This window comes from Pleurodeles waltl, chromosome 1_2 (assembly GCF_031143425.1).
Source record: "Pleurodeles waltl isolate 20211129_DDA chromosome 1_2, aPleWal1.hap1.20221129, whole genome shotgun sequence".
Classification (NCBI taxonomy): Eukaryota; Metazoa; Chordata; class Amphibia; order Caudata; family Salamandridae; genus Pleurodeles; species Pleurodeles waltl.
The window spans coordinates 1341104234-1341392591 of record NC_090437.1 but is presented as its reverse complement, the minus strand read 5'-3'; the positions used below and the strand labels follow the sequence as shown (position 1 = coordinate 1341392591).

At 51.0% G+C, this 288358-nt stretch overlaps 1 protein-coding gene across 3 annotated transcripts; it reads left to right on the top strand.

Moving 5' to 3' along the window:
* Positions 1-124081: 124081 nt before the first annotated feature.
* CREB3 (cAMP responsive element binding protein 3) lies at positions 124082-264578 on the top strand. Of its 3 annotated transcripts, XM_069205709.1 has the most exons (10): positions 124082-124210; positions 219972-220109; positions 225424-225751; positions 233795-233886; positions 238914-239006; positions 239376-239482; positions 246550-246618; positions 253740-253824; positions 253926-254010; positions 255143-264578. In XM_069205709.1, the coding sequence occupies exons 2-10, from the start codon at positions 219972-219974 to the stop codon at positions 255535-255537; spliced, it is 1392 nt and encodes a 463-aa protein (XP_069061810.1). In that variant the 5' UTR covers positions 124082-124210; the 3' UTR covers positions 255538-264578. The 3 variants fall into 3 exon arrangements, with proteins under 3 accessions (XP_069061810.1, XP_069061811.1, XP_069061812.1); XM_069205710.1 differs by lacking the exon at positions 124082-124210 and having other exon boundaries at positions 220001-220132; XM_069205711.1 differs by lacking the exon at positions 124082-124210 and having other exon boundaries at positions 220073-220173.
* The last annotated feature ends 23780 nt before the right edge of the window (positions 264579-288358 follow it).

Here is a 288358-nt window from a genome sequence, read left to right as displayed (position 1 = left end):
CTTGCATTCGTTATCTAAAGTTTCCCCAGAGATAGAGACCCTAAATAGCCAGAAAAGAGGGTTTGGCTACCTAGGAGAGAGGATAGGCTAGCAACACCTGAAGGAGCCTATCACAAGGAGTCTCTGACGTCACCTGGTGGCACTGGCCACTCAGAGCAGCCCAGTGTGCCAGCAGCACCTCTGTTTCCAAGATGGCAGAGGTCTGGAGCACACTGGAGGAGCTCTGGACACCTCCCAGGGGAGGTGCAGGTCAGGGGAGTGGTCACTCCCCTTTCCTTTGTCCAGTTTCGCGCCAGAGCAGGGCTAAGGGGTCCCCTGAACCGGTGTAGACTGGCTTATGCAGAATTGGGCACATCTGTGCCCAAGAAAGCATTTCCAGAGGCTGGGGGAGGCTACTCCTCCCCTGCCTTCACACCATTTTCCAAAGGGAGAGGGTGTCACACCCTCTCTCAGAGGAAGTTCTTTGTTCTGCCATCCTGGGCCAGGCCTGGCTGGACCCCAGGAGGGCAGATGCCTGTCTGAGGGGTTGGCAGCAGCAGCAGCTGCAGTGAAACCCCAGGAAGGGCAGTTTGGCAGTACCAGGGTCTGTGCTACAGACCACTGGGATCATGGGATTGTGCCAACTATGCCAGGATGGCATAGAGGGGGCAATTCCATGATCATAGACATGTTACATGGCCATATTCGGAGTTACCATTGTGAAGCTACATATAGGTAGTGACCTATATGTAGTGCACGCGTGTAATGGTGTCCCCGCACTCACAAAGTCAGGGAAATTGGCCCTGAACAATGTGGGGGCACCTTGGCTAGTGCCAGGGTGCCCTCACACTAAGTAACTTTGCACCTAACCTTTACCAGGTAAAGGTTAGACATATAGGTGACTTATAAGTTACTTAAGTGCAGTGTAAAATGGCTGTGAAATAACGTGGACGTTATTTCACTCAGGCTGCAGTGGCAGGCCTGTGTAAGAATTGTCAGAGCTCCCTATGGGTGGCAAAAGAAATGCTGCAGCCCATAGGGATCTCCTGGAACCCCAATACCCTGGGTACCTCAGTACCATATACTAGGGAATTATAAGGGTGTTCCAGTAAGCCAATGTAAATTGGTAAAAATGGTCACTAGCCTGTTAGTGACTATTTGGAAAGAAATGAGAGAGCATAACCACTGAGGTTCTGATTAGCAGAGCCTCAGTGAGACAGTTAGGCACCACACAGGGAACACATACATGTAGGCCACAAACGTATGAGCACTGGGGTCCTGACTAGCAGGGTCCCAGTGACACATAACAAACATACTGAAAACATAGGGTTTTCACTATGAGCACTGGGCCCTGGCTGGCAGGATCCCAGTGAGACAGTGAAAACACCCTGACATACACTCACAAACAGGCCCAAAGTGGGGGTAACAAGGCTAGAAAGATGCTACTTTCTCACCCCCCCCTCCAACTTCCTCCACCCAGGCCCAATCCCCAGTACCTCAGCCTATCCCAAGCACACCTTCAGACCAGCATTCACCAAAATCACCACACAAAAGTGGCTCAGGGAAACAGAAGCACCACACTTCATCTCATAGGAACTCACACAAGCACCATACCCATGCAGACACACCAACATCCACTGCCTCCACTGTGTCCCCCTCCTCCTCTTCGTCCACCTCCCTCCCAGTAGCGTCTCCACTCACACCTGCATGCACTACATCCTCATCCACTACCTCCATCACCAGCACGCCCATCACAACACACCCCTCACGAGCAGTCACAACCCCCACAACCATGCACACGTCCCCTCTGTCCTCTGTGTCTGTGTCTGTGACCCCTCCTCCCACAGTAAACAAACGCAAGCACCCACCCACCCAACAGCCATCCATCTCCCAACAGCATCCAGCCCATGCACCTGCACCCAAACTCAGCAGACACCTCCTACAACCACTCCCTCTTCCTCCACTCCCAAACCCTCTCCCTAGTCCCGCCCCAGTGTGTCTAAGAAGCTTTTCCTGGCAAACAATGACCTCTTCCCTACCCCCCGTCCTTCCTCTAGGACCAGGGTGTCCAGAACCCAGGCCAGCACCTCAGCCACCAAGTTGGCGTCCGCTGTGGTACCTGCAACTCACAGAGGCTCACAGGGGGCACCTGTCAGCCCAGCCAGTGTGCCACTAACCCCTGCAAAAGACAAAAGCATTCCACCACCTGCCAAGGTGAAGAAGGGGCCACCATGTAGAAAGGGCAAGGAGCGCGAACCACCCAGCAAGGTCTCCTCAAAAACACCAGCTGCCAGAGCCAAAGTCACACCACCATTTCCCAAGGTGAGGAAGGGGCAGAAAACACCAGGCAAGGCACTTCAGCCGTCGGAGGCAGCTGTGAAGGCCTGGTGGCTACTAGCACAACTGCCAGCCCTGCCACCTGCACCGCGACCAGCACCGCCAGCAGTCCCGCCGCAAGCACCACCACAAGCACCGCCACCTGCACCACCACCTGCCCCACCACTAGCACCACGACTGTAAGCAGCAGCAGCCCCAGTGGGCAGCCGTCCGAGGGTGCGCTGCAGGAGAAGGGCTGGAAGCTCCCTCCACCACTGGCAGCACCAGCACCTGTACCACGGCCAGCACCGCCATATGCACCGCCGAAGGCCCCTCCGCAAGCACCACCACCTGCCCCGCTGACAGTAGGGCCACTACCAGCACCAGCAGCCCCAGTGGGCAGCCATCCGAGGCTGCAGGAGATGAGCTGGAGCCTACCACCACCACGGGCAGCACCCCCACCAGCACCGGCACTACCACCAGTTTGCAGCCTTAGCCGCCACAGGATGGAGTCTAACCCTGCCTCCAAGGACTCTCATGCAAATCTCGTGCCTCAGACACCCAGGTGAGGGAATGTAAACAGCCACACCCCAAGTGTTTCTTCACTGGGCACAAAGCCCCCTCCAGAACCAGTGGAGAAAGGCATCCACTCACCCCCTCCTTGGCAGGATGTGGCACACTGGGCACACAGCCCCCTCCAGAACCAGTAGAGAAAGGCATCCACTCACCCCCTCCTTGGCAGGATGTGGCAGACTGGGCACACAGCCCCCTCCAGAACCAGTGGAGAAAGGCATCCCCTCACCCCCTCCTTGGCAGGATGAAGCAGACTGGGCACAAAGCCCCCTCCAGAACCAGTGGAGAAAGGCATCCACTCACACAATCCTTGGCAGGACCAAGCAGTGGGCAAACCACCCACTTGAGAGACTGTGGCTTTGCACTCCCCAGGATATCGCTGTGGGCATGGAGCCCCCTTGAGGAGCAGTGGCATTATTCCAACATCCGGCTGAGGTGCCCCCCTTCCTAGTCCCCCTGAGGTGCCTGTGTGTTTACGACCTGGTGCCCCTGCAGTGTTCTCTCTGTATTGAGGCAGGAGTCAAGTTTGGGCTTGGCCAATGATTTTTGGCCCTGTGGCCCACGGACATTTTGCATGGACAATGTACGGCCTTATGCACATATTGTATATTTTTGTAAATACTGTTTCTCAAATTGTAACGTATATCTGCCTATTTCTAATATATCAATGATTTAACTCAATTCCTTTTGTCCTTGCGTACTGCCAGGGGTTACGGGGTGTAAGTGTAATGTTGCTGCATTTGTTTGTGTGTGTGGTGTTGGGGGTATGGGTGGGGGTGTTGGATGTTGCGTGTGTGTGTCACTCTCTTTTACCTCCCCCCCTCCCCTGTTTGATAGTTGCAGTACTCACCGTGGTTGAAGCCGCCGCCTTTTGTATTCCTGGTAGATGAGGTAGACCAGCATGGGCAGGACCTGTAGCTCGGGCTCCATGGCATCCTGGTTCTTCGTTGAGTGTCGAGAGGTGAGTGGTTTCCCTTCCAATTCCTGGCAGTGCTTTTGATGGCGTTGGTACCGCCCCCGAAAAACTGGCGGCTAGGCGGGTTGTGATGTGGTGAGCGGTACATTGTCTTCCGCCTGACTGTTGGCGGTGACCGCCACAGTGTTTGTTGCTACCGCCATGGCGGTCAGTGTGTTAAAGTGACTGGCTGTGTTGGCGGTTTCCGCCGTGGTCCTGATCCCATTTTTTTTACCGCCGGCCTGTTGGCGGTATTACCGCCGCTTTAACACCGACAGCCAGGGTTGTAATGAGGGCCAAAGTATTAGGGATCTGTGGCCAGATGTACAAAGCATTTTTCTAGTCGCAAAGGGACTGATTCGCAGAATCGGCCCGTTTGCGACTAGAAAAATGCTTTTTGGGATGTACAAAGGCCAAACTGCAATTCGTTAACTTGTTACCGAATCGCAGTTTGGGTTTTGCGATTTAGTATTAGGAAGGGGCATCCCTTCCTAATACCGAATCTAAATGGTATGTATGATTGTTTTGTGACCGCGAATGCGGTCGCAAAACAATTGCAGTTAGCACCAATTTCAAATTGGTGGTAACCCATTTGCAAAAGGGAAGGGGTTCCCATAGGACCCCTTCCCCTTTGTGAATGCATGCGAAAACATTTTTTCAGAGCAGGCAGAGGTCCCACGGACCACTGCCTGCATTGAAAAAATAAAAAGAAACCTTTTAATTTTGTTTTCGAAAAGCACTCCGTTTTCCTTTAAGGAAAACGGGCTGCATTAAAAAGAAATACTGCTTTATATAAAAGCAGTCACAGACATGGTGGTCTGCTGACACCAGCAGGCCTCCATCCCTGTGAGTGCCGCCATTCCCACTGGGTTCGCAAATTGCGACCTACCTCGTGAATATTCATGAGGTAGGTCATTTGCGACCCCGTTGCAAATCGTAGACAGTGTCATTGACACTGATGTCCATCCGGTTTTGCGACTCGTGTGTCGCAAAACCAGATCTTCACACATGTGGCCCCTAGTCTCCTAAGTTTGGGTAAGCGAGGGTCTGGCACAGCCTTGCTCCAAACTTTGCTGGGAGCCTAGTGGTTAGATTAGTTAGGGTCACTTACACCACTCTAGCTAGACATGACGTATTCAGTAGAGCTCACCTCTCAGGCCCTGGACTCTCAGCATGGGGGTCTAACTTTCCAAGAGTTGAGAGATGTGTGCTGAGAGGAAACTAAAGACTGGGAGGAATCCCAACAAGAGTCTGTTTCTGGGCTTTCTCAACCAGCTGCTCATGGTACTGCCGATAGCCAGGAGGAGGGAGAGGGAGCAGAGTCCGATCCACCAGTCCTAGATGGGATAGATCAGGCACACACTGGGGATCCCCGAGCCCGGGCAGGAGGCTGGTAGGGAGTGAGAAGGGGTCACACTAGTAGGACCACCTTTACTCCTAGAGGCCTGGTTCAGAGGGTCGCCACTAGCAGGAATAGATCCTCCTCTGCTAACTCTCACCTAACCTCAGCATCTGAGGGGACCCACTCATCCGGTTCAGGAGAGGATTCCCTAGATAGGGAATTGAGGCAACTGAGATTGGAGGAGGCTAAGTTGAGGCTGCAGCAGCAACAGCTTGCCCTGGATAGGGAAGCTCTGGCAGTGGAGAGAGAGAGGCAGGGTTGGGGGTTAGTACCCCATGGTGGCAGCAGTTTCAGGTTCGGGGACACCAGGCTCAGGGAGGGCTCTTTTGACTCTAGGAACCTGAACAAGATAGTCCCATCTTACAAGGTGGGTGATGACATCTATAAGTGGTTCACTGCTTTGGAGAGGGCCTGTAAGGTACAGAGGGTCCCTCAGAAGCAGTAGGCAGCTATATTGTGGCTCTCCTTCTATGACAAATGTAGAGACAGGCTCCTCACTGTCAGAGACAAGGATGCAGACAATTATACAGTTTTCAAATCAGCAGTTAGATGGGTTTGGTCTGCCTACTGAGCAGTATAGGATCAAGTTTAGAGAGACCAGGAAAGAGTCCTCCCAAGATTGGGTAGATTTTGTGGATTGCTCTGTTAAAGCTTTGGAAGGCTGGTTACATGGGATCAAAGTTGGTGACTACCAGGGCTTGTATAACCTAATTCTAAGAGAGTACATTTTCAATAATTGTGTATCTGATCAGCTGCATCAGTACCTGGTGGACTTTGATCTGACCTCTCCCGAACAATTTAGAAAGAAGGCAGACAAATGGGTCTGCACCAGGGTGAGAAGGAAGACTCACACAGAGGGTGACCACAAAAAGAAGGAACTAGGTAAGTTTCAAGATAAGAGTGGGGACAAAGATAAACACAAAGAGTCTTCATCAGGCACACAAAACTCCACTGGGGGTGGGAAAAATTCCTCTTCCTCTTACAACAAGTTACCTTGGTGCTACATAGGTAGGCAACCAGGCCACAGGGCACATGAGAGCTCTGGCCCTAAAAATAGCACCAAGCCTGCTACCACCACCACTACCACTAGTACCCTAGCAGTAGTAACAACAGTGGTAGCAGTAGTCATTCCAAAAGTGTAGCTGGGTTCACCTTTGGGACTGTAGTGGGCCCTGGGGTAGACATAGAAACCCCTGAGACAACTTTTGTCTCTAACGGTAGCACGGGCCTGCTGGTCCCCTTAATATGGATAAATACAAGCAGCACATCCTGGTAAATGGTGTTGAGGCTGAGGCCAACAGGGTCACAGGTGCCAGTGTCACCACAGACACTGAACAACTAGTGTCACCTGAACAACACCTACTTGATGACAAGTACCAAGTCACTGATGTGAATAACTCCACTCAGTCCCTCCCCACAGCTAAGGTAGTGTTGTAGTCTCTTCTACCTACCTGTAGAGCACCTCCTGGGTAATGGCCCGGAGACCTCAGCTTGGGCTGAAGTAGAGTTCCTAGCCTATGCAGCCATGCTGGGTATCCCTAGACACCTCCTTGACTTAACCTCAAAACAGGCTAAAGGACAAAGAGGGCAAGGAACCCTGGAGCCTGCAATAGTGGCCCAGGACACTCCTAAAATCACAGACAGGCAGGATAGAGTTAGCTCCTGTCCACACTCCCGCTGAGGATCCCACTCCTCTGAGGGAGGAAACCACCTCCAGGGTGGAACCTGTACCACAGGAACCAAAAGCTACAACAGCCGAACTCCTAGGGGTACAAGAATCGCTCTGCGAGGAATCTAAGATAGAACAGCAACCCTGCCCTATCTTAGAAAACGTGAAACAGCCCTCCTGTCCTTCCATGGGCACTTTGGGGCAGCAACTCTGCCCCACCCCTGACAACTTAGGACAGCAATGCTGTCCTTTAGAACCTTTAGGACAGCCATCCTGTCCTGATCTACCCCATTTAGGACAGCAATCCTGTCCACCTCTAGAGCCTTTAGGACAGCGTCCCTGCCCTGCTCTACACCTCTTAGGACAGCAACCCTGCCCTACTATGGAGCCCCAGGGACAGCCATCCTGCCCTGCTCTATCAGCTTTAAGTCCACAACCTTCAACTAGGGAAATAGAAGGCCCAGTGGAAAGGCAGGTCACAGGTCAGAAACCCAGACTGATAGGGTGGCCACTTCCCCCAGAGGGAAGGGGCCATATATTGGAAAATAATACTGGGAGTAACCACTCCAATGTAGAGGTACTCTCCAGGTATTTCAACTTAGACAATAAAGACTCATCTGGCCAAGGTTAGTCTTATTGTCCTTTGTTTGGGGGGGAGTTATGTAGGAAAGTACTCTCATTTTGGCATGGTTACCCCCACTTTTTGCCTGCTGTCAGTGTGTTTTGACTGTGTTCACTGGGATCCTGCTAACCAGGACCTCAGTGACTGTGATATCTCCCTCTAAATTTGGTTGCTTGGGACTTCACACACCCCACATTTGGCATACTGGTGCCCCCGTAAGTCCCTAGTATATGGTACCTAAGTACCCAGGGCATTGGGGCACCAGGGGTACCCCATGGGCTGCAGTATGTATTATGCCACCCATGAGAGCCCATCTGAAATGTGTCTGCAGGCCTGCCATTGCAGCCTGCGTGAAAAGGTGCATTCACCCTTTCACTTCAGGGCACTACACCAGGTCACTGTAAGTCACCCCTATAGCAGACCCTCCTAGCCCAGAGGGCAGGGTGCAGGTACCTGTGTGGAGGGCACCCCTGCATGAGCAGAGGTGTCCCTACAAACTCCACCTCCATTTTCCTGGACTTCGTCAATGCGGGGGTGCCATTTTAAGTGTGTACTGGACACAGGTCACTACTTGTGTCCAGCTACATAATGGTAACTCCGAACCTGGGCATGTTTGGTATCAAACATGTTGGAATCATACCCCAATACTGTTGCCCCTATTGGTTGTATGATTCCATGCACTCTGAGGGCTCCTTAGAGGACCCCTAGCATTGCTCCTACCAGTTTGCAGGGTTTTCCAGGCAGCCCGCACTGCTGCCATCCTACAGACGGGTTTCTGCCCTCCTGCTGCTTGAGCAGCTCAAACCCAGGAAGGCAGAACAAAGGATTTCCTTTGGGAGAGGGAGGCAACACTTTGGAAATAGGTGTTACAAGGCTTGGGAGGGGTAGCCTCCTCAAGCCACCGGTATGCTTTGAAGGACACATTTGGTGCACTCCTTGCATCAACCAGTTTGCACCAGTCCAGGGACTAGTGAAAAACTGTACAATGGAAAGGAGAGTGACCACTCCCCTGTCCATCACAACCCCAGGGTGGTGCCCAGAGCTCCTCCAGGTGGCCACTTCATTCTGCCATCTTGAATCCAAGGTTGGCAGAGGCCTCTGGGAGCATCTGAGTGGCCAGGTCAGGCAGGTGACGTCACAGCCCTTGCTAGGTTACCAATCCCCCTTTTAGGGCTATTTAGGGTCTCCCCCTTGGGTGGGTCCTTGGATTAAACATGCAAGATTCCAGCAGGAATCCTCTGCAACATTTACTTTGACTACTGGCCACTGAAACCGCAACTGGACTTCACAGGAGCCTACAATCTGCAGCTCTTGCGATGACTTAGCTCTGCAACTTTGTTTTTCCGGCTCCTTACAGCAACTGCAACATTTCCCTAGCTGTGCATCCTCTGAGGGAAGCAAGTCTTCAGTCTGCACCAAGAAGCAAGAAGGAATCTCCCTTGGAGTGAAGGAGTCACTCCCTTGCATCGGCAGGCACCAACTGCATCACCGACCAGCTGCGTGGATCCTCTCTCCTGCAACTCTGCGTGGATCCTGCAACAGAGGTGGTGGTCTTGAGTGGTCCCCTCTACCACTTTTCCAACTTGGGAGGTGGTGAGTCTTTGCTTCTCCTTGCAGGACAGTATCCCTGTACACCGCGACTCTTGCAGCTACCAAGGCTTATTGGCTCTTCTTCTAAGAGATCTTCAGGCTCCGTGTAGCGTGAGCCTTCAGCACTCTCCTCTGCAATGCTTAGTCTCCTGCCTGCTGCTCCAGCGACGAGGGACTCCTCTCCAGGTGTGCTGAGTGGGCCTCACTGCGACTCCTGTGCCTGCTGCCTGTGAGTTGCCTGTGGGGGCTGCATCCTCGACTTTTGGCTCTCTTCACTGTTGAGGGTTGCCTGGGACTCCCCTCCTTGGGTTCCTGGTCCCCAGCAGCTCTACAACTCTTGTCTTTGCCAAGGCTTGTTGGTGGTTTTTCCACACCACTGATGGACTGCAATTCTTCCTCCAGTGTGGGACATCAACTGCATCACTTTTGAAACTCCTCTTCTTCTCCTGTGCTGCACAGCCCACTCCTGCTCTCCACCGTCAACCTGGTCCTGCATCTCCAGAAGGGTGGGTAGTGGTTCCTGCCCCAACCGGGTACTCCAACTGGAAATGGTCTTGGTCCCCTTCATTTACAGGTCCTCCTCTGTCAGAATCCATCTTCTGTTTCTTTCAGTCTTGCTTGGGTCTTGCACATTCCTTTTAGAAAGTTTACCTGTGGGTTAGGGAAAAACCAGGAATTTACATTTCCTCTTCTGGTCACTGGGGGGCACTCTGGTACTTACCTTTCAGGGTTCCTAGTTCCTCCAGCTCCGCTCTACAGATTCCACTTACCTGGGTGGGGTCTGCCCTTTGCATTCCATTTGTTTAGTATATGGTTTGGTCTCCCCCTATGGTCACTATTGTCTATTGTTATTGCTTTCTATTGCTTTCTATGCCCATCCCGAGTACTAATGTGTATATAATAGTGTGTTTACTCACTTTCTAGTTGGGGTATTGCCTATACAATATTTTAGTATTGGTGTCACTAAAATAAAGTACCTTTATTTTTGTAACACTGTGTTCTTTCATGTGTGTCAGTGCTGTGTGACTACAGTGGTATTGCATAAGCGTTGCATGTCTCCTAGATAGGCCTTGGCTGCTCATCCACAGCTACCTCTAGAGGGCCCTGGCTTCCTAGAAACTAACTACACCTCACTAATAGGGGATACCTGGACCTGGTATAAGGTGATAGCACCATAGGTGCTCACCACACACCAGGCCAGCTTCCTACAGTTCCAATACCAGGAATTACGCGAAGCTCCGTTTCTCATTCCTCACCCGCTGCCTTTCTGTTATTCCAGCACTGTGCCGGGACACAGCTCTGTCTATACCCCAATCCTGATTTGAAGCGCCCCAATATTGCTATATTGGGGATTCACATACAATTCTGCTAATGCACTTCATGCTGTTCTTCAGTGCCCCCCATTGTTCCACACTCTGACTTCTGTTTGAGGATATGTGGGAGCCAATTAAATCTATTCTTATTTGCCATCTTTATTTGGGAGGGTCTATTTCACCTATTTCACTCCGTTCTTTTTTTTACTCTCAATGTTTCCTTTCTCTCTCACTTTTCTCTTTCCAGCCTCTTAAAATCCACATGTTAACAGTTTTGCTCTTTCTTTCAACTGTTTATTTCTGCTCCTCTCCCTTTTTTATTTCCCTCTTCCTCTTGCTACCTCCTCATTCAAACTTGCAAAAACATGGTTATTTTTTCTTTCCTTGTTTCGTTCCTCTCTTTTTCCTTCATCAGGCGTTCATTCTTTCACAATTTTTTTCTCTTCCCTTCATTCTTTCTTTGTCTTTTCTATTTGCTCTTTCCTTTGACTTGGTATGCATCCTTTCACTTTTTTTAGATCTTTCTTCTCTCTTTTCTCTGGTGTTTTTCTTATCTTTATCTGTCAATTCCGGTAACCACAAGTTCATTGTTGGGACCCAAAGTTTCAAAGTGGTTTTCCATTCTGTGTCTGTGGGAAATGTGTCAGTACATACATGCCCTGGTTCTTTTGCTGCTTGTTTCTCTCACCATCGCTCTTTTTTTTCTCTAATGTTCATTTTTCTTGGTTTTCATAATTCTTTCATTATTTTTTCCTTATTATCTTTCACTTGCTAGCTTTCTTCCCTTTTTTCTTTTGTCTCACATGTTCGCTCTATTGCTTCTCTTAGTTGTGTTTTTATTTTCTCGTTCTTTCTTTCCCTTTTGTCTTTTATTTCTTTGTGACCCCTTCTCTTTCTTCCTTTTGTCTGTTGTATTCCTTTTGCTTCTTTTTTTCTGCCCTGTTCGCTTTCTCTCCTAAGGCCTTGTTGTCAATAGAGCAACAGGTGCAGTGGCACCGGGGCCCAGAGACCTATAGACCTCAATCAACTCTAATTACTGCTGTATTTTCCTGCTAAAATTGCACTCAACCATTTACCTTTCTTAATCCTGGGCCCTTGACACCGATACTACGCCACTTGTCCTCTACATCTTTACTCCTGACTCTCTCTTTTCTTTCACCCTCCAATCCGTCCCTAATGGTATTTTTGTTATGGTGTTTTGAACATGACGCTCTAATGCCAAAAGTTTATTTCTGATAAAGGTTTATAAGATGATTGTAAGGAAATGCCACCTTGGCATGGTTGCTGTAGGATGCTGGACTGGCTTGTAGTGAGTACCAAGGGGTACTTACACCTTGCACCAGGCCCAGGTATCCCTTATTAGTGTATAGGGTGTCTAGCAGCTTAGGCTGATAGAAAAGGTAGCTTAGCAGAGCAGCTTAGGCTGAACTAGGAGACGTGTGAAGCTCCTACAGTACCACTAGTGTCATATGCACAATATCATAAGAAAACACAATACACAGATATACTAAAAATAAAGGTACTTTATTTTTATGACAATATGCCAAAAGTATCTCAGTGAGTACCCTCAGTATGAGGATAGCAAATATACACAAGATATATGTACACAATACCAAAAATATGCAGTATAGTATTAGAAAACAGTGCAAACAATGTATAGTTACAATAGGATGCAATGGGGACACATAGGGATAGGGGCAACACAAACCATATACTCCAAAAGTGGAATGCGAACCACAAATGGACGCCAAACCTATGTGACCTTGTAGAGGGTCGCTGGGACTGTAAGAAAACAGTTAGGGTTATAAAAATAGCCCACCCCAAGACCCTGAAAAGTGAGTGCAAAGTGCACTAAAGTTCTCCAAAGGACATAGAAGTCGTGATAGGGGAATTCTGCAGGAAAGACACAAACCAGCAATGCAACAATGATGGATTTCCAGTCGAGGGTACCTGTGGAACAAGGGGACCAAGTCCAAAAGTCACAAGCAAGTCGGAGATGGGCAGATGCCCAGGAAATGCCAGCTGTGGGTGCAAAGAAGCTGCTACTGGACAGTAGAAGCTGAGGATTCTGCAGGAACAACAAGGCCTAGAGACTTCCCCTTTGGAGGATGGATCCCCCACGCCGTGGAGAGTCGTGCAGAAGTGTTTTCCTGAAGAAAGACCGCCAACAAGCCTTGCTAGCTGTAAGTCGTGCGGTTAGCATTTTTGGATGCTGCTGTGGGCCAGGAGGGACCAGGATGTGGCCAATTGTGTTAGGGGACAGAGGGGGCGCCCAGCAAGACAAGAAGCCCTCTCAGAAGCAGGCAGCACCCGCAGAAGTACCGGAACAGGCACTACAAAGAGGAGTGAAACGGTGCTCACCCGAAGTCGCACAAAGGAGTCCCACGTCGCCGGAGGACAACTTAGAAAGTCGTGCAATACAGGTTAGAGTGCCGTGGACCCAGGCTTGGATGTGCACAAAGGATTTCCGCCGGAAGTGCACAGAGGCTGGAGTAGCTGCAAAAGTCGCGGTTCCCAGCAATGCAGTCTGGCGTGGGGAGACAAGGACTTACCTCCACCAAACTTGGACTGAAGAGTCACTGGACTGTGGGAGTCACTTGGACAGAGTTGCTGGATTCAAGGGACCTCGCTCGTTGTGCTGAGAGGAGACCCAGGGTACCGGTGATGCAGTTCTTTGGTGCCTGCGGTTGCAGGGGGAAGATTCCGTCAACCCACTGGAGATTTCTTCGGAGCTTCTAGTGCAGAGAGGAGGCAGACTACCCCCACAGCATGCACCACCAGGAAAGCAGTCGAGAAGGCGACAGGATCAGTGTTACAGAGTTGCAGTAGTCGTCTTCGCTACTTTGTTGCAGTTTTGCAGGCTTCCAGCGCGGTCAGCAGTCGATTCCTTGGCAGAAGGTGAAGAGAGAGATGCAGAGGAACTCTGATGAGCTCTTGCATTCGTTATCTAAGGAATTCCCCAAAGCAGAGACCCTAAATAGCCAGAAAAGAGGGTTTGGCTACTTAGGAGAGAAGATAGGCTAGCAACACCTGAAGGAGCCTATCAGAAGGAGTCTCTGACGTCACCTGCTGGCCCTGGCCACTCAGAGCAGTCCAGTGTGCCAGCAGCACCTCTGTTTCCAAGATGGCAGAGGTCTGGAGCACACTGGAGGAGCTCTGGGCACCTCCCAGGGGAGGTGCAGGTCAGGGGAGTGGTCACTCCCCTTTCCTTTGTCCAGTTTCGCGCCAGAGCAGGGCTGAGGGGTCCCTGAACCGGTGTGGACTGGCTTATGCAGAAATGGGCACCATCTGTGCCCATGAAAGCATTTCCAGAGGCTGGGGGAGGCTACTCCTCCCCTGCCTTAACACCTTTTTCCAAAGGGAGAGGGTGTAACACCCTCTCTCTGAGGAAGTCCTTTGTTCTGCCATCCTGGGCCAAGCCTGGCTGGACCCCAGGAGGGCAGAAACCTGTCTGAAGGGTTGGCAGCAGCAGCAGCTGCAGTGAAACCCCTGAAAAGGCAGTTTGGCAGTACCAGGGTTTGTGCTACAGACCACTGGGATCATGGGATTGTGCCAACTATGCCAGGATGGCATAGAGGGGGCAATTCCATGATCATAGACATATTACATGGCCATATTCGGAGTTACCATTGTGAAGCTACATATAGGTAGTGACCTATATGTAGTGCACGCGTGTAATGGTGTCCCCGCACTCACAAAGTCCGGGGAATTTGCCCTGAACAATGTGGGGGCACCTTGGCTAGTGCCAGGGTGCCCACACACTAAGTAACTTAGCACCCAACCTTTACCAGGTAAAGGTTAGACATATAGGTGACTTATAAGTTACTTAAGTGCAGTGTAAAATGGCTGTGAAATAACGTGGACGTTATTTCACTCAGGCTGCAGTGGCAGGCCTGTGTAAGAATTGTCAGAGCTCCCTATGGGTGGCAAAAGAAATGCTGCAGCCCATAGGGATCTCCTGGAACCCCAATACCCTGGGTACCTCAGTACCATATACTAGGGAATTATAAGGGTGTTCCAGTATGCCAATGTAAATTGGTAAAATTGGTCACTAGCCTGTTAGTGACAATTTGTAAAGATAGAGCATAACCACTGAGGTTCTGGTTAGCAGAGCCTCAGTGAGACAGTTAGGCATCACACAGGGAACACATACCTATAGGTCACAAACTTATGAGCATTGGGGTCCTGACTAGCAGGGTCCCAGTGACACATAACAAACATACTGAAAACATAGGGTTTTCACTATGAGCACCGGGCCCTGGCTAGCAGGATCCCACTGAGACAGTGAAAACACCCTGACATACACTCACAAACAGGCCAAAAGTGGGGGTAACAAGGCTAGAAAGAGGCTACTTTCTCACAGTTGCCCCCTGACTTTTTGCCTTTGCTGATGCTAAGTTTTGATTTGAAAGTGTGCTGAGGCCTGCTAACCAGGCCCCAGCACTAGTGTTCTTTCCCTAACCTGTACTTTTGTTTCCACAATTGGCACACCCTGGCATCCAGGTAAGTCTCTTGTAACTGGTACCCCTGGTACCAAGGGCCCTGATGCCAGGAAAGGTCTCTAAGGTCTGCAGCATGTCTTATGCCACCCTGGGGACCCCTCACTCAGCACAGACACACTGCTTGCCAGCTTGTGTGTGCTAGTGGGTATAAAAAGACGAAGTCGACATGGCACTCCCCTCAGGGTGCCATGCCAACCTCACACTGCCTATAGGTATAGGTAAGTCACCCCTCTAGCAGGTCTTACAGCCCTAAGGCAGGGTGCACTATACCATAGGTGAGGGCATAAGTGCATGAACACTATGCCCCTACAGTGTCTAAGCAAAACCTTAGACATTGTAAGTGCAGGGTAGCCATAAGAATATATGGTCTGGGAGTCTGTCATGCACGAACTCCACAGCACCATAATGGCTACACTGAAAACTGTGAAGTTTGGTATCAAACTTCTCAGCACAATAAATGCACACTGATGCCAGTGTACATTTTATTGTAACATACACCCCAGAGGGCACCTTAGAGGTGCCCCTGAAACCTTAACCAACTACCCGTGTAGGCTGACTGGTTTTAGCAGCCTGCCACACACCAGACATGTCGCTGGCCACATGGGGAGAGTGCCTTTGTCACTCTGTGGCTAGTAACAAAGCCTGTACTGGGTGGAGGTGCTTCACACCTCCCCCTGCAGGAACTGTAACACCTGGCGGTGAGCCTCAAAGGCTCACCCCCTTTGTTACAGCACCCCAGGGCACTCCAGCTAGTGGAGTTGCCCGTCCCCTCCGGCCACGGCCCCACTTTTGGCGGCAAGGCCGGAGGAGATAATGAGAACAACAAGGAGGAGTCACTGGCCAGTCAGGACAGCCCCTAAGGTGTCCTGAGCTGAGTTGACTCTGACTTTTAGAAATCCTCCATCTTGCAGATGGAGGATTCCCCCAATAGGGATAGGAATGTGCCCCCCTCCCCTCAGGGAGGAGGCACAAAGAGGGTGTAGCCACCCTCAGGACTAGTAGCCATTGGCTACTAATCCCCCAGACCTAAACACACCCCTAAATTCAGTATTTAGGGGCTCCCCAGAACCTAGGAACTCGGATTCCTGCAACCTAAGAAGAAGAGGACTGCTGAACAGAAAAACCTGCAGAGAAGACGGAGACACCAACTGCTTTGGCCCCAGCTCTACCGGCCTGTCTCCCCCCTTCTAAAGACACTGCTCCAGTGACGCGTTCCCAGGGTCCAGCAACCTCTGAAACCTCAGAGGACTACCCTGCATCTAGAAGGACCAAGAACTCCCGAGGACAGCGGCTCTGTTCACCAAAGACTGCAACTTTGCAACAAAGAAGCAACTTTGAAACAACACACGTTTCCCGCCGGATCGTGAGACTTTGCACTCTGCACCCAACGCCCCCGGCTCGACTTGTGGAGAACAAACACCACAGGGAGGACTCCCCGGCGACTACGAGACCGTGAGTAGCCAGAGTTGACCCCCCCTGAGCCCACACAGCGACGCCTGCAGAGGGAATCCCGAGGCTCCCCCCTGACCGCGACTGCCTGCTTCAAAGACCCGACGCCTGGTAAAGACTCTTCACCCGCAGCCCCCAGGACCTGAAGGATCCGACCTCCAGTGCAGGAGCGACCCCCAGGTGGCCCTCTCCCTTGCCCAGGTGGTGGCTACCCCGGGGAGCCCCCCCCTTGCCTGCCTGCATCGCTGAAGAGACCCCTTGGTCTCCCATTGATTCCTATTGCGAACCCAATGCTTGTTTGCACACTGCACCCGGCCGCCCCTATGCCGCTGAGGGTGTACTTTCTGTGCTGACTTGTGTCCCCCCCGGTGCCCTACAAAACCCCCCTGGTCTGCCCTCCAAAGACGCGGGTACTTACCTGCTGGCAGACTGGAACCGGGGCACCCCCTTCTCCATTGAAGCCTATGTGTTTTGGGCACCACTTTGACCTCTGCACCTGACCGGCCCTGAGCTGCTGGTGTGGTAACTTTGGGGTTGCTCTGAACCACCAACGGTGGGCTACCTTGGACCCAAACTTGAACCCCGTAGGTGGTTTACTTACCTGCAAAAACTAACAAACACTTACCTCCCCCAGGAACTGTTGAAAATTGCACTGTCTAGTTTTAAAATAGCTATATGTCATTTATGTGAAAACTGTATATGCTATTTTGCTAATTCAAAGTTCCTAAAGTACCTACCTGAAATACCTTTCATTTGAAGTATTACTTGTAAATCTTGAACCTGTGGTTCTTAAAATAAACCAAGAAAATATATTTTCCTATACAAAAACCTATTGGCCTGGAATTGTCTCTGAGTGTGTGTTCCTCATTTATTGCCTGTGTGTGTACAACAAATGCTTAACACTACCCTCTGATAAGCCTACTGCTCGACCACACTACCACAAAATAGAGCATTAGAATTATCTCTTTTTGCCACTATCTTACCTCTAAGGGGAACCCTTGGACTCTGTGCATACTATTCCTTACTTTGAAATAGTGCATAAAGAGCCAACTTCCTACAATGATTGTATATGTTTTAAGATAGAGGAAGAAGGAAAATGGAAGTGCTTTAGTTAGATGCTAGGCCACTTGAATTATATGGCAGGAAAAGATGAAATTATGAGGTAGGGTTGACCAATTTATGTGGCAAGAAAAGCCCAGTTATGAATTTACAGTGCCAATAGGTCTAACTCAAGCAAATGCTAGACTTATTGCATTGCAAATGCTTGTTTCTTTTATTTATGTTTTGTAGGTGTCAGGCTTTGTGCTGCCAGGGCTGTTCTCTGCCTCAATCATGGCAGTAGCAGGTAGTGGCAAGGCTGGGGTGTGTGACTTACTCCAGTGGTTGGTTACAGTACATTTGAGCCTGTTTTTGACCATGGTATTACTAAAATGAAATGAAGAAGTCCTATAAGGAAGGAAACTAAATCTGGCCTTTTGTGACTTAGGCCCAAGATACAGGACAGAGAGGAAGAAAATGCTGGTTGCAGCTTGGATAATTTAATTTTGTCGTGCTAGACACTCTCTTAAATAAGTTTGTGAACTATTCCAATAGGTACTACAAAGAAGTGACTTTATGGTTCGGATTCAATCAATCAATCGTAATACTTGTAAAGCGCGACTAGTCACCCACTAGGGTCTCAAGGCGCTGGGGGGCAGTAAGTGAGAGGTTGTCGATGAACGGAGGGGATCAGGTGAAGAGCCAAGTTTTGAGGTCCTTTCAGGATTGTGATAGAGTGGGGGACCTTCTGAGGTGGATAGGAAGGGAGTTCCAGGTCTTGGCGGCGTGGTGGGAGAAGGATCTTCTTCCAGCTGTGGCCTTGCAGACGCATGGGACGGCAGCAAGTGCGAGGTCGGCGGAGCGGAGCTGTCTAGTGGGCGTGTAGAAGTGGAGTCTTTGGTTGAGGTATTCTGGTCCGGCATTGTGAAGGGCTTTGTAGGCGTGCATTAGAAGCTTGAATGTGATTCTCTTGTCTATTGGGAGCCAGTGCGGGTCTCTCAGTAGAGCGAGGGTGGGGCTGTGTTTGGGGATGTTCATGATGAGACGGGTGGAGGCGTTCTGGATGCGTTGCAGTCTTTTCTGTACCTTGGTGGTGGTTCCGGCATAGAGTGCATTGCCATAGTCTAGGCGGCTGCTGATGAGGCCTGGGTGACTGTTCTTTTGGATTCGGTTGGGATCCATTTGAAGATCTTCCGGAGCATGCCCATGGTGTTGAAGCAGGCGGTTGAGCCTGTGCTGACTTGACGGTTCATCGAGAGTGCTGAGTCCAGGATGAAGCTGAGGTTGCGGGCGTGGTCGATGGGGGACGGAGTGCTTCTGAGGGCAGTGGGCCACCAGGAGATGTCCCAGGCTGAGGGATTGTTGCCGATGACGAGGACTTCTGTTTTTTCGATATAAAGCTTGAGGCAGCTCTCCTTCATCCAGGACTGTCCTCATTCCGTTGTGGAAGTGGGTTTTGGCTGTGTGCACGTCATTGGTGAGGGAGATGATTAGCTGAGTGTCATCGGCGTATGAGACGATGTTGAGTGCATGGTGTCTGGCGATGGTGGCTAGGGGGGCCATGTAGAGGATGAAGAGAGTGGGGCTCAGAGAGGAGCCTTGCAGGTGGCCTCTGAGTAGAAGGGGGGAGTCAGACTCTTTTGGTCCTGTCAGAGAGGAAGGAGGTGATCTATTCTGGTGCTTTGTCTCAGATGCTGGCATCGTGGAGATAAGTCTGTAGCGTGTGGTGGGAGATAGTATTGATGGTGGCGGACAGGTTGAGGAGGATGAGAGATGCGGTCTCACCCCTGTCTAAGAGGATGCGGATGTCGTCTGTGGCAGCAAGGAGGGCGGTCTCGGTGCTGTGGTTGCTCCAGAAGCCTGACTGTGAGGGGTGCAGGATGTTGTTGAGTTCGATGTGTCTGGTGAGTTGTCTGCTGACAGCCTTTTCAATGACCTTAGCTGGGAAGGGGAGCAGAGAGATGGGCTGGAAGTTCTTGAGGTCACCAGTGTCTGCAGTGGGTTTCTTCAGTACGGGCTTGATTTTGGTGTGTTTCCAGATTTCTGGGATGGTGGCGGTTTCGAAGGAGTGGTTGATGATGTGCCGGAGTTTGGATGCAATGGTGCTGCTTGCTTTGTTGAAGATGTGGTGGGGGTAGGGATCGGAGGGAGAGCTGGAGTGGATGGAGTTCATGATGTTGAGGGTTTCTTCGTCAGAGATGTTGGCCCAGCAGAGTAGGTGGTGGGAGTTTGGAGGAGCTTCGGTGGTGGGCTCAAATGGACAACGGTGAAACCTCGGCCCTCATCCTCCTCGACCTATCAGCCGCTTTTGACACAGTCTGCCACCGCACCCTACTGACCCGCCTCCATGAAGCCGGCATCCAAGATAAAGCCCTCAACTGGATCTCATCCTTCCTCTCCGACAGAACCCAGAGAGTCCGACTCTCCCCTTTCCGCTCCAAAGCCACCAACCTCATCTGCGGCGTCCCCCAAGGCTCCTCCCTCAGCCCTACGTTGTTCAACGTCTACATGGCCCCCCTCGCTAAACTGGCCCGCCAACATCACCTCAGCATCATCTCCTACGCCGACGACACCCAGCTCGTCCTCTCCCTGACCAAAGACCCACTCACCGCCAAAACCAACCTCCACGAGGGACTAAAAGCCATCGCCGAGTGGATGAACGACAGCCGCCTGAAGCTCAACTCCGACAAAACGGAAGTCCTCATCCTCGGGCGCACCCCTTCGGCCTGGAACGACTCCTGGTGGCCCACCGACTTCGGACCCCCACCCACCCCAGCCAGCCATGCAAGAAACCTCGGCTTCATCCTGGACTCCGCCCTCACCATGTCCAAACAGGTCAGCGCCGTCTCCTCTTCCTGCTTCAACACCCTTCGAATGCTACGCAGAATTTTCAAGTGGATCCCAACAGGAACCAGAAAGACGGTGACCCAAGCCCTCGTCAGTAGCAGACTTGACTACGGCAACGCACTCTACACAGGCATCCCAACAAAAGACATCAAACGACTCCAGCGTATCCAAAATGCATCCGCCCGCCAGATCCTCGACATACCCCGCCGATGTCACATCTCCCCTCACCTGAAGGACCTCCACTGGCTCCCCGTGGACAAGAGGATCACCTTTAAACTCCTCACCCACGCTCACAAGGCTCTACACAACACCGGACCTACCTACCTCAACTCCAGACTCAACTTTTACACCCCCACTCGTCAACTCCGCTCTGCCAATCTTGCCCTCGCCATCGTCCCCAGGATCCAGCGCAAGACCTCCGGCGGCAGATCCTTCTCCTTCCTCGCCGCCAAGACCTGGAACTCTCTCCCCACCTCACTACGCCAGACCCAGGACCTCCTCACCTTCAGGAGACTCCTCAAGACCTGGCTCTTCGACCGCTAACAGCTCACCCCCCCCTCCCCCCCAGCGCCTCGAAACCCTGACGGGTACATAGTGCGCTTTACAAATGAAATGATTGATTGATTGATTGGGCGTGAGATGGTCCTGAGTTGGGAAGCTGGCCTGGATGTCTGCTATCTTGTGGTGGAAGTAGGTGGAGAGGTTATTGCAGAGTTCTTGTGAGGTGATGATATTCGTGGAGTTCGCTCTGGGGTTGGTCAGTTCATTGATGATAGCGAAGAGTTCCTTGCTGTTGTGTGCGTTGTTATTGATGTGTTCCTGGAAGGCGGTTCTCTTGGTGGTCCTGATGAGTTGGTGGTGTGTGTTTATGGCTTTTTTGAAGGCTCTGTGGTTGGTGGAGGTCTTGTTGGTGTGCCATTTTCTTTTGAGACATCTGCAGTTTTGTTTGGACTCCTTGAGGGTGGGGGTAAACCAATTGGCTTTCATTGATGTGTGTCTGTTGGAGGGTTTGTTGATGGGGCTAAGGTGTTGGTGCAGTCTCAGATCCAGTTGATGAGGTCTCGGGCAGCTGTGTTAGTGTTGAGGACGTCTGGTGGGAGTGAGATATTGATGCCGGTGAGTAGCTGGTCCTTGGTGATCTTGTTCCATCTCCTGCGGTGGTAGGTGAGTGAGGTGTCGGTTGGAGGTTTTGCTGAAGGTAAAGTGGATACAGTGGTGTTCGGTCCATTGGAGTTCGGTGATGTGGCTAATGGAGATGTAGTTGCTGGTGGTGAAGATGGGGTCGAGTGTGTGTCCGGCGGAGTGGGTGGGCGAGGTGATGAGTTGCTTGAGTCCAAGGTTGGCGAGGTTTTCGAGCAGCGTTGTGGAGTTGGGGCTCTCCAGGTGGAAGCTGAGGTGGATGTAGTCCTTGGAAGCAAGTGCGTGGGTGGTGGCGAGGTCAGTGATGGTGTCGCAGGATGGGGGCAGGGGCCTGGTGGCCTGTAGATGAGGGGCCCGCAGAGTGGTGTTAGGGTTGGTTCCAATCTGGAAGAGGAGGAGTTCCATGTTGGTTGTGGAGTCTCCGGTGCTCGTAGAGAGCTGTAGGGAATCTTTGTGGACAATGGCAATATTTTCCCCATGGTGGTTTGTGTGGTCTTTGCGGATGATCTTGTAGCCATCTGGGATGGCGATGTCTGGAGCTGAGGAGGGGTTAAGCCAGGTTTCTGTGAGGAAGGCGGCGTCCGGAGATGCGGTGTCGATGAGGTTCTAGAGTTCGATGGCGTGCCTGTGGATTGAGCAAGTGTTGATCAGGATACATCTGAGGTTGTGTTCTGCTTTGTGGGTCCTCAGAGTGGGCTTGAGTGACGGAGGCTGGTGAATTTGCAGTGGTGACAGGTGAAGGTTCCCTTGGTGTTGCTTAGTGATGGAGATGCCTGCTTACAGTTGTTGTCATGTCCTGGGTTGAGAGGGATGAGTGCTGCTGGCGTGTAGCGGTGGTGGGCGAGAGGTCCAGGGGTCCTGGCGCTGGTCGCGGTCGAGTCGCAGACGGGCTTGCCTTAGGTGCGCCCGCTGCGCATGGCCGCACAGTGGCTGCACAGTGGCCGCCATTAAGTAGGGAGGAGGGAGGAGAGGAGAGCTGGGAGGTGGGAGTGACGCGAGAAAGAAGGGCAGGGCTGTGGGGGCAGCAGCAGCGGGGAGAATGAGAGAGAGGTGGGGGCGGGGTCGCAGGGGCCGCAGTGGTGTGGAGAGTAAGAGAGAGGAGAGAGAGATGCGAGAATGAAAAGAAAAAAACGCAGCGCGATCGCACAATGTAAACAGCAGTGCGATTGCGCTGCGTGGAAAATAAACAGATAAAGTAGTGCAGAGCCCAGGCTGAAAACATCGAGCCTCGCATGTTTTTAGTAGTTTAGCGGTGCTGTGTAGGTGGGCTAAACACCGGAAAAGGCATGACGTATGCTTGAGTTTCACAAATGAAAGCAAGCGGATTTTAAAAGGCAAGACCACAAACCAACGTTAGTGACTGACGTGACATGGGTGTGGGTAGAAGCCCAAAGAGAGATTACAGAATGGGACAGAGCGCTTTGCGGTCGCCCATAAAAACGAGGAGAAAAGAGAAAAGAGGCAGAAGGCAGCCCAACAGAGGAGCAGAGCTCTCCCACTAGGCACCAGGGATGAGGCGCAGGAACAAGCCTGCGGTGGAGGGGGGCCTCAAACTCCCGACAGAGGTCAGGTTTAAAGGGACGAAGGGCTCTACTTGCTGGGGGAGCTACGCAGTGGCAGAACAGTTCACTGACTAGGCCATTTGATGTGTGCCTCACATCCCAGGTACTTACAGGGTGTAAGTACCTGGGATGTGAGGCACACATCAAATGTCTCTGTTAGACTTCATCAGTGGCCACTGATCATCATCATTACTGCCTTTTATTCCCCCACCCCTTTTAAAAGAACAGTGCCCCACCTGCCCCAGCACAAAGGATGCCTCCGCCGCTGTGACGTGACAACAACAACCGACCAATCATGTCCTCCGAGAGAAAGCAAGTGCCACCTTCCTATAGAAAGCGACAACTGGGCCCAGCTGGCTGCATAAAGTTTTCATCCGAGCAGCCGCCGCCCAGCTGGCTTCGTCGGGTCTTGTTTGTGGTCCCTGAAGACGGGTTTGATGCTTGCATTACCTGCAGTGTTCTCTCCATGAAACTGCGCCAGATCACCGGCGGCCGCGCAGGGCTCCGCGAGCGTGACTCACTCTTAGCGCAGGCCGGCGCTTCCAAGTGTAGGTGCGCAGCGCCATCTGCTGCACAGACTCGAGAATGCACCTGGGTGAGAGTCCAGGCCCTGATTTACACGTCGGCGGACGGTGGGGACCCCATCCGTCAGGGTGGCGGAGGACCTCTACCATCTCCCCACATTTAGAGATGACCACTCATGAACCGGCCTTCTTTATACCTTGAAAGGATCTGCAGTTTGGTGGACAGCAGTAGTCGGTTTTCTCGGCTGCCCACCAAACTTTCAACAGTTTTGTTTTTTTAAGAAATAAACTTCCAGCACTAATGACACACACACCATGGGAGTATTCTCCTAGGGTCGGCGGGTCAGTATGTTTTTTTTCTGTTTCAAGGCGGGCTTTTTCCTGGTGTTGACGGACACTCCATCAACTCTAAACAGGGCGGGTGGTGTCCTTCCTCTAACGGGGGACCACTTCGGTGAGCTTTGCCAATGGGGGCTCCCTCTATGGAAAGTTTAAAGCCCCATCCCTCCATGAGACGAGCAGACCAAGGCTCTGGCATGCTTGCGATCGTGTACCCTGTCTGCCAAACTTTAAATCAGGCCTATGGTTCCAAAAGCCTTTCAAAACAAACATTGACAATGCCACTAGGTCTAGCTTGTCATTTGTGTTCTATGTAGTAATTTTAAGTTTTGTTGAAAACATTGTTGAAAGAAAAGCCTCTGGTTAGATATTTAATTTAGTTCTACATTATCTTTAAATTGTAAAAGAAAAACAATAAAATCATTGCAAGATTTTTTAAAGGAAATTGAATATAAGATAAATTGCATTTTAGAATTTAAGTATTCGTTAAGTATGTATTTAATAAAGCATTACTTGTAATTGTACAATGTAGGAAGCTGGCCTGGTGTTCAGTGGACACCTATGGTGTTCATTCCTTATACCAGCTCCACTCGACCCCTCTTAGTGAAGTGTAGGCAGTGTCTAGAAGCCAGGCTCTCTAGAGGTAGTTGTGGATGAGCAGCCAAGGCTTATCTAGGAGACATGCAAAGATCATGCAAGACCACTGTAGTCACACAGTACTTACATACATGAGAAAAAACACTCAGGTGGTCATTATGACATTAGCGGTGACTGTTAAAGTGGCGGTAATACCACCAACAGGCTGGTGGTAATTACCACCAAATTATGACCATGGCGGTGATAACTCCCATAGACAGCCAATGTACCCCACCAACCGCCAGGATGTTAACACCACTGACCACGGCGGTACCTATCAACAGCCAGGCAGAAGACAAAATACCGCCCACCATATTAAGACCTTGCAAACCAACGCGATTTACGGGCCGGTACCAACGCCATCAAAAGCCTGGCGGAAACAGAACACAAGATGAAAGATCAACCATCAGAGACACAGAGAAGATCAACGCCGCCACAGAACTTCAAGTCATCCCAATGCTCTTCTCCGCCATAGCTCCATCTTCCTGGCAATGGATATTTGCTGTACCTGTGCTCCTGTGCTCCAAACGGCTGTGGCTCTACCCTATTTCCTCGACCATGACCTGCAACTCCTCATCAGTGAAACTGGGGTGCCTTACTGGGGACATTGGTGTTGTGTGGTGTCTGTTGTGCAGAGGATGTGAAGTGATGTGGTGGGGTGCATGAAGGATGGATGGGTGTTTGTGGTGTGTAGTTGTCTTAGTGGTCTTCGTGTTAGTCTTGTGGCACTTTTAGGTATTCGTAAAGGGTTGTGTGTAATGTGGGTGTGTGGTTTATAGTTCTGTTGGTGTGTGGGTGTGGTGTGAGTATGAGTGTCAGGCGTGTGTTTCTGGTATTGACCAATGTTGTGTTGTTTTGTATTTGGGTGGCCATTCAGACCGCGCCGGTGTGTACCGCCAATGGTTTACCGCCTTTTGATGTCTGCCGTGGTGATTCGTGGGTCATAATGTGGTGGGTGTTGTTTTGTTGGCGTAACTGTATGGGTGTTCGTACTGCCACTTTAGCACTGACCTTTGGGCTGGCAGATTTGTGTATGTGGCAGTGTTCTGTCGGTTTGGTGTGTGTGTGTGTGTGTGTGTGATAATATGGCCAATGGATATTCGCCACCGCGGCGGTATAACGAGGGCCTCAGTGTTACAAAAATAAAGATACTTTATTATACAGTAGTAACACAACACTTGAGGGCCACACCATGTACTAAAATAGTGGGATGCGAAGTGAAGTCTCCCATTGAAGGATATGGAGTCATTAGCGGGAGGTTGGAAGAACTAAGGACCCCAAGAGGTGAGTACCTGAGTAACCTCGAGCGACCAGGAGAGCAGAGGTAAGTACCTGGACTTTCCAAGGACTAACAAAAGGACTTAGAAAATGGATTGTGCAGGAACAGGACGAGAACAGTGGAAACCAAAGGTGGATTCTGGAAGAAGAGAACCTGCAAAAGAAGGGGACAGAGTCCAGTCCATGATGGAGTGTCCAGACGGGCAGAAGCCCCTGCCCACCCTTCTGTAGATGAAGATCTGGGTTGACGGGAGAAGGAGTAGACCACCTCTGAAGCCCAGGAGCTGAAGAGGAGTACTTTAAGCAGTGCAGATGCTGTCCCACGTCGGTCATTGGGTTACAGATGCTCAGAGGTTTAGGAGAACCATCAACAAGCCTTGGCAAATGCAAGAAAAATCAAAAGAAGAGTTGCAAGCCTGATGAGGACCAGCAAGGTACAGGGGACTCAAACCTCGGAAGGAAGTCCAGGATGACTCTCAGCAGCTGAGAGAGCCAGTAGAAGCAGTAACAGCCCCCACAGGCAACCCACTGGCACCAGGCACAGTAAGTTGCACTAAGGCCCAATCAGCACACCTGGAGAGGAGCCCCCCGTCGCTAGAGCAGCATAGAGGAAACTGTGCTTGGTAGGATGGTGCTGGGGGCCGGGGCTACTTGAAGCCTGAAGATGTATTGGAGCAGGAGACAACAAGCCTTGTAGCTGCAACATTCGCAGTGCACAGGGGTACTGTCCTGCAAGGAGAGGCAAGGGGTCACCGTCTCCCAAGTTGGACAGCGGGCAGAGAGGACCAAGGGAACCATTCCAGACCACCCCCTGTGATGCAGGATCCATGTAGTTCCAGAGGAGAGCAGATCCATGCAGTTGGACATCATTACAGTAGGTGTCTGCAGATGCAGGGGAGTAACTCCTTCACTCCAAGGGAGATTCCTTCTTGCTTCTTGGTGCAGACCCCAGAGGATGCACAGCCGGGGAAATGTTGCAGTTACTGGAAGGAGCCAGAGAAACATTATTGCAAGACGAGGTCATCTCGGGAGGTGCAGTCTTGTCAGTTCCTGAAGAGTCCAATTCTAGTTCCAGTGGCCAGAAGTAGAAGTAAATGATGCAGAGGAGTCCTGGTGGAGTCTTGCATGTCAAATCCAGGGACCCACCCACAAGGGAGTCCCTAAATAGCCCTGGAAGGGGGATTAGTCACCTAGCAGGAGGGGGCTGTGACATCACCTGCTTGATCTGGCCACTCAGATGCTCCCAGGGGCCTCTGCCCACCTTGGGTTCAAGATGGCAGAATTGAGTGGCCACCTACGGGAGTTCTGGGCACCACCCCTGGGGTGGTGATGGACAGGGGAGTGGTCACTCCCCTTTCCTTTGTCCAGTTTCGTGCCAGAGCAGGGACCAGGGGTCCCTGCACTGGCGCAAACCAGTTTATGCAAGGAGGACACCAAATGTACCCTTCAAAGCAAACAGGTGACTTGGGGTGGCTACCCCTCCCAAGCCGTGTAACACCTATTTCCAAGGGAAAGGGTGTTGCCTCCCTCTCCCACAGGAAATCCTTTGTTTTTCCTTCCTCTGCCTGAGCCGGTCAAGCAGCAGGAGGGCAGAAACCCGTATGAGTGGTGGACTAGTAGGTGCAATGCTGGGGGTCCTCTAAGGAGCCCCAGAGTTCATGGAATCATACAACCAATACTGGCAACAGTATTGTAGTATGATTCCAACATTTTTGATACCAAACATGCCCAGGTTTGGAGTTGCCATTATGTAGTGGGACGTAGGTAGTATCCTGTGTCCAATACACGGGTACAAATGGCACTTACAAAACCCATGAAAATGGGACTGGAGTTCATAGGGCCACCTCTGCTCATTCAGGGGTTCCCTCAAACACAGGTACTTGCACCCTGCCATCTGGGCTAGCAGGGCCTACCATAGGGGTAATGGCAGGCCTGCAGACACATTTAGCATGGACTCCCATAGGTGGCATAATACATGCTGCAGCCCATGGGGAACCCTTGGTGCCCCAGTGCCCTGGGTACCCAAGCACCATATACTAGGGACAAATAAGGGGACACCAGAATGCCAATTGTGGAGTGCACAAAGGTCCTAGGCAACCAAATCTGGAGAGAGAGAGCACAATCACTGGGGCCTGGTTAGTAGGATCCCAGTGAAAACAGTCAGAGCACAATGACAACAGGCAAAAAGTGGGGGTAACCACACCAAAAAGAGTGGCGTGGTTACCCCCACTCTAACATGGGGCGATGTGTGTGTTACCGCAGTGTTGGACTGGTTTTTTGGGCAGTCTGGCCTGCCAAATGAACCAGCTTGAAATGGCTACCGTGTGGGCCTTGTTTTGTGGTCCCATCACAGCCACATCAGCAAAACAAAACTATACACTGGCCCTTTCAAGCTGACCCATCTGGCAGTGTGAGACTGGTGTGTGGTCTGCTATTCTGATGTTCTTTATTTCTGCATCAGCTGTTACACCATTTATTTAGAATTAGAATGTCTTCTAGGATTAGACTGCATAGAATGTTACTTATGTCAGTTGACATTGCACAGCCTTGGCTCCAGAGCAATGCATGTATGGTACAATAAACCTTGGAAGCTCACCTATGTGTGTGCAGTACCCTCACCAGTTTGATAACAAGATGTTTGGACCCATGCCAGGTTGGTAAAGCAGGCCAGAGCTGAGAAGTTTGAATGGGAGTCAAAAGACTCATTCTCTGCATACAGAGGAGTTCATATGCATACCGAGGGCGTCAGTTAGAACTCAGTGGAATGGTTACTCCATTACAATGGAGACAAATATCTCATCCACCAAAATATAAAATTATATCCAATGGGATTTAGATTTCGGTGGACGGGATATCGTTCACCGTTGTGATGGAGTAACCTTTCAGCGAGCTCTAAATCAGGACATTTATCAGCTCTTTGAATCAGAGGCTGCTGTCGTGATCCCTGGTTCTGCACAAAATGTAGGCTCTCATTACAACCCTGGCGGTCTAAGACCGCCAGGGCTGTTTCGTCGGATTGACCGCCAACAGGCTGGCGGTGCAATCCTGTGTATTACGACCGCAACAGAAGTGCTGCGGTCGCACTGCCTGGACTGGCAGTTTACCGCCACGTTGGTCCCGGCGGTTGTAATCCCCCAGGGCAGCGCTGCTTGCAGCGCTGCCCAGGGGATTACGAGTCCCCCTCCCACCAGCCTTTTCATGGCGGTAGGAACCGCCATGAAAAGGCTGGCGGAAAGGGGAGTCGCGAGGCCCCCTACCACGGCCCCAGAGTTTTTCACTGTGACTGTCTGAAGACTCGGTTTCCGCCCGCCGGCCCAACGGGGATGTTGTGATGGGCACCGCGGAAGAGCAGCTGCATTGGCGGCCGCGCAGCAGTTCAAGTGCCACCCGCCAAAGTTGGAATGAGGGCCGTAAACTTTACCCTTGGTTGCAGCAGGAGGTCATGGCACGTAGGGCACTCACACTCACAGCGAAGCAGTAATGTACCAGTTATTAGCCATGTCACTCTACAAGATCCGAGGTTGATGTTGGATTCTTGAAGGTGCCCTTTGACTGCTAATGCTGTGAGGAAGTGTTGGAGATATGGCAAAAGAAACCAAAATGACAATTTAATAAAATGTAGTAAAAGTCAGCATAAGCCTAAGTGTACATACCTCAGCACTCCAAGAAAAAGAAAGTATAGAAATCAATAATGGTGAATAACTGAGCACAGAGAAACCTACAGAATAAGACGGTCCTTGGGATTGTCCTGAAGAGGCCTGATAAGCATCACAAGCCCGAAACGCATCAACACTTTTAGGAGGCCAACTCACCTTGAGCAAGCATCGGCAAACCTAATAGGTTGCCCCTTTGAGAGCTATTAGCAATACTTTGTAGCCATTCTGTACAGCAGCGGGAATGCTGTGCACTGTGGCTAAACTTAATTTTAAAAAAGTGCTATTATACAGCCAGGGCTAATGTTGTTTTTTTAAAGTGCATTAGCAGATGATGCATCACAGCCATTTTTTATTAATATTTTTAGCTAGGTGCACAGCAGCCAGGCTACTACACAGCATGGCTACAAATCACTGCCAAAGGCAGCAATACCCATGCTGTACAGCATGAATAAAATCAATGGCAGAGCCAATAGTCTCAAAGCTGAGAACTGTTGGCTTTGCCAATGACTATGACATTTGCCACAAAATACTATCACATAAAGAAAGCTATTGCACCCATGTGCATGTCTTAGTGGAAATACATTTGGAAGCAGATAACATCTGTTGTCACAATAAACACCAATTTCAAATGAGAAAAGGGCTTCTTTGAAGTGCGTGGGGCATAGTAAAACAAAGCTACTAATGGCAAGAAGATCAAAAGAGACGATGACAGGAAAGAAGAAAAATAAAAGTACCTCAGTCACAGCACAATCAGCGGAAGGACAGCAATCAAGCTGAAGCAATCAGTATAAGGTCCATGCTCCAGCAGAAAGTAGAGGAAGTGAAGACAGCACATGCTGGCCAATTAGAAGGCAACAATAAAAGTGACAATGAAGCTAAGGAATGTTAAGCAATGGGCGGGCTGTAAGTCCTTTGTTGTATAAAATATCTCTCACAAGCAATAGTACGTGCAGCACATGCGCTATCACAGGAAAGACCTAAAACAATTAGGAAACCATTTATGCTGTTTCTATGTATTTGGACAAACAAGCCTCTTTCCCTTGTTGAAAAGAATATCGGCCTCAACTTTAGAATAAGCTCCAATTCTGAGCTGGATATAAGGCACTAGGCCTACTTGTGTGGGTAGGCCTAGTGCCCGCGACAGGAAACAGCCCAAAACGCAATATGGACGCAGCACATTTTTCCACCAAAAACTGACCCTCTTTTTCCGATGTGGGTAGCTCTAGATCTTGGGCCCTAGCTCAGCTGGCACCAAGGGAAACCTTGCCAACCTCTACATGTTTGAAAACCAGACACCTAGGGGAATCCAGGATGTTGTGACTTGCATGGATCCCATTAGGGTTTTTTGCCCACAATGCCCTGCAGACCTCACACTTTGCTTGAAATCACACATTTTCCTTACATTTCTGGGATGGAAACTTCTAGAATCCACAGAAATGCAAACAATTCCTACCATTCAGCATTGCCTCACCTGTGCCAATCAAAATGCTGCCCCACTTTTGTATCTGGGCCTTGTTCCGTTACAGGAAGGGATCAAACAAAGGGCAATGGGAGCCCTTGCGTGGAGACTCTTATTGACCTCAGTTGGATCCGTTTCCGTCACTGGCGCTAGGCCCAGCCTCAGCAGTGGGGAAAAGTTTCTATTAGCACAGGTGGGGCAATGCCTTGGCCTCAACTTCTGGACCCTCCCACATCACCAGCTTCCATGGTTAAGAATTTAGGTATTCTATTCAACACCAGCTTGTCATTCAATGCGCAGACAAATAGGTTAACTTCTTCATGTTTTTATCTGCTGTGCAAAATCAGGAAAGTTTTGGCATACATTCTGTTTGAGATGCATAAAACTGTGGTTGCTGCACTGGTTTTATCCAGATTGGATTATTGTAATGCCCTTCATTTGGGCATTCACCAGCATTCCTTAAACAAATTGCAATGCATCCAGAATGCAGCAGCGAGAACCTTGAAAAAAATCCCTAAATTCCATTCACTTTCAGAAACCCTAAAATAACTAAACTGGTTGCCCGTGAGGAACAGAGTTACATTTAGAGCACTGTGTCTTGTTCATAAGTCATTGTATGAGGATGCTCCCACTTATTTTAAGCAAAATATGCTCATATGTAAAACCAATCAATCATTCGAATTTGTAGAATGCGACTGCATCACCAGTGAGAGTCTTAAGATGTTGGGGGACAAACTGCCAGTTCTTCTATTGGTTAAACATCCAAGTCCTGAGGTCCTTCCTGAACTGCTGGAGTGATGGTGAGGCTCTGAGGTGTAGGGGGAGGTCATTCCAGGTCTTAGTCGCCAGGTGGGAGAAGGATCAGCCTCTGCTGTTCGTCGGGTGAATGAGACGCCCAGCTCAGGTGGCCACCATTCGTTGTTCCAGAGGGTGTCTTTGCCTTTCCCGAAGATGAGTACTTCTGTCTTATCAGTGCCGAGTTTGAGACAGTTGTTGTTCATCCAGACGGCCACGTCTTTCATGCACAATTAGAACTGTTCTTGGTGGTCTTGGGGTCATAAGCCAGGGAGAGGATGAGTTAGGTGTCTGTTTAGGAGATGATGTTAAGTCGTGGCCCTTGATGATGTTTGCCAGGGGTATCATGTATACGTTGAAGAGGGTTGGACTGAGGGATGAGCATTGGGGTACACCACAGGTGATGTTCTTGGGGAGCGAGGAGTAGGGCGGGAGGATGACCTTCTATGTTCTACCTGTGAGGTAGGATGCGATCCACTTGAGGGCTGCTCCTTGGATGCAGATCTGGCAGAGTCTGTTTAGCAGTGTATGGTGGGATACGGTATTGAAGGCTGCTGAGAGGTCGAGGAGGATGAGAGCTGCCATTTCTCTGTGGTCCAATAGCATTCTGATGTTGCCTGTGACTGCTATTAGGGCTGTCTCTGTGCTGTGGATACCTCTGAAGTCTGATTGTGAGGGATCCAGAAGGTTATGGTTCTCCAAGTGTCTGGTGAGCTGGATGTTGATGGCTTTCTCAATGGCCTTGGCTGGGAAAGGGAGGAGGGAGATGGGTTGGTGGTTCTTAGGTTCCTCTGGGTCTGTGGAAGGTTTCTTTAGCAGTGGCTTCACATTGGTGTGCTTCCATTTCTGGGGAAGTGGACGGTGGTGATTGAGGAGTTGAGGACCTTGGTGAGTTCTTTGCTGATGGGTTAATTGCTGATGTTGAAGATATGGTGTAGGCAGGGGTCTGCTGGGGCTCCGGAGTGGATGGATCTCATGATGGGTGCTCTTTCATTCTCATAGACGATGTTCCATGAGTTTAGCTGGTGTGGGTGTGCGTTGGTCAGGGTGATGCTGTTGATGGTGTCCTCGGCAGGAGGTTGGGGTTCAAAGTCTTGGTAGATGGTATTGATTTTGTTGTGAAAAGAGTTTGCAAGGGTGTCGCAGAGAGCTTGCGAGGAAGTGATTTTGTTTCCTGTTGCAGAGGGGTTGATGAATTCTTTGACCATGTTGAAGAGTTCCATACTGTTGTTGGCGCTGTCCATGATGTGGGTGGCTAAGATGGCTTTCTTTGTGTTCTTCAGGAGGTGTTGGTATCTGTTGAGGGCATCTTTGAAGAGTTTACGGTCCTCTGGGGTCTTATTGGTGTGCCATCTTCTTTCCTTCTGTCTGCACTCCAGTTTCTGGGTTTTGAGTTCCTCCGTGAACCAGTTGGGGTGTCATGTTTGTTTCTTGGGGTTGGTGTGTTTCTGCGGTGCGACTTTGTCCGTGCTTGCAGTGAGCCAGTTCTCAAGGTTGTCCGCTGCTTATTCTGTGTCTCCTGTGGTGGTGGGTAGTCGGGAGTTGAGCGCGTTGGTCCAGTGTTGCCCAGCTGTGCTATATCTGGCTGGTGGCAGAGGTGGGGGTGCTCGGCAGTTCAGAGATGACAAAGTGGGCGCTGTGGTGGTCGGTCCAGGTGAGCTCTTCGGCGTTGGTGTATTTCACTCTGTTGCTGGCGGAGAAGATAAGGTTGAATTTGTGTCCTGCAGAGTGGGAGGGGTTAGTGACCAGCTGTTTGCACCAGAGGTTGGCCATACTTTCTAGGAGGTCGGTCGTGTTGGTGTCTTCTGTGTTCTCCAGGTGGAAGTTTAGGTCTCCTAGGAAGATGTAAAGATTCGAGTCAATGTCAAGGGGGACAATGAAGTCTGGGTTGTAGTTGCAGAAGGCATGGCAGGGTCCTGGAGGTCTGTAGGTAAGGGAGCCTCCGATGGTGGTTTTGCTGTTGAGTTGGATGTTGAGGTCTTCCGTGAAGGGGCTGTGTGGCTGTGGTGATGTCTGGAGCAGATGAGGGGTTTAGCCAGGTCTCAGTGAAGAAGATGGTGTCCGGGGCATGGGTAGTGATGGTGTCCCAGATTTCTGCTGTATGTTTTCTGAGTAAGCATGCGTTGATCAGCAGGCAGTCGATCTTTCTGGAGATGTTGGGACAGCCTAGATGGTGGTTGTGTGCGATGTGGTGTAGCCGGTGGGCATGGTGTGGGTGGTTTCCTCAGTGATGCAGCATTTTTCGCAGGAAAAAGGGCCCTTGGTGGTCCTGTGTAAGACATGGGTGCAGTTGTTGTTGTCCTGGTGCCTGGGTTGAGTGCTTGAAGTTTATCCAAGGTGGAGTGGTGGCGTGCCGTGGGAGTAGGGGCTCTGGCACTGGGCATGGTTCCAGTGCGCGTGCGACGTGCCCTCTGTGTGCATCCAGCACATGGTCGGGCTGTGCTCCTCATGGTGGAGGGGGGTGCGGGTGTGGGAGGAGAGGCAGGTGGGAGAGGCGGTGGACCACTGTGGAGGGAGGGACATGGTATGCCGGAGAGGAGCAGGAGGAGGGAGAGCAGTGACTAGTGACTGAGCAGGGACATGGCTGGCCTGGAAAGAGGGCAGATGAACCGAGGGGCAGCGGTGCAGGTCTGGAAAGGCTAGGTGAGCACTGATGTGTGGCAGGCTGCTGGGGGAAAGTGGAACCGGACAGGCGGAGGGGAAAAAAACTGAGCGCGGGCACAAGCAAGGTTTATAACTTGAAGGCTGAGAAAGAGGGGTGGTCCAGCCCAGCCTCTTTCAGGCTCCGACAGGTGTGGACCAGGCATGGCTCACACGTGTCCTGCAATGCGGGAGTGGACGAGTGTTGATGAGGCTGGAAAAACCAGCAGGAACCAGTAACAGCACACCTCTCAGTGGCAGTGGCTGCTGGTAGTTGTGGTGCAGAGGAGGGTCCCAAGGAAGTCCCATGATGTAGGAGTGTGCAAGCGTTAATGAGACCGGGGGAGGTGGGAAAAACTAGCAGGAGCCAGTAACAGCACACCTCTCAGTGGCAGATGCTGCTGGGAGCTGTGGTGCAGAGGAGGTGCAGAGAAGGGTCTTAAGGGCATCCCAAAAGAGTCAACACCCAAAAGTGTCAAATGTCCTCTTGCTTGCCATTTGGATGAGATGCTTCACTGCGCAGGGGCAGCAGAAAGAATGTTGACCCCTTCAGTTGGGGTGGGGGCATAATCATACCTATTTTTTAAACTCACTGACATTTAGTGGGCTGTCTGGTCCTCGGGGGCAGATTTTACACAATATGCCCCCCAGGGGGGCAGAAAGATTTTGTCTCCATTTATTTGGGGTGAGGGCATGGCTATGACCCCACCCCTCTATCTTTAAAAAAAAATCTTCCCTGGTGTCTAATGGCAGATTGGGGGCACAATGACTGTACCCATTTTTTGGGAGGGGTCGGGGGCATTGCCTTGCCCATTCTGGCAGCCCTCACCTCCACACTAACAAAAAAATAGTCCTTGGTGTCTAGTGAGCTTTCTGCCCCCAGGGAGGGCAGATGGCAGATCAAGGGTAATAACCCCATCTGCCCCCCAGGGGGCTGAAAGGCTGTGCCCATTTCTGTTTGGGAGGGTTGGGGGCATTTGGGCATTCCCCACCCCTATGTATTAAAAAAAAAACTGGTGCCTAGTGGGTTCTGCCCCCGGGCGGGGGTAGAAATGGGGCCAGACTTTAGTCTCAATTTAATTTTGGTTGAGAGCTTGTCCTTGCCCATTGTGGGCAACCTCCCCAGCTCTTTTATTCAACCAATATATATCACTGGTGTCTAGTTGGATTTCTGCCACCACTGGGGGGCAGATCGGTGGTAATAACCCCTATCTGCCACTCAGGGGTTTGGAAAGACTGTTTCCATTTCTTTTTGGGGTGAGTGGGGGCATAGGCATGCCCATTTTGAGCAGCCCCACACCCCTGTATATGAAAAAAATACCCTGGTGCCTAGTGGGCTTTCTGCCCCCGAGGGGTGGGGAGCCGAAATATTGAATATGGCCCAAAAAAATTAAGAGGGGAGCAAAAGCCCTTGCCCAAGGGGCCACTCCCTCTTCCTGGTGCCTAATGGTGGATCCCTGCTTGGGGATCGCCCTCATGCAGTGATCCCCTAGCAGGGATCCACTGGGGAGGGGTACCATTAGAAAGGGGAGATTCTTGGGCTGCCCGGAAAACCCCAGAAGGCTGGTAGGAGTAATGCTAGGGGTCCTCTAAGGAGCCCCCAGAGTGCATGGAATCATACTTCCAATACTGGCAACAGTATTGGGGTATGATTCCGACATGTTTGATACCAAAGACGCCTAGGTTCAGAGTTATCATTATGTAGCTGGACATAGGTAGTGACCTTTCACGGAGGCTGCAATGGCACGCCTGCAGATTCACTTTGCATGGGCTCCCCATGGGTGGCATAATACATGCTGCAGCCCATGGGGATCCCCTGGTACCCCAGTGTCCTGGGTACCTGGGTACAATATACTAGGGACTTACATGGGGGCACCAGTAGGCCAAATGTGGGGTGTAAGTAACCAAGTTACCAAGTGAGAAGGGAGAAAGCATAATCACTGGGGTCCTGGTTAGCATGATCCCAGTGAACACAGTCAAACACACTGACAACAGGCAGAAAATGGAGGTAACCATGCGAAGAGAGAGGGTACTTTCCTATATATATATATATATATATATAAATATATTGTACCTACTTGTGGCCACCAGTAGGTATAGTTAGGATGTTGTTTCTATAGGAAAAGCATTTTTTTTGCCAATAAGTTTAGCCCCATTTGATGAATCTTCATGAAGTTTTAAAAACTACTACACTACTCCCTTCAGCTGATGTCTTGAAAGTTTTGGGGTGATTCATCAAGCGAGGGCCGAGGAAAAGTGCTCAAAATGCTTTTTCCCCATGCAAGGATTTTAGACATGACTACAGCCTGAACCGGGTGACGGAATTACACCAAATTTGGCAGAAAGCTAGAGCTTGGTCCAGAAAGAGTGCTTTCTGTATTTTGGTGCAAATGTCCTCAGGAGTTATTAAAGGAAAAAGAAATATAGATATCTAGGGTCTGCGGATCCTCCCCACATCTGGGTGAATTTGTGGATCCACGTGCCAACAGCAATGCTGTGATTGGATGGTCGAAACCTGAGAGGAAAGTTATGGCCGCCATTATGTTTATTGAGACTTGGTTCCCAGCAGGGAAAATAAAGGTAAAAAGTGATGGAAGGGGACTAATGGAGGGGTCTGTAAGGGACCCCTCATGGGCAAGAAATTGTCCCAAAATTTTTTTTTAGAACACACAAGAATCCACCTGGATCCTCCTGGATCCTCACAGATTCGGGTGGATTTGCGTCTCCAGATCCTAATTAAAAAACACATACACCCACACACCTACTCTCACACACACTACACACTCACAGCTACTTACACACCCACACAACCACTCACACACCCACTCACAGACCCTCAAAACCTTTTACACTCCCTCACAGACCCACACAGCACTCACACATCCACTTACAGACTCACACAACCACTTACACACCCACACAGCCACTCACACACCCACTCACAAAGCGGCTCACACACTCGCACATCCACTTACACACCCACACAACCACCCACACACCTATTCACACAACCACACAGCAATTACCACACCCACTCACAGACCCACACAGTGAGTCACAAATGCACTCATACGCCCACTGCACACTCACACACCCACTCACACATCCACACAACCACTCACATACCCACTCATACACCCATATGGCCATTCACATACCCACTCACAGACCCTCAAAACCACTCACACGCCCTCAGAGACTGACACAGCACTCACACATCCACTCATAGACCCACATAGCCAGTCACAAATGCACCCACACCCACTCACATACCCACTCACACACACCCTCACGCAACCAGGTCACATGGACATTAAAGTTAGGAAATAGCTTTAAAAACAGAACTTTACAGAAAAAAATAAAGGTTACAGGGACATTATAGTTAGGAAATAAAATGTCATAAACCCTATGAAATTCACTGAAAAAAACAAAGGTTACAAGGACGTTTTAGTTGGATTAAGATTTCACACACAAAACCATAGAAATTCAGCAGTTATAGTTATAATGATCTCACATAACTATAACTGATGCCCTAAGGTAACTATAACTCGCGTCCTCGTCGTGCACTACTAATTACACCACATATAACCTCACTCATGGCTTCTTCTATAACATATTTGATGATATCACTACATCATTTACAGTGAAAGTATTTATGAGAAAACTGTGCATGGCAGGGGTGCAAGTCATAATTACCTTAGGGCACGAGTTATAATTACTTGAGACAACTATATTGTCTCACACAGAGGATACCACACCCCCTTCTCACAACAACAAAGACAAGTGAACATTGAACGTGGCATAATGAAGAATGAATGGCAAGCGATCAGGACTAAGACAATGGTGCAACCATCTCCCAAATACCCACATGTCTCTGTCAGACTATTATTCAGCTAACAACCTGTTGGGTTGAGGAAGGGCTTGCTACCCTTCAGGGCATGAGGGAGGCTCCCAAACCTCATGCTGCACAGAAATTGTGATACAACATTCAGTTGAAGATCAAACACTTCGCCTCAGAGAAGAAGCCAGTCCCCGTCATGTGAAGCATGCTCACAGACTCCCAGTCTTATGAGGGCCAGAGCGTGGAATCCTCACCACCCCCAAGGCTAAACATTCAGGGCACAGAACATCACAATAACAAACTTCAGCTCAAACTCAACATTTTAATGACCAGACTACAACACAAAATCTGTCGACACTACAATACTCACATACTAGTGATATTCAGAGTATGAACACACAGGCCCCCTTAAATTACACAGGAAACACACACATAATCAAAGGCAGTCTCCATAGGTACAAAGCAAATCTGGACCAACACCCAAACTCCTTACATAAGCAAACTAATCTAAACCCATATATTTTGTCCACAGGACAATACCTGAAATGGAATGAGGATTTATATAGCGCGCAGGGGAGAGCAAGTGTTTTGCCGAGAAGCTCAGGATGTTGTGCCCATGCCGAGGCTGAAACCCAGACTTCCAGATCCCGAGGCTGTCGCTCTGACCACTGCACTACATCCTCTCCCTGAAGCACCACAACCATGCACACAAAAAAATCCAGACAAACACTACAACTCACAGCAGTGGACTGTCAGACTTCAGTGGCACTTCACACACAAGTTCTCTCCTGCAAGGGTCTCAGTATACAATATAATAGAAAACCATTTATAGAGGGCGCAGCTGCCTCTGAAGAGGCATCCGGTGCTAGGGGTAATGGTTCGAGACCAATGCTGCATATCACCAACCAGACTAAAGCCCTTATTATTACATTGGTGGTAAATACTGAATACCGCCGTGCTGATTGCCGCTAACATACCGCCGCGGAGGTGAACTTCCTTTTGCCATGTTATGACACACACACAAAACCGATAGAAAACAGGCACAAACACAAATCTGCCAGACCCACTGAATGTGATAAAGTGTTGGTACTACCACCCATACCATTATGCCACCAGAACAACGCCCACCAAATAATCACCCATCAACCACCACAGCGGACATTCAATGGCGGTAAACCATTGGCGATGCACACTGCCAAGGCGGATATGGCCACTCAAAAACAAAACAAGACAACATTGGCCAGACCAAAAAACTCACACCTCACACAAATATACACACCCCACACACCCAGCAACAGCACTATAAAACACCCCCCACATCACCCACAATCCTTTGCAAACACGAGAAGACCGCTACATTTTGCCACGCCAATCCCAGAGAGAACTGCGCACACATATTACAACTACACAATCATCCATCACACACTGCACACCACACAACCCACCACTTCACACATCACCTTCTGCACAACACACTCCACACAATACCCATGTTCCCACAAAGGCACCCTTGTTTCACCGATGAGGAGTTGCGGGACATGGTGGAGGAAATAGTCAGGGTAGAGCCACAGCTGTTTGGAGCGCAGGTACAGCAGATCTCCATTGCCAGGATGATGGAGCTATGGCAGAGAATTGTGGACAGGGTGAACGCCGTGGCACAACATCCATGCACAAGGGACAACATAAGGAAGAAGTGGAACGACCTACGGGGGAAAGGTGAGTTCCATTGCAGCAAGGCACCAGCTCACCATCAGGAGGACTGGTGGTGGACCTCCACCTCCACCCCCACAGCTGACACCATGGGAGGAGTAAGACGTGGCAGTACTGCATCCTGAGGGACTCAGAGGAGTAGCTGGAGGACTGGACACTGGTGAGTCAACATTCACTACCTATCAACCCCCCATACCTGCATGCCACCATGACCCCTCACCCTGACTCCCATCATCCCACTCCAGCCCATACAGTGCACCACCCCAATTACCAAACCCAAATGCCAAGCCCTGCATGCCATACCCACTGCATGTACATCCCTTCCAGCTCTGCATGCACACCCACCAACAATGCATGCGCAGCATAGAGAACTAACAATCCCACAATCCATCACCATACACTACCAAAGGTAGAAGGACAACAGCAATAACATTAAGAAAGCTAGAAATGTGGAACATGTCACAGACATGTAGGATAACACATCACTTCCATCCCCATAGGTGCCCGAGCTAATGTCAGTGGCGAGGAGGTGCCACGGCTACCCAGCCCCCCACCAAAAGATGCCCCTAATGATGACAGCAACTCTGGATCTGGATGAACTCCATGGCCCATCTGGGACCACTGGTCGGTTGGCTACCCCATCCTGCAGCCAGTCCACCACAGAGCAACCCCCTCAGAATCTAACACCACAGCAGCCAGCCAACACCCCCACACCTCTGTCCCCAGGACACGTCAATCAGTAGTGTGCCCACCGGTACAGGGACCCGAGTACATACCACACAGACAATGAGGGTCCTGGTGTCAGTGGGAGTGGGCACACCATTCAGGGGACACAGGCACAGGGGGCCAGGGACACCCGGAGGACAGCTGCGCACCAGGAGGAGGACAGGCCCAGGGAGCCGACTGCCCAGGAGGCACTCACAAATGTCCTGGGGGCATACCAACAATCCCAGGATAGGATGGGTCAGGTGCTCAACATCATGCAGGCGAACCAGCGGCTGCAGGAGGTACACCACCAGGAGGTCATGCAGCAGTTGCAGGGCCTAAATGCCAACATGGCCTCCATGGTAGGGGTCCTGGGTGACATGGCCAACAACATGTGGGAGAACAGCACACCAGCGGGCCACTTCCACTAGCCACTCCACCCGGCAGCCATCAACATCTGCTGCAGCTAGTGGATAGGAGGCCCTGCCACAGGACCCACAGGCCAGCAGCACCCCTCCCCCTGCAGAAGGTGAACCACCCCGCAAACGTTCCCTGCGACCCAGACAGACACCAGAGATAATTGCCAAGACCACAGCCAGGAAATGAGCCCCTCTTGAATGTCCCCCTTGTGTGCCACTGTGTCACCTTGTCCACTTTGAACTGCCATTGCTTCCCTTCCTATGGCCCCTTGGACATTGGACCTGGGCTACAAACAGACTGGCATACTACACTGGACTTTTCCCAACCATCACCTCACTCTATTGGACTTTGCATTGTATACCTGAATCATTAATAAACACCCTTGGACAGAACTTGAGTAATAGTGCTTTATCTGAAGTAAATGTACAATGTATTGAACTGTATTGAACTGCATGATCCGGTGTAAATGTCCAGTTATACGTTGATCCATCCTACATATGTGTCTCAGCAGTCTGTACACATCACAGCATTACACTGTTGAAAACTGCACTAACATCTGCAATAAGGGAAGGCATAGGTGACAGTCAGGTGGGATGCAGAGGTAGTGACTGGCATTATGCTACAGCCACACAGCACAACACGTAAATGGAGAAATGTTTAGTACAACAGTCTTACCTGAGTGTCATTGGAAATACTGCAGTATCATATCTGTCCTGTTGTCCACATCCTCCTCCTCTTCCTCCTCCTCTTCCTCCTCCTCACAGTCCATTGCTGCCACAGGTGCATTGTCACCCCCCTCCTCCTGCAGATAGGGCACATGGCGTCTGAGGGCCAAATTGTGCAATATGCAGCACAAACAGCAATCCTGCAGACCTTCTCAGGGGAGTTGCATAGGGATCCACCTGTCAGATGGAGGCACCTGAACCTGGCCTTCAGGAGATTGAAGGTCCTTTCAACAATTCTCGTGGTACCCCCATGAGCATTACTGTACCTATTCTCAGCCACTGTTCCCAGGTTCCTAACAGGGGTCAAGAGCCAGGACAGGTTTGGGTAGCCGGATTCACCTGGAAGAAGTGAGGGACACACATTAGCCTTGCACAATGGCATGGGGTATGACTCCTCAAGGCATACACAGACAAACCTTTGGGTGGGGACTCAGGCTCACCTATAAGCCACACTGTGTGCCTCTGTAGTTGTGCCATCAGCTGTGGGACACTGCTATTCCTCAGGACAAAGGCATCATGCACTGACCCAGGATACTTGGCAGTGATGTGGGAGATGTACTGGCAAGCAAGGCACAACATCTGGACATTGAGAGAGTGGAAACTCTTCCTATTCCTGTACATCTGTGCATTGGCCCTGGGGGGGACTAAGGTAATGTGGGTGCTGTCAATGGCCCCAATAACATGTGGTATATGTCCCATTGCATAGAATCCAGCCTTCACAGTGGGCAATTCTTCTATCTGGGGGAATGTGATGTAGCTGCACATGTGTTTGAGCGAGGCAGCCAAAACCCTTGCAAGCACAATAGAGAACATTGGCTGTGACATTCCTGCAGCCAAGCCCACAGTCACCTAGAAAGACCCAGTTGCCAGGAATGGAGCACTGATAGTACCTGCACAAGAGGGGGAATCACTGTGGTGCAATGCATAGCAGATCAGGCTCCAATTGTGCACACAGCTCTGTGATTGTGCTCCTGTGCAGACGATAGGTGAGTATGATGTGCCTGTCCTTCAGTGTAGCTAAGTCCACAAGGGGTCTGTACACGGGTGCTTACCTCCTCCTCCTACTTCTCCATAGTGGTTGGTACCTAAGCGACCCAAAAGTAAGAAGGGAATGACAACAGGAACTATGGACACACAACATCAGTGTACACAGAGCATGTTTGTATGTTGGACACTGGAATTGCCTAGGTGTGTACATTCAACACCATTGGCGCACTTTAATATCAATACATGTGTACTAGCAGTAGAAAATGGCAACCGCCTGTCCTGTATGCAGGGACAGGTGGAAGTGACCTCACTCCACCGGCGTTAGGCATCATGGGGGGAGGCGGTCTGAACCGCCGTACAATTCCTCATTGGCTAACATGGGCCTCTGTGGAGTACAGGAACCAATGATGATCAACGCCGGTGGTGACGATGTTCACTGCCGCCTACGTGACCGCCATTTTCTGTCTATCATTTCACTTGATTCCTGACTTTCCACAGGACTACCTCTCCACTGCGTGTGCTGCTGTGACCTGTGTCTAGAACCTGCCATGGCCCGTGCTATAGTGGAAAGGGCCCCAGCTTTCACGTTGGAGGAGTTTGAGAGGCTCGTGGATGGGGTCCTACCCCTGTATGGACAGTTGTATGGGCCTCCAGACCAACAGGTGAGTACATCATGGCTACGTTGCGTGTGACATGGCTGCATGTAGATGTGTGTGTGTGCTGGCAGTGTGTCATTCAGGGGGTATGGCTTGTGGCAGTGTTAATGCAGAGGTACGGGTCATGTGTGCGCCTGCTGAGGGGCAAATGCAGTGTTAGGCCATATGTGTGACAGGCTGGAATGTGTGGTTCATGGTGTCCCTCTGTCTGTGTTTCCTCTGCAGGTCAGCGCCCATCAGAAGAAAGGGTTGTGGTGTGCCATTACCAAGGACGTGCGGACCCTTGGGGTCCAAAGCCGGCGGAGCACCCACTGCAGGAAATGGTGAGAGGGCCTGAGACGCTGGGCCCGGAAGACTGCGAAGGTCCACCTGGGGATGGCCTCCCAACGAGGGAGGGGAGCCCATCGGAACCTGACCCCCCTGATGGCCCGCACACTGACCTACTCAGAGCTCTGATGGGCGCTTAAGGGCACCACAGCAGCCACAAGGGGGTGAATACAGTGTTTGTGACAACCATATTTGTTGCCTGCCATGGGTATTGGGTGCAGGGTTCTAGTCAGTGGACACCCCAATATGCCAGCCTAGACATTGCAGAGTGATCCAGTGTAGCTTTTTTGGGTGTAATGCATGCGTTTGATAGCTAGGTAGCTGGCTTTTCATGTCAGGCAGGGCTTAGTTGGTCCCAGTTGGTCCCAGTTGGTGTGTGGCAGTGGTTGGCTACTACCTGCTGTGGTACCTAGCCAATGGTATGCCAGTGTGGTCCGTACTGCCCATTCTTGGTCTCAGTGTGTAATAGTGATGTGAATGTCATCTGTGCTGTTGGTGCTGTGTAGGAAAGTACCATCTTGCCTGGCATGTTACCCCCATTTTTTACATGTGTGTCAGTTTGTTTTTCCCTGTCTCACTGGGACCCTGCTAGCCGGGACCCCAGTGCTCATAGGTGTGGCCTGAATGTGTTCCCTGTGTGGTGCCTAACTGTGTCACTGAGGCTCTGCTAACCAGAACCTCAGTGCTTATGCTCTCTCTGCCTTTAAAACTGTCACTGCAGGCTAGTGACCATTTTTACCAATTCTAATTGGCACACCGGAACATCCTTATAATTCCCTAGTATATGGTACCTAGATACCCAGGGTATTGGGGTTCCAGGAGATCCCCATGGGCTGCAGCATTTCTTTTGCCACCCATAGGGAGCTCAGACACTTCTTACACAGGACTGCCACTGCAGCCCGAGTGAAATAACGTCCACGTTATTTCACAGTCATTTTACACTGCACTTAAGTAACTTATAAGTCACCTATATGTCTAACCTTCACTTGATGAAGGTTAGGTGCAAAGTTACTAAGAGTGAGGGCACCCTGGCACTAGCCAAGGTGCCCCCACATAGTTCAGGGCAATTTCCCTGGACTTTGTGAGTGCGGGGACACCATTACACGTGTGCACTACATATAGGTCAATACTGTAGGAAAGTACCATCTTGCCTGGCATGTTACCCCCATATTTCACTGTATATATGTTGTTTTAGTTGTATGTGTCACTGGGACCCTGCCAGCCAGGGCCCCAGTGCTCATAAGTGTGCCCTATATGTGTTCCATGTGTGATGACTAACGGTCTCACTGAGGCTCTGCTAACCAGAACCTCAGTGGTTATGCTCTCTCATTTCTTTCCAAATTGTCACTAACAGGCTAGTGACCAATTTCACCAATTTACATTGGCATACTGGAACACCCTTATAATTCCCTAGTATATGGTACTAAGGTACCCAGGGTATTGGGGTTCCAGGAGATCCCTATGGGCTGCAGCATTTCTTTTGCCACCCATAGGGAGCTCTGACAATTCTTACACAGCCCTGCCATTGCAGCCTGAGTGAAATAACGTCCACGTTATTTCACAGCCATTTACCACTGCACTTAAGTAACTTATAAGTCACCTATATGTCTAACCTTTACCTGGTAAAGGTTGGGTGCTAAGTTACTTAGTGTGTGGGCACCCTGGCACTAGCCAAGGTGCCCCCACATTGTTGAGGGCAAATTCCCCGGACATTGTGAGTGCGGGGACACCATTACACGTGTGCACTATACATATGTCACTACATATGTATAGCGTCACAATGGTAACTCCGAACATGGCCATGTAACATGTCTAAGATCATGGAATTCCATGATCCCCCGAGTCTCTAGCACAGACCCTGGTACTGCCAAACTACCTTTCCCGGGGTTTCACTGCAGCTGCTGCTGCTGCCAACCCCTCAGACAGGTTTCTGCCTTCCTGGGGGTTCCAGCTAGGCTTGGCCCAGGAAGGCAGAACAAAGGACTTCCTCAGAGAGAGGGTGTTACACCCTCTCCCTTTGGAAAAAGGTGTCAGGGCTGGGGAGGAGTAGCCTCCCCTAGCCTCTGGAAATGCTTTGATGGGCACAGATGGTGCCCATCTCTGCATAAGCCAGTCTACACCGGTTCAGGGATCCCCCAGCCCTGCTCTGGCGTGAAACTGGACAAAGGAAAGGGGAGTGACCACTCCCCTGACCTGCACTTCCCCTGGGAGGTGCCCAGAGCTCCTCCAGTGTGCTCCAGACCACTGCCATCTTGGAAACAGAGGTGCTGCTGGCACACTGGACTGCTCTGAGTGGCCAGTGCCAGCAGGTGATGTGAGAGACTCTTTCTGATAGGCTCTTACCTGTGTTGCTAGCCTATCCTCCTTCCTAAGTAGCCAAACCTCCTTTTCTGGCTATTTAGGGTCTCTGCTTTGGGGAATTCTTTAGATAACGAATGCAAGAGCACATCAGAGTTCCTCTGCATCTCTCTCTTCACCTTCTGCCAAGGAATCGACCGCTGACTGCTCTGGACACCTTCAAAACTGCAACGAAGTAGCAAAGACGACTACTGCAACCTTGTATCGCTGATCCAGCCTTCTTCTCGACTGCTTTCCTGGTGGTGCATGCTGTGGGGGTAGTCTGCCTCCTCTCTGCACTAGAAGCTCCGAAGAAATCTCCCGTGGGTCGACGGAATCTTCCCCCTGCAACCGCAGGCACCAAAAGACTGCATCACCGGTCCTCTGGGTCCCCTCTCAGCATGACGAGTGTGGTCCCTGGAACTCAGCAACTCTGTCCAAGTGACTCCCACAGTCCAGTGACTCTTCAGTCCAAGTTTGGTGGAGATAAGTCCTTGCCTCCCCACGCTAGACTGCATTACTGGGTACCGCGTGATTTGCAGCTGCTCCGGCTCCTGTGCACTCTTCCAGGATTTCCTTTATGCACAGCCAAGCCTGGGTCCCGACACTCTAACCTGCAGTGCACGACCTTCTGAGTTGTCCTCCGGCGTCGTGGGACCTTCCTTTGTGACTTCGGGTGAGCTCCGGTTCACTCTTCTTCGTAGTGCCTGTTCCGGCCCTTCTGTGGGTGCTGCCTGCTTCTGAGTGGGCTCCTTGTCTTGCTGGGCGCCCCCTCTGTCTCCTCATGCAATTGGCGACATCCTGGTCCCTCCTGGGCCACAGCAGCATCCAAAAACCCTAACTGCAACCCTTGCAGCTAGCAAGGCTTGTTTGCGGTCTTTCTGCATGGAAACACCTCTGCAATCTTCTTCATGACGTGGGACATCCACCCTCCAAAGGGGAAGTTCCTAGACCTCTTCGTTCTTGCAGAATCCACAGCTTCTACTATCCGGTGGCAGCTTCTTTGCACCCTCAGCTGGCATTTCTTGGGCATCTGCCCACTCACGACTTGAGTGTGACTCTTGGACTTGGTCCCCTTGTTCCACAGGTACTCTCGTCTGGAATTCCATTGTTGTTGCATTGCTGGTGTTGGTCTTCCTTGCAGAATTCCCCTATCACGACTTCTGTGCTCTCTGGGGAACTAAGGTGCACTTTGCACCCACTTTTCAGGGGCTTGGGGTGGGCTATTTTTCTAACCCTCACTGTTTTCTTACAGTCCCAGCGACCCTCTACAAGGTCACATAGGTTTGAGGTCCATTCGTGATTCGCATTCCACTTTTGGAGTATATGGTTTGTGTTGCCCCTATACCTATGTGCTCTCACTGCAATCTATTGTGACTGTACATTGCTTGCATTGCTTTCTATTGCTATTACTGCATATTTTTGGTATTGTGTACATATATCTTGTGTATATTTGCTATCCTCATACTGAGGGTACTCACTAAGATACTTTTGGCATATTGTCATAAAAATAAAGTACCTTTATTTTTAGTATATCTGTGTATTGTGTTTTCTTATGATATTGTGCATATGACACCAGTGGTATAGTAGGAGCTTTACACGTCTCCTAGTTCAGCCGAAGCTGCTCTGCTAAGCTACCCTTTTCTATCAGCCTAAGCTGCTAGACACCTCTTCTACACTAATAAGGGATAAATGGACCTGGTGCAGAGTGTAAGTACCCCTTGGTACCACTACAAACCAGGCCAGCCTCCTACAAATACCTATATGTAGCTTTGCAGTGGTAACTCCGAATATGGCCATGTAACATGTCTAAGATCATGGAATTGTCCCCTCATGACAAATCTGGTATCCAATCCCATTCACCCCCAGGGCTCCAGCATGGACCCCCGGTACTGCCAAACCAGCTCTCTGGGGTTTTCACTGCAGATACCACTGCTGCCAACCCACAGACAGGCTTCTGCCCTCCTGGGGTCTGGCAGCCCACTCCCAGGAAGGTAGAACAAAGAATTTCCTCTGAGAGAGGGTGTTACACCCTCTTCCTTTGGAAATAGGTGTTAAGGGCTGGGGAGGAGTAGCCCTCCCCAGCCTCTGGAAATGCTTTGAAGGGCACAGATGGTGCCCTTCATGCATAAGCCAGTCTACACCAGTTCAGGGATCCCCCAGCCCCTGCTCTGGCGCGAAACTAGACAAAGGAAAGAGGAGTGACCACTCCCTTGTCCATCACCACCTCAGGGGTGGTGTCCAGAGCTCCTTCAGTGTGTCCCAGACCTCTGCCATCTTGAATGCAGAGGTGTGAGGGCACAATGGAGGCCGCTGGGTGGCCAGTGCCAGCAGGTGACGTCAGAGACCCTTCCTGATAGGTGCTTACCTGACTAGGTGGCCAATCCTCCTCTGAGGTCTATTTAGGGTCTCTCCTGTGGGCTTCTCTTCAGATAACGAATGCAAGAGCTCACCAGAGTTCCTCTGCATCTCCCTCTTCGACTTCTGCCAAGGATCGACCGCTGACTGCTCCAGGACGACTGCAAAACTGCAACAAAGTAGCAGGAAGACTACCAGTGACATTGTAGTGCCTAATCCTGCCGGCTTTCTCGACTGTTTCCTGGTGGTGCATGCTCTGGGGGCTGTCTGCCTTCACCCTGCACTGGAAGCTAAGAAGAAATCTCCAGTGGGTCGACAGAATCTTCCCCTTCCTAACGCAGGCACCAAACTTCTGCTTCACTGGTCCTCTGGGTCCCCTCTCATCATCACGAGCTTGGTCCCTGGATCACAGGAGCTAGATCCAAGTGACCCCGACAGTCCAGTGATCAATCTGTCCAAATTTGGTGGAGGTAAGTCCTTGCCTACCCACGCCAGACAGTAATCTTGTGTACTACATGAACTGCAGCTGCTAGGGCTTCTGTGCAATTTTGCAAGCAATCCTTTGTGGACAGCACAGCCCATATCCCCAGCACTCTGTCCTGCATTTCTCAACTTGCTGAGTTGACCACCAGCTTCGTGGGACCCTCTTTTGTAGTGTTGAGACGGCCGCCTTGCTCAGTTTTCTTGAACCCGTGTTCAAGTACTTCTGTGGATGCTGCCTGCATCTGCATGGGCTCTCTGTGTTCAAAGCGCCCCCTCTGTCTTCTCCTCCAAGGGGCGACCTCCTGGTCCTTCCTGGGCCCGGACAGCACCCATTTTCTTCAACTGCGACCTTTGCAGCTAGCAAGGCTTGTTTGCGGTCTTTCTGCGTGGAAACAACTCTGCATCCTCCAGCATGCCGTGGGACATCTTCTGTGCCAAGGAGAATTTCTGGCATCTTCTGTTGTTGCAGAATCTTCAGCTTCTTCCACCCGGAGGCAGCCATTTTGCACCTTCATCTGGGTTTTAGTGGGCTCCTGCCACCCCTGGACACTTTCACTACTCTTGGACTTGGTCCCCTTCCTTTGCAGGTCCTCAGGGCCTGGATTCCATCTTCAGTGCTTTGCAGTCAGTTGTGGTCTTTGAAGAATCTCCTATCACGACTTTAGTGTGTTTCTGGGGAAGTAGGGTAACTTTACTCCTACTATTCAGAGTCTTGGGGTGGGGTATCTTGGACACCCTTAGTGTTTCCTTACACTCCCAGTGACCCCCTACACACTACACTAGGCCTGGGGTCCCTAAGTGGTTTGCATTCCACTTTCTTAGTATATGGTTTGTGTTGCCCCAGGCCTATTGCATCCTATTGTGTTCTACGGTGTTTGTACTACTTTTCTAACTGTTTACTTACCTGATTTTGGTTGTGTGTATATTTTGTGTATTTTACTTACCTCCTAAGGGAGTATATCCTCTGAGATATTTTTGGCACATTGTCACTAAAATAAAGTACCTTTATTTTTAGTAACTCTGAGTATTGTAATTATTATGATATAGTGCTATATGATATAAGTGGTATAGTAGGAGCTTTGCATGCTCTGCTATAGGTACCTCTATCAGCCTAAGCTGCTAGAACACTACTAATCTACTAATAAGGGATAACTGGACCTGGCACAAGGTGTAAGTACTATCAGGTACCCACTATAAGCCAGGCCAGCCTCCTACATGCTGGGATTGACCCTGTGCTCCTGTTCTTTCTCCCCCCTCAATCAATCAATCATTAAATTTATAAAGCGCGCTATGTACCCGTTAGGGTTTCAAGGCGCTGAGGGGGGGTGGGGGGCAGCTGCTATTGGTCGAAGAGCCAGGTCTTGAGGAGTCTCCTGAAGGTGAGGAGGTCCTGGGTCTGGCGCAGGGGGGGTCGGGAGGGAGTTCCAGGTCTTGGCGGCGAGGTAGGAGAAGGATCTGCCATCGGAGGTCTTGCGTTGGAATCGGGGAACGATGGCAAGGGAGAGGTTGGCAGAGCGGAGTTGGCGGGACGGGACGTAGAAGTTGAGTTTGTTGTTCAGGTAGGCGGGTCCGGCGTTGTGTAGTGCTTTGTGCGCGTGGGTGAGGAGTTTAAAGGTGATCCTCTTGTCCACGGGGAGCCAGTGGAGGTCCATCAGGTGGTGGGAGATGTGGCATCGGCGGGGTATGTCGAGGATCAGGCGGGCGGATGTGTTCTGGATGCGTTGGAGTCGTTGGATGGCTTTTGCTGGGATGCCTGTGTAGAGTGCATTGCCGTAGTCAAGTCTGCTACTGACGAGGGCCTGGGTCACTGTTTTTCTGGTTTCCGTCGGGATCCACTTGTAGATTCTACGGAGCATGCGAAGGGTGTTGAAGCAGGAGGAGGAGACTGCGTTGACCTGTTTGGACATGGTGAGGGCGGAGTTGAGGATGAAGCCGAGGTTGCGTGCGTGGTTGGCTGGTGTGGGGGGGGTCCTAGCGCGGTGGGCCACCAGGAGTCGTCCCAGGCCGAGGGGGTACGTCTGAAGATGAGGACTTCCGTATTGTCGGAGTTTAATTTCAGGTGGCTGTTTCTCATCCATTCGGCGATGGGTTTCAATCCCTCGTGGAGGTTGGCTTTGGCGGTGTGTGGGTCATTGGTGAGGGAGATGGTGAGCTGGGTGTCGTCGGCGTAGGAGAGGATGCTGAGGTTGTGTTGACGGGCAAGTTGTGCTAGGGGTGTCATGTAGACGTTGAACAGTGTTGAGCTTAGCGAGGAGCCTTGGGGGACGCCACAGATGAGGTTGGTGGCTTCGGAGCGGAAGGGTGATAGTTGGACTCTCTGGGTTCTGCCGGATAGGAATGAGGAGATCCAGTTGAGGGCTTTGTCTTGAATCCCGGCTTTGTGGAGACGAGTTAGTAGGGTGCGGTGGCAGACCGTATCGAAGGCAGCGGATAGGTCTAGGAGGATGAGGGCTGAAGTTTCGCCGTTGTCCATTTGCTGTCTGATGTCATCTGTGGCGGCGAGGAGCACAGTCTCGGTGCTGTGATTGCGTCTGAATCCGGATTGGGAGGGGTCTAGGAGGGAGTTGTCTTCGAGGTAGTGGGTGAGCTGGGCGTCGACGATTTTCTCGATGACCTTCGCTGGGAAGGGGAGGAGGGAGATCGGGTGGAAGTTTTTGAGGTCGTTGAGGTCAGCCTTGGGTTTCTTGAGGAGGGCTTGGATGTCGGCATGCTTCCAGCTGTCTGGGAAGGTCGCAGTATCGAAGGATAGGTTGATGATCTTACGAAGTTGGGGGGCGATGGTGGAGTCGGCTTTGTTGTAGACGTGGTGTGGGCAGGGGTCTGAGGGGGATCCTGAGTGGATGGAGTTCATGGTCTTTCGGGTTTCGGTGTCATCTACGTGGGTCCAGGTGGTGAGGCGGTCGGCGTGGGAGGAGTTGTCGGGGGTGGGGTCTGGCGGAGGTGTGGTGTTGAGGCTGTCGTGGATGGCGGCGATTTTCTGGTAAAAGAAGGTGGAGAGTGCGTCGCAGAGTTTCTGGGATGGTGGGACGTCGTTGACGTTGGTGCTGGGGTTGGAGAGCTCCTTCACGATGCAGAAGAGTTCCTTGCTGTCATGTGCGTTGTTGTTTAGGCGTTCTGTGAAGTGGGAGCGCTTGGCGAGTCGGATAAGTTGGTGGTGCTTGCGGGTGGCTTCCTTGTGGGTTGCTAGGCTGTCGGGTGTGCGTTTGAGAAGCCATTTTTTCTTAAGTTTCTGTCAGGTGCGTTTGGAGGTGATCAGTTCGTCTGTGAACCAGGCTGCTTTTTTCTTTTCTTGGTTGACGGTGGGCCTCTTGAGTGGTGCGAGGGTGTTGGCGCAGTTGAGGATCCACTGTTGGAGGTTGATGGCGGCGGAGTCCGGGTCGGTAGGGTCGGTCGGCGGGTTCTTGGCGAGGGTGCTGGTTAGTTGGTCCTCAGTGACTTTGCCCCAGCGGCGGTGCGGCGGTAGTGGGGTGCGGTGGTGTTCGGTGTTTTTCTTGAATGTGAATCTCTCTCCTTTTGTCATCCTGTCCATGTGTGCATTAGCATCATCTGGTGAAGGAGCAGGGGCACCGGCGAGTGAGGAAGCTGCAGCCCACGGGACTCAGGAGGCAGAGTCAACCGACACCGAAGGTACCAGTGGGACGGAGGGCGAGGGGACCACCACAGGGGGGGGACAGGAGCTGATACAACTGACTCTGATTCCTCCTCCGATGGAGCTCCCTGGTGGTGGCGGACCCCTCCTGGATCATCCCAGCTACAGGTTCTACTGCCACCCCCCATACCAGCACTGCCCTCCCAGTAGCCCCCCACCGAGTTGCCCGTGCCCGCTCACCCAGGAGGGTGGGCGTTTCCTTTGCCCCAGGCACCTCAGGCCCTGCCCCAGTCAGCCCTGCTGTCCTCAGTGAGGAGGCTATTGACCTCCTGAGATCCATCTCTGTAGGGCAGTCAACCATAGTGAATGCCATCCAGGGGCTGGCTGTCAGGTGTTATCCGCGGCGCCTACATTGCCGATCGGGATAATGTAGTCCTTTTGGATTACATATCCCATGACGCCTAGAGGGGAAGAGGTCGCTTAAAATCACGCACATACAGGAAGTATTGTGCGTTATTCGTTTCCTAGAACCCAGTCGGATGGACAACGAGGGCTCTTGTTGACGGCGTCCGAGGTTGAGTTGTTTGCTTATGAGGTATAATTCCTCATCCGGTTTTCCTCGGAGCCTGGGACCTTCCCGATATCAGCGGGAGTCTCGAGTTATTTCCCTGGGGAACCTGACACACGAAGGAGAGGTGGTAAGCGGTGAGACGATTTGGTGCCGGAATCCCTCGCCTTTTTTTTTCCCATTATTACAGTTCGACCAGGACACTGGTAATTTCTGAAGCACGGCGGTCCTTTATTTGAGTTACCAATAAAGCACGAACGATTATCTTTAGAGCCAGAGAACATTATATATATGGCTACGACACAAGGTTAATGTTTACTTTGCGGGAATTGAACTGCCGGGACGATTTTTTCTTTTCAATACGTAATGAAGTAACACAGGGTTATTCCTACAAATTGCGTGACTATGACATGAGGCTCAGGGTATTAACTGAGTCATAGAAAGGACTACGAGATAGGTTCTTACCGTCATTAATTTTATTCCCTTTCTCTTCGTTTTTTTTCCTCATTATTTCGTGACTATCTTGTATAAGAGTGGGTGTTGAGCAACCCATAAGAGATCATCGGTGTTAGTTGTTGGCTTGTGGCGTCCATCTATGATTCAGATGGAGCACAGACAGGCGTTGGACTAGTTCTGCCCTCATGAGTTATGGGCAGGTACGGTCGTTGGTACTTTAGCGAGACATTGCGAGAGTAGACAGGCAATGTGATATTAACACTGTGTATTCCTCTCTTTACAGATATCCCGTCCCTGCTGTTCCTTCCCCTTCCTTCCCTCACCTGATTACTCCAATGCACCGTGGTTTATATAGGTGACTTGGTGGTGTCAGGAGGAGGACCTTTATTTGCATCGCACCGAGTCTGAGGAGCATCTACAGCGTGACAGAATAACGCACCCACGAATAACGCTCATCCCGCTCGGTGTGATGCAAAGATGGCATCTATGGATGATGTATTACAGGCGTTAGTAGTAGTGCAACAAGAGTTGGCTAATTCTAGGGTGGAGGCAGCGGCGTTAAAGGAAAGGGTAGAAAGGCTTACTAGGAATCCCTTCGATGCCTCAGCATCCACACCACAGGTAACCGTGAATGTCTCCCCTCCTATCCCTTTGGCCAGCCCGGAACGGTATTCAGGGGACCCCAGGAAAGTTCAGGCCTTTCTAACTCAGTTGTCTCTACAATTCTCTTGTAGACCCGCGTCTTTTCCCTCTAACCTTTCCAGGGTAATGTTCGCTATTTCTTATCTCTCGGGAGACGCAGCCAATTGGGCCGTACCATTAGTCAGGAACTATGACCCCTTGTTATCGGATTGGAATGCCTTTCGGACGGCCTTTGAGAGGGTGTTTGATCATAGAACAACCACTTTTAGTGCTGATAGGGAATTACTGGAGTTGAGACAGGGGAGGTCTGATCTGGTCTCTTATCTCACGACCTTCAATAGATTGGTGGCGGAATCAGGGTGGCCAGAGGAGAAGAGAATGTCTCTCTATTATCAAGGCTTACGAGACGACATGAAGGATATACTCGCTCAAATAGATCCGCAGCCTTCCACTTGTACAGATCTTGTGAATCTTACCCTGAGACTGAACCACAGATTAGCAGAAAGAAGGGTAGAGCGTAGAGCGGGGGATAGGCGACCAGGCATTCCAGAAAGGGAGGTGCGATCTGTTTCTACTCCCAATGATATAGGTGGGGAGCCTATGGACGTGGGAGCCGTTAGGGCACCCTTGTCGAAGTCCGAGAAGGAGAGTAGGAGGGTACAGGGGTTGTGCATGTATTGCGGCAGGAAGGGTCATTATGTAAGATAGTGTCCCCAAAAACCACGAAAGAGATTCTCCTACTCCCCCACTCAAAAGGCAGCGGTTACGGCAGGAAAAACATCGGAGAAAGAGGATTTGCCCTTTATAGAACCCCAACCGGTGTTACGGTTAACTTCCTTAGCCCTTTTTCCACAGGAGGAAAAGGCGTCCCACCTTTTGTTAGCAGTGGAGCTGGTGTCCAAAGAACAAAAGTTTCCAGTATGGGCGATGATAGACTCCGGAGCCACGGGAAATTTCATAGATGCAGGGGTGGTTAGGAGATTGGGACTTCCTAGCATTCCGAGAAAGGACCCCGAAATAGTGTTGGCGGTTGATTGTACACCGCTGAAATCTGGGCCCCTTACAGAACATACTGAGGACGTTGGGTTGATCTTCAATGGGGTATCTCCGGAACATAAAGAAAGAATCAGACTGGATATAATAGAGGCTCCTCAGTATGAAATTATTTTAGGAATGCCCTGGTTAAGAAAACACAATCCTGTTATCGATTGGCAAACCAAGACGGTTAGTTTTCAGTCCTCGAGGTGTGAGAATATCTGCTTCTTGTATGACGATTCCCCCATGTTAGCATTGGCTCAAGGGTTACAGTTGGCCACAGTGATGGAGAAAACAGTGATATTGCCCTCTGTTTATGCCGAGTTCAAGGATGTGTTCGACGAAGGTCAGGCTGAGACATTGCCACCCCATCGTGTATATGATTGCAAGATAGATCTGATTCCTGGAGCTCTCCTTCCTTCCTGTAGGGTATATGCTCTATCAGACCCAGAAACCAAGCATTTGAGAAAATACTTGGATCACTTCCTGGAGATCGGGTTCATTAGACCATCTTGTTCTCCGGCAGCCTCTCCACTCTTTTTCATAGCTAAAGCTAATAAAGAGTTGAGAACCTGCATCGATTATCGAATGCTGAACAAGAATACAGTGAGGAATAGATACCCTCTTCCTCTCATTCCAGTGTTATTGGAACAGGTGAAAGAGGCGGTAATCTATACAAGGTTGGACCTGAAGGGAGCTTACCAACTGGTCAGAATCCACGAAGGGGACGAATGGAAAACGGCGTTCAAAACCCGTTATGGTCTGTTTGAGTACTTGGTAATGCCGTTCGGGTTGTGTAACGCCCCGGCGGCATTCCAGTATTTTCTGAACGATGTTCTCAAGGAATACATAGACCGTTTCGTGATCGTTTATATAGATGACATTCTGGTGTATTCCACATCCCTGGAGCGCCACTTTGACCATGTTTCCTTAGTACTCCAAGCATTGCGACAGCATAGTCTTTTTTGCAAACTGAGCAAATGCGAGTTCCATGTCCGGAAGGTTGAGTTCTTGGGTGTGGATTTAAGCCCTGAAGGGTTTTGCATGTCGACAAGAAAAATACAGGCTGTTCAGGAGTGGCCAGTACCCACTAGTGTGAGAGACGTGCAATGCTTCCTTGGGTTTTCCAATTACTATAGAAGATTCATCTTTCATTTTTCTCACATTGTGTCACCTATAACAAGGTTACTAAGAAAGGGGGTGTCTTTTGTTTGGTCAGAGGAAGCAGAGGAGGCCTTTTGCTTTTTAAAACAGGCCTTCTGCTCCGCACCTATACTCCAACATCCACAGCCGGATGCCCCTTTTATCGTCGAAGCGGATGCCTCTGATATAGCGATTGGGGCCGTGTTATCCCAAAGAAACAAAACCACCGGACAGCTTCATCCTGTTGCGTTTTTATCTAGGAAACTATCTGCTGCGGAACTTAACTATACGGTGGCAGAAAAGGAACTGCTAGCCATCAAAAAGGCATTCCAGGAATGGCGACACTACCTATGGGGAGCTCAACACCCGGTCACGGTATATACTGATCACCGAAATCTGCAGTATATGAAGGAGGCAAGACAACTTACCCAGCGGCAAATGAGGTGGATGCTGTTTTTTTCAGAATACGAGTTTGTGGTGACCTTCCGTCCTGGGGTTGACAATCGCAAGGCAGATTCACTGTCTCGACAAGAGGACGTGAGAACCATCGCTTCAAGACCTGAGGAAGCAATCATCAAACCTGAAAGAGTGCTTTGTGCCCTTCATATCTCCCATTTCCTAGAAAAGGTTTCTAAGCATAAGTCTGCTGCTCAGTGGAAGAAATGGGCAGAGTTAAGTCAGGACCGTACCCTTAAGCATGGAATACCGTTGCAATGTAATCGTTTGTATTTACCAACACGTGAACTCCGAGTGCAAGCCTTTAATTGGTGTCATGATGCGGTAACGGCTGGTCATCCTGGTTACACCAAAACGGCGCAAATAGTTCAACGACATTTCAGGTGGGAAGGTTGGGCTAAAGACGTTGCGGCCTGGGTGGCTCGGTGTGAGATATGTGCACGGGCCAAGGGAGAAAACGCGAAGAGCCAGGGCAGACTGATACCTTTGCCCACTCCGGATAAACCATGGCAAACCATTAGCGTGGATTTTGTGGTAGGATTACCAATGGATCAGGGGTACAACGCTATCATGGTGGTAATCGACAGCCTTACCAAGATGGGTCATTTTCTCCCTTGTAGAAATCTGCCTACAGCCAGTCAAACCGCCCATCTAATTTTGTCTCAAGTGGTGCGGTTACATGGTCTACCGAGAACCATTATTTCGGACAGAGGCCCCCAGTTTGTTGCTAGGTTTTGGCGCATGTGGTGCAAGGTCCTGCGCATTGAATCCGCACTGTCCACCAGTTTCCACCCACAAACCGATGGCCAGACGGAGCGCCTCAATCAAACCCTGAAAAAATATCTGAGGTGCTATGCAAAGGACGCTCAAGAATCCTGGGTTTCGTTGCTATGGCTGGCAGAACTATCATACAACAATGCTTGGCATAGCTCGATACGGGAATCTCCTTTTCGTGCTAACACGGGGTTCCACGCGGAAATGTTGCCCATAATCATACCTAGGGAAGTCACGGATCAACCTACTGTTCATGCCATGATTAAGAATCTTCAATCCGTGCAAAAGAAGATACGACTCAATCTGGAGAAGGCCAAAGAACAGTATAAAAAATGGGGTGATGAACATCGGCGTGAGGGGCCGGCATATCAGCCAGGCGATAGAGTGTGGCTTTCCACCAAGTATATACGCTTCAAGATGCGTAGCGTCTTTCATCCTCGTTACATTGCTCCCTATGAGGTGTTACGCAAGATAAACCCTGTGGCTTATCGTCTCAACTTACCTGCTTCCTTAAGGATCCATCCGGTGTTTCATTGCAGCCTTTTGAAACCGGCTCTTTCAGCGACCCGGCAGGCGGTGCCTCCGGTGGTCAGAGATGGGCAGCTGGAGTACGAGGTGCGCAGAGTGTTGGATTCCAAACGACGGGGGGGTAAGCTGTGGTACTTGGTTTCATGGAAGGGGTACAATGCCGAGGATGATTCATGGGAGCCGGAAAGCAATGTCCATGCCCCTAGGGCTGTGCGGCTGTTTCATGCCCGTCATCCCTCTAAACCTGGTCCTAGGAGGCGCTTTGGAGGCGGGCGTACTGTCAGGTGTTAGCCGCGGCGCCTACATTGCCGATCGGGATAATGTAGTCCTTTTGGACTACATATCCCATGACGCCTAGAGGGGAAGAGGTCGCTTAAAATCACGCACATACAGGAAGTATTGTGCGTTATTCGTTTCCTAGAACCCAGTCGGATGGACAACGAGGGCTCTTGTTGACGGCGTCCGAGGTTGAGTTGTTTGCTTATGAGGTATAATTCCTCATCCGGTTTTCCTCGGAGCCTGGGACCTTCCCAATATCAGCGGGAGTCTCGAGTTATTTCCCTGGGGAACCTGACACACGAAGGAGAGGTGGTAAGCGGTGAGACGATTTGGTGCCGGAATCCCTCGCCTTTCTTTTTCCCATTATTACAGTTCGACCAGGACACTGGTAATTTCTGAAGCACGGCGGTCCTTTATTTGAGTTACCAATAAAGCACGAACGATTATCTTTAGAGCCAGAGAACATTATATATATGGCTACGACACAAGGTTAATGTTTACTTTGCGGGAATTGAACTGCCGGGACGATTTTTTCTTTTCAATACGTAATGAAGTAACACAGGGTTATTCCTACAAATTGCGTGACTATGAAATGAGGCTCAGGGTATTAACTGAGTAATAGAAAGGACTACGAGATAGGTTCTTACCGTCATTAATTTTATTCCCTTTCTCTTCGTTTTTTTCCCTCATTATTTCGTGACTATCTTGTATAAGAGTGGGTGTTGAGCAACCCATAAGAGATCGTCGCTGTTAGTTGTTGGCTTGTGGCGTCCATCTATGATTCAGATGGAGCACAGACAGGCGTTGGACTAGTTCTGCCCTCATGAGTTATGGGCAGGTACGGTCGTTGGTACTTTAGCGAGACATTGCGAGAGTAGACAGGCAATGTGATATTAACACTGTGTATTCCTCTCTTTACAGATATCCCGTCCCTGCTGTTCCTTCCCTCACCTGATTACTCCAATGCACCGTGGTTTATATAGGTGACTTGGTGGTGTCAGGAGGTGGACCTTTATTTGCATTGCACCGAGTCTGAGGAGCATCTACAGCGTGACACTGGCATCCCAGATGCAGCAATGCAATGCAATGCCTTCCTGGAGGGCATTCACAGTGGCTTGGAGGCCCTACAGAGATCTTTTCAGGCTCTGGCCTCCTCTCTGATCGTAGCCAGTGTCCCTATTTCTTCCGTCCCCCCTCCAACTATCACTTCCCTGTCCCAGTCTCCTCTCCCCAAACCCATCCCACACACACATTCTGACAAGCATGCACCCAAAACAAAATATAAGACTTGCACAGACAAACACAGGCAGCACACTTCAGTCCACAAGCACTCACACTGCCAACACACAGATGCACACACAACATGTATCCAATGTCTCCACTGTCTCCCACTCCCCTCCCCCCTCATAGTCACATCAGCAATCACACCTGCATGCACTTCATCAATAGCCCCAGAAACTGCCACCTGCACAGCCTTGCCCACAGTCACCACAACAGCAGACCCGCAGACATGCACCCCACACACCACATGCGCAGTCACCAGCACTACCATCACCACCTCATGCAGCACACCCACCTCACTTGCAGACACCACCACAACATCCATCCAATGTCCTGTTTGACCTCCCCCACCCTGTCTGTCCCCCTCCAAAGAAACAAATGCTCACACTCAGACCCCCAACAGCCATCCACCTCACACATTATCCATGCACCTGCACCCAAGTCCAGCATACCTCCTCCTCCTACAACCACTCCCTCTACCTCCACTCCCACACCTCCTCCCACAGCCCATCCCACTGGTCCTAAAAATCTTTTCCTTTCCCGCCTTGACCTCTTCCCTCCCCCCCATCCTGCCCGTGAGAGAAAGGTCCCACCCCGCCCAGTACCTCCAGCACCAAATCTAGCCCTGTTCCACCCCCTAAGACTTCAGCTGCCACTAAGGGGCACATGAGTGGAACTCCGGCCCCCCGCCCCAAGCCCACTCCTCTGCCCCCAAAACGAAAGGGTAAACACCTGCCCTCTCCCAAACCCAAGGATCCCCCTCCCCAAAAGATGCACCCCCAACCCCCTAAGGTGCCTGCCTATTTCCAACATGATGCCCCTGCACAGTGGAGTCCCGATGTCAAGTTGGGGCTTGGACTTTGCCCTGTGGGCATTTTCAGACTTTGGACTGGCCAATGGCCCTGCATGTATGTGTACAATTCTGTATTTGTTTGGATTTTGACTCTTCATCCAGCTGGATTACAGTGGTTGGAACAGAGGTATGTGTGCTGGCTTTCTTTGCTCGCGGGTCTTCTTGTTACTGTTGATTTACTCTGCAGATGGTTCTGGGTGTGTGGTGTGTGTGTATGGTATGTATTGTGCGTGTGTGTGCCACTCTCCCCTCCATCCCTCCTTTGTGTATTAGGCGGCTGTACTAACCGTGTTCATCTTCGTCGGCGTTGGTGCTTCAGGGTGGCCATGGCGTGGTACAGCATCGGGAAGACTTCCAGTTCTGGTTCCATGGCGGCTACGGATTCCTCTGTGTCCCTGGAGGTTAGCGTCTCCTTTTATATGATGTGTTTCCGCCAGGCTTTTGGTGGCGTTGCTAATGCCCCGGAAATCCTGGCGGTGTGCTATGTCATAACATGGTGGGCTGATCCTTGTCTTCTGTCTGCCTGTGAGTGGCTACTGCCGTGTTCAGTGGTCGTACCACACTGGCGGATGGGGTGGTGCATTGGCTGTCTGTGGGAGGGATCACTGCAATGGTCATTATTTGGCGGTCATTACCACCGGCCTGGCGGCGGTACTACCGCCATCGCCGGCATGGCGTCACCTGACCGCCAATGTCATAATGACCACTTAAATGATCACAGCCAAGAGTTAAACAGGAAGTCTTTCTGAAAGTATTTTCTGAGGAACTACTTCAAAAGCTGAGAGGGAAAGCATTCCATACCTTAGATGCAAGGAACTTATGCCCTGCACACTAGACTGGATAGGTTTCTGTGCTCCAAGAAACTTTGTCGATACATTATCACTATGGAATATCTGGGCCAATCTTTCTCGGACCACAGCCTATTGCTGATGGGATTGTGGCTGGTGGAGTGCAGGCCGGCAATCCCAATGTGGCGCCTCCACCTGGTTATAGGGATACTCTGCGGACCGCTATTGTATAATTTTTTATAAAAATCAGGACACTGCGTTATCCACCCTCCTGGAGTGGGAGGCCTTTAAAGTCATCACGAGAGGCTTTTGCATGTGGCAGTCCACAGGAGTTTGTAGAGCCCTTAACATGGAACTGGGAAAATAGAGGCCACATTACATACACTAGATAATGCTCAGGGAATAGATTTTACTACTCACCAGCTCCTGGTGGATACCAAAGAGCAGTACTATGCTGTGCTGGAGAAATTGTGTTGTCACAACTATAAAACATACATACCCACCACGAGGAAGGCAAATCAGGAAGGCTGCTGGCATGGTTGATCTGCCCTGAGGCAAGGGGGCCACCCATAATGCATTTGACATCAGATATGGGAGCACACCTCTATTCCCCTGGGGACATAATTTTGGCAGTACTATGGGCCAGATGTACGAAAGGATTTTACCCATTCTGTGTCTATGGGAAAAAGCTTTCGTACATGTGGCCCTATGGCCCTCATCACAACTTTGGCGGTAACTGCTGCCTACCACCATGGTGACTGCTGCCAACATACCGTCGCTGTGGCTACCAGTCGCCAACCTGCATCATGACCGTAGACGGAATTCCGCCAGAAGGCTGGCGGAATACCGTCGACAATCATGGTGGTGGATGGCGGTAAGGTGGCGCTGCTGCCAGCAGCAGCGCCACTCTAGCAAAACACCACCGACCGTATCATGAGCCATGATACGGCCTGGCGGTGTTTTGCTGGTGGATGCTGCTGCTGGCACCAGCGCCACGTCCCGTCTCCTGCCGGAGGACCCCCTGCAAGCAGGTAAGCCGGGTTCTCCGACAGGAGAGGGGGGTGGGGGTGCGTGTGTGGGGTGTTGTGTGTGTGGGTGTGTGTGCGTTATTGAATGTGTGCATGCAGGTGTGAGTCACGTTGAATGCATGTGTGAACGACTGAATGTGAGTGTACGTGTATGTTGTGTGTTGTGAATGAGTGTGTGCGACAATGTCTGTTGGTGTGTGTTGCGGTGTGTGGGTATGTATGTGTGCCTGCGTTGGTGGATGTGGGTATGCGTGTGTGTATGATTGTGTATGGGGGCGAGTGTGGGTGTGTAAATGTGGGAGGAGCAGGAGAGGGAGAACTCTGGGGAGGTGGAGGGGGGCGGGGGAGACCCCTATTAGTATCAGGGAACGGAAGTCCCTAGCACTGGTAGTGCCTACCGCCATGGTTTTTGTGGCGGTACTCTTGCCACGAAAACCCGAGTGTGCTGTTACAGACAACTTTGCGTTGTTGGACCCGAAGTTTAATGAAGACAGGAAGGGCCCCACTGTATGGGCCGGCCATACTGCTGGTCGGTTCACCTCATGGGACACCGATTGGATAACGTCAGCCCGGCTCCGAGCCTGGACCTCGGCTGGTGCGACCACAGTTGGGGACTGTTATTAAGGGAATACCCTTCTGTCAAGGGAAAAGATGCAGGAGCGACTTGATTTGCCCAGTGGTCCATTTCTCAGTTATGTGCACATACATGGAGCTCTGGGGGAGGGGAAGAGCTGTCTCACAATGCGGTTCTGTAGTTGATGCTCTCTCTTGGCTCGGCAGGGCGGCAAGTGACATGGCTATACAAGGCTCTACACGGTCAATTGGGAACCCTCAGAGACAGATGGTCGGCTTTCTTAGACTGTGAAATAACAAACAAGGAATGGGACAGGATGTTGGCCTACCCCCAAAACAATTTCACGCAGCTCCTGGTTAAAATATATACAGTTCAATCTCCTACACATGACGTATCTCACTCTGCAGAGATTGTGACTTATGTACTGAAGGGAGGACTTAAGGTGTCCGAGGTGCCCATTCCTGGACGTGGATTTTTGCCACATGCTTTGGGGCTGCCCAGTGTTGCAGACCTTGCAGACTGCAGTCCTGATGAGGCTCGGCGTAACCAGATTTTTAGATTTGGCCCTGGCATTGGCCCGGCGCAGAATCGCACTGAGGGGGAAATCTCAGACAGGCCCAATTATTGAGACATGGGAACGGGATATTACTACCTGGGCTAGAGCAGAAGAAAGCGTACTTCATGAGAAAGATGCCAGGGGCATCCGGAGGTGCCCAGTGGCTCAACTATGGATGGGGGTGCTGGAGCGCTTGGAATACCCGGACCTAGACTCGGGCCCTGATCTAATGGAAGTCGACAAGAGGGATGGAGATATGGATGGAATGATTTGAGAACCGCAGAAGTGGTAGAAAGGTCCCCTGTGAACTGATGAGTACCTACGGTTACAGGTCGCTCACACATGTACACTGAGCACAGCACGTTGGCCTCAGCTGATGGGTGCCCTGACACTGTGGTTTGAACCCACCCTCCACCATAAAGACCCATTATGTACAGAAGTGTGCTGACACTGAAGTTGCTAGACTGTCCCCTCGGGAGATGAGCCGGAATGTATGGACAAAGACCTTACCTCGGAGACCCTTGAGTTATTTGTTTGATTTTCTTTTGTTTCCTATTCATATCTTATGGTACCCTTTTTGGGGATGGACTCAATGCTTTATACACAGCTTGTATACTCTGCGTATGCAATAGATGCTAACTCAGCCACGATTGATTTGGTATCCTGTGAGAGATTCTTGAGACTCGTATTTAGTCACATACATAAATGCCCGCTCATTCTATAGGCCTCTCCCACCTTAGACCACGCAACTTAGGTAACTGCATTTGTAGTAATGGAGAACCTTGTGATTAGGGTATTATGTATAACTGGGCACATTATACAGAGAATTGGCATAGAACTGTAAGAGTCATGTGTACAATATGTAAATGAGGCGTGATCCTTCAAAAATGTCTATGACCTCTTACGAGAAAAAACAATAAGGATATGTTTTAAAAAAAATCTTAGAAGCAAGGAACCTCTCCTAGCCTTTCAAATCCAAGGCAATGGGAGACGTTTAAAGTTGTTGGATCTCAGTGATCTGACTTTAGTGATCTGCGGTCAGTTAGACCGTTCTAGCTTATTGTCTTCCTAATTCCAAGGCGACCACAGATAGATTAAATGTAATTCCATAAAATGCATCTCAGGGACTACAGATGATTGGGTTGGGACTACTGCTTCCCTCTTAGACCAGTGTCTAAGTGTCTGAAGAAATAAGGGGGGGGTGTCAGATACTACGAGGTTAAAGGACATCTCACCTACCTAGCAATAGAGACAAAAACAAATCCAGAAATCACTGAGCCAATCAAAGGTTGGGTGATACCTTCAGTTGTTCCTATTGCGTTATCTGCGGCTAAGAGAGACTAAGAACCACAACTTCCGCTGTGGTTTATCTGAGGTCTTTGTGCCCTTTAGAAACTTGATAGAGGATCAATCCTGGGAAGTTCCGGGAGAATAAAGTCCACACCATGGGTATAGAACAGGTATCCGTACCCTGTACAGTCCAGGTCGGTGATGTCAGCCAGTACATTATAACTTCTACACAGCTCAATGATCTTGGAAGAAACCATTAGTGATTGGATTAAAATGTTCTAATTGGAAGGCAACCCAGATATTGGACCTTGTGTAAGATCTCCGAAGGTGTAAGGCTCCTCCCACACCTTGCCAATATCAAATAAGAATGACATGTTCAGAAGAATACAATTGTTACATATTTAGAGTAAAGTAGATTCGTATGCCACACACACACAACTGAACATAGATGTTATTATATAACTGAAAAAGTGGCCCATAAGAAAAGAACTTAAGGGAGTAATTCTAAGTATAGTTATTTCAGCAGTAGACCGGTTTTAGTGTTAAGGGTAAAATGAAATGCAATGAGAGCGAGCCGACTCAGAAATGATTTAAGAAAGAGACAATAGAAGTGAATATTGGGGGCATTGAATCAATGATGCACATTACTGTAATAAATAGAAAACATGCAATTTCTTCAAAGACAAATGTCATGCACCAATTAGTTCACAGCTTGTTGTCATAAAGGGAGAAGTCAGAATTAGCGTTAGATCAAATCACCAGTCAACAAGTTTGTGAACTGCTTGCAACTAATACGATAGATGTCCGTTAGAGCAAATGCAAAGAGAATGGAGGATGTCCCAATGAAAACAACAATCTTGATGAAATTGATATCCAGTAGGAGATCACTCGTCCATTATTGTGCTATACTAGAAGATGAAAGAATGTAGAACATGCTTAATGTTTGATTCAGTGTGGCTGGAATAAAGTTATTCTAGGTCAAGAGCTTCACTGTTTGCCAAAAGGGGTAGGTTGAGCAAAGGGCAAGTAATAAAACAACTGCTTTCCTGAGACGTCAAAGCAAACAGAGGTTGTCTAGTTGTAGGTATGACTGACTGATTGGAATGCAATTGCTGATACCTGCAGGATAAGGTGAGAGAGTTTCTGAATTCATTTATAGCTGTTAGCAAACATTTGTTACCTGCTTTCCCTTCTAAGTAAGGCAATGTCAGACTTATTTTTTATGACAAATTTGATTGAGTTTCATGGTAATAAATAGGCCAAGCAGGCCAACAAGTACGCAGGAGGAATAAATGCTCTCAGTTGTAAACATAAAAGCATAAAGATTGCACAGAAGAACTACCCCGCCCCACCCCACCGCCTGACCATGTGCATCAAGATATTTATCAAATGTCATTATGCAACCAAACATCCTGCCTGCTATCCACCCGCCCATACACTCTAATCTCATCATATAATAGTGAATGCTCTGTGGAGGTATATTGCAGAGTAATCCCTGGGTAACTTACATCAGACGTAAAAAAACATTTCTGATTCACAGTGAAAACCATATATGTTGTTGGTCACAATGGAAGTGAAATCCCTTCACACTAGTATTGGATGATAAGTTGGCATTCAGTGCTTGCACTATTACCTGCCCACAATTACTGCTAACCGTTTAATGCATAGTGATATGCTCTTGGATCTAACAAAATTTGTTGTGACATATAACAATTTTTCTATGCTCCATCGTATGCCTCCCTCTTCAAGGGTCACTTTGAGACTAACTGCCTGACAAGAAATTACCTACTAGATTTGAGAGTCAGCTTTCACTTTAACTGAGGTATATTGATGACATGTGTGTCATATGGAAAGGCAAAAGCGGAAAATGATTAGAGGTCCACTAAAAACTCAGTCTTAATGACTATAATATAGAGCTTTCATTGATGCACAGTGCTTCCAACATTACATTCCTGACACAAAAACATAAATAGCTCAGAATAAAATTCAAAGTAGATCACTCAGAAAGTCCACTTCAGTGAACAGTACATTGAATGCACCTCAGCTCATCCTAAACACCAAAAGAAAAACATCACATTTGGGGAATATCTTTGAGCTTGTAGGCTGTGTAGCATGGATTGGAATTTCACCAAGGAAACACAGATCACTGAAGGCAACTTTCTACAAAGAGGCTATACAAAAAAATATAAATTATTAATTTTGCCAAAAAACATGTGTAGGAAGCTGGCCTTGTGTATGGTTGGTACCTACGGTACTTACACCTTTTACACAAGTACTTACACCTTATACCAGGTCCCCTATTAGTGTAGGTAGTGTCTAGAAGACAGGCTCTCGAGAGGTAGCTGTGGGTGAGCAGCCAAGGCTTATCTAGGAGACATGCAAAGCTCATGCAAAACCACTGTAGTCACACAGCACTGATACACATGAAAGAAAACACTCAGTTGTACAAAAATAAAGGTACTTTCTTTTTGGAACACAATACCACAAAATACTAGAAGGGCAATCCTCCAATAGGAGGTAAGTAATGCACGAATTATATACACTAGTAATCAGAAACAGGCACAGAAATGGTTAGAAAACAGTGCAAATAGCAATCACCAATATTGACCCTAGGGGGAGCCCAAACCATATACTAAAAAAATGGAATGCAAACACAGGGCCCCCACCTAGGTAAGTGGAATGTGTAGAGGGGAGCTGGGGGTACTAGGAAACCCCAAAGGTAAGTACTACAGTGCCACCTAGCGACCAGGAAGAAAGGAGTAAGTTACTGGATTTTCCCCAAACCACCCAAGAGGAAGGAAAAGAAGAAAATGCAACACCCAGACAAGACTGCAAGAAACCAGTGGTGGATTCCTGAAGGGGAAGACCTGTGGAAGAAGGGGACCAAGTCCAGAAGTAACAGAAGAGTCCCGGAGGAGCAGGAGCTACTACCCACCCAGCTGTGGTTGCAGGAGTTGATGGACAGTAGGACGAAGACGGTCAGGAATGCAGCCCTGGAGCAGTTGAGGAGTTCCTGAAGGATGCAGTCAATGTCCCGTCCCATGCTGGATGGATGGTTGCAGTCGGTCAGTGGAGTGGAAAAGCCACCAACAATCCTTGGCAAAGGTAGAAGTCGCAGTGAAGCACAAAGTGGAGCTGCCGGGGACCAGCAAGGTCCAGTGGGACTCAACCCACCTGGGGAGTCCTATGGGGACCCTCAGCAAGGCCGACAGTCCACAGAAGAAGAGGCAGCCCCCACAGGAGACCCACTGGCCGAGGAACCAGGAGTCCCAGAAGAGCCCACGCATCACTACTGGAGAAGGGTCCCACACCGCAGGAGAAGCACGCAGAGGGCTGTGCGTTGCAGGAAGAAGTTCTGGGGCTACAGAGAGCCTGAATATCCCTTGGAGGAGATGCAATCAAGCCTTGGTAGATGCAAGAGACACAGTGCATGGGGGTACTGTTCTGCGTGGGAAATACTAAGGCTTACCTCCACCAAAGTTGGACAGCTGGCAAAGAAGACCAAGAGGACCACTCCGGACCACCACCCGTGATGCAGGATCCACACAGCTCAGAATGAGAGGAGATCCACGCATTCGGTCATCGTTGCAGTTGGTACCTGCCGGGGAGTGACCCCTTCACTATCAAGGGAGATTCCTTCTTCCTTCTCAAGCAGACTGAAGACTTGCCGCCCTCAGAGGATGCACAGCTGAGCAAATGTTGCAGAAGTTGGAAGGAGCCGTGGAAACAATGGTGCAAGCAGAGTCTTTATCGTGGATGCAGATTGTCGGTTCCTGTAGGGTCCAGTCGCGGTTCCAGTGGCTAGAAGTCAAAGTAGAGGTTGTAGAGGAGTTGTGATAAGGCAACAGCTTTCCCAAGTAGGACATCAGCATGGGAAAGCTGATGCCTTATGCCGTTTAGGTCATGATCCAGGATTACAAGACTCTGAAAGTCCTCTCATAAAACCACCAGAATGTATTTTAGGGGCTGTGATTTCAGAGAAAACTTTTTAAACTGAAGTTGAGATGGCACAACACAGTGATACAGCTCAGGAAGTACTATGCAAACATGAAAGTAAGACCATTAATAACCTACAATATATATAAGGCAGATTGTTCATTCCTAGTCCAGAGTTACATCAACAGGCACTACAATGGTGTCATTCTTCTATCTTGGGTGGGCACCCAAGAGAAAAGAAGACTATAGAGTTGGTTAGACATCATTTTTGGTGGCCTACATTAGTTGAAGACACTAAAACATTCGTACAAAGATGTGCCATATGTGCTCGAAACAAGACTTCTCATCAGGCATCTGCAAGGTTGTTTCACCCTTTACTAACTCCTCCGCATCACTGGCATCCTGTGTGTAGGAAGTTGGCTCTGTATGTACTATTTCAAAGTAAGAAATAGTGTGCACAGAGTCCAAGGGTTCCACTTAGCGGTAAGATAGTGGAAAAAGCAGATAATTCCAATGCTCTATTTTGTGGTAGTGTGGTCGAGTAGTAGGCTTATCAGAGGGTAGTGTTAAGCATTTGTTGTACACACAGAGGCAATACATGAGGAAAACACACTCAAAGACTTACTCCAGGCCAATAGGTTTTTATATTGAAAAATATATTTTCTTAGTTTATTTTAAGAACCACAGGTTCAAGATTTACAGTAAACACGTTAAATGTAAGGTACTTCACTCAGATACTTTAGGAACTTTGAATGAAAACAATATAATGTACAGTCTTTGTAAAAATGGCAATAAGCTATTTTCAAAGTGGACACTGCAAAAATCAACAGTTCCTGGGGGAGGTAAGTAAAGGTTAGATTAGGAGGTAAGCAAAACACTTACAAGTCTCAGTCTTGGGGCAAAGGCAGCCCACCATTGGGGGTTCAAGGCAACCCCAAAGTTACCACAGCAGCAGCTCAGGGCCGGTCAGGTGCAGAGGTCAAAGAGGTGTCCAAAACACATAGGCACTGTAGGAGGCTGGCCTGGCTTGCAGTGGGTACCAAAGGGTACTTACACTTTGTGCCAGGTCCAGTTATCCCTTATTAGTGTAGAAGAGGTGTTTCTAGCAGCTTAGACTGATAGAAGGTAGCTATGGAAGAGCAGCTTAGGCTGAACTAGGAGACATGTAAAGCTCCTACTATACCACTGGTGTCATATACACAATATCATAAGGAAACACAATACACAGATATACTAAAAATAAAGGTACTTTATTTTTATGACAATATGCCAAAAGTATCTCAGTGAGTACCCTCAGTATGAGGATAAGTTATATACACAAGATATATGTACACAAACCAAAATTATGTAGTAAATAGCAAAAGGAAGTAATGCAATCAATGTAAAGTTACAGTAGATTGCAATAGGAGCACATAGGTATAGGGGCAACACAAACAATATACTCCAAAAGTGGAATGCGAACCACGAATGGACCCCAAACCTATATGAGCTTGTAGAGGGTCGCTGGGACTGTAAGAAAACAGTGAGGGTTAGAAAAATAGCCCACCCCAAGACCCTGTAAGGTAGGTGTAAAATGCACCTACAACCCCCAGAGAGCACAGAAGTCGTGATAGGGGGATTCTGCAAGGAAAACGAACACCAGCAATGCAACAACAGTGGATTTCCAGACCTGGGTACCTGCAAGAGAAGGGGACCAAGTCCAAGAGTCGCGACAATGTCGAGAGTGGGCAGGAGCCCAAGAAATGCCAGCTGAGGGTGCAAGGAGGCTGCCACCTGTTGGAAGAAGGTTGCTGTTCTGCAAGAACGAAGAGGACTAGGAACTTCCCCTTTGGAGGATGGATGTCCCACGTCGTGAAGAAGCTTGCAGAGGTGTTTCCATGCAGAAAGACCGCAAACAAGCCTTGCTAGCTGCAAGGGTCGGCGTTTAGGGTTTGTGGATGCTGCTGTGGCCCAGGAGGGACCAGGATGTCGCCACTTGGATGAGGAGACAGAGGGGGCGCCCAGCAAGTCAGGGAGCTCTCAAACAAGCAGGCAGCACCCGCAGAAGTACCTGGTCAGGCACTTAGAAGGGGAGTGAACCGGAGTCCACCCGAAGTCACAAAAGGGAGTCCCACGACGCCGGAGGACAACTCAGAAGGTTGTGCACTGCAGGTTAGAGTGTCAGGGACCCAGGCTTGGCTGTGCACGAAGGAAATCCTGGAAGAGTGCACAGGAGCTGGAGCAGCTGCAAATAACGCGGTACCCAGCAATGCAGACTAGCATGGGGAGGCAAGGACTTACCTCCACCAAACTTGGACTGAAGAGTCACTGGACTGTGGGAGCCACTTGGACAGGGTTGCTGAGTTCCAGGGACCATGCTCGTCGTGCTGAGAGGGGACCCAGAGGACCGGTGATGCAGTCTTTTGTTACCTGCGGTTGCAGGGGGAAGATTCCGTCGACCCACAGGAGATTTCTTCAGAGCTCCTGGTGCAAGAAGGAGGCAGGCTACCCCCAGAGCATGCACCACCAGGAAACAGTCGAGAAAGCCGGCAGGATGAAGCGATACAAGGTTGCAGTAGTCGTCTTTGCTACTTTGTTGCGGTTTTGCAGGCGTCTTGAGCAGTCAGCGGTCGATCCTTTGGCAGAAGGTGAAGAGGGAAATGCAGAGGAACTCTGGTGAGCTCTTGCATACGGTATCTGAAGAATTCCCCAAAGCAGAGACCCTAAATAGCCAGAAAAGGAGGTTTGGCTACCTAGGAAGGAGGATAGACTAGTAAGAAAGGTAAGAGCCTATCAGAAGGAGTCTCTGACGTCACCTGCTGGCCCTGGCCACTCAGAGCAGTCCAGTGTGCCAGCACACCTCTGAATCCAAGCTGGCAGAGGTCTGGGGCACGCTGGAGGAGCTCTGGGCACCTCCCCTGGGAGGTGCAAGTCAGGCGAGTGGTCACTTCCCTTTCCTTTGTCCAGTTTCGCGCCAGAGCAGGGCTGGGGGATCCCTGAACCGGTGTAGACTGGCTTATGCAGAGATGGGCACCATCTGTGCCCATCAAAGCATTTCCAGAGGCTGGGGGAGGCTACTCATCCCCGCCCTGACACCTTTTTCCAAAGGGAGAGGGTGTAACACCCTCTCTCTGAGGAAGTCCTTTGTTCTGCCTTCATGGGCCAGGCCTGGCTGGACCCCAGGAGGGCAGAAACCTGTCTGAGGGGTTGGCAGCAGCAGCAGCTGCAGTGAAACCCCGGGAAAGGCAGTTTGGCAGTACCCGGGTCTGTGCTAGAGACATGTTACATGGCTATGTTCGGAGTTACCATTGTGACGCTATATGTAGGTATTGACCTATGTATGGTGCACGCGTGAAATGGTGTCCCCGCACTCACAAAGTCTGGAGAATTTGCCCTGAACGATGTGGGGGCACCTTGGCTAGTGCCAGGGTGCCCACACCCTAAGTAATTTTGCACCCCACCTTCACCAGGTGAAGGTTAGACATATAGGTGACTTATAAATTACTTAAGTGAAGTGGTAAATGGCTGTGAAATAACGTGGATGTTATTTTACTCAGGCTGCAGTGGCAGGCCTGTGTAAGAATTGTCAGAGCTCCCTATGGGTGGCAAAAGAAATGCTGCAGCCCATAGGGATCTCCTGGAACCCCAATACCCTGGGTACCTCAGTACCATATACTAGGGAATTATAAGGGTGTTCCAGTATGCCAATGTAAATTGGTGAAATTGGTCACTAGCCTGTTAGTGACAAGTTGGAAAGCAGAGAGAGCATAACCACTGAGGTTCTGGTTAGCAGAGCCTCAGTGAGACAGTTAGTTATCACACAGGGAACACATACAGGGCACACTTATGAGCACTGGGGCCCTGGCTGGCAGGGTCCCAGTGACACATACAGTAAAACAACATATATACAGTGAAATATGAGGGTAACATGCCAGGCAAGATGGTACTTTCCTACAGGCGCCTACGGAGAACAGGGGTGCTCCGGTTCCAGTCTGCCAGCAGGTAAGTACGTGCGTCCTCGGGGAGCAGACCAGGGGGGTTTTGTAGAGCACTGGGTGGGACACAAGTAGGCACACAAAACACACCCTCAGCGGTACAGGGGCGGCCGGGTGCAGTGTGCAAAGCAGGCATCGGGTTTCAGGTAGGAAACACTAGAGGGACCCGGGGGTCACTCTAGCGGTGCAGGAAGGCACAGGGGGGGCTTCCCGGGACAGCCACCACCTGAGCAAGGCAGAGGGTCGCCTGGGGGTCACTCCTGCATCGAAGTTCAGTTCCTTCAGGTCCTGGGTGCTGCGGGTGCAGTGTTGGTTCCAGGCGTCGGGTCCCTTGTTACAGGTCAGGGTGAGCCTCTGGATTCTCTCTGCTGTGGGGGTTCAGGGGGGTCGTCTCTGGTTACTCACGGGCTCGCAGTAGCCGGGGAGTCCTCCCTGAGGTGTTGGTTTTCTGCAGGTCAAGCCGGGAGCGTCGGGTGCAGAGTGTAGAGTCTCACGCTTCCGGCGGGAAACGTAAAGTCCTTAAAAAGTTGCTTCTTTGTTGCAAAGAAGTAGCTGGTTTTGAACAGGGCCGCTGTTCACAGGAGTTTCTTGGTCCTTTAGTCCAGAGCAGTCCTCTAAGGCTTCAGAGGTCGCTGGTCCCTGTCGGATGCGTCGCTGGAGCAGGTTTTTGAAGTTGGAGACAGGCCGGTAGGGCTGGGGCCAAGTCAGTTGTCGTCTTCCTCCTCTGCAGGCTTGTAGGTCAGCAGTCCTTCTTCTTTCTTCAGGTTGCAGGGATCTGATTTCCTGGGATCTGGGGTGCCCCTAAATACTGAATTTAGGGGTGTGTTTAGGACTGGGAGGGCAGAAGCCAATGGCTACTGTCCTTGAAGGTGGCTACACCCTCTTTGTGCCTCCTCCTTGTGGGGAGGGGGGCACATCCCTAATCCTATTGGGGGAATCCTCCAAACTCAAGATGGAGGATTTCACAAGGTAGGGGTCACCTCAGCTCAGGACACCTTAGGGCTGTCCTGACTGATGGGTGACTCCTCCTTGTTTATCTCATTATCTCCTCCAGCCTTGCCACCAAAAGTGGGGGCAGTGGCCAGAGGGGCGGGCATCTCCACTAGCTGGGATGCCCCGGGGAGCTGTAACAAAAGGGGTGAGCCTTTGAGGCTCACCACCAGGTGTTACAGTTCCTGCAGGGGGAGGTGAGAAGCACCTCAACCCAGTACAGGCTTTGTTCCTGGCCACAGAGTGACAAAGGCACTCTCCCCATATGGCCAGCAACATGTCTGGTGTGTGGCAGGCTGGCAGAAACTGGTCAGCCTACACTAGAAGTCGGGTAGGTATTCAGGGGTCATCTCTAAGATGCCCTCTGGGTGTATGTTACAATAAATTGCACACTGGCATCAGTGTGCATTTATTGTGCTGAGAAGTTTGATACCAAACTTCCCAGTTTTCAGTGTAGCCATTATGGAACTGTGGAGTTCGAGTTTGACAAACTATATACTCTTATGGCTACCCTGGACTTACAATGTCTAAGGTTTTGCTTAGACACTGTAGGGGCATAGTGCTCATGCACATATGCAATCACCTGTAGTATAGTGCACCCTGCCTTAGGGCTGTAAGGCCTGCTAGAGGGGTGACTTACCTATGCCACAGGCAGTGTGAGGTTGGCATGGCACTCTGAGGGGAGTGCCATGTCGACTTAGTCATTTTCTTCCCACCAGCACATGCAAGCTGTGAGGCAGTGTGCATGTGCTGAGTGAGGGGTCCCCAGGGTGGCATAAGACATGCTGCAGCCTTAGAGACCTTCCTTGGCATCAGGGCCCTTGGTACCAGGGGTACCAATTACAAGGGACTTACCTGAGTGCCAGGGTTGTGCCAATTGTGGAGACAAAGGTACAGTTTAGGGAAAGAACACTGGTGCTGGGGCCTGGTTAGCAGACCTCAACACACTTTCAAATCATAACTTAGCATCAGCAAAGGCAAACAGTTAGGGGGTAACCATGCCAAGGAGGCATTTCCTTACACTGTGTCCTTAGATTTCATTGTGGAGTTCCCAAAGAACATACAAGGGTATACTACTATAATGGTGATCATAGATATGTTTTCCAAAATGGCCCATTTTACACCATTAACTGGTCTACCTACATCTAAAGAGTTGGCAGGCAACATCTGGTATGACTATATGGTTTGCCTTCAGTAATTGTGTCTGATAGAGCGCCTCAATTTGTTTTCAATTTCTGGAGGGCTCTATGTGCTATGTTACAAATTGATGTGCATTTGTCAACAGGTTATCACACACCATTAGATGGTCAGACAGAGAGGGTGAATCAATGTCTGGAAAAGTTTATCAGATGTCAGACATTCGTGGGCGGTAGAGTTTGCATATAATAATGCCCAGCACAGCTCTATCAAATTGTCTGCCTTCTTTTGCAATTATGGTTTTCAACCTCATTTCCTGGTGTACCCTCTGCATCTACCTCTAGTGTCCCTGTAGTACGGGACTATATGGAACATAAAAAAACTTGACAATGTCCTGCTAAGGACAACTTGAATCAAGCTTAATTGGCCTATAAACAGAACACAGATGAACATTGCAGAAATAGTCCTGATTATCAGGTGGGAGATCAAGTATGGTTATCAACGATACATCTACAATTGATAGGCCCTCGGAAATTTCAACCCCGATTTATTGGCCCGCTTTTTTTAATCCTTAAACATGTAAATGAGGTAGACATGAAATCGGATTTCTCATCTCATCTTCTCATCCACTTTCATGTACCTTTGCTAATAAAATTGAAAGAAGAGGATAATTAAGTTGAGCCACGCCGATTTAGCGAATTAAGGCTAGAATCGGATGGACAATAAGTAGTCCTGGTTCACTATATTATAAGATATGTGGATTCCATGAAATATATTTCCAAAAGACTGCGGAAATCAAGGAAAGTATTTATGCTAATATTTGGATTGGTTTGGATGATTTGATTTGGCATTAATGGAGGCTTGGTTTAATAAGTTTTGGGAGCATATTTTCTAGTTCTGAAGAAGGTGGTGAACAGGTCTGGAAGTCCACTGAAATGCGTCAACGCTATATTTTATTACTGGACCCACAGGAGGAGGCCATTATCGAATACGGATTGATGACAACAATCGATTGGCCTATGCCTACCAGAATTGGGACTGTTTAATTTTAATAGACTATTGTATATGTTTTTTATTGTCTCCCTTTTATTGAATTTATTTGGTTTTATTGATGGTTTTGATTGATGGTTTAGCTTTGTGATTATGATGATATTGGGTTTTGATTTGGGACTATATTAAATATATACCTTAGATTCCTTTGTTTTAAGATTGATCATTAGAGAGATTCATTGATTGTGAGTGTGTGGGGGGATTGTATTGCTTTTCCTTGGGGGAATTTGTTTACTTCACCTTTGCTAAAACCTATGACTCCAGGAACCGTTTTTCTGGATAAGCCCCCTGTACTGATCATGGTTGTTGTTCTTAAATAAAAGGTGGCAGCAATTTTGGACTCAAAACGTGTACGTCATAGACTTCATTTTTTGATTCATTGGAAAGGCCACAGACAGGTGGATCGCACCTGGGAACCTTCTTGCAATATGCATGCCCCCGTCTTGTGTGCCTTTTTCATCTTCGGCACCCTGACAAGCCAAAGCCTGTTGGGGGGGGTGTACTCTTAGACCGCCGCAGATCGCAGCTCCTTTAAGGGCAAGTGCGTAGCCTTAAAAACTGCGCGCTGCCCTTGATGATTGCTTATCGTCAGTTCCTGTTTCCTTTCTTCGAGCCTGATGCTCTCAGCGTCCTCGCGCCCGCCTACGGGATTCCTCTCCAATCCATAGCCGGCCATGAATTCTCTTCCCTAGTAGACCACATTTTGTGCATTCAAGTAAGAAGCAGCGTGTCTTCTGTGTCTTTTTATGAGCGCTCGGCTTTTCCAGGGCAGGTTTGTCTTTCAGCACGTTCTGACCCTGTTTTTTGGCTCGCTGCTTCCCACGTCCTCGGTTTTCTGTGATTCTGTCCTCATCCTAAATAATGGAACTTGTTTGTAAAGTCATGAATGAAGTGCAGCAAGATGTTAATTTCCATGAGCTCCTGAACTTGTTCTTAAATCTAGTCGATTTATTCTTGGACTATTGTTTTCAGTCTCCAAGGAGTTATTAGTGACTTAGCAATTGTGGACTAAAGTATTAGAGACTAATGTCTGTTACTTGAAAACTGTCAAGGTATTCTTAATTCATACATACGCTTACTGTTATTCAAGAGATATTTATATGCCAAATGACTTACCTTATATACTACTATTGCAGGAAATGAGAAAGATTGCTATCACTAAATTGTGACCATAGTTAGCATTGAGGTGACCAATACTAGATTAAATGTGTGTATAAAAATTCTCTAGACTTGCATAATATTTGTAGGGACTGGCCCTTGTTGCAGTTATCCCCTCCCCCCGACAGAAACAAAAGCTTGCTCTGGGTGGAGGTGCTTTACACCTCCCCCCTGCAGGAAATGTAACACTTGGCGTTGAGCCTCAAAGGCTCAGGCCTCCTGTTACAGTGCCCCAGTGCACTCTAGCTAGTGGAGGTGCTGCCCCCCAGACCAAGCCCCACTTTTGGCGGCAGGTACAGTGGGAGAATTAGGTAAAACAGGGTGGAGTGACCACTCCAACTTGGACCACCCCTAAGGTGTCTAGAGCTGAGGTGACCCCTCCCTGCAGAATCCTCCATCTTGGTTTGGAGGACAGGGACCAATAGGGTTAGGAGTCTGCCCTCAGGGACAGTGGCCATTGGCTACTGCCTTCTAACCCCGTAACGCCCCTAAATCTAGGATTTAATGGCTCCCCTGAACCTAGCTCACCAGATTCCTGGCGACCTCAAGACAAGAAGAAAGAAGAAGGACTGCTAAGCCAACCCCCCAGCAGTGAAGATTCCAGACGACAACTGACTTGGCCCCAGCCCTGCGGCCTGTCTGCAGCTTCAAGGACTCTGCTACCAAAAGGCGATGCATCCAGCAGGACCAGCGACCTCTCCAAACCCCAGAGGACCAAGGACTCCTGAGGACAGTGTCCCGTCAAGAAGAAACTCTCTAGGTGATTCAGATTTTGTGCTCACCCTCTGTTGACCCCTCCTGGCCAGCACGATATCGCCTGCAGCTAAAATCCAGAAGACCCCCGGACCGCGAGAGAACCAGATGAAGATTCCCAATGCCTAAAGGTACCCCTGCCCCCGCAACCCCCTGGTCTTGGAGAATCCAACCACCAGTCCAGCAACGTTCAGCAGGCAGCCCTGTGGTTTCCCAGAACCAACCCCTGGCCTCAGCCTGCAGCATCTTTGTGACCTCCACGGTCCCCATATTGAAAAGCATTGGGAGCCCGACGCTGTGTTTGCACCCTGCACCCGGCCGCCTCCGTGCCACTGAGAGTGTGAGTTTGATCCAAACCTGTGCCCCCCGGTGCTCACCTAAACGCCCAAAATCCAACACCAACTTTGACCTCTGCACCCGGCTGGCCCTGTATTGCTGGTTGTGAATGTTTTTGGGTCAATCTGAGCCTTGACCTGAGGACATTTGAACCCCCAGAGACTGGAGTACTTACCGCAAAACTGCACGAACACTTCCCCCCCACAGGACTGTGTTGAAAATTGCAGTGTGTCCACTTTTTAAAGTGAAAAGTGTTACTTACCTCTAAACCGTTTTCTTTGCCAGATCTAAACAAAGATACATATGCTTGATGCTTACTTGCCAATGCACTTATTGTTCTTAACTGCAACAAGATCCTTTTGGTTCTAGAAATACAGTAACAAAATATATTTTTGCTATATAAAAACAATTGGTCTGGAGTTAATCATTGAGCGTCTGCCTCATTTGTTGACTGTGTGTGTACAACAAATGCTTTGCACTACCCTCTGATAAGCCTAATGCCCGACCACTCCACCACAAATAGAGCATTGGTATTATCTATCATTGCCTCTGTTAGGCCTCTGGGGAACCCCTGGACTCTGTGCACACTATCTCTCACTTTGATAAAGTATATTCAGAGCCAGCTTCCTACAATATTGTTCTTGTCTATAGATGTTTATAATACCATAGTCTTTTTCTAGTTCCAGTGCTTATCAATCCAAATCCTGGACTCAGCTCCTTAAAAGAAAGGGGGAAGGGACATGAGGGCGAGATTACAATGACAACAGTAATATACAGAAGGTTTTTTACTGCAACTCTGATTTTAAAGATACTTATCCTTTGCTTTGCTGTAAAAACCATAGGTTGCACCTGTCTACCTGGTACGTCTGTCTCAGCCCTTCTGCCTAACGTCCCTTCATCCATTTGGGCCAGACTTGGCTTATCTAGACTGTGGCGGTCATTCTGACTTTGGCGGGCGGCGGAGGCCGCCCGCCAAAGTCCTGCCGTCAGAATACTGCTGCGCGGTCAGAAGACCGCCGCGGTTATTCTGAGGTTCCCGCTGGGCTGGGCGACCGCCAGAAGGACGCCCGCCAGCCCAGCGGGAAACCCCCTTCCATGAGGATGCCGGCTCCGAATGGAGCCGGCGGAGTGGAAGGGGTGCGACGGGTGCAGTTGCACCCGTCGCGATTTTCAGTGTCTGCTTGGCAGACACTGAAAATCTTGGTGGGGCCCTGTTAGGGGGCCCCTGCAGTGCCCATGCCATTGGCATGGGCACTGCAGGGGCCCCCAGGGGCCCCTCGACACCCGTTACCGCCAGCCAGGTTCTGGCGTTCAAAACCGCCAGAACCAGGCTGGCGGTAAGGGGGTCGGAATCCCCATGGCGGCGCTGCCTGCAGCGCCGCCATGGAGGATTCCCATGGGCAGCGGGACACCGGCGGGACACCGCCGGTTTCCCGTTTCTGACCGCGGCTGTACCGCCGCGGTCAGAATGCCCATGGGAGCACCGCCAGCCTGTTGGCGGTGCTCCCGTGGTCGTTGGCCCTGGCGGTCCATGACCGCCAGGGTCAGAATGACCCCCTGTATGTCTCATAGGGAGGCTGGGAACTAGGCTCACTTCCATTTAATCCCTGCAGAAAGGTACAAGTCTGACAGTGTAGGAAGCTGGCCTGGGGTGTGGTGGACACCTGTGGTGTTGGCACTTTATACCAGGTCCAGACCATCCATATTAGTGAATGTAGGCGGTGTCTAGGAAGCCCGGAATCTCTAGAGGTAGCTGTGGATAAGCAGCCAAGACATGGACTAGGAGACATGCAAAGCTTAAGCAATACCACAATAGTCACACAGCAACTTATCACACATGAAAGGAACCACACAGTGTTACAAAATGAAGGCACTTTTATACAGTAACACTACACTAGATTACTTGTAGGCAGTCCCCCAACTGTAGGTAAGTAAACACTATCTATATATATATATATACAATAGTAATCAGAGATTAGCATAGAAAACAACAAGCACTGGCAAAACTGTAGAAAAAAGTTAGGGCCCTAGAGGAAGACCAAACCATATACTAAAATTGTGGAATGCGAAGTGAAGTCCCTCACCCAAGGATATGGAGGAGCTAGAAGGGAGCTGAGAGAACTCGGGACCCCAAGAGGTGAGTACCTAACTGACCCCCAGCGACCAGGAGACCAGAGGTAAGTACCTGTTCTTCCCAAGGACTAAGAAGAGGACTTAGAAATTGAATTGTGCAAGAATAGGACCAGACTAGAAGAAACCAAACGTGGATTCTGGAAGAAGAAGTCCTGCAAACAAGAGGACAGAGTCCAGTCCACGATGGAGGGTCCAGTCAGGGCAGGAGCCACTACCCACCCTTTTGTGGATGAAGATCTGGGTCGACAGGAGAAGGAGTAGACCAGCTATGGAGCCCAGGAGCTGAAGAGAAGTCCTTGGACCAGTGCAAATGGTGTCCCACATCAGTCGATGGGTCACAGATCATCAGTGGTTTAAGAGAACCTCCACCAAGCCTTGGCAAATGCAAGAAGAAGCAAAAGAAGAGTTGCAAGTCTGAAGAGGACCAGCAAGGTCCAGGGGACTCGGCCTTTGGAGGGGAGTCTGGGCTGACCCTCAGCAGTTGAGATCTCAATCAGCATACCCGGAGAGGAGTCCCATGTCGCTGGAGCAGCAGAGAGGAGACTGTCCTTGGCAGGATGAAGTGCTGGAGGCCGAGGCTCCTCAGAGCCTGAAGGTTCCTTGGAGCAGGAGACATCAAGCCCTGGTAAATGCAACAGTTGCAGTGCACAGGGGTATTGTCCTGCAAGGAGAGGCAAGGGCTCACCGTCTTAGAGGGCAGAGAGGACCAAGGGCACCACTCTAGACCACCACCTGTGATGCAGGATCCACTGAGTTCCAGAGGAGTGCAGATCCACACAGCCAGATGTTGTTGCTGTAGGTGCCTGCAGATGCAGGTGAGTGACTCCTTCACTCCAAGGGAGATTCCTTCTGGTTTCCTAGTGCAGCTGAAGTCTTGCCGACCCCAGAGGTTGTACAGCTGTGGAAATGTTGCAGTTGCTGGAAGGAGCCGGGGAAACAACGTTGAAAGTTGAGTTTGTCTCAGGTGTTGCAGTCTTGTCGGTTCCTGAAGAGTCCAGGTGCAGTTCCGGTTGCCAGGAGCAGACGTAAATGATGCAGAGGAGTCCTGGTGGAGTCTTGCACATCAAATCTGGGGACCCACTCGCAAGGGGGTCCATAAATAGCCCTAAAAGAGGGTTTAGTCACCTTGCAAGGTAACCACCTATCAGGAGGGGTCTATGACATCACCTGGCCGACCTGGCCACTCAAATTCTCTTAGGTGCCTCTGCACGTCTTGTTTTCAAGATTCCAGAATCAAGAAGCCACCTGGAGGAGCTCTGGCCACCACCCCTGGGGTGGTGATGGACAGGGGAGTGGTCACTCCCCTTTCCTTTGTCCAGTTTTGCGCCTGAGCAGGGACCAGGGGTATGCAAGGAGGACACCAAATGTGCCATTCAAAGCATACCAGTAGCTTGGGGAGGCTACCCCTCCCAAGCCTTGAAACACCTATTTCCAAGGGAGAGGGAGTTGCCTCCCTCTCCGACAGGAAATCCTTTGTTCTGCCTTCCCCTGCCTCAGCTGGTCAAGCAGCAGGAGGGCAGAAACCTGTCTGAGGGATGGCAGCAGCGCGGCTGCCCGGAAAACCCTAGAAGGCTGGTAGGAGCAATACTTGGGGGTCATCTAAGGAGCCCCCAGAGTGCATGGAATCATACAACCAATACTGCCATTAGTATTGGGGTATGATTCCAACATGTTTGTTATCAAACATGCCCAGGTTCGGAGCTACCATTATGTAGCTGGACATAGGTAGTGACCTGTGTCCAGTACACACATAAAATGGCGTCCCCACACTTACAAAGCCCATGCAAATAGGACAGGAGTTCATAGGGACACCTCTGCTCATGCAAGGGTGCCACCACACACAGGTACTGGTACCTGCCCTCTGGGCTAGGAGGGCTTGTCATAGGGGTGACTTACAGTGATCTGTGGTGAAAGGGCGCATGCACCGTTTTACGCAGGCTGCAATGTCAGGCCTGCAGACACATTTTGCCTGGGGTCCCATAGGTGGCACAATACATGCTGCAGCCCATCAGGGACCCCTGGTGCCCTAATGCCTTGGGTACCCAAGTACCATATACTAGGGGCTTATAAGGGGACACTAGTATGGTAATTGTGGAGTGCACAAAGGTCTTCGGCAACCAATTTGGAGGGAAAGAACACAATCACTGGGGTCTGGTTAACAGGATCCCTGCGAAAACAGTCTAAGCACACTGATAGCAGGCAACAAGTGGGGCTAGCCAAGCCAAAAAGAGGGGACTTTCCTACAGACAGGTCCTTTGTAACAACATTGAAAATGGACAGTGGTATGTATGCTCCAGTGTCATGTTGGCAGCAGCAGCACCAGCTCTCTATCTCTCTCTCTCTCTCTCTCTCTGTCTCTCTCTCTCTCTAGCGCTCTCTTTCTCTCTCTCTCTCTCTCTCTCTCTCTCGTATGGTCTGTTTTCCCTGGTGCTTGAAAGTCGAAACACACTGGGCTTCTCTGCCTGAACAGCGCATCTTCCTGCAGGGCCAGGCATGCCCCTTCTCTCTCTCAACATGTTCTATCTATCGGTTTTATGACATCCTTTGGAACGAGCTGTTTGACAGTGCCTAATTGCATCACCATGGTTTATGCTGCAATAGAGGATAACAACTGCTGATGCGCTGATATATATGCTCATTAACCATTCCAATAGTTTGATGTTGGTATTCAGGTGTACCTTAGTTAAAATCACACAGCTGTCAGGTTATTTATATTACATGCTATATGTTTATAAGATGGTGGCAACAATAGCCGTCTCAAACCCATCCATAGAGTGGTGTGTTCTTAGCACTTACATAATCTGCTACGAAACATGCTGAGAGATAACAGTGCAGCCGTCACCTGGCATTTGATCGCCATGTGTCACATGCTGGGTCGTGAGACAGTTGTCCAGACTAGGGTTGCATTTCACATTGAGACACAGGTGTGACACCTGAGTGTTGTCTGTGAAGTTCTCACATACTAACCTGCACTCGGAGAGCACAAAGTTTCACCATTGAGATGTACAGTAAGCAGCTGTTTTGTAGTGAATCCTAGTTTGTTTTAATGGGATACAGGAGTTAGCTTAGCCTTTGGCTTCCAGACTCGTGCCCCCGTCACCTAGTGACTTTTACCCTACTTAGCTTGCTCTGTTTTAGCGCAATTATTTAATTATATATTTCCAAAATGGCTTCATTGTTTTTATTTAGGCCTGTGTTTTAGTTTCATGTTGTCAATGTAACCGTGCTAAGGCGTCACTGTCAAGTGACAAGGATAAACAAACTGTAGGTGTTCACATTAGGTACTTTCCCTCTTCACGCCTTTGAGGGAATTGTTTATATAAATTACCGTCCCAAGCATGTCTTGTTATCTATTGTTTGGGAACAACCTATGTCAGGGGTCCAAGTAGATCTGTATAAATACTCCTCACTTTAGCAGATAGTCAGAGGGATTCTGACCAGACGCCATCGCTGCTATCGATACTGTAAGTCGCCTTGACGCTGACCCAGTCTTTGTGTCCCTACGGAGTCTGAGCTAGAGACCTCCTTCTAAGGTAACAAGGGTTGGGGGGCTCTTCTCATGGACATGGCATTTGCAGATTAGGTTTAACACACCTAGCTCTCTTTAAGGTTAGGGGTTAGGTTCACCTTATTAGGGTATTAGGACATATTTCATATCTTATATCATTTTATGCTATGGCAAGATGGTGGGGGTCTTTGTATTTATGACTCTCGTCTTTACAGTTCTGTTTCTTGTATTATCTATCTTCCTAATCATCACAGCCCATGCAACTTATCGTAGATTGCAGTTATGTTAATAAAACCTATTGAAACCTTACTGTATCTTCTTCGTCGCCTGTGTTTGATTGAGACATGTTGTTCATGTGAGAAAGGGGTAATCTCTGTTTAACCACGGCACTCCCTGAGATGCCATACTCTTGAGTCCATGCGTAAAGGCTGCCACAAATCACCTTTTACTGTTTGGGATGTTTTGGTGAGGTACTGCAGGTGACCCGGGAGGGTTGGGACGACGGTTGTGACTTGTTGTAGGATTGGCATAGTCGCCTACAAACATAAGTACTGTCATCCTCAAACCAGCAGGCTTGCCTAGAGCAAAAGTCCAACTATGACAGTTTCACTTCCTCGCACCTCTCCTTGTTCTCCTGACACAACGTAAGGAGAAGTATTTTGTATCTAATAGTGTGATAGTGGTCTACCTGACTCACCATTGTGACTGTGGGCGCCCTGTGTTGTCAAAGGTGCTTACTGTGTGACGTATGTCGGCTGACCTAGGAAAGGAGCTGTGACTCAAGGCTACCCTGCTTGCAATCCTCTTGTTCCTGCAGGTGTTGTAATTACAAGGGTATCCTGTCCAGCTAGGTGTGTGGTCAGTCCATTTTGTAAACTTAATTTGTCACATGGAAAATTCATATTTTTCTCACGTTGGAGAACTTTGGCACATCAGAATATTACAGTGAACATGTTTGCTACTAATATCATATAAATGATGGAAAGGAGACACATTGGTCAGATTAATTGTCATGACCCGCCCCAGCTAGAACGAGCACTGCCTGAGACATACGCTGTGCCTACTTACAGAATGGCACCAGATGTGATATGACACCACTAAACACCCTGCAACACATTGGGATCGATGAACTGCAAGTTACTATCGCTGATTAGATTTTGAGATAAGCGCTTACACACTACCTTATTGAGTCCGGAAATTAATGGGCCGAAACGTGTCAACCTTATGGAAGTATAAAGAGGGAAGACATTAAAGGTTGCCACTAACTACTTGAAGAATTAATTGCTGCAACACAAACTTGTGATTTAGAACTACCCACAGTCAGAAGATGTTCAAGCTACGGCACTGGATGTCTTGTTCATCAAATTATGATATTAAGGACAGTGTAGAATTTGATGAGGATTTTATTGCATGAAGGCAAAATAATTATTGATTAAAGAAATTGCTAATAAGATGATATTTGATTAGATTTTTTTTGTCTACTCCACTAATATATGTATTAGGAGGGGGTATCATTTAGTTGAAATGCACAAACAATATGTACAAAATATGGTGTATACCCAATAATAATTGAGTGCATTATCGTGGACAAAGTACCCCAGGTGAACCCTATGTTTTGTACACTCGTTTGTGCAGACAGGCTGGCATCGCCTCCAGAGGATGGAAACCAGTTACAAAACCGGTTTCCCTGGAGGAACGTCTCATTATATTGGGTGCATACCAGGGGTGTTCCCAAGGCTTCTCACAGGAGAATAAGGCTTGCACCATCTTGAGTTCAGGTCTGGAAGGGTTTCCCAGGATTTTGTGGCCAAACCCACAGGAAGTGATGTAAAGTGGGATGGGAACTATTGCCCCATTGACTAGTGAGTTGGCCACTCCCACAGATGAGAAGGTGGCATAAAAATGGCCCCCTCGATCCACAGTCCTCAGATCACTACTGGACTAGAAGAAGACAGAAGAAGGACTGCCTGCTGCGACTGTATGTGATTTAATAGAAAATCGATTTAATGGAATACGATTACTGGGAATCCGTTTCATCGAAACTGTTTAATGGAAATTTGTAGAATGAATGGCATTTACCTTTTCGTAGAAACCAATTCATAGAATGTCTCTGTGGTTGAAAATTTGTTTTGTGTAAATGCAATGGTTGCAGGTCTTACTTTCAGAAACAATTTTCTTTGAGATATTTATTTCAGTGCTTTACTTCAAGAGACAATATTAAATATTTAGATTTTTTACACTGTCAAACAATTACTTCAGATACTTTAAGTACGCTGACCCATCACCACCCATAACTACAATCCATCAGTGACCCCTCACAACCCTTAAACACCATCAATCCCTGCCTCCTAAATTCCCACACCCCACTTAAGCTACACTCATCCCTGAAGTCTGAAAGCCGTTTCTACCCCAAAATTCACCAACCCCACTCATCCCGTACCCTTAAAACACCTCAGCACACCCACATTCCACCCAACCTTGTACCCTAAGAAACCCTCACCACCCTTAAACACCAGTAATCCATGACCTATAAGAATTCATCAACACCCTAAACTACTCATCCCTGAACCCTAAACATCCCTTTCTACATCTAAACTCCACCCATCCCTGAATCATTAAAACCTCTCACCACCCTAAACTCCACTGGTCTTGAACCCTGAAAACTCTTCACCAACCCAGCCACTACCCATACCTGAACCTTAAAAACCCTCACAAGTCCTAAAATCCACCCATCAATGAACCCTAAAATCCCTTAACACCCTTACACTCCATCCATCCCTGAAACCTAAAAAGACCTCACACTCCTAAACACCACTGCTCCCTGAACCCTAAAAGCCCCTCACCAACCCTACCCTCCACCCTTCTCTGAACCGTTTCTAGGCCTGAACCCCAGTTATGCCTGACCTCTCAAAACCCCTCTTCACCCTAAACATTACCCCGTGCCCAGAAACCTCACAGTGCTCTTAAATTTCGCCCAGGTCTAATGTAATTTTGGATTTTTCCTTAAAATTATGTTTCCTTTTAAACGTTTCCTTTAATTTTTTATTTTTTTGTATTTCCTTAAATTGTATTCCCTTAAATGGGGTTTCCATGATTTAGGGCCAGATATATCATTTTTCACAATAACCATCACCTAATTGCGATTTTTAGTGAATCGCAATTAAGTAATCGCTATTGGAATATTTGAAACTCCAGGAGTTTCATACTACGATTCGCAAGGGATTTCAAATTGACCTACCTCATTAATATTCATGAGGTAGGTCGCAATTTGCGAGCCATTGTGAATGGCTACAATCACAGGGTTGGTGGCCTGCTGGGCTCAGCAGACCACCATGTCTGTGATTGCTTTTTAATAAAGCAATCTTTTTTTTAAAATGAAAACAGGATGCATTTGAAAATGACAAATGAAAAGTTTTCTTTTCATTTTTTAAGAGTAGGCATTGGTACGTGGTTGTGCCTTTTTAGCTTGCTGTTATTCCGCTTTTCGCCCCTTGTGCGCTCCCCCTTGCCGTTTCTCCCTGCCGCTGCCTCCCTGCGGCCCCGCCCCCCTCGCGCCCCCATTCGCCGCTCCCTCCCGCCTCCCAGCTGCTTCTCCCTCCCCCCTCCCTTCTTAATGGCTGGCGCTGCGTGTCGAGGGTGAGCGACCTCTGACCTGATTTCGGTCAAGAGCTCGCACCCCCACGTCCGCAGCACCACCCTGCTGTGTCCGTGTCCCTGACCCTCGCCCACGCTGCTGCTAGCGTGTTCGAGGCCCTCCTCCACCCGCAGGCATCCACCTGCGCCTCATCCCTGGTGTCTAGTGGGCTTCTGGTAAGCGTCGCTAGAATCGTGTGCATTGTGCAGTTTTCACCGTATTTGTGACTGTTTTTTCTGTATTCTGTGCCTTGCTTTTTTGCGCTTCTTGCCTCCAATTGTGCCTTCTTAGACTGTTGTAATCTGCTTTTGCCGCTTTTGCCCCTTGTGCGCCCCCCGCCGCTTGTCGCTAGACTCGTGTGCATTGTGCCGTTGTTCACCGTATTCGTGACTGTATTCAGTATTTAGTGCCTTGCTTTTTTGTGCTTTGTGCTTCCAATTGTGCCTTTTTAGCTTGCTGTTATTCCGCTTTTTGGCCCTTGTGCGCTCCCCCTTGCCGTTTCTCCCTGCCGCTGCCTCCCTGCGGCCCGCCCCCATCACGCCCCCATTCGCCGCTCCCTCCCGCCTCCCAGCTGCTCCTCCCTCCCCCCTCCCTTCTTAATGGCTGGCGCTGCGCCCAGCGCCACCCCCCCTGGTCCGCACGACCCCCGCACCAACAGACGCCGCTACTCGGCCAACGAGCTCATCGCCCTCAACCCCGGCTCCTCCACAACATGCTTCCAGGCCTCACCGAAGAACACCAAAGGACCCTTCTCCTGCCGCGCCTGCAGTTTCATCTGCAACAGAACAAGGAAACCCGCAACAACCAGCACAAACCACCTCCACTGCATACTCCTCAACACACGCTCCGCACGAAAGCACGCCATCGAGCTCTGGGACCTGCTCGACACTACCGCCCCAGACGTAGCCTTCCTGACCGAAACCTGGTGGAACGACTCCTCAGCACCTGACATCGCCATAGCCACCCCGGACGGCTACAAGATCACCAGAAGAGATCGCCCCAACGGAATCGGAGGAGGAATAGCCATCGCCCACAAATCCACCCTCAAAATCCACACCCACATGGACGACACGCTCAAGACCACCGAACACCTGCACTTCCGGATCCACACTGACCCCAACACCACCCTCAGGGGAACGCTCATCTACCGACCCCCAGGACCACGAGCACCCTTCATCGACTCCATTGCCGACCTCACGAGCACCCACGCCCTCACCTCTACGGACTACATCCTCCTTGGAGACCTCAATTTCCACTTGGAGAACAACAACAACGCCAACACCACATCCCTGATCGACAACCTCTCCAACCTCGGCCTCAGACAACTGGTCAACACACCCACCCACATTGCCGGCCACACGCTCGATCCGATCTTCTCCGCAAGCAACCACGTCACCTTCAACCACACCACCGAACTCCACTGGACCGACCACCACTGCATCCACTTTACATTGAAGAAGCACATCGAACATCACCGCACCCAACTACCACCCCACCGCCGCTGGAGCAAAGTCACCGAAGACCAACTGACCAGCACCCTCGCCCAGAACCCGCCCACCGACCCCACCGACCCAGACACCGCCGCTCTCAACCTACGTCAGTGGATCAATGACTGCGCCAACACCCTCGCACTCCTCAAGAGGCCCACCGACAACCAAGGAAAGAAAAAAGCCGCCTGGTTCACGGACGAACTCCTCACCTCCAAACGCACCTGCCAGAAACTAAAGAAGAAATGGCTCCTCGAACACACACCCGACAGCCTAGCAGCCCACAAGGAAGCCACCCGCAAGCACCACCAGCTAATCCGACTCGCCAAACGTTCCCACTTCACAGAACGCCTGAACAACAACGCACACGACAGCAAAGAACTCTGCTGCATCGTGAAAGAGCTGTCCAACCCCAGCGCCAACGTCAATGACATCCCACCATCCCAAGAACTCTGCAACGCCCTGTCCACCTTCTTCTACCAGAAGATCGCCGACATCCACGACAGCCTCAACACCACGCCTCCGCCAGACCCCACCCCGACAGCTCCACCTGCACCAACCGCCTGACCGCCTGGACCCCCATAGACGACACGGAAACCTGCAAGATCATGAACTCCATCCACTCAGGATCCCCTTCAGACCCATGCCCCCACCACGTTTACAACAAAGCCGACTCTACCATCGCCCCCCAACTTCAAAAGGTCATCAACTTATCCTTCGAAACCGCAACCTTCCCGGAAAGCTGGAAGCACGCCGAAATCCACGCCCTCTTCAAGAAACCCAAGGCAGACCCCAACGACCTCAAAAACTTCCGCCCGATCTCCCTCCTCCCCTTCCCGGCGAAGGTCATCGAGAAGATCGTCAACGCTCAGCTTACCCACCACCTCGAGGACAACTCCATCCTGGACCCCTCCCAGTACGGTTTCAGACGCAACCACAGCACCAAGACTGCACTCCTCGCCGCTACAGATGACATCAGACAGCAAATGGACAACGGCGAAACATCAGCCCTCATCCTCCTGGACCTTCCCGCAGCCTTTGACACGGTGTTCCACCACACCCTACTAACACGCCTCCACGAAGCCGGAATACAAGAAAAAGCCCTCAACTGGATCTCCTCTTTCCTCTCCGGCAGAACCCAGAGAGTCCGACTCCCACCCTTCCGCTCCGGAGCCACCAACATCATCTGCGGCGTACCCCAAGACTCCTCCCTAAGCCCAACGCTGTTCAACGTCTACATGGCCCCCCTCGCACAACTGGCCCGTCAGCACAACCTCAACATTCTCTCCTACGCCGACGACACCCAGCTCATCCTCTCCCTCACCAAAGACCCACACACCGCCAAAGCCAACCACCACGAGGGAATGAAGTCCATCGCCGAATGGATGAGAAATAGCTGCCTAAAATTGAACTCCGACAAGACGGAGGTCCTCATCCTCGGACGCACCCCCTTGGCCTGGGACGACTCCTGGTGGCCCACCGCGCTGGGCCCCCCTCCAACGCCAGCCAACCACGCACGCAACCTGGGTTTCGTCCTCGACTCTGCCCTCACCATGTCCAAGCAGGTCAATGCAGTTTCCTCCTCCTGCTACAACACCCTCCGCATGCTCCATAGAATCTACAAATGGATCCCGACGGAAACCAGAAAAACAGTGACCCAGGCACTTGTCAGCAGTAGACTAGACTACGGCAACGCACTCTACACAGGCATCCCAGCAAAAGACATCCGACGCCTCCAACGCATCCAAAACGTCTCCGCCCGACTGGTCCTCGACGTACCCTGACGATGCCACATCTCCCACCACCTGAAAGACCTCCACTGGCTCCCCGTGGACAAGAGGATCACCTTCAAGCTCCTCACCCACGCTCACAAGGCACTCCACAATGCTGGACCAGCCTACCTGAACAACAGACACAACTTCTACGTCCCCTCCCGCCAACTCCGCTCCGCCAACCTCGCCCTCGCCATCGTTCCCCGCTTCCAGCGCAAGACCTCCGGCGGCAGATCCTTCTCCTATCTCGCCGCCAAGACCTGGAACGCCCTCCCGACCCCCCTGCGGCAGACCCAGGACCTTCTCACCTTCAGGAGACTCCTCAAGACCTGGCTCTTCGACCAGTAGCAGCAGCCCCCCCCCCCCCTCAGCGCCTTGAAACCCTAACGGGTACGTAGCGCGCTCTATAAATATTTTTGATTGATTGATTGCCTGCTCTTAAAAAACGTTTTTGCATGCATTCGCAAAGGGAAAGGGGTCCCTTGGGGGCCCCTTCCCCTTTACGAATGGGTTACCACCTACTTGAAGTAGGTGGTAACTGCGATTGTTTTGCAATGCATTCACGGTCACAAAACAATCATACATACCTCTGTGATTCAGTATTAGGAAGGGACGCCCTTGACACGCCCCTTCCTAATACCGAATCGGTATGTAGTCGCAAATCCAACAAGTTACCGAATCGCAAATTGGACTTGTTACATACCTAAAAGCATTTTTGCAATTGCAAACGGCCCAAAATGTTTGATACAGCTGGCCCTTAGTTTTCTCCATAGTGGTTTCTCAGTTGTTGTTTCCATGAATTCACACACATCCCCCAGCTACTCCCTGGAATAAGCAAACAGAGGCTGAACCAAAGACTGTATTGCACCTGTTGCACCCTAGGGACCAGCAACGAGGAATGTGCCTGCTATGCCCTCTCATGGAAAAGAGCTCCACTTCTGCTAGGATGGAAGAAGTGACTCCAAGGACTACGAGGCTGGCCTTCTGTTGAGCTTCAGGGCCACCAAAGGCTCAAGGAACCTCAGCGTGTCGAAAGCCCCGCTTCCAGGAACGCCTGTATGCGCTGGACGATGAAGTGCATGCTGGGGGATCAAGTCCAGACTTTTCCAAGGTGTTCCGCATCCTTTGGGGCGCATAGACGAAGTTGAAGTGGACACAGGTCCCTGACAGAAAAGGATTTACTTACCTGTAAATGACTGGTGAACCTGCTGTAACTTGGATACCAGCTGACACGTGGCAACTGGATATGCACTGGTCTCCCCTGCTGCAACATAGACATGGAGTCCTAAGGCTGTATGCGACCCTTGAAGTTGGTGGATCCAAAGGTGGCCACAGGAAAACTCAACGCATCTCTTCAGCATCCCTTCAGCATCTTCAACATCTCAGCATCCTTCATCCCCTTCTTGGCTAGGCCGCTTTAAAGGAGAAAAGTCTAAGACTGCTGGCTATGACAGGTAAACTCACTGCATCTCTTCAGCGTCCTTTCAGCATCTTCAACATCTCAGCATCCTTAGCATCCTTCATCCCCTTCTTGGCTAGACCACTTTGAAAGAGAAAACTACAGGGAGGAACCTAAGACTTCTGACGGTGACATGTAAACTGTATCCCTGGACCTGAGTGGTCTCTGTGAATGGCCCCTGCCGCCGTGGCCAGTCCGTGACGATTCTAACAGGTTACTAACTGCTTGCAACTTAATTGCATCCAATAGATTAAAGTTAAAGTATTTTACTTAACTACTTGCCTTTGAAAAATCACATCTCTGGTTCTTCTCTATAGATACTTGTCATTTTGGTGTCTATTTTAGGATAAAAACACTCTATTTTTATAAATTGGTCTATGATTTTTATTGTGTTATGTCTCTTGCTTATTAACTGTTTTAGTACTTCCAAATGATTTACACTTGTTCTTTTCCCTAAGCCTAACTGCTCTGAGCCACAGCCACCCAAGAATGAGCTAAGGGTTTTGTTTAAGAACCTAACTGGACCGGATAGAGTTTGTGACATTATTACATGGTGAGGTCCGCCAACCACACCACATAATATTCAGCTTTCAACATTGGTGCTTCAGCTGTGGGATCCAGAAATTGTACCTAGCAGCACCATTCATCAAAACTGGCAAATGGCAAAATAGTTTTTTATTTTTAATTGTGTTTTAATTGGGTGATTATTTATTGGGTCCCATTTTTTTTTCCAAATTACTGTTGACTTCAAGTTTTGCACTTTTATAAACTAAGGGGCTATGGAGTTGGAGTTAGACAATCTGTACTCCCTCACAATCATTGAACTGAGGGCCCTGTGCAAAGTTTGGGGAATAATTCTAAAAAAAGTCAATCTATTTAAAATGGAGATTACGACAAGGCCCTTAGGGCCTGCGATGAGGCTTGAAAAAGCCCAAACCCTCCTGTAGAGGGAGTTACCTCAGAGAGCGCAGTGGAACAGGATAACATATATCAGCACACAGTCACAGAAGTGTCTTCTAGGTCTGGAAATGAAGCAAGTTCAAATAGCACAATTGCCTCAGAGATAGACCTCGATAAAGAGAACTGGAGGTCCCATAGCCTTGGAGGAAAATAAGTTAGCACTGGCTGAGAAACAGCTAGCCTTGGAAGAGAGAGAGAAAGATCAACCTGGGTCTAAACTCCAGACATAATGGTGGCAGCACCAGAGAAGAAATGTCTACCAAAGAGTCAGAGGCCCCTGACTGCCCGAGGGTATTGTGCCATCTTTTGTGGTTGGAAATGTCACAGACACATGGTTTGCTGCATATGAGAGGGCTCTCAAGATGAGAAAGGTAGGGTCACAGCATGGGAATCTATGTTGTGGGACCTAATCCCAGTAGTGGGCGAGTGGTGGGGGTACGCGGCTAACCCTAGAAGAAGATATAGTAGAGTCCTACCACCAGATGAAAGGGGCCCTGATAGCAAAATAGGGTCTCACCCCAGAGTAATACAGGACGAAACTCTGAGAGGACCACAAAGATGCACAGGAGTCCTAGGTGGACAATACATGGGTCGACATTTCAGTAAAGGCACTAGAAGGTTGGCTAAAGCTACTGCCTACTGATAGGCTATGCAATTTAATTGCTCAAGAGTACATTCTAACTAATTGTTCCTCAGAGAAGTTGCACCAGCATCTAGTGAACTATAAGCTGTCCAGCCCCAGAGAGCTGGGTATGATATCTGGCCAGTGGATACGTACCAGGTGACCCAAGAAGTCTCAGTAGGGTGATCCTAAGAAAGGGGTTCATGCCCCGCCAGCAGGGGAATGAGGGTGGAAAAGATTAAAAGAATAAGTTTTCTAAAGGACCAAAAGTCTGCCGAAGAAGGAGAGCCCAGAGAACCATCCAACGCCAAAGGGAGGGGGTATCAAGATAAGAAAGATGACCCTTCAAATGCAGGATTGTGCTATGACAGTCCAGGAGACTCCATTTGCATTAAGAAGCCCCAGAGTGGTGAGCAGTCCAAGGGGATTCCCAGTGCAGGAAGCGGGATGGAATTTCGCCCAGAGGAAACTAGGGGTGACATGAAGGTCACATTACAGTCTGTGGGAGGTGTAGACGTTGAAGCCTTGGCAGCCTTATATTTCAGTATGGTGAAGTATAGGCAGTGGCGGGAGATCAATCGAGCCAAGGTAAAGGCTTGAAGGGGTACAGGAGCCAGTATGATCATGGTGGTGGACAGACTGGTATTCCCAGAGCAGAACATCCAGGATCTGTTACACAAGTTTGTCAACGCTGACAACGAAGTGAAACCTTCACCCAATGGCTAGGGTGAAGTATGAGTGGGAAGGAGGTACTGGCCTGAAGAAGATCGCTGTGTGCCTTGCTATCCCAGTTGAGTGCGTGCTGGGAAATGATTGGAAACCTGTACTTGGGCTGATGCTGGAAGGAGCACCGATGCAGAAATGTGGGGTGCCCCTGAAGGGGTGCGTGTGTCCACAAAGGCCCAAACTGTACTTCAGGGAATTCAGTGAAGTCTGGAACATGGAGTTATAGCCTAGAACCTGAAGAGCAAGAGAAATGGCAAGAGGGATGGAAAGCCAACCTCAGAAGATACCCAGGGCCCAGGAGGAGCTTGCAGAGCTGCAATGGGCAGAACGACCCTCTAGGGAGGACTTTTACAGGAACATTGGACCTGTCCAACGTGTGAGGGCCTTTACCAGCAAACTCAAAGGCAAGAAAAAGGAGCTGTCAGTGGTACCCACAGGGTCTACTGGAAAAGGGAAGTTCTGTATAGTGAAGTAAGGGACCCCATACCAGGGACAAATAGGAGATTGGTGGTCCTCCAGCAATATAGAGCTTTGATGACCGGGTTCCTAGGGCACCAAGGCAGTCAGGGGTTACTGGGCTCTAGTTGCATCAATTGGAGTTGTCCAGAGGCCACAGTACTATTGAACCCCAAACTGGATAACCAGTTCTCTCTACAGCGCTTGACTCTTTCAGAGTAGAGAGACAGAGAAACCCAAGGCTTACTCAACGGGGTGAGTTAGGCTAGACATTCAGAATAGAGTTTACACCTCAATACTGACTAATAAGATGAATGTCCAGTCAGTGCTTTACCTTATAAGAGAAAGGTACCTTAATACACACAAGAAAAATATACTACACATAAAACTAAAATAGACAGTGAAAACCAGAAGTCTCTACAACCCTTGGGCCAGAGTTCTGTCCCCAGACAGCCTTACAGTGCCTAGATGCTAAGCAATATCAAAACAAAGTCAACATTTCATTGTACAGACCATCATGTTGCACAGCGTTACTCTTCAAAGCCAGAGCATTCGTGCCAATACTTGCAGTGTAGTGATAGGCTTTCAGCAGTTGATATGAAGTTAAGTGTTCCTAGAACACCCACGGTTTCATCACCCAAAGTAACAGAAGTAACAACGCCGTTGAACTATGGGACCTCCTGGACTCCACTGCACCGGACATCGCCTTCATCACTGAGACCTGGATGAACGCCTCTTCGACCCCCGACATCGCCATAGCCACCCCCGATGGCTACAAGATCTCCAGGAGAGACCGCTCCAACCAAGTTGGTGGAGGAATCGCCATCGTCTTCAAGGACTCCATCAACGTCACCACCTCCACCGAAGAAACCCCCCTCGCCGCCGAACACCTGCACTTCCAGATCCACACCGACCCCAGGATCACCCTCAGAGGAACTCTCATCTACAGACCCCCTGGACCACGCGCCCTCATCAGCGACTCTATCACTGACTTCATCTCCCCGCACGCCCTTGCCTCGTCGGACTACATCCTCCTCGGTGACCTCAACTTCCACATGGAACAGAACAACGACCCCAACACCACCGCCCTGCTCGACAACCTCGCCAACCTCGCCAACCTCGGTCTAAAGCAACTGGTAAACACCCCCACCCACATCGCCGGACACACGCTCGACCCCATCTTCTCCGCCAGCAACCACGTATCCTTCAGCCACTCCTCCGTAATACACTGGACCAACCACAGATGTGTCCACTTCACCTTCCAACGCGAGACCCGCCACCTCCGCACACAATCCATCCCACGCCGACATTGGAACAAAATCCCAGCGGAACAGCTTCTCTCCACTCTCAGCGACAACCAACCCACCTTCTCCACCGACCCCAATGACGCAGCCCTCAGCCTCACGCATTGGATCACCAACTGCGCAGACATTCTCGCTCCCCTCAGACGCCTCCCAAGACAGACTAACACCAAAAAACCTCTCTGGTTCACAGACACCCTCAAGGAATCTAAAAAAACCTGCTGCACCCTCGAGAAAGCCTGGCGCAAGGACCACACCGCAGAGAACATGTCTGCCCTCAAGAACGCTACCCGCGAACACCACCAACTGATCCGCGCCACCAAAAGAAATTCCTTCACAGACAGACTGGACAAGAACACTCACAACAGCAAAGAACTCTTCAACATTGTCAAAGAGCTCTCCAACCCCAACGCCAACGCCATCACGCCCTCATAAGACCTCTGCAACTCCCTCGCCACCTTCTTCCATCGTAAGATCACCGACCTTCACGACAGCTTCGGACACCAGACCCAGCCAACCACCACAGAACCTGCAACCCAGCCATCACCCTCAACGCCTGGACTCACATCAACACGGAAGAGACCAAAGCCACCATGAACTCCATCCACTCCGGTGCCCCCTCAGACCCCTGCCCACACTTCATCTTCAACAAAGCCGACGACATCATCGCCCCGCATCTCCAGACCATCATCAACAGCTCATTTGCTTCTGCCACCTTCCCCGAGAGCTGGAAACACGCCGAAGTCAACGCCCTACTGAAGAAACCTACGGTGGACCCCAGTGACCTGAAGAACTTCCGTCCCATCTCGCTCCTCCCCTTCCCTGCCAAAGTCATAGAGAAGATCGTCAACAAGCAACTTACCAACTTCCTTGAAGACAACAACCTTCTCGACCCCTCTCAGTCTGGATTCCGAGCCAATCACAGCACAGAAACCGCCCTTATCTCAGTCACAGACGACATCAGAACTCTGATGGACAACGGAGAAACAGTCGCCCTCATCCTCCTCGACCTCTCGGCTGCCTTCGACACCGTCTGCCACCGAACCCTAATATCCCGCCTCCGCTCCACCGGGATCCAAGGACAGGCCCTGGACTGGATCACCTCCTTCCTCTCCAACCGCTCCCAAAGAGTCTACCTCCCACCTTTCCGCTCAGACCCCACTGAGATCATCTGCGGCGTTTCTCAAGGCTCCTCGCTCAGCCCGACTCTCTTCAATGTCTACACGAGCCCCCTCGCCGACATCGTACGCAAACACAACATCAACATCACCTCCTACGCCGACGACACTCAGCTGATACTCTCCCTCACCAAGGACCCCACCAGCGCCAAGACCAACCTGCAAGATGGAATGAAAGACGTCGCGGAATGGATGAAACTCAGCCGTCTGAAACTGAACTCAGACAAAACGGAAGTCCTCATCCTCGGAAACACCCCATCCGCCTGGGACGACTCCTGGTGGCCCACGGCCCTTGGCACCGCACCAACCCCCTCTGACCACGCACGCAACCTCGGATTCATCCTGGACCCACTTCTCACCATGACCAAACAAGTCAACGCCGTATCATCCTCCTGCTTCCTCGCCCTTCGCATGCTCCGAAAGATCTTCGCGTTGGATCCCCGCCGACACCAGAAAGACAGTGACCCACGCCCTCGTCATGAGCCGCCTGGACTACGGCAACACCCTATACGCAGGAACCACCGCTAAACTCCAGAAACGTCTGCAGCGAATTCAAAACGCCTCCGCCCGCCTCGTCCTCGACATACCCCGCAACAGCCACTTCTCCGCCCACCTGAGACACCTGCACTGGCTTCCCATCAACAAAAGGATCACCTTCCGACTCCTCAACCACGCACAAAAAGCCCTCCACAACAAGGGACCCGAATACCTCAACCGTCGCCTCAGCTTCTACACGCCCACCCGTCAACTCCGATCCGCCAACCTCTCGCTCGCCACCATCCCTCGCATCCGCCGCACCACGGAAGGTGGGAAATCCTTCTCCTACCTGGCGGCCAAGACAAGGAATTCCCTCCCCACCAACCTCAGGACCACCCAGGACCACCTCGCATTCCGGAGGCAACTCAAGACCTGGCTCTTCGAGCAGCAGTAACCCCATCCCCCTAGCGCCTTGAGACCCGCACGGGTGAGTAGCACGTTTTATAAATGCTTGTGATTTGATTTGAAGTGCCTACCCTTCCTTAGCAAAGACACCATTCTGGTTGTGTCAGGGGTCAGAATAGGGGTACCTGGTGTCTTGGCACAGTTACTGGCTGGAGTACGACTAGTCCAGTAGACACTGTGCTTGCTGTAGGAGCGTAGTGGCTGGCCAGGGTGACAGCCTACCCTGATACCCCCATATGACACAAAAGAGGTGTGGGTCTGTACCCCAGAGCCCACTAGTGACAGTCTAGGTTTCTAAAGCAGGGCACTCATGGGGAATGTTGCTACTTGCTACCGGTGCAAGACAAGCAAGGATGAAGCTGCAGTGTATGCAAGTCCTGGGGCAGGGACCGAGAGTTCAGATGGTAAGTTCTTCAACAGGGTACTCTTCCTCCAGCTACAGGTGGTAACTGGATGCACTCACAGGCTCCCACAGGGAACAATTAAGGGGTGAAGCAGTCTCACCTTCATTTACAACATGCAGCTTCCCACATCACAATCAGTGTTGATGTGGAACAAGTTTCCTTATCTTCAGCACCTGTCTGAAGTCTCCTTGTTTTTTCCAGGACAGAAGCCTCCACAAGCCTCAATCAACTCTTTCCCTGTTTAGATGCCCCACTTGACAAGCTACAGCCCAGCTCCTTCTGTCAAGTAATCTGTCAAAGACACCTTCTCAAGTTCCACCCTATCCCCAGGTCTGAAAGTAGAGTGCAACCTTTGGACTCAACTCCTGGATCTCATCTTCCTCTGGATCCCTTGCAGGTACCTTGTCATGAAAGAGAACAGCCTTGAGCAACCAACTGGCCAATGTGGTCAGACTTTTATCAGTCCCTGACCAACAGGCTAATACAATCAGGGGATCTGCTACTTTTGTACCCTTGGTGCTCCTCCATTCATGGGGCATGATTCCTGCATGTGCCTTTCATGCTCAGACCCTGTGATGAGGGCTCTCCCAGTCTCTTGGTACCTGTCTGTCCTAATCCCAAGAAACACAACAGAATGGTTCATCATCCTCACCCATTGAACACAGTGACTCTCAATACACACATCCCACATAGGCAAGTAAGGCAGACTGCACAGACTTTACCAGGAGAGAGCTGGTAGGCAGTCCCTCCTAAAGAGTCCAAGGGTACAGGTACCCATGAGTATAGATTAATGGTGCAAACACTGTCAGTCAAGCACAGCCTAGGTAAAGAGGGCAGTAGCAACTCTCTGTAAAGAAGGGTGCACCATACATGCCCCCTCGACCTCAGAGACAAACTATAGGGTCTTAATCCATGTAAACAGGGAGACCCTGAGTGGGCATGCATGATTGTCATGTTCACCGAGGTAGGAATCAAGAAAAGCTACGGTACTTTCAAGTGACTTGCCAAGAGATCAACATAGGACAGGGAAACACGCTTTCAAGAGCCATGCAGAAGACTTCCTGTCCTGAAATATGACCCCATGCCCCTAGATAAGAATTCCCTGTTCTTACTCCCCAGTGGGGGAAGATTGGTCATCTGATTGGGTAAGTTGGCAGGAAAGGCTGCATTCCTGTGCTGTCATCCTGCCTTATGTCCCACAGTGAAACTTAGTCCATGCAGTGAAGTGGACCACTGGAACAACTTTGGTTTCCCCCCTTCATTGCTATCAATAAGGGGTTTATGCTCTGTCTGTAGCACAAACTTTGCAGTAAACAAGTAAGGCCTGAATCCCAGAAGTGCCCACACTACAGCAAAGCATTCTTTTCCAACAGCAGCCCAGTTCTGCTCCTCAATCTGCGGCTGAATAAGGCCACTGGATGCTCCCTTGCTTCTTATTGCTTCTCATTGAGCTGTGCAAGAACTGCCCTAACTCACATGTCCGAAGCATCTGCACAATGGATGTCTGTAATTAGGGGTCTTCAACACAGATACATTGCATAGTGCTGCCTTCAAGTCATGAAATGCCTTCTGACAGACACTCTTCAGACCAGGTCACCTTGCTAGGATGCTTCTTAGAGGTCATGGCTGTCAAAGGGACAACTAAGGTCTCATAGTTGGTCACAAAGTTCCAATGATAACTAGTAAGGCCCAAAAAGCCACTTACTTGCCATTTGGGTACGTCACACAGAACCCTTTCAAGCATCAAAACACATGGTTGACTAGGCGCTGGACCAAAGGCATAACCTTAAATTGGTAGAGGCCCTCTGGTATTGAAAATGGCATCTTCTCCTTGGCCACAGGGGCTAAGGTTATCTGTCAGTAGCCACTGGTCAGACCAAAGGTACTATGGTATTTGGTGCACCCAACTTATCCACCAGCTCATTGGCTCAGTCGATAGGATGGGGATCAGTTTTAGTCACCGCATTTAGGCCATGATTGTTCACACAGAAGGGTAGGTCAACTGCCTTTGCTTAGTCACTAACACCACTGGGCTGGCCCAGGGACTACGTGAATGCTCAGTAACACCCAGGTCCAGCCTCTTGGCCACTTCAGTCTTGAGGCACTCTTGAGCCTGGTCTGACATCCTATGTGTCTTGCTATTAACATGTGGTGTACCCAGTACCTATGTCGTGAACACAAACAGGTGTCAGCCCTGGGGTAAGCGAGAAGAGATGGGAAAATCGTCCCAGCTACTCTTTACACTCTGCATGCTGTTCAGGTGTTAGTGCAGAGGAGAGCTTAACTCCCTCAACTGAACCATCTTTCTCATCACCTTGCAATAAATCATGGAGCGGCTCACTCTTCTCATCTACTGCTTCAGCCGTTGCAAGTATGGAAACTGTTTATTCCTTGCAGGGCCATGGCTTCAGCCGATTAGGATGGAACATCCTCTGAGACTCCCATGTTGCGCCTGTGTCAACTAGTGAACACCAGAAATCTTCCTGACAACTTTGTAAGGGACATACACCACTAGTCCTCCAGAGCCCTGGGACTGATTGCTTTCAGGACCCAAACTTCCTGGCCCTCCTGGTACCCAGTCAGCATAGCCTTCTGGTCATACCACTTTTTCATCAGATCCTGGCTGACTTGAAGATTGTCCTTCGCTTTACTCATGAGTTAGGCCATCCTCCAGAGGCCCAGTACACAGTTCACTACATCACGTTTATGGCCCTCTTAGAACAAAGTCAGGGGACCTCAGAATGGATGTTCAAAGAGGAGTTCAAAGGGACTGAACCCTATTCCTTTCTGTAGTATCTCCCTCTAAGCAAACAAAAGGCATGGCAAGAGTAGATCCCACTTCTTCTGGAGGGGTTCAGCCAGAGTCCCCATCGTGCTCTTTAGGGTCTTATTAAATCACTCCACCAAACCATTAGTCTGGGCATGGTAAGCAGTGGAGAAGTGTTAAGTCACACCTACCTCTTCCCACATGGCCTTCATATAGAAATAAATTAAGCTCATCCCCCCATCGGAAACCACAGTCTGGGGAAATCCAACCCTGGAAAAAGATCCCTAGAAGAGCCCTAGCAACCACCTTGGCAGTAGTGCTTCTCAAAGCCATCGCCTTAGGATACTTGGTGGCATTATCCATCACAACAGTCAAAATGGGGAGCACCCTGTCTTCCATTCCAGCATTTGTGACCCCAAGGCATCATGGTAAATGCAGTCATTAGCACGAATTTGAACAGAGTTTTAAAAGTTTTTCACCATAAGTTGGTGCGGCGAGTGCCGTATCTTCGGACACGTGTTTCTGGCTATTTGGCCGTCGTCAGCGAAGAGCAACGTGTAGCTGGCGGGGTTGCTTGAAATGCCGCCTTGAAAGTATTCACAGGTTTAAGTACCACTCAAGAAGGCGCACAGGTGCTTCACCCGAGCTCGTCAGCTCAGAGGCTCACGGGAGCCTTAATTACAACAGTCAAAATGGGGAGCACCCTGTCTTCCATTCCAGCATTTGTGACCCCAAGGCATCATGGTAAATGCAGTCATTAGCACGAATTTGAACAGAGTTTTAAAAGTTTTTCACCATAAGTTGGTGCGGCGAGTGCCGTATCTTCGGACACGTGTTTCTGGCTATTTGTCCGTCGTCAGTGAAGAGCAACGTGTAGCTGGCGGGGTTGCTTGAAATGCCGCCTTGAAAGTATTCACAGGTTTAAGTACCACTCAAGAAGGCGCACAGGTGCTTCACCCGAGCTCGTCAGCTCAGAGGCTCACGGGAGCCTTAATTACAACAGTCAAAATGGGGAGCACCCTGTCTTCCATTCCAGCATTTGTGACCCCAAGGCATCATGGTAAATACAGTCATTAGCACGAATTTGAACAGAGTTTTAAAAGTTTTTCACCATAAGTTGGTGCGGCGAGTGCCGTATCTTCGGACACGTGTTTCTGGCTATTTGGCCGTCGTCAGCGAAGAGCAACGTGTAGCTGGCGGGGTTGCTTGAAATGCCGCCTTGAAAGTATTCACAGGTTTAAGTACCACTCAAGAAGGCGCACAGGTGCTTCACCCGAGCTCATCAGCTCAGAGGCTCACGGGAGCCTTAATTACAACAGTCAAAATGGGGAGCACCCTGTCTTCCATTCCAGCATTTGTGACCCCAAGGCATCATGGTAAATGCAGTCATTAGCACGAATTTGAACAGAGTTTTAAAAGTTTTTCACCATAAGTTGGTGCGGCGAGTGCCGTATCTTCGGACACGTGTTTCTGGCTATTTGGCCGTCGTCAGCGAAGAGCAACGTGTAGCTGGCGGGGTTGGTTGAAATGCCGCCTTGAAAGTATTCACAGGTTTAAGTACCACTCAAGAAGGCGCACAGGTGCTTCACCCGAGCTCGTCAGCTCAGAGGCTCACGGGAGCCTTAATTACAACAGTCAAAATGGGGAGCACCCTGTCTTCCATTCCAGCATTTGTGACCCCAAGGCATCATGGTAAATGCAGTCATTAGCACGAATTTGAACAGAGTTTTAAAAGTTTTTCACCATAAGTTGGTGCGGCGAGTGCCGTATCTTCGGACACGTGTTTCTGGCTATTTGGCCGTCGTCAGCGAAGAGCAACGTGTAGCTGGCGGGGTTGCTTGAAATGCCGCCTTGAAAGTATTCACAGGTTTAAGTACCACTCAAGAAGGCGCACAGGTGCTTCACCCGAGCTCGTCAGCTCAGAGGCTCACGGGAGCCTTAATTTCAACAGTCAAAATGGGGAGCACCCTGTCTTCCATTCCAGCATTTGTGACCCCAAGGCATCATGGTAAATGCAGTCATTAGCACGAATTTGAACAGAGTTTTAAAAGTTTTTCACCATAAGTTGGTGCAGCGAGTGCCGTATCTTCGGACACGTGTTTCTGGCTATTTGGCCGTCGTCAGCGAAGAGCAACGTGTAGCTGGCGGGGTTGCTTGAAATGCCGCCTTGAAAGTATTCACAGGTTTAAGTACCACTCAAGAAGGCGCACAGGTGCTTCACCCGAGCTCGTCAGCTCAGAGGCTCACGGGAGCCTTAATTACAACAGTCAAAATGGGGAGCACCCTGTCTTCCATTCCAGCATTTGTGACCCCAAGGCATCATGGTAAATGCAGTCATTAGCACGAATTTGAACAGAGTTTTAAAAGTTTTTCACCATAAGTTGGTGCGGCGAGTGCCGTATCTTCGGACACGTGTTTCTGGCTATTTGGCCGTCGTCAGCGAAGAGCAACGTGTAGCTGGCGGGGTTGCTTGAAATGCCGCCTTGAAAGTATTCATTATCCATCACAACAAGAATGTATTTGTTGCCTGAGGATGATGGAGGGTCAAATGGACCAACTATATCAATTCCCACCCTCTCAAAGGGTACCCCCACAGCAGGTGGGGGCACCAACGGTGCCTTTGTTTGACCACCAGACATGCCACTGGCCTGACAGATCAGACAGGTACTACAAAACTTCTCCACATCCTGACCAACTCCTGGCTCGTAAAACAGAGGTGATAACCTGTCTTTTGTCTGATGCCCAGGTGCCCCGCTAAGGGTACTTCACGGGCTAGCTGCAACAGGAAATTCCTGTGTACCTGAGGAACCACCAACCTTTGGCTCTGGGTCAGCGGGCTCACTGCAAAGGAGTACATCTTCCCAAGCCACCTTGTGCTTTCTGACTACTCCAGTAGAAACCTGTTCCTGAGCAGTCTTCCGCAGACCCGCAAGCAAAGGACACTCTGCATGTGCCCTACAAAACTGCTTATGGGACAGTCCTCCTGCCACAAGGAGCTCCTGCAGCATGAACCGGGACCCAGACTCCAACACCTTATTGGACTCTGCATGCTCACCCTCCTCTCCAACTGGAGCAGACACCAAGACAGCTGCCATCTCAGAATCTGCCCTTGGTTCTTATTCTGGCCTATTACCCTCTAGTTTCTCTTTCTCTAGAGTGGTCCCCACCTCACTAGAAAGTGGTTTTACAGACTGCGCCCTAATGAGCACAGCTGATGGAATCCAGGCCATATAGACCTCAGGGCCTGGTACTAACCCACGTTCAACCAGACCATTCCCCAGAAAGCACCCAGCGCCCTGCTTCTCCCGCACCCCTACACCAACCATGGCCTTCTTGCCATTCACCTCTACCTCCACTCTGGCAAGAGGGTACTCCATGTCATCACCACTAATTTCAAGTCCATACCCCTTGGAACCAGGGATGATCTCCTCGGGTTTGAGATATTTCAGATCAACCATAGTCCTGTGGGCACCAGTATCCCTCATTGCAGGAACGTTCCTACCATTGATTCTAGCCACACTCATATACCCCCTCGAGTTAGGGTGAATATGCTTAAGTGCCTCTGGTTCAAGTTCCCAGATGTCCCTGGAGATTAAGTTAAACTCAGCTGAGCCTCCCTTCACGGCTGCCCCCCCTGAAAGCACACTTCCTATCACAGGTGCCACTGCACCACATCCTTCCTGTGCAGTCTGGCTTTGAGTGTCCCTTTTGGTGACAATTATAGCATTTAATCACCTTGGGAGTGAAAAGACCCTTCCCTCCTTTCCCCATCTGGCGCTGACTAGAGGTCTTGTTCACCCTAGACTTAATGCTTGGCTGAAAGCCTTGGGAACTGTTCTGGCTCTTCCCCTCTGGTTTAGGTCCCGGCTGCTGGGAGTTCTTCTCCCCCTTGGGCTTGGAACTGTGGTGCTCCTGCTCCTTGTTCACTCTATTGGTCAGACTCTCATCAGCCAACACTCTTGATCCCTCTCACCAAGGTCAGACAAATACTGTCTGAGTGGGTTAAAGCACTCCTCCCGGAGGTACTCTGCTATCATCACCTGATTCAGGAAATGGTAATCATCTGCTTCCATCCCTTTCAACCACTCTTTGCATTCTCTCACTATGTCATGGACCCAATTCTCAAAAGGAACTCCATTCGCCTTCTTGTTCTCATGGAACATCCTTAAGTACTGGGCTGGTTTTAACCCAAACCGTCTAATCAAAGCATCCCTCATGCACTCATATGTCAGAGTGTCTTTCTCGGGCATCCTTTCAATGACCTCAGTCCCATCCCGTGGGAGGCAACTCAGTAGAGTTGTTGCTTTGGACTGACCATTCAGGCATTGAGTCTTACCTGTAAGATCAAAAGCACGCATCCAGCTGAGAATGTCAGTGCCTAAGACATACATGTGTATCAATTCCTTTAGCACCTTGGTGGTATTTTCCTTGCCCTTGGACTTTGAAGAGGGCTCACTGTCCTCAGAGCTAAGCCCTCTCTCTCTCCGCTGCCAACTTCAGCTTTTCTTTCCCAGAGCTATCTGCTCTTTTTATATTTCCCTGTCCTGTTCTTTCTCCTACCTTTCCTTCTCCTTCTCCTTCTCCTGTCTCTCCCTCTCTTTCTCCTTCCAAGCCCACTCGTCCTGTCTGGCCCTTCGCTGCTCCTCTTCTGCCTGATGGGCCATCCTCAGCTTCTCCCTCACAAATTTCCCATGGGAATTTCTCCCCTGATAAATCCTTAGCTTCTTGGAGTTTCAGCTGGAGTTTCAGGGTCTCAGCTAAGTCAGGCCCTCCTAAGGAGGCGAATCCTGGGGAAGGGGAAAAGTTAGCTTTAGAGATGTGGGAGATGAAAGTATAAGGGCAGGTGTAGGGGAATGCCTAGGGGCAGGTGTAGGGGAAGCCAGCCCTGACGATCGTGGCAGGCTTGTGACAACAGTGCTCTCCACCTCCCGCACTGCAGTGACCTCTTCCTCAAAGCACCTTCTCATGTGGCTAATCTTGTGTTCCCTGTCTTTAGACCTTGGGTCCTTCCACCCGCTGTCAGCACACATTAGCTTTAATTCCTCTATGGTCAAGGTCTGCAGTTCAAATTCCCCTCCAATGCTATCTGACTTTTAACATATACCTTATGAGTATCTGCTGGACTTATCAACTGACATAAGTGTCCACTGAGCCTGAAGTCTGGTGATCCAACACCACTTACCACTAATATTAGACCTAGTTTCCTGGGCACCAGGGCACCCAGGGGCTATCCCGCTCCAATTGCATCAACTGTAGTGTCCCCCACTGGTGTCCTGGGGCCTCAGTACTAGTGGACCCAAAACTGGTTACCTCTCCAGCACCTGACTCTCTCAGGGTAGCAAGACAGCACAGTCCTGGGTTTACTCAAGGAGGTGAGGTGGGTTTAGACATTCAGAATACAGGGTACGTTGTACTACCAGCTAAGAAGCCATTGTTCAGTCAGTGTTTTACTTTATAAAAAGATAATCACCTTAATACACAAGAGAGAAATATACCACACACAAAACTAGGATAAACACTGAAAACCAGACATCTCTACAACACTCTGGGCCAGAATTCTGACCCCAAACACTAATATAGCACCTAGACATTAAGCACTATACAAACACAGTTAGCATGTAGACATACAATTAGCATTGCATATTACAGACCATGTTGCACAGGGTTGCTCTCATTCGCTAGAGCCAGGTTACCATTACTTTTGTGGCAATGGTGTAGTTTCAGTATATGATGTGACGTACATGTTCCAGATCAGCCCCAGAACTCACCACCAAAAGAGCAGAAGTCCCCTCCCGTCCTTAGCAAGGACACCGCTCTGGTGGTGTCAGGGATCTCATCACAGGTGCCTGATGTGTTGGCACAGTTTACTGGAGTCCCACTAGACCAGTAGCTACTGGCTAACTGTAGGAGAGTACTAGCTGGCCAGAGTGCCAGTACACTCTGTACCCCCATGTTTCACAAAGAGAACGGTAGGGGCCAATACCACAGGACACTCTTCCCCAGCTACAGACTGTAACTGTAAGTATCATAGACTCCAACAGCACAGGGGAGGTGACTGGGCAGAAGTAACCCCATTTTCAAATGGCTGGTGGAATTAAGCTTCCCCATCACCCTCTGTCTCTGTGCTGCAAGCTTCTTTATCTGAGCAGCTGTTGGCAATCCTCTTGTCTTCCAAGCCGATGCTCGACAAGCCCCACAAACAGCTGGTCCTCTGAGTCTGCATTCAGGCTGCTGACTGATCCTTATGCTCTTTCACAGCTGACAAATTCCTACACAGCAGAATCCATCCATCACTGAGAAAACTCTCAAGTGCAGATGCAGTGAGAAAGCTTCCTTGCCTTTACACCGCGAGCCCACAGCTGGCTTCTGTAGATGTTTGTTAGAACCAAAGACCAATCTTGAACAACCACTGACCACTCAGGCCAGACTTTCATCACCTGTGATTGATAGGCTGATCCAATCAGAGGGTCTGCTACTTTTGAATCCTGGGTACCCCTCCAATCATGAGACCTAGCTGTCTCATACTCACTGCATGTGCAAGGCATGTACAGAATGAGTTACTGTGCTTCAGGACAGGCTCTTGGTATCAGCCCAGGCTAGTCCCCAGAGAGGAATTTTAATTAACTCCAGACCAGGAGGCACTGACCATCATCGAACTGAAAAAAGGGGAAGGGTCCCTCCTAGCAGTTACTGCAGCTAAACACAGATAAGAACAAGTGTCTACTCGAGCCCACCAAGCTTCTCCAAGGTATAGGGAGGAGCACGGGGAGCTAGATGGTCAAGCAGAACAGCGCAGCTCACATTAAACACAATGGCTCATCTCACCATTCTCCCCTAGGGAACCTACTGGCTCTCAAACACACATCCCAGGTAGACTAAGGCAACAGAACCACAGGCAAAGAAGACCGCACAGACTTGATCAGAAGGGTAGCTAGTAGCCCCCCCCACCAAGGGTAAAGAACACAGGTATCCCTGACTAGAGATTTATTGTTGCCACCACTGTCAGTCTACCACTGCCTTGGTAGATAGGGCTTTAGCCACTCTCTGTGAAATAGAGGTGCACTATGCAGGCCCCCCTCAACGTCAGAGCTAAGGTCTAGGGTCTCAGTCCATGTAAACAGGGAGATCCTCACTGGACATATAAGTCTGTCATGTTCACTGAGGTAGGGATCCAGAAACCATACAGTAACTTTTAAGTGAGTTGTAGATCACCATAAAGCAGGGGAAGCACACTCTCCAGAGGACTTACCATCCCAACATTGGGACACACAGATATATATATAAATTCCTTTGGTACTTTGGTGGTGTTTTCCTTGGTCTTGGAGGGTCACCAGTTCGCCGACCCCTTTCTCTGCTGCCAACCTAAGCTTCTCTTTTTCCAGGGCTATCAGCTCCTTCTCCAGTTCCAGCTCCTTTTCCTTCTCCTTCCATGTCCACTTTTCATGCCTATTCCATCACTGCTCCTCATCTGTCTAGCGGCCCATCCTAAGCTTCTCCCTCTCAAATTCCCTTGCCTTCTCCTCTGCTAAATATTTAGCTTTCTGGAGTTTCAGGATCTCTGCTAGGTCAGTCCCTTCACAGGAGGGGAATCCCAGGGCCAAGGAAAAGTTAACTCTAGAGACATTGGGGCTTATTTACAAGAAAGTGGCACATCAGCATTGATGCACCACTTTTCTTGCGTCCCCTGCACCCCCCTACTGGCACCAAGGGTGCGTCATGTTTACAATATGGTGCACCATGGCGCACAATACCACAATAGCGTCAAAGGTTTTGGCGCAATTATGGTCCTTGTAGGGGGCTGGCCTGGCTTGTAGTGGGTACCAGAGGTCCTTACACCTTGTGCCAGGTCCAGTTATCCCTTATTAGTGTAGAAGAGGTGTTTCTAGCAGCTTAGGCTGATAGAAGGTAGCTATAGCAAAGCAGCTTAGGCTGAACTAGGAGACGTGTAAAGCTCCTACTATACCACTGGTGTCATATGCACAATATCATAAGAAAACACAATACACAGAGTTACTAAAAATAAAGGTACTTTATTGTTATGACAATATGCCAAAAGTATCTCAGTGAATACCCTCAGTATGAGGATAAGTTATATACACAAGATATATGTACACAAACCAAAATTATGCAGGTAATAGCAAGAAAAGTAATGCAAGCAATGTAAAGTTACAGTAGATTGCAATAGGAGCACATAGGTATAGGGGCAACACAAACCATATACTCCAAAAGTAGAATGCGAACCACGAATGGACCCCAAACCTATGTGAGCTTGTAGAGGGTCGCTGGGACTGTAAGAAAACAGTGAGGGTTAGAAAAATAGCCCACCCCAAGACCCTGAAAGGTAGGTGTAAAGTGCACCTACTACCCCCAGAGAGCACAGAAGTCGTGATAGGGGGATTCTGCAGGAAGAACACACACCAGCAATACAACAACAGTGGATTTCCGGACCTGAGTACCTGTAAGACAAGGGGACCAAGTCTAAGAGTCGCGACAGTGTCGAGAGTGGGCAGGAGCCCAGGAAATGCCAGCTGCGGGTGCAAGGAAGCTGCCACCTGTTGGAAGAAGCTTGGTGTTCTGCAAGAACAAAGAGGACTAGGAACTTCCCCTTTGGACGATGGATGTCCCACATCGTGAAGAAGCTTGCAGAGGTGTTCCCACGTAGAAAGACCGCAAACAAGCCTTGCTAGCTGCAAGGGTTGCGGTTAGGGTTTTTGGATGCTGCTGTGGCCCAGAAGGGACCAGGATGTCACCACTTGGATGAGGAGACAGAGGGGGTGCCCAGCAACGTAGGGAGCCCTCACAAAAGCAGGCAGCACCTGCAGAAGTACCTGAACAGGCACTTAGAAGAAAAGTGAACCGGAGTCCACATGAAGTCACAAAAGGGAGTCCCATGACACCGGAGGACAACTCAGAAGGTTGTGCACTGCAGGTTAGAGTGCCGGGGACGCAGGCTTGGCTCTGCACGAAGGAAATCCTGGAAGAGTGCACAGGAGTCGGAGCAGCTGCAAATCACGCGGTACCCAGCAATGCAGTCTAGAGTGGGAAGGCAAGGACTTACCTCCACCAAACTTGGACTGAAGAGTCACTAGACTGTGGGAGTCACTTGGACAGAGTTGCTGAGTTCCAGGGACCACGCTCATCATGCTGAGAGGGGACCCAGAGGACCGGTGATGCAGTCTTTTGTTGCCTGCGGTTGCAGGGGGACGATTCCGTCGACCCACAGGAGATTTCTTCAGAGCTCCTGGTGCAGAGAGGAGGCAGGCTACCCCCAGAGCATGCACCACCTGGAAACAGTTGAGAAAGCCGGCAGGATGAAGCGATACAAGGTTGCTAGTAGTCGTCTTGCTACTTTGTTGCGGTTTTGCAGGCGACCTGAGCAGTCAGCGGTCAATCCTTTGGCAGAAGGTAAAGAGGGAGATGTAGAGGAACTCTGGTGAGCTCTTGCATTCGTTATCTGGTGAGATCCCCAAAGCAGAGGCCCTAAATAGCCAGAAAAGGAGGTTTGGCTACCTAGGAAGGAGGATTGGCTACCAAGAGAGGTAAGAGCCTATCAGAAGGAGCCTCTGACATCACCTGACGGCACTGGCCACTCAGAGCAGTACAGTGTGCCAGCAGCACCTCTGTTTCCAAGATGGCAGAGGTCTGGAGCACACTGGAGGAGCTATGGGCACCTCCCCTGGGAGGTGCAGGTCAGGGGAGTGGTCACTCCCCTTTCCTTTGTCGAGTTTCGCGCCAGAGCAGGGCTGGGGGATCCCTGAACCGGTGTAGACTGACTTATGCAGAGATGGGCACCATCGGTGCCCATCAAAGCATTTCCAGAGGGCATTCCCGTAGTCCAGTCAACTGGTGACAAGAGCTTGGGTGTTGGTGCATCTTGTGTTTAGTGGAAGCCACTTGAAAATATTTTGTAGCACGCGCAGGGTGAAGAAGCTGGAGGATGACATGATATTGACTTGGGATCTCATAGTGAGTCTGCCGTCCATAATGATGCTGATATTTCTAGCGTACTCCACTGAGGTTGAAGTGGGATCTAGTTCTGTGGGCCACCAGAAGGAGTCCCGGAGGAGTTGTTGCTGTGAAGATCAGGACCTCCATCTTGTCCGTGTTGAGATTAAAACAGTAGTCCCTGTTACAAATGGGGTCTTTGGTTGGCAGTCAGGTTACCCCCGTCCATGCAAGGACCCTCTCTCTAGTTAGGGTAAATCACACACAATCCAAATTATCCTGTGCCTACCCCCTGGTAGCTTGGCACTGAGCAGTCAGGCTTAATTTAGAAGGCAATGTGTAAAGTATTTGTGCAATAAATCATGCAATAACACAGTATAACACCACAAAAAATACACCACACAGTATTTAGAAAAATATAGAATATGTATCTGGTTATATGCAGGTCAAAACAATCAAAATTTAATAAGTACAAGTTGAAATATCACTTAGAAAATGAAAAAAAGAGTCTTTAGTATTTAAAAGGCAACACGTGTGTCTTGCAAGCAAAGTACCTGGTTTGCGTTCAAATTCTCCTCAAGGGACCGCAGAGGAGGGGATGCATGGAAAATGGGGAGGTGTGCGTCGGTTTCTCCGGGCGCACACAGACGATGCGTCCATAATTTTCCACGCAAGGAAGGCTTTGCGTCGATTTCCGATTTGCACTGACTTCGATCCTCTTTGGGTTGCGGGGTATTCGGACGCCCTGGGGATGATGTAGAGAAATCCTGTGCATGCAGACTGAAGTCACAGGAGCTGCATCGATCCGGTGGGCGATGTGGGGAAATTTCTGTTGCACGGCAGCAACTGTGTCTTTTCTTCTCAGGGAGTTGGGCTGCATCATTCCGGCTTGGCTATGCGTCGGTCAAGTGGGCGGTGCATCGAAGTTCCGGTTGCAATGCTGGCGCTGTGACGATCTCCACTCGGGTAGCCGGGCTGCATCGATCCAGTACGGCATGCGGTGATTTTCACACCGCGATGGTGGCGGTGCATCATTTCTGGCAGGCTGTGCGTCAAATTTTCGCCGCACATGGAGTTCTTTGCAGGATGAAGTCTTTTTGGCCCTGAGACTTCAAGGAACAGGAGGCAAGCTCTATCCAAGCCCTGGGAGAGCACTTCTCAGCAGAGCCAGAGGGCAGCAAAACAGCAGGGCAACAGCAGGGCAGCAGTCCTTTGCAGAAAAGCAGTCAGGTGAGTCCTTTGGGCAGCCAGGCAGTTCCTCTTCGCTGGCTGCAGGTTCTGGTTCAGGGATTCTTTTCCAGTGGCATCTTGTCCAGATGTTTCTGAGTTGGTAGGGTCAGGGACCCTGCCTAAATACCCAAATGTGCCTTTGAAGTGGGGGGGCTTCAAAGAGTGGCTTAGAAGTGCACAAGGTCCCCTTTCAGTTTCATCCTGTCTACAGGGTCCCAGTAGGGTGTTTGGCAGTCCTTTGTGTGAGGGCAGGCAACTGTCCTTTGACATGTAAGTGTCAGGCCCTCCACCCTCCCAGTCCAGGAAGATCCATTCTGCATGCAGATGTGTGCAAGAGTGACTGAGCATCCTGTGTTTGGGGTTGTCTGAGTGAAATGCACAAGGGAGCTGTCAACTGAACCCAGCCAGACGTGGATTGGAGACAGGCTGTAAGGCACAGAAGGATTTGAGTGTAGAGAAATACTCACTTTCTAAAAGTGTCATTTCTAGAAAATCAATATTAAATCCAACTTCACCAATAAGCAGGATTTTCTATTACCATTCTGGCCATACTAAATATGACCTGGTTACACCTTTCAGATCAGAATCTACCACTCAAACAGTATATGAGGGTAGCCCTAATGCTATCCTATGAAAGGAGCAGGCCTCACAGTAGTGTAAAAACGAATTTAGGAGTTCTACACTACCAGGACATATAGAACACATGTTCCTGTCCTGCCTTTTACCTATACAGCACCCTGCCCTATGGGCTACCTAGGGCCTACATTAGGGGTGACTTATATGTAGAAAAAAGGGAGTTTGACGCTTGGCAATTATTTTTAAATGCTAAGTCGAGGTGGCAGTGAGACATGGTTAAGGGGCTACTTAGGTGGGTGGCACAACTAGTGCTGCAGCCTACTAGTAGCATTTAATTTACAGGCCCTGGGCACATGTAGTTTACTGGACTAGGGACTTACAAGTAAATTAAATAAGCCAATTGGGTATGAGCCAATTGAAACTGCACACAGATGCCTATCAGTGGCAGGCCCGAGACACGGTTAAGGGGCTACTTATGTGGGTGGCACAACCAGTGCTGCAGCCCACTAGTAGCATTTAATTTACAGGCCCTGGGCACATGTAGTTCACTTGACTAGGGACTTACAAGGAAATTAAATAAGCCAATTGAGTATGAGCCAATGTCACCATGGTTTAAGGAGAGAGCGTATGCACTTTAGCAGTGATTAGCAGTGGTAAAGTGCACAGAGTCCTAAAGCCATCAAAAATGAGGTCAGAAAAAGAGAAGGAGGAAGGCAAAAAGTTTGGGGGTGACCCTACAGAAAGGCCATTTCCAACATCCCTCATCCAGCTGGCGACGCTGGTCATGCCTTGGTGGAAATTGATTCTGGCAGTGGCGGTGTTTTCAGAGAGGGACAGTGTATGAGATTGCCTCTTTTGACATGTTCAATCCCCCCACACGTTTTGCCTGGTTTCTGGTGTAATTTCGATTGAAAGTGCACTGGGTCCCTGTTAATCAAGTTCCCAGTGCCAGATCTCTTTCCCCAAAACTGCACAGTCGTTTTTCCCCAATTGGCAAAACCTTTAGCCACCACTGTAAGTCCCTCAGTAAATGGTAACCCTGGTACCTAGGGCCTGGGGTACAAAAGAGGGTCCCTGAGGGCTGCAGCACGAATTGTGACACTCTCAGAGAGCCCTAACCAAGCACACATCTGTAGGAGGCTGGCCTGGCTTGTAGTAGGTACCAAGGGGTACTTACACTTTGTACCAGGTCCAGTTATCCCTTATTAGTGTAGAAGAGGTGTCTAGCAGCTTAGGCTGATAGAAAAGGTAGCTTAGCAGAGCAGCTTAGGCTGAACTAGGAGACATGTAAAGCTCCTACTATACCACTGGTGTCATATGCACAATATCATAAGAAAACACAATACACAGATATACTAAAAATAAAGGTACTTTATTTTTATAACAATATGCCAAAAGTATCTCAGTGAGTACCCTCAGTATGAGGATGCCAAATATACACAAGATATATGTACACAATACCAAAAATATGCAGTAATAGCAAAAGGAAGTAATGCAAGCAATGTAGTTACAGTAGATTGCAATAGGAGCACATAGGTACAGGGGCAACACAAACCATATACTCCAAAAGTGGAATGCGAACCACAAATGGACCCCAAACCTATGTGAGCTTGTAGAGGGTCGCTGGGACTGTAAGAAAACAGAGAGGGTTAGAAAAATAGCCCACTCCAAGACCCTGAAAAGTAGGTGTAAAGTGCACCTATATTCCCCAGAGAGCACAGAAGTCGTGATAGGGGAATTCTGCAAGGAAGACCAACACCAGCAATGCAACCAAAGTGGATTTCCGGACCTGAGTACCTGTAAGACAAGGGGACCAAGTCCAAGAGTTGCGACAGTGTCGAGAGTGGGCAGGAGCCCAGGAAATGCCAGCTGAGGGTGCAAGGAAGCTGCCACCGGATGGAAGAAGCTTGGTGTTTTGCAAGACCGAAGAGGACTAGGAACTTCCCCTTTGGAGGATGGATGTCACACGTCGTGAAGAAGCTTACAGAGGTGTTCCAACGCAGAAAGACCGCAAACAAGCCTTGCTAGCTGCAAGGGTCGCGGTTAAGGTTTTTGGATGCTGCTGTGGCCCAGGTGGGACCAGGATGTCGCCACTTGGATGAGGAGACAGAGGGGGTGCTCAGCAAGTCAGGGAGCCCTCACAGAAGCAGGCAGCACCCACAGAAGTACTGGATCAGGCACTTAGAAGAGGAGTGAACCGGAGTCCACCCGAAGTCAGAAAAGGGAGTCCCACGACGCCGGAGGACAACTCAGAAGGTTGTGCACTGCAGGTTAGAGTGTCGGGGACGCAGGCTTGGCTGTGCACGAGGGAAATCCTGGAAGAGTGCACAGGAGCCGGAGCAGCTGCAAATCATGCAGTACCCAGCAATGCAGTCTAGCGTGGGGAGGCAAGGACTTACCTCCACCAAACTTGGAGTGAAGAGTCACTGGACTGTGGGAGTCACTTGGACAGAGTTGCTGAGTTCCAGGGACCACAGTCATCGGGCTGAGGGGGACCCAGAGGACCAGTGATGCAGTCTTTTGTTGCCTGCGGTTGCAGGGGGAAGATTCTGTCGACCCACGGGAGATTTCTTCAGAGCTCCTGGTGCAAGAAGGAGGCAGGCTACCCCCAGAGCATGCACCACCAGGAAACAGTCGAGAAAGCTGGCAGGATGAAGTGATACAAGGTTGCAGTAGTCGTCTTTGCTACTTTGTTGCGGTTTTGCAGGCGTCCTGAGCAGTCAGCGGTCGATCCTTTAGCAGAAGGTGAAGAGGGAGATGCAGAGGAACTCTGGTGAGCTCTTGCATTCGGTATCTGAAGAATTCCCCAAAGCAGAGACCCTAAATAGCCAGAAAAGGAGGTTTGGCTACCTAGGAAGGAGGATAGGCTACCAAGAAAGGTAAGAGCCTATCAGAAGGAGCATCTGACTTCACCTGCTGGCACTGGCCACTCAGAGCAGTCCAGTGTGCCAGCAACACCTCTGTTTCCAAGATGGCAGAGGTCTGTGGCACACTGGAGGAGCTCTGGGCACCTCCCAGGGGAGGTGCAGGTCAGGGGAGTGGTCACTCCCCTTTCCTTTGTCCAGTTTCGCGCCAGAGCAGGGCTGGGGGATCCCTAAACCGGTGTAGACTGGCATATGCAGAGATGGGCAGCATCTGTGCCCATCAAAGCATTTCCAGAGGCTGGGGGAGGCTACTCCTCCCCAGCCATCACACCTATTTCCGAAGGGAGAGGGTGTTACACCCTCTCTCAGAGGAAATCCTTTGTTCTGCCTTCCTGGGCCAGGGCTGCCAGGACCCCAGGAGGGCAGAAACCTGTCTGAGGGGTTGGCAGCAGCTGCAGTGGAGACCCCGGAAAGGCAGGTTGGCAGTACCCGGGTCTGTACTAGAGACCCGGGGGATCATGGAATTGTCCGCCCAATGCCAGAATGGCATTGGGGTGACAATTCCATGATCTTAGACATGTTACATGTCCATGTTCGGAGTTACCATTGTGACGCTATACATAGGTAGTGACCTATATATAGTGCACATGTGTAATGGTGTCCCCGCACTCACAAAGTCTGGGGAATTTGCCCTGAACAATGTGGGGGCCCACACACTAAGTAACTTGGCACCCAACCTTCACTAAGTGAAGGTTAGACATATAGGTGACTTATAAGTTACTTATGTGGAGTGGTAAATGGCTGTGAAATAACGTGGACGTTATTTCACTCAGGCTGCAGTGGCAGGCCTGTGTAAGAATTGTCAGAGCTCCCTATGGGTGGCAATAGAAATGCTGCAGCCCATAGGGATCTCTTGGAACCCTAATACCCTGGGTACCTCAGTACCATATACAAGGGAATGATATGGGTGTACCAGTATGCCAATGTGAATTGGTAAATTTAGTCACTAGCCTGTTAGTGACAAATCTGGAAAGCAGAGAGAGCATAACCACTGAGGTACTGGTTAGCAGAGCCTCAGTGAGACAGTTAGGCACCACACAGGGAACACATACAGGGCACATACTATGAGCACTGGGGCCCTGCCTGGCAGGGTCCCAGTGACACAAGGACTAAAACAACACATATACAGTGAAATATGAGGGTAACATGCCAGGCAAGATGGTACTTTCCTACAATAGGGTAATATGGGGATTATCTTGAAATATCTCTTAAGTGTAATTTCCCAATGGGAGCAGATAGTGATATGGAGTTTGGGGTTTCCAAACTCACAATTTAAAAATACATCTTTTGTTGAAGTTGTTTTTTAGATTGTAAGTTTGAAAATGACACTTTTAGAAAGTGGTCATTTTCTTGCTTAACCATTCTATGCCTCTGCTTGTCTGCTGGAATACTTGCCTGGGTCAGGATGAAAGTTGGGCTGTTTATGAATTCACTTTAGGCAGTCACGCAAAGGGAGCTGAGGTGTGCCCTGCATTTCCTGGTGGTTCTTCCTGGGTTAGAGTGGTGGGAGCAGAGGACACTTGCACCTGAATAGGGATGTGCCTGTCCTTATGCAAAGCAGTCTCCAACCCCCTGGAGTGTGTCTGGGGCCAGGAGAGGGACCGGCAGGGTCCTGTGCACTACAAAGACTTTCCTTTGAAGTTTGCCTACTTCAAAGGCAGAAATTAGTATAAGTATTGGACCCCAGAACTTTAGAATCCTTATGGACTGAGAACATTCTGCCAGGAAGAAGAGCTGGATGCTGTAGGAGATCCTGCCACTCGGTCTGTTGCTTTGCTGTGCTGTGCTGGCCTGCTGCTTCTGTCTTGGGAGTGAAAGGAATGGACTTTGCTTTCTACAGCCAACTTACAATAGTTCTCCACTGGCTTGGACTGAGCTTGCCTCCTGTTAGAACTTTCAGGGACATCAGAGACTTCATCTGCCCGCGCCTGGGCTCTCTTGCTGAGAATCCTGGCTCACCAAGTGGTGCCAAATCCAGTTCCTGGGCCTTTGGGAGTGAGTTCTGGTGAAACCAGAAGAAACCAAGTACATCCACTTAAGAGCGACTTCGGAACTGGTGCAGCTCTCTGGCTCTGCGCCGCTGCCTGCACTGAAGCTGTGTTCCCCGCTGAGTGCAATAACCATGACCGACACTGCAGGCCCGACGCTGTTGCAGCACCTCCAAAGTCCTGCCACAGCGTGAGTCCTGAGTGCTGTGTCCCCAACATTTGGGACACCCAACTCCAACTCCTCCGCAGAACCTGTGGCTCCGTGGTGTGATCATGACTCTGTGAAGTCGACACCTTGGGGGTGATTCTGACCCCGGCGGTACTAGACCGCCGGGGCCAGGGTCGGCGGGAGCACCGCCAACAGGCTGGCGGTGCCCCGCAGAGCATTCTGACCGCGGCGGTTCAGCCGCGGTCAGAAGAGGAAAACCGGCGGTCTCCCGCTGGTTTTCCGCTGCCCTTCTGAATCCTCCACGACGGCGCAGCTCGCTGCGCCGCCATGGGGATTCAGACACCCCATACCGCCATCCTGTTCCTGGCGGTTCGCCCGCCAGGAACAGGATGGCGGTATGGGGTGTCGTGGGGCCCCTGGGGGCCCCTGCAGTGCCCATGCCAATGGCATGGGCACTGCAGGGGCCCCCGTAAGCGGGCCCCACTTTGAATTTCACTGTCTGCATTGCAGACAGTGAAATTCGCGACGGGTGCAACTGCACCCGTCGCACCTTCCCACTCCGCCGGCTCAATTCTGAGCCGGCGTCCTCGTGGGAAGGGAGTTTCCCACTGGGCTGGCGGGCGGCCTTTTGGCGGTCGCCCGCCAGCCCAGTGGGAAACCCAGAATCACCGCAGCGGTCTAATGACCGCGGAGCGGTGTTCTGGAGGGGGGAACTCTGGCGGGCGGCCTCCGCCGCCCGTCAGAGTTAGAATGATCCCCCTTGTGTCTTGACCTGCTGGATTCAGCGACCCCACCCGATTGTAAGGAACCGACGCCTTGCCACTGATGTGCATCCCCTCCACTGCAACCGTAAGGACCCGACGCATCACCTCCCCTGCCTAGCATTAAGGAACTGATGATTCACCTCCCCAGTAGCAGTCAAGAACTGACAATGCCCCAGCACCAGCAAAGCCTCACCTCCCTGACTCAGTGCAACGTCTTTGTGTCATTGTTTTCAAAGGTATGGTACCTGGGGTCCGTGCGACTCTGTAACTGTCCCGCACTCCCTCGAGAGTGGCGTTGGACTGTTTGGAATGACTCCGCCAAAACGTTGTGATAGCCCCAGTTGGAGCTATTGTGTTTCTAAGTGCTACATTGAAGTTTAATCTTTGAAAATGTATATCTCTGCTTTTGTATGTCGGATTTTTGTTGTCTTGGTCTTGTTTTATTCAGATAAATATTGGCTATTTTTCTAAACTGGTGCAGAGTACTTTTGTGGTGTTTTCACTGTGTTACTGTGTGTGTGTACAAATACTTTTCACATTGCCTCCGAGATAACCTGACTGATTGAGCCAAGCTACCAAGGGGTTATCTTGACTGTGTGACTCCCTTACCCTGACTAGAGTGAGGGTCCCTACTTGGACAGGGTTCAAACTGACTGCCAACCAAGACCCCATTTCTAACAGGGAGAAGTAAAGCACATTGAGCCTCTGCCAGACCTTCTGTCAAGTAATGCCAAAGATGGCTCAGCAGATGGAGTTGTGTTCTCCCCCACTGTAATTGAACAGCAGCAGATGGACTGTCGCCTGTTGCTGGGACAGTTTGCTGGACTGTTTCCCTAACACCAGGTCAGACCCAATGGTGTGTTTATGATATAGACACAGGTGACAGTTTACCTGTCAAAAGTAAAACCTACAGGTTGTCTGAACAAGTAAAGACCAGCATCAAGCTGAGGTTGCAAAGATGCCGGGGTTGGGGTGCTTGAGCGTGCAGTAGTCCTTGGGCTAGCCCAGTGGTGCTGGTGTCAAAGCCCAAACCCAAAGGTGGGAAACCTGAGATGAGGTTCTCTGTGGACTACAGGGGCCTCAATGTAGCAATACTGATGCTCACCCCCATACCAAGGGCTGATGAGCTCATTGATAAGCTGGAGGCTGCTAAGTATCTAAGCACCTTTGATTCAACTTCAGGTTACTGGTTGATAGCCCTCACCCAGGGGGCAAAGGAGAGGTCAGCCTTATCAACCCCAGAGGGCCACTTACAGTTTAAAAAGATACCCTTCGGCCTGAAAAATTCACCTGCAACCTTCTAAAGGTTGGCGAACAAGGTTCTGTCTCTCCCAAGACTCAAACCAAGGTCAGGGCCTTTTAAGGCCTCTAACAAAACAGCTAAGGAAAGTAATTGGGTCTGCAAAGTGTCTGAACGCCTTTTACTCCGTGAAGGAAGCAATGTGCCTATCCGAGAAGCACCTGACAACAGTTCATTGTTCAGACATATGCTGCTTCTGAACATGGGATTGGGGCAGTCTTGTCACAGATAAATTATGAGGGCCAGAAACAAACAGCTGCCTTTATTAGTAAGCAACTCCTCCCCAGAGAGCACTGTTGGAGTGCCATTGAGAGGGAAGGCTTTACTGTGATCTGTTCCTTGAAGAAACTAAGGCCCTACTTCTTTGGGACTCACTTCAAAGGCCTGTGGATGAGAGGCGAGAACACCAAACCACTGAGGCGGTCCATTTCCCTACAGGAAATGGACATTACAATGGATCATAGGACTGTCCATCATGCCAATGCAGATGGTCTTTTCAGGTTCTTTCACTTAAATGATGAGAAATACCCTGATAAGGATTAGCTGCTTTCAATTTTCTGTCTGGCGGGGTCGTGTAGGAAAATACCTCTTTTTGTATGATCACCCCTGACTCATCTCAAGATTTTGGACTGATGCTGCTGGTGTTTTGACTCTGTAGTGCTCTGTAACTCCAGACCTGCCATTGCAGCCTAGCCAGACACATATAAATGTGCCAACTCGACATGGAAAAATAAACCCTATTATATTCACAATAGGAGAGGAAGATGATCTATCTTCCAGCAAAGTCTCCTGTGCCACATACAAAATCACAGCAGGTGCTTGAGTAAATAATAGTGTCACTAGATATTGACACCACCGATTCAAGTACCAGTTGTGATATCATTTTCAAAATAAACCTTTTCACCAGGTCATATTCTTTCTTTTTAACATTAATAAGACACTCCTAGGGAAGGCCTTGGTAGCTCATGAGGCAAGGTGCCTAAATAGGACATGTAACTTTGCACATACCAAGCCCTGACAGTGAAAACGACAAACTCCCATTTTCACTGCAGTGAGGCCGGTGGTCCCATGGAGTTTCACCAGCCATGGCACTAAGGGCCAGATGTACATAACTAATTTATTTGCAACAAGAAAAGAAGCATTTTGGTATGTAGAAACCCAATTTTGCAATTCAGTAAACTATTTACTTCTTCCCATTTGTGAATGGGGCACCAACATTTTTTCAGAGCAGGCAGTGGTCCCACTGAAACTTTTCATTTTTTTGTAATGCATCCCATTCTCCTTTAAGGAAAATGGGCTGCAGTTAAAAAAAATGCTTTATTGAAAAAGCAGTCACAGACATGGTGGTCAGCTGTCCCCAGCAGGTCACTATCCCTGTAAATGTGGCCATTCCCATATGGGTCGCAAATTTCGACCTGCCTCACGAATATTAATTAAGCAGTTCCCTTGCGACCCATTTGAGAATTGCTAACAGTGCAATTTGTGAGTCGCAAAACCTGACCTTCATACATCTGGCCCTAAGTGCTTACATTCATTTAGGACTACCAAAGATTTCACCACAAGGTATCAAGTTAATTGCTACATTGAAGTTGACCCATTGCTGAGATTGGACTTAAGGTAACTTTTAATAGAAAGATGACTTTAGAAAGTCACCACTTTCTTGCCTAAACATTTGGTAGCCTTTCCCATTTATCTGCAGAAGTCACTTGAGACAGCATAATTCTGGCCCAGCTTCAAAGAGGCTATAGCCTCAGTGAAATAAATGGATATCACACCTTCACCTTCCCACTCCTTTTTGTAGGCAGACAGGCTCCTAGGAGGAATAGCTCATTATGCTGATTACACCCCAGTTGTGTGCTCAGGGCTCCTTACTGGGGGAAGAATGCTTGTGCCATCTTGCATTCGGGTAGAGAGAGGAATTTTGGAATTGTTTGGTGGCTAAATCCCAGGAAGAGATGTGACGGTGGCCTTGTGAGATCTATTGTCCCTTTGAGTAGTGAGTCCTCCCCTCCCACAAATGAGAAGATGGCATAAAAGTGGAAGCCTGGACCCCCAGTCGTCAGATCACTACTGGATTGGAAGAAGACAGAAGAAGGACTGCCCTGCTACTCCCTGTAACAAGCAAAGAGAGGCTGCACGAAAGACTGGATTACACCTGCTGCACCCAAGGGACCCGCATAGAGGACTGTGTCTCTTCTGCCCACTCGTGGCAAGAGTTCCACTTGTGCCAGGACAGAAGAAGTGACTCCAAGAGCTAAGTGGGTAGCCTCCTGCTAAGCTTCAGGGCCACCAAATGCTGATGAAACCTGCACAAGTCGAAAACCCAGCTGTCTGGAACACCTACCGGTGCTGGACAATGAAGTGCCTGCTGGGTGACTGAGTTTTGACCCTCCCGAGGTGTCACTGTGCCCGTGGGGCCCAATGCCAAAGTCAAAGTAAACACTGGTCACCCTTAGAAATGTATGTACTTGTAAGCAACTGCTGAAGCTGCTGTAACTGGGAGACGTGTTGTCCAGTGGCAACAGGACCAGTGCTGGAATCCACCATTGCACCATGGGCATCGGGCCTGAGGCTGGAGACAACCCCGGATGTTTGTGGACCCCAGAGTGCCCACAGGAAAACTGGGGGCATCTCTTCAGCATGCCTGCAGCATCTCAGCATCCTCAACATCTTTTATCCCAGCATTAGGCCATTTCTTGGCTGGACTGCTTTAAAGAAGCAAAGTAGAATGAGGACCCTATGACTGCTGACTACGTCAGGTAAACAGTCCCTGTATACAGTGGTTAATTTGTAAAAAATATAAGTGCCAGGAACCTCGTCAGGAGGCCACTGTAGCTTGCACCGCATATTGTTACTGTCAGCGCTGTGAATGGCAATACCTACACAACTACTAACCATTACACTGCTACAACTGTGAGAATTTATATTGTTTGAGGCCCCCAAACCAATAAGAATGGATTGGGTGGCAGGTATTAGTTGTTTACAAAGTATAATAAATAAAGTAAACAACTGTAGTTTTGCACATTTTTAAATTACAAAAAACAGTGCCACCAGGTAGCAGCTTCCAAGTTCCAGAGCCGAGCACTGGAAACCACAGGGTCAAATTAAGCACTGCAGGTATGCCATAGCAATGTGAGTCTCAAATTAAGTACCGCATGTATGCTATAGCAATGTGAGTCTCAAATCATGCACTACATGTATTCCATAGTAATAAGTGAATCCCCCACACTGGGAGGCTAAGCTGTGAATTGTCCGGGGCAGTCATAAGAGCAGTGGAAATCATGTTTCAAAGCTTCTGTGCAGGCTGTTTTCATTTTCCTGCAGTGGAGCCCATCATAAACACTCACAGTGCTGAGGAGTCCTGTAAATGCGACACAAAGGCGTTCTAGATCAGAGATGCAGACACCAGCAGTAAAATTCATTAGCCCAACGTTCTAAGGGAAAACCTGGATGCGAGAGTGCTGTGGCTTGCTAGACCACCTCTAATTTTATCTGGTTAGAGGAAGCGCTGCCTCTGCCCTGCGCACGCGTGAGAGTCACTCGTAAAGCGTGAGACTGGAGTGAGGTGGTCTACTTGAGAAGTATGTCCTCAGGTCTTTTCTCTGTGTCTATCGTTAAGTCACCTCAGGAGGCGACGAGTCCCTTTTCTGTGTCCACGCGTCGGGGTTTTCCAGGCTTGCGAGACTCGACGGGACTGTCAGCGCCTCGGGGCGCGTTGCATGCTGGGACGCGTGGTTTCTTTTGCTTCCGGCTTGTCGTGTTGGCCGGGCGGTATCCATAGTGACGGCGCGAGAGGGAACTACGAGGCCCGGCGTGCCCCGCGCGCTGACGTCATCCGTGCGGTGTTGGAAGCTGCTGAGAATCCAAGCAGGAGCCGGGCTGCGGGAGCGAGTATCGGGGTGCGGGGAGCCGGGGCCAGAGCGGGGAGCCGGGAGGAGCAGGAGCCAGCGGAGGCGAGGTGAGAGCCGAGGAGGGGGGGGAGGTGGAGAGAGGGGGGGCAGCTTCTGCTGCGGTGGATACTCTGAGGGCCAGAACCGGGGCCCCGGCTACAGGACGGTTCAGAAACTTCACAGCAGTGTGGAGGAAACCGAAGGTAGCACTGAGGGGGGGCTGGGACCAGAGGAACTTACTACAGAGCCCCCCCCAGGGAACTACAGGGAGCTGTCAGACCCAGAGGGACGCCATACAGAACCACACCCCCCCAGGGAACTACAGGGAACTGTCAGACCCAGAGGGACGCCATACAGAACCACACCCCCAGGGAACTACAGGGAGCTGTCAGACCCAGAGGGACGCCATACAGAACCACACCCCCCCAGGGAACTACAGGGAACTGTCAGACCCAGAGGGACGCCATACAGAACCACACCCCCAGGGAACTACAGGGAGCTGTCAGACCCAGAGGGACGCCATACAGAACCACACCCCCAGGGAACTACAGGGAGCTGTCAGAACCAGAGGGACGCCATACAGAACCACACCCCCCAGGGAACTACAGGGAACTGTCAGACCCAGAGGGACGCCATACAGAACCACACCCCCAGGGAACTACAGGGAGCTGTCAGACCCAGAGGGACGCCATACAGAACCACACCCCCAGGGAACTACAGGGAGCTGTCAGAACCAGAGGGACGCCATACAGAACCACACCCCCCAGGGAACTACAGGGAACTGTCAGAACCAGAGGGACGCCATACAGAACCACACCCCTCAGAACTACAGGGAACTGTCAGAACCAGAGGGACGCCATACAGAACCACACCCCACAGAACTACAGGGACCTGTCAGACCCAGAGGGACGCCATACAGAACCACCCCCCTCAGGGAACTACAGGGAACTGTCAGACCCAGAGGACGCCATACAGAACCACACCCCTCAGAACTACAGGGACCTGTCAGAACCAGAGGGACGCCATACAGAACCACCCCCCTCAGGGAACTACAGGGAACTGTCAGAACCAGAGGGACGCCATACAGAACCACACCCCCCCAGGGAACTACAGGGAACTGTCAGAACCAGAGGGACGCCATACAGAACCACACACCCCCAGAACTACAGGGAACTGTCAGACCCAGAGGGATGCCATACAGAACCAAACCCCCCAGGGAACTACAGGGAACTGTCAGACCCAGAGGGACGCCATACAGAACCACACCCCCCCAGGGAACTACAGGGAACTGTCAGACCCAGAGGGACACCATACAGAACCACACCCCCCAGGGAACTACAGGGAACTGTCAGACCCAGAGGGATGCCATACAGAACCACACCCCCCAGGGAACTACAGGGAACTGTCAGAACCACAGGTACACCATACAGAACCACACCCCTGAGGGAACTACAGGGAACTGTCAGAACCAGAGGGACGCCATACAGAACCACACCCCCCAGAACTACAGGGAACTGTCAGAACCAGAGGGACGCCATACAGAACCACACCCCCCAGGGAACTACAGGGAACTGTCAGAACCAGAGGGACACCATACAGAACCACCCCCCTCAGAACTACAGGGAACTGTCACAACCAGAGGACGCCATACAGAACCACACCCCCCAGAACTACAGGGAACTGTCAGAACCAGAGGGACGCCATACAGAACCACACCCCCCAGGGAACTACAGGGAACTGTCAGAACCAGAGGGACACCATACAGAACCACCCCCCTCAGAACTACAGGGAACTGTCACAACCAGAGGACGCCATACAGAACCACACCCCTCAGGGAACTGTCAGAACCAGAGGGACGCCATACAGAACCACACCCCTCAGGGAACTACAGGGAACTGTCAGAACCAGAGGGACTCCATACAGAACCACCCCCCTCAGAACTACAGGGAACTGTCAGAACCAGAGGGACACCATACAGAACCACCCCCCTCAGAACTACAGGGAACTGTCAGAACCAGAGGGACACCACACAGAACCACCCCCCTCAGAACTACAGGGAACTGTCAGAACCAGAGGGACACCATACAGAACCACACCCCTCAGAACTACAGGGAACTGTCAGAACCAGAGGGACGCCATACAGAACCACACCCCCCAGAACTACAGGGAACTGTCAGAACCAGAGGGACGCCATACAGAACCACACCCCCCAGGGAACTACAGGGAACTGTCAGAACCACCCCCCTCAGAACTACAGGGAACTGTCACAACCAGAGGACGCCATACAGAACCACCCCCCTCAGAACTACAGGGAACTGTCACAACCAGAGGACGCCATACAGAACCACACCCCCCTGGGGACTACTGGGAACTGTCCGAACCAGAGGGACTCAATACAGAACCACACCCCTCAGAACTACAGGGAACTGTCAGAACCAGAGGGACGCCATACAGAACCACACCCCTCAGAACTACAGGGCACTGTCAGAACCAGAGGGACGCCATACAGAACCACACCCCTCAGAACTACAGGGACCTGTCAGAACCAGAGGGACGCCATACAGAAACACACCCCTCAGAACTACAGGGACCTGTCAGAACCAGAGGGACACCATACAGAACCACCCCCCTGAGAACTACAGGGAACTGTCAGAACCAGAGGGACACCATACAGAACCAAACCCCACAGATCTACAGGGACCTGTCAGAACCAAAGGGACACCATACAGAACCACACCCCCCAGAACTACAGGGACCTGTCAGAACCAGAGGACGCCATACAGAACCACACCCCCCAGGGAACTACAGGGAACTGTCGGAACCAGAGGGACGCCATACAGAACCACACCCCCCAGGGAACTACAGGGAACTGTCAGAACCAGAGGGACGCCATACAGAACCACACCCCCAGGGAACTACAGGGAACTGTCAGAACCAGAGGGACACCATACAGAACCACACCCCCCAGAACTACAGGCAACTGTCAGAACCAGAGGGACACCATACAGAACCACACCCCCCAGAACTACAGGGAACTGTCAGAACCAGAGGACGCCATACAGAACCACACCCCCCAGAACTACAGGGAGCTGTCAGACCCAGAGGGACTCCATACAGAACCAAACCCCACAGGGAACTACAGGGAACTGTCAGACCCAGAGGGACGCCATACAGAACCACACCCCCCAGGGAACTACAGGGAACTGTCAGAACCAGAGGGACGCCATACAGAACCACACCCCCCAGGGAACTACAGGGAACTGTCAGACCCAGAGGGACGCCATACAGAACCACACCCCCCAGGGAACTACAGGGAACTGTCAGACCCAGAGGGACTCCATACAGAACCACACCCCCCCAGGGAACTACAGGGAACTGTCAGACCCAGAGGGACGCCATACAGAACCACACCCCCCAGGGAACTACAGGGAACTGTCAGAACCAGAGGGACGCCATACAGAACCACCCCCCACAGAACTACAGGGACCTGTCAGAACCAGAGGGACGCCATACAGAACCAAACCCCACAGAACTACAGGGACCTGTCAGAACCAGAGGGACGCCATACAGAACCACACCCCTCAGAACTACAGGGAACTGTCAGAACCAGAGGGACACCATACAGAACCTCACCCCCCAGGGAACTACAGGGAACTATCAGACCCAGAGGGATACCATACAGAACCACACCCCTCAGGGAACTACAGGGAACTGTCAGAACCAGAGGGACTCCATACAGAACCACACCCCCCAGGGAACTACAGGGAACTGTCAGAACCAGAGGGACGCCATACAGAACCACACCCCCCAGGGAACTACAGGGAGCTGTCAGAACCAGAGGGACGCCATACAGAACCACACCCCCAGGGAACTACAGGGAGCTGTCAGACCCAGAGGGACGCCATACAGAACCACACCCCCCAGGGAACTACAGGGAACTGTCAGAACCAGAGGGACGCCATACAGAACCACACCCCCCAGGGAACTACAGGGAACTGTCAGAACCAGAGGGACGCCATACAGAACCACACCCCCAGGGAACTACAGGGAGCTGTCAGACCCAGAGGGACGCCATACAGAACCACACCCCCCAGGGAACTACAGGGAACTGTCAGACCCAGAGGGACGCCATACAGAACCACACCCCCCAGGGAACTACAGGGAACTGTCAGAACCAGAGGGACGCCATACAGAACCACACCCCCCAGGGAACTACAGGGAACTATCAGACCCAGAGGGACGCCATACAGAACCACACCCCTCAGGGAACTACAGGGAACTGTCAGAACCAGAGGGACGCCATACAGAACCACACCCCCCAGGGAACTACAGGGAACTGTCAGAACCAGAGGGACGCCATACAGAACCACACCCCCCAGGGAACTACAGGCAACTGTCAGACCCAGAGGGACGCCATACAGAACCACACCCCCCAGGGAACTACAGGGAGCTGTCAGAACCAGAGGGACGCCATACAGAACCACACCCCCAGGGAACTACAGGGAGCTGTCAGACCCAGAGGGACGCCATACAGAACCACACCCCCCAGGGAACTACAGGGAACTGTCAGAACCAGAGGGACGCCATACAGAACCACACCCCCCAGGGAACTACAGGGAACTGTCAGAACCAGAGGGACGCCATACAGAACCCCCCCCCCCCTGGGAACTACAGGGAACTGTCAGAACCAGAGGGACGCCATACAGAACCACCCCCCCAGGGAACTACAGGGAACTGTCAGACCCAGAGGGACGCCATACAGAACCACACCCCCCAGGGAACTACAGGGAACTGTCAGACCCAGAGGGACGCCATACAGAACCACACCCCCCAGGGAACTACAGGGAACTGTCAGACCCAGAGGGACGCCATACAGAACCACACACCCCCAGGGAACTACAGGGAACTGTCAGAACCAGAGGGACGCCATACAGAACCACACCCCCCAGGGAACTACAGGGAACTGTCAGACCCAGAGGGACGCCATACAGAACCACCCCCCCCAGGGAACTACAGGCAACTGTCAGACCCAGAGGGACGCCATACAGAACCACACCCCCCAGGGAACTACAGGCAACTGTCAGAACCAGAGGGACGCCATACAGAACCACACCCCCCAGGGAACTACAGGGAACTGTCAGACCCAGAGGGACGCCATACAGAACCACACCCCTCAGGGAACTACAGGGAACTGTCAGAACCAGAGGGACGCCATACAGAACCACACCCCTCAGGGAACTACAGGGAACTGTCAGAACCAGAGGGACGCCATACAGAACCACACCCCCCAGGGAACTACAGGGAGCTGTCAGACCCAGAGGGACGCCATACAGAACCACACCCCCCAGGGAACTACAGGGAACTGTCAGACCCAGAGGGACGCCATACAGAACCACACCCCCCAGGGAACTACAGGGAACTGTCAGACCCAGAGGGACGCCATACAGAACCACACCCCCCAGGGAACTACAGGGAACTGTCAGACCCAGAGGGACGCCATACAGAACCACACCCCTCAGGGAACTACAGGCAACTGTCAGAACCAGAGGGACGCCATACAGAACCACACCCCCCAGGGAACTACAGGCAACTGTCAGACCCAGAGGGACGCCATACAGAACCACACCCCCCAGGGAACTACAGGCAACTGTCAGACCCAGAGGGACGCCATACAGAACCACACCCCCCAGGGAACTACAGGCAACTGTCAGACCCAGAGGGACGCCATACAGAACCACACCCCCCAGGGAACTACAGGGAACTGTCAGACCCAGAGGGACGCCATACAGAACCACACCCCTCAGGGAACTACAGGGAACTGTCAGACCCAGAGGGACGCCATACAGAACCACACCCCCCAGGGAACTACAGGGAGCTGTCAGACCCAGAGGGACGCCATACAGAACCACACCCCCCAGGGAACTACAGGGAACTGTCAGACCCAGAGGGACGCCATACAGAACCACACCCCCCAGGGAACTACAGGGAACTGTCAGACCCAGAGGGACGCCATACAGAACCACACCCCCCAGGGAACTACAGGGAACTGTCAGAACCAGAGGGACGCCATACAGAACCACACCCCCCAGGGAACTACAGGGAACTGTCAGAACCAGAGGGACGCCATACAGAACCACACCCCCCAGGGAACTACAGGGAACTGTCAGACCCAGAGGGACGCCATACAGAACCACACCCCTCAGGGAACTACAGGCAACTGTCAGAACCAGAGGGACGCCATACAGAACCACACCCCCCAGGGAACTACAGGCAACTGTCAGAACCAGAGGGACGCCATACAGAACCACACCCCCCAGGGAACTACAGGCAACTGTCAGACCCAGAGGGACGCCATACAGAACCACACCCCCCAGGGAACTACAGGCAACTGTCAGACCCAGAGGGACGCCATACAGAACCACACCCCCCAGGGAACTACAGGCAACTGTCAGACCCAGAGGGACGCCATACAGAACCACACCCCCCAGGGAACTACAGGCAACTGTCAGACCCAGAGGGACGCCATACAGAACCACACCCCCCAGGGAACTACAGGCAACTGTCAGACCCAGAGGGACGCCATACAGAACCACACCCCCCAGGGAACTACAGGCAACTGTCAGACCCAGAGGGACGCCATACAGAACCACACCCCCCAGGGAACTACAGGCAACTGTCAGACCCAGAGGGACGCCATACAGAACCACACCCCCCAGGGAACTACAGGCAACTGTCAGAACCAGAGGGACGCCATACAGAACCACACCCCCCAGGGAACTACAGGCAACTGTCAGAACCAGAGGGACGCCATACAGAACCACACCCCCAGGGAACTACAGCCAACTGTCAGAACCAGAGGGACGCCATACAGAACCACACCCCCAGGGAACTACAGCCAACTGTCAGAACCAGAGGGACGCCATACAGAACCACACCCCCCAGGGAACTACAGGCAACTGTCAGAACCAGAGGGACGCCATACAGAACCACACCCCCCAGGGAACTACAGGCAACTGTCAGAACCAGAGGGACGCCATACAGAACCACACCCCCCAGGGAACTACAGGCAACTGTCAGAACCAGAGGGACGCCATACAGAACCACACCCCCCAGGGAACTACAGGCAACTGTCAGAACCAGAGGGACGCCATACAGAACCACCACACCCCCAGGGAACTACAGGGAACTGTCAGACCCAGAGGGACGCCATACAGAACCACACCCCCCAGGGAACTACAGGGAACTGTCAGACCCAGAGGGACGCCATACAGAACCACACCCCCAGGGAACTACAGGGAGCTGTCAGACCCAGAGGGACGCCATACAGAACCACACCCCCCAGGGAACTACAGGGAACTGTCAGAACCAGAGGGACGCCATACAGAACAACACCCCCAGGGAACTACAGGGAGCTGTCAGACCCAGAGGGACGCCATACAGAACCACACCCCCCAGGGAACTACAGGGAACTGTCAGACCCAGAGGGACGCCATACAGAACCACACCCCCCAGGGAACTACAGGGAACTGTCAGACCCAGAGGGACGCCATACAGAACCACACCCCCCAGGGAACTACAGGCAACTGTCAGACCCAGAGGGACGCCATACAGAACCACACCCCCAGGGAACTACAGGGAGCTGTCAGACCCAGAGGGACGCCATACAGAACCACACCCCCCAGGGAACTACAGGGAACTGTCAGACCCAGAGGGACGCCATACAGAACCACACCCCCCCAGGGAACTACAGGGAACTGTCAGAACCAGAGGGACGCCATACAGAACCACCCCCCCAGGGAACTACAGGCAACTGTCAGAACCAGAGGGACGCCATACAGAACCACACCCCCCAGGGAACTACAGGGAACTGTCAGACCCAGAGGGACGCCATACAGAACCAAACCCCCCAGGGAACTACAGGGAACTGTCAGAACCAGAGGGACGCCATACAGAACCACACACCCCCAGGGAACTACAGGGAACTGTCAGAACCAGAGGGACACCATACAGAACCACACCCCCAGGGAACTACAGGCAACTGTCAGACCCAGAGGGACGCCATACAGAACCACCCCCCCAGGGAACTACAGGCAACTGTCAGAACCAGAGGGACACCATACAGAACCACACCCCCCAGGGAACTACAGGGAACTGTCAGAACCAGAGGGACGCCATACAGAACCACACCCCCCAGGGAACTACAGGGAACTGTCAGAACCAGAGAGACGCCATACAGAACCACACCCCTCAGAGCTACAGCGACCTGTCAGAACCAGAGGGACACCATACAGAACCACACCCCCCAGAACTACAGGGAACTGTCAGAACCAGAGGGACACCATACAGAACCACACCCCCCAGGGAACTACAGGGACCTGTCAGAACTAGAGGGACACCATACAGAACCACACCCCCCAGGGAACTACAGGGAACTGTCAGAACCAGAGGGACACCATACAGAACCACACCCCGCAGAACTACAGGGAACTGTCAGAACCAGAGGGACGCCATACAGAACCACACCCCCCAGGGAACTACAGGGACCTGTCAGAACCAGAGGGACGCCATACAGAACCACACCCCCCAGGGAACTACAGGGAACTGTCAGAACCAGAGGGACGCCATACAGAACCACACCCCCAGGGAACTACAGGGAACTGTCAACCAGAGGGACGCCATACAGAACCACACCCCCAGGGAACTACAGGGAACTGTCAGAACCAGAGGGACGCCATACAGAACCACACCCCCCAGGGAACTGTCAGAACCAGAGGGACGCCATACAGAACCACACCCCCAGGGAACTACAGGGAACTGTCAGACCCAGAGGGACACCATACAGAACCACACCCCTCAGGGAACTACAGGGAACTGTCAGAACCAGAGGGACGCCATACAGAACCAAACCCCATAGAACTACAGGGACCTGTCAGACCCAGAGGGACGCCATACAGAACCACACCCCCCAGGGAACTGTCAGAACCAGAGGGACGCCATACAGAACCACACCCCCCAGGGAACTACAGGGAACTGTCAGACCCAGAGGGACACCATACAGAACCACCCCCCCCAGGGAACTACAGGTAACTGTCAGAACCAGAGGGACGCCATACAGAACCACCCCCCAGGGAACTACAGGGAACTGTCAGACCCAGAGGGACACCATACGGAACCACACCCCTCAGAACTACAGGGACCTCTCAGACCCAGAGGGACGCCATACAGAACCACACCCCCCAGGGAACTACAGGGACCTGTCAGAACCAGAGGGACACCATACAGAACCACACCCCTCAGAACTACAGGGAACTGTCAGAACCAGAGGGACACCATACAGAACCACACCCCCCAGAACTACAGGGAACTGTCAGAACCAGAGGGACGCCATACAGAACCACACCCCTCAGAACTACAGGGAACTGTCAGAACCAGAGGGACGCCATACAGAACCACCCCCCCCAGGGAACTACAGGGAACTGTCAGACCCAGAGGGACGCCATACAGAACCACCCCCCCCAGGGAACTACAGGGAACTGTCAGAACCAGAGGGACGCCATACAGAACCACACCCCCCAGGGAACTACAGGGAACTGTCAGAACCAGAGGGACACCATACAGAACCACACCCCCCAGAACTACAGGCAACTGTCAGACCCAGAGGGACGCCATACAGAGCCACCCCCCCCCCAGGGAACTACAGGGAACTGTCAGACCCAGAGGGACGCCATACAGAACCACACCCCTCAGAACTACAGGGACCTGCCAGAACCAGAGGGACGCCATACAGAACCACACCCCCCAGGGAACTACAGGGACCTGTCAGACCCAGAGGGACGCCATACAGAACCACACCCCCCAGGGAACTACAGGGAACTGTCAGAACCAGAGGGACGCCATACAGAACCACACCCCCCAGGGAACTACAGGGAACTGTCAGAACCAGAGGGACGCCATACAGAACCACACCCCCCAGGGAACTACAGGGAACTGTCAGAACCAGAGGGACGCCATACAGAACCACACCCCTCAGGGAACTACAGGGACCTGTCAGAACCAGAGGACGCCATACAGAACCACACCCCTCAGAACTACAGGGACCTGTCAGACCCAGAGGGACACCATACATAACCACACCCCCCAGGGAACTACAGGGAACTGTCAGACCCAGAGGGACACCATACAGAACCAAACCCCCCAGGGAACTACAGGGAACTGTCAGAACCAGAGGGACGCCATACAGAACCACACCCCCCAGGGAACTACAGGGAACTGTCAGAACCAGAGAGACGCCATACAGAACCACACCCCTCAGAACTACAGGGACCTGTCAGAACCAGAGGGACACCATACAGAACCACACCCCCCAGAACTACAGGGAACTGTCAGAACCAGAGGGACACCATACAGAACCACACCCCCCAGGGAACTACAGGGACCTGTCAGAACCAGAGGGACACCATACAGAACCACACCCCCCAGGGAACTACAGGGAACTGTCAGAACCAGAGGGACACCATACAGAACCACACCCCGCAGAACTACAGGGAACTGTCAGAAACAGAGGGACGCCATACAGAACCACACCCCCCAGGGAACTACAGGGACCTGTCAGAACCAGAGGGACGCCATACAGAACCACACCCCCCAGGGAACTACAGGGAACTGTCAGAACCAGAGGGACGCCATACAGAACCCCACCCCCAGGGAACTACAGGAAACTGTCAGAACCAGAGGGACGCCATACAGAACCCCACCCCCAAGGAACTACAGGGAACTGTCAGAACCAGAGGGACGCCATACAGAACCACCCCCCCCAGGGAACTGTCAGAACCAGAGGGACGCCATACAGAACCACACCCCCAGGGAACTACAGGGAACTGTCAGACCCAGAGGGACACCATACAGAACCACACCCCTCAGGGAACTACAGGGAACTGTCAGAACCAGAGGGACGCCATACAGAACCCCACCCCCAGGGAACTACAGGGAACTGTCAGAACCAGAGGGACGCCATACAGAACCACACCCCCCAGGGAACTGTCAGAACCAGAGGGACGCCATACAGAACCACACCCCCAGGGAACTACAGGGAACTGTCAGACCCAGAGGGACACCATACAGAACCACACCCCTCAGGGAACTACAGGGAACTGTCAGAACCAGAGGGACGCCATACAGAACCAAACCCCACAGAACTACAGGGACCTGTCAGACCCAGAGGGACGCCATACAGAACCACACCCCCCAGGGAACTGTCAGAACCAGAGGGACGCCATACAGAACCACACCCCCCAGGGAACTACAGGGAACTGTCAGACCCAGAGGGACACCATACAGAACCACCCCCCCAGGGAACTACAGGGAACTGTCAGAACCAGAGGGACGCCATACAGAACCACCCCCAGGGAACTACAGGGAACTGTCAGACCCAGAGGGACACCATACGGAACCACACCCCTCAGAACTACAGGGACCTGTCAGACCCAGAGGGACGCCATACAGAACCACACCCCCCAGGGAACTACAGGGACCTGTCAGAACCAGAGGGACACCATACAGAACCACACCCCTCAGAACTACAGGGAACTGTCAGAACCAGAGGGACACCATACAGAACCACACCCCCCAGAACTACAGGGAACTGTCAGAACCAGAGGGACGCCATATAGAACCACACCCCTCAGAACTACAGGGAACTGTCAGAACCAGAGGGACGCCATACAGAACCACACCCCCCAGAACTACAGGGAACTGTCAGAACCAGAGGGACACCATACAGAACCACACCCCCAGGGAACTACAGGTAACTGTCAGAACCAGAGGGACACCATACAGAACCACACCCCTCAGAACTACAGGGACCTGTCAGAACCAGAGGGACACCATACAGAACCACACCCCTCAGAACTACAGGGAACTGTCAGAACCAGAGGGACACCATACAGAACCACCCCCCCCAGGGAACTACAGGGAACTGTCAGAACCAGAGGGACTCCATACAGAACCACACCCCTCAGGGAACTGTCAGAACCAGAGGGACACCATACAGAACCACCCCCCTCAGAACTACAGGGAACTGTCAGAACCAGAGGGACACCATACAGAACCACACCCCTCAGAACTACAGGGAACTGTCAGAACCAGAGGCACACCGTACAGAACCACACCCCTCAGAACTACAGGGAACTGTCAGAACCAGAGGGACACCGTACAGAACCACACCCCTCAGGGAACTACAGGGAACTGTCAGAACCAGAGGGACACCATACAGAACCACACCCCAGAGAACTACAGGGACCTGTCAGAACCAGAGGGACGCCATACAGAACCACACCCCTCAGGGAACTGTCAGAACCAGAGGGACGCCATACAGAACCACACCCCTCAGGGAACTACAGGGAACTGTCAGAACCAGAGGGACTCCATACAGAACCACCCCCCTTCAGAACTACAGGGAACTGTCCGAACCAGGGGGACACCATACAGAACCACACCCCCCAGGGAACTACAGGGACCTGTCAGACCCAGAGGGACGCCATACAGAACCACACCCCCCAGGGAACTACAGGGAACTGTCAGACCTAGAGGGACACCATACAGAACCACACCCCTCAGAACTACAGGGACCTGTCAGAACCAGAGGGACGCCATACAGAACCACCCCCCCCAGAACTACAGGGAACTGTCAGAACCAGAGGGACACCATACAGAACCACACCCCTCAGAACTACAGGGAACTGTCAGAACCAGAGGGACGCCATACAGAACCACACCCCCCAGGGAACTACAGGGACCTGTCAGACCCAGAGGGACGCCATACAGAACCACACCCCCCAGGGAACTACAGGGAACTGTCAGACCCAGAGGGACACCATACAGAACCACACCCCTCAGAACTACAGGGACCTGTCAGAACCAGAGTGACGCCATACAGAACCACACCCCCAGAACTACAGGGAACTGTCAGAACCAGAGGGACACCATACAGAACCACACCCCTCAGAACTACAGGGAACTGTCAGAACCAGAGGGACACCATACAGAACCACACCCCTCAGAACTACAGGGACCTGTCAGAACCAGAGGGACACCATACAGAACCACTCCCCTCAGAACTACAGGGAACTGTCAGAACCAGAGGGACACCATACAGAACCACACCCCCCAGGGAACTGTCAGAACCAGAGGGACTCCATACAGAACCACACCCCTCAGGGAACTGTCAGAACCAGAGGGACACCATACAGAACCACCCCCCTCAGAACTACAGGGAACTTTCAGAACCAGAGGGACACCATACAGAACCACACCCCTCAGAACTACAGGGAACTGTCAGAACCAGAGGGACACCATACAGAACCACACCCCTCAGAACTACAGGGAACTGTCAGAACCAGAGGGACACCATACAGAACCACACCCCTCAGAACTACAGGGAACTGTCAGAACTAGAGGGACACCACACAGAACGACCCCCCTCAGAACTACAGGGAACTGTCAGAACCAGAGGGACACCATACAGAACCACCCCCCTCAGAACTACAGGGAACTGTCAGAACCAGAGGGACACCATACAGAACCACACCCCTCAGAACTACAGGGAACTGTCAGAACTAGAGGGACACCACACAGAACCACCCCCCTCAGAACTACAGGGAACTGTCAGAACCAGAGGGACACCATACAGAACCACACCCCTCAGAACTACAGGGAACTGTCAGAACCAGAGGGACACCATACAGAACCACACCCCCCAGAGAACTACAGTGAACTGTCAGACCCAGAGGGACACCATACAGAACCACACCCCTCAGAACTACAGGGAACTGTCAGAACCAGAGGCACGCCATACAGATCCACACCCCCCCAGGGAACTACAGGGAACTGTCAGAACCAGAGGCACGCCATACAGAACCACACCCCTCAGAACTACAGGGAACTGTCAGAACCAGAGGGACACCATACAGAACCACACCCCTCAGAACTACAGGGAACTGTCAGAACCAGAGGGACACCATACAGAACCACACCCCCCAGGGAACTACAGGGAACTGTCAGAACCAGAGGGACTCCATACAGAACCACACCCCTCAGGGAACTGTCAGAACCAGAGGGACACCAAACAGAACCACCCCCCTCAGAACTACAGGGAACTGTCAGAACCAGAGGGACACCATACAGAACCTCACCCCTCAGAACTACAGGGAACTGTCAGAACCAGAGGCACACCGTACAGAACCACACCCCTCAGAACTACAGGGAACTGTCAGAACCAGAGGGACACCATACAGAACCACACCCCTCAGGGAACTACAGGGAACTGTCAGAACCAGAGGGACACCATACAGAACCACACCCCAGAGAACTACAGGGACCTGTCAGAACCAGAGGGACGCCATACAGAACCACACCCCTCAGGGAACTGTCAGAACCAGAGGGACGCCATACAGAACCACACCCCTCAGGAAACTACAGGGAACTGTCAGAACCAGAGGGACTCCATACAGAACCACCCCCCTTCAGAACTACAGGGAACTGTCCGAACCAGAGGGACACCATACAGAACCACACCCCCCAGGGAACTACAGGGACCTGTCAGACCCAGAGGGACGCCATACAGAACCACACCCCCCAGGGAACTACAGGGAACTGTCAGACCCAGAGGGACACCATACAGAACCACACCCCTCAGAACTACAGGGACCTGTCAGAACCAGAGGGACGCCATACAGAACCACACCCCCCAGAACTACAGGGAACTGTCAGAACCAGAGGGACACCATACAGAACCACACCCCTCAGAACTACAGGGAACTGTCAGAACCAGAGGGACGCCATACAGAACCACACCCCCCAGGGAACTACAGGGACCTGTCAGACCCAGAGGGACGCCATACAGAACCACACCCCCCAGGGAACTACAGGGAACTGTCAGACCCAGAGGGACACCATACAGAACCACACCCCTCAGAACTACAGGGACCTGTCAGAACCAGAGGGACGCCATACAGAACCACACCCCCAGAACTACAGGGAACTGTCAGAACCAGAGGGACACCATACAGAACCACCCCCCTCAGAACTACAGGGAACTGTCAGAACCAGAGGGACACCATACAGAACCACACCCCTCAGAACTACAGGGAACTGTCAGAACTAGAGGGACACCACACAGAACCACCCCCCTCAGAACTACAGGGAACTGTCAGAACCAGAAGGACACCATACAGAACCACACCCCTCAGAACTACAGGGAACTGTCAGAACCAGAGGGACACCATACAGAACCACCCCCCCCAGAGAACTACAGTGAACTGTCAGACCCAGAGGGACACCATACAGAACCACACCCCTCAGAACTACAGGGAACTGTCAGAACCAGAGGCACGCCATACAGATCCACACCCCCCCAGGGAACTACAGGGAACTGTCAGAACCAGAGGCACGCCATACAGAACCACACCCCTCAGAACTACAGGGAACTGTCAGAACCAGAGGGACACCATACAGAACCACACCCCTCAGAACTACAGGGAACTGTCAGAACCAGAGGGACACCATACAGAACCACACCCCCCAGGGAACTACAGGGAACTGTCAGAACCAGAGGGACTCCATACAGAACCACACCCCTCAGGGAACTGTCAGAACCAGAGGGACACCAAACAAAACCACCCCCCTCAGAACTACAGGGAACTGTCAGAACCAGAGGGACACCATACAGAACCTCACCCCTCAGAACTACAGGGAACTGTCAGAACCAGAGGCACACCGTACAGAACCACACCCCTCAGAACTACAGGGAACTGTCAGAACCAGAGGGACACCATACAGAACCACACCCCTCAGGGAACTACAGGGAACTGTCAGAACCAGAGGGACACCATACAGAACCACACCCCAGAGAACTACAGGGACCTGTCAGAACCAGAGGGACGCCATACAGAACCACACCCCTCAGGGAACTGTCAGAACCAGAGGGACGCCATACAGAACCACACCCCTCAGGGAACTACAGGGAACTGTCAGAACCAGAGGGACTCCATACAGAACCACCCCCCTTCAGAACTACAGGGAACTGTCCGAACCAGAGGGACACCATACAGAACCACACCCCCCAGGGAACTACAGGGACCTGTCAGACCCAGAGGGACGCCATACAGAACCACACCCCCCAGGGAACTACAGGGAACTGTCAGACCCAGAGGGACACCATACAGAACCACACCCCTCAGAACTACAGGGACCTGTCAGAACCAGAGGGACGCCATACAGAACCACACCCCCCAGAACTACAGGGAACTGTCAGAACCAGAGGGACACCATACAGAACCACACCCCTCAGAACTACAGGGAACTGTCAGAACCAGAGGGACGCCATACAGAACCACACCCCCCAGGGAACTACAGGGACCTGTCAGACCCAGAGGGACGCCATACAGAACCACACCCCCCAGGGAACTACAGGGAACTGTCAGACCCAGAGGGACACCATACAGAACCACACCCCTCAGAACTACAGGGACCTGTCAGAACCAGAGGGACGCCATACAGAACCACACCCCCAGAACTACAGGGAACTGTCAGAACCAGAGGGACACCATACAGAACCACACCCCTCAGAACTACAGGGAACTGTCAGAACCAGAGGGACACCATACAGAACCACACCCCTCAGAACTACAGGGAGCTGTCAGAACCAGAGGGACACCATACAGAACCACTCCCCTCAGAACTACAGGGAACTGTCAGAACCAGAGGGACACCATACAGAACCACACCCCCCAGGGAACTGTCAGAACCAGAGGGACTCCATACAGAACCACACCCCTCAGGGAACTGTCAGAACCAGAGGGACACCATACAGAACCACCCCCCTCAGAACTACAGGGAACTTTCAGAACCAGAGGGACACCATGCAGAACCACACCCCTCAGAACTACAGGGAACTGTCAGAACCAGAGGGACACCATACAGAACCACACCCCTCAGAACTACAGGGAACTGTCAGAACCAGAGGGACACCATACAGAACCACACCCCTCAGAACTACAGGGAACTGTCAGAACTAGAGGGACACCACACAGAACGACCCCCCTCAGAACTACAGGGAACTGTCAGAACCAGAGGGACACCATACAGAACCCCCCCCCTCAGAACTACAGGGAACTGTCAGACCCAGAGGGACACCATACAGAACCACACCCCTCAGAATTACAGGGAACTGTCAGAACCAGAGGGACACCATACAGAACCACACCCCTCAGAACTACAGGGAACTGTCAGAACCAGAGGGACACCATACAGAACCACACCCCTCAGAACTACAGGGAACTGTCAGAACCAGAGGGACACCATACAGAACTACACCCCCCAGAGAACTACAGTGAACTGTCAGACCCAGAGGGACACCATACAGAACCACACCCCTCAGAACTACAGGGAACTGTCAGAACCAGAGGCACGCCATACAGAACCACACCCCCCAGGGAACTACAGGGAACTGTCAGAACCAGAGGCACGCCATACAGAACCACACCCCTCAGAACTACAGGGAACTGTCAGAACCAGAGGGACACCATACAGAACCACACCCCCCAGAACTACAGGGAACTGTCAGAACCAGAGGGACACCATACAGAACCACACCCCCCCAGGGAACTACAGGGACCTGTCAGACCCAGAGGGACGCCATACAGAACCACACCCCCCAGGGAACTACAGGGAACTGTCAGACCCAGAGGGACACCATACAGAACCACACCCCTCAGAACTACAGGGACCTGTCAGAACCAGAGGGACGCCATACAGAACCACACCCCCCAGAACTACAGGGAACTGTCAGAACCAGAGGGACACCATACAGAACCACACCCCTCAGAACTACAGGGAACTGTCAGAACCAGAGGGACACCATACAGAACCACACCCCTCAGAACTACAGGGACCTGTCAGAACCAGAGGGACACCATACAGAACCACACCCCTCAGAACTACAGGGAACTGTCAGAACCAGAGGGACACCATACAGAACCACACCCCCCCAGGGAACTACAGGGACCTGTCAGACCCAGAGGGACGCCATACAGAACCACACCCCCCAGGGAACTACAGGGAACTGTCAGACCCAGAGGGACACCATACAGAACCACACCCCTCAGAACTACAGGGACCTGTCAGAACCAGAGGGACGCCATACAGAACCACACCCCCCAGAACTACAGGGAACTGTCAGAACCAGAGGGACGCCATACAGAACCACACCCCCCAGAACTACATGGAACTGTCAGAACCAGAGGGACACCATACAGAACCACACCCCTCAGAACTACAGGGACCTGTCAGAACCAGAGGGACACCATACAGAACCACACCCCTCAGAACTACAGGGAACTGTCAGAACCAGAGGGACACCATACAGAACCACACCCCCCAGGGAACTACAGGGAACTGTCAGAACCAGAGGGACTCCATACAGAACCACACCCTTCAGGGAACTGTCAGAACCAGAGGGACACCATACAGAACCACCCCCCTCAGAACTACAGGGAACTGTCAGAACCAGAGGGACACCATACAGAACCACACCCCTCAGAACTACAGGGAACTGTCAGAACCAGAGGCACACCGTACAGAACCACACCCCTCAGAACTACAGGGAACTGTCAGAACCAGAGGGACACCATACAGAACCACACCCCTCAGGGAACTACAGGGAACTGTCAGAACCAGAGGGACACCATACAGAACCACACCCCACAGAACTACAGGGACCTGTCAGAACCAGAGGGACGCCATACAGAACCACACCCCTCAGGGAACTGTCAGAACCAGAGGGACGCCATACAGAACCACACCCCTCAGGGAACTACAGGGAACTGTCAGAACCAGAGGGACTCCATACAGAACCACCCCCCTCAGAACTACAGGGAACTGTCAGAACCAGAGGGACACCATACAGAACCACACCCCAGAGAACTTTAGGGACCTGTCAGACCCAGAGGGACGCCATACAGAACCACACCCCCCAGGGAACTACAGGGAACTGTCAGACCCAGAGGGACACCATACAGAACCACACCCCTCAGAACTACAGGGACCTGTCAGAACCAGAGGGACGCCATACAGAACCACACCCCCCAGAACTACAGGGAACTGTCAGAACCAGAGGGACACCATACAGAACCACACCCCTCAGAACTACAGGGAACTGTCAGAACCAGAGGGACGCCATACAGAACCACACCCCCCAGGGAACTACAGGGACCTGTCAGACCCAGAGGGACGCCATACAGAACCACACCCCCCAGGGAACTACAGGGACCTGTCAGACCCAGAGGGACGCCATACAGAACCACACCCCCCAGGGAACTACAGGGAACTGTCAGACCCAGAGGGACACCATACAGAACCACACCCCTCAGAACTACAGGGAACTGTCAGAACCAGAGGGACACCATACAGAACCACACCCCTCAGAACTACAGGGAACTGTCAGAACCAGAGGGACACCATACAGAACCACACCCCTCAGAACTACAGGGACCTGTCAGAACCAGAGGGACACCATACAGAACCACACCCCTCAGAACTACAGGGAACTGTCAGAACCAGAGGGACACCATACAGAACCACACCCCCCAGGGAACTACAGGGAACTGTCAGAACCAGAGGGACTCCATACAGAACCACACCCCTCAGGGAACGGTCAGAACCAGAGGGACACCATACAGAACCACCCCCCTCAGAACTACAGGGAACTTTCAGAACCAGAGGGACACCATACAGAACCACACCCCTCAGAACTACAGGGAACTGTCAGAACCAGAGGGACACCATACAGAACCACACCCCTCAGAACTACAGGGAACTGTCAGAACTAGAGGGACACCACACAGAACCACCCCCTAAGAACTACAGGGAACTGTCAGAACCAGAGGGACACCATACAGAACCACCCCCCTCAGAACTACAGGGAACTGTCAGAACCAGAGGGACGCCATACAGAACCACACCTCCCAGGGAACTACAGGGACCTGTCAGACCCAGAGGGACGCCATACAGAACCACACCCCCCAGGGAACTACAGGGACCTGTCAGACCCAGAGGGACGCCATACAGAACCACCCCCCCCCAGGGAACTACAGGGAACTGTCAGACCCAGAGGGACACCATACAGAACCACACCCCTCAGAACTACAGGGAACTGTCAGAACCAGAGGGACACCATACAGAACCACACCCCTCAGAACTACAGGGAACTGTCAGAACTAGAGGGACACCACACAGAACCACACCCCCCAGAACTACAGGCAACTGTCAGAACCAGAGGGACGCCATACAGAACCAAACCCCTCAGAACTACAGGGAACTGTCAGAACCAGTGGGACACCATACAGAACCACACCCCCCCAGGGAACTACAGGGAACTGTCAGAACCAGAAGGACGCCATACAGAACCACACCCCTCAGAACTACAGCGAACTGTCAGAACCAGAGGGACACCATACAGAACCACACCCCCCAGGGAACTACAGGGAACTGTCAGAACCAGAGGGACACCATACAGAACCACACCCCCCAGGGAACTACAGGGAACTGTCAGAACCAGAGGGACTCCATACAGAACCACACCCCTCAGGGAACTGTCAGAACCAGAGGGACACCATACAGAACCACCCCCCTCAGAACTACAGGGAACTTTCAGAACCAGAGGGACACCATACAGAACCACACCCCTCAGAACTACAGGGAACTGTCAGAACCAGAGGGACACCATACAGAACCACACCCCTCAGAACTACAGGGAACTGTCAGAACTAGAGGGACACCACACAGAACCACCCCCCTCAGAACTACAGGGAACTGTCAGAACCAGAGGGACACCATACAAAACCACCCCCCCCAGGGAACTACAGGGAACTGTCAGAACCAGAGGGACACCATACAGAACCACACCCCCCAGAACTACAGGCAACTGTCAGAACCAGAGGGACGCCATACAGAACCAAACCCCTCAGAACTACAGGGAACTGTCAGAACCAGTGGGACACCATACAGAACCACACCCCCCCAGGGAACTACAGGGAACTGTCAGAACCAGAAGGACGCCATACAGAACCACACCCCTCAGAACTACAGGGACCTGTCAGAACCAGAGGGACACCATACAGAACCACACCCCTCAGAACTACAGGGAACTGTCAGAACCAGAGGGACACCATACAGAACCACACCCCTCAGAACTACAGGGAACTGTCAGAACCAGAGGGACACCATACAGAACCACACCCCCCAGGGAACTACAGGGAACTGTCAGAACCAGAGGGACTCCATACAGAACCACACCCCTCAGGGAACTGTCAGAACCAGAGGGACACCATACAGAACCACCCCCCTCAGAACTACAGGGATCTTTCAGAACCAGAGGGACACCATACAGAACCACACCCCTCAGAACTACAGGGAACTGTCAGAACCAGAGGGACACCATACAGAACCACACCCCTCAGAACTACAGGGAACTGTCAGAACTAGAGGGACACCACACAGAACCACCCCCCTCAGAACTACAGGGAACTGTCAGAACCAGAGGGACACCATACAGAACCACCCCCCTCAGAACTACAGGGAACTGTCAGACCCAGAGGGACACCATACAGAACCACACCCCTCAGAACTACAGGGAACTGTCAGAACCAGAGGGACACCATACAGAACCACACCCCTCAGAACTACAGGGAACTGTCAGAACCAGAGGGACACCACACAGAACCACCCCCCTCAGAACTACAGGGAACTGTCAGAACCAGAGGGACACCACACAGAACCACACCCCTCAGAACTACAGGGAACTGTCAGAACCAGAGGGACACCATACAGAACCACACCCCCCAGAGAACTACTGTGAACTGTCAGACCCAGAGGGACACCATACAGAGCCACACCCCCCAGGGAACTACAGGGAACTGTCAGAACCAGAGGGACACCGTACAGAACCAAACCCCCCAGAACTACAGGGAACTGTCAGAACCAGAGGGACACCGTACAGAACCAAACCCCCCAGAATTACAGGGAACTGTCAGAACCAGAGGAACACCATACAGAACCACACCCCCCATAGAACTACAGGGAACTGTCAGAACCAGAGGAACACCATACAGAACCACACCCCCAAGAACTACAGGGAACTGTCAGAACCACAAGTACACCATACAGAACCACCCCCCTCAGAACTACAGGGAACTGTCAGAACCAGAGAGACACCATACAGAACCACACCCCTCAGAACTACAGGGAACTGTCAGAACCAGAGGAACACCATACAGAACCACCCCCCCAGGGAACTACAGGGAACTGTCAGAACCAGAGTGCGCCATACAGAGCCACACCCCTCGGAACTACAGGGAACTGTCAGAACCACAGGTACACCATACAGAACCACACCCCTCAGGGAACTACAGGGAACTGTCCGAATGAGAGGCACGCCATACAAACCACCCCCCCCAGGGAACTACAGGGAACTGTCAGAACCAGAGGGACGCCATACAGAACCACACCCCTCAGAACTACAGGGAACTGTCAGAACCAGAGGGACGCCATACAGAACCACACCCCTCAGAACTACAGGGAACTGTCAGAACTAGAGGGACGCCATACAGAACCACACCCCTCAGAACTACAGGGAACTGTCAGAACCAGAGGGACGCCATACAGAACCACACCCCTTAGAACTACAGGGAACTGTCAGAACTAGAGGTACACCATACAGAACCACACCCCCCAGAGAACTACAGGGAACTGTCAGAACTAGAGGTACACCATACAGAACCACACCCCCCAGAGAACTACAGGGAACTGTCGGAACCAGAGGGACACCATACAGAACCACACCCCTCAGAACTACAGGGAACTGTCAAAACCAGAGGGACGCCATACAGAACCACACCCCCCAGGGAACTACAGGGACCTGTCAGAACCAGAGGGACACCATACAGAACCACACCCCTCAGAACTACAGGGAACTGTCAGAACCAGAGGGACGCCATACAGAACCACACCCCCCAGGGAAGTACAGGGAACTGTCAGAACCAGAGGGACACCATACAGAAACACACCCCCCAGGGAACTACAGGGACCTGTCAGAACCAGAGGGACGCCATACAGAACCACACCCCCCAGGGAACTACAGGGAACTGTCAGAACCAGAGGGACACCATACAGAACCACACCCCTCAGAACTACAGGGACCTGTCAGAACCAGAGGACGCCATACAGAACCACACCCCCCAGGGAACTACAGGGAACTGTCGGAACCAGAGGGACGCCATACAGAACCACACCCCCCAGGGAACTACAGGGAACTGTCAGAACCAGAGGGACGCCATACAGAACCACACCCCCCAGGGAACTACAGGGAACTGTCAGAACCAGAGGGACACCATACAGAACCACACCCCCCAGAACTACAGGCAACTGTCAGAACCAGAGGGACGCCATACAGAACCAAACCCCTCAGAACTACAGGGAACTGTCAGAACCAGTGGGACACCATACAGAACCACACACCCCCAGGGAACTACAGGGAACTGTCAGATCCAGAAGGACGCCATACAGAACCACACCCCTCAGAACTACAGCGAACTGTCAGAACCAGAGGGACACCATACAGAACCACACCCCCCAGGGAACTACAGGGAACTGTCAGAACCAGAGGGACACCATACAGAACCACCCCCCCAGGGAACTACAGGGAACTGTCAGAACCAGAGGGACTCCATACAGAACCACACCCCTCAGGGAACTGTCAGAACCAGAGGGACGCCATACAGAACCACACCCCTCGGAACTACAGGGAACTGTCAGAACCAGAGGGACGCCATACAGAACCACACCCCGCAGAACTACAGGGAACTGTCAGAACCAGAGGGACGCCATACAGAACCACACCCCCCAGGGAACTACAGTTAACTGTCAGAACCAGAGGCACGCCATACAGAACCACACCCCCCAGGGAACTACAGGGAACTGTCAGAACCAGAGGGACACCATACAGAACCACACCCCTCAGAACTACAGGGAACTGTCAGAACCAGAGGCACGCCATACAGAACCACACCCCCTAGGGAACTACAGGGAACTGTCAGAACCAGAGGCACGCCATACAGAACCACACCCCCCAGGGAACTACAGGGACCTGTCAGAACCAGAGGGACAGCATACAGAACCACACCCCCCAGGGAACTACAGGGACCTGTCAGAACCAGAGGGACGCCATACAGAACCACACCCCCCAGGGAACTACAGGGAACTGTCAGAACCAGAGGGATGCCATACAGAACCACACCCCCCAGGGAACTACAGGGAACTGTCAGAACCAGAGGGACACCATACAGAACCACACCCCTCAGAACTACAGGGACCTGTCAGAACCAGAGGACGCCATACAGAACCACACCCCCCAGGGAATTACAGGGAACTGTCGGAACCAGAGGGACGCCATACAGAACCACACCCCCCAGGGAACTACAGGGAACTGTCAGAACCAGAGGGACGCCATACAGAACCACACCCCCCAGGGAACTACAGAGAACTGTCAGAACCAGAGGGACGCCATACAGAACCACACCCCTCAGGGAACTGTCAGAACCAGAGGGACGCCATACAGAACCACACCCCTCAGGGAACTACAGGGAACTGTCAGAACCAGAGGGACGCCATACAGAACCACACCCCGCAGAACTACAGGGAACTGTCAGAACCAGAGGGACGCCATACAGAACCACACCCCCCAGGGAACTACAGGGACCTGTCAGAACCAGAGGGACGCCATACAGAACCACACCCCCCAGGGAACTACAGGTAACTGTCAGAACCAGAGAGACGCCATACAGAACCACACCCCCCAGGGAACTACAGGGAACTGTCAGAACCAGAGGGACACCATACAGAACCACACCCCCCAGAACTACAGGGAACTGTCAGAACCAGAGGGACGCCATACAGAACCAAACCCCTCAGAACTACAGGGAACTGTCAGAACCAGAGGGACACCATACAGAACCACACCCCCCCCGGGAACTACAGGGTACTGTCAGAACCAGAGGGATGCCATACAGAACCACACCCCTCAGAACTACAGCGAACTGTCAGAACCAGAGGGACACCATACAGAACCACACCCCCCAGGGAACTGCAGAGAACTGTCAGAACCAGAGGGACACCATACAGAACCACACCCCCCAGGGAACTACAGGGAACTGTCAGAACCAGAGGGACTCCATACAGAACCACACCCCTCAGGGAACTGTCAGAACCAGAGGGACGCCATACAGAACCACACCCCTCAGGGAACTACAGGGAACTGTCAGAACCAGAGGGACTCCATACAGAACCACACCCCCCAGGGAACTGTCAGAACCAGAGGGACGCCATACAGAACCACACCCCCCCCGGAACTACAGGGAACTGTCAGAACCAGAGGGACGCCATACAGAACCACACCCCCAGGGAACTACAGGGAACTGTCAGAACCAGAGGGACGCCATACAGAACCAAACCCCACAGAACTACAGGGACCTGTCAGAACCAGAGGGACGCCATACAGAACCACACCCCTCAGGGAACTGTCAGAACCAGAGGGACACCATACAGAACCACACCCCTCAGGGAACTACAGGGAACTGTCAGAACCAGAGGGACTCCATACAGAACCACACCCCCCAGGGAACTACAGGGAACTGTCAGAACCAGAGGGACGCCATACAGAACCACACCCCCCAGGGAACTACAGGGAACTGTCAGAACCAGAGGGACGCCATACAGAACCAAACCCCACAGAACTACAGGGACCTGTCAGAACCAGAGGGACGCCATACAGAACCACACCCCACAGAACTACAGGGACCTGTCAGAACCAGAGGGACGCCATACAGAACCACCCCCCTCAGAACTACAGGGAACTGTCACAACCAGAGGACGCCATACAGAACCACACCCCCCTGGGAACTGTCAGAACCAGAGGGACGCCATACAGAACCACACCCCTCAGAACTACTGGGAACTGTCAGAACCAGAGGGACACCATACAGAACCACACCCCTCAGAACTACAGGGAACTGTCAGAACCAGAGGGACGCCATACAGAACCACCCCCCTGGGAACTACTGGGAACTGTCAGAACCAGAGGGACTCCATACAGAACCACACCCCTCAGAACTACAGTGAACTGTCACAACCAGAGGACGCCATACAGAACCACACCCCCCTGGGAACTACTGGGAACTGTCAGAACCAGAGGGACTCCATACAGAACCACACCCCTCAGAACTGCAGGGAACTGTCAGAACCAGAGGGACGCCATACAGAACCACACCCCCCAGAACTACAGGGAACTGTCAGAACCAGAGGGACGCCATACAGAACCACACCCCCCAGGGAACTACAGGGACCTGTCAGACCCAGAGGGACGCCATACAGAACCACACCCCCCAGGGAACTACAGGGACCTGTCAGTCCCAGAGGGACGCCATACAGAACCACACCCCCCAGGGAACTACAGGGAACTGTCAGACCCAGAGGGACACCATACAGAACCACACCCCTCAGAACTACAGGGAACTGTCAGAACCAGAGGGACACCATACAGAACCACACCCCTCAGAACTACAGGGAACTGTCAGAACCAGAGGGACACCATACAGAACCACACCCCCCAGGGAACTACAGGGAACTGTCAGAACCAGAGGGACTCCATACAGAACCACACCCCTCAGGGAACGGTCAGAACCAGAGGGACACCATACAGAACCACCCCCCTCAGAACTACAGGGAACTTTCAGAACCAGAGGGACACCATACAGAACCACACCCCTCAGAACTACAGGGAACTGTCAGAACCAGAGGGACACCATACAGAACCACACCCCTCAGAACTACAGGGAACTGTCAGAACTAGAGGGACACCACACAGAACCACCCCCCTAAGAACTACAGGGAACTGTCAGAACCAGAGGGACACCATACAGAACCACCCCCCTCAGAACTACAGGGAACTGTCAGAACCAGAGGGACGCCATACAGAACCACACCTCCCAGGGAACTACAGGGACCTGTCAGACCCAGAGGGACGCCATACAGAACCACACCCCCCAGGGAACTACAGGGACCTGTCAGACCCAGAGGGATGCCATACAGAACCACCCCCCCCCAGGGAACTACAGGGAACTGTCAGACCCAGAGGGACACCATACAGAACCACACCCCTCAGAACTACAGGGAACTGTCAGAACCAGAGGGACACCATACAGAACCACACCCCTCAGAACTACAGGGAACTGTCAGAACTAGAGGGACACCACACAGAACCACACCCCCCAGAACTACAGGCAACTGTCAGAACCAGAGGGACGCCATACAGAACCAAACCCCTCAGAACTACAGGGAACTGTCAGAACCAGTGGGACACCATACAGAACCACACCCCCCCAGGGAACTACAGGGAACTGTCAGAACCAGAAGGACGCCATACAGAACCACACCCCTCAGAACTACAGCGAACTGTCAGAACCAGAGGGACACCATACAGAACCACACCCCCCAGGGAACTACAGGGAACTGTCAGAACCAGAGGGACACCATACAGAACCACACCCCCCAGGGAACTACAGGGAACTGTCAGAACCAGAGGGACTCCATACAGAACCACACCCCTCAGGGAACTGTCAGAACCAGAGGGACACCATACAGAACCACCCCCCTCAGAACTACAGGGAACTTTCAGAACCAGAGGGACACCATACAGAACCACACCCCTCAGAACTACAGGGAACTGTCAGAACCAGAGGGACACCATACAGAACCACACCCCTCAGAACTACAGGGAACTGTCAGAACTAGAGGGACACCACACAGAACCACCCCCCTCAGAACTACAGGGAACTGTCAGAACCAGAGGGACACCATACAAAACCACCCCCCCCAGGGAACTACAGGGAACTGTCAGAACCAGAGGGACACCATACAGAACCACACCCCCCAGAACTACAGGCAACTGTCAGAACCAGAGGGACGCCATACAGAACCAAACCCCTCAGAACTACAGGGAACTGTCAGAACCAGTGGGACACCATACAGAACCACCCCCCCCCAGGGAACTACAGGGAACTGTCAGAACCAGAAGGACGCCATACAGAACCACACCCCTCAGAACTACAGGGACCTGTCAGAACCAGAGGGACACCATACAGAACCACACCCCTCAGAACTACAGGGAACTGTCAGAACCAGAGGGACACCATACAGAACCACACCCCTCAGAACTACAGGGAACTGTCAGAACCAGAGGGACACCATACAGAACCACACCCCCCAGGGAACTACAGGGAACTGTCAGAACCAGAGGGACTCCATACAGAACCACACCCCTCAGGGAACTGTCAGAACCAGAGGGACACCATACAGAACCACCCCCCTCAGAACTACAGGGATCTTTCAGAACCAGAGGGACACCATACAGAACCACACCCCTCAGAACTACAGGGAACTGTCAGAACCAGAGGGACACCACACAGAACCACACCCCTCAGAACTACAGGGAACTGTCAGAACTAGAGGGACACCACACAGAACCACCCCCCTCAGAACTACAGGGAACTGTCAGAACCAGAGGGACACCATACAGAACCACCCCCCTCAGAACTACAGGGAACTGTCAGAACCAGAGGGACACCATACAGAACCACACCCCTCAGAACTACAGGGAACTGTCAGAACTAGAGGGACACCACACAGAACCACCCCTCTCAGAACTACAGGGAACTGTCAGAACCAGAGGGACACCACACAGAACCACACCCCTCAGAACTACAGGGAACTGTCAGAACCAGAGGGACACCATACAGAACCACACCCCCCAGAGAACTACAGTGAACTGTCAGACCCAGAGGGACACCATACAGAGCCACACCCCCCAGGGAACTGTCAGAACCAGAGGGACACCGTACAGAACCAAACCCCCCAGAACTACAGGGAACTGTCAGAACCAGAGGGACACCATACAGAACCACACCCCCCATAGAACTACAGGGAACTGTCAGAACCAGAGGAACACCATACAGAACCACACCCCCAAGAACTACAGGGAACTGTCAGAACCACAAGTACACCATACAGAACCACCCCCCTCAGAACTACAGGGAACTGTCAGAACCAGAGGGACACCATACAGAACCACACCCCTCAGAACTACAGGGAACTGTCAGAACCAGAGGAACACCATACAGAACCACCCCCCCAGGGAACTACAGGGAACTGTCAGAACCAGAGTGCGCCATACAGAGCCACACCCCTCGGAACTACAGGGAACTGTCAGAACCACAGGTACACCATACAGAACCACACCCCTCAGGGAACTACAGGGAACTGTCCGAATGAGAGGCACGCCATACAAACCACACCCCCCAGGGAACTACAGGGAACTGTCAGAACCAGAGGGACCCCATACAGAACCACACCCCTCAGAACTACAGGGAACTGTCAGAACCAGAGGGACGCCATACAGAACCACACCCCTCAGAACTACAGGGAACTGTCAGAACTAGAGGGACGCCATACAGAACCACACCCCTCAGAACTACAGGGAACTGTCAGAACCAGAGGGACGCCATACAGAACCACACCCCTCAGAACTACAGGGAACTGTCAGAACTAGAGGTACACCATACAGAACCACACCCCCCAGAGAACTACAGGGAACTGTCGGAACCAGAGGGACACCATACAGAACCACACCCCTCAGAACTACAGGGAACTGTCAAAACCAGAGGGACGCCATACAGAACCACACCCCCCAGGGAACTACAGGGACCTGTCAGAACCAGAGGGACACCATACAGAACCACACCCCTCAGAACTACAGGGAACTGTCAGAACCAGAGGGACGCCATACAGAACCACACCCCCCAGGGAAGTACAGGGAACTGTCAGAACCAGAGGGACACCATACAGAACCACACCCCCCAGGGAACTACAGGGACCTGTCAGAACCAGAGGGACGCCATACAGAACCACACCCCCCAGGGAACTACAGGGAACTGTCAGAACCAGAGGGACACCATACAGAACCACACCCCTCAGAACTACAGGGACCTGTCAGAACCAGAGGACGCCATACAGAACCACACCCCCCAGGGAACTACAGGGAACTGTCGGAACCAGAGGGACGCCATACAGAACCACACCCCCCAGGGAACTACAGGGAACTGTCAGAACCAGAGGGACGCCATACAGAACCACACCCCCCAGGGAACTACAGGGAACTGTCAGAACCAGAGGGACACCATACAGAACCACACCCCCCAGAACTACAGGCAACTGTCAGAACCAGAGGGACGCCATACAGAACCAAACCCCTCAGAACTACAGGGAACTGTCAGAACCAGTGGGACACCATACAGAACCACACACCCCCAGGGAACTACAGGGAACTGTCAGATCCAGAAGGACGCCATACAGAACCACACCCCTCAGAACTACAGCGAACTGTCAGAACCAGAGGGACACCATACAGAACCACACCCCCCAGGGAACTACAGGGAACTGTCAGAACCAGAGGGACACCATACAGAACCACCCCCCCAGGGAACTACAGGGAACTGTCAGAACCAGAGGGACTCCATACAGAACCACACCCCTCAGGGAACTGTCAGAACCAGAGGGACGCCATACAGAACCACACCCCTCGGAACTACAGGGAACTGTCAGAACCAGAGGGACGCCATACAGAACCACACCCCGCAGAACTACAGGGAACTGTCAGAACCAGAGGGACGCCATACAGAACCACACCCCCCAGGGAACTACAGTTAACTGTCAGAACCAGAGGCACGCCATACAGAACCACACCCCCCAGGGAACTACAGGGAACTGTCAGAACCAGAGGGACACCATACAGAACCACACCCCTCAGAACTACAGGGAACTGTCAGAACCAGAGGCACGCCATACAGAACCACACCCCCTAGGGAACTACAGGGAACTGTCAGAACCAGAGGCACGCCATACAGAACCACACCCCCCAGGGAACTACAGGGACCTGTCAGAACCAGAGGGACAGCATACAGAACCACACCCCCCAGGGAACTACAGGGACCTGTCAGAACCAGAGGGACGCCATACAGAACCACACCCCCCAGGGAACTACAGGGAACTGTCAGAACCAGAGGGACGTCATACAGAACCACACCCCCCAGGGAACTACAGGGAACTGTCAGAACCAGAGGGACACTATACAGAACCACACCCCTCAGAACTACAGGGACCTGTCAGAACCAGAGGACGCCATACAGAACCACACCCCCCAGGGAACTACAGGGAACTGTCGGAACCAGAGGGACGCCATACAGAACCACACCCCCCAGGGAACTACAGGGAACTGTCAGAACCAGAGGGACGCCATACAGAACCACACCCCCCAGGGAACTACAGGGAACTGTCAGAACCAGAGGGACGCCATACAGAACCACACCCCTCAGGGAACTGTCAGATCCAGAGGGACGCCATACAGAACCACACCCCTCAGGGAACTACAGGGAACTGTCAGAAGCAGAGGGACGCCATACAGAACCACACCCCGCAGAACTACAGGGAACTGTCAGAACCAGAGGGACGCCATACAGAACCACACCCCCCAGGGAACTACAGGGACCTGTCAGAACCAGAGGGACGCCATACAGAACCACACCCCCCAGGGAACTACAGGTAACTGTCAGAACCAGAGAGACGCCATACAGAACCACACCCCCCAGGGAACTACAGGGAACTGTCAGAACCAGAGGGACACCATACAGAACCACACCCCCCAGAACTACAGGGAACTGTCAGAACCAGAGGGACGCCATACAGAACCAAACCCCTCAGAACTACAGGGAACTGTCAGAACCAGAGGGACACCATACAGAACCACACCCCCCCCGGGAACTACAGGGTACTGTCAGAACCAGAGGGACGCCATACAGAACCACACCCCTCAGAACTACAGCGAACTGTCAGAACCAGTGGGACACCATACAGAACCACACCCCCCAGGGAACTGCAGAGAACTGTCAGAACCAGAGGGACACCATACAGAACCACACCCCCCAGGGAACTACAGGGAACTGTCAGAACCAGAGGGACTCCATACAGAACCACACCCCTCAGGGAACTGTCAGAACCAGAGGGACGCCATACAGAACCACACCCCTCAGGGAACTACAGGGAACTGTCAGAACCAGAGGGACTCCATACAGAACCACACCCCCCAGGGAACTGTCAGAACCAGAGGGACGCCATACAGAACCACACCCCCCCCGGAACTACAGGGAACTGTCAGAACCAGAGGGACGCCATACAGAACCACACCCCCAGGGAACTACAGGGAACTGTCAGAACCAGAGGGACGCCATACAGAACCAAACCCCACAGAACTACAGGGACCTGTCAGAACCAGAGGGACGCCATACAGAACCACACCCCTCAGGGAACTGTCAGAACCAGAGGGACACCATACAGAACCACACCCCTCAGGGAACTACAGGGAACTGTCAGAACCAGAGGGACTCCATACAGAACCACACCCCCCAGGGAACTACAGGGAACTGTCAGAACCAGAGGGACGCCATACAGAACCACACCCCCCGGGGAACTACAGGGAACTGTCAGAACCAGAGGGACGCCATACAGAACCAAACCCCACAGAACTACAGGGACCTGTCAGAACCAGAGGGACGCCATACAGAACCACACCCCACAGAACTACAGGGACCTGTCAGAACCAGAGGGACGCCATACAGAACCACCCCCCTCAGAACTACAGGGAACTGTCACAACCAGAGGACGCCATACAGAACCACACCCCCCTGGGAACTGTCAGAACCAGAGGGACGCCATACAGAACCACACCCCTCAGAACTACTGGGAACTGTCAGAACCAGAGGGACACCATACAGAACCACACCCCTCAGAACTACAGGGAACTGTCAGAACCAGAGGGACGCCATACAGAACCACCCCCCTGGGAACTACTGGGAACTGTCAGAACCAGAGGGACTCCATACAGAACCACACCCCTCAGAACTACAGTGAACTGTCACAACCAGAGGACGCCATACAGAACCACACCCCCCTGGGAACTACTGGGAACTGTCAGAACCAGAGGGACTCCATACAGAACCACACCCCTCAGAACTGCAGGGAACTGTCAGAACCAGAGGGACGCCATACAGAACCACACCCCTCAGAACTACAGGGACCTGTCAGAACCAGAGGGACGCCATACAGAACCACACCCCCCTGGGAACTACTGGGAACTGTCAGAACCAGAGGGACTCCATACAGAACCACACCCCTCAGAACTACAGGGAACTGTCAGAACCAGAGGGACGCCATACAGAACCACACCCCACAGAACTACAGGGACCTGTCAGAACCAGAGGGACGCCATACAGAACCAAACCCCACAGAACTACAGGGACCTGTCAGAACCAGAGGGACGCCATACAGAACCACACCCCACAGAACTACAGGGAACTGTCCGAACCAGAGGGACGCCATACAGAACCACACCCCTCAGAACTACAGGGACCTGTCAGAACCAGAGGGACGCCATACAGAACCACAACCCCCAGAACTACAGGGACCTGTCAGAACCAGAGGGACGCCATACAGAACCACACCCCTCAGAACTACTGGGAACTGTCAGAACCAGAGGGATACCATACAGAACCACACCCCTCAGAACTACAGGGAACTGTCAGAACCAGAGGGACGCCATACAGAACCACACCCCTCAGAACTACAGGGACCTGTCAGAACCAGAGGGACGCCATACAGAACCACACCCCTCAGAACTACAGGGAACTGTCAGAACCAGAGGGACACCATACAGAACCACACCCCTCAGAACTACAGGGAACTGTCCGAACCAGAGGGACGCCATACAGAACCACACCCCCCAGAACTACAGGGAACTGTCAGAACCAGAGGGACGCCATACAGAACCACACCCCCCAGGGAACTACAGGGAACTGTCAGAACCAGAGGGACGCCATACAGAACCACACCCCCCAGGGAACTACAGGCAACTGTCAGAACCAGAGGGACGCCATACAGAACCACACCCCCCAGGGAACTACAGGCAACTGTCAGAACCAGAGGGACGCCATACAGAACCACACCCCCCAGGGAACTACAGGGAACTGTCAGAACCAGAGGGACGCCATACAGAACCACCACACCCCCAGGGAACTACAGGGAACTGTCAGACCCAGAGGGACGCCATACAGAACCACACCCCCCAGGGAACTACAGGGAACTGTCAGACCCAGAGGGACGCCATACAGAACCACACCCCCAGGGAACTACAGGGAGCTGTCAGACCCAGAGGGACGCCATACAGAACCACACCCCCAGGGAACTACAGGGAGCTGTCAGACCCAGAGGGACGCCATACAGAACCACACCCCCCAGGGAACTACAGGGAACTGTCAGAACCAGAGGGACGCCATACAGAACAACACCCCCAGGGAACTACAGGGAGCTGTCAGACCCAGAGGGACGCCATACAGAACCACACCCCCCAGGGAACTACAGGGAACTGTCAGACCCAGAGGGACGCCATACAGAACCACACCCCCCAGGGAACTACAGGGAACTGTCAGACCCAGAGGGACGCCATACAGAACCACACCCCCCAGGGAACTACAGGCAACTGTCAGACCCAGAGGGACGCCATACAGAACCACACCCCCAGGGAACTACAGGGAGCTGTCAGACCCAGAGGGACGCCATACAGAACCACACCCCCCAGGGAACTACAGGGAACTGTCAGACCCAGAGGGACGCCATACAGAACCACACCCCCCTAGGGAACTACAGGGAACTGTCAGAACCAGAGGGACGCCATACAGAACCACCCCCCCAGGGAACTACAGGCAACTGTCAGAACCAGAGGGACGCCATACAGAACCACACCCCCCAGGGAACTACAGGGAACTGTCAGACCCAGAGGGACGCCATACAGAACCAAACCCCCCAGGGAACTACAGGGAACTGTCAGAACCAGAGGGACGCCATACAGAACCACACACCCCCAGGGAACTACAGGGAACTGTCAGAACCAGAGGGACGCCATACAGAACCACACCCCCAGGGAACTACAGGCAACTGTCAGACCCAGAGGGACGCCATACAGAACCACCCCCCCAGGGAACTACAGGGAACTGTCAGAACCAGAGGGACACCATACAGAACCACACCCCCCAGGGAACTACAGGGAACTGTCAGAACCAGAGGGACGCCATACAGAACCACACCCCCCAGGGAACTACAGGGAACTGTCAGAACCAGAGAGACGCCATACAGAACCACACCCCTCAGAGCTACAGCGACCTGTCAGAACCAGAGGGACACCATACAGAACCACACCCCCCAGAACTACAGGGAACTGTCAGAACCAGAGGGACACCATACAGAACCACACCCCCCAGGGAACTACAGGGACCTGTCAGAACTAGAGGGACACCATACAGAACCACACCCCCCAGGGAACTACAGGGAACTGTCAGAACCAGAGGGACACCATACAGAACCACACCCCGCAGAACTACAGGGAACTGTCAGAACCAGAGGGACGCCATACAGAACCACACCCCCCAGGGAACTACAGGGACCTGTCAGAACCAGAGGGACGCCATACAGAACCACACCCCCCAGGGAACTACAGGGAACTGTCAGAACCAGAGGGACGCCATACAGAACCACACCCCCAGGGAACTACAGGGAACTGTCAACCAGAGGGACGCCATACAGAACCACACCCCCAGGGAACTACAGGGAACTGTCAGAACCAGAGGGACGCCATACAGAACCACACCCCCCAGGGAACTGTCAGAACCAGAGGGACGCCATACAGAACCACACCCCCAGGGAACTACAGGGAACTGTCAGACCCAGAGGGACACCATACAGAACCACACCCCTCAGGGAACTACAGGGAACTGTCAGAACCAGAGGGACGCCATACAGAACCAAACCCCATAGAACTACAGGGACCTGTCAGACCCAGAGGGACGCCATACAGAACCACACCCCCCAGGGAACTGTCAGAACCAGAGGGACGCCATACAGAACCACACCCCCCAGGGAACTACAGGGAACTGTCAGACCCAGAGGGACACCATACAGAACCACCCCCCCCAGGGAACTACAGGTAACTGTCAGAACCAGAGGGACGCCATACAGAACCACCCCCCAGGGAACTACAGGGAACTGTCAGACCCAGAGGGACACCATACGGAACCACACCCCTCAGAACTACAGGGACCTCTCAGACCCAGAGGGACGCCATACAGAACCACACCCCCCAGGGAACTACAGGGACCTGTCAGAACCAGAGGGACACCATACAGAACCACACCCCTCAGAACTACAGGGAACTGTCAGAACCAGAGGGACACCATACAGAACCACACCCCCCAGAACTACAGGGAACTGTCAGAACCAGAGGGACGCCATACAGAACCACACCCCTCAGAACTACAGGGAACTGTCAGAACCAGAGGGACGCCATACAGAACCACCCCCCCCAGGGAACTACAGGGAACTGTCAGACCCAGAGGGACGCCATACAGAACCACCCCCCCCAGGGAACTACAGGGAACTGTCAGAACCAGAGGGACGCCATACAGAACCACACCCCCAGGGAACTACAGGGAACTGTCAGAACCAGAGGGACACCATACAGAACCACACCCCCCAGAACTACAGGCAACTGTCAGACCCAGAGGGACGCCATACAGAGCCACCCCCCCCCCAGGGAACTACAGGGAACTGTCAGACCCAGAGGGACGCCATACAGAACCACACCCCTCAGAACTACAGGGACCTGCCAGAACCAGAGGGACGCCATACAGAACCACACCCCCCAGGGAACTACAGGGACCTGTCAGACCCAGAGGGACGCCATACAGAACCACACCCCCCAGGGAACTACAGGGAACTGTCAGAACCAGAGGGACGCCATACAGAACCACACCCCCCAGGGAACTACAGGGAACTGTCAGAACCAGAGGGACGCCATACAGAACCACACCCCCCAGGGAACTACAGGGAACTGTCAGAACCAGAGGGACGCCATACAGAACCACACCCCTCAGGGAACTACAGGGACCTGTCAGAACCAGAGGACGCCATACAGAACCACACCCCTCAGAACTACAGGGACCTGTCAGACCCAGAGGGACACCATACATAACCACACCCCCCAGGGAACTACAGGGAACTGTCAGACCCAGAGGGACACCATACAGAACCAAACCCCCCAGGGAACTACAGGGAACTGTCAGAACCAGAGGGACGCCATACAGAACCACACCCCCCAGGGAACTACAGGGAACTGTCAGAACCAGAGAGACGCCATACAGAACCACACCCCTCAGAACTACAGGGACCTGTCAGAACCAGAGGGACACCATACAGAACCACACCCCCCAGAACTACAGGGAACTGTCAGAACCAGAGGGACACCATACAGAACCACACCCCCCAGGGAACTACAGGGACCTGTCAGAACCAGAGGGACACCATACAGAACCACACCCCCCAGGGAACTACAGGGAACTGTCAGAACCAGAGGGACACCATACAGAACCACACCCCGCAGAACTACAGGGAACTGTCAGAAACAGAGGGACGCCATACAGAACCACACCCCCCAGGGAACTACAGGGACCTGTCAGAACCAGAGGGACGCCATACAGAACCACACCCCCCAGGGAACTACAGGGAACTGTCAGAACCAGAGGGACGCCATACAGAACCCCACCCCCAGGGAACTACAGGAAACTGTCAGAACCAGAGGGACGCCATACAGAACCCCACCCCCAAGGAACTACAGGGAACTGTCAGAACCAGAGGGACGCCATACAGAACCACCCCCCCCAGGGAACTGTCAGAACCAGAGGGACGCCATACAGAACCACACCCCCAGGGAACTACAGGGAACTGTCAGACCCAGAGGGACACCATACAGAACCACACCCCTCAGGGAACTACAGGGAACTGTCAGAACCAGAGGGACGCCATACAGAACCCCACCCCCAGGGAACTACAGGGAACTGTCAGAACCAGAGGGACGCCATACAGAACCACACCCCCCAGGGAACTGTCAGAACCAGAGGGACGCCATACAGAACCACACCCCCAGGGAACTACAGGGAACTGTCAGACCCAGAGGGACACCATACAGAACCACACCCCTCAGGGAACTACAGGGAACTGTCAGAACCAGAGGGACGCCATACAGAACCAAACCCCACAGAACTACAGGGACCTGTCAGACCCAGAGGGACGCCATACAGAACCACACCCCCCAGGGAACTGTCAGAACCAGAGGGACGCCATACAGAACCACACCCCCCAGGGAACTACAGGGAACTGTCAGACCCAGAGGGACACCATACAGAACCACCCCCCCAGGGAACTACAGGGAACTGTCAGAACCAGAGGGACGCCATACAGAACCACCCCCAGGGAACTACAGGGAACTGTCAGACCCAGAGGGACACCATACGGAACCACACCCCTCAGAACTACAGGGACCTGTCAGACCCAGAGGGACGCCATACAGAACCACACCCCCCAGGGAACTACAGGGACCTGTCAGAACCAGAGGGACACCATACAGAACCACACCCCTCAGAACTACAGGGAACTGTCAGAACCAGAGGGACACCATACAGAACCACACCCCCCAGAACTACAGGGAACTGTCAGAACCAGAGGGACGCCATACAGAACCACACCCCTCAGAACTACAGGGAACTGTCAGAACCAGAGGGACGCCATACAGAACCACACCCCCCAGAACTACAGGGAACTGTCAGAACCAGAGGGACACCATACAGAACCACACCCCCAGGGAACTACAGGTAACTGTCAGAACCAGAGGGACACCATACAGAACCACACCCCTCAGAACTACAGGGACCTGTCAGAACCAGAGGGACACCATACAGAACCACACCCCTCAGAACTACAGGGAACTGTCAGAACCAGAGGGACACCATACAGAACCACCCCCCCCAGGGAACTACAGGGAACTGTCAGAACCAGAGGGACTCCATACAGAACCACACCCCTCAGGGAACTGTCAGAACCAGAGGGACACCATACAGAACCACCCCCCTCAGAACTACAGGGAACTGTCAGAACCAGAGGGACACCATACAGAACCACACCCCTCAGAACTACAGGGAACTGTCAGAACCAGAGGCACACCGTACAGAACCACACCCCTCAGAACTACAGGGAACTGTCAGAACCAGAGGGACACCGTACAGAACCACACCCCTCAGGGAACTACAGGGAACTGTCAGAACCAGAGGGACACCATACAGAACCACACCCCAGAGAACTACAGGGACCTGTCAGAACCAGAGGGACGCCATACAGAACCACACCCCTCAGGGAACTGTCAGAACCAGAGGGACGCCATACAGAACCACACCCCTCAGGGAACTACAGGGAACTGTCAGAACCAGAGGGACTCCATACAGAACCACCCCCCTTCAGAACTACAGGGAACTGTCCGAACCAGGGGGACACCATACAGAACCACACCCCCCAGGGAACTACAGGGACCTGTCAGACCCAGAGGGACGCCATACAGAACCACACCCCCCAGGGAACTACAGGGAACTGTCAGACCCAGAGGGACACCATACAGAACCACACCCCTCAGAACTACAGGGACCTGTCAGAACCAGAGGGACGCCATACAGAACCACACCCCCCAGAACTACAGGGAACTGTCAGAACCAGAGGGACACCATACAGAACCACACCCCTCAGAACTACAGGGAACTGTCAGAACCAGAGGGACGCCATACAGAACCACACCCCCCAGGGAACTACAGGGACCTGTCAGACCCAGAGGGACGCCATACAGAACCACACCCCCCAGGGAACTACAGGGAACTGTCAGACCCAGAGGGACACCATACAGAACCACACCCCTCAGAACTACAGGGACCTGTCAGAACCAGAGTGACGCCATACAGAACCACACCCCCAGAACTACAGGGAACTGTCAGAACCAGAGGGACACCATACAGAACCACACCCCTCAGAACTACAGGGAACTGTCAGAACCAGAGGGACACCATACAGAACCACACCCCTCAGAACTACAGGGACCTGTCAGAACCAGAGGGACACCATACAGAACCACTCCCCTCAGAACTACAGGGAACTGTCAGAACCAGAGGGACACCATACAGAACCACACCCCCCAGGGAACTGTCAGAACCAGAGGGACTCCATACAGAACCACACCCCTCAGGGAACTGTCAGAACCAGAGGGACACCATACAGAACCACCCCCCTCAGAACTACAGGGAACTTTCAGAACCAGAGGGACACCATACAGAACCACACCCCTCAGAACTACAGGGAACTGTCAGAACCAGAGGGACACCATACAGAACCACACCCCTCAGAACTACAGGGAACTGTCAGAACCAGAGGGACACCATACAGAACCACACCCCTCAGAACTACAGGGAACTGTCAGAACTAGAGGGACACCACACAGAACGACCCCCCTCAGAACTACAGGGAACTGTCAGAACCAGAGGGACACCATACAGAACCACCCCCCTCAGAACTACAGGGAACTGTCAGAACCAGAGGGACACCATACAGAACCACACCCCTCAGAACTACAGGGAACTGTCAGAACTAGAGGGACACCACACAGAACCACCCCCCTCAGAACTACAGGGAACTGTCAGAACCAGAGGGACACCATACAGAACCACACCCCTCAGAACTACAGGGAACTGTCAGAACCAGAGGGACACCATACAGAACCACACCCCCCAGAGAACTACAGTGAACTGTCAGACCCAGAGGGACACCATACAGAACCACACCCCTCAGAACTACAGGGAACTGTCAGAACCAGAGGCACGCCATACAGATCCACACCCCCCCAGGGAACTACAGGGAACTGTCAGAACCAGAGGCACGCCATACAGAACCACACCCCTCAGAACTACAGGGAACTGTCAGAACCAGAGGGACACCATACAGAACCACACCCCTCAGAACTACAGGGAACTGTCAGAACCAGAGGGACACCATACAGAACCACACCCCCCAGGGAACTACAGGGAACTGTCAGAACCAGAGGGACTCCATACAGAACCACACCCCTCAGGGAACTGTCAGAACCAGAGGGACACCAAACAGAACCACCCCCCTCAGAACTACAGGGAACTGTCAGAACCAGAGGGACACCATACAGAACCTCACCCCTCAGAACTACAGGGAACTGTCAGAACCAGAGGCACACCGTACAGAACCACACCCCTCAGAACTACAGGGAACTGTCAGAACCAGAGGGACACCATACAGAACCACACCCCTCAGGGAACTACAGGGAACTGTCAGAACCAGAGGGACACCATACAGAACCACACCCCAGAGAACTACAGGGACCTGTCAGAACCAGAGGGACGCCATACAGAACCACACCCCTCAGGGAACTGTCAGAACCAGAGGGACGCCATACAGAACCACACCCCTCAGGGAACTACAGGGAACTGTCAGAACCAGAGGGACTCCATACAGAACCACCCCCCTTCAGAACTACAGGGAACTGTCCGAACCAGAGGGACACCATACAGAACCACACCCCCCAGGGAACTACAGGGACCTGTCAGACCCAGAGGGACGCCATACAGAACCACACCCCCCAGGGAACTACAGGGAACTGTCAGACCCAGAGGGACACCATACAGAACCACACCCCTCAGAACTACAGGGACCTGTCAGAACCAGAGGGACGCCATACAGAACCACACCCCCCAGAACTACAGGGAACTGTCAGAACCAGAGGGACACCATACAGAACCACACCCCTCAGAACTACAGGGAACTGTCAGAACCAGAGGGACGCCATACAGAACCACACCCCCCAGGGAACTACAGGGACCTGTCAGACCCAGAGGGACGCCATACAGAACCACACCCCCCAGGGAACTACAGGGAACTGTCAGACCCAGAGGGACACCATACAGAACCACACCCCTCAGAACTACAGGGACCTGTCAGAACCAGAGGGACGCCATACAGAACCACACCCCCAGAACTACAGGGAACTGTCAGAACCAGAGGGACACCATACAGAACCACCCCCCTCAGAACTACAGGGAACTGTCAGAACCAGAGGGACACCATACAGAACCACACCCCTCAGAACTACAGGGAACTGTCAGAACTAGAGGGACACCACACAGAACCACCCCCCTCAGAACTACAGGGAACTGTCAGAACCAGAGGGACACCATACAGAACCACACCCCTCAGAACTACAGGGAACTGTCAGAACCAGAGGGACACCATACAGAACCACCCCCCCCAGAGAACTACAGTGAACTGTCAGACCCAGAGGGACACCATACAGAACCACACCCCTCAGAACTACAGGGAACTGTCAGAACCAGAGGCACGCCATACAGATCCACACCCCCCCAGGGAACTACAGGGAACTGTCAGAACCAGAGGCACGCCATACAGAACCACACCCCTCAGAACTACAGGGAACTGTCAGAACCAGAGGGACACCATACAGAACCACACCCCTCAGAACTACAGGGAACTGTCAGAACCAGAGGGACACCATACAGAACCACACCCCCCAGGGAACTACAGGGAACTGTCAGAACCAGAGGGACTCCATACAGAACCACACCCCTCAGGGAACTGTCAGAACCAGAGGGACACCAAACAGAACCACCCCCCTCAGAACTACAGGGAACTGTCAGAACCAGAGGGACACCATACAGAACCTCACCCCTCAGAACTACAGGGAACTGTCAGAACCAGAGGCACACCGTACAGAACCACACCCCTCAGAACTACAGGGAACTGTCAGAACCAGAGGGACACCATACAGAACCACACCCCTCAGGGAACTACAGGGAACTGTCAGAACCAGAGGGACACCATACAGAACCACACCCCAGAGAACTACAGGGACCTGTCAGAACCAGAGGGACGCCATACAGAACCACACCCCTCAGGGAACTGTCAGAACCAGAGGGACGCCATACAGAACCACACCCCTCAGGGAACTACAGGGAACTGTCAGAACCAGAGGGACTCCATACAGAACCACCCCCCTTCAGAACTACAGGGAACTGTCCGAACCAGAGGGACACCATACAGAACCACACCCCCCAGGGAACTACAGGGACCTGTCAGACCCAGAGGGACGCCATACAGAACCACACCCCCCAGGGAACTACAGGGAACTGTCAGACCCAGAGGGACACCATACAGAACCACACCCCTCAGAACTACAGGGACCTGTCAGAACCAGAGGGACGCCATACAGAACCACACCCCCCAGAACTACAGGGAACTGTCAGAACCAGAGGGACACCATACAGAACCACACCCCTCAGAACTACAGGGAACTGTCAGAACCAGAGGGACGCCATACAGAACCACACCCCCCAGGGAACTACAGGGACCTGTCAGACCCAGAGGGACGCCATACAGAACCACACCCCCCAGGGAACTACAGGGAACTGTCAGACCCAGAGGGACACCATACAGAACCACACCCCTCAGAACTACAGGGACCTGTCAGAACCAGAGGGACGCCATACAGAACCACACCCCCAGAACTACAGGGAACTGTCAGAACCAGAGGGACACCATACAGAACCACACCCCTCAGAACTACAGGGAACTGTCAGAACCAGAGGGACACCATACAGAACCACACCCCTCAGAACTACAGGGAGCTGTCAGAACCAGAGGGACACCATACAGAACCACTCCCCTCAGAACTACAGGGAACTGTCAGAACCAGAGGGACACCATACAGAACCACACCCCCCAGGGAACTGTCAGAACCAGAGGGACTCCATACAGAACCACACCCCTCAGGGAACTGTCAGAACCAGAGGGACACCATACAGAACCACCCCCCTCAGAACTACAGGGAACTTTCAGAACCAGAGGGACACCATGCAGAACCACACCCCTCAGAACTACAGGGAACTGTCAGAACCAGAGGGACACCATACAGAACCACACCCCTCAGAACTACAGGGAACTGTCAGAACCAGAGGGACACCATACAGAACCACACCCCTCAGAACTACAGGGAACTGTCAGAACTAGAGGGACACCACACAGAACGACCCCCCTCAGAACTACAGGGAACTGTCAGAACCAGAGGGACACCATACAGAACCCCCCCCCTCAGAACTACAGGGAACTGTCAGACCCAGAGGGACACCATACAGAACCACACCCCTCAGAATTACAGGGAACTGTCAGAACCAGAGGGACACCATACAGAACCACACCCCTCAGAACTACAGGGAACTGTCAGAACCAGAGGGACACCATACAGAACCACACCCCTCAGAACTACAGGGAACTGTCAGAACCAGAGGGACACCATACAGAACCACACCCCCCAGAGAACTACAGTGAACTGTCAGACCCAGAGGGACACCATACAGAACCACACCCCTCAGAACTACAGGGAACTGTCAGAACCAGAGGCACGCCATACAGAACCACACCCCCCAGGGAACTACAGGGAACTGTCAGAACCAGAGGCACGCCATACAGAACCACACCCCTCAGAACTACAGGGAACTGTCAGAACCAGAGGGACACCATACAGAACCACACCCCCCAGAACTACAGGGAACTGTCAGAACCAGAGGGACACCATACAGAACCACACCCCCCCAGGGAACTACAGGGACCTGTCAGACCCAGAGGGACGCCATACAGAACCACACCCCCCAGGGAACTACAGGGAACTGTCAGACCCAGAGGGACACCATACAGAACCACACCCCTCAGAACTACAGGGACCTGTCAGAACCAGAGGGACGCCATACAGAACCACACCCCCCAGAACTACAGGGAACTGTCAGAACCAGAGGGACACCATACAGAACCACACCCCTCAGAACTACAGGGAACTGTCAGAACCAGATGGACACCATACAGAACCACACCCCTCAGAACTACAGGGACCTGTCAGAACCAGAGGGACACCATACAGAACCACACCCCTCAGAACTACAGGGAACTGTCAGAACCAGAGGGACACCATACAGAACCACACCCCCCCAGGGAACTACAGGGACCTGTCAGACCCAGAGGGACGCCATACAGAACCACACCCCCCAGGGAACTACAGGGAACTGTCAGACCCAGAGGGACACCATACAGAACCACACCCCTCAGAACTACAGGGACCTGTCAGAACCAGAGGGACGCCATACAGAACCACACCCCCCAGAACTACAGGGAACTGTCAGAACCAGAGGGACGCCATACAGAACCACACCCCCCAGAACTACATGGAACTGTCAGAACCAGAGGGACACCATACAGAACCACACCCCTCAGAACTACAGGGACCTGTCAGAACCAGAGGGACACCATACAGAACCACACCCCTCAGAACTACAGGGAACTGTCAGAACCAGAGGGACACCATACAGAACCACACCCCCCAGGGAACTACAGGGAACTGTCAGAACCAGAGGGACTCCATACAGAACCACACCCTTCAGGGAACTGTCAGAACCAGAGGGACACCATACAGAACCACCCCCCTCAGAACTACAGGGAACTGTCAGAACCAGAGGGACACCATACAGAACCACACCCCTCAGAACTACAGGGAACTGTCAGAACCAGAGGCACACCGTACAGAACCACACCCCTCAGAACTACAGGGAACTGTCAGAACCAGAGGGACACCATACAGAACCACACCCCTCAGGGAACTACAGGGAACTGTCAGAACCAGAGGGACACCATACAGAACCACACCCCACAGAACTACAGGGACCTGTCAGAACCAGAGGGACGCCATACAGAACCACACCCCTCAGGGAACTGTCAGAACCAGAGGGACGCCATACAGAACCACACCCCTCAGGGAACTACAGGGAACTGTCAGAACCAGAGGGACTCCATACAGAACCACCCCCCTCAGAACTACAGGGAACTGTCAGAACCAGAGGGACACCATACAGAACCACACCCCAGAGAACTTTAGGGACCTGTCAGACCCAGAGGGACGCCATACAGAACCACACCCCCCAGGGAACTACAGGGAACTGTCAGACCCAGAGGGACACCATACAGAACCACACCCCTCAGAACTACAGGGACCTGTCAGAACCAGAGGGACGCCATACAGAACCACACCCCCCAGAACTACAGGGAACTGTCAGAACCAGAGGGACACCATACAGAACCACACCCCTCAGAACTACAGGGAACTGTCAGAACCAGAGGGACGCCATACAGAACCACACCCCCCAGGGAACTACAGGGACCTGTCAGACCCAGAGGGACGCCATACAGAACCACACCCCCCAGGGAACTACAGGGACCTGTCAGACCCAGAGGGACGCCATACAGAACCACACCCCCCAGGGAACTACAGGGAACTGTCAGACCCAGAGGGACACCATACAGAACCACACCCCTCAGAACTACAGGGAACTGTCAGAACCAGAGGGACACCATACAGAACCACACCCCTCAGAACTACAGGGAACTGTCAGAACCAGAGGGACACCATACAGAACCACACCCCTCAGAACTACAGGGACCTGTCAGAACCAGAGGGACACCATACAGAACCACACCCCTCAGAACTACAGGGAACTGTCAGAACCAGAGGGACACCATACAGAACCACACCCCCCAGGGAACTACAGGGAACTGTCAGAACCAGAGGGACTCCATACAGAACCACACCCCTCAGGGAACGGTCAGAACCAGAGGGACACCATACAGAACCACCCCCCTCAGAACTACAGGGAACTTTCAGAACCAGAGGGACACCATACAGAACCACACCCCTCAGAACTACAGGGAACTGTCAGAACCAGAGGGACACCATACAGAACCACACCCCTCAGAACTACAGGGAACTGTCAGAACTAGAGGGACACCACACAGAACCACCCCCTAAGAACTACAGGGAACTGTCAGAACCAGAGGGACACCATACAGAACCACCCCCCTCAGAACTACAGGGAACTGTCAGAACCAGAGGGACGCCATACAGAACCACACCTCCCAGGGAACTACAGGGACCTGTCAGACCCAGAGGGACGCCATACAGAACCACACCCCCCAGGGAACTACAGGGACCTGTCAGACCCAGAGGGACGCCATACAGAACCACCCCCCCCCAGGGAACTACAGGGAACTGTCAGACCCAGAGGGACACCATACAGAACCACACCCCTCAGAACTACAGGGAACTGTCAGAACCAGAGGGACACCATACAGAACCACACCCCTCAGAACTACAGGGAACTGTCAGAACTAGAGGGACACCACACAGAACCACACCCCCCAGAACTACAGGCAACTGTCAGAACCAGAGGGACGCCATACAGAACCAAACCCCTCAGAACTACAGGGAACTGTCAGAACCAGTGGGACACCATACAGAACCACACCCCCCCAGGGAACTACAGGGAACTGTCAGAACCAGAAGGACGCCATACAGAACCACACCCCTCAGAACTACAGCGAACTGTCAGAACCAGAGGGACACCATACAGAACCACACCCCCCAGGGAACTACAGGGAACTGTCAGAACCAGAGGGACACCATACAGAACCACACCCCCCAGGGAACTACAGGGAACTGTCAGAACCAGAGGGACTCCATACAGAACCACACCCCTCAGGGAACTGTCAGAACCAGAGGGACACCATACAGAACCACCCCCCTCAGAACTACAGGGAACTTTCAGAACCAGAGGGACACCATACAGAACCACACCCCTCAGAACTACAGGGAACTGTCAGAACCAGAGGGACACCATACAGAACCACACCCCTCAGAACTACAGGGAACTGTCAGAACTAGAGGGACACCACACAGAACCACCCCCCTCAGAACTACAGGGAACTGTCAGAACCAGAGGGACACCATACAAAACCACCCCCCCCAGGGAACTACAGGGAACTGTCAGAACCAGAGGGACACCATACAGAACCACACCCCCCAGAACTACAGGCAACTGTCAGAACCAGAGGGACGCCATACAGAACCAAACCCCTCAGAACTACAGGGAACTGTCAGAACCAGTGGGACACCATACAGAACCACACCCCCCCAGGGAACTACAGGGAACTGTCAGAACCAGAAGGACGCCATACAGAACCACACCCCTCAGAACTACAGGGACCTGTCAGAACCAGAGGGACACCATACAGAACCACACCCCTCAGAACTACAGGGAACTGTCAGAACCAGAGGGACACCATACAGAACCACACCCCTCAGAACTACAGGGAACTGTCAGAACCAGAGGGACACCATACAGAACCACACCCCCCAGGGAACTACAGGGAACTGTCAGAACCAGAGGGACTCCATACAGAACCACACCCCTCAGGGAACTGTCAGAACCAGAGGGACACCATACAGAACCACCCCCCTCAGAACTACAGGGATCTTTCAGAACCAGAGGGACACCATACAGAACCACACCCCTCAGAACTACAGGGAACTGTCAGAACCAGAGGGACACCATACAGAACCACACCCCTCAGAACTACAGGGAACTGTCAGAACTAGAGGGACACCACACAGAACCACCCCCCTCAGAACTACAGGGAACTGTCAGAACCAGAGGGACACCATACAGAACCACCCCCCTCAGAACTACAGGGAACTGTCAGACCCAGAGGGACACCATACAGAACCACACCCCTCAGAACTACAGGGAACTGTCAGAACCAGAGGGACACCATACAGAACCACACCCCTCAGAACTACAGGGAACTGTCAGAACCAGAGGGACACCACACAGAACCACCCCCCTCAGAACTACAGGGAACTGTCAGAACCAGAGGGACACCACACAGAACCACACCCCTCAGAACTACAGGGAACTGTCAGAACCAGAGGGACACCATACAGAACCACACCCCCCAGAGAACTACAGTGAACTGTCAGACCCAGAGGGACACCATACAGAGCCACACCCCCCAGGGAACTACAGGGAACTGTCAGAACCAGAGGGACACCGTACAGAACCAAACCCCCCAGAACTACAGGGAACTGTCAGAACCAGAGGGACACCGTACAGAACCAAACCCCCCAGAATTACAGGGAACTGTCAGAACCAGAGGAACACCATACAGAACCACACCCCCCATAGAACTACAGGGAACTGTCAGAACCAGAGGAACACCATACAGAACCACACCCCCAAGAACTACAGGGAACTGTCAGAACCACAAGTACACCATACAGAACCACCCCCCTCAGAACTACAGGGAACTGTCAGAACCAGAGAGACACCATACAGAACCACACCCCTCAGAACTACAGGGAACTGTCAGAACCAGAGGAACACCATACAGAACCACCCCCCCAGGGAACTACAGGGAACTGTCAGAACCAGAGTGCGCCATACAGAGCCACACCCCTCGGAACTACAGGGAACTGTCAGAACCACAGGTACACCATACAGAACCACACCCCTCAGGGAACTACAGGGAACTGTCCGAATGAGAGGCACGCCATACAAACCACCCCCCCCAGGGAACTACAGGGAACTGTCAGAACCAGAGGGACGCCATACAGAACCACACCCCTCAGAACTACAGGGAACTGTCAGAACCAGAGGGACGCCATACAGAACCACACCCCTCAGAACTACAGGGAACTGTCAGAACTAGAGGGACGCCATACAGAACCACACCCCTCAGAACTACAGGGAACTGTCAGAACCAGAGGGACGCCATACAGAACCACACCCCTTAGAACTACAGGGAACTGTCAGAACTAGAGGTACACCATACAGAACCACACCCCCCAGAGAACTACAGGGAACTGTCAGAACTAGAGGTACACCATACAGAACCACACCCCCCAGAGAACTACAGGGAACTGTCGGAACCAGAGGGACACCATACAGAACCACACCCCTCAGAACTACAGGGAACTGTCAAAACCAGAGGGACGCCATACAGAACCACACCCCCCAGGGAACTACAGGGACCTGTCAGAACCAGAGGGACACCATACAGAACCACACCCCTCAGAACTACAGGGAACTGTCAGAACCAGAGGGACGCCATACAGAACCACACCCCCCAGGGAAGTACAGGGAACTGTCAGAACCAGAGGGACACCATACAGAAACACACCCCCCAGGGAACTACAGGGACCTGTCAGAACCAGAGGGACGCCATACAGAACCACACCCCCCAGGGAACTACAGGGAACTGTCAGAACCAGAGGGACACCATACAGAACCACACCCCTCAGAACTACAGGGACCTGTCAGAACCAGAGGACGCCATACAGAACCACACCCCCCAGGGAACTACAGGGAACTGTCGGAACCAGAGGGACGCCATACAGAACCACACCCCCCAGGGAACTACAGGGAACTGTCAGAACCAGAGGGACGCCATACAGAACCACACCCCCCAGGGAACTACAGGGAACTGTCAGAACCAGAGGGACACCATACAGAACCACACCCCCCAGAACTACAGGCAACTGTCAGAACCAGAGGGACGCCATACAGAACCAAACCCCTCAGAACTACAGGGAACTGTCAGAACCAGTGGGACACCATACAGAACCACACACCCCCAGGGAACTACAGGGAACTGTCAGATCCAGAAGGACGCCATACAGAACCACACCCCTCAGAACTACAGCGAACTGTCAGAACCAGAGGGACACCATACAGAACCACACCCCCCAGGGAACTACAGGGAACTGTCAGAACCAGAGGGACACCATACAGAACCACCCCCCCAGGGAACTACAGGGAACTGTCAGAACCAGAGGGACTCCATACAGAACCACACCCCTCAGGGAACTGTCAGAACCAGAGGGACGCCATACAGAACCACACCCCTCGGAACTACAGGGAACTGTCAGAACCAGAGGGACGCCATACAGAACCACACCCCGCAGAACTACAGGGAACTGTCAGAACCAGAGGGACGCCATACAGAACCACACCCCCCAGGGAACTACAGTTAACTGTCAGAACCAGAGGCACGCCATACAGAACCACACCCCCCAGGGAACTACAGGGAACTGTCAGAACCAGAGGGACACCATACAGAACCACACCCCTCAGAACTACAGGGAACTGTCAGAACCAGAGGCACGCCATACAGAACCACACCCCCTAGGGAACTACAGGGAACTGTCAGAACCAGAGGCACGCCATACAGAACCACACCCCCCAGGGAACTACAGGGACCTGTCAGAACCAGAGGGACAGCATACAGAACCACACCCCCCAGGGAACTACAGGGACCTGTCAGAACCAGAGGGACGCCATACAGAACCACACCCCCCAGGGAACTACAGGGAACTGTCAGAACCAGAGGGATGCCATACAGAACCACACCCCCCAGGGAACTACAGGGAACTGTCAGAACCAGAGGGACACCATACAGAACCACACCCCTCAGAACTACAGGGACCTGTCAGAACCAGAGGACGCCATACAGAACCACACCCCCCAGGGAATTACAGGGAACTGTCGGAACCAGAGGGACGCCATACAGAACCACACCCCCCAGGGAACTACAGGGAACTGTCAGAACCAGAGGGACGCCATACAGAACCACACCCCCCAGGGAACTACAGAGAACTGTCAGAACCAGAGGGACGCCATACAGAACCACACCCCTCAGGGAACTGTCAGAACCAGAGGGACGCCATACAGAACCACACCCCTCAGGGAACTACAGGGAACTGTCAGAACCAGAGGGACGCCATACAGAACCACACCCCGCAGAACTACAGGGAACTGTCAGAACCAGAGGGACGCCATACAGAACCACACCCCCCAGGGAACTACAGGGACCTGTCAGAACCAGAGGGACGCCATACAGAACCACACCCCCCAGGGAACTACAGGTAACTGTCAGAACCAGAGAGACGCCATACAGAACCACACCCCCCAGGGAACTACAGGGAACTGTCAGAACCAGAGGGACACCATACAGAACCACACCCCCCAGAACTACAGGGAACTGTCAGAACCAGAGGGACGCCATACAGAACCAAACCCCTCAGAACTACAGGGAACTGTCAGAACCAGAGGGACACCATACAGAACCACACCCCCCCCGGGAACTACAGGGTACTGTCAGAACCAGAGGGATGCCATACAGAACCACACCCCTCAGAACTACAGCGAACTGTCAGAACCAGAGGGACACCATACAGAACCACACCCCCCAGGGAACTGCAGAGAACTGTCAGAACCAGAGGGACACCATACAGAACCACACCCCCCAGGGAACTACAGGGAACTGTCAGAACCAGAGGGACTCCATACAGAACCACACCCCTCAGGGAACTGTCAGAACCAGAGGGACGCCATACAGAACCACACCCCTCAGGGAACTACAGGGAACTGTCAGAACCAGAGGGACTCCATACAGAACCACACCCCCCAGGGAACTGTCAGAACCAGAGGGACGCCATACAGAACCACACCCCCCCCGGAACTACAGGGAACTGTCAGAACCAGAGGGACGCCATACAGAACCACACCCCCAGGGAACTACAGGGAACTGTCAGAACCAGAGGGACGCCATACAGAACCAAACCCCACAGAACTACAGGGACCTGTCAGAACCAGAGGGACGCCATACAGAACCACACCCCTCAGGGAACTGTCAGAACCAGAGGGACACCATACAGAACCACACCCCTCAGGGAACTACAGGGAACTGTCAGAACCAGAGGGACTCCATACAGAACCACACCCCCCAGGGAACTACAGGGAACTGTCAGAACCAGAGGGACGCCATACAGAACCACACCCCCCAGGGAACTACAGGGAACTGTCAGAACCAGAGGGACGCCATACAGAACCAAACCCCACAGAACTACAGGGACCTGTCAGAACCAGAGGGACGCCATACAGAACCACACCCCACAGAACTACAGGGACCTGTCAGAACCAGAGGGACGCCATACAGAACCACCCCCCTCAGAACTACAGGGAACTGTCACAACCAGAGGACGCCATACAGAACCACACCCCCCTGGGAACTGTCAGAACCAGAGGGACGCCATACAGAACCACACCCCTCAGAACTACTGGGAACTGTCAGAACCAGAGGGACACCATACAGAACCACACCCCTCAGAACTACAGGGAACTGTCAGAACCAGAGGGACGCCATACAGAACCACCCCCCTGGGAACTACTGGGAACTGTCAGAACCAGAGGGACTCCATACAGAACCACACCCCTCAGAACTACAGTGAACTGTCACAACCAGAGGACGCCATACAGAACCACACCCCCCTGGGAACTACTGGGAACTGTCAGAACCAGAGGGACTCCATACAGAACCACACCCCTCAGAACTGCAGGGAACTGTCAGAACCAGAGGGACGCCATACAGAACCACACCCCCCAGAACTACAGGGAACTGTCAGAACCAGAGGGACGCCATACAGAACCACACCCCCCAGGGAACTACAGGGACCTGTCAGACCCAGAGGGACGCCATACAGAACCACACCCCCCAGGGAACTACAGGGACCTGTCAGTCCCAGAGGGACGCCATACAGAACCACACCCCCCAGGGAACTACAGGGAACTGTCAGACCCAGAGGGACACCATACAGAACCACACCCCTCAGAACTACAGGGAACTGTCAGAACCAGAGGGACACCATACAGAACCACACCCCTCAGAACTACAGGGAACTGTCAGAACCAGAGGGACACCATACAGAACCACACCCCCCAGGGAACTACAGGGAACTGTCAGAACCAGAGGGACTCCATACAGAACCACACCCCTCAGGGAACGGTCAGAACCAGAGGGACACCATACAGAACCACCCCCCTCAGAACTACAGGGAACTTTCAGAACCAGAGGGACACCATACAGAACCACACCCCTCAGAACTACAGGGAACTGTCAGAACCAGAGGGACACCATACAGAACCACACCCCTCAGAACTACAGGGAACTGTCAGAACTAGAGGGACACCACACAGAACCACCCCCCTAAGAACTACAGGGAACTGTCAGAACCAGAGGGACACCATACAGAACCACCCCCCTCAGAACTACAGGGAACTGTCAGAACCAGAGGGACGCCATACAGAACCACACCTCCCAGGGAACTACAGGGACCTGTCAGACCCAGAGGGACGCCATACAGAACCACACCCCCCAGGGAACTACAGGGACCTGTCAGACCCAGAGGGATGCCATACAGAACCACCCCCCCCCAGGGAACTACAGGGAACTGTCAGACCCAGAGGGACACCATACAGAACCACACCCCTCAGAACTACAGGGAACTGTCAGAACCAGAGGGACACCATACAGAACCACACCCCTCAGAACTACAGGGAACTGTCAGAACTAGAGGGACACCACACAGAACCACACCCCCCAGAACTACAGGCAACTGTCAGAACCAGAGGGACGCCATACAGAACCAAACCCCTCAGAACTACAGGGAACTGTCAGAACCAGTGGGACACCATACAGAACCACACCCCCCCAGGGAACTACAGGGAACTGTCAGAACCAGAAGGACGCCATACAGAACCACACCCCTCAGAACTACAGCGAACTGTCAGAACCAGAGGGACACCATACAGAACCACACCCCCCAGGGAACTACAGGGAACTGTCAGAACCAGAGGGACACCATACAGAACCACACCCCCCAGGGAACTACAGGGAACTGTCAGAACCAGAGGGACTCCATACAGAACCACACCCCTCAGGGAACTGTCAGAACCAGAGGGACACCATACAGAACCACCCCCCTCAGAACTACAGGGAACTTTCAGAACCAGAGGGACACCATACAGAACCACACCCCTCAGAACTACAGGGAACTGTCAGAACCAGAGGGACACCATACAGAACCACACCCCTCAGAACTACAGGGAACTGTCAGAACTAGAGGGACACCACACAGAACCACCCCCCTCAGAACTACAGGGAACTGTCAGAACCAGAGGGACACCATACAAAACCACCCCCCCCAGGGAACTACAGGGAACTGTCAGAACCAGAGGGACACCATACAGAACCACACCCCCCAGAACTACAGGCAACTGTCAGAACCAGAGGGACGCCATACAGAACCAAACCCCTCAGAACTACAGGGAACTGTCAGAACCAGTGGGACACCATACAGAACCACCCCCCCCCCAGGGAACTACAGGGAACTGTCAGAACCAGAAGGACGCCATACAGAACCACACCCCTCAGAACTACAGGGACCTGTCAGAACCAGAGGGACACCATACAGAACCACACCCCTCAGAACTACAGGGAACTGTCAGAACCAGAGGGACACCATACAGAACCACACCCCTCAGAACTACAGGGAACTGTCAGAACCAGAGGGACACCATACAGAACCACACCCCCCAGGGAACTACAGGGAACTGTCAGAACCAGAGGGACTCCATACAGAACCACACCCCTCAGGGAACTGTCAGAACCAGAGGGACACCATACAGAACCACCCCCCTCAGAACTACAGGGATCTTTCAGAACCAGAGGGACACCATACAGAACCACACCCCTCAGAACTACAGGGAACTGTCAGAACCAGAGGGACACCACACAGAACCACACCCCTCAGAACTACAGGGAACTGTCAGAACTAGAGGGACACCACACAGAACCACACCCCTCAGAACTACAGGGAACTGTCAGAACCAGAGGGACACCACACAGAACCACACCCCTCAGAACTACAGGGAACTGTCAGAACTAGAGGGACACCACACAGAACCACCCCCCTCAGAACTACAGGGAACTGTCAGAACCAGAGGGACACCATACAGAACCACCCCCCTCAGAACTACAGGGAACTGTCAGAACCAGAGGGACACCATACAGAACCACACCCCTCAGAACTACAGGGAACTGTCAGAACTAGAGGGACACCACACAGAACCACCCCTCTCAGAACTACAGGGAACTGTCAGAACCAGAGGGACACCACACAGAACCACACCCCTCAGAACTACAGGGAACTGTCAGAACCAGAGGGACACCATACAGAACCACACCCCCCAGAGAACTACAGTGAACTGTCAGACCCAGAGGGACACCATACAGAGCCACACCCCCCAGGGAACTGTCAGAACCAGAGGGACACCGTACAGAACCAAACCCCCCAGAACTACAGGGAACTGTCAGAACCAGAGGGACACCATACAGAACCACACCCCCCATAGAACTACAGGGAACTGTCAGAACCAGAGGAACACCATACAGAACCACACCCCCAAGAACTACAGGGAACTGTCAGAACCACAAGTACACCATACAGAACCACCCCCCTCAGAACTACAGGGAACTGTCAGAACCAGAGGGACACCATACAGAACCACACCCCTCAGAACTACAGGGAACTGTCAGAACCAGAGGAACACCATACAGAACCACCCCCCCAGGGAACTACAGGGAACTGTCAGAACCAGAGTGCGCCATACAGAGCCACACCCCTCGGAACTACAGGGAACTGTCAGAACCACAGGTACACCATACAGAACCACACCCCTCAGGGAACTACAGGGAACTGTCCGAATGAGAGGCACGCCATACAAACCACACCCCCCAGGGAACTACAGGGAACTGTCAGAACCAGAGGGACCCCATACAGAACCACACCCCTCAGAACTACAGGGAACTGTCAGAACCAGAGGGACGCCATACAGAACCACACCCCTCAGAACTACAGGGAACTGTCAGAACTAGAGGGACGCCATACAGAACCACACCCCTCAGAACTACAGGGAACTGTCAGAACCAGAGGGACGCCATACAGAACCACACCCCTCAGAACTACAGGGAACTGTCAGAACTAGAGGTACACCATACAGAACCACACCCCCCAGAGAACTACAGGGAACTGTCGGAACCAGAGGGACACCATACAGAACCACACCCCTCAGAACTACAGGGAACTGTCAAAACCAGAGGGACGCCATACAGAACCACACCCCCCAGGGAACTACAGGGACCTGTCAGAACCAGAGGGACACCATACAGAACCACACCCCTCAGAACTACAGGGAACTGTCAGAACCAGAGGGACGCCATACAGAACCACACCCCCCAGGGAAGTACAGGGAACTGTCAGAACCAGAGGGACACCATACAGAACCACACCCCCCAGGGAACTACAGGGACCTGTCAGAACCAGAGGGACGCCATACAGAACCACACCCCCCAGGGAACTACAGGGAACTGTCAGAACCAGAGGGACACCATACAGAACCACACCCCTCAGAACTACAGGGACCTGTCAGAACCAGAGGACGCCATACAGAACCACACCCCCCAGGGAACTACAGGGAACTGTCGGAACCAGAGGGACGCCATACAGAACCACACCCCCCAGGGAACTACAGGGAACTGTCAGAACCAGAGGGACGCCATACAGAACCACACCCCCCAGGGAACTACAGGGAACTGTCAGAACCAGAGGGACACCATACAGAACCACACCCCCCAGAACTACAGGCAACTGTCAGAACCAGAGGGACGCCATACAGAACCAAACCCCTCAGAACTACAGGGAACTGTCAGAACCAGTGGGACACCATACAGAACCACACACCCCCAGGGAACTACAGGGAACTGTCAGATCCAGAAGGACGCCATACAGAACCACACCCCTCAGAACTACAGCGAACTGTCAGAACCAGAGGGACACCATACAGAACCACACCCCCCAGGGAACTACAGGGAACTGTCAGAACCAGAGGGACACCATACAGAACCACCCCCCCAGGGAACTACAGGGAACTGTCAGAACCAGAGGGACTCCATACAGAACCACACCCCTCAGGGAACTGTCAGAACCAGAGGGACGCCATACAGAACCACACCCCTCGGAACTACAGGGAACTGTCAGAACCAGAGGGACGCCATACAGAACCACACCCCGCAGAACTACAGGGAACTGTCAGAACCAGAGGGACGCCATACAGAACCACACCCCCCAGGGAACTACAGTTAACTGTCAGAACCAGAGGCACGCCATACAGAACCACACCCCCCAGGGAACTACAGGGAACTGTCAGAACCAGAGGGACACCATACAGAACCACACCCCTCAGAACTACAGGGAACTGTCAGAACCAGAGGCACGCCATACAGAACCACACCCCCTAGGGAACTACAGGGAACTGTCAGAACCAGAGGCACGCCATACAGAACCACACCCCCCAGGGAACTACAGGGACCTGTCAGAACCAGAGGGACGCCATACAGAACCACACCCCCAGAACTACAGGGAACTGTCAGAACCAGAGGGACACCATACAGAACCACCCCCCTCAGAACTACAGGGAACTGTCAGAACCAGAGGGACACCATACAGAACCACACCCCTCAGAACTACAGGGAACTGTCAGAACTAGAGGGACACCACACAGAACCACCCCCCTCAGAACTACAGGGAACTGTCAGAACCAGAGGGACACCATACAGAACCACACCCCTCAGAACTACAGGGAACTGTCAGAACCAGAGGGACACCATACAGAACCACCCCCCCCAGAGAACTACAGTGAACTGTCAGACCCAGAGGGACACCATACAGAACCACACCCCTCAGAACTACAGGGAACTGTCAGAACCAGAGGCACGCCATACAGATCCACACCCCCCCAGGGAACTACAGGGAACTGTCAGAACCAGAGGCACGCCATACAGAACCACACCCCTCAGAACTACAGGGAACTGTCAGAACCAGAGGGACACCATACAGAACCACACCCCTCAGAACTACAGGGAACTGTCAGAACCAGAGGGACACCATACAGAACCACACCCCCCAGGGAACTACAGGGAACTGTCAGAACCAGAGGGACTCCATACAGAACCACACCCCTCAGGGAACTGTCAGAACCAGAGGGACACCAAACAGAACCACCCCCCTCAGAACTACAGGGAACTGTCAGAACCAGAGGGACACCATACAGAACCTCACCCCTCAGAACTACAGGGAACTGTCAGAACCAGAGGCACACCGTACAGAACCACACCCCTCAGAACTACAGGGAACTGTCAGAACCAGAGGGACACCATACAGAACCACACCCCTCAGGGAACTACAGGGAACTGTCAGAACCAGAGGGACACCATACAGAACCACACCCCAGAGAACTACAGGGACCTGTCAGAACCAGAGGGACGCCATACAGAACCACACCCCTCAGGGAACTGTCAGAACCAGAGGGACGCCATACAGAACCACACCCCTCAGGGAACTACAGGGAACTGTCAGAACCAGAGGGACTCCATACAGAACCACCCCCCTTCAGAACTACAGGGAACTGTCCGAACCAGAGGGACACCATACAGAACCACACCCCCCAGGGAACTACAGGGACCTGTCAGACCCAGAGGGACGCCATACAGAACCACACCCCCCAGGGAACTACAGGGAACTGTCAGACCCAGAGGGACACCATACAGAACCACACCCCTCAGAACTACAGGGACCTGTCAGAACCAGAGGGACGCCATACAGAACCACACCCCCCAGAACTACAGGGAACTGTCAGAACCAGAGGGACACCATACAGAACCACACCCCTCAGAACTACAGGGAACTGTCAGAACCAGAGGGACGCCATACAGAACCACACCCCCCAGGGAACTACAGGGACCTGTCAGACCCAGAGGGACGCCATACAGAACCACACCCCCCAGGGAACTACAGGGAACTGTCAGACCCAGAGGGACACCATACAGAACCACACCCCTCAGAACTACAGGGACCTGTCAGAACCAGAGGGACGCCATACAGAACCACACCCCCAGAACTACAGGGAACTGTCAGAACCAGAGGGACACCATACAGAACCACACCCCTCAGAACTACAGGGAACTGTCAGAACCAGAGGGACACCATACAGAACCACACCCCTCAGAACTACAGGGAGCTGTCAGAACCAGAGGGACACCATACAGAACCACTCCCCTCAGAACTACAGGGAACTGTCAGAACCAGAGGGACACCATACAGAACCACACCCCCCAGGGAACTGTCAGAACCAGAGGGACTCCATACAGAACCACACCCCTCAGGGAACTGTCAGAACCAGAGGGACACCATACAGAACCACCCCCCTCAGAACTACAGGGAACTTTCAGAACCAGAGGGACACCATGCAGAACCACACCCCTCAGAACTACAGGGAACTGTCAGAACCAGAGGGACACCATACAGAACCACACCCCTCAGAACTACAGGGAACTGTCAGAACCAGAGGGACACCATACAGAACCACACCCCTCAGAACTACAGGGAACTGTCAGAACTAGAGGGACACCACACAGAACGACCCCCCTCAGAACTACAGGGAACTGTCAGAACCAGAGGGACACCATACAGAACCCCCCCCCTCAGAACTACAGGGAACTGTCAGACCCAGAGGGACACCATACAGAACCACACCCCTCAGAATTACAGGGAACTGTCAGAACCAGAGGGACACCATACAGAACCACACCCCTCAGAACTACAGGGAACTGTCAGAACCAGAGGGACACCATACAGAACCACACCCCTCAGAACTACAGGGAACTGTCAGAACCAGAGGGACACCATACAGAACCACACCCCCCAGAGAACTACAGTGAACTGTCAGACCCAGAGGGACACCATACAGAACCACACCCCTCAGAACTACAGGGAACTGTCAGAACCAGAGGCACGCCATACAGAACCACACCCCCCAGGGAACTACAGGGAACTGTCAGAACCAGAGGCACGCCATACAGAACCACACCCCTCAGAACTACAGGGAACTGTCAGAACCAGAGGGACACCATACAGAACCACACCCCCCAGAACTACAGGGAACTGTCAGAACCAGAGGGACACCATACAGAACCACACCCCCCCAGGGAACTACAGGGACCTGTCAGACCCAGAGGGACGCCATACAGAACCACACCCCCCAGGGAACTACAGGGAACTGTCAGACCCAGAGGGACACCATACAGAACCACACCCCTCAGAACTACAGGGACCTGTCAGAACCAGAGGGACGCCATACAGAACCACACCCCCCAGAACTACAGGGAACTGTCAGAACCAGAGGGACACCATACAGAACCACACCCCTCAGAACTACAGGGAACTGTCAGAACCAGATGGACACCATACAGAACCACACCCCTCAGAACTACAGGGACCTGTCAGAACCAGAGGGACACCATACAGAACCACACCCCTCAGAACTACAGGGAACTGTCAGAACCAGAGGGACACCATACAGAACCACACCCCCCCAGGGAACTACAGGGACCTGTCAGACCCAGAGGGACGCCATACAGAACCACACCCCCCAGGGAACTACAGGGAACTGTCAGACCCAGAGGGACACCATACAGAACCACACCCCTCAGAACTACAGGGACCTGTCAGAACCAGAGGGACGCCATACAGAACCACACCCCCCAGAACTACAGGGAACTGTCAGAACCAGAGGGACGCCATACAGAACCACACCCCCCAGAACTACATGGAACTGTCAGAACCAGAGGGACACCATACAGAACCACACCCCTCAGAACTACAGGGACCTGTCAGAACCAGAGGGACACCATACAGAACCACACCCCTCAGAACTACAGGGAACTGTCAGAACCAGAGGGACACCATACAGAACCACACCCCCCAGGGAACTACAGGGAACTGTCAGAACCAGAGGGACTCCATACAGAACCACACCCTTCAGGGAACTGTCAGAACCAGAGGGACACCATACAGAACCACCCCCCTCAGAACTACAGGGAACTGTCAGAACCAGAGGGACACCATACAGAACCACACCCCTCAGAACTACAGGGAACTGTCAGAACCAGAGGCACACCGTACAGAACCACACCCCTCAGAACTACAGGGAACTGTCAGAACCAGAGGGACACCATACAGAACCACACCCCTCAGGGAACTACAGGGAACTGTCAGAACCAGAGGGACACCATACAGAACCACACCCCACAGAACTACAGGGACCTGTCAGAACCAGAGGGACGCCATACAGAACCACACCCCTCAGGGAACTGTCAGAACCAGAGGGACGCCATACAGAACCACACCCCTCAGGGAACTACAGGGAACTGTCAGAACCAGAGGGACTCCATACAGAACCACCCCCCTCAGAACTACAGGGAACTGTCAGAACCAGAGGGACACCATACAGAACCACACCCCAGAGAACTTTAGGGACCTGTCAGACCCAGAGGGACGCCATACAGAACCACACCCCCCAGGGAACTACAGGGAACTGTCAGACCCAGAGGGACACCATACAGAACCACACCCCTCAGAACTACAGGGACCTGTCAGAACCAGAGGGACGCCATACAGAACCACACCCCCCAGAACTACAGGGAACTGTCAGAACCAGAGGGACACCATACAGAACCACACCCCTCAGAACTACAGGGAACTGTCAGAACCAGAGGGACGCCATACAGAACCACACCCCCCAGGGAACTACAGGGACCTGTCAGACCCAGAGGGACGCCATACAGAACCACACCCCCCAGGGAACTACAGGGACCTGTCAGACCCAGAGGGACGCCATACAGAACCACACCCCCCAGGGAACTACAGGGAACTGTCAGACCCAGAGGGACACCATACAGAACCACACCCCTCAGAACTACAGGGAACTGTCAGAACCAGAGGGACACCATACAGAACCACACCCCTCAGAACTACAGGGAACTGTCAGAACCAGAGGGACACCATACAGAACCACACCCCTCAGAACTACAGGGACCTGTCAGAACCAGAGGGACACCATACAGAACCACACCCCTCAGAACTACAGGGAACTGTCAGAACCAGAGGGACACCATACAGAACCACACCCCCCAGGGAACTACAGGGAACTGTCAGAACCAGAGGGACTCCATACAGAACCACACCCCTCAGGGAACGGTCAGAACCAGAGGGACACCATACAGAACCACCCCCCTCAGAACTACAGGGAACTTTCAGAACCAGAGGGACACCATACAGAACCACACCCCTCAGAACTACAGGGAACTGTCAGAACCAGAGGGACACCATACAGAACCACACCCCTCAGAACTACAGGGAACTGTCAGAACTAGAGGGACACCACACAGAACCACCCCCTAAGAACTACAGGGAACTGTCAGAACCAGAGGGACACCATACAGAACCACCCCCCTCAGAACTACAGGGAACTGTCAGAACCAGAGGGACGCCATACAGAACCACACCTCCCAGGGAACTACAGGGACCTGTCAGACCCAGAGGGACGCCATACAGAACCACACCCCCCAGGGAACTACAGGGACCTGTCAGACCCAGAGGGACGCCATACAGAACCACCCCCCCCCAGGGAACTACAGGGAACTGTCAGACCCAGAGGGACACCATACAGAACCACACCCCTCAGAACTACAGGGAACTGTCAGAACCAGAGGGACACCATACAGAACCACACCCCTCAGAACTACAGGGAACTGTCAGAACTAGAGGGACACCACACAGAACCACACCCCCCAGAACTACAGGCAACTGTCAGAACCAGAGGGACGCCATACAGAACCAAACCCCTCAGAACTACAGGGAACTGTCAGAACCAGTGGGACACCATACAGAACCACACCCCCCCAGGGAACTACAGGGAACTGTCAGAACCAGAAGGACGCCATACAGAACCACACCCCTCAGAACTACAGCGAACTGTCAGAACCAGAGGGACACCATACAGAACCACACCCCCCAGGGAACTACAGGGAACTGTCAGAACCAGAGGGACACCATACAGAACCACACCCCCCAGGGAACTACAGGGAACTGTCAGAACCAGAGGGACTCCATACAGAACCACACCCCTCAGGGAACTGTCAGAACCAGAGGGACACCATACAGAACCACCCCCCTCAGAACTACAGGGAACTTTCAGAACCAGAGGGACACCATACAGAACCACACCCCTCAGAACTACAGGGAACTGTCAGAACCAGAGGGACACCATACAGAACCACACCCCTCAGAACTACAGGGAACTGTCAGAACTAGAGGGACACCACACAGAACCACCCCCCTCAGAACTACAGGGAACTGTCAGAACCAGAGGAACACCATACAAAACCACCCCCCCCAGGGAACTACAGGGAACTGTCAGAACCAGAGGGACACCATACAGAACCACACCCCCCAGAACTACAGGCAACTGTCAGAACCAGAGGGACGCCATACAGAACCAAACCCCTCAGAACTACAGGGAACTGTCAGAACCAGTGGGACACCATACAGAACCACACCCCCCCAGGGAACTACAGGGAACTGTCAGAACCAGAAGGACGCCATACAGAACCACACCCCTCAGAACTACAGGGACCTGTCAGAACCAGAGGGACACCATACAGAACCACACCCCTCAGAACTACAGGGAACTGTCAGAACCAGAGGGACACCATACAGAACCACACCCCTCAGAACTACAGGGAACTGTCAGAACCAGAGGGACACCATACAGAACCACACCCCCCAGGGAACTACAGGGAACTGTCAGAACCAGAGGGACTCCATACAGAACCACACCCCTCAGGGAACTGTCAGAACCAGAGGGACACCATACAGAACCACCCCCCTCAGAACTACAGGGATCTTTCAGAACCAGAGGGACACCATACAGAACCACACCCCTCAGAACTACAGGGAACTGTCAGAACCAGAGGGACACCATACAGAACCACACCCCTCAGAACTACAGGGAACTGTCAGAACTAGAGGGACACCACACAGAACCACCCCCCTCAGAACTACAGGGAACTGTCAGAACCAGAGGGACACCATACAGAACCACCCCCCTCAGAACTACAGGGAACTGTCAGACCCAGAGGGACACCATACAGAACCACACCCCTCAGAACTACAGGGAACTGTCAGAACCAGAGGGACACCATACAGAACCACACCCCTCAGAACTACAGGGAACTGTCAGAACCAGAGGGACACCACACAGAACCACCCCCCTCAGAACTACAGGGAACTGTCAGAACCAGAGGGACACCACACAGAACCACACCCCTCAGAACTACAGGGAACTGTCAGAACCAGAGGGACACCATACAGAACCACACCCCCCAGAGAACTACAGTGAACTGTCAGACCCAGAGGGACACCATACAGAGCCACACCCCCCAGGGAACTACAGGGAACTGTCAGAACCAGAGGGACACCGTACAGAACCAAACCCCCCAGAACTACAGGGAACTGTCAGAACCAGAGGGACACCGTACAGAACCAAACCCCCCAGAATTACAGGGAACTGTCAGAACCAGAGGAACACCATACAGAACCACACCCCCCATAGAACTACAGGGAACTGTCAGAACCAGAGGAACACCATACAGAACCACACCCCCAAGAACTACAGGGAACTGTCAGAACCACAAGTACACCATACAGAACCACCCCCCTCAGAACTACAGGGAACTGTCAGAACCAGAGAGACACCATACAGAACCACACCCCTCAGAACTACAGGGAACTGTCAGAACCAGAGGAACACCATACAGAACCACCCCCCCAGGGAACTACAGGGAACTGTCAGAACCAGAGTGCGCCATACAGAGCCACACCCCTCGGAACTACAGGGAACTGTCAGAACCACAGGTACACCATACAGAACCACACCCCTCAGGGAACTACAGGGAACTGTCCGAATGAGAGGCACGCCATACAAACCACCCCCCCCAGGGAACTACAGGGAACTGTCAGAACCAGAGGGACGCCATACAGAACCACACCCCTCAGAACTACAGGGAACTGTCAGAACCAGAGGGACGCCATACAGAACCACACCCCTCAGAACTACAGGGAACTGTCAGAACTAGAGGGACGCCATACAGAACCACACCCCTCAGAACTACAGGGAACTGTCAGAACCAGAGGGACGCCATACAGAACCACACCCCTTAGAACTACAGGGAACTGTCAGAACTAGAGGTACACCATACAGAACCACACCCCCCAGAGAACTACAGGGAACTGTCAGAACTAGAGGTACACCATACAGAACCACACCCCCCAGAGAACTACAGGGAACTGTCGGAACCAGAGGGACACCATACAGAACCACACCCCTCAGAACTACAGGGAACTGTCAAAACCAGAGGGACGCCATACAGAACCACACCCCCCAGGGAACTACAGGGACCTGTCAGAACCAGAGGGACACCATACAGAACCACACCCCTCAGAACTACAGGGAACTGTCAGAACCAGAGGGACGCCATACAGAACCACACCCCCCAGGGAAGTACAGGGAACTGTCAGAACCAGAGGGACACCATACAGAAACACACCCCCCAGGGAACTACAGGGACCTGTCAGAACCAGAGGGACGCCATACAGAACCACACCCCCCAGGGAACTACAGGGAACTGTCAGAACCAGAGGGACACCATACAGAACCACACCCCTCAGAACTACAGGGACCTGTCAGAACCAGAGGACGCCATACAGAACCACACCCCCCAGGGAACTACAGGGAACTGTCGGAACCAGAGGGACGCCATACAGAACCACACCCCCCAGGGAACTACAGGGAACTGTCAGAACCAGAGGGACGCCATACAGAACCACACCCCCCAGGGAACTACAGGGAACTGTCAGAACCAGAGGGACACCATACAGAACCACACCCCCCAGAACTACAGGCAACTGTCAGAACCAGAGGGACGCCATACAGAACCAAACCCCTCAGAACTACAGGGAACTGTCAGAACCAGTGGGACACCATACAGAACCACACACCCCCAGGGAACTACAGGGAACTGTCAGATCCAGAAGGACGCCATACAGAACCACACCCCTCAGAACTACAGCGAACTGTCAGAACCAGAGGGACACCATACAGAACCACACCCCCCAGGGAACTACAGGGAACTGTCAGAACCAGAGGGACACCATACAGAACCACCCCCCCAGGGAACTACAGGGAACTGTCAGAACCAGAGGGACTCCATACAGAACCACACCCCTCAGGGAACTGTCAGAACCAGAGGGACGCCATACAGAACCACACCCCTCGGAACTACAGGGAACTGTCAGAACCAGAGGGACGCCATACAGAACCACACCCCGCAGAACTACAGGGAACTGTCAGAACCAGAGGGACGCCATACAGAACCACACCCCCCAGGGAACTACAGTTAACTGTCAGAACCAGAGGCACGCCATACAGAACCACACCCCCCAGGGAACTACAGGGAACTGTCAGAACCAGAGGGACACCATACAGAACCACACCCCTCAGAACTACAGGGAACTGTCAGAACCAGAGGCACGCCATACAGAACCACACCCCCTAGGGAACTACAGGGAACTGTCAGAACCAGAGGCACGCCATACAGAACCACACCCCCCAGGGAACTACAGGGACCTGTCAGAACCAGAGGGACAGCATACAGAACCACACCCCCCAGGGAACTACAGGGACCTGTCAGAACCAGAGGGACGCCATACAGAACCACACCCCCCAGGGAACTACAGGGAACTGTCAGAACCAGAGGGATGCCATACAGAACCACACCCCCCAGGGAACTACAGGGAACTGTCAGAACCAGAGGGACACCATACAGAACCACACCCCTCAGAACTACAGGGACCTGTCAGAACCAGAGGACGCCATACAGAACCACACCCCCCAGGGAATTACAGGGAACTGTCGGAACCAGAGGGACGCCATACAGAACCACACCCCCCAGGGAACTACAGGGAACTGTCAGAACCAGAGGGACGCCATACAGAACCACACCCCCCAGGGAACTACAGAGAACTGTCAGAACCAGAGGGACGCCATACAGAACCACACCCCTCAGGGAACTGTCAGAACCAGAGGGACGCCATACAGAACCACACCCCTCAGGGAACTACAGGGAACTGTCAGAACCAGAGGGACGCCATACAGAACCACACCCCGCAGAACTACAGGGAACTGTCAGAACCAGAGGGACGCCATACAGAACCACACCCCCCAGGGAACTACAGGGACCTGTCAGAACCAGAGGGACGCCATACAGAACCACACCCCCCAGGGAACTACAGGTAACTGTCAGAACCAGAGAGACGCCATACAGAACCACACCCCCCAGGGAACTACAGGGAACTGTCAGAACCAGAGGGACACCATACAGAACCACACCCCCCAGAACTACAGGGAACTGTCAGAACCAGAGGGACGCCATACAGAACCAAACCCCTCAGAACTACAGGGAACTGTCAGAACCAGAGGGACACCATACAGAACCACACCCCCCCCGGGAACTACAGGGTACTGTCAGAACCAGAGGGATGCCATACAGAACCACACCCCTCAGAACTACAGCGAACTGTCAGAACCAGAGGGACACCATACAGAACCACACCCCCCAGGGAACTGCAGAGAACTGTCAGAACCAGAGGGACACCATACAGAACCACACCCCCCAGGGAACTACAGGGAACTGTCAGAACCAGAGGGACTCCATACAGAACCACACCCCTCAGGGAACTGTCAGAACCAGAGGGACGCCATACAGAACCACACCCCTCAGGGAACTACAGGGAACTGTCAGAACCAGAGGGACTCCATACAGAACCACACCCCCCAGGGAACTGTCAGAACCAGAGGGACGCCATACAGAACCACACCCCCCCCGGAACTACAGGGAACTGTCAGAACCAGAGGGACGCCATACAGAACCACACCCCCAGGGAACTACAGGGAACTGTCAGAACCAGAGGGACGCCATACAGAACCAAACCCCACAGAACTACAGGGACCTGTCAGAACCAGAGGGACGCCATACAGAACCACACCCCTCAGGGAACTGTCAGAACCAGAGGGACACCATACAGAACCACACCCCTCAGGGAACTACAGGGAACTGTCAGAACCAGAGGGACTCCATACAGAACCACACCCCCCAGGGAACTACAGGGAACTGTCAGAACCAGAGGGACGCCATACAGAACCACACCCCCCAGGGAACTACAGGGAACTGTCAGAACCAGAGGGACGCCATACAGAACCAAACCCCACAGAACTACAGGGACCTGTCAGAACCAGAGGGACGCCATACAGAACCACACCCCACAGAACTACAGGGACCTGTCAGAACCAGAGGGACGCCATACAGAACCACCCCCCTCAGAACTACAGGGAACTGTCACAACCAGAGGACGCCATACAGAACCACACCCCCCTGGGAACTGTCAGAACCAGAGGGACGCCATACAGAACCACACCCCTCAGAACTACTGGGAACTGTCAGAACCAGAGGGACACCATACAGAACCACACCCCTCAGAACTACAGGGAACTGTCAGAACCAGAGGGACGCCATACAGAACCACCCCCCTGGGAACTACTGGGAACTGTCAGAACCAGAGGGACTCCATACAGAACCACACCCCTCAGAACTACAGTGAACTGTCACAACCAGAGGACGCCATACAGAACCACACCCCCCTGGGAACTACTGGGAACTGTCAGAACCAGAGGGACTCCATACAGAACCACACCCCTCAGAACTGCAGGGAACTGTCAGAACCAGAGGGACGCCATACAGAACCACACCCCCCAGAACTACAGGGAACTGTCAGAACCAGAGGGACGCCATACAGAACCACACCCCCCAGGGAACTACAGGGACCTGTCAGACCCAGAGGGACGCCATACAGAACCACACCCCCCAGGGAACTACAGGGACCTGTCAGTCCCAGAGGGACGCCATACAGAACCACACCCCCCAGGGAACTACAGGGAACTGTCAGACCCAGAGGGACACCATACAGAACCACACCCCTCAGAACTACAGGGAACTGTCAGAACCAGAGGGACACCATACAGAACCACACCCCTCAGAACTACAGGGAACTGTCAGAACCAGAGGGACACCATACAGAACCACACCCCCCAGGGAACTACAGGGAACTGTCAGAACCAGAGGGACTCCATACAGAACCACACCCCTCAGGGAACGGTCAGAACCAGAGGGACACCATACAGAACCACCCCCCTCAGAACTACAGGGAACTTTCAGAACCAGAGGGACACCATACAGAACCACACCCCTCAGAACTACAGGGAACTGTCAGAACCAGAGGGACACCATACAGAACCACACCCCTCAGAACTACAGGGAACTGTCAGAACTAGAGGGACACCACACAGAACCACCCCCCTAAGAACTACAGGGAACTGTCAGAACCAGAGGGACACCATACAGAACCACCCCCCTCAGAACTACAGGGAACTGTCAGAACCAGAGGGACGCCATACAGAACCACACCTCCCAGGGAACTACAGGGACCTGTCAGACCCAGAGGGACGCCATACAGAACCACACCCCCCAGGGAACTACAGGGACCTGTCAGACCCAGAGGGATGCCATACAGAACCACCCCCCCCCAGGGAACTACAGGGAACTGTCAGACCCAGAGGGACACCATACAGAACCACACCCCTCAGAACTACAGGGAACTGTCAGAACCAGAGGGACACCATACAGAACCACACCCCTCAGAACTACAGGGAACTGTCAGAACTAGAGGGACACCACACAGAACCACACCCCCCAGAACTACAGGCAACTGTCAGAACCAGAGGGACGCCATACAGAACCAAACCCCTCAGAACTACAGGGAACTGTCAGAACCAGTGGGACACCATACAGAACCACACCCCCCCAGGGAACTACAGGGAACTGTCAGAACCAGAAGGACGCCATACAGAACCACACCCCTCAGAACTACAGCGAACTGTCAGAACCAGAGGGACACCATACAGAACCACACCCCCCAGGGAACTACAGGGAACTGTCAGAACCAGAGGGACACCATACAGAACCACACCCCCCAGGGAACTACAGGGAACTGTCAGAACCAGAGGGACTCCATACAGAACCACACCCCTCAGGGAACTGTCAGAACCAGAGGGACACCATACAGAACCACCCCCCTCAGAACTACAGGGAACTTTCAGAACCAGAGGGACACCATACAGAACCACACCCCTCAGAACTACAGGGAACTGTCAGAACCAGAGGGACACCATACAGAACCACACCCCTCAGAACTACAGGGAACTGTCAGAACTAGAGGGACACCACACAGAACCACCCCCCTCAGAACTACAGGGAACTGTCAGAACCAGAGGGACACCATACAAAACCACCCCCCCCAGGGAACTACAGGGAACTGTCAGAACCAGAGGGACACCATACAGAACCACACCCCCCAGAACTACAGGCAACTGTCAGAACCAGAGGGACGCCATACAGAACCAAACCCCTCAGAACTACAGGGAACTGTCAGAACCAGTGGGACACCATACAGAACCACCCCCCCCCCAGGGAACTACAGGGAACTGTCAGAACCAGAAGGACGCCATACAGAACCACACCCCTCAGAACTACAGGGACCTGTCAGAACCAGAGGGACACCATACAGAACCACACCCCTCAGAACTACAGGGAACTGTCAGAACCAGAGGGACACCATACAGAACCACACCCCTCAGAACTACAGGGAACTGTCAGAACCAGAGGGACACCATACAGAACCACACCCCCCAGGGAACTACAGGGAACTGTCAGAACCAGAGGGACTCCATACAGAACCACACCCCTCAGGGAACTGTCAGAACCAGAGGGACACCATACAGAACCACCCCCCTCAGAACTACAGGGATCTTTCAGAACCAGAGGGACACCATACAGAACCACACCCCTCAGAACTACAGGGAACTGTCAGAACCAGAGGGACACCACACAGAACCACACCCCTCAGAACTACAGGGAACTGTCAGAACTAGAGGGACACCACACAGAACCACCCCCCTCAGAACTACAGGGAACTGTCAGAACCAGAGGGACACCATACAGAACCACCCCCCTCAGAACTACAGGGAACTGTCAGAACCAGAGGGACACCATACAGAACCACACCCCTCAGAACTACAGGGAACTGTCAGAACTAGAGGGACACCACACAGAACCACCCCTCTCAGAACTACAGGGAACTGTCAGAACCAGAGGGACACCACACAGAACCACACCCCTCAGAACTACAGGGAACTGTCAGAACCAGAGGGACACCATACAGAACCACACCCCCCAGAGAACTACAGTGAACTGTCAGACCCAGAGGGACACCATACAGAGCCACACCCCCCAGGGAACTGTCAGAACCAGAGGGACACCGTACAGAACCAAACCCCCCAGAACTACAGGGAACTGTCAGAACCAGAGGGACACCATACAGAACCACACCCCCCATAGAACTACAGGGAACTGTCAGAACCAGAGGAACACCATACAGAACCACACCCCCAAGAACTACAGGGAACTGTCAGAACCACAAGTACACCATACAGAACCACCCCCCTCAGAACTACAGGGAACTGTCAGAACCAGAGGGACACCATACAGAACCACACCCCTCAGAACTACAGGGAACTGTCAGAACCAGAGGAACACCATACAGAACCACCCCCCCAGGGAACTACAGGGAACTGTCAGAACCAGAGTGCGCCATACAGAGCCACACCCCTCGGAACTACAGGGAACTGTCAGAACCACAGGTACACCATACAGAACCACACCCCTCAGGGAACTACAGGGAACTGTCCGAATGAGAGGCACGCCATACAAACCACACCCCCCAGGGAACTACAGGGAACTGTCAGAACCAGAGGGACCCCATACAGAACCACACCCCTCAGAACTACAGGGAACTGTCAGAACCAGAGGGACGCCATACAGAACCACACCCCTCAGAACTACAGGGAACTGTCAGAACTAGAGGGACGCCATACAGAACCACACCCCTCAGAACTACAGGGAACTGTCAGAACCAGAGGGACGCCATACAGAACCACACCCCTCAGAACTACAGGGAACTGTCAGAACTAGAGGTACACCATACAGAACCACACCCCCCAGAGAACTACAGGGAACTGTCGGAACCAGAGGGACACCATACAGAACCACACCCCTCAGAACTACAGGGAACTGTCAAAACCAGAGGGACGCCATACAGAACCACACCCCCCAGGGAACTACAGGGACCTGTCAGAACCAGAGGGACACCATACAGAACCACACCCCTCAGAACTACAGGGAACTGTCAGAACCAGAGGGACGCCATACAGAACCACACCCCCCAGGGAAGTACAGGGAACTGTCAGAACCAGAGGGACACCATACAGAACCACACCCCCCAGGGAACTACAGGGACCTGTCAGAACCAGAGGGACGCCATACAGAACCACACCCCCCAGGGAACTACAGGGAACTGTCAGAACCAGAGGGACACCATACAGAACCACACCCCTCAGAACTACAGGGACCTGTCAGAACCAGAGGACGCCATACAGAACCACACCCCCCAGGGAACTACAGGGAACTGTCGGAACCAGAGGGACGCCATACAGAACCACACCCCCCAGGGAACTACAGGGAACTGTCAGAACCAGAGGGACGCCATACAGAACCACACCCCCCAGGGAACTACAGGGAACTGTCAGAACCAGAGGGACACCATACAGAACCACACCCCCCAGAACTACAGGCAACTGTCAGAACCAGAGGGACGCCATACAGAACCAAACCCCTCAGAACTACAGGGAACTGTCAGAACCAGTGGGACACCATACAGAACCACACACCCCCAGGGAACTACAGGGAACTGTCAGATCCAGAAGGACGCCATACAGAACCACACCCCTCAGAACTACAGCGAACTGTCAGAACCAGAGGGACACCATACAGAACCACACCCCCCAGGGAACTACAGGGAACTGTCAGAACCAGAGGGACACCATACAGAACCACCCCCCCAGGGAACTACAGGGAACTGTCAGAACCAGAGGGACTCCATACAGAACCACACCCCTCAGGGAACTGTCAGAACCAGAGGGACGCCATACAGAACCACACCCCTCGGAACTACAGGGAACTGTCAGAACCAGAGGGACGCCATACAGAACCACACCCCGCAGAACTACAGGGAACTGTCAGAACCAGAGGGACGCCATACAGAACCACACCCCCCAGGGAACTACAGTTAACTGTCAGAACCAGAGGCACGCCATACAGAACCACACCCCCCAGGGAACTACAGGGAACTGTCAGAACCAGAGGGACACCATACAGAACCACACCCCTCAGAACTACAGGGAACTGTCAGAACCAGAGGCACGCCATACAGAACCACACCCCCTAGGGAACTACAGGGAACTGTCAGAACCAGAGGCACGCCATACAGAACCACACCCCCCAGGGAACTACAGGGACCTGTCAGAACCAGAGGGACAGCATACAGAACCACACCCCCCAGGGAACTACAGGGACCTGTCAGAACCAGAGGGACGCCATACAGAACCACACCCCCCAGGGAACTACAGGGAACTGTCAGAACCAGAGGGACGTCATACAGAACCACACCCCCCAGGGAACTACAGGGAACTGTCAGAACCAGAGGGACACCATACAGAACCACACCCCTCAGAACTACAGGGACCTGTCAGAACCAGAGGACGCCATACAGAACCACACCCCCCAGGGAACTACAGGGAACTGTCGGAACCAGAGGGACGCCATACAGAACCACACCCCCCAGGGAACTACAGGGAACTGTCAGAACCAGAGGGACGCCATACAGAACCACACCCCCCAGGGAACTACAGGGAACTGTCAGAACCAGAGGGACTCCATACAGAACCACACCCCTCAGGGAACGGTCAGAACCAGAGGGACACCATACAGAACCACCCCCCTCAGAACTACAGGGAACTGTCAGAACCAGAGGGACACCATACAGAACCACACCCCCCAGGGAACTACAGGGAACTGTCAGAACCAGAGGGACTCCATACAGAACCACACCCCTCAGGGAACGGTCAGAACCAGAGGGACACCATACAGAACCACCCCCCTCAGAACTACAGGGAACTTTCAGAACCAGAGGGACACCATACAGAACCACACCCCTCAGAACTACAGGGAACTGTCAGAACCAGAGGGACACCATACAGAACCACACCCCTCAGAACTACAGGGAACTGTCAGAACTAGAGGGACACCACACAGAACCACCCCCTAAGAACTACAGGGAACTGTCAGAACCAGAGGGACACCATACAGAACCACCCCCCTCAGAACTACAGGGAACTGTCAGAACCAGAGGGACGCCATACAGAACCACACCTCCCAGGGAACTACAGGGACCTGTCAGACCCAGAGGGACGCCATACAGAACCACACCCCCCAGGGAACTACAGGGACCTGTCAGACCCAGAGGGACGCCATACAGAACCACCCCCCCCCAGGGAACTACAGGGAACTGTCAGACCCAGAGGGACACCATACAGAACCACACCCCTCAGAACTACAGGGAACTGTCAGAACCAGAGGGACACCATACAGAACCACACCCCTCAGAACTACAGGGAACTGTCAGAACTAGAGGGACACCACACAGAACCACACCCCCCAGAACTACAGGCAACTGTCAGAACCAGAGGGACGCCATACAGAACCAAACCCCTCAGAACTACAGGGAACTGTCAGAACCAGTGGGACACCATACAGAACCACACCCCCCCAGGGAACTACAGGGAACTGTCAGAACCAGAAGGACGCCATACAGAACCACACCCCTCAGAACTACAGCGAACTGTCAGAACCAGAGGGACACCATACAGAACCACACCCCCCAGGGAACTACAGGGAACTGTCAGAACCAGAGGGACACCATACAGAACCACACCCCCCAGGGAACTACAGGGAACTGTCAGAACCAGAGGGACTCCATACAGAACCACACCCCTCAGGGAACTGTCAGAACCAGAGGGACACCATACAGAACCACCCCCCTCAGAACTACAGGGAACTTTCAGAACCAGAGGGACACCATACAGAACCACACCCCTCAGAACTACAGGGAACTGTCAGAACCAGAGGGACACCATACAGAACCACACCCCTCAGAACTACAGGGAACTGTCAGAACTAGAGGGACACCACACAGAACCACCCCCCTCAGAACTACAGGGAACTGTCAGAACCAGAGGGACACCATACAAAACCACCCCCCCCAGGGAACTACAGGGAACTGTCAGAACCAGAGGGACACCATACAGAACCACACCCCCCAGAACTACAGGCAACTGTCAGAACCAGAGGGACGCCATACAGAACCAAACCCCTCAGAACTACAGGGAACTGTCAGAACCAGTGGGACACCATACAGAACCACACCCCCCCAGGGAACTACAGGGAACTGTCAGAACCAGAAGGACGCCATACAGAACCACACCCCTCAGAACTACAGGGACCTGTCAGAACCAGAGGGACACCATACAGAACCACACCCCTCAGAACTACAGGGAACTGTCAGAACCAGAGGGACACCATACAGAACCACACCCCTCAGAACTACAGGGAACTGTCAGAACCAGAGGGACACCATACAGAACCACACCCCCCAGGGAACTACAGGGAACTGTCAGAACCAGAGGGACTCCATACAGAACCACACCCCTCAGGGAACTGTCAGAACCAGAGGGACACCATACAGAACCACCCCCCTCAGAACTACAGGGATCTTTCAGAACCAGAGGGACACCATACAGAACCACACCCCTCAGAACTACAGGGAACTGTCAGAACCAGAGGGACACCATACAGAACCACACCCCTCAGAACTACAGGGAACTGTCAGAACTAGAGGGACACCACACAGAACCACCCCCCTCAGAACTACAGGGAACTGTCAGAACCAGAGGGACACCATACAGAACCACCCCCCTCAGAACTACAGGGAACTGTCAGACCCAGAGGGACACCATACAGAACCACACCCCTCAGAACTACAGGGAACTGTCAGAACCAGAGGGACACCATACAGAACCACACCCCTCAGAACTACAGGGAACTGTCAGAACCAGAGGGACACCACACAGAACCACCCCCCTCAGAACTACAGGGAACTGTCAGAACCAGAGGGACACCACACAGAACCACACCCCTCAGAACTACAGGGAACTGTCAGAACCAGAGGGACACCATACAGAACCACACCCCCCAGAGAACTACAGTGAACTGTCAGACCCAGAGGGACACCATACAGAGCCACACCCCCCAGGGAACTACAGGGAACTGTCAGAACCAGAGGGACACCGTACAGAACCAAACCCCCCAGAACTACAGGGAACTGTCAGAACCAGAGGGACACCGTACAGAACCAAACCCCCCAGAATTACAGGGAACTGTCAGAACCAGAGGAACACCATACAGAACCACACCCCCCATAGAACTACAGGGAACTGTCAGAACCAGAGGAACACCATACAGAACCACACCCCCAAGAACTACAGGGAACTGTCAGAACCACAAGTACACCATACAGAACCACCCCCCTCAGAACTACAGGGAACTGTCAGAACCAGAGAGACACCATACAGAACCACACCCCTCAGAACTACAGGGAACTGTCAGAACCAGAGGAACACCATACAGAACCACCCCCCCAGGGAACTACAGGGAACTGTCAGAACCAGAGTGCGCCATACAGAGCCACACCCCTCGGAACTACAGGGAACTGTCAGAACCACAGGTACACCATACAGAACCACACCCCTCAGGGAACTACAGGGAACTGTCCGAATGAGAGGCACGCCATACAAACCACCCCCCCCAGGGAACTACAGGGAACTGTCAGAACCAGAGGGACGCCATACAGAACCACACCCCTCAGAACTACAGGGAACTGTCAGAACCAGAGGGACGCCATACAGAACCACACCCCTCAGAACTACAGGGAACTGTCAGAACTAGAGGGACGCCATACAGAACCACACCCCTCAGAACTACAGGGAACTGTCAGAACCAGAGGGACGCCATACAGAACCACACCCCTTAGAACTACAGGGAACTGTCAGAACTAGAGGTACACCATACAGAACCACACCCCCCAGAGAACTACAGGGAACTGTCAGAACTAGAGGTACACCATACAGAACCACACCCCCCAGAGAACTACAGGGAACTGTCGGAACCAGAGGGACACCATACAGAACCACACCCCTCAGAACTACAGGGAACTGTCAAAACCAGAGGGACGCCATACAGAACCACACCCCCCAGGGAACTACAGGGACCTGTCAGAACCAGAGGGACACCATACAGAACCACACCCCTCAGAACTACAGGGAACTGTCAGAACCAGAGGGACGCCATACAGAACCACACCCCCCAGGGAAGTACAGGGAACTGTCAGAACCAGAGGGACACCATACAGAAACACACCCCCCAGGGAACTACAGGGACCTGTCAGAACCAGAGGGACGCCATACAGAACCACACCCCCCAGGGAACTACAGGGAACTGTCAGAACCAGAGGGACACCATACAGAACCACACCCCTCAGAACTACAGGGACCTGTCAGAACCAGAGGACGCCATACAGAACCACACCCCCCAGGGAACTACAGGGAACTGTCGGAACCAGAGGGACGCCATACAGAACCACACCCCCCAGGGAACTACAGGGAACTGTCAGAACCAGAGGGACGCCATACAGAACCACACCCCCCAGGGAACTACAGGGAACTGTCAGAACCAGAGGGACACCATACAGAACCACACCCCCCAGAACTACAGGCAACTGTCAGAACCAGAGGGACGCCATACAGAACCAAACCCCTCAGAACTACAGGGAACTGTCAGAACCAGTGGGACACCATACAGAACCACACACCCCCAGGGAACTACAGGGAACTGTCAGATCCAGAAGGACGCCATACAGAACCACACCCCTCAGAACTACAGCGAACTGTCAGAACCAGAGGGACACCATACAGAACCACACCCCCCAGGGAACTACAGGGAACTGTCAGAACCAGAGGGACACCATACAGAACCACCCCCCCAGGGAACTACAGGGAACTGTCAGAACCAGAGGGACTCCATACAGAACCACACCCCTCAGGGAACTGTCAGAACCAGAGGGACGCCATACAGAACCACACCCCTCGGAACTACAGGGAACTGTCAGAACCAGAGGGACGCCATACAGAACCACACCCCGCAGAACTACAGGGAACTGTCAGAACCAGAGGGACGCCATACAGAACCACACCCCCCAGGGAACTACAGTTAACTGTCAGAACCAGAGGCACGCCATACAGAACCACACCCCCCAGGGAACTACAGGGAACTGTCAGAACCAGAGGGACACCATACAGAACCACACCCCTCAGAACTACAGGGAACTGTCAGAACCAGAGGCACGCCATACAGAACCACACCCCCTAGGGAACTACAGGGAACTGTCAGAACCAGAGGCACGCCATACAGAACCACACCCCCCAGGGAACTACAGGGACCTGTCAGAACCAGAGGGACAGCATACAGAACCACACCCCCCAGGGAACTACAGGGACCTGTCAGAACCAGAGGGACGCCATACAGAACCACACCCCCCAGGGAACTACAGGGAACTGTCAGAACCAGAGGGATGCCATACAGAACCACACCCCCCAGGGAACTACAGGGAACTGTCAGAACCAGAGGGACACCATACAGAACCACACCCCTCAGAACTACAGGGACCTGTCAGAACCAGAGGACGCCATACAGAACCACACCCCCCAGGGAATTACAGGGAACTGTCGGAACCAGAGGGACGCCATACAGAACCACACCCCCCAGGGAACTACAGGGAACTGTCAGAACCAGAGGGACGCCATACAGAACCACACCCCCCAGGGAACTACAGAGAACTGTCAGAACCAGAGGGACGCCATACAGAACCACACCCCTCAGGGAACTGTCAGAACCAGAGGGACGCCATACAGAACCACACCCCTCAGGGAACTACAGGGAACTGTCAGAACCAGAGGGACGCCATACAGAACCACACCCCGCAGAACTACAGGGAACTGTCAGAACCAGAGGGACGCCATACAGAACCACACCCCCCAGGGAACTACAGGGACCTGTCAGAACCAGAGGGACGCCATACAGAACCACACCCCCCAGGGAACTACAGGTAACTGTCAGAACCAGAGAGACGCCATACAGAACCACACCCCCCAGGGAACTACAGGGAACTGTCAGAACCAGAGGGACACCATACAGAACCACACCCCCCAGAACTACAGGGAACTGTCAGAACCAGAGGGACGCCATACAGAACCAAACCCCTCAGAACTACAGGGAACTGTCAGAACCAGAGGGACACCATACAGAACCACACCCCCCCCGGGAACTACAGGGTACTGTCAGAACCAGAGGGATGCCATACAGAACCACACCCCTCAGAACTACAGCGAACTGTCAGAACCAGAGGGACACCATACAGAACCACACCCCCCAGGGAACTGCAGAGAACTGTCAGAACCAGAGGGACACCATACAGAACCACACCCCCCAGGGAACTACAGGGAACTGTCAGAACCAGAGGGACTCCATACAGAACCACACCCCTCAGGGAACTGTCAGAACCAGAGGGACGCCATACAGAACCACACCCCTCAGGGAACTACAGGGAACTGTCAGAACCAGAGGGACTCCATACAGAACCACACCCCCCAGGGAACTGTCAGAACCAGAGGGACGCCATACAGAACCACACCCCCCCCGGAACTACAGGGAACTGTCAGAACCAGAGGGACGCCATACAGAACCACACCCCCAGGGAACTACAGGGAACTGTCAGAACCAGAGGGACGCCATACAGAACCAAACCCCACAGAACTACAGGGACCTGTCAGAACCAGAGGGACGCCATACAGAACCACACCCCTCAGGGAACTGTCAGAACCAGAGGGACACCATACAGAACCACACCCCTCAGGGAACTACAGGGAACTGTCAGAACCAGAGGGACTCCATACAGAACCACACCCCCCAGGGAACTACAGGGAACTGTCAGAACCAGAGGGACGCCATACAGAACCACACCCCCCAGGGAACTACAGGGAACTGTCAGAACCAGAGGGACGCCATACAGAACCAAACCCCACAGAACTACAGGGACCTGTCAGAACCAGAGGGACGCCATACAGAACCACACCCCACAGAACTACAGGGACCTGTCAGAACCAGAGGGACGCCATACAGAACCACCCCCCTCAGAACTACAGGGAACTGTCACAACCAGAGGACGCCATACAGAACCACACCCCCCTGGGAACTGTCAGAACCAGAGGGACGCCATACAGAACCACACCCCTCAGAACTACTGGGAACTGTCAGAACCAGAGGGACACCATACAGAACCACACCCCTCAGAACTACAGGGAACTGTCAGAACCAGAGGGACGCCATACAGAACCACCCCCCTGGGAACTACTGGGAACTGTCAGAACCAGAGGGACTCCATACAGAACCACACCCCTCAGAACTACAGTGAACTGTCACAACCAGAGGACGCCATACAGAACCACACCCCCCTGGGAACTACTGGGAACTGTCAGAACCAGAGGGACTCCATACAGAACCACACCCCTCAGAACTGCAGGGAACTGTCAGAACCAGAGGGACGCCATACAGAACCACACCCCCCAGAACTACAGGGAACTGTCAGAACCAGAGGGACGCCATACAGAACCACACCCCCCAGGGAACTACAGGGACCTGTCAGACCCAGAGGGACGCCATACAGAACCACACCCCCCAGGGAACTACAGGGACCTGTCAGTCCCAGAGGGACGCCATACAGAACCACACCCCCCAGGGAACTACAGGGAACTGTCAGACCCAGAGGGACACCATACAGAACCACACCCCTCAGAACTACAGGGAACTGTCAGAACCAGAGGGACACCATACAGAACCACACCCCTCAGAACTACAGGGAACTGTCAGAACCAGAGGGACACCATACAGAACCACACCCCCCAGGGAACTACAGGGAACTGTCAGAACCAGAGGGACTCCATACAGAACCACACCCCTCAGGGAACGGTCAGAACCAGAGGGACACCATACAGAACCACCCCCCTCAGAACTACAGGGAACTTTCAGAACCAGAGGGACACCATACAGAACCACACCCCTCAGAACTACAGGGAACTGTCAGAACCAGAGGGACACCATACAGAACCACACCCCTCAGAACTACAGGGAACTGTCAGAACTAGAGGGACACCACACAGAACCACCCCCCTAAGAACTACAGGGAACTGTCAGAACCAGAGGGACACCATACAGAACCACCCCCCTCAGAACTACAGGGAACTGTCAGAACCAGAGGGACGCCATACAGAACCACACCTCCCAGGGAACTACAGGGACCTGTCAGACCCAGAGGGACGCCATACAGAACCACACCCCCCAGGGAACTACAGGGACCTGTCAGACCCAGAGGGATGCCATACAGAACCACCCCCCCCAGGGAACTACAGGGAACTGTCAGACCCAGAGGGACACCATACAGAACCACACCCCTCAGAACTACAGGGAACTGTCAGAACCAGAGGGACACCATACAGAACCACACCCCTCAGAACTACAGGGAACTGTCAGAACTAGAGGGACACCACACAGAACCACACCCCCCAGAACTACAGGCAACTGTCAGAACCAGAGGGACGCCATACAGAACCAAACCCCTCAGAACTACAGGGAACTGTCAGAACCAGTGGGACACCATACAGAACCACACCCCCCCAGGGAACTACAGGGAACTGTCAGAACCAGAAGGACGCCATACAGAACCACACCCCTCAGAACTACAGCGAACTGTCAGAACCAGAGGGACACCATACAGAACCACACCCCCCAGGGAACTACAGGGAACTGTCAGAACCAGAGGGACACCATACAGAACCACACCCCCCAGGGAACTACAGGGAACTGTCAGAACCAGAGGGACTCCATACAGAACCACACCCCTCAGGGAACTGTCAGAACCAGAGGGACACCATACAGAACCACCCCCCTCAGAACTACAGGGAACTTTCAGAACCAGAGGGACACCATACAGAACCACACCCCTCAGAACTACAGGGAACTGTCAGAACCAGAGGGACACCATACAGAACCACACCCCTCAGAACTACAGGGAACTGTCAGAACTAGAGGGACACCACACAGAACCACCCCCCTCAGAACTACAGGGAACTGTCAGAACCAGAGGGACACCATACAAAACCACCCCCCCCAGGGAACTACAGGGAACTGTCAGAACCAGAGGGACACCATACAGAACCACACCCCCCAGAACTACAGGCAACTGTCAGAACCAGAGGGACGCCATACAGAACCAAACCCCTCAGAACTACAGGGAACTGTCAGAACCAGTGGGACACCATACAGAACCACCCCCCCCCCAGGGAACTACAGGGAACTGTCAGAACCAGAAGGACGCCATACAGAACCACACCCCTCAGAACTACAGGGACCTGTCAGAACCAGAGGGACACCATACAGAACCACACCCCTCAGAACTACAGGGAACTGTCAGAACCAGAGGGACACCATACAGAACCACACCCCTCAGAACTACAGGGAACTGTCAGAACCAGAGGGACACCATACAGAACCACACCCCCCAGGGAACTACAGGGAACTGTCAGAACCAGAGGGACTCCATACAGAACCACACCCCTCAGGGAACTGTCAGAACCAGAGGGACACCATACAGAACCACCCCCCTCAGAACTACAGGGATCTTTCAGAACCAGAGGGACACCATACAGAACCACACCCCTCAGAACTACAGGGAACTGTCAGAACCAGAGGGACACCACACAGAACCACACCCCTCAGAACTACAGGGAACTGTCAGAACTAGAGGGACACCACACAGAACCACCCCCCTCAGAACTACAGGGAACTGTCAGAACCAGAGGGACACCATACAGAACCACCCCCCTCAGAACTACAGGGAACTGTCAGAACCAGAGGGACACCATACAGAACCACACCCCTCAGAACTACAGGGAACTGTCAGAACTAGAGGGACACCACACAGAACCACCCCTCTCAGAACTACAGGGAACTGTCAGAACCAGAGGGACACCACACAGAACCACACCCCTCAGAACTACAGGGAACTGTCAGAACCAGAGGGACACCATACAGAACCACACCCCCCAGAGAACTACAGTGAACTGTCAGACCCAGAGGGACACCATACAGAGCCACACCCCCCAGGGAACTGTCAGAACCAGAGGGACACCGTACAGAACCAAACCCCCCAGAACTACAGGGAACTGTCAGAACCAGAGGGACACCATACAGAACCACACCCCCCATAGAACTACAGGGAACTGTCAGAACCAGAGGAACACCATACAGAACCACACCCCCAAGAACTACAGGGAACTGTCAGAACCACAAGTACACCATACAGAACCACCCCCCTCAGAACTACAGGGAACTGTCAGAACCAGAGGGACACCATACAGAACCACACCCCTCAGAACTACAGGGAACTGTCAGAACCAGAGGAACACCATACAGAACCACCCCCCCAGGGAACTACAGGGAACTGTCAGAACCAGAGTGCGCCATACAGAGCCACACCCCTCGGAACTACAGGGAACTGTCAGAACCACAGGTACACCATACAGAACCACACCCCTCAGGGAACTACAGGGAACTGTCCGAATGAGAGGCACGCCATACAAACCACACCCCCCAGGGAACTACAGGGAACTGTCAGAACCAGAGGGACCCCATACAGAACCACACCCCTCAGAACTACAGGGAACTGTCAGAACCAGAGGGACGCCATACAGAACCACACCCCTCAGAACTACAGGGAACTGTCAGAACTAGAGGGACGCCATACAGAACCACACCCCTCAGAACTACAGGGAACTGTCAGAACCAGAGGGACGCCATACAGAACCACACCCCTCAGAACTACAGGGAACTGTCAGAACTAGAGGTACACCATACAGAACCACACCCCCCAGAGAACTACAGGGAACTGTCGGAACCAGAGGGACACCATACAGAACCACACCCCTCAGAACTACAGGGAACTGTCAAAACCAGAGGGACGCCATACAGAACCACACCCCCCAGGGAACTACAGGGACCTGTCAGAACCAGAGGGACACCATACAGAACCACACCCCTCAGAACTACAGGGAACTGTCAGAACCAGAGGGACGCCATACAGAACCACACCCCCCAGGGAAGTACAGGGAACTGTCAGAACCAGAGGGACACCATACAGAACCACACCCCCCAGGGAACTACAGGGACCTGTCAGAACCAGAGGGACGCCATACAGAACCACACCCCCCAGGGAACTACAGGGAACTGTCAGAACCAGAGGGACACCATACAGAACCACACCCCTCAGAACTACAGGGACCTGTCAGAACCAGAGGACGCCATACAGAACCACACCCCCCAGGGAACTACAGGGAACTGTCGGAACCAGAGGGACGCCATACAGAACCACACCCCCCAGGGAACTACAGGGAACTGTCAGAACCAGAGGGACGCCATACAGAACCACACCCCCCAGGGAACTACAGGGAACTGTCAGAACCAGAGGGACACCATACAGAACCACACCCCCCAGAACTACAGGCAACTGTCAGAACCAGAGGGACGCCATACAGAACCAAACCCCTCAGAACTACAGGGAACTGTCAGAACCAGTGGGACACCATACAGAACCACACACCCCCAGGGAACTACAGGGAACTGTCAGATCCAGAAGGACGCCATACAGAACCACACCCCTCAGAACTACAGCGAACTGTCAGAACCAGAGGGACACCATACAGAACCACACCCCCCAGGGAACTACAGGGAACTGTCAGAACCAGAGGGACACCATACAGAACCACCCCCCCAGGGAACTACAGGGAACTGTCAGAACCAGAGGGACTCCATACAGAACCACACCCCTCAGGGAACTGTCAGAACCAGAGGGACGCCATACAGAACCACACCCCTCGGAACTACAGGGAACTGTCAGAACCAGAGGGACGCCATACAGAACCACACCCCGCAGAACTACAGGGAACTGTCAGAACCAGAGGGACGCCATACAGAACCACACCCCCCAGGGAACTACAGTTAACTGTCAGAACCAGAGGCACGCCATACAGAACCACACCCCCCAGGGAACTACAGGGAACTGTCAGAACCAGAGGGACACCATACAGAACCACACCCCTCAGAACTACAGGGAACTGTCAGAACCAGAGGCACGCCATACAGAACCACACCCCCTAGGGAACTACAGGGAACTGTCAGAACCAGAGGCACGCCATACAGAACCACACCCCCCAGGGAACTACAGGGACCTGTCAGAACCAGAGGGACAGCATACAGAACCACACCCCCCAGGGAACTACAGGGACCTGTCAGAACCAGAGGGACGCCATACAGAACCACACCCCCCAGGGAACTACAGGGAACTGTCAGAACCAGAGGGACGTCATACAGAACCACACCCCCCAGGGAACTACAGGGAACTGTCAGAACCAGAGGGACACCATACAGAACCACACCCCTCAGAACTACAGGGACCTGTCAGAACCAGAGGACGCCATACAGAACCACACCCCCCAGGGAACTACAGGGAACTGTCGGAACCAGAGGGACGCCATACAGAACCACACCCCCCAGGGAACTACAGGGAACTGTCAGAACCAGAGGGACGCCATACAGAACCACACCCCCCAGGGAACTACAGGGAACTGTCAGAACCAGAGGGACGCCATACAGAACCACACCCCTCAGGGAACTGTCAGATCCAGAGGGACGCCATACAGAACCACACCCCTCAGGGAACTACAGGGAACTGTCAGAAGCAGAGGGACGCCATACAGAACCACACCCCGCAGAACTACAGGGAACTGTCAGAACCAGAGGGACGCCATACAGAACCACACCCCCCAGGGAACTACAGGGACCTGTCAGAACCAGAGGGACGCCATACAGAACCACACCCCCCAGGGAACTACAGGTAACTGTCAGAACCAGAGAGACGCCATACAGAACCACACCCCCCAGGGAACTACAGGGAACTGTCAGAACCAGAGGGACACCATACAGAACCACACCCCCCAGAACTACAGGGAACTGTCAGAACCAGAGGGACGCCATACAGAACCAAACCCCTCAGAACTACAGGGAACTGTCAGAACCAGAGGGACACCATACAGAACCACACCCCCCCCGGGAACTACAGGGTACTGTCAGAACCAGAGGGACGCCATACAGAACCACACCCCTCAGAACTACAGCGAACTGTCAGAACCAGTGGGACACCATACAGAACCACACCCCCCAGGGAACTGCAGAGAACTGTCAGAACCAGAGGGACACCATACAGAACCACACCCCCCAGGGAACTACAGGGAACTGTCAGAACCAGAGGGACTCCATACAGAACCACACCCCTCAGGGAACTGTCAGAACCAGAGGGACGCCATACAGAACCACACCCCTCAGGGAACTACAGGGAACTGTCAGAACCAGAGGGACTCCATACAGAACCACACCCCCCAGGGAACTGTCAGAACCAGAGGGACGCCATACAGAACCACACCCCCCCCGGAACTACAGGGAACTGTCAGAACCAGAGGGACGCCATACAGAACCACACCCCCAGGGAACTACAGGGAACTGTCAGAACCAGAGGGACGCCATACAGAACCAAACCCCACAGAACTACAGGGACCTGTCAGAACCAGAGGGACGCCATACAGAACCACACCCCTCAGGGAACTGTCAGAACCAGAGGGACACCATACAGAACCACACCCCTCAGGGAACTACAGGGAACTGTCAGAACCAGAGGGACTCCATACAGAACCACACCCCCCAGGGAACTACAGGGAACTGTCAGAACCAGAGGGACGCCATACAGAACCACACCCCCCGGGGAACTACAGGGAACTGTCAGAACCAGAGGGACGCCATACAGAACCAAACCCCACAGAACTACAGGGACCTGTCAGAACCAGAGGGACGCCATACAGAACCACACCCCACAGAACTACAGGGACCTGTCAGAACCAGAGGGACGCCATACAGAACCACCCCCCTCAGAACTACAGGGAACTGTCACAACCAGAGGACGCCATACAGAACCACACCCCCCTGGGAACTGTCAGAACCAGAGGGACGCCATACAGAACCACACCCCTCAGAACTACTGGGAACTGTCAGAACCAGAGGGACACCATACAGAACCACACCCCTCAGAACTACAGGGAACTGTCAGAACCAGAGGGACGCCATACAGAACCACCCCCCTGGGAACTACTGGGAACTGTCAGAACCAGAGGGACTCCATACAGAACCACACCCCTCAGAACTACAGTGAACTGTCACAACCAGAGGACGCCATACAGAACCACACCCCCCTGGGAACTACTGGGAACTGTCAGAACCAGAGGGACTCCATACAGAACCACACCCCTCAGAACTGCAGGGAACTGTCAGAACCAGAGGGACGCCATACAGAACCACACCCCTCAGAACTACAGGGACCTGTCAGAACCAGAGGGACGCCATACAGAACCACACCCCCCTGGGAACTACTGGGAACTGTCAGAACCAGAGGGACTCCATACAGAACCACACCCCTCAGAACTACAGGGAACTGTCAGAACCAGAGGGACGCCATACAGAACCACACCCCACAGAACTACAGGGACCTGTCAGAACCAGAGGGACGCCATACAGAACCAAACCCCACAGAACTACAGGGACCTGTCAGAACCAGAGGGACGCCATACAGAACCACACCCCACAGAACTACAGGGAACTGTCCGAACCAGAGGGACGCCATACAGAACCACACCCCTCAGAACTACAGGGACCTGTCAGAACCAGAGGGACGCCATACAGAACCACAACCCCCAGAACTACAGGGACCTGTCAGAACCAGAGGGACGCCATACAGAACCACACCCCTCAGAACTACTGGGAACTGTCAGAACCAGAGGGATACCATACAGAACCACACCCCTCAGAACTACAGGGAACTGTCAGAACCAGAGGGACGCCATACAGAACCACACCCCTCAGAACTACAGGGACCTGTCAGAACCAGAGGGACGCCATACAGAACCACACCCCTCAGAACTACAGGGAACTGTCAGAACCAGAGGGACACCATACAGAACCACACCCCTCAGAACTACAGGGAACTGTCCGAACCAGAGGGACGCCATACAGAACCACACCCCCCAGAACTACAGGGAACTGTCAGAACCAGAGGGACGCCATACAGAACCACACCCCCCAGGGAACTACAGGGAACTGTCAGAACCAGAGGGACACCATACAGAACCACCCCCCTCAGAACTACAGGGATCTGTCACAACCAGAGGACGCCATACAGAACCACACCCCCCTGGGGACTACTGTGAACTGTCCGAACCAGAGGGTCTCAATACAGAACCACACCCCTCAGAACTACAGGGAACTGTCAGAACCAGAGGGACGCCATACAGAACCACACCCCTCAGAACTACAGGGAACTGTCAGAACCAGAGGGACGCCATACAGAACCACACCGCTCAGAACTACAGGGACCTGTCAGAACCAGAGGGACGCCATACAGAAACACACCCCTCAGAACTACAGGGAACTGTCAGAACCAGAGGGACACCATACAGAACCACCCCCCTCAGAACTACAGGGAACTGTCAGAACCAGAGGGACACCATACAGAACCACACCCCTCAGAACTACAGGGAACTGTCAGAACCAGAGGGACACCATACAGAACCAAACCCCACAGAACTACAGGGACCTGTCAGAACCAAAGGGACACCATACAGAACCACACCCCCCAGAACTACAGGGACCTGTCAGAACCAGAGGGACGCCATACAGAACCACACCCCTCAGGAAACTACAGGGAACTTTCAGAACCAGAGGGACGCCATACAGAACCAAACCCCACAGAACTACAGGGAACTGTCAGAACCAGAGGGACACCATACAGAACCACACCCCTCAGGGAACTACAGGGAACTGTCCGAACCAGAGGGACACCATAAAGAACCACACCCCCCCAGGGAACTGTCAGACCCAGAGGGACACCATACAGAACCACACCCCTCAGAACTACAGGGAACTGTCAGAACCAGAGGGATGCCATACAGAACCACCCCCCTCAGAACTACAGGGAACTGTCAGAACCAGAGGCACACCATACAGAACCACACCCCCCAGGGAACTGTCAGGGCCAGAGGGACGCCATCCAGAACCACACCCCACAGAACTACAGGGAACTGTCAGAACCAGAGGGACACCATACAGAACCGCACTCCTCAGGGAACTACAGGGAACGGTCAGAACCAGAGGGACACCATACAGAACCACACCCCTCAGAACTACAGAGAACTGTCCGAACCAGAGGGACACCATACAGAACCACCCCCCCCAGGGAACTACAGGGAACTGTCCGAACCAGAGGGACGCCATACAGAACCAAACGCCACAGAACTACAGGGAACTGTCAGAACCAGAGGGACACCATACAGAACCACACCCCTCAGAACTACAGGGAACTGTCAGAACCAGAGGGACGCCATACAGAACCACCCCCCTCAGAACTACAGGGAACTATCAGAACCACAGGTACACCATACAGAACCACACCCCTGAGGGAACTACAGGGAACTGTCAGAACCGGAGGGACACCATACAGAACCACACCCCTCAGAACTACAGGGAACTGTCAGAACCAGAGGGACGCCATACAGAACCACACCCCTCAGAACTACAGGGAACTGTCAGAACCAGAGGGACGCCATACAGAACCACCCCCCTCAGAACTACAGGGAACTGTCAGAACCAGAGGGACGCCATACAGAACCACACCCCTCAGAACTACAGGGAACTGTCAGAACCAGAGGGACGCCATACAGAACCACACCCCTCAGAACTACAGGGAACTGTCAGAACCAGAGGGACACCATACAGAACCACACCCCCCCAGGGAACTACAGGGAACTGTCAGACCCAGAGGGACACCATACAGAACCACACCCCTCAGAACTACAGGGAACTGTCAGAACCAGAGGGACGCCATACAGAACCACCCCCCTCAGAACTACAGGGAACTGTCAGAACCAGAGGCACACCATACAGAACAACACCCCCCAGGGAACTACAGGGAACTGTCAGGGCCAGAGGGACGCCATCCAGAACCACACCCCACAGAACTACAGGGAACTGTCAGAACCAGAGGGACACCATACAGAACCACACTCCTCAGGGAACTACAGGGAACTGTCAGAACCAGAGGGACACCATACAGAACCACACCCCTCAGAACTACAGAGAACTGTCCGAACCAGAGGGACACCATACAGAACCACACCCCCCAGGGAACTACAGGGAACTGTCAGAACCAGAGGGACGCCATACAGAACCAAACGCCACAGAACTACAGGGAACTGTCAGAACCAGAGGGACACCATACAGAACCACACCCCTCAGAACTACAGGGAACTGTCAGAACCAGAGGGACGCCATTCAGAACCACCCCCCTCAGAACTACAGGGAACTATCAGAACCACAGGTACACCATACAGAACCACACCCCTGAGGGAACTACAGGGAACTGTCAGAAACGGAGGGACACCATACAGAACCACACCCCTCAGAACTACAGGGAACTGTCAGAACCAGAGGGACGCCATACAGAACCACACCCCTCAGAACTACAGGGAACTGTCAGAACCAGAGGGACGCCATACAGAACCACCCCCCTCAGAACTACAGGGAACTGTCAGAACCAGAGGGACGCCATACAGAACCACACCCCTCAGAACTACAGAGAACTGTCAGAACCAGAGGGACGCCATACAGAACCATACCCCTCAGAACTACAGGGACCTGTCAGAACCAGAGGGACGCCATACAGAACCACACCCCCCAGAACTACAGGGAACTGTCAGAACCAGAGGGACGCCATACAGAACCAAACGCCACAGAACTACAGGGAACTGTCAGAACCAGAGGGACACCATACAGAACCACACCCCTCAGAACTACAGGGAACTGTCAGAACCAGAGGGACGCCATTCAGAACCACCCCCCTCAGAACTACAGGGAACTATGAGAACCACAGGTACACCATACAGAACCACACCCCTGAGGGAACTACAGGGAACTGTCAGAACCGGAGGGACGCCATACAGAACCACACCCCTCAGAACTACAGGGAACTGTCAGAACCAGAGGGACGCCATACAGAACCACACCCCTCAGAACTACAGGGAACTGTCAGAACCAGAGGGACGCCATACAGAACCACACCCCTCAGAACTACAGGGAACTGTCAGAACCAGAGGGACGCCATACAGAACCACACCCCTCAGAACTACAGAGAACTGTCAGAACCAGAGGGACGCCATACAGAACCATACCCCTCAGAACTACAGGGACCTGTCAGAACCAGAGGGACGCCATACAGAACCACACCCCCCAGAACTACAGGGAACTGTCAGAACCAGAGGGACGCCATACAGAACCACACCCCTCAGAACTACAGGGAACTGTCAGAACCAGAGGGACGCCATACAGAACCACACCCCTCAGAACTACAGGGACCTGTCAGAACCAGAGGGACGCCATACAGAACCACCCCCCTCAGAACTACAGGGAACTGTCAGAACCAGAGGGACGCCATACAGAACCACCCCCCTCAGAACTACAGGGAACTGTCAGAACCAGAGGGACGCCATACAGAACTACCCCCCTCAGAACTACAGGGAACTGTCAGACCCAGAGGGACACCATACAGAACCACACCCCCCCAGGGAACTGTCAGACCCAGAGGGACACCATACAGAACCACACCCCTCAGAACTACAGGGAACTGTCAGAACCAGAGGGATGCCATACAGAACCACCCCCCTCAGAACTACAGGGAACTGTCAGAACCAGAGGCACACCATACAGAACCACACCCCCCAGGGAACTACAGGGAGCTGTCAGGGCCAGAGGGACGCCATCCAGAACCACACCCCACAGAACTACAGGGAACTGTCAGAACCAGAGGGACACCATACAGAACCACACTCCTCAGGGAACTACAGGGAACTGTCAGAACCAGAGGGACACCATACAGAACCACACCCCTCAGAGCTACAGAGAACTGTCCGAACCAGAGGGACACCATACAGAACCACACCCCCCAGGGAACTACAGGGAACTGTCCGAACCAGAGGGACGCCATACAGAACCAAACGCCACAGAACTACAGGGAACTGTCAGAACCAGAGGGACACCATACAGAACCACACCCCTCAGAACTACAGGGAACTGTCAGAACCAGAGGGACGCCATACAGAACCACCCCCCTCAGAACTACAGGGAACTATCAGAACCACAGGTACACCATACAGAACCACACCCCTGAGGGAACTACAGGGAACTGTCAGAACCGGAGGGACACCATACAGAACCACACCCCTCAGAACTACAGGGAACTGTCAGAACCAGAGGGACGCCATACAGAACCACACCCCTCAGAACTACAGGGAACTGTCAGAACCAGAGGGACGCCATACAGAACCATCCCCCTCAGAACTACAGGGAACTGTCAGAACCAGAGGGACGCCATACAGAACCACACCCCTCAGAACTACAGGGAACTGTCAGAACCAGAGGGACGCCATACAGAACCACACCCCTCAGAACTACAGGGAACTGTCAGAACCAGAGGGACACCATACAGAACCACACCCCCCCAGGGAACTACAGGGAACTGTCAGACCCAGAGGGACACCATACAGAACCACACCCCTCAGAACTACAGGGAACTGTCAGAACCAGAGGGACGCCATACAGAACCACCCCCCTCAGAACTACAGGGAACTGTCAGAACCAGAGGCACACCATACAGAACCACACCCCCAGGGAACTACAGGGAACTGTCAGGGCCAGAGGGACGCCATCCAGAACCACACCCCACAGAACTACAGGGAACTGTCAGAACCAGAGGGACACCATACAGAACCACACTCCTCAGGGAACTACAGGGAACTGTCAGAACCAGAGGGACACCATACAGAACCACACCCCTCAGAACTACAGAGAACTGTCCGAACCAGAGGGACACCATACAGAACCACACCCCCCAGGGAACTACAGGGAACTGTCAGAACCAGAGGGACGCCATACAGAACCAAACGCCACAGAACTACAGGGAACTGTCAGAACCAGAGGGACACCATACAGAACCACACCCCTCAGAACTACAGGGAACTGTCAGAACCAGAGGGACGCCATTCAGAACCACCCCCCTCAGAACTACAGGGAACTATCAGAACCACAGGTACACCATACAGAACCACACCCCTGAGGGAACTACAGGGAACTGTCAGAACCGGAGGGACACCATACAGAACCACACCCCTCAGAACTACAGGGAACTGTCAGAACCAGAGGGACGCCATACAGAACCACACCCCTCAGAACTACAGGGAACTGTCAGAACCAGAGGGACGCCATACAGAACCACCCCCCTCAGAACTACAGGGAACTGTCAGAACCAGAGGGACGCCATACAGAACCACACCCCTCAGAACTACAGAGAACTGTCAGAACCAGAGGGACGCCATACAGAACCAAACCCCACAGAACTACAGGGAACTGTCAGAACCAGAGGGACACCATACAGAACCAAACCCCACAGAACTACAGGGACCTGTCAGAACCAGAGGGACACCATACAGAACCACACCCCTCAGAACTACAGGGACCTGTCAGAACCAGAGGGACACCATACAGAACCACACCCCTCAGAACTACAGGGACCTGTCAGAACCAGAGGGACACCATACAGAACCAAACCCCACAGAACTACAGGGAACTGTCAGAACCAGAGGGACACCATACAGAACCAAACCCCACAGAACTACAGGGACCTGTCAGAACCAGAGAGACACCATACAGAACCACACCCCTCAGAACTACAGGGAACTGTCATTCCCTGAGGGGTGTGGTTCTGTATGGTGTCCCTCTGGTTCTGACAGGGAACTGTCAGAACCAGAGGGACACCATACAGAGCCACACCCCCCAGGGAACTACAGGGAACTGTCAGAACCAGAGGGACGCCATACAGAACCACACCCCTCAGAACTACAGGGAACTGTCAGAACCAGAGGGACATCATACAGAACCACACCCCCCAGAACTACAGGGAACTGTCAGAACCAGAGGGACACCATACAGAACCACACCCCCCAGAACTACAGGGAACTGTGAGAACCATAGGCACACCATACAGAACCACACCCCTCACAGCTACAGGGAACTGTCAGAATCAGAGGCACACCATAAAGAACCAAACCCCCCCCCGGAACTACAGGGAACTGTCAGAACCAGAGGGACACCATACAGAACCACACCCCTCAGAACTACAGGGAACTGTCAGAACCACAGGTACACTATACAGAACCACACCCCCCAGAACTACAGGGAACTGTCAGAACCAGAGGGACACCATACAGAACCACACCCCCCAGAACTACAGGGAACTGTCAGAACCAGAGGCACACCGTACAGAACCACACCCCTCAGAACTACATGGAACTGTCAGAATCAGAGGGATACCATACAGTAGGATTCTTATATGTTGTTTCTAGTTTTTTCATTTCATATTTACTTTCCTTTCTCTTTCTCCAGATGCTTTGCTCAGAAGACATGGCCGAGTTTGGCGATCAGGACCTGCTGGATTTCCTTCTGCAGGACCGGCTTTCATCCCCCGAGTTCCTGGATGAGGAAGGGAAAGCGACCGAAGACTGGGACTTACCAGAGGCTGGCGTAAGAACCTTTGAAAAGGCTAGGTTGGACTTGACAGCATAAGGAGTCTGCCAGAGTTTTTTCAGTAATACGTATTCATATAGTGGGCTTTAGGGGTGTAATTATATCTCTTCTCATGGTATTGGCTGTTTTGTTTGCTTCATTCTGCCACCAAGAAAGTGATTCCATTTCAGTGCAGTGGTGAACTCTTTCTTTTGAAAACTACAATGAAACCTCACTTTTTGTCAGGTGCATTCTGTGGTGTCGGGCATGGATTTGAAACCTAAGCAATTATTTTCATTGCAACACCGAAAAACCACTTTTTAACGTACTTATCAGGCTCTGAAGTAAGATAGCTTCCTAATATTTTGCTTTTATGCAGTCAAGTACAGCCTTACCCTAAGATGGCCAATCCAGGTCTTGTGGGACACTACTTTTTCCCTTACTTCTGCTATGGTGCAATACTTTGTTTACTTTATGTTCCTAGTGGCTTCAATGTTCTGCAGTTTGGTTGGCATTTTGTTTCTGTGCCATGAAAACCTCTCCACACGAGTGAAAATACATTTGGCTACATTAAACGTTATTTGGAGCAAGTGTACTTATAAATACACACTCAGTCATTTGTTACTACAGGGCAGAGGTCTAATCCCATGGTTGTGCTATAGTACAGCTGCATCTTCAGGGTCCGAGGGCCGGGGTCGTCTTCTATAACCTAAATGCTTCACATTACATGTAGCATGCAATAATATTATACCTGAACCTGCAAAAATACCTACGGCCTGATTTAGAGTTTGGTGGGTAGGATTACTCTGTCACAAACGGGAAGAATATCCTGTCCGCCGTATTACATTATAATCTGTGGAGATCGTAATACGGCGGACGGAATATCCGTCACGTTTGTGGCGGAGTGAACTGTCCACCAAACTCTAAATCAGGCCCTGTGTTTATAACTAATACACATGAAAGAACAGGATGGTATAAACCATACGTGCAAAAAAAAGCGGCGTTTCCCATTTTAGCTCCCCTAGGAATCTTTGCTCTCTGCTGCAGAACAGAATTAACCAAAGTTGTCATGAAAATAGAACTTTTTGCAGAAGAGTGTCCTTGCTAGGTTTGGTGTAAATCAGTTCTCTAGTTTTTGTTGGGTGCGCTTTGAAGGTGTAAAAGTTAGAAATATGATAGTTGAAAAGTTTATTTTTTATTTTTTCTCATTTACCTGCAACTCTAACACTTCTTGATGAATTTGCACAAAGTTTGGCAGCTGCTTAGCATGTTCACATTACTCTTGGCACTTTTACATTTCTGCAGACCTGCCAAGAGGGGGCACAGTTAAAAGGTTGGGGGAGCAGTCAGAAACTGCTCTTGTGCTAAGTGCTGGCATTCTTTGACAAATTGATGTGAAATTTGGTCAACATTGAGCATCTTTAGTCTTCTTTTGGTATGGAACATTTTGTGCAGATGCAGCACGGGGTGCCAAAGTAAAAAAGGAAGCGGAAACATGTTCAGGTGCTAATAACGCTGGTGGTGTTTTGGAATGGGATTGAAAAAGCTTTGATTCTAATAACATTGGCACCATTTGATGCGTTTGCATTACAGTTGTGTTGCTAGAATTGACCTCCACTTGACAACTGTATGTATGTGCAGCTGCTGGGTGGCTGTACAGTAGACTGTTTGTCATGCAGAGCGGGTTAGCCACTTTACACACCTGCTATGCACACCATCATTCACACCAAATGTACCTCACCTGTTGTAAAACTTCCAAAGCCAGGCTCCATTTTGAGCCCATTAAATTAGCGTGTCTACCTGAGGTCCACATTCAGCATGTCATTATCTTTTGCAAAACTTGTGAAAGTGTCAGTTCATCTAAACAATGACTTTGCGATCATATAAAGCGACACTTGTTTTCTACAGCGTGCGCAATATCTACATTTAAAGTTTTGACAGTAGACGTGCAGAATAAAGATGTACTACGAATTGACGATTTTCATCATACTGGTTTAGACTGGTTATGTCTCGGATAATTGGAAAGTCCCACAGTGTAGGCATTAGTCAACCCTGCATAGACTCCATGAATTGACCCTTGTATTTGAAAGGCCTTCGTACCAGGTTTTCATGAGAGGTCCTGCCAGACTGCAGTAACATCCACTCTTTTGCCAACAGTCGATGCAGAGGGGAGTGAGCCCAGATGATTGTGTTTTCTCTCCGAGGGAACACTCTTTTCAGACTGAAGTCTGATGACCACAACTGATCCTACTTGCAATGTGCTGGGCCCCTCAAAACTCTAGCGGCGACTTGGCTACTCCATGCTCTCATAGTGTAGCACATAGAAGTAGTCTTTACAGTGGTACGCTGCTAGGAACATTCTCATAATGTTAAACTTTTTCATACTATAAAAAAAAATTCAGCATTTTTATATAGCGCAACTCGACCCAAAGGAATTGGAGCGCTTTACATGAGCACCAGTTCAATTACACAAGAAACACTATTGTTGTCTTTTAGGCATGGGGCGATTGGGGGCCATATGTACCAATCATTTTACCAGTCCGCCATTTGCAGCGGGTAAAATGCTTTTTAGCATGTGCCAAAGGCAAAAACCAAGTCGGTAACTTGTTAATGACACGCTTTTTGCTTTCGTATCAGGAAGGGGCATGTTAAGGGCATCCTTTCGAATACCAAATCGCACTGGCATGTAATAATGTTTTACGACTGTAATGTGGTTGCAAAACATTCATACTTCACCAAGTCTGTGAAGGAGGCGGTAAGCCATTCACAAACTGAAAAGGTCTCCAAGGTACCCCTTCCCCGTTTGTGAATGTGGGTGTCAACATTTTTTAAGAGCAGGCAGTGGTCCTAGGGACTACAGCCTCCACTTAAAAAATGGAAAGGAGACTATTCATTTTTTTGTTTGAAGTGCATTCCGTTTTCCTTTAAGGAGAATGGTCTGCTTTTAGAAAAAATGCTTTCTTTAAAAAAGCAGTCACAGACACGATGCCCGACATTCCCAATAGGTCGCAAATTGCGACCTGCCTCATGAATATTAATGAGGCCGGTTCCTTGATTCCCATTCGGGAATCGCAAACAGTGTCTCAGACACTGTTGTACATCAGCGCGCCGCAGTCACGGAGAGTCGTACATCTGGCCCTAGATGATTTGCCCAGAATCGCAGGATCTTGAGCCAAGACTCGAACCTGGTTTCCCAGCTCCACATTCGGCACCTCTGGCCATTATGCCACATCCTCTTACCCTTCCTTCTTGCTGGTCGCAACGTGCATTAGCGCTGTTTAAGTTACATTCTGTTTGGTTGTTACTCGTGTACTAAGTTAGCAACAGGACATGACTGTTGAGATAAAACATGTTTAAACATATATAGTGTATTTTCTTAGTGTAGTGCTTGAGTGTGTTATTCTAAAGAAATTTGAGTTTGAATTACCACCACGTCCCTGACCCCTTTACTGGTCCGTCATTAACCCAGAAAGCATGGCACCACACCAGCAGGTCTTGCTCAGTGGGTTGTGTGGAGCTACAATAACCTGGACTCCCCTGCTCAAGCAATGGTGCACTGAACTCCGTCCAGGTACATGGGGGGGGGGCAAACCTTGTAGACCTGGGCTGGAATCCCAGGGCATTCAACACGTCTGATCTCACTATACTTAATAAGTAAGAGGGATTCACACCACGTCATAAAATAACAACAGAAAGTGCGTCCTGTACCCATGGTTGTTGTTTCTTCAATTAAATGGTAAAGTAATATGTTGTGTCACTAGTGAGATCACTTAGGTAATTTGTGAAATCATCTGTTGCGTCAAGGCTAACGTCATGAGTGTTGTGTTTGGTGACAAGTTACAATTTGCATGGCAGGTGTGCACTGCTATCATTGGCTGATTGATTTCACATATGACATCACTTATGACGCATTCAAATTTAAAAAAGGCACTTTCACATGGACTGGGTGCATGGCCTGGTGGGAGCATGTCCATTTGTTGTGGATCACTTTCAAAAGCCTATCACAGGCAATTTGCTCTGTGCACACTCGTCGCAGACTGCATAGTAGCTGCTTGCCCTCCAAATGGGGCATGGGTCTCTGGAGGGAGTGGGCTTTGCGCACAGTGTGGAAAAAGACTGTGCATAGTAGAGGCTTGCCCACCTAGTAGGGCTTGCGTGTCTTGAGGAGCTGGGGTCTACACACAGTCTGTGCATATAGCCCAGACTGTACGTAGTAGTGACTTGACCACCTGATGGGGATTAGGTCTCTGGAGGGAGTGGGCTCTGCGCACAGTCCGAACAATGACTGTGCATAGTAGAGGCTTGCGTGTCTTGAGGAGGTGGGATCTACGCACAGTCTGCACACATAGCCCAGACTGTACATAGTAGTGACTTGACCATCTGATAGGGATTGGGTCTCTGGAGGGAGTGGGCTCTGTGCACAGTCTGAACAAAGACTGTGCATAGTAGAGGCTTGCATATCTTGAGGAGGTGGGGTCTGCGCACATAGCGCAGACTATGTAGTAGGGACTTGCCACCTTAAAGGGGATTGGGTCTCTGGAGGGAGTGGGATCTGCGCACAGTCCGAACAAAGACTGTGCATAGAAGAGGCTTGCATGTCTTGAGGAGCTGGGGTCTACGCACAGTCTGCACACATAGCCTAGACTGTACGTAGTAGTGACTTGACTACGCACAGTCTGAACAAAGACACTGCATAGTAGAGGCTTGCATGTCTTGAGGAGGTGGGGTCTGCGCACATAGCGCAGACTATGTAGTAGGGACTTGCCACCTTAAAGGGGATTGGGTGTCTGGAGGGATTGGGCTCTACGCACAGTCTGCACACTCATTGCTGACTGTGCGTAGGATGTGCTTGCCCACCTAGTGGCTCTGGGATCTCTGGAGGGAGGGAGCTGTACTCATTGTCTCCATACTGAGCTTTAACTATGCATCGGATGGGCTTGTCCACCTAATGGGTCTTGCATGCCTGGAGGGAATGGGCTCTACACACAGTCTGCACAGTGAGCACTGACTGTGCATAGCAAGGGCTTGCCCACCTCATAGTGCTTGCGTTTCTGGAGGGAGCGGACTCTACGCTCAGTCTGCACACTGAGTGCAGACCGTACACAGTAGGGGCTTTCAAGCCTAATGGGGCTTAGGTCTCCGGAGGGAGGGGGCTCTATGGACTGTGCGCAGTAGGGCCTTGCCGCATAAGGCGGCTTCATAGTGTATCATAAGTGCACCCTTCATTTTTTTAAATAACATTTGTCAAGGGGGGAATCCTAAAGGAAGGTCTGGGAGCTATACTGCGTATTATACTATATAACAAAACCTTTATTCTTTTAATTTTTTGCAGATGTTGAATAAGAATGACATGGAAGATTTTCTCAGCTCTATACTAGGGCCCTTTGAAGATGACTTTAGCGTTGCACAACAACATTCTCCTCCAGGAAGTGACAGTGGCATATCAGAGGACAATCCACCTTTTTGCAGTCCACAAACATGGGAAGTCTCTCCCTCTTCTAGTCCCAAAATCTGCAGTTTCTTGGACAGCCCTAGGAACTCCGACATTGTACAGTTCGATCATACATATTCACTTCACCAGGATGTTCAGGAAGTGGATGAATCTGCCCTGGAGAGTGTCCGATCAGAGACATCTGAAGGTGATGTCTTCATTGATCTAGGTAAGGCTGAAATCCTAATTCATGGCTTAACTGTGGTATGTCCATCTGAGTAAAGGCATGGTCTTCAGTGTCCCTTGAGTTGCAATAGAATATTGAATGTTTCCTGGTTGAAAACTATATATGATTTTTGGCTTTTTGTAGATTTGATCTATTGTTCTAATAATCTCAGTATTTCTTGTCAAAGAGCGGTATTGGATGGACGACTGGCTGTGTTCAGAAATGACCCAGTGGAGTCTCTGATGTGGTTAGGAGGAAGTTTGTTTTGCCGTTTACTCCGATGGAATGTTTGGACTGGGAAGAGAGGAGGTGTGGTGTTCGGTGGAATGTTTGGACCAGGAAGAGAGGAGGTGTGGTGTTCGGTGGAATGTTTGGACTGGGAAGAGAGGAGGTGTGGTGTCCGGTGGAATGTTTGGACTGGGAAGAGAGGAGGTGTGGTGTTCGGTGGAATGTTTGGACTGGGAAGAGAGGAGGTGTGGTGTTCGGTGGAATGTTTGGACCGGGAAGAGAGGAGGTGTGGTGTTCGGTGGAATGTTTGGACCGGGAAGAGAGGAGGTGTGGTGTTCGGTGGAATGTTTGGACCGGGAAGAGAGGAGGTGTGGTGTTCGGTGGAATGTTTGGACTGGGAAGAGAGGAGGTGTGGTGTCCGGTGGAATGTTTGGACTGGGAAGAGAGGAGGTGTGGTGTTCGGTGGAATGTTTGGACTGGGAAGAGAGGAGGTGTGGTGTTCGGTGGAATGTTTGGACTGGGAAGAGAGGAGGTGTGGTGTTCGGTGGAATGTTTGGACTGGGAAGAGAGGAGGTGTGGTGTTCGGTGGAATGTTTGGGCTGGGAAGAGAGGAGGTGTGGTGTTCGGTGGAATGTTTGGACTGGGAAGAGAGGAGGTGTGGTGTCCGGTGGAATGTTTGGACTGGGAAGAGAGGAGGTGTGGTGTTCGGTGGAATGTTTGGACTGGGAAGAGAGGAGGTGTGGTGTTCGGTGGAATGTTTGGACTGGGAAGAGAGGAGGTGTGGTGTTCGGTGGAATGTTTGGACTGGGAAGAGAGGAGGTGTGGTGTTCGGTGGAATGTTTGGACTGGGAAGAGAGGAGGTGTGGTGTCCGGTGGAATGTTTGGACTGGGAAGAGAGGAGGTGTGGTGTTCGGTGGAATGTTTGGACTGGGAAGAGAGGAGGTGTGGTGTTCGGTGGAATGTTTGGACTGGGAAGAGAGGAGGTGTGGTGTTCGGTGGAATGTTTGGACTGGGAAGAGAGGAGGTGTGGTGTTCGGTGGAATGTTTGGGCTGGGAAGAGAGGAGGTGTGGTGTTCGGTGGAATGTTTGGACTGGGAAGAGAGGAGGTGTGGTGTTCGGTGGAATGCCCACCTAGTGATTGGGAGGGGACTGCGTTATAAGGGGTGTTTCACGTTCCGCTTTGATCGAGCTGGAAGGAAGTCTTCGAGTGAGTGTGCTGGTGCTGGATGCATTAGAGTATGCAACTGTGTGGTGTGAGTATGATAAGGATTTGTGGGGTCATTGCGTGAGTGTGTGAGGCGTCATTTTCAGAGTACGAATTTTGTTATCATTTTAATTTAGTGTTGGATGTGTTTTAGGAAACGTTTTCATTATTAGTGGTGAGAGGATGGGTGAGGGAAGGTTTGTGATTGCTTAGGAGGGGATTCTTGGCTGGGAGTTGGAGTGCAGTGATGGGAGCATCGTAGGTGAGCAGGCGTGCATTGGGCGGGGTGGTAGCGTGTTGCTGGAAGTCCCTGATTACAGTTCTGTACTGTTATTAAATACAGTCCACGGTGGAAGGATAAGCCAATGCTGGATTACAATAGCACCAGTTTGTACAAGGAAAACCCAGGTTCGATGGCATATGTTGCTGCAGATACACATGTTTGGCACAGTCCGCTGCCTGGTGTTGGGCTCGGAGTATTACAAGTTGTTTTTCTTCGAAGAAGTCTTTTTTGGTCACGGGACCGAAGGACTCCTCCCTCTTCGGCTCCATTGCGCATGGGCGTCGACTCCATCTTAGATTGTTTTTTTCCGCTGTCGGGTTCGGACGTATTCCTTTTCGCTCCGTGTTTCGGTTCGGAAAGTTAGTCAGAATCTCGGAAGAAAGCGTCGGTATTGTTCCGTTCGGTATCGGGATAGTTAGGTACATCGACACCGATCATCGGAAGACTTTGGGGTAGCTTCGATTCCCCCATCGGGGCCTGGTCGGCCCGACCGCGTGCGACATCGAAGCCGATGGAACGGACCCCGTTCCGTTTCTGCCCAAAATGTCACAGTAAGTATCCTTATACAGATCAGCACTTGGTCTGTAACTTGTGCTTGTCCCCCGAGCACAAGGAGGATACCTGTGAGGCCTGTCGAGCCTTCCGGTCCAGAAAAACACTCCGGGACCGAAGAGCCAGGCGTCTACAAATGGCGTCCACGCCGACAAAACAACGTTTCGACGACGAAGAGGAAACATTCTCGGTTCCGGAATCAGAATCCGGAGACTCCGACGTCGAACAACAGCAACAAACTGTGAGTAAGACGTCGAAAAGTAAAACCATTGAGAAAACGAAAGCCCAGGGGACGCCACTGCCAACAGGCCATGGCTCGACCCATAAAACAGGCGACCCGTCGAAGGCGCCGAAAAAGGGCACGCCCATAGCGAAGACACCCGACTCCGGTCGAGGGACCGCCATGGAGCAACCTCGGAGCCGAGATAGCGGCTCCGAGAGACAAAAACAAGATACCGGCACCGAAAAACATCGGCACCGAGACTCCATGCCGAAAGGAACAAACATTCTGTCGGTGCCGAAGCCGAAAAAAGATTCTCTCTCGGCGCCGAAAATTTCCACACCTTCATCCTACACAGAGAAACAAGGAATAAGTGGCCAGATGCACAGATTTGGACAAGAGCTCCAAAGTGTAGAATCAGACTACACACAAAAGAGACTGTACATCCAGCAAGACACAGGGAAGATATCAACCCTTCCCCCAATAATGAGGAAAAGAAGGATCGGTCTCCTCAAGGATGACGCACAACCACAAGCCAAAGTGGTTAAAAAAGTCACGCCTCCGCCCTCTCCACCACAACAGGCATCGCCGGCACGAACACCGCCACAAATGCACTCACCAGCGCAAACTACCATAAGTCAAGATAATCAGGATCAAGACGCTTGGGACCTATACGACACCCCAGTGCCGGACAATGATCCAGATTCATACCCCACAAAGCCGTCACCGCCAGAGGACAGTACCTCATACTCGCAACTGGTGGCTAGGGCTGCAGAATTCCACAATGTCCAACTGCATTCCGATCCTATAGAGGATGATTTTTTATTTAACACCCTCTCGGCTACACATAGCCAATATCAATGTCTCCCAATGCTACCAGGGATGTTACGGCACGCAAAACAAATTTTTGAAGAGCCCGTAAAATCAAGAGCCATCACCCCAAGGGTGGATAAAAAATACAAACCACCACCCACAGACCCAGTGTTTATTACTTCGCAGTTACCACCTGACTCCGTAGTAGTAGGGGCAGCTCGCAAAAGAGCAAATTCCCATACATCTGGCGACGCCCCACCTCCGGACAAAGAAAGCAGAAAATTTGATGCGGCAGGAAAAAGAGTAGCATCACAGGCAGCCAACCAGTGGCGCATCGCAAATTCTCAAGCGCTACTGGCCAGATATGACCGCGCACACTGGGATGAGATGCAACTTCTCGTAGACCATCTTCCCCAAAAATACCAAAAAAGGGCGCAGCAAATAGTTGAAGAGGGACAAACGATCTCAAACAATCAAATCCGCTCTTCACTGGACGCAGCCGATACTGCAGCGAGAACAGTCAACACTGCTGTCACCATAAGGAGACACGCTTGGCTCCGCACTTCAGGCTTCAAACCTGAAATCCAGCAGGCTGTCCTTAATATGCCCTTCAACGAAAAACAACTTTTTGGCCCTGAAGTGGACACAGCCATTGAAAAACTTAAAAAGGACACAGACACGGTCAAAGCCATGGGCGCACTCTACTCCCCGCAGAGCAGAGGCTCTTTTAGAAAAACTCCATTTAGAGGGGGGTTTCGTGGCCAACCCACAGACACCACCAGCCAACAAACAAGAACCACACCATATCAGGGTTCATTCCAAAGGGGAGGTTTCAGGGGATATAGAGGGGGTCAATTCCCAAGGAGTAGGGGAAGATTCCAGACTCCAAAAACACCTCCACCTAAACAGTGACTTTCAAGTCACGCAACCCCTTCACTCAACACCAGTGGGGGGAAGACTAAGCCAATTCTACCAATCTTGGCAACAGATTACAACAGACAATTGGGTATTAGCAATAATCCAACATGGCTATTGCATAGAATTCCACAAATTCCCACCAAACATCCCTCCCAAAACACGCAAAATGTCACCACAACATTTAGAACTTTTAGGACTAGAAGTTCAAGCACTACTGCAAAAGGATGCAATAGAGTTAGTACCAGTACAACAAAAAAACACAGGAGTTTACTCCCTGTACTTTCTAATTCCAAAAAAAGACAAAACATTAAGACCAATATTAGATCTCAGGACACTAAATACCTACATCATATCGGACCATTTTCACATGGTCACACTACAAGACATCATTCCACTGCTCAAACAGCAAGATTACATGACCACATTAGACCTAAAGGATGCGTACTTTCATATACCAATACACCCTTCTCACAGAAAGTACCTAAGGTTCGTATTCAAAGGAATACATTACCAATTCAAAGTGTTGCCATTCGGAATAACAACTGCACCAAGAGTGTTCACAAAATGTCTAGCAGTAGTAGCAGCACACATCAGGAGACAACAGATACATGTGTTCCCTTACCTAGACGATTGGCTAATCAAGACCAACACAGTAAAAAAATGCGCAAACGACACCACATATGTCATACAAACCCTTCACAGACTGGGGTTTTCCATCAACTATACAAAATCACACCTAGAACCGTGTCAGACACAACAATATCTAGGAGCAACCATCAACACATCAAAGGGAATTGCCACTCCAAGTCCACAAAGAGTGCAAGCATTCCACAAGGTAATAAGTGCTATGTTTCCAAACCAAAAGATACAAGCAAAATTTGTGCTAAAACTTCTAGGCATGATGTCATCATGCATAGCCATTGTCCCAAACGCAAGACTACACATGCGACCCTTACAACAGTGCCTAGCATCACAATGGTCACAGGCACAGGGTCAACTTCAAGATCTGGTGTTGGTAGACCGCCAAACATACCTCTCGCTTCTATGGTGGAACAGCAAAAATGTAAACAAAGGGCGGACATTTCAGGACCCAGTGCCTCAATACGTTATAACAACAGATGCTTCCATGACAGGGTGGGGAGCACACCTCAATCACCACAGCATTCAAGGACAATGGGATATACACCAAACAAAATTTCATATCAATTACCTAGAACTGTTAGCAGTATTTCTAGCGTTAAAAGCCTTTCAACCCATAATAACACACAAATACATTCTTGTCAAAACAGACAACATGACAACAATGTATTATTTAAACAAACAAGGAGGAACACACTCAACACAATTGTGCCTCCTAACAGAAAAAATATGGCAGTGGGCGATTCACAACAACATTCGCCTAATAGCACAATTTATTCCAGGAATACAAAACCAACTAGCAGACAACCTTTCGCGAGACCACCAACAAGTCCACGAATGGGAAATTCACCCCCAAGTTCTGAACAAGTACTTTCAAATTTGGGGAACACCCCAGATAGATTTGTTCGCAACAAAAGAAAACTCAAAATGCCAAAACTTCGCATCCAGGTACCCACACCGCGAATCACAAGGCAATGCTCTATGGATGAGTTGGTCAGGGATATTTGCATACGCTTTTCCCCCTCTCCCTCTCCTTCCATATCTAGTAAACAAGTTGAGTCAAAACCAACTCAAACTCATACTGATAGCACCCACATGGGCAAGACAACCTTGGTATACAACTCTACTAGACCTTTCAGTAGTACCGCATGTCAAACTACCCAACAGACCAGATCTGTTAACACAACACAAACAACAGATCAGGCATCCAAACCCAGCATCATTGAATCTGGCAATTTGGCTCCTGAAATCCTAGAATTCGGACACTTAGACCTCACACAAGAATGCATGGAGGTCATAAAACAAGCTAGAAAATCTTCCACTCGACACTGCTATGCATCTAAGTGGAAAAGATTTGTTTACTACTGCCATACCAATCAAATACAACCATTACATGCCTCTACAAAAGACATAGTAGGATACTTACTACATTTGCAAAAAGCGAATCTCGCTTTTTCATCTATAAAAATACACCTCGCAGCAATATCTGCTTACCTACAAACTACTCATTCATCGTCTCTATTTAGAATACCAGTTATTAAAGCATTCATGGAAGGGCTCAAAAGAATTATACCACCAAGAACACCACCAGTTCCTTCATGGAACCTTAACATCGTCTTAACAAGACTCATGGGTCCACCTTTCGAACCCATGCATTCCTGTGAAATGCAATATCTAACCTGGAAAGTCGCATTTCTCATTGCAATCACATCCCTCAGAAGAGTAAGTGAAATACAGGCATTTACCATACAAGAACCATTTATTCAAATACACAAAAATAAAATAGTTCTAAGAACAAATCCAAAATTTCTGCCAAAAGTAATCTCACCATTCCATTTAAATCAAACAGTAGAATTGCCAGTGTTCTTCCCACAACCAAATTCCGTGGCTGAAAGGGCACTACATACATTAGACATCAAAAGAGCACTAATGTACTACATTGACAGAACAAAGCTAATCAGGAAAACAAAACAACTGTTCATAGCTTTTCAAAAACCACACATAGGAAATCCAATCTCTAAACATGGCATTGCTAGATGGATAGTCAGATGTATTCAAACATGCTATCTTAAAGCCAAAAGAGAATTGCCTATTACACCAAAGGCACACTCAACCAGAAAGAAAGGTGCTACAATGGCCTTTCTAGGAAACATTCCTATGAGCGAAATATGTAAGGCTGCAACCTGGTCTACGCCTCATACGTTTACTAAACACTACTGTGTAGACGTACTAAATGCACAACAAGCTACAGTAGGCCAAGCTGTACTAAGAACATTATTCCAAACTACTTCAACTCCTACAGGCTAAACCACCGCTTTTAGGGGAGGTAACTGCTTTATAGTCTATGCCAAACATGTGTATCTGCAGCAACATATGCCATCGAACTGAAAATGTCACTTACCCAGTGTACATCTGTTCGTGGCATTAGTCGCTGCAGATTCACATGTACCCTCCCGCCTCCCCGGGAAGCCTGTAGCCGTTTAGAAGTAGATCTTAAATCTTAAACATTTGTACATTTGTAAATAATTATTATAAACTCTTAACATACATACATATTCACTCCATTGCATGGGCACTATTTATAGCAAACAACTCCATCCTCACCCTCTGCGGGGAAAACAATCTAAGATGGAGTCGACGCCCATGCGCAATGGAGCCGAAGAGGGAGGAGTCCTTCGGTCCCGTGACCAAAAAAGACTTCTTCGAAGAAAAACAACTTGTAATACTCCGAGCCCAACACCAGGCAGCGGACTGTGCCAAACATGTGAATCTGCAGCGACTAATGCCACGAACAGATGTACACTGGGTAAGTGACATTTTCATTCAGTGATGTTCCCAGTCGCTGAGTGAAAGGCTGTATTTTGATTAAATAAGAGTTTATCTTGGGAAGGGTTGGTGAAGACGATTCTTACAGTGGCTTGAGCGGATAGCTGTATTAAGATTGGATAGTGGAATATGCCGGCAAGGATATTAAGCTATTTGGTAGTTCACTGGTGAAGTTTATGTTCTAGATTGGTATTTGCACAAGGTTTGATTTTATATTAAGGTTGATAGTGGTATGTGCTGTGAGAGCTCCTGGGAGAGTTCTGTCCAGTGGATCTTTTAGTTCAGTTAGTGGAGGGTCCTTCAACTATGAGGTTGTGTTGTACACAAGTCATTGATAGTTTCTGTCTTCTTTTCCTTCCCCAGAACCCTGGATACCTGAGGTCGCAGAGGAGATGGACTCCAGTTCTCCCATTACAGTTTGCTCAGATGACTTCACTCCCAAGTATCCACATCAGGTAGAGAAGGCTGCAGTGGCCCCTAGAAAGTGACATCACTACATGGACGGCTCAGTCTAATCCCTTTACAATCTGCTTCCTTCACTTGCGCTTGCAAACAAGATTGTTAACAAGCCAGGTGAACTGAAATCAACTTCCAAAATATGTTTTTTGATCTTTTCATACTCCTCATTTGCGTCTTTTCTCTTGTCTGTCCCTTTTTCTCTGATACCATGAAATTCCTTTTTCTTTGAGAATTCCTTTTGGGATCGTCTCTCGCAAGGCATAAGCGTGGGTGGTTTTCACAGTCCCCTCCTTCTACCTCCTCCTCTCATGGGCTTGAGACTGGACAAGTGGGACGAAGGATTGCTTTTCTCAGACTTGATGTTTCAATCACAGGAGAACGAGGGAGTGGGCTGTGCAAGGATTGTATCCTCCCAGGCAAAAATAACTACAAAATCAAAATGAACCATCAGGATATGAGACTATCGAAATGTATGCTGTACAGTTTCTGGGTATTCTCTCTGGGAAGGTGTGAGTATCTCAAAAAATGAGGCAAACTCTTACTTGCTGACCTAGGTGGCCTGCTTCATTATCGAGGTTCTCCATATACATGCCACACTTAAGTGGCACGTATGAGCTCAGATGATTAGGAGCTCTAATGTGGAGACGTTATGCTTCCTTGTGGTAGTGTCGGGATCCAAACAGAGCATTAGATGTCCCAGTAGAGGACACAAAAGGTGTTTATTAGATGGAATCTGTGGGAATACTGAGAAGAGTGAGGTGGGGAGGTTGAGAATATCCATTGGACCTCCATCTCCCTGTATGTTTGTAATGAAAATTCACGTCACCTGAGTAGACATGTTTGGGGTGAGATGTATTTCTGGGAATATCGCATGTTTGCAGTGATGGGATGTCAGTGTGTGCACTTTTGCACTAAACAAATGCACAACGGAACCATGGCACATCGACCGTTCTGACCTGCTGTTGAAGCATGTGCCTCATGTCAGGTTCTGATAACGGAGGTACTTCTCTCAGAATGCAGCTATAATAGCTCTGTCCATAAGTGTGCGTGAGTGTGAATGTGAAGGGATCGCACTGGCACCAACCACTCAACACATGGGGTTGAATTTGGCCACAGTATAGGAAGTAATCCATTCCCTCAAGAAAGTAGTGGGCCTGTGTAGGAGGCTGGCCTGGTTTGTAGTGGGTACCTAAGGTACGTGCACCTTATACCAGGGCCAGTTTGTAGGCAGTGTTCGAGCAGCTTAGGCTGTCAAGAGGTAGCTGTAGCAGAGCAGCTTAGGCTGAACTAGGAGACGTGTGAAGCTACTACAGTACCACTTAGTGTCATATGCACAATATCATAAGAAAACACAATACACAGATATACTAAAAATAAAGGTACTTTATTTTAGTGACACAATGCCAAAAATATCTTAGAGGCAATATACCTTCTGGAGGTAAGTATTATACACAATATATACACTAGTAACCAAAATCAGGTAAGTAAACAGTCAAAGAATAGTGCAAACAGTAGAAAATACAACAGATTGCAATGGGCAACATAAACCATATACAAAAATAGTGGAATGCAAATGTCAAATTCCCCCCTAGGCAAGTGTAGTGTATAGAGGGGCACTGGGAGTGTAGGAAAACATCAAAGGTAAGTAAAGTACCCCACCCCAGAGCCCAGGAAAGTAGGAGTAAAATACTGCAAGTTTCCTCAGCACACACTGCAAGTCGTGATAAAGGATTTTGCAAGAACCAAGCAAGACTGAAAGCAACAAATGGTGGATTCCTGGACCTGAAGACCTGTGGAAAGAGGAGACCAAGTCCAGAAGTCGAAGAAGACTCCAGGAAGGACCTAGCAGAAGGTGCAAAAGTGGATTCTCCGGTCAGAAGAAACGTACAGAAGAGCACCAAAGAAGATGGCTGTGGGTTCTGCTTGGTTCAGGTGATGTCCCACGTTGAGTTGTTTGATGCAGGCTGTTTGAGTCGCTGGATTCCGCCAACAAGCCTTGGTTCAAGCAAGTACACGGTTTGCGTCAAAAAGGGGCTGCCTGGGCCCAGAAGGACCTGGGGGGGGTCTAAACTTTGACTGAGGAGACAGAGGGGGCTCTCAGCACTTCAGAGAGCCCTCAGAAGACCAGGTAAACCCCACTGGAGTCCCAGAACACTGGGACAAAGAAGATGCAAAGTGCGGTCGTCGCAGCACTACACTGGAAGGTCCCACGCTGCCGGAGAACAACTCAGGGAGCTGTGCGTCGCAGGATGGAGTGCGGGGGACCTGGGCTACGCTGTGCACAAAGGATTCTTGGAAGAAGTGCACAGAAGCCCAAGGAGCTGCAGAAGACGCAGTGCACAGGGGTACTGTCGCAGCACGTGGAGGCAAGCTCTTACCTCCGCTAAGTTTGGACAGCTGGACCTTCGGACAGTCTGGGTCTCTTCGGTCCACCACCTGTGTTCCAGGGAGCACGCTCGTCATCAGGATACGAGTCCTAAACTACCGGTTGTCGCCGCAGAAGGGTGCCTGCAGAAGCAGGGAAGTGACTCTGTCACTCCACAGGACATTCCTTCGGTTGTTCTGGTGCAGGGTGAAGACAGGCAGACCTCAGAGAGTGCACACCTTGGAAACCGTTGCAAAAGCTGGCTGGAGCTGAAGTTGAAGGTCACAGGAGTCATCCTGGATACTTTGTTGCAGTTACAGAGGTTCCTGGAGCAGTCTGCCGTTGATCCGACCGACGGTCAGAAGATGATGCAGAGGAGTCCCAGAGGAATCTTGCAAACCGAATCAAAGGAAACACCCAGAGGAGAGAACCCAAATAGCCCAGAGAGGGTGATTGGCTACCTACCGAGGTAATCACCTATCAGGAGGGGTCTTTGATGTCACCTGCTGGCACTGGCCACTCGGACATCTCCAGAGGGTCCCCACACCTTGAAATCCAAGATGGCTAACTCCAGGGACACTCTGGAGATGCTCTGGGCACCACCCCTGGGGTGGTGATGGACAGGGGAGTGGTCACTCCTCTTTCCTTTGTCCAGTTTCGGGCCAGAGCAGGGACTGGGGGACCCTGACCATGAACACTTGTAGACTGGATTATGCAAGCAGGGCACCGTTTGTGCCCTTCAAAGCATTTCCAGAGGCTCTGGGAGGCTACCCCTATGGGAGAGGGTGTAACACCCCTCTCTCAAAGGAAATGCATTGTTCTGCCTTCCTGGGATTCCTGCTGTGAGATGGCAGCAGTTGGGTCTGCAGTGGAAACCTCAGAGAGCTGGTTTGGCAGTACTGGGGGTCCATGGTGGAGCCCGCAGGGTGCATGGGATTGGCCCCCCAATACCAGATTTGGACTGGGGGGACAATTCCATGATCTTAGACACCTTACATAGCCATATTCAAAGTTACCATTGTGAAGCTACATATATGTAGTGCACGCTTATAATGGTATCCCCGCACACACGAAGTCCGGGGGATTGGCCCTGGACAACGTTGGGGCACCTTTGGTAGTGCAAGGGTGCCCTAACACCCAGTAACTTTGCACCCAGCCTTCAGAAGGTTATACAATATAGGTGACTTATAAATTACCTTAGTGCAGTGAAAAATGGCTGTGAAATAGTGTGTGCTAGTTTCACTCAGGCTGCAGTGGCAGTCCTAATGAAAGGTTTGTATGAGCTCCTTATGGGTGCCAAAAGAAATGCTGCAGTCCATAAGGATCTCCTGGAACCCCAATGCCCTGGGTACCTAGGTACCGTATACTAGGGACTTGTAAGGGGGGTCCACTGTGCGAATCAGAATTGGAATATGAAGTCACTAAAGTGTAGTGACAAATTTGGTAAGTAGAGAGAGCATAAGCACAGGAGTTCTGGTTAGCAGAACTCCAGTGACACAGTTGAGCATACTGACAACACACATAGGCCCCAAACTATGAGCACTGGGGTCCTGGCTAGCAGGATCCCAGGGGGGCAGTAAAAACACACTGACAAACGGGCCAAAAATGGGGGTAACCATGCTAGAAACAGGTTACTTTCTCACAACCGCACGTGATGCCTGAGAAATATGTTTGAAACATGTCAGCCATTCTAGGCTCATAAATTCCATCTAATAAAAATGTTTTGAATTTCTAGAGGAAGAGTTAACACACTGTTGGGATCCCAACTGTACCACGAGGAGGCAATAACTTCTCCATATAAGAGGTCCTAATTATCTGGGAGCTTCTCCCTGCCACAAAAAATGTGGTAGAGATGCAGAGCAACCCAAAGAAAAAGCATGCTACCTAGATTGGTGGGTAAGAATGTTTGGAGAAACTCGCACTGTCTCAAAGAGAATAGCCAGAAACCATCAAGGATATGGTATGATAGTCTTATGTCCGGATTGTTTATTTTGAGTTTGGGGGATTCAGCCCATAAACCTGGACTGCAGCCCCGTACCTGTAATTAATTTGCAGAAACACTAAAACTCATTCTTAGAAAATTAGATCATTGTGTTTATTTATCATTGTTGTTGTTAAATACTATCAGAGTGGTTTTAATCACATAAGTATTAGTTTCCATGTACGTATATTCCAGGTGCTGCAATAAAAAGTTACCCCTCCTGCTTTCCTCCAAACATTTCAAAACATAAAACATTATTTTTAAGGATGTTATTTTGAAATTTGAAAGATCATTTTAGAATTGCATGCATGGTTGTGAGAAACAAAATATTTTAAACAAGACGTGTAGCCTGAATACATTTTGCAATTCAAAGGTGAATTGAGCAGATTCAGATGTTAATGACTTGTAACGTACCTGAGTGTCCAACTCCTACCACCACATGAAGTGCTGGACTTTACTATGTCTTGTGACTCATATGCTTAGAGGTAGTAACTAGGTTATCTAGTTGCAGTGCATTAATGTTTTGGGTCTAAGACACAAGTGGTAAATTACCTTACCCGCAAAGGATTGTGCCATGGAATACACTCCCCCCCCCCCCAACCCCCCCCCCCCCGTGATCTGCCAATCTGCTTCTCTGAACACACTAATGAAGCCTGTCCTTTGATTCTCTTTCGTAGGCTGACTTCCCTGAGCTGATCCTTACGGAAGAGGAGAAACGTCTTTTGGGAAAGGAGGGGGTTACTTTACCTACACATCTCCCCCTGACAAAGGTAAGGATGGCAGATGAAGGGTCACGGGTCCGGTGGGAGTTATTTCTTCTTTTTTTTATTGCTCTATTTTCACAAAAGATTTGTGTTTTACATCATGAAAGTAAATGTTTGGAATTGAAACCACAGTTAACAATTAGAATTGGTTCTATTTTAAATATAATATGTATATACAGGTTATAAATTCATTTTTATGCATGAAAGCCATTGACTGCACATTGTTTGCATTCATCTTGTGACTGACATGTTTTGAGCTGCTGTAGTTGGGAGATGTTGGTGGCTGACAGAGGGACGTTACCTCTTCGACTGTCTCAGAAACTTCTCCATTTGATTCTCTCTTGCTCTTTGTAACACATTCGTCTGCGCTTTCAGTCCGAAGAACGTGTCTTAAAAAGAGTCCGAAGGAAAATCCGAAACAAGCAGTCAGCGCAAGAAAGTCGTCGCAAGAAGAAAGACTATGTGGGTGGCCTGGAGAACAGGTACTGGGAGTGTGATGTTTGTATGGCCTTTGTAGTATATTTTATATGTCTCATTCATATAGTCTTCCCCTCGCTTGTGTAATTACTTTTCCAGACTCCAAGCCAAGTTGGATAGCAATGAATGGTCTTTTTTTAGGCAAGATAGATAATTCCACACTAATACATTTTAAAACTCACACTTTTGACAACTTATGACCTTATTTAGAGTTTGGTGAATGAAATACTCCATCACAAACATGACACGTCTTGTCCCCTGATTTAGAAGTGCGCTATCGCTAATGGCACCTGTAATATTTTATGGTATGCTAGAAATCTGCCATGTTTTTACGGATTATCCTGTCCACCAAACTCTAAATAAATAAGGCCAGTAGAATTGTATTCTTTGAGGAATCGTTCTTACACCCATAGTGTATGTTTGTGATATTAAATTCAACACCACTGGGAGGGAAATGGTCCTTTTATAATATTTCTAGCTCTCTCTTATCCTCCATGTTCCTCCTCTGCACCTCCCTGCCTCCATCATTCCCTTACTCTTCCTCCCTGGAGTTGTTGATTGTCCCATTTGGGTTTCAGGCTGTTGTTTTTGCATAATTTACCACCATGTGAGGACTGAATCGGCCTCCAAAAAGAAAGTAAGTGTGGCACTGCGCAGATCCAGAACACTTTTGTTTGCACTGTAAGTGTAGTGCTGCGACTGCATGCATGCGGTTACCTCCTCCTTGGCTGTGTAACAGCTACTGAGTACCCGTGTCTGGTCTCACGCCCCCCGCCCTCCCACACACCAGACAATTGCATTCCATACATTTCAAATGATATGCTCACATGTGAAGTCCAGTCTTCTCTTCCACAGTCCAGATTTGAATTTGCAGCACATATGAACATCACTTTCTACCATCTCCTACCTCAGCCCTTTGTTTACTCTTTCCTTTCGAGGCTGTGAAAAAGGTATGACTCGTGCCCCTACTAACTATCAGAGAGTGAACTACGGGGTTGGTGGTTTGCGATCAATCCAGCTTCTAAGGGAATAGTGTCTATTGTTGCGGCTTATTTATCGGTATTGTCTTCAGTTTGTTTTTTTATTTTATTCAGCTGGTTTTGTATAAAATAATTTTCTCCCCTGATTGATGTTTGGCCTCTTTGTAAAATGAACATATCAAACACAAGCTTTATTGTAAGTGTCTTATTTTAAAGGCAACTGTATAGTGTATGCATTATTGGATGCAGGTATGGAGATGCACAGAGGGTTTGTCCCCATAGTTACACACAGTCTGCTCTGACGGATGGTGAAAGGGCCACGCCTGATTTCACGCGTCATATTAGCTGCTGCTGTTGATCGGTTCCTTCCGTGTTTTGAGTAGTGTACTGACTGGACGTTGTGAATTGCCATATGACTGTATTGAGTCCTCTAGTTCAGGTGTGGCTCGGCCTTCAGGTGAGGTGTCAGCACCTGCACATTCACCAAGCAGGTGCTGCAGGGGCATGGCTCCCTCCTGCATCTGGTCCCCGTCCCCATGCATGCAGGCGTCTTCGGGGAGTCCACGGGCGGTGTCACCATGGTGGACTCAGACACTGAAGGGCTGGGGAGCCTTGTTGGCTCCGGTGGTCCACTTTAACTCTGGTCACAGATGCCGGGTGCAGTGATGACGTCAGGTGTCGAGTTTTGGTGGTTCCAGAGGCTTCAGAGTCCTCTAAGGTTTCTAGAGTCGCAGCCACAAGACGGGTCCACTTTGGTGCAGAATTTGACGAGGGATGCAGACAGGCCGGTGGGGTTGGTACCGGGTCAGCTGCTTCTTTTCCCCTGTTCTACTTTCACGGCTCCTCTGTATCCTTGGTCCTTTTTAGTCATCAGGATTTGCTTCCCTGGTGCCAGGGGCTCCCCTAAATAATTAATTTAGGGGTGTGTGGAGTAGTGGCCAATGGGTTACTGACGCTTGGGGTCACTAAACCGCCTATATGACCACTTCCTAGAGGAAGCGGGCTTAACTCTGTCCCAGAATTCCCAAAGATGGCTACTTGTGAAAAATCGTGTCCACCTCTCAGAAGCCCACCCACGGGGTTGTGCAAGCCTGGGGGTGGCACGCCTACCTGACTAGCCAAATTGGCTTTGGATGGGGGAAATGGCTTCCTCTTCTGTTAGGGGAGCCAGATTCGCATTTCAAAGGCGGCTAATCAGTAGGTCATCCTGTGGAAGGCGGTGTTGCATCTTCCCAGGCAGGCTTTTGTTCTGGGCCTCTCGAGAGCAGAATGACTCTCGTCCTAGGGGTCCAGAACAGTGTCTCGGGCGGCAGGCTGGTAGAAACCAGTCAGTGAGCACACCAGAGGCTGGTAGGGTTTCAGGGGGCACCTCTAAGGTGCCCTCTGGGTGCATGTATTGGTAAACCCGCCATTGCCATTAGTGTTGGTTGACCAGTACGAGATGTTTGATACCAAACATCCTTAGCTTCAGGGAAGGCTTCATGCAGCTGTGGAGCTCATAGTGACCAGTGTCCAGCTCATGTTTTTAAAATGGCTTCCCTGGTCACTTACTATGTCTGAGAATCGACAAAGACATAGTAGGGGCATATCTGTTGTGCAGATATGCACTCGCATGTAATATGTAATACACCCTGACTTAGGGCTGTACGACCTGCTAGAGGGGTGACTTACATGTATTGCATGCAGAGTTAGGTGACATGGTGCACAGGCTGTGTGCCATGCCATGTTATCACTTTTGTCGCACCAAGACTCTCAGCCTGCAGTGGCAGCCCTTTAATGCTTGATGAGGGGTCCCTTAGGGTGGCACAATTCGTGCTGCAGCTTTTAGGGACCCTCTTTAGCAGCTCAGGCCCTAGGTAACCCATTTACTAGGTACTTACAGATCGTGCTAAAGGATTTATGAATTGGGGAAGCAGTTGTACAGTTCATAGAAAGAGATCTGGCACTGGGGACCTGGTTAGCAGGAATCCAGTGCACTTTCATTCAAAATCATATCGGATACAAGGTAAAAAGTGGTGGGTAATCATGTCAACAAGGGGTACTTTCCTACACTGTGCTACAGACCCTCATCTGTTTTGTACTTGCTCTCCCCTTGTCGGTATAGTCCATATTGGAAAACATCACAAAAAAAGAAAGTAATAACTGAAAAGTTCCAGTGATAAATGCACAAGTTCGTCTGTACTTGCTCTCCCACTCCCGACCCCATTTCAAACAAACATTTTCATAAATCATATGTATAGTTATGTATTGGTGGATGCAGCAAATGGGTTCCGCCCATTTACTTCCCCTGGATTATTTGCAGTTGACTACATTTTTGGACTTTTACTGTGAGTCTCACCACGCAAATCTCTTTTACTGTAAATTCACTGAGAACTGCTAATTTACAGATTTAAAGATACGCTGCTGTTGCTCAGCTAGGGTAAGAGGCACTGGATTGGTTATACATGAGCATGTGAGCACACGTGTGCGGGCTGTGTGTGTGAGACTACTGTCTTATGCGGCCCGATATCTGTGCCAAGCTTGCCTTTTTCCGAAGGGACTCTTGCAAGGATTGATACTGACCTGGAGTAGGCCTTATAACCTGAGTGGGCATTTATAGTGTAGGTCCATGGTGCCTACTGAAGGTCTGTGGTGTTTAAACTGTATTACACATTGTAGGCAAATTTGCATTAAAATACACTTTCACTCAGTTTAGGCCTACAAGGTTCAGTGAGGTACCAGCATAGGGGTAAACATGCACCTTAAGTGTACACTTACCGTCCCTAACATCATCGCTACACTCCATATCACACTTTAAGAATTGGCATCTTTCCCTGGCTCAGCTCATTATCAGATTCCAAGCCTTCGTCTCCCCTCCTGGGCGAAGGTAATAACTCGGCTCCCCCACAGGAGGGTCAAAGGCCTTCCCGCGCAGTAAAGCAATTAAGAGTGCTTGATCCAGTTCCTGGGAAAGGAAGTGGTGGGGAGGAAATCCGATTATTCGATTGCCACACTGCACCACCCAGGTCCACAGAACAAAAGAGGAGGGCCAGACCTCTGGAGTCAACACAGGAGGGGCTCACGTTTAAGTTTTGGTGGGAAGGGATCAGGCAGCTGTGTCAGCTAGGGGCAGAGCTGCGGCTCTCGGGGAAGCTGTTTGGAGAGACAACTTAGTCATCAGATTGGATTTTCCTACAGTACAGAGCAGGACTGCTGGGACCGAGTTGGAGTAATAATGTGCCTCCTTAGGATTGGCCAGGAACTTTCCACTTCAACTGAAGAAAACAAACCCTGTACAAGGCAGAGACGATGAGAAGACACTGGACTTCAGAACAGCAATGGCGACAGAATGCCCAGCTAGAAGGAGAAACCATCTGATACCCTGCAAGGAGGGCTCTAGGGCTTTGGCTCTAGCTGACCCCCAGGACTAGGATGGGTCCCTCCAAGGCCAGTGGGATTGGCCTCCTTATGCCCCGAGGAACGGTTGGAGGGGTAATGGACATGTTGGGGTTCTCTGGATGATTCCCCTGGACCTTCTGTGGACCGGCCTTTGACTCTGCTGCCGATACACAGGTGCCCTGCAAGATGGCCATGAGCATGGGGAGTGCGGCGGGTGGTTGTTCTGATTGCTGGTTGTGGAGGGGAAGATGGGGGTTGTGGTGCTTTGTGGCAACATATTCAGAATGTCCCTTAGTCGGCCAGGACCCAGAGGTGTTTTCAGCTTTAATTTGATGGGTGACATGCAGGACTCCATTCTGTGGGGCCTGGCATGAGAATGCTTTCCCAAGGTGACCCCCAAATCCCTGGGACAGCAAGGCATGACCTAGAGTGCCCATGCACCCTTAGAAATCCTGCTCCCAGGGGGACCAGACCCCAGGAGTGATGCAGAACACCTCCTCTGCTCCCCCTCTGTCTGGGGGCGCAAAGGGCCGACAGCAGCAGAACCCCCCGCACTCCACTTGAGCGAGAGAGAAGACACAAACTGCAGCTGGCTCCCATGCTGCACACCGGGAGGGACCCTGCAGCAACATAATGGAAGCCAGAGCTGTGGTGCCCCGGGACACCCAGGACTAAACAATGAACATGGTGCAAGGCTGTGTACTTATAGGACACCTCCCTGCCCTGTGAAGGAAAGCCCCTGTTTAGTTATTTATGGGCCCAACATGGAGCTCCCTACGATCCTTCCCAAGGGGGCTCATATTCGAACATCTGCTCTTTGTGGTGCTCCAGGGTAGGGCTACATGATGTGCAGCATCCCCGACTCTGCTGCTCGCAGAGGATTGAGTCCCTGACTCTGGAAGCGGTTTGCTTCCACTTGAAAGACTCCTGTAGCCTGTACGTTTGCACGGAGGCTCCACAGTGCAGGAAGCTCCAAGGGTGGGTGCTACAATTGCAGTAGCAGTCTACTTAAAGGAAAAGAAAAACTCTGGAGTACATGTGTTGAATGCAATACTTTATTTTCCAGGCAGTGGGCGACAGTGCAAAGTTTCACTGTGTAACAAACGCTTTATGCTGTTGGTGAATAATAACACATGCTCTGCTGACACCCTGACAAAGACAGTAGGTCATCCTCTTCGATAATGGCGCCCACTTACATTGTGATGCTGCATCCGGTATATGTGTGGAGTGGTAGGTTTGTGATTATAGGGTTAATGACTCACTAAGAGTGTAACTACCAAAGGTATTTCAGTATACCTGATCGTATACATTTGTAATTCAATACATTGTGTGTGTGTGTAATAAAAGTACTTCTTTTGACGAGAAACAGCTCTGACTGGACAATATTAAGCATTGCTATGCGTACCAGTGAGCTGGGGTTACTAGCTCGGAATATCTCTCCTTTGTGGGCTTTCAGCTGCTCAGCTTTGCTACCCTGACAGCGACAAGTGCTACAATGGAGTACTTGGATCCCAGTAAAAAGATAACAGTGGACTCATTACTTATGAAGTGCACACACCCTTTGCAACTGGTAACCCAGTTTCTTACAGTGGATGCCAATATTCACTCCTTAAGAAAAATAGCATTTTTTGCCCCCGCCACCATCAGCCGCCTCCATCAGTAGACCCCTCTTCCCATAAATGCATAAAGCAGGTCCTGTCCCGCTCGTCTTCTGCTCTTTCTACCCTGTCTCAGACTGCCTCATTCTATGCTCTTAATCCAAGAGAGGGGACCATAAGGCATTGTCTGCACAAAGAAATCCCCTTTCAGTGGCAGGTCCGACCAGACCGGAAGCGGTGGCCGTGGTGGTTGTCCGTACCAGAGTGTCCCTGTTCGCAGACCTTTGGGGAGGAGGATTGAAGGTGACAATCCATGGATCACCACTTCACCAGTCCAGTGTCCTCTGGTCTCGTGATCCGTGCGTGCACTGTGTCCTCTTGGGAGCCCTTCCAGGAGGGAGACACCGCCTCAGAAAAAGGGGCTTGAGATAAATAAGATGCCCTGCATCTCTGAAACACTTGCACACGGATTTCTCCCAACACTATTTGGGACGTTCTTTTTTTTTTTTTCCCTTCTCATTCCTTTCGCACACCCACTTGAATGGCAGGGATTTGGGTATTGTTACTTAACGAGCTACATTCAACACAGAAAGTTGCTCTGGACTCTCCTGTTGACCTTAGTAATGTTCATCACATGCCTTCACTTCTCTATCTACCAAATACCACATTGGTTTATTAAGTGACAACATTTGTGTTTAAAAGTCTTCAATGTCAGTCAGCCTGTCACCTCACTACATGCCACCTACAGAGTTGCCATCTAATACAGTGGTTATCAAACTTTTTAACGCTACGCACTCCAGAGGAAAAAAAAAATCATCGGGCCCCCCTCAGAATGTTTCACAATTATTCTATGAAGTTGCCAATGTTTAAATATGTCTAGACTTAAACATTGAAGATCATTTCTGTTGCCTTTTAAAAAATGCAATACATGTTTTTCTGCTTAAAACAAAGCACTGTTATCTGCAGAATGCTTCTTTTGGCGCTTGCCTCTGTTGGGTCTTTCTCAGCTGCCTCTCAGTCCAGGTCAAGTGACTTAATTCTGTATTTGAGTGGGCCTTTACAAACTCTACTCAAGTAAAATATAACTTTCCTCATCTTTTTCTTTTCTACCTATAGGGTTGCTGCCTGCACAGTACAGAACCAGGAGCTGCAGAAGAAGGTGCAGCTGCTGCAGAAACAGAACACGTAAGTCTGACTCCTGTCTCTCTGGTCTTCCAAGGTGTTGTCTGCGCTAATTTAGTTTTCTCACTTTGCTTGCAGCCTCCCTTTGTCTTTGCGTCCTTCATGAACATATGACTGCTATCGGTGTCTATTCAGATCAGAGTGTGTGTCATGAATCAGTTCCCAACTGCAGCCTCCCTGTGTCTTTACTGGCATCGATGCTTGTCTGTCACTAACCTTCAGCTCCAGTCTCTTCTGTCTGTACCTGTAGAGATGTGTCCCTCACTCACCTCTAGCTGCAGTTTCTATTTTTACTACTGTAGATGTGCGTCCATCACTAACCTTCCACTCCAGTCGACCTGTGTCCTTACTGGCATTGATGTGCGTCCATCACTAACCTTCCGCTGCGCTCGCACCGTGTCTTTACTGGCATGGATGTGTGTCCATCACTAACCTCACAGTGCAGTCCCGCCGTGTCTTTACTGGCATGGATGTGCGTCCATCACTAACCTTCCTGTGCAGTCACGCCGTGTCCTTACTGGCATGGATGTGTGTCCATCACTAACCTTCCACTCCAGTCGACCTGTGTCCTTACTGGCATGGATGTGCGTCCATCACTAACCTTCCTGTGCAGTTGCACCGTGTCCTTACTGGCATGGATGTGTGTCCATCACTAACCTCACTGTGCAGTCCCGCCGTGTCTTTACTGGCATGGATATGTGCCCATCACTAACCTTCCACTGCAGTCGAACTGTGTTGTTACTGGCATGGATGTGCGTCCATTACTAACCTTCCTGTGCAGTTGTGCCGTGTATTTACCTGCATGGATGTGTTTCCATTACTAACCTTCCTGTGTAGGAGCGCTGTGTCTTTACTGGCTTGGATGTGTGTCCATTACTAACCCCCCACTGCAGTCGCATTGCGTTGTTACTGGCATGGATGAGCGTCAATCACGAACCTTCCACTGCAGTTGCGCCGTGTCTTTACTGGCATGGATGTGTGTCCATCACTAACCTTCCACTGCAGTCGAACCGTGCCATTACTGGCATGGATGTGCGTCCATCACTAACGTTTCTGTGTAGTCGCACCGTGTCCTTACTGGCATGGATGAGCCTCCATCACTAGCCTTCCTGTGCAGTCACGCCGTGTCTTTACTGGCATGGATGTGCGTCCATCACTAACCTTCCACTGCAGGCGCGCCTGTCTTTACTGGCATGGATGTGTGTCCATCACTAACCTTCCACTGCAGTCGAACTGTGTCCTTACTGGCATTGATGTGCGTCCATCACTAACCTTCTGCTGCGCTCGCACCGTGTCTTTACTGGCATGGATGTGCATCCATTACTAACCTTCCTGTGCAGTTGCACCGTGTCCTTACTGGCATGGATGTGTGTCCATCACTAACCTCACAGCGCAGTCCCGCCGTGTCTTTACTGGCATGGATATGTGCCCATCACTAACCTTCCACTGCAGTCGAACTGTCATTACTGGCATGGATGTGCGTCCATCACAAAAGTTTCTGTGTAGTCGCACTGTGTCCTTACTGGCATGGATGAGCCTCCATCACTAACCTTCCACTGCAGATGCGCCGTGTCTTTACTGGCATGGATGTGCGTCCATCACTAACCTTCCACTGCAGTCGAACCGTGCCATTACTGGCATGGATGTGCGTCCATCACTAACGTTTCTGTGTAGTCGCACCGTGCCCTTACTGGCATGGATGAGCCTCCATCACTAACCTTCCTGTGCAGTCACGCCATGTCTTTACTGGCATGGATGTGCGTCCATCACTAACCTTCCACTGCAGGCGCGCCTGTCTTTACTGGCATGGATGTGTGTCCATCACTAACCTTCCACTGCAGTCGCACTGTGTCTTTACTGGCATGGATGTGCGTTCATCACTAACCTTCCACTGCAGTCGAACCGTGCCATTACTGGCATGGATGTGCGTCCATCACTAACGTTTCTGTGTAGTCGCACCGTGTCCTTACTGGCATGGATGAGCCTCCATCACTAGCCTTCCTGTGCAGTCACGCCATGTCTTTACTGGCATGGATGTGCGTCCATCACTAACCTTCCACTGCAGGCGCGCCTGTCTTTACTGGCATGGATGTGTGTCCATCACTAACCTTCCACTGCAGTCGAACTGTGTCCTTACTGGCATTGATGTGCGTCCATCACTAACCTTCTGCTGCGCTCGCACCGTGTCTTTACTGGCATGGATGTGCATCCATTACTAACCTTCCTGTGCAGTTGCACCGTGTCCTTACTGGCATGGATGTGTGTCCATCACTAACCTCACAGCGCAGTCCCGCCGTGTCTTTACTGGCATGGATATGTGCCCATCACTAACCTTCCACTGCAGTCGAACTGTCATTACTGGCATGGATGTGCGTCCATCACTAACGTTTCTGTGTAGTCGCACCGTGCCCTTACTGGCATGGATGAGCCTCCATCACTAACCTTCCTGTGCAGTCACGCCATGTCTTTACTGGCATGGATGTGCGTCCATCACTAACCTTCCACTGCAGGCGCGCCTGTCTTTACTGGCATGGATGTGTGTTCATCACTAACCTTCCACTGCAGGCGCGCCTGTCTTTACTGGCATGGATGTGTGTTCATCACTAACCTTCCACTGCAGGCGCGCCTGTCTTTACTAGCATTGATGTGCGCCCACCACTAAAATTCCACTGCAGTCGCCCCGTGTCTGCTTGTGTGTGGATACAAAGTATAGCTAACAGGCTGAGATGCTACTCTAGGCATAACTTGAAGAGTGTGTACGCTGTACTCTTGCTCCTATGACAATAGGGGCTTTGGGAAGCACAAAGGTCACCAGTCTCCTCTCATTCAGTTTAAGGGGCATTTAGAGGGCCGCATTATCCGAACATCTGCCAAATAGAGTCCGATACACCGCCCATTCTTTTTGTGGTTTCCCAGCCTGAGTTAGAAGTGGCATAATGGCAGTTTTTCTGAGGGTGAAACCTCACCAGGCTCCACACTGTCATGGCTAATAATTGCTGTGAAAGTAAAAAAAAGTGTGGTAAGTTCACCACTAAAAAAGTGGGAACCTTTCAAATTTTTAGGGTCAGGCACAACACAATGGTAGTTCTAAATGTTTAGAGAGAACAATGGACATGGAAGAGATACTCAACTATTGTTCTCCTCTCTGTGATAAACATCCAATTTCAATATAGTCCATGTTGGAAAACATCACAAAAAAGAAAGTAATAACTGAAAAGTTCCAGTGATCAATGCATTAGTTCGTTTGTACATTTCTTAACAGATCACAGACCATTTTGTGGTGTTATTTTGGGAAATAGAAAACAAAATAAATCCACAACAAAGCATTATGGATTGTGCATTGCAGCAAATCAGCATAGATGTCAATATCTGTGATAGATTTCAAGGGTGTTTAGGCCTTTATAGCAAACCGACAGTCAAAGCAGGAAGGGGTCATGAGTCCTTGTAAAGAGCATGTTTAGCCTAAAAGAACATGGATTATTTCCAATACTCTAAGCTGTTCAGCCCATGTGATATGGAATCAAACCCACCAATCCATTTCAGGTCCTTTCTTGAAATTGCACTTTTCGTATCACCACTGGTCTTGCAAGACCACAACTGTTCAGTGACCTGCCAACGGATGTCCTCAGCTGTGTGTTTTCAGAGTTGGTAATGTTCAATCAAAGGGGCACCAATGTCAGAATATTTAATGCAGCTCCTGTATTGGAGGATGCAATTCTTATTTGACCCACGTATATCTTGTCGAATGGGCACCATATAGCTCAGATAACATCTTAAGAATTTCATATTTAACACTACCATGATTAAAAAACCTTCTGTGCAATAGTTACAAGCTAGGCAGTGAGCACATTTGCAGTGCCCGCCACTGGAGGTAACCCCCACTGCGATTGTAAAGTGGATATGGTTGGTCTTGGTGTTGGTGCTTTGACTATAAAACCCCTTGTTGGGATCCCTTTTAAAGGATAATAGCAGGGTCTCTGGCTTGGACAGCAGGTTTTTAATTAGATCCCCGTGTCTCAGAATAATCTTTTTGACTTTATTACTAGCTGTGCTAAAAGTGTTAACACTGATCAAGCATCTCTATCTTCCTCTTGTGTATGTGGTTCCAGAAATTCTTCTCTAGGATTCTACCAAGCTCTCTTGCATGCTTCTTTTACTAGTCTTCTGGGATAACTCCTTTCAGGTATTTTTGTTATAAGTATATCTTGATTCTCTGAACAAATCTTCCCTTTTGGTACAACTCCTGCGGATACGCAGGAACTGCCTAAAGGGCAGATTGTGCCTTAGGCTCCTTCGGTGATGTCTGTGGCATTGCAACTGTAAGTTTCTTTCCGCAGGTTTTCTGTAAAGTGATGTGTATATTTTCTGCTGATCACCCTTTACCTACGAGTCCCAAAAGGTGATGGCTGTGCAGTCAGAACTCCTAGTAAACTGAATGTCTGTAGAATGTGTGTTCACTAAATAAATATGAAACTCGATCAGTCTTGTTTCAGTACCTTCCCAAATCAAAATAAACGCCTGTACATCTCACCCAGTGTGAAATATTATATTGAAAAAGATCATTAGATGCAAAGATGTATTCCTTTTTAAGGTCACTCGTTTCACTAATTGCCAGCACAGCGATGTCTCATTTGGAGCACCTCCACCGTGCAAGTTTATAGTATACCATATGAAAAATGAATATGCAACAAATTAGCCACATCCATATTTATGTATTAATGTGTAGATCATTTTATGGTGACCATAGTCTTACATCTTCCACCCAGTTAACCATTGTTATTACTTGGGGTTTAATCCGCTACCAAGCCAGGCATGTTGCATTTCCATTTTTAAAAAACCGATCTCTGCATCGGGGACTTATCTTGGGACAAGACATAAAAAAAAGCCGACAGACCATGGTAGTCCAACTGGCGTTCAGCAGTTTCACTGGAAGAACGTTTGGTGACTGTTCTCTGCTGACCATGTGCCACATTTTAACAAGACGGTTAAATGGCGCCCTAAGATTACACCCTCCGTCGGTCAGAACCACTCAGCAGGTTAGAAGGGGCTGCTGGTACCCCAAGAGGAGAAGAGATCTTTGGATCAACAAGGTACACCATGTACGGTGGGGGGTCACGTGTAGTGCTTTCTGCAGAGTTCCAAATTAGTGCCTAAATGATACACAGTGCCGTGGGGAGCACACAGCTTCATTACAATGCAGTCTCACTACTGATGTATGTGAATTATTAAATCAAGGAAACCCAATTTTAAATAAAGACAATTTTAGGGAAATAAATTAATCGAAAATTTTAAGTAAACATTTTAAAGGAAAGATAATTTTAAGGAAAAATCTAAAATCACACTAAATATGAATGAAGTTCAGAACTAGTGGGTGTTTTTTATTTTGGTTCAAAGATGATGAATGTTTAGGAGTGGTCAGGGGTTTTTAGGTGTCAGGAATGGGTGGAGTTAAGGCACAGAAAGGGGTGTTTAGGGTTCAGCGATGGGTGGAGTTTACTAGTGGCGATTTTTTTTTTCCCCTCAGGTATCAGGAATGGGTGGCGTTTAGGGCTGGTGAGGGGATTTTAGAGTTCACGGATGAGTAGTGTTTAGGGGTGTGAGGTGTCAGTAGGGCATAGGCATGGGTTGAGTGTAGGGGTGTTGAAGTGTTTTGGGGTTTCTAGATGGGTGGCATTTCGGGTTGGTTTGGGTTTTTATGGTTCAGTGCTGGGTAGACATTATCATTGGTGAAGAGTTTTTAGGGTAGGATTGGGTTAAGTTTAGGGTCCTGAAGGGTTTTAGGGATGAGTGCAGTTTAGATCTAGAAAGGGGTTTTAGAGTTCAGGAATGGGTGGAGATTAGGGGTCATGGATGGGTTTAATGCAAGAGTGTTGAGGGTTTTTAAAGCTCAGAGATGGGTAGCGTTTTAGGCTGGTGAGGAATGCAGGGGAAGGCGATCCAATAGGTCACATGTGGACCAAGATGTAGACCAAGCGCAGATCGCGGTGTCCTTTAGTGGGGTCGTCCCCTTCAGTTCAGTTGGATCGTGTTTACAGACTTGAGCAAGGATTGGTCATGAGTGCCGCGGCTGCACCCCGGCAACCAGGGCTTTACTTCATTGGCTTCTAATACGGGTGAGCGTTCACTTCCGGGCCCCCATATGACAGGGCCCCCCACACTCAGGAACCCCAAACGGGAGGAAGCAGGCAGATGGGGGAGTCACGCCTCCCCTTGATATCGCACCCTCTTTGATGCCTCCCGGGAGGGCTCAGGTACTTCATATTCAACAAGGGGGGAGGGAGCAACTCTCAGATACAGCCCTCCTCACAGGTCCAGTGTCACGTAGGTGGATTATTGCCCCCCCAGGTCGGGGCGAAGGGCTCGCCTCTGTGCATCCAGCTTTGTCACCTCTCACCCCTCCATCATCCGGTCGCTTGCTCTCACCGTTCCTCCCCCTCCGTGTCCGCGCAGGAGTCCAGGATGACCAGGCTCCACTCTCCGCCATCAGACTGCCAGTGGCGGGGTCCGCCTGTGGTACCAGCACCGAACCCCCCCAGTTACAGCTTCTCAAAATGCGTAGGTAGAAGGCGAGGTAGGGACAGTGAAAGTGCTTGCGTCCTCTGTCCGCTCTGATGTCCCTTGTCTGTGTGAACAGGGCCGATCAGGCAGTCGATAGTTCATTCACGTTTCAGGTCGCGGCCATTCCATTTAGTCAGGGACGCTCTGTTTTTCAGCAGCCTTTCATATCAACACATGGAGCCTCAGGGACATCAAAGCGCTGCCACTACAATGTTCACAGCCAGAGGTACATGGGCAGGGCTTCTAAGGGGCTGATGAGCAGCAGGGGTCCAGGGTTTTAGCCGGGCCTCGCCGGAGTTTCCGTCAGGTACTGCTACTCCGCCATCTTGTTGTCTGCCTCGCACAAGTCAATTTTGAGCAAAAAGGACCTTCTATGCATTGGTTTCTATGAAATGGTGAATGCCATTCCTTGTGACATTTCCATTAAACAGTTAAGGGGAAATGCTTTCTCAGTAATGGTATTTCTTGAAATATTTTTTTAATGAAATCACATACAACCCTCACTACTGGCTTGTGTGATGAGCAGGCTGTGCTCCCATTTGCTGTCATCTCTTCTTTGCCTTTAGATCTCTGCTGCAGCAGCTTAGAAATCTCCAGGCTCTTTTGAAACAAACTACCACAAAAACCACCACCTCTAGCACCTGTGTCATGGTGAGTTTCCTTCCTGCTCTTGGCCAAGATACCTCCTGCCTCCATCTTTTGCACCAGGAAGGGTGGTGGCGCTGTCCTAATGCCTGTGTTTGTCTTCGCAGATGCTGCTGCTCTCCTTCTGTCTCATACTGTTTCCGAGTTTTTATCCTTTTGGTACAAGAGGGCGTCAGCAGGAGCTGAGAGGAGGTAAGCGGTGGCCTTGTGGAGAGGGCATCTGCATGCGCCTGACGGGGCAAGGAGAGCTGCCAGATGGGAGCACATGAAGTAGATGTGGGGAGTGAGTGACTGGAGTGTATGTGAACTTGGCCAGATCACCTGTATGAGGTACTTGCTAAGGCACAAGCAGGCACTGTTCAGAAAGCAAGAGGCCTATCCTTTACTCCCTGAAAGGGAAGGATAGACAAGATATGTGTAGTCAGAAAAGGTAAAACAAGCAAACTTGGAAATCAGCTTCTAGTGAGTATGTCTTCATTAGCACGTACAGTAGTACTCGGGCACTGAAGGAGGGAGAGGCCAGGGTAATTATCAGGTGGCCCAGGAGGTAAAAGGCAACCACTGCAGTACTTCAGGTGGTGACATATTTATTAACAGTTTTTAAAAGGTAATCCATATTATTGTATGGAATGTCTTAATGGCAGAAAAAGGAACACTGAAGAAGCTACAAACAACTAGAGGAAGCCTGGAGCCAATGAAACGTGTCAGAGGCAAACAGTATCTGGTTGGACCCCAATAGGTAGCATGTGTGTCACTAAACCAGTGAATTAGTCAGTGGGAAGCAGATGTTGCAGGAACGCACAGCAGCAGTGGCTGGCCGCGATGACCTGGGGGTCGCAGCAAGGGCAGTGCGGGGCCCTCGCGGATTACCCTCTAAGCCCAGTACCAGTGCTGCCCACACACAAGTTAGTGGCTGCATTTGATTTTTAGGGCCCCTCTGGGTGCTCGTGGTATGTCACCTGGTGACATAAAGCGTAACATTCAAGTGAGGCTGCTGGGGCGCCTTGTAAGGCGAGGTGGTGGCAGTGGTGACATTCTGGGGAATCTTCAAGCCCTAGAGAGCTCTGCCAGCTCGGGGGGCAGCAGATGATGCAGATGTTTTCGTTGTGTAGGACCTTGCAGTTGAAGTTCATGGGACTGCAGCTAGTGAAAGGTGGCAGATCTAAGCATGTCTGTCAGAGGGGGTATATGACTCAGTACTGTGAGGACTGAGCCGCTCACATCAAGTGCTTACTCAAGAGCTTGTAATAGCCACCGCTGAAGGTTTAGGAGCTGCTGGTCATATTCTCAAGTTGACTTTCTCCTGGTTTCTGTTTCCTTGTAGTTCTGTCTCGTCAACTCCGTGAAATCCGATCAGAAGTCGGCATTCCCCAGGATCGAATCCTCAGTGTTCTGAGTGAAGCAGAAATGTATTCCGAAAAAGAAGCAATGGAGCTGAACGTGGAAATATCAAGTGCAGTGTTATCCAGCATCGTGAATGACACACCAGAGATGGACAGCATAGGGAAGGCGGAGCCTGGCTTGTCAGTCAACAGTAACTCCTCCTCCGACGTCTCTTCGGGCCCCAAAGCTGAGCAGGCACCAGCCAACCCAGTTCAGGAGACTGGAGGTGGGATGCAGGGCTCTCAGGCCATTCCTGCTGTAACCAGGAAGAAGCAGGAGTGGCCGGATCGGACAACCAGCGTGGTTATCCAGCCGCGACACTCGGATGAAATGTGACGTGCAGGCTTGGATCTGGGTCCTTGGACTGTGTAAGAACCCCATACATTGGGGTCTCTGTAAATATGTGAATGTTTCGCATCTCCTGTATATCCCAAGTGGGGCATTATTTAGGAAGGCTCTGATACTGTGCAGCTGTGGCCCAGTTGATAGGATGTGATGGCCGCCTTGGCCTACTTTGTCTGGGACAGAGTGGGTTCTGCTGTACTGGTTAATCTGATTATTTCTGCTTTCCTTGCTTTGAGTACAGCATTGATGAACTCTCACTGCCGAAAAGGGTTGAAGTCTCTGGGCCTAAAGAATCCGAAGGAAAACGCCTCGCTCGTTCTGTTGTGCAGTGCTGTCCCTCTACGTAGGGTGTCTGTCGCTCTTGCTGCTAACTTGTGTGTCTGACCACCAGATGACAAGTTTCAATTCGGTTGTTGGGGACTTGACTCGGTCCTTTCCGCTCTCTGAGGCTGATACGTTGAGTACCATTAAACGAAGTAATAGTAATACCCCTAATGCTAGAAATCTGCGGTTGCTAGCAATGTATTTCAGTAAGTTATTGTGATTAGCAGCTCAGCCTTGCTGCGGACCGGCGCTTTATGTAGGCTCCGCATCCTTCCTCATGAAGAATTCACCGGAGGTTGAGAGAGCAGTGGTGTGGCCGGCTGTGTGCTGTACCAATGGCACCAACAGACCAGCATATGCCACTCCCCCTGCACCAGCCTCCTCTGGTGGGCAGGGAGATCGTTCAGGTGTTTGTGTACCGTCCTTGATCCATATACTTGCCTCTCTTTCATGGCATCATACCGGCTCAGTGTCGCCCCTCGCGTTCGTGTTGTGCGCACTTGAGTGCGCATACGAAGACGTCTGGCTTTTCTCCTTGTTCTGCTTAAAGTGTGTATGGTCGTAAGTGCACATTGTGAGCCGGTCATCTCTAGTTTCCACTTTTCTTTGTTTCTAGCTGGCAAGTGTGCTGCTTCATAGTGCACCAGTGATGGAGACCAATATGAAAGTTGCCTTCCTGTCGGCCAAGACGGATCACCTTCAATGGTGCTGGATGCCACTGAGGTGCATGATGATTTTACTGATAGGTTGTTTAAACCTTTTATAAGTGGTTCTTTGTCTCTCTAAAAGTTGTTTAAAATGTTTCTTTGTCTTTGAATAATGTTCGCAATTTTACCCTGTGCTTGGCAGTCTCTGATTGATGTTCAACTACACTTTTTCCTCGGGTGACTACTTCTCCTTACTTCTAAGGACACTGCATAATTGTTGCATATGAGGTATATAGGATATTTGACCTGCCTCGCCAGGGAAACTGATGACCGGTATCACGTTGGGGTTTTTAGTATGTCCTTTGTGTTTTCTGCAAGCCTTCTGAGTGTATTTTAAACAGTCTCACATATATGTCACAGGTCCCAGTGTGACTGGTATTGGAGCAGGCTTTATGCTCGAGGTATCTTTTGTTGTGTCCATTGCCAGTTTACTTTATAGCTATAAATCTTTCAATGTTAACTCATTATGTGTCTCATAACTTATGCATTCAAGATCATCTCGCAGAACTGTTCTCTTTAAATTGTTTCTTTTAAGCACAGACCCTTTTCCACAGCATATTAACACTATTGTTTTGTAGAAGGGCAGCTGTGTTCTTGCAGCCTGTATCTCCTGGTTCGATGGCATCTGTCGCTGTAGATACGCATGTTTTGCAATAGCTCGCCATCTGGTGTTGGGCCGGAGTGTTACAAGTTGTTTTTCTTCAAAGAAGTCTTTCGAGTCACGGGACCGAGTGACTCCTCCTTTTGTCTCCATTGCGCATGGGCGTCGACTCCATCTTCGATTGTTATTTTCCGCCATCGGGTTCGGACGTGTTCCTGTCGCTCCGAGTTTCGGAACGGAAAGATAGCTAATTTCGGAAGATTTTCGTCGGTATTGTTGCGTTCGGGATCGGCGTAGTTAGATTCAACACCGCATCGAAGATCGAAGAGCTCCGGTGCCCTTCGGGGTAGTTTTTCGATCCCCGTCGGGGCCTGGTCGGCCCGACCGCGTGCTGAAGAACGCCGATGGAACGGACCCCGTTCCGTTTCTGCCCCAAATGCCACAATAAATACCCCTATACAGACCAACACTTGGTCTGTAACCTGTGCCTGTCACCTGAGCACAGTGAAGACACCTGCGAGGCCTGTCGTGCGTTCCGGTCCCGAAAAACACTCCGAGACCGTCGAGCCAGAAGACTTCAGATGGCGTCCGCGCCGACAGCCCACCGAGAGTTCGAGGAACAAGAAGAGGAAGGTACCTTCTCGATCCAAGACTCAGACTCCGAAGGATTCGACGATACACAAACCGTGAGTAAGACGTCGAAAACCACACAGAGGAAGATTTACAAGGCCCAGGGGACGCCACTGCCATCAGGCCATGGCTCCACCCTTAAATTCGGTGACCGACCGTCGGCACCGAAAAAGGCCCAAACAGTGCCGAGATCGTCCGACTCCGGTCGAGACACCGGCACGCAGCCTTCTCGGGACCGAGAAAATGCTGGAGACAAGCCTCGACACCGAGATGCCGGTGTGGACACGGCCCGACGCCGAGACAGCGGCACCGAAGAAGATCGACGCCGAGAGGTTTCGGCCCCGAAAAAGAAAAAAGTCACCTCGGAGCAGAAAAAACACGCAGACAGGGTTTCGGTCCCGAAACAAACTGCAAGCGACCCAGCTTCAGGCTCTTATACAGAAGAGCACTCGCTAACCTCCCAAATGCAAAAGCATAGGTTTGAGGAAGAGCTACAATCAACTGATGTGGACCATACGCAAAAGCGTATTTTCATACAGCAGGGGACAGGAAAAATAAGCACCCTTCAACCCATTAGAAGAAAGAGAAGGTTGGAGTTCCAAACTGAACAGACACCACAACCAAAAGTGGTGAAAAGAGTTACCCCACCACCCTCTCCTCCGCCCGTGATTAACGTCTCACCAGCACAAACTCCATCACACTCCCCAGCTCACACCACCATAAGCCAGGGTGACCAAGATCAAGACGCATGGGACCTATAAGACGCCCCAGTGTCAGATAACAGTCCGGAGGCATACCCTACGAAGCCATCTCCACCAGAGGACAGCACCGCGTATTCTCAAGTGGTGGCTAGAGCAGCACAATTTCACAACGTAAGCCTCCACTCAGAACAGGTCGAGGATGATTTTTTATTCAACACCCTCTCCTCCACCCACAGCTCCTACCAAAGCCTGCCTATGCTCCCTGGTATGCTCCGGCACGCAAAAGAAATCTTTAAGGAGCCGGTCAAAAGTAGGGCAATCACACCAAGGGTGGGAAAAAAGTATAAGGCGCCTCCTACAGACCCGGTTTTCATCACTACACAGCTGCCACCAGACTCTGTCGTTGTAGGAGCAGCTAGGAAAAGGGCCAACTCCCACACATCTGGAGATGCACCACCCCCAGATAAAGAAAGCCGCAAGTTCGATGCAGCTGGTAAGAGAGTCGCAGCACAAGCTGCAAACCAGTGGCGCATCGCGAACTCCCAGTCACTACTTGCGCGCTATGACAGAGCCCACTGGGACGAGATGCAACATCTCATTGAACATCTGCCCAAGGACTTACAAAATAGGGCAAAACAAGTGGTTGAGGAGGGACAGACCATTTCCAACAACCAGATCCGCTCCTCCATGGACGCTGCAGATACAGCTGCACGGACAATTAATACATCTGTAACTATCAGAAGGCATGCATGGCTCCGAACGTCTGGATTTAAACCAGAGATTCAACAAGCAGTTCTCAATATGCCTTTTAACGAAAAAGAACTGTTCGGTCCAGAAGTGGACACAGCGATTGAGAAACTCAAAAAAGATACGGACACTGCCAAAGCCATGGGCGCACTCTACTCCCCGCAGAGCAGAGGGAATTACAGCACATTCCGTAAAACACCCTTTCGAGGGGGGTTTCGGGGTCAGAGCACACAAGCCAGCACCTCACAAGCAACACCGTTCAGTTACCAGGGACAGTATAGAGGAGGTTTTCGGGGACAATATAGAGGAGGGCAATTCCCTAGGAATAGAGGAAGATTTCAGAGCCCCAAAACCCCTACTACTAAACAGTGACTCACATGTCACTCACCCCCTCCACACAACACCAGTGGGGGGAAGAATAAGTCATTATTACAAAGCATGGGAGGAAATCACTACAGACACTTGGGTTCTAGCAATTATCCAACATGGTTATTGCATAGAATTTCTACAATTCCCTCCAAACATACCACCAAAAGCACAAAATTTGACAAAACATCATTCCAATCTCCTGGAGATAGAAGTGCAGGCACTATTGCAAAAGAATGCAATCGAATTAGTGCCAAACACACAAATAAACACAGGAGTTTACTCACTGTACTTTCTGATACCAAAGAAGTACAAAACGCTGAGACCAATCCTAGACCTCAGAGTAGTGAACACTTTCATCAAATCAGACCACTTTCACATGGTCACACTACAAGAAGTATTGCCATTGCTAAAACTACACGACTACATGGCAACTTTAGACCTCAAGGATGCTTATTTCCATATACCAATACACCCATCGCACAGGAAATACCTAAGGTTTGTATTCAAGGGAATACATTACCAATTCAAGGTACTGCCTTTCGGATTAACAACCGCACCAAGAGTCTTTACCAAATGTCTAGCGGTAGTCGCTGCACACATAAGAAGGCAGCAAATACATGTGTTCCCATATCTAGACGACTGGCTAATCAAGGCCCATTCGTTAATAGAGTGCTCAAATCACACAAATCATATCATACAAACCCTCTTCAAACTAGGGTTCACCGTCAATTTCACAAAATCCAAAATTCTGCTGCGCAAGGTACAACAATACCTGAGAGCCATAATACACATCAAAAGGAGTAGCCACTCCAAGTCCACAAAGAATTCAAAATTTCAACACCATCATACAACGCATGTATCCAACACAAAGGATATAAGCAAAGATGGTACTACAACTCCTAGGCATGATGTCTTCATGCATAGCCATTGTCCCAAACGCAAGACTGCACATGAGGCCCTTACAACAGTGCCTAGCATCACAATGGTCACAAGCACAGGGTCACCTTCTAGATCTGGTGTTAATAGACCGCCAAACTTACCTCTCGCTTCTGTGGTGGAACAACATAAATTTAAACAAAGGGCGGCCTTTCCAAGACCCAGTGCCACAATACGTGATAACAACAGATGCTTCCATGACAGGGTGGGGAGCACACCTCGGTCAACACAGCATACAAGGACAATGGAACGTACATCAAACAAAACTGCATATAAATCACCTAGAACTTCTAGCAGTTTTTCAAGCACTAAAAGCTTTCCAACCAATAATAGTTCACAAATACATTCTCGTCAAAACAGACAACATGACAACAATGTATTATCTAAACAAGCAAGGGGGGACGCACTCCACGCAGTTAAGCCTGCTAGCACAAAAGATTTGGCGTTGGGCAATTCACAACCAAATAAGCCTAATAGCACAATTTATACCAGGGATCCAAAATCAACTCGCAGACAATCTCTCTCGAGATCACCAACAGGTCCACGAATGGGAAATTCACCCCCAAATTCTGAACACTTATTTCAAACTCTGGGGAACACCTCAGATAGACTTGTTTGCGACAAAGGAGAACGCAAAATGCCAAAACTTCGCATCCAGATACCCACACAAACAGTCCCAAGGCAATGCCCTATGGATGAACTGGTCAGGGATATTTGCTTACGCTTTTCCTCCTCTCCCTCTCCTTCCTTACCTGGTAAACAAACTCAGTCAAAACAAACTCAAACTCATATTAATAGCACCAACTTGGGCAAGGCAACCCTGGTACACAACGCTGCTAGACCTATCAGTAGTACCCTGCATCAAATTGCCCAACAGGCCAGATCTGTTGACACAACACAACCAAAAGATCAGACACCCAGAAACCAGCATCGCTGAATCTAGCAATCTGGCTCCTGAAATCCTAGAATTCGGGCACTTACAACTTACCCAAGAATGTATGGAAGTCATAAAACAAGCCAGAAGGCCATCCACCAGGCACTGCTATGCAAGTAAATGGAAGAGGTTTGTTTGCTACTGCCATATTAATCAAATACAACCATTACACACAACTCCAGAACATGTAGTGGGTTACTTGCTTCACTTACAAAAATCTAACCTGGCTTTCTCTTCCATTAAAATACACCTTGCAGCAATATCTGCATACCTGCAGACTACCTATTCAACTTCCCTATATAAGATACCAGTCATTAAAGCATTCATGGAGGGCCTTAGGAGAATTATACCACCAAGAACACCACCTGTTCCTTCATGGAACCTAAATGTTGTCCTAACTAGACTTATGGGTCCACCTTTTGAACCCATGCACTCCTGCGAAATACAGTTCCTAACCTGGAAGGTGGCATTTCTCATCGCCATTACTTCCCTAAGAAGAGTAAGCGAGATTCAGGCGTTTACAATACAGGAACCTTTTATACAACTACACAAGAATAAGGTCGTCCTAAGGACCAATCCTAAATTTTTGCCAAAGGTTATTTCACCGTTCCATCTAAATCAAACAGTGGAACTTCCAGTGTTCTTTCCACAGCCAGATACCGTAGCTGAAAGGGCACTACATACATTAGATGTCAAAAGAGCATTGATGTATTACATTGACAGAACAAAAAACATCAGAAAGACTAAACAACTATTTATTGCATTTCAAAAACCTCATATCCAAATCTGCTACCTTAAAGCTAAACGACAGCTGCCCATTACACCAAGGGCACACTCAACCAGAAAGAAAGGTGCTACCATGGCCTTTCTAGGAAATATCCCAATGCAAGAAATATGTAAGGCAGCCACATGGTCTACGCCTCACACATTCACCAAGCACTACTGTGTAGACGTGTTATCCGCACAACAAGCCACAGTAGGTCAAGCCGTATTAAGAACATTATTTCAGACTACTCCCACTCCTACAGGCTGATCCACCGCTTTTGGGGAGATAACTGCTTACTAGTCTATGCAAAACATGCGTATCTACAGCGACAGATGCCATCGAACTGAAAATGTCACTTACCCAGTGTACATCTGTTCGTGGCATCAGTCGCAGTAGATTCGCATGTGCCCACCCGCCTCCCCGGGAGCCTGTAGCAGTTTGGAAGTTACCTTCAACTATTTATATATGTATCATCTCAACCTTAAATAGGTGCATACTTAGTCACTCCATTGCATGGGCACTATTACTACAATTCAACTCCTACCTCACCCTCTGCGGGGAAAAACAATCGAAGATGGAGTCGACGCCCATGCGCAATGGAGACAAAAGGAGGAGTCACTCGGTCCCGTGACTCGAAAGACTTCTTCGAAGAAAAACAACTTGTAACACTCCGGCCCAACACCAGATGGCGAGCTATTGCAAAACATGCGAATCTACTGCGACTGATGCCACGAACAGATGTACACTGGGTAAGTGACATTTTCATTATGTTCCTTCCCAGCCGTCCTTTTGTGTCGTCTTCTACCTCAATGGGTGGTTGATTATCTCTGGCTCCTTCTATCCATGATGCCTGTAGAGGAGGCCTCATCGCTGTGCTCCATCTCGCTGTTCAGTAACTCCCCTTACATATTCCTCACCCTGCACAGTCACTAGTAGGCCTAACGTATATATCTGATGTTAAATATATCGTGAACCTGCTGCTCATTAATGTTCTGTAAGTAACTCTACTAAGAAGGAAGAGGGTTGCAGATGCCCAAAATGCCACAGAGCCTTCCCACGTGTCTTCAGGAATTGCATGGATTTTTCAGACTCCCAAGTGATTCGCATTCTTCAGTTGAGTTGTTCAGTCGGTGGCCCAAATTTGAACCCTGATGACCACGAGCCTTTAGGACTGCGCAGAGTGTGTGTCCCTTACAGAGGACTAGCCAGCTCTTTTGGCTGCTTAAGATTAGGGGCAAACCTTTGCAGCTAACGCTGGTGGCAGAACCTTCTAAATCCCACCCTCCTAGGATGGTCCACTAGTGTCTTGCTTTGGAAACAAAATGTCTCCGTTCAGTTGTGGATCATAACAGCGTAAGCCCAAAAGTGGAGCACAGTTTAGTGATTCTTTTCTTGTGACATTTCGCAGAAGGGGACTGTGAGTTTTCATAGGACAGGACAGCCAGTTGATCTCAGTTGGAGTTACCCCAGGATTCCCCACCGCACCACTCTGCTTTGTTGCTATTTTACACAGGCGTGTGTTGTGCTCCTGTCCCATGATCGTAGAAGGGTCTTCAGCAGAGCAGCTGTTTGACTGTGAATGATTTTAATTCTCATCAACAAGTCTATGAAGTGGGATCGGATGATTATGAGCAGTGATAGCTAAACTGATGAAGGTTTGTATTCAACAAGTTCTTCCGTGGTCAGGGGTGATTGAGCTACATCTGGTTGGAGAGGCCATTGTCTAATCTTTAAACACCACCATCATTAGCCGGTGCCCCTTTGCCTCTGCCCCCATGAGACTGTGTTTGTTTGTATGTGAAGTGTCTGGCAGAACTCTGGAATAGATCCTTTTGCTGTGTATGCACTGCATTTGTTCTTGTTTATGTGCTTCAAAATAGTTTTATGTTTTTATTATACAAGAGAAGTTTATGGGGAGGCAGGTTGGAGTGGAAATCACATTGATTTACTGCTTGATTGCTCTCTTGCCATGAGCTGCTGCTGGTCTGTCGTTTATTTGTGTTTATTGAGCTGCCCTTCTGCAGGTGACTGTTTTCTATTGCTGCTGCAGTAATGATTGATGGGAGAGAGTGGGTCTGCTATTGCTCTATTCATGCAGCCATAGCCTCTGTATCACTGGCCTACTTTTCCTTCTCATAGTGCTACTTTTTTTTTTTTTACTTTTTACAAATGCTATGATTGATTGACTGATGTGGAGAGAGAGGGTGAGGAAATGCAGATGTTCCTTCAGTTGAATTAAGCCTGTGTTGAAGGAAGGCTCTGATGATTTTGCAGGGCGAAAAAGAGTCATTTTATTACAATAAAATATGGAACAAATCTTGTTTGTCTCATTGTGTATCCTTGTCTCTTTGCCCACCCATCTGCCTTGTTAAACAGCATATTTCTCATTTGTGGGTCCTAAAATATGTACTAGACTTGTGCTTTGCTCCGTTCACTGTGGCAGTCCTTTGCAGTTTCATCTCCTGATCAATTATCATAAAACATCCAGAAATAGAAAAGTGCAGATGAAAGATGATTCTGGTAATTTTACCTCTAAACAATGTAGTGGAGGGCCAGGGTTAGTGGAGAACATTCATTTGATATGACTGGGGGGGGGGAGCAGAGTTACTAGAAAGACATCACAGGGAGTTTCAGTCACTCCTTCTCGTGAAACTTAACATGTTGAAGGCAGGGTGACCAGAAGTCCCATCCTACTGTAGTCTCAAACCTATTGTAAAAAAGCTCCAAGTGTGGAAACAAATGCTAGGATATCACTTCTATGATGGCTTCCTCTTCATATAGCCTTGGCAGGTTGTCCTAGTTCCCCCGCACTGGAATTTTAGAAAGGTTATTGTAACTTGGGAGCAATTTTTGGTACCAATTTTAACTTCACGAAAATGTATAATCTCTTTGAGAACTGCTTTCCCGGACTCCTGTCTACATTTTCCAGTTGCAGAAGAGTTCCCTCTTTCCTCTTTGTGCGCAAAAGAAATAACTATTGTAAAAAAGCTCCAAGTGTGGAAACAAATGCCTGACGAGCTGACAGCGGTTGGAGTCGTGGTCAACCACGGTGTCGCTGAGTTCAGCCCTGCCACGCTGATCACAAGTCCAGTTTCCGCCAGCCTTTTCATTGTGGGGACCCTGCCACGAAAACGCTGGCGGGAACACAGTGCAGGGTCCCCGGCTCAGCACCCTCGGAGAGTGCTGATGTGCTACGATATTGACCTTGGCTCCCGACCACCAAACTCGTAATGAGCCTCTAAGTTACTACTGCCAATAATAAACCGTAGTAAGTCCAGCACTACACATGGCCCCTCATTGAGCATCCTGCAATAGAAAATAGTGGATATAGGGACTTAAAATAAAAACACATAGAAAATAATGTTAAATTAACTCATTTAAAATAGTTGGAAATATAAATAAATATAATCTAATATTAAAAATATACAAAAATAACCCCTATTTATTACTTATTAAAAAATTAATAAACATTTACTTTTACAACATATTATTTTTACAGACATGTAATTAAACAACTTTTAATTCTAGACATCGCTTTTATTAGTTAATGCATAATAAAAACAATTTAAAATGTTTAACAATGTTCTTTTTTTTTTTTTTTTCTTGATGTGGGCATTTCTTTTTTTTAACTTAAACTGGAGAACAAATTTAATCAAATATATTTAACTTAAATAGTTAATTCAAAATTACTTGAGTTAGTAGTGCTGTAGCATTTTTGTGGTCTATATCTACAGTAAATATATGGTTCGATGGCATCTGTCGCTGTAGATACACATGTTGTGCATAGCCCGCCATCTGGTGTTGGGTCGGAGTGTTACAAGGTGTTTTTCTTCGAAGAAGTCTTTCGAGTCACGGGACCAAGTGACTCCTCCTTTTTGTCTCCATTGCGCATGGGCGTCGACTCCATCTTTGATTGTTTTCTTTCCGCCATCGGGTTCGGACGTGTTCCTGTCGCTCCGAGTTTCGGAACGGAAAGTTAGCTAGTTATCGGAAGATTTCGTCGGTATTGTTGCGTTCCGGATCGGCGTAGTTAGTTAGATTCAACACCGCATCGAAGGTCGACGCGCTCCGGTGCCCTTCGGGGTAGCTTTCGATCCCCCGTCGGGGCCTGGTCGGCCCGACCGCGTGTAGAAGCACGCCGATGGAACGGACCCCGTTCCGTTTTTGTCCCAAATGACACAACAAATACCCGTATACAGACCAACATTTGGTCTGTAACCTGTGCCTGTCACCTGAGCACAGTGAGGAGACTTGCGAGGCCTGTCGCGCGTTCCGGTCCCGAAAGACACTCCGTGACCGTCGAGCCAGGAGACTTCAGATGGCGTCCACGAGAGTTCGAGGAACAAGAGGAAGAAGAAACCTTTTCGATCCACGAATCGGACTCCGAGGAATTCGACGATCAAAGAACCGTGAGTAAGACGTCGAAAACAACACATAAGAAAAGTGACAAGGCCCAGGGGACGCCACTGCCACCAGGCCATGGCTCCACCCATAAATTCGGTGACCGACCATCGGCACCGAAAAAGGCCCAAACAGTGCCGAGATCGTCCGACTCCGGTCGAGACACCGGCACGCAGCCTTCTCAGGATCAAGAAAGTGCTGCAGAAAAACATCGACACCGAGATAGTGGTGCCGAAACGGCTCGACGCCGAGACAGCGGCACCGACGAAGATCGACGCCGAGAGGTTTCGACTCCAAAGAAGAAAAAAGTCACCTCGGAGCCGAAAAAACATACAGACAGGGTTTCGGTGCCGAAAAGACCCGCAACCGACCCAGTCTCAGGATCCTATTCAGAGGAGCACTCTGTCCTCTCAGATGCGAAAGCATAGATTTGAGGAGGAGCTGCAATCCACCGATGTGGACCATACGCAAAAACGTATTTTCATACAGGAAGGAACGGGGAAAATAAGCACCCTTCCCCCTATTAGGAGAAAGAGGAGACTGGAGTTTCAAACAGACCCAGCACCACTAACAAAAGTGGCAAAGAAGGTTACTCCGCCACCCTCTCCTCCACCTGTGGCTAACATTTCACCAGCACAAACTCCTCCACATTCTCCGGCTCACACCACCGTGAGCCAAGGTGACCAGGACCAAGACGCTTGGGACTTATACGACGCCCCAGTGTCGGACAACAGTCCGGAAGCGTATCCTACGAAGCCCTCACCACCAGAAGATAGCACAGCATATTCTCAAGTGGTGGCTAGAGCTGCAGAATTCCACAACGTAAACCTCCACTCAGAACAAGTCGAGGATGACTTCTTATTCAACACCCTCTCCTCCACCCACAGCTCCTACCAAAGCCTGCCTATGCTCCCAGGAATGCTTCGTCACGCTAAAGACATCTTCAAGGAGCCGGTCAAGAGTAGGGCAATAACAGCAAGGGTGGAAAAGAAATATAAGGCACCTCCCACGGACCCTGTTTTCATCACCACACAGCTGCCACCAGATTCCGTCGTAGTAGGAGCAGCTCGTAAGAGAGCCAACTCCCACACATCTGGGGATGCTCCACCCCCAGATAAAGAGAGCCGCAAGTTCGATGCAGCCGGAAAGAGAGTCGCAGTACAAGCTGCAAACCAATGGCGCATCGCTAACTCCCAAGCACTACTTGCGCGCTATGACAGAGCCCATTGGGATGAGATGCAACACCTCATTGAGCATCTACCCAAGGAACTACAAAAGAGGGCAAAGCAGGTAGTTGAAGAAGGACAGAACATATCGAACAATCAGATACGCTCCTCTATGGACGCAGCGGACACAGCCGCGAGGACAATTAACACAGCTGTAACTATAAGAAGGCACGCATGGCTACGAACGTCTGGGTTCAAACCAGAGATACAGCAGGCAGTGCTCAATATGCCATTCAACGAGAAACAATTGTTCGGACCAGAAGTGGACACGGCAATTGAGAAACTTAAAAAGGACACTGACACTGCTAAAGCCATGGGCGCACTCTACTCCCCGCAGAGCAGAGGAACCTACAGCACCTTCCGCAAGACACCCTTTAGAGGGGGGTTTCGGGGTCAGGCCACACAAGCCAGCACCTCACAGGCCACACCGTCCAGCGACCAGGGACAGTACAGGGGAGGATTTCGGGGCCAATACAGAGGAGGGCAATTCCCTAGGAATAGAGGAAAATTTCAAAGCCCCAAAACCCCTACAACCAAGCAGTGACTCAGATGTCACTCACCCCCTCCACACAACACCAGTGGGGGGAAGAATAGGTCAATATTACAAAGCATGGGAGGAAATAACTACAGACACTTGGGTCTTAGCAATTATCCAACATGGTTATTGCATAGAATTTCTGCAAATCCCTCCAAACATACCACCAAAAGCACAGAATTTATCAAAACAAAATTCAGACCTTCTGGAAATAGAAGTTCAAGCATTATTGCAAAAGAATGCAATAGAACTAGTACCAAAGACACAAATAAACACAGGAGTTTATTCGCTGTACTTCCTAATACCAAAAAAGGACAAAACACTGAGACCAAGAGTCTTCACAAAGTGCCTAGCAGTAGTGGCTGCACACATCAGAAGGCAGCAAATACACGTATTCCCGTATCTGGACGACTGGCTACTCAAGACCGACTCACTGACAAGGTGCTCGCACCACACAGATCAGGTCGTGCAAACCCTCTACAAACTCGGTTTCACCATCAACTATGCAAAATCACACATTCTGCCGTGCAAGGTACAACAATACCTAGGAGCCACAATAGATACAACAAAGGGAATAGCCACTCCAAGTCCACAAAGGGTTCAAAATTTCCAAAGGATTATACAACGCATGTATCCAACACAAAGAGTACAGGCGAAGGTGATATTACAACTCCTAGGCATGATGTCCTCATGCATAGCCATTGTCCCACACGCAAGGTTGCACATGCAGCCCTTACAAAAGTGCCTAGCATCACAATGGTCTCAAGCACAGGGTCAGCTTCTAGATCTGGTGTTGATAGACCGCCTAACATACCTCTCGCTTCTTTGGTGGAACAACATAAATTTAAACAAAGGGCGGCCTTTCCAAGACCCAGTGCCACAATACGTGATGATAACAGATGCTTCCATGACAGGGTGGGGAGCACACCTCAATCACCACAGCATACAAGGACAATGGGACGTACATCAAAGAAAGCTGCATATAAATCACCTCGAACTACTAGCAGTTTTCCAAGCATTAAAAGCATTTCAACCAATCATAACTCACAAATACATTCTTGTCAAAACGGACAACATGACAACAATGTATTATCTAAACAAACGAGGGGGGACACACTCAACACAGCTGTGCCTTCTGGCACAAAAACTATGGCAATGGGCAATTCACAACCACATTCGCCTAATAGCACAGTTTATTCCAGGGATCCAGAATCAACTTGCAGACAATCTCTCTCGAGATCACCAACAGGTCCACGAATGGGAAATTCACCCCCAAATTCTAAACACTTACTTCAACCGTTGGGGAACACCTCAAATAGACTTATTGCAACAAAGGAGAACGCAAAATGCCAAAACTTCGCATCCAGATAACCACACAGGCTGTCTCAAGGCAATGCCCTATGGATGAACTGGTCAGGGATATTTGCGTACGCTTTTCCCCCTCTCCCTCTCCTTCCATTTCTAGTAAACAAATTGAGTCAAAACAAACTCAAACTCATACTGATAGCACCAACATGGGCAAGGCAACCATGGTACACAACACTGCTAGACCTATCAGTAGTACCCCACGTCAAGTTGCCCAACAGGCCAGATCTGTTAACACAACACAAACAACAGATCAGGCATCCAAACCCAGCATCGCTGAATCTAGCAATCTGGCTCCTGAAATCCTAGAATTCGGACACTTAAACCTCACACGAGAATGTATGGAAGTGATAAAGCAAGCTAGAAGACCATCCACTAGACACTGCTATGCAAGCAAATGGAAAAGGTTTGTTTGCTACTGCCATCATAATCAAATTCAACCATTACACGCATCTCCAAAGGATGTAGTGGGTTACTTACTACACTTACAAAAATCGAACCTGGCCTTCTCTTCCATTAAAATACATCTCGCAGCAATATCTGCATACCTGCAGATTACCCATTCAACTTCACTATTTAGGATACCTGTCATTAAAGCATTTATGGAAGGCCTCAAGAGAATTATACCACCAAGGACACCACCTGTTCCTTCATGGAACCTCAACATCGTCTTAACAAGACTCATGGGTCCACCTTTTGAACCTATGCATTCTTGCGAAATACAATTCCTAACCTGGAAAGTTGCATTTCTCATCGCCATCACATCTCTAAGAAGAGTTAGTGAAATTCAGGCGTTTACAATACAAGAACCTTTTATCCAACTACACAAAAATAAAGTAGTCCTAAGGACCAATCCTAAATTTTTGCCAAAGGTTATTTCACCGTTCCACCTAAATCAAACGGTAGAGCTACCAGTGTTCTTCCCACAGCCATATTCCATAGCTGAAAGGGCACTACATACATTAGACGTCAAAAGAGCACTAATGTACTACATCGACAGAACTAAAAACATCAGAAAAACTAAACAACTGTTTATTGCATTTCAAAAACCTCACGTAGGAAACCCAATATCGAAACAGGGTATAGCCAGATGGATAGTTAAGTGCATCCAAATCTGCTACCTTAAAGCAAAAAGACAACTGCCCATTACACCAAGGGCACACTCCACCAGAAAGAAAGGCGCTACCATGGCCTTCCTAGGGAATATTCCAATGCACTAAATATGTAAGGCAGCCACATGGTCTACGCCTCACACATTTACCAAGCACTACTGTGTAGACGTGCTATCCGCACAACAAGCCACAGTAGGTCAAGCCGTACTAAGAACCTTATTTCAGACCACTTCCACTCCTACAGGCTGAGCCACCGCTTTTGGGGAGATAACTGCTTACTAGTCTATGCACAACATGTGTATCTACAGCGACAGATGCCATCGAACTGAAAATGTCACTTACCCAGTGTACATCTGTTCGTGGCATCAGTCGCTGAAGATTCACATGTGCCCACCCGCCTCCCCGGGAGCCTGTAGCAGTTCGGAAGTTAGCTTCAGTCTTACACATCTGTATATATATTAGTAAACCTTAAATTGGTACATTCTTACTCACTCCATTGCATGGGCACTATTACTACAACACAACTCCTACCTCACCCTCTGCGGGGAAAACAATCAAAGATGGAGTCGACGCCCATGCGCAATGGAGACAAAAAGGAGGAGTCACTCGGTCCCGTGACTCGAAAGACTTCTTCGAAGAAAAACAACTTGTAACACTCCGACCCAACACCAGATGGCGGGCTATGCACAACATGTGAATCTTCAGCGACTGATGCCACGAACAGATGTACACTGGGTAAGTGACATTTTCATTCGATGGCATGTGTAGCTGCAGATACACATGCTGTGCACATCCCGCCGCCTGGTGTTGGGCTCGGAGTGTTACAAGTTGTTTTTCTTCGAAGAAGTCTTTTCGAGTCACGAGACCGAGGGACTCCTCCCATTTCGACTCCATTGCGCATGGGCGTCGACTCCATCTTAGATTGTTTTTTTTCTGCCATCGGGTTCGGACGTGTTCCTTTTCGCTCCGTGTTTCGGGTCGGAAAGTTAGTTAGAATCTCGGAAAAAACGTCGGTATTGTTTGCGTTCGGTATCGGGTTAGTTACAACAGATCGACACCGAATTTTGAAGAGCTCCGGTGGCCCTTCGGGGTTTTTTCGATCCCCCGTCGGGGCCTGGTCGGCCCGGCCACGTGCGACTTCAAGGCTGATGGAACGGACCCCATTCCGCTTCTGTCCAAAATGCCATAACAAGTATCCGTATACGGATCAGCATCTGGTCTGTAACTTGTGCTTGTCCCCAGAGCACAAGGAAGATACTTGTGAGGCCTGTCGAGCGTTTCGGTCCAGAAAGACGTTAAGAGATCGAAGAGCCAGAAGACTGCAGATGGCCTCGACGCCGACAGGATAAGAGCTTTTCGAGGAGGAAGCTTTCTCTATCCAAGAGTCGGACTCGGAAGAGCTCGAGGCCGAAGAAATGCCGAAAACCGTGAGTAAGACGTCGAAACATAAGACTCACGAGAAGTCAACAAAAGCCCAGGGGACGCCGCCGCCAACAGGCCATGGCTTAACCCAAAAAATAGGTGACCGAGCCAAGGCACCGAAAAAGGGCACGCTGGTGTCGAAGTCATCCGACTCCGGTCGAGATACCGCCACACAGCAGTCTCGGACCCGAGACATCGGCTCAGAGAAATTTCTGCACCGTGACAGCGGCACCGAACAAATTCGGCACCGAGAAACCACCACGCCGAAAATTACAAAGGTTTCTTCGGAGCCTAAAAAGATGTCCGAAAAAGTTTCGGTTCCGAAACATCCAGCCTCGGAGCCGAAAACAGGTTCCTATACAGAGGAACAAGGATTGTCCTCCCAAATGCAAAAACATAGATTTGTAGAGGAACTTCAAGCTGTAGAGACAGACTATACTCAAAGGAGGCTCCACATTCATCAAGACACAGGGAAGATAACCACTCTTCCCCCAATTAAAATAAAAAGAAAACTTGCCTTTCAAAAAAAGGACAAGGAGCCACAGGCAAAGGTGGCAAAGAAAACAACTCCACCCCCGTCTCCACCACCATCAGTGCACACATCACCAGTAGCAACTCCTCCACTGATGCACTCCCCGACTCATACTGCCATGAGTCAAGATGATCCCGATGCATGGGACCTTTACGATGCTCCAGTATCGGACAACAGCCCAGACTCGTACCCTGCCAGGCCGTCCCCTCCTGAGGCCATACATCTTACACACAGGTGATCGCAAGGGCAGCTGCTTTCCATAACGTCACCTTGCATTCCGAGCCAATTGAGGATGACGTTTTGTTTAACACGCTATCCTCCACTCATAGCCAATACCAAAGACTACCTATGCTCCCAGGAATGCTAAAACATTAAAAACAAATCTTTCAGGATCCTGTTAAAGGCCGAGCCATAACTCCAAGGGTGGAGAAAAAGTACAAGCCACCGCCAACAGATCCTGTTTATATTACAACCCAGTTAACACCGGACTCAGTAGTTGTCGGGGCAGCTCGTAAGAGAGCGAACTCTCATACCTCGGGGGACGCACCACCTCCAGACAAAGAGAGTCGCTAATTTGATGCTACGGGCAAAAGGGTTGCAGCACAAGCAGCAAACCAATGGTGCATTGCCAATTCACAAGCACTTTTGGCAAGATATGATAGAGCTCACTGGGATGAGATGCAACATTTGATAGAACACTTACCCAAGGAGTTCCAAAAAAGAGCACAACAAGTGGTGGAAGAAGGACAAAGTATCTCTAATAATCAGGTACGGTCTTCAATGGATGCAGCAGATACGGCTGCAAGGACAGTAAATACTGCAATAACAATAAGAAGGCACGCATGGCTGCGCACGTCAGGTTTCAAGCCGGAAATTCAACAAGCCGTGCTAAATATGCCATTTAATGAACAGCAGTTGTTTGGGCCGGAAGTCGACTCTGCTATTGATAAACTCAAGAAAGACACTGATACAGCAAAAGCCAAGGGCGCACTCTACTCCCCGCAGAGCAGAGGCACATATCGCAAAACACCTTTTAGGGGAGGGTTTCGAGGACAACCTACAGAAACCACAACATCACAAACAAGGCCCACTTACCAAAGCCAATATCAGCGGGGAAGTTTTCGGGGGCAATATAGAGGGGGACAATTCCAAAAAAATAGAGGAAAATTCCAAAGCCCCAAAAGTCCTCAAAATAAGCAGTGACTTACAAGTCACACATCCCCATCACCTAACACCTGTGGGGGGAAGACTAAGCCAATTTTACAAACATTGGGAGGAGATAACAACAGATACTTGGGTACTAGCAATTATCCAGCATGGTTATTGCATAGAATTTCTCGAATTCCCTCCAATAGTCCCACCGAAAACACACAGTATGTCAAAACAACATATAAATCTTCTAGGATTAGAAGTTCAAGCATTGCTCCAAAAAGAGGCAATAGAATTAGTACCAAAACAAGAACTAAACACAGGAGTTTACTCACTGTACTTTCTGATACCCAAAAAAGACAAAACTCTAAGACCTATACTAGATCTCAGAATATTAAATACATACATCAAATCAGACCACTTTCACATGGTTACATTACAAGAAGTAATCCCACTGCTCAAACAACAAGACTACATGACAACACTGGATCTAAAGGATGCATATTTCCATATACCAATACATCCTTCACACAGAAAGTATCTAAGGTTTGTATTCCAAGGGGTACATTACCAATTCAAAGTGTTGCCATTCAGAATAATGACTGCGCCAAGAGTTTTTACAAAATGTCTAGCAGTAGTAGCTGCACATATCAGAAGGCAGCAAATACATGTGTTCCCGTACCTAGACGATTGGTTAATCAAAACCAACACGCAAATATAGTGTTCACAACACACAAATTATGTCATAGAAACCCTACACAAACTAGGTTTCTCAATCAATTACTCAAAGTCACACCTTCTGCCGTGTCAAACACAGCAATACCTAGGAGCAACAATCAACACAGTAAAAGGAATTGCCACTCCAAGTCCACAAAGAGTCCAAACATTCCACAATGTAATACAAGCCATGTATCCAAACCAAAAGATACAGGTCAAATTAGTAATGAAACTCCTAGGCATGATGTCCTCATGCATAGCCATTGTCCCAAACGCAAGGTTGCACATGCAGCCCTTACAACAGTGCCTAGCATCACAGTGGTCACAGGCACAGGTTCAACTTCTAGATCTGGTTTTGATAGACCGCCAAACATACATCTCGCTTCAATGGTGGAACAGTATAAATTTAAACCAAGGGCGGCCTTTTCAAGACCCAGTGCCACAATACGTAATAACGACAGATGCATCCATGACAGGGTGGGGAGCACACCTCAATCAGCACAGCATCCAAGGACAATGGGACATTCAGCAAAGACAGTTTCATATAAACCACGTAGAACTGTTAGCTGTGTTTCTAGCGCTCAAAGCATTTCAACCCATAATAACCCACAAATACACTCTTGTCAAAACAGACAACATGAAAACAATGTATTACCTAAACAAACAGGGAGGAACACACTCGACACAGTTGTGTCTCCTAACACAAAAAATATGGCATTGGGCGATTCACAACCACATTCGCCTAATAGCACAATTTATTCCAGGGATTCAGAATCAGTTAGCAGACAATCTCTCTCGGGATCACCAACAGATCCACGAATGGGAAATTCACCCCCAAATACTGAACACTTACTTCAGAATGTGGGGAACGCCACAAATAGATCTATTTGCAACAAAAGAAAACTCAAAATGCCAAAACTTCGCATCCAGGTACCCACAACATCAGTCTCAGGGCAATGCACTATGGATGAACTGGTCAGGGATATTTGCGTACGCTTTTCCCCCTCTCCCGCTTCTTCCATATCTAGTAAACAAGTTGAGTCAAAACAAACTCAAACTCATACTAATAGCACCAACATGGGCAAGGCAACCTTGGTACACAACACTACTAGACCTATCAGTAGTACCTCATGTCAAACTGCCAAACAGACCAGATCTGTTAACACAACACAAACAACAGATCAGACATCCAAATCCAGCATCGCTGAATCTAGCAATTTGGCTCCTGAAATCCTAGAATTCGGGCACTTAGACCTCACACAGGAATGTATGGAGGTCATAAAACAAGCTAGAAAACCTACCACTAGACACTGCTATGCAAATAAGTGGAAAAGATTTGTTTATTACTGCCATAATAATCAAATTCAACCTTTACACGCATCTGCAAAAGAGATAGTAGGATACTTACTACATTTGCAAAAATCTAAACTAGCTTTCTCTTCCATTAAAATACATCTTACGGCAATTTCAGCTTACCTGCAAATTACGCACTCAACTTCATTGTTTAGGATACCAGTCATAAAAGCGTTTATGGAAAGCCTAAAGAGAATTATACCACCAAGAACACCACCAGTTCCTTCATGGAACCTCAACATTGTCTTAACACGACTCATGGGTCCACCTTTTGAGCCCATGCACTCTTGTGAAATGCAATACTTAACGTGGAAAGTAGCATTTTTAATTGCCATCACATCTCTAAGAAGAGTGAGTGAAATTCAAGCATTTACCATTCAAGAACCATTTATTCAAATACACAAGAATAAAGTTGTTCTACGGACCAATCCTAAATTTTTACCAAAAGTAATCTCACCGTTCCACTTGAATCAAACGGTAGAATTACCAGTGTTCTTCCCACAGCCAGACTCTGTAGCCAAAAGAGCACTACATACATTAGACATCAAAAGAGCACTAATGTACTACATTGACAGAACAAAACTAATTCGAAAGACAAAACAACTATTTATCACCTTTCAAAAACCTCATACAGGAAATCCAATTTCAAAACAAGGCATTGCTAGATGGATAGTTAAGTGCATTCAAACCTGCTATCTTAAAGCTAAAAGAGAACTGCCTATTACACCAAAGGCACACTCAACCAGAAAGAAAGGTGCTACCATGGCCTTTCTAGGAAATATTCCAATGAACGAAATATGTAAGGCAGCAACAAGCCACAGTAGGCCAAGCAGTACTACGAACATTATTTCAAACTACTTCCACTCCTACAGGCTGAACCACCGCTTTTGGGGAGATAACTGCTTACTAGTCTATGCACAGCATGTGTATCTGCAGCTACACATGCCATCGAACGGAAAATGTCACTTACCCAGTGTACATCTGTTCGTGGCATTAGTCGCTGCAGATTCACATGCGCCCACCCGCCTCCCAGGGAGCCTGTAGCCGTTTAGAAGTAGATCTTAAACATTTGTACATTTGTAAATATATTACTTGAAACTTCATTATGTACATACGCATTCACTCCATTGCATGGGCACTATTACTAGCATACACAACTCCTACCTCACCCTCTGCGGGGAAAACAATCTAAGATGGAGTCGACGCCCATGCGCAATGGAGTCGAAATGGGAGGAGTCCCTCGGTCTCGTGACTCGAAAAGACTTCTTTGAAGAAAAACAACTTGTAACACTCCGAGCCCAACACCAGAGGGCGGGATGTGCACAGCATGTGAATCTGCAGCGACTAATGCCACGAACAGATGTACACTGGGTAAGTGACATTTTCCATACATTTCTTTTTTGTCTCTAATTTCTTATACGTTTAAATATTCTTTTAAAAATGTCCCTGTACTTTACAGTAGGGAGATCACCAACTCTAGTGTCGAGTCTCTTTCTGGTAAAGTGTAGGGAAAAGTAAAACAAAGAAAAAAATGTTTATTTAACTTAAGAAAAATATTTTCATGTTAACTATTAATCTAAATTATTCTTACACACTTATTTTAAATTTGGAATAAAATGTGAGCTTTACTTCAAATATATTAAATAAAATATATATATTTTTTTTTACTTCAAGTTTAAAATTATATTCCCACCGAAAGTAAAAAAGCATTATTCATTAAAAGTGATGCATATAATTAATCAAAAGTAAATGAACTATCCTATTTTAATAAAAAAATAATGTTGCATTAATTTCTAAATTAAAAATGGTTGTTTTTTTAATTGGTTAACAAATGTTCTTTTTTTAGATATTTTGTAAATAAACTATATTTCTTTTTTATAATTAACTAGTTTAAATATTTAAATTAAATTTTGCATTATGTTAAGTCCTTACCTCTATTACTCTTTATGAGAGGGTGTTGCAGTACGAGTGGTTGGCCTTGTGTGGGGCTGGACCTACTTGAGATGGAGTAATTTATGCGTGGTTTGGGTCTCTTATTGGCTGTAGTAACCTTAGAAGTGCAGTTTGTTAATAGCAGTTAGCTTACTTTTGTGGGTGGGTGCATGTCCCTCCCAAAATCCCTCCTAAGTCCTCGTTGCTCCTCTCAAAACCCCTCAAATTTAGTAGTAAATTTGCACCTTTTTCCAGCCACTTCCCTGGTCCCTCCTTCATTTACTAAGTATACTTATACATGTGTGAGGATCTCCCCGTAGAAAAGACAGGAGAGGTAGAGGTGGAGTTTTACACTCATAGGTTTGTGACTAGCATTTTCTTGTCCTTCAGGAGTACAATTGTACTACTTCTAAACCTGCTACAAAATGCAGTTTGTGACTCGGCCCCTGCATGTGAAACCAAAATATAACGGTTGAAGGGACGTGGCAAGAAGATAGATTTCTGATGGATGCTTCTAACTGCAGATTCCTCACCTTGTGAATATTTTCCCAGGCATCTGGCTGGATCTGGAAACTCAAAAGCAATACTCTTCCGTGCGAGGTGTCGTCGTGTGGCTCGGCACCAATGTTGTTCCACTCCTAGAGTTGAGTGACGAGCAGGGCAACCTAGGCGTGCTGATGTCTTTTACTTCCGAAGGCTTGTACGCACCCGCTGACACAGCCCGTCGGTAAATTGGCCTGATCTCTAGGATATTTTTTTTAAGATAGAAAAAGTAAATTTCAATGGAGGTGGGCGGGTCTATGAGGAGACTTTGATGCAATAGTGTTCACCAGAAGGAGTGTTACCAAAGGAGGTAACTTATTCCGATGCATACTTCTAACCTGGGTTCCCTCTTAAGTGAGCGCTTGAGTGCCCGCGTACCTGCCATCCTGCTGCTACGCAGAGAGAGCTCTGGAAGCTCAGAAGTCCAGGAGGAAATTATCACCCTGCCTTAAGGGCTGAATGGGCCATTAACTTCACTTCACTTAAACCATTTGGAAGACAGTTCTCGGCTGGCTTATGGCTGCATCATACTCCTGATCAGGCCTCAGTAAGGATAAACAGGTTTAAATTTCACTTTAATGTGAGGGGGCCCACACCAAGCCATGTGGGACAGAAATACCTGTGAATTCTGTTATAAAAAGTTGCTAAAAAATGCACATTTTAAGGTTGGCTTCAGCAAAATAACTTGCAGTGATCTCTTTGCCTTCATCTCTCTCTCGCACTAGGCCTTTGCGGTTTCTGCTCTGAAGTGTTAACGGTTCTTTTTTTTGTGGCAGTTGTTGTATATCGCATATTAAATTGTGTAGATTGTTATTTACCCAGAGTCCCAGAATGTTGATCCCGGGGCAGATGCAAACCTGGTTCTCTAGTTCCAAAGCAGGCAGCTCTGGCCGTGATGCCTCAACCTCTTCCCTTTCCAGTACAGTACACGGTCTCCATTTGTATTATGTATGGGTCTGTTCCAACTTCTGACTCTCGCCTACAAGGCCCTACATAGCCAAGGACCAGCATGCTTCAACCACAACTGAGCTGTCACCATCCCAGCAGACACCACCGCTCCGCCTCTCTCCACCCACCACACACCCCGCATCCGCTTGAGCAGCTCCGGAGGCCGCGCCGGCCTCTACCTGGCAGCAAAATCCTGGAACAATCTCCCGATCCACCTAAGGACCTCCCCCTCCATCCAGGAGTTTAGAAAGAAACTCAAGACCTGGCTCTCTGACTGCGACCTGTGCAGGGGACCCGACGCCTGGATCCAAGTGCGCCCTACACATTTGTGATTGATTGAAGAGAATATATACAATATACCACCACAATGTTTACTTCACATGTTCAATAAAGTTTAAGTACATTGTAAACACAGGCTCTATTTTTAAATGTAAAAAGTTTGCATTTCATTTATGTAAAAAAAATGTTGAAAAGTTTTCCTTAAAAGTGTGTGTTTTATTCTATTTTATGAATAGTTCTAACAACACCAACACCTTGCAGAAATGTTCATCAAGTCAGAAAGCAAACAATACGGTACGTTAGGGGGATGAGAAAAGACACCGCTCCAATAGTTCTCAACTTAGCAAGCTGGTGCAGTGGTTATTTAAAAAAATAGAAATTTGAAGTGCAATTGCGTATACCACAAAACTAAACAGAAGAGGAAATACCACGTGAACATGGAAGATATATGATGGTATTAAAAAAAAAAAAAAAAAAAAAAAAAAAAATATTGCATATAATTGTAATTGAACAGTACTGGTGTATCCTAGCAGACAGGTGTACATAGCACAGATTTTGACTCCCTTTTTAGCTTTAATGTACCGGACAGGAAAGTATAAGTCCTATTTGCACAGAGACTTTTGGCTTTGAGTTACTGCACCTGAATGCCTGGTTTAAACGCACATGGATGTCTTAAAAAAACAAAAGCAAGATAATGAATGGAACATAAACAAGCATTTGTAATGCAAGGCACACGCCTGCACCACCAAACAACAGCTAGAGCAACCCAGACATGCCTCCCCCAGCCAGCTGGGGCCAAGCACAGCACAGCTCTGGCCCGGGACCACAAAAACACAAGCAGTTGCAATGCAATGGGTCTCGCGTTTGCTCCAGTTAGAGCTATTAGGGTTGTAAATTCCTAACTGGAATTTTCTTCCTACATAAATTGAAAATAAAAAGTAAAACAGTTGACATAAGAGAGACGATTCAAAGTGCACAGCCGCCATCAGCATGAGGGAGCTGCTGTGGCCCAGGAGGGACCATGATGTCGCCACTTGGTGGAGGAGACAGAGGGAGCACCCAGCAACTCAGGGAGCCCTCACAGCCCTGTGTGTGTTCCCTGTATGATGCCTGACTCACTGAGGCTCTGCTAACCAGAACCTCAGTGGTTATGCTCTCTCTGCTTCCCAAATTTGTCACTAACAGGCTAGTGACTAAATTTACCAATTCACATTGGCATACTGGTACACCCACATAATTCCCTAGTATATGGTACTGAGGTACCCAGGGTATTGGGGTTCCAGGAGCTCCCTTTGGGCTGCAGCATTTCTTTTGCCACCCATAGGGAGCTCTGACAATTCTTACACAGGCCTGCCAGTGCACCCTGCGTGAAATAACGTCCACGTTATTTCACAGCCATTTACCACTGCACTTAAGTAACTTATAAGTCACCTATATGTCTAACCTTCACCTGGTGAAGGTTGGGTGCAAAGTTACTTAGTGTGAGGGCACCCTGGCACTAGCCAAGGTGCTCCCACATCGTTCAGGGCAAATTCCCCGGACTATGTGAGTGCGGGGACACCATTACACGCGTGCACTATATATAGGTCACTACCTATGTATAGCGTCACAATGGTAACTCCGAACATGGCCATGTAACATGTCTAAGATCATGGAATTGTCACCCCAATGCCATTCTGGCATTGGGGGGACAGTTCCATGATCCCCCGGGTCACTAGCACAGCACCCGGGTACTGCCAAACTGTCTTTCCAGGGTCTCCACTGCAGCTGCTGCTGCTGCCAACCCCTCAGACAGGTTTCTGCCCTCCTGGGGTCCAGGCAGCCCTGGCCCAGGAATGCAGAACAAAGGACTTCCTCTGAGGACTTTCCCTTTGGAAATAGGTGTGAAGGCTGGGGAGGAGTAGCCTCCCCCAGTCTCTGGAAATGATTGGATGGGCACAGATGGTGCCCATCTCTGCATAAGCCAGTCTGTACTGGTTCAGGGATCCCCCAGCCCTGCTCTGGCGCGAAACTGGACAAAGGAAAGGGGAGTGACCACCCCCCTGACCTGTACCTCCCAGGGGACGTGCCCAAACTCCTCCAGTGTGTCCCAGACCTCTGCCATCTTGGAAGCAGAGGTGCTTCTGGCACACTGGACTGATCTGAGTGGCCAGTGCCAGCAGGTGACGTCAGAGGCTCCTGATAGGCTCTTACCTCTCTTGGTAGCCAATCCTCCTTCCTTGGTAGCCAAACCTCCTTTTTTGGCTATTTAGGGTCTCTGCTTTGGGGAATTCTTTAGATAACTAATGCAAGAGCTCACCAGAGTTCCTCTGCATCTCCTTCTTCACCTTCTACCAAAGGATCGACCGCTGACTGCTCAGGACGCCTGCAAAACTGCAACAAAGTAGCAAGACAACTACTAGCAACCTTGTATCGCCTCATCCTGCTGGCTTTCTCGACTGTTTCCAGGTGGTGCATGCTCTGGGGGTAGCAGGCCTTCACCCTGCACCAGGAGCTCTGAAGAAATCTCCCGCTGGTTGACGGAATCTTCCCCCTGCTAACGCAGGCACCAAAAGACTGCATCACTGGTCCTCTGGTTCCGCTCTCATCCTGACGAGCGTGGTCCCTGGAACTCAGCAACTTTGTCCAAGTGACTCCCACAGTCCAGTGACTCTTCAGTCCAAGTTTGGTGGAGGTAAGTCCTTGCCTCCCCACGCTAGTCTGCATTGCTGGGTACCGCGTGGTTTGCAGCTGCTCCGGCTCCTGTGCACTCTTCCAGGATTTCCTTCGTGCACAGCCAAGCCTGGGTCCCTAACACTCTATCCTGCAGTGCACAGCCTTCTGAGTTGTCCTCCGGCATCGTGGGACTCCCTTTCGTGACTTTGCGTGGACTCCGGTTCACTTTCCTTCCAAGTGCCTGTTCAGGTACTTCTGCGGGTGCTGCCTGCTTCTGTGAGGGCTCCCTGAGTTGCTGGGTGCCCCCTCTGTCTCCTCCACCAAGTAGTGACATCCTGGTCACTCCTGGGCCACAGCAGCTCCCAAAAACCTTTACTGTGACCCTTGCAGCTAGCAAGGCTTGTTTGCAGTCTTTCTGCATTGGAACACCTCTGCGAGCTTCATCGTGACGTGGGACATCCATCTTCCAAAGGAGAAGTCCCTAGCTCTCTTCTTTCTTGCAGAACTCCAAGCTTCTTCCAACCGGTGGCAGCTTCCTTGCACCCTCAGCTGGCATTTCCTGGGCTCCTGCCCACTCTCTACACTGTCGCGACTATTGGACTTGGTCCCCTTGTCTTACAGGTACTCGGCTCCGGAAATCCACTGTTGTTGCATTGCTGGTGTTTGTTCTTCCTGCAGAATCCCCCTATCATGATTTCTGTGCACTCTGGGGGTAGTAGATGCATTTTACACCTACCTTTCAGGGTCTTGGGTGGGCTATTTTTCTGACCCTCACTGTTTTCTTACAGTCCAGTGACCCTCTACAAGCTCACATAGGTGATATTGTGCATATGACACCAGTGGCATAGTAGGAGCTTTACATGTCTCCTAGTTCAGCCTAAGCTGCTTTGCCATAGCTACCTTCTATCAGCGTAAGCTGCTAGAAACACCTCTTCTACACTAATAAGGGATAACTGGACCTGGCACAAGGTGTAAGTACCTCTGGTACCCACTACAAGCCATGCCAGCCTCCTACGGTGGTTGTGCAGCGGTGGGATAAGTACTTGCAACTACTTACCACTTTGTCATTGTGTACTTTTCATAAGAGAATAATATACAAAACAAGTTCAGTGTATGTACACCTAACCAAAAAGTTTTGCTTTTCTCCTCTTACACTTTTTACAAAGTTCTGAAAAGTTTCTCTAAACTTCTAAAAGTTTTCTAAAAGTTAGAAAAAGGTTTTTTCTCTGTTCTTTAAAAAGTCCTTGAACTTTTTCTTCCTTCTCACTGTCTCTAAACCTTTTACTATCATGTCTGTAGAAGACTCTACTCTTAAAATGGTCAATACTACTTATGACAATTTGAATTCCAAGAGCCTAAGGAGTGTCTGCTTAGAAAGAGTTTTAGTGAAAGGAAAGAACCCTACCAAAGAATTTCTATTTAACATGCTTATTGTAAATGATGAGTCCCAAGCAGGCACATCAAATGAGAGGTTAATAAAAGGTTCCCAATCTGACTCAGGGGATCTCCTTGAGGGAGGTAGGGAGGGTTCTGAACAGGATCTGCCCCTAGCAGGACACCCAGTAATGGAGGTTTCCATCACAGTATTGAAGTCTTTATTCCTAGAGGCCAAGTTGCTAGGGTCCAGTCAGTTAGGGACAGATCCCGCTCTGTTGTTTCAAACTTGTCTTCTGTGTCCAAGCATTCCCAACCCATCCACCCTGAGGATAACTTGTTAGAAAGGGAACTCAGTTGAGGGTTGAAGAGACCAGAATGAAGCTTAAACAGCAACAGCTGGCCTTAGATAGGGAATCCCTAGAAATTGAGAAGGAAAGACAGAGGTTGGGGTTAGGACCCCATGATGGCAGCAGCAGTATTCCTGATAGTAATCGTGTTAGAGAGCATGCTTCCAGGAATCTGCACAAGATAGTCCCCCTTACAAGGAGGGGGATGGCATCAACAAGTGGTTTGCTGCACTTGAGAGGGCCTGAATGGTACAGGGGGTCCCTCAAAGGCAGTGGGCTGCTATATTGTGGCTATCTTTCAATGGAAAGGGTAGGGATAGGCTCCTTACTGTTAGAGAAAGTGAAGCTAACAATTTCACAGTATTGAAGGATGCACTCTTGGATGGATTTGGCTTAACCACTGAACAATACAGGATTAAGTTCAGAGACACCAGAAAAGAGTCCTCTCAAGACTGGACAGATTTTGTGGACTGTTCAGTGAAGGCCTTGGAAGGGTGGTTACATGGCAGTAAGGTATCTGACTATGAAAGCCTGTATAATCTTATTCTGAGAGAGCATATTCTGAATAACTGTGTGTCTGACTTGTTGCACCAATACCTAGTGGACTCGGATCTGACCTCTCCCCAAGAATTGGGAAGGAAGGCAGACAAGTGGGTCAGAACAAGGGTGAACAGAAAAGTTCATACAGGGGGTGACAAGGATGGCAAGAAGAAAGATGGTAAGTCTTCTGACAAGGGTGGGGACAAAGGTAAAAATACTGAGACTTCATCAGGCCCACAAAAATCCTCTGGTGGGGGTGGTGGGTCCAAATCCTCTTCCAATAATCAACCTAAAAAGCCTTGGTGTTATTTGTGTAAAGTCAAAGGCCATTGGGCAACTGATTCCAGTTGTCCAAAGAAAAACACCAAACCGCCCACTACCACCCCTGCTGCAAATTCTAGTGCCCCTCGTAATAGCAGTGGTGGTGGGAGCAAACCTACAAATAGCCAATCCAAGGATGTAGCTGGGCTCACTATTGGCAATGTGGTTGGGGTTGGTCTTGTTAGGGAGTCCACAAAGGCTGTTTTAATCTCTGAAGGTGCCATTGATTTGGCCACCTTGGTTGCTTGTCCCCTTAATATGGATAAGTACCACCAACTTCCCCTAATAAATGGTGTTGAGATTCAGGCCTACAGGGACACAGGTGCCAGTGTTACTATGGTCATAGAGAAACTGGTCCACCCTGAACAACACCTACTTGGTCAGCAGTACCAAGTTACAGACGCTCATAACAGCACTCTTAGCCACCCCTTGGCTGTTGTGAATCTCACCTGGGGGGGGCGGTTACTGGTCCAAAGAAAGTTGTGGTTGCCTCAGATTTACCTGTAGACTGTCTATTAGGGAATGATTTATAGACATCAGCTTGGACAGAAGTGGAGTTGGAGGCTCATGCAGCAATGCTGGGCATTCCTGGGCATATTTGTGCTTTGACAAGGGCTCAGGCAAAAAAGCAAAAAGGACAGGGTAACTTGACTTGGATTTTGGAACAATGGACCAAGTGCTCCCTAAAGCTAGGGGTAGCAAGGGTAAATCCCTACCCACTACCCCTCCCTCTACAGATGATTCTCCTTCTGAGGAAGAAGAATTTCCTCCCTGTGCAGAACCTTCACCAGATGAGCTGGCAGCAGACACTGCTGAGCTTTTGGGTGGAGGGGGGCTGCCAGGGAAGAGCTGAGTGTGGCACCGCAAGCCTGTCCCACATTAGAGGGTCTCCCACAGCAAGCTGTCAAACAGCAAAATGGGGATGTCAGTGACTCACATAGAGTTTACTGGGAGGACAACCTCTTGTACACCGAGGCAAGGTACCCAAAACCTGGAGCAGCCAGGAGATTGGTCATTCCCCTGCAGTACAGAGAGTTCCTCCTAACTCTTGCACATGACATTCCTTTGGCTGGGCATTTGGGCCAGATCAAAACATGGGAAAGGTTTGTCCCCCTGTTTCACTGGCCTAGGATGTCAGAGGACACTAAAGATTTTTGCAAGTCTTGTGTGACCTGCCAAGCCATTGGCAAGACTGGTGGCACTCCAAAGGCTCCCCTTATTCCACTACCTGTGGTCGGGGTGCCCTTTGAAAGGGTAGGGGTTGACATAGTTGGCCCCCTTTACCCTCCTACTGCTTCAGGCAGTAGGTTTATCTCGGTGGTTGAGGACCATGCCACAAGATATCCTGAAGCAATTCCTCTAAGGACCACTACAGCTCCTGCAGTGGCAAAGGCCCTCCTGGGAATCTTTTCCAGGGTGGGTTTTCCTAAACAGGTTGTATCAGACAGGGGTAGCAACTTCATGTCTGGATACTTGAAAGCAATGTGGAAGGAGTGTGGTGTTACCTACAAGTTCACCACTCCTTATCACCCACAGACTAATGGACTGGTAGAGAGGTTTAATAAAACTCTCAAAGGTATGATAATGGGACTCCCCGAAAAACTCAGGAGGAGATAGGATGTCCTGTTACCTTGCCTCCTTTTTGCTTACAGGGAGGTACCCCAGAAACGAGTGGGCTTCAGCCCCTTTGAACTCCTCTTTGGACACCCTGTAAGAGGTTCACTAACTCTTGTGAAGGAGGGTTGGGAAAAACCTTTAAAAGCTCCCAAACAGGACATAGTGGACTGTGTACTTGGCCTAAGATCCAGAATGGCCGAGTACCTGAAAAAGGCCAGCAAAAACCTTCAGGCCAGCCAAGAGCTCCAGAAGCAATGGCATGAGTAGAAGGCTGTTCTGATCCAGTACCAACCAGGACAGAAGGTGTGGGTATTGGAGCCTGTGACCCTAAGAGCACTCCAGGACAAATGGAGTGGACCCCATCTAATCGTTGAGAAAACGGGTGAGGTCACCTATTTGGTAGACCTGTGCACTGCCTGGAGTCCCCTTAGGGTGATTCATGTCAACCCCCTAAAACCCTACTATGACAGGGCTGATCTCACCCTGCTCATGGCAACAGATGAGGGACAGAAAGACGAGAGTGACCCTCTCCCTGATCTCTTTTCCACCACTGAAACTGATGCTTTAGTGGAGGGAGTAGTTTTGGCAGACTGACTGCAGAACAGAAAGTCAACTGCATAAATCTCCTTGGACAATTTTCTGACCTCTTTTTCAATTGTGCCAGGTACAACATCCTGGTGTGAACACACAATTGATACTGGTGACAGCCTGCCTGTCAAGAGTAAGATTTGTAGGCAGCGTGACCATGTCAGGGACTGCATAAAACAAGAGGTACAGAATATGCTTGATCTGGGAGTGATTGAACCTTCTGAAAGCCCATGGGCGAGTCCTGTGGTGCTTGTACCAAAGCCTCACACAAATGATGGAAAAAGGGAGATGAGGTTTTGTGTAGACTACAGAGGTATCAATCAGGTAACAAAAACTGATGCTCACCCTATACCCAGGGCAGAAGAGCTCATTGATACACTGGCATCTTCCAAGTATCTTAGCACCTTCAATTTGACTGCAGGGTATTGGCAGATCAAATTGGCTGAGGATGCTAAACCAAAGACTGCATTTTCAACTATAGGAGGGCACTACCAATTTAAAGTGATGCCCTTTGGTTTGAAAAATGCACCTGCCACTTTTCAGAGGTTGGTGAACACAGTCCTGCAAGGGTTGGAGGCTTTTAGTGCAGCATATCTAGATGATATCTAGATGTTCATATTGCTTTCTTTAGCTCCACCTGGGATGAGCACCTGGTCCACCTTTGGAAAGTTTTGGAGGCCCTGCAAAAGGCAGGCCTCACTATCAAGGCCTCAAAGTGCCAGATATGGCAGGGTAAGGTGGGTTATCTGGTACACCTGGTAGGTGGAGAACAGTTTGCACCACTTCAGGGGAAAATCCAGACAATCATGGATTGGGTTCCCCCTACAATACAGACCCAGGTGAGAGCCTTCTTAGGCCTCCCAGGGTAGTACAGGAGATTCATTAAAAACTATGGCTCCATAGCAGCCCCTCTTAATGATCTCACAAGTAAGACAATGCCTAAAAAGGTATTATGGACAGCTAGCTGTCAGAAAGCTTTTGAGGAGCTCAAACAAGCCATGTGCTCTGCACCTGTCCTAAAAAGCCCATGTTACTTCAAGAAATTCATTGTTCAAACTGATGCATCTGAATTAGGGGTAGGGGCAGTCTTATTACAACTCAATTCTGAGGGCCAGGATCAACCAATTGATTTTATCAG

What these genes read in the sequence shown, in the direction of transcription:
- CREB3 (XM_069205709.1), top strand. Translation starts at nt 219,972, where the DNA reads ATGCTTTGCTCAGAAGACATGGCCGAGTTTGGCGATCAGGACCTGCTG. An exon ending in CACATCTCCCCCTGACAAAG is followed by an intron (nt 239,007 to 239,375) that starts GTAAGGATGGCA and finishes CTGCGCTTTCAG; the next exon opens with TCCGAAGAACGTGTCTTAAA. An exon ending in CTGCTGCAGAAACAGAACAC is followed by an intron (nt 246,619 to 253,739) that starts GTAAGTCTGACT and finishes CTTTGCCTTTAG; the next exon opens with ATCTCTGCTGCAGCAGCTTA.